Consider the following 288,358-nt stretch of genomic DNA (forward strand, 5'->3'; position numbering starts at 1 on the left):
CCTAAGTCTAAGTGACTTGAGTAATAAAGCAGCCCGGTGTTTGTCAAAAAGTCAATATTTTTGGAATATATTAGCACTAATTGCTTTAGGGTTATCTTGCTAGAAGTACATACCAATCGACCTAAATGCCATAAGCATATGGAAATAGCTCCTGTGTGATATTTGATTTTTTGTGTGTGTGCAGGCCAAAAATATATGGTACAGCTGAGGTGGCTGTTGCTCTTCTGGGCCTTACACCAATCTACCTGTTTGGGATTCTGTACTCTACCAGAAGCAACATCAAAAGGATAATAGCGGCAGGAGAAGTTGAAAAAGAGGTAATATAGCAAACTGGCTCCACCTGCCATGTTCTTAGCAATTCTTCCATCATTTGTCAGTCATGATATTATTCCTGATGGTGCCCCCAAATTAGGCATACGAGGAAGGCACCACTTATATAAACACAATATATAAAATATAAACACAATAAAATATATATAAAATATAAACACAATATATAAAATAATAATAGAAACAATAACCCAATAATACCCCCCAAAAAAGAGCCACATTTTAAAAGAGTATAGGATGTTGATGAGGTCAACTAAAGGCCTGGCTAAAAAGGAACGTTTTTGCCTGGCATCTAAAGATGTATAATGAAGGCGCCAGGCAAACTTCCCTGGGGAGAGCGTTCAATAGACAGGGACCAACTGCAGAGAAGGCCCCATTCTTGTGTTGCCACCTTCTGGACCTCTTGAGGTGGAGGCACACGAAGGAGGGCCTCAGAAGATGATCTCAGGATCTGGGTAGGAAAGAGGTGGTCCTTGAGGTATTGCGGTCCTTAGCCATTTAATATACAGTGGTGCCTCGCAAGACAAAAAGAATCCGTTCTGTGAGTCTCTTCGTCTAGCGGTTTTTTCGTCTTGCGAAGCAAGCCCATTGACGGATTAGCGGATTAGCGCTATTAGCGCTATTAGCGCTATTAGCGGCTTTTAGCGGCTTAGCGGCTTAGAAAAAGGGGGGAAAGGGGGGGGAAACCCCGCAGGAACTCGCAAGACATTTTCGTCTTGCAAAGCAAGCCCATAGGAGATTCGTTTTGTGAAGCACCTCCAAAACGGAAAACTCTTTCGTCTAGCGAGTTTTCCGTCTTGCGAGGCATTCGTCTTGCGGGGCACCACTGTACCATCCCAGTGGTCACAACCTCAAGCAACAGACTACCATCAGACAGCAGTTTGAATTTCCTGCCAAATCAAACAGCAGGGGCCTGACAATGTGAGTGGCAGGAGTGGATTTAGGGCTGTCCAAGTGCACAAACACTGGGTGCTGAGCAGGGGGGGGGCGCCTTCTCAAAGCCCAGTGAGAGAGACATCGGGTTTGGGGAAGGAGGCACGAGTCTCTGACAGGGCCCTAGAGTCCCATCACTTCCTTCCCAAAGCCTAGTTAGTGCTTTCCCAGCTTTGGGAAGGAGATAAGAGCCTGCCAGAGCCTTGTACCTCCTTGCCTGCACCTTTCTTACCTGACTTTGGGAAATGCAGCATGAGGGCTGGAAGGCGGGTGTGAATTAGGATACCGTATTACCCGTCAGCCTCGGTGAGTGGGAAGGATGGAGGAATTGTTTTCCAGTTTGGATCGAAACTATAGCCAGAAATGAACTTCAGAGCTTTAATGCTCACCTCTTATTTGACTCTATATCTATATATCTCCTGGTACTTATCTTTCAAGGAAGGCTATAAAGGAAGACCTCCAGTAATGGAGGCAGTATGCCTTTGAATACCAGTTGCAGAGGAAAATATTGTTGCACTCCCGCCCTGCCTGTGGGCTTCTCATAAGTCTCTTGATGGCCATTGTGTGAACAGAATACTCAGTTAGACAGGGCTTTTACCTAATGGTAGGACTCATCCCAGTAATAACTTCTTGGTCAGTCCAAAATACAGTGGTACCTTGGATTACATACGCTTCAGGTTACAGACTCCGCTAACCCAGAAATAGTACCTCGGGTTAAGAACTTTGCTTCAGGATGAGAACAGAAATCGTGCGGCAGCAGTGCGGCAGCAGCGGGAGGCCCCATTAGCTAAAGTGGTACCTCATGTTAAGAACCTTTTCAAGTTAAGAACGGACCTCTGGAACGAATTAAGTTCTTAACCCGAGGTACCACTGTATTATATAAATTATGAAGCATGGCTGAATCAACCTTTTCAAAGCATTTGAAGATAAACACTTGGAGCTGCCTCAGACATTAGATAGCTGTAGAGACCGTCTTTAGGTGGATAACTAGCATCTGTTGTCATTATTGTCATTATTACTAACGTTATTATCATTATTAAGCAGAGTGAAGAGGCAGATGTCATGCCAGCTGTTCTTCCTGAGTTCCCCCACCCCAGCCATTCCTCTCTGATAGAGCTGTGTGTGCTTCGTGACCTCTAAGCTAGCCTCCTGCCCTCAGAGTTGGTGGGGGATGCTGTTCCATTACCAATGTTGAATTAAATGCCCTCCACGCGTCCTTTTTATTGTGCATTCATGACAATTGTGCCCATGATGGTGTCACAGTCTGGGTTACAGGCAGTCTGAGTCCCGGCTCAGTACGTCGGGGCCAGGGTAGAGGTCAGGAAGCAGCAGTCCAGGGTCAGCAGTCCAGGGGTCAGGAAGCCAAGAGTCCACGAATCAGGAAACCAGGAGTCAGGAAGCCAAGAGTCTGAGGATCAGGATACCAGGAGTCAGGAAGCCAAAGGTCCAAGAGTCAAGGTACCAGGAGTCAGGAATCCAAAGCTCAGCTAGGTGGGTAGCATGTTGCTGTGGCGAAGATCCAGAAGGAACTGCTGGTCTTATATACTTCTCCCGGCCCTTGCCACCAGGTGCTACGAGTCTTCTGTCAAGCCTCACCTGTGCGGCCACACCTTGCCCTTCCAGGCCAAACTCAGGAAGGCCCCAGTCCTGTGAGGCCCTACCAGTCACAGGGCCTGGCTCCTGCACACACTCCTGACAGATGGTATCCAGGCTTTCAATACAAATCAATACCGAGATGAAGGTCTACCAGGCTTGTGTGGTGAGACATGGGCAACTTACGCCTCTGAAGATGGTTAGGAAACTTCAGCTGGCGGAGAATTCAGCGGCCATTTGCAGGTTGCAAGACAGGTTGAACATATTACATCGATCCTGGTCTGACTGCACTGGCTACCAATTCGTTTCCGGGCCCAATTCAAAGTGCTGGTTTTGACCTATAAAGTCTTAAATGGCTCACAAGACCTCAAGGACCGCCTCTTTCCATATGAACCTACTCGGACCCTGAGATCATCTTCTGAGGCCCTCCTTTGTGGGCCTCAGAGAGGTCCAGAGGGTGGCAACATGAGAATGGGCCTTCTCTGCAGTGGCTCCCTGTCTGTGGAACACTCTCTCCAGGGAAGTTCACCTGGCGCCTTCATTATACACCTTTAGGCACCAGGCAAAAATGTTCATTTTTAACCATGCCTTGCGTTGACCTGATTGACATCCTGTACCCTTTTAAAATGTGGTTCTTTTTTGGGCGGTGTTGTTGGGTTATTATTTTGATTTTGATTTTATATACAGTGGTACCTCGGGTTACAGACGCTTCAGGTTACAGAAGCTTCAGGTTACAGACGCTTCAGGTTACAGACTCTGCTAACCCAGAAATAGTACCTCAGGTTAAGAACTGTGCTTCAGGATGAGAATAGAAATCGTGCAGTGGCAGCGCAGCAGCAGCGGGAGGCCCCATTAGCTAAAGTGGTACCTCAGGTTAAGAACAGTTTCAGGTTAAGAACAGACCTCCAGAACGAATTAAGTTCTTAACCTGAGGTACCACTGTATTGTGATCTGTTTTGTGAACTGCCCTGAGACCTCTGGGTATAGGGATGTATCTAATTTCTAATAATAATAATAATAATAATAATAATAATAATAATAATAATACATCCTCCAGGAGCAACACCTCAATGCCTTCCATGTGCACTGTGTCAGGAATAGTTTGGGCATCACATGGCAGGACAGAGTCTCAAACAATGATGTGCTCTCCCAAGCCCACATTCCCAACATGTTCACATTCCTGTCCCAGCAACCTCTATGATGGCTTGGTCAAGTACACAGATGGCAGCAGGATCTCCAAGGTGAGCTGGCTTCAGGCACCAGGCCAAGTCTGTGTTCCAAAGATGTCTGCAAACAAGACATGAAGGCTGGTGAAATTAACCCCGCTATGCAGAAATCCCTTGCAGATGACCACAGTGCCTGGAGACAATCGGTCAGGTTGTTTATACACAACAGCCAGAGGAAGAATGACAGCTGGGAGGAACACAGAAAAAAGAAGTGCCTTGGTGCATCTGCGGCAGCACAACCAGACACCTTCCTCTGCCCCAGCTGCAATGAAACATGTCTCTCCTGTAGCAATCTCTACAGCCACAGCAGGTGCTGTAACTCTCCAAAGGTTTGAGTGCACTTTTCCATTGTCTCCTGAGACGAACAGATGCCAACCAACCAATATCAGTGTCAGTACCTGCTGTAACTTCCTGCTGAGACCCTGTAACTTTTTATACCACAAATGTTCCAGGGTTTGGTTTGGTTTTTCTCCTGTAGAGGAAGCATGCCCCAGTCCAGATGGCAGTAATCTGATAACGTTGGGGAAGCATCACAGAACAACTTAACAAGAGAGATGATGTGTGCTGGTCCAGCATAAATCCACTATTGTGTCAATGACATGTTGCAGAATGCATCTGCAAACCACACCAATCTGGAGGGCTCCATAGATTCAACTCCCAGCAGAGTCAGCTTCTATATGTCAAATAGTTGGAAGCATATCCCCCCCCCCCCGCCCCGCTTTGCCTCAGGCAGCAAAATTTCTTGAGCCAGCCCTGATTATTATTGATGCTTCTGGAACAATGTCGAAAGGACGAACAAGCACACATCTATTTTTGCTGGTGTCTGTTAATTACTGAAGCACTAAAGAAATGAACTTTACGGAGAAAATCAGGAGGGATGGAAGAGTTTGCCAACTGCCCGGGGCACAAGCAGTTTAGTCATCTTTCTGAAGCTTCTTCTACCTGTCCTTGGGGAGGATTTTCAAGCCATCTTTGGCAGCACCTATGAAGAAAATAAGTCAAATGACTAGAATAACCCCTCATAGCCATATACAGCTCTATTATATATTTTTAAAAGCCATTGTGCAATGGGGAAGATGATTGTACATTATAAAATAGAGAGAGAGAGAACTTTCCTTTGACTAAGCACAGTGCTTATTTGATGTCACAGATAAGTACATTTTATAGCCTGGCCTGAAGATGCTTTGGGATTTCCTGGTTACAGGCAGGAGATCAATAATTTTAATTTATTAGGGATATTAGAAGTCCACTCAAGGTCATTACTCATTCACTGTCTTTCTTTTACTTGATTAATTGGTCAATGAAGCCATCTAAATTAAATATTATAGTAACTCACACGGCGGGTTTTGTCTTTTTCGAAGATTGCCCTGATCCAGAGAAGCCAAAAGGCTGCTATGGAGTCAGAGGGGAAGTTCCAAATTCAGTACAGTGGTACCTCTGGTTGCGGACGGGATCTGTTCCGGAGGTCTGGCCAGATCCCAAGGTTTTCGCAACCGGAAGACCGCTTCTGCGCATGCATGCACGGCAAAACCCGATAAAACACTTGTGGATTTGTCACTTTCACATCCCGAAGTTCATGTAACCAGAGGGTTCTGTAAACTGAGGTACTACTGTATCCAGTTATACACCTGCCAATCTTCTGAACCATGGGTGTACTGTCTAAGATGTGATCAGTCATTTCTGAAAGTGTAAATCTGTTGCTGGGAAACCAGAGTCCCAGCATCCCATTCTTTCCTTCCTACCCACCAAATAGTGTGTGTGTGTGTGTGTGTGTGTGTGTGTGTGTGTGATATATAGATATAGATATAAATTTTATTAAATTTTCTGTTTTACAATTTATAATATTAATTTAAACAACCTTAAAATACCAATGACTCCCTTTCCATGGTTCATTTTGCACAACATTAATCCCTGCATATTTTATATAAGCTGAACCATTCAGTATCCCAATGTTACATCCATCAAAACTTATTTACACTGTTGAATTTATTTTAATGCCACCTACGTTTTCAAGTATACACAATTCCCCCCCCCCACACACATACTCAATAAACGGTTTCCAATCTTCTTTAAACGTATGTTCTTCTTGTTCTTTTATTCTATATGTTAGGTCCGCAAGCTGCGCATATTCCATCAGCTTAAGTTGCCATTCTTCTTTAGCTGAGACCTTGCTCGTTTTCCATTTTTGGGCTAACGAAACACGGGCCACAGTGGTGGCATACATAAATAACCTTTTTGACACCCGGGAATTTCCATCTGAATTATCCCAACACAAAGGACTCCGGGTTTTTTGAAAAACAAAAACAAATAGTTGACCATTGCTATAAGCCCAGGAAACCCTCTAGATGTTCTAGGCTACTACCTCCATAGTCATTGGTCATGCTGGTTGGGGCTGATGGGAACTGGAGTCCAACAGCATCTAGAGAGCATCGCATTGACTACCCCGTTATAGGTTTTGACAATGCTAGATTAATTAAGAGAACGTGTTTATACATATCAGACTGGCCGAAAGACATATTTATAAAGCTGTTGTCTTACTTGTCTGTCTTTGGCATGCTGCAGTAGGCTTGAGTTAACTGCTCAGTGCTTCCTGATTCCTTTTTCAGCTGCTTCCCACTGGGAGATCGTCTGAGTCTCTCTATTTCTACTTACTTTCACTCCTCCTAATACAGTCCTGGGTAGTGGATCTTCTGGGCAGTGATATTTTTCTAGAAAAGGTGGTGCCATAGCTCACCATGAATGAATGCCTTGTTCTCTTATAATGTCAAAGGTGCCCATCTGAGAGGTGCAGGAACTGAGTTCCGTTGAGGTCTGGCTGAAAAAAAGCCCTGCTTCTGGGTTTGCTGCCTAGATCCCTTGATTAATAGGGATTTACTTTTTAATAAACCAAAGCATTAAAAAAAACAAACCCAAAGCATTTCTGACATAACATCTAGAGATTCATTGCCTGGAACTTCAGATAGACAGCAAATCCATCAGGACTGCTCAAAAGGGGCAGCAGTGACAAAAAGCTAAGGTTTAATTAGTCCTTAATAAAATAATTGCACTGTTTGCTTAATTGGAAACCTGATCTATAACCTTATTACATGGAAATATACAGAAACAAGTTTAGTACCATTGGAGCCAACAGGAAGGCATCAGCAGTCAAGTCTTTTATCTTAACAAGAATGCAGATTGAGTTGCAAGTCTTTTAAACTCTATTATTTATGATTAAATATTTAAACTGTGGCCCATCAGCAGCTCCCTCAGAAGAAGTGACCTTGAGGTCAATGAAGTTGGATATTGCATTCTAATAACAAATTTTCTCTTGCCTATCTGTTTATCATGGTTGGGCCTAAGATAGTCAAAAGAAGCCCTTATCATGCCATGCATTCAAGCAGCCCCCCTCCCCAAGTCCATCCCTTTCTTCCTGTGAATCTTGCTCCAGAGATCTATTGCCTCATCTTAAAGGCATTGCTTTCATCATTGATGGCTACGTTGCAGAGGGTATCAAAATGGAAAACCAGCCACTGTCCAGGCATCTCCACACTAGCCTGGTGGAAGGCTTCAACCCAACAGCCAAGAATTCAAAGCAGTTTTCAACCAAAATTTGACCTTTTCTGGATCCTTTATTCAGGCCTGTTGCCTCCTGACCCAAATCTGCCCTCAAGATTCTTCAGTAGGTCAGCTGACTGGGTCATGTGAGATTCTGCCCAGTGGAACAATCAAGGCAGGAAATTGGAGTAGAAGTCTTGGGTCCCACTCAACAGAATCAGCAGGAGGACTCTACAAACACAGCAGGGCTGTGTTACAGTGTTTTGAAGCATGTGAAGAAATATGCATTACCATCTAAAGTTGCCGGGGGGGGGGGGGGTTCTAGTAAGACCATTAAAACCAGAGTCTAAAATGACCTTACTACACCAGTGTTCCTGTAAGCCAACTTACTACCTGTTGAATGGCATGTTATACCGCCTCTGCTGGTATGTCCCACAGAGAAACTTACGGTCTTCAAATAAAAACATCCTGAAGGTCCCAGGCCACAGAGAGGTTAGGCTGGCCTCAACTAGAGCCAGGGCTTTGTCGGCGGTTGCTCCAATCTGGTGGAACGCTCTGTCACAAGAGACTAGGGCCCTGCGGGACTTGACATCTTTCCGCAGGGCCTGCAAGATGGAGCTGTTCTGCCAGGCCTTTGGTCGGGGTTCAGTCTGACTCCCTCTCCCCTTTCATAAGAACTTGCATGCAAGTGGCCTCCCAATTTTTCTCATAGGCCCATATAAGTTCAGCACAAACAGTTGGGCCTGGTGAGCATTTAAGGTCCCCAACCCTAATCTGCAGGTTGCCATCTGATTGGATTTTATTATGATCCTGATCTGATTTGAGGATGTATTTTAATTGATTGTCTGATTTTATGTTAATGTGTTATACATTTGATGTTAGCCGCTCTGAGCCTGGCTTCGGCTGGGGAGGGCGGGATATAAATAAATAAATTGTTGTTGTTGTTGTTGTTGTTGTTGTTATTATTATTATTATTATTATTATTATTATTATTATCAGTAGGACATCTCCACAGATAACTGCATCAAGCTCTTCTCAAGTGGTTGACACCAGCTCACAGATCCTCCATGTTTCTGAAGGAAATCGTGCAATAATGCTCCTTCCTAAGTATTTTTAGCCTGCGGTCTGTAAGATACACAAACGCTTCTGAGATAGAGGTGGTCTTCACTGGGAGTTATTGGTGAAGCATATCAACATTTTACCTGTTTGTAAGGAAACTGCTCCATCATTGCTTTACCAAGTGCCTCTTTCGGGTCGAACAGCCAATTATTTCCACCACCTGTCGTTCTCCAGAGTGGAGATGTTACTACCTATCTTTGAAAGCTAACGTGATTAATGAGCCAGGCTTTAAAAACAGTATCCGTGTAATAGATGGAAAATAAATGGATCTCAGAAAATCCACTGAAGTGGTGAAGATGGGCACTTCCATGGCCTTAATCTCCTCTAGCCGTATAGTATTAAATGAATACTGGAGCTATTTCAACATCAGAAAGGTCAGTGCACTGTTTTGATAAATTAGACCTTTTCACTAGCCACAAAGGTTGCCTTGAATTACAAAGGCATTGTTTTTACAAGAGCTTTTGTTTTTAAGCAATGGGCCAAGTTCATCCCTGGGGTACCTTTAATGTACCAGAAATGCTATAACTGCCCTTGATGGTAAATATTTTGCTTTTTCACATTTACTTATTACGTACAACCCATGTTTTCCTTTCTCTGTGAAATCTCACCTCACGTGGTCCTTACTGTTGTGTCCTTTCCGACTCCTTATTTTACTAAAGGAAGGATCAATAACAATCCCACTTCAATATCCCAACTAATTTCTCTTGTAACTGCTATTTCCATCAATATTGGTTGTATTGCCTCTGTTCTTTTGGCATCGTCTCTGCAAGATTTTATGCTGCTGCTGTAATTCTTCATTTAGTTCAATTCTGAAGAAGTGAGATCCTGCAAAACATCTACTCTAATAACATCCTAGAGTGAGAAGCCAGAAAAATACAAAAGAAGTTCAATTCAGGGTCTATCTGTATGGTTAACTAATAACCCTACCACAAATACATTTCCTAGGCATTCTTCTAGCAACTTTCATACATGGTAGAGAAAACAGATGTGGAAGGAGCAGTCATAAATGTATGAAAATGTCATGTAAACCTAGGGTGGAGAGGTTAAATATAAGGTGTTTTAGACAAATGTTACGGCTCTGGTCTTTTGTTACCTCTAGGACCCAATGTTTCTTCATTCCTTCGTGATGGGACAACATGTTGTAATCAAGTTTGACCTTTGTTTCAACCCTGCCCACATAGACCTTCCCACTGTGTCAATTTCACAGGCACAGTTGAAGGAACAGGTTACCCGAGCCTGACTGTGCAGTCACCCGAACTGGGCCCCAAATTTTCCAAATTCTTTCTTCAAGGATCCATTAGCTAAAATCCATTAGCTTGAGCTGTATAACACAAACCAGAGCAAGGATGACAGGATGGCCTTCTCCTTTATCAGTCCATGAAGGCTTAATGGATGGCCTTGTCAGTTCCGAGTAGAGACAGGATGGCGGATCTGGGTCTTATAGGTTGTAAATATCCTGACCACGCTGACGCACAGACCTTGCAAGACAGGCCTGTCAGCCCCCGTGTCCAAGGATGGCACCAGGAGTACCCCTATAGTTGGGTGACCTTTACCCCAAGATAAGAGTACAGAAACAGGAATTTTTACTCATGTTCAAGGATGCAAACTTACGTGTACAAACTCATGAGGCTGGATTCCTGGGGAGGGGGAAAGGGGACCTGAAGGGGATATAAGCTGTATGTAACTGCTCTTTAGGTGTGCTCGCAGTGACTGATCATGCAGTGCCTTTCTCCTATCCTAGGGAGCAGAAATAAACTCTTTCTCTGAACCACCCCTCGGTGTCCATTGACTCCTTCCTCCCTCCCGGGAGCAATGCGCATCCAACCAATGGGAAGGGTCTGAAAGGCTACACCATCTTATCAAACCTGGCCTTTTGATGTGTAGTTTCTCCAAGTCTCCAGTTTTCCATCTTGTAATCTGCAGCTTCACCTACTTAACCATACTTCCAAAATCCCATGCTGCATCTCTGCCAGGAAAAGAGAGACCTTTTCATTTGACTCATCTATTGTTTCCTAGAGTGTATATTTGCCACAGAGAAGGAAGTACCGTACTTGCTTATTATATTATGAGCTGTCTGTATAGATGACTTAGTAGCTGAAAATAGCAATTGTTTTGTTAATTGGTTGCAAGGCTACATTCTGTGTGTTCTTATTGGCATGTTCTGTTATGGGTAGAATTTGAACCATTATACAGCCGTACCTCAGAAGTCGAACGGAATCTGTTCCAGAAATCCATTCAACTTCCAAAACATTCAGAAACCAAGGCACAGCTTCCGATTCGCTCGCAGGAAGCTCCTGCAGCCAATCGGAAGCCATGGAAGCCGCGTCAGACGTTTGGGTTCCAAAGAATGTTCGCAAACTGGAACACTCACTTTCGACTCGCAAGTCGTTCATCAACCAAGGTACAAATGTATCTCCCCCACATTGATGCCTTGAGCGTCTTGAATTTAGTACTGAACAAGAACATGTTAATCCTATAAGGCAGTTCATGCCCTCCAACATTTCTCCAATGAAAATAGTGATGTCCTATTCCATTATTATTATTATTATTATTATTATTATTATTATTATTATTACTGTTACCCTGCCCATCTGACTGAGTTGCCCCAGCCACTCTGGGCAGCTACCAGAATATATAAAAACATAACAAAACATTAAACATTAAAAGCTTCCCTATACAGGGCTGCCTTCAAATGTCTTCTAAAGGTTGTATAGTTGCTTATCTCCTTGACTCAGAGGTTGCATAACTCCATATCCTCCAACATTTCTCTGATGAAAATAAGGACATCGTACGGAAAAGTGGGACATTCTGGGATCAAATCAGAAACCAGAATGGTTTCTGTAAATCCAGGATTGTCCCTGGAAAATAGGCACATTTGGAAGGTCTGGAAGTTGGGTACAGGGAGATTGGGATCGGCCAGAGTTTGACTTAGGAATCAGTGAGTGAATCCAATGTCACTAGGACTCACATAGAAGAAAAGCCACAGAACAAATCTTCTAATGCTACCATCCTATATGCACGTTTACCTGTACATCCCACTGTACATAATAAGACTTAATTCTAAATAGGCATGCACAGGATTGCATTGCTAGCCACACACACACACCCAAAAAACCCTGTGCTGGCACACCTTGAGATAATGAATTCACTTCTGGGAGTTCAGGTTAATTAGCATGATGATTAAGTTATCTCTGCATGCTGGATCTGGTTTGGAAGCCCTTCCACAGAGCCTTTAGACAGCAGGCAATTTGGACTTTGCTGCAGGAAGATTTTCATGGTGGAGCTTGTGGATATTCCTTTTGATATTCATCTTTGACACATATACCCCGCTTCTCACCTTTATATCCATTTTAAGCTCCCATCCACTCTTACCGTGGTTCTCCCTAGGTGAACACTTTTCAAGCAAGTGCTTGGAATTGATTTGATAAAACACACCTACAGTGTAAGTTTCAATTTATGTTTATTCAATTATTTCCTGTAGGGAAACTTAAACTAGGCTGGACAGTAGAGGCCCTATAATATCACCATCATCATGGTTACTGCTACTTTCTTGTCAGCAAGTGAACAAGCAAAAAATCCCATCCAACCAAAATCAGCTGCCATTACGTCCAACTGAGCTCAACAGTTTCATTGAGCTCTACTGATTTCATGCATAACTCACTTTAGTTATAGTGAAACTAAGTCTCCTGCAGAGGCACCATCGTGGCCAAGATGGGGGGGAGCATGCATTGCACGTGTGTGACATCATGTGAACAACGCACAACATACATGCAATGTTGTAGCATTGGGAGAAGGCCAAGCATGGAGTCCAGTGCAGTGTGGCTTCCTCTCTCATGCTCAGGAGAAGCAAGCCATTGAACTTCACTGCTCTCAGCCTCCTCCGCCCCCTCAACAGCCATGGAATTCTACTTAATAGTGATCCAGAGCAGAGCGCCAATGTATAGTTTGGTAAAGGGACCCCTGACCATTAAGTCCAGTCGTGGACGACTCTGGGGTTGCAGTGTTCATCTCGCTTTACTGGCCGAGGGAGCCGGCGTTTGTCCACAGACAGCTTCCAGGTCATGTAGCCAGCATGACTAAGCCGCTTCTGGCAAACCAGAGCAGTGCATGGAAACGCTGTTTACCTTCCCGCCGGAGCAGTACCTATTTATCTACTTGCACTTTGACGTGCTTTCGAACTGCTAGGTTGGCAGGAGCTGGGACTCAGCAACAGGAGCTCACCCCGTCGCAGGGATTCGAACCGCCGACCTTCTGATCAGCAAGCCCTAGGCTCTGTGGTTTAGACCACAGCACCACCCGCGTCCCTTCCAATGTATAGTTAACAGAATAAAAAAACATAAACACATTGCGGGATTAAAAAAAAAGACCAGAGACAATTAAATTTCATCCAGCAGAGCTTTACTGCTACTGAAGGCAAAAGAGCATAATGGTCACAAATCCAATATATTCAGGATTGGCCCTGTCCATAAGAAATCCAATTGCAGCAGACTTAACTTAAACTTACAATAACTTATAATAAGATTAGAACACCACACCAGAAGGAAGATAGAGAGAGAAAGTGAAAACCCAGGCTCCTTCAGGCCTGTTATTATAGTCAGCATGACCTGGGCAGAAGAGATAACAGAATCAGTTTAAACCAGCTGCACTCAGCTTCTCTGAAGGAATAACCCAAACATCATGAACCTTCTGCTTGTTTCTTTCTCACAGAGAAGCTTCCAGAACCCTCTTGAATTGATCGGAATAGGAAAGATCTCTACACATCAGACCAATATTTTCTGCACTAAGAAATGCAAACTGACATCAAGGAGGCCTGCCCCCTGCTAGCAAATATTGAGGGTGCCAAAGAACCCTCCACCCCTAGGAGTTGGCATGCCTGGTCTCTTGCGTTGTTGCCATCCAAAGCCCAGCAGGTGAAGGTAAGAGCACGTGAACAAAACTGTAAATGAGCTCATGATACACAGGGCCAGCTCAGCCATTAGGCAGTGTGAAGCTACTGCCTTAGGTGGCAGAAATCCACGAGGAGGCACCCTTTGGGCACCCTGCCTGCCTTGCCAGCAGAGAAGCAGCATTGGCATCAGCACTGATTTCCAGTGAGTTCACGCTGGCTTCTCACAAGATCTCATTGAAATCGTGTGAGACATTCTGGAGCGCGTGAGATCTTGCATGATTTTGGCGAGACCTCACCTGGAATCAGTGGTGGTGATCAGTGGCGTAGCGTGGGGGGTGCAGGGGGGGCGGCCGCACCGGGCGCAACATCTGGGGGTTAGGGGGCGCGAATTACTTGCCTTGCCCCGGGTGCTGAAAACCCACGCTACGCCACTGGTGGTGGTGGTTGGGTGAGCAGCGCAGACATTGGTGGCCGTGGCAGGGCTGGGTAGCACTTCTCATTTCACCTCAAGCAACGAAACAGAGTAGCCCACCCCTACTTACAATACATGCCACAGAGACTCCTGTGACATTTTCGACTCAACTGCCTTTAAACACACACACACACACACACACACACACACACACACACACAAATTCAACTCTGATGGTTGTTTTATGTTTAGAAACAGCTGGAGAATGTAAGCAGTAAGAGGCTGGGATGATGCTAAAGTTACATCTGCATTTCAAGAGATAATAAAGTTTGAATCTGGAGCATCCATCGGACGGAATGATTTGATGCTTTCTAAGGCTGGTTAAGCAAATGCTACCCTGTTTTGCTATAATGTGTAGGCATTCATTCAAGAGAGAGAAAATGCATGAGATGTTGAGGCTCTTGCACCTATTAGCTCTGCTGGAATTCGTCCTGCTTTTCTTTCGTTCTTTCTTTCTTTCATGAGGATGACAAAAGAGCCAGAGCTCATTACATTCCCAGCTCATAATACCGGCTAAAATTTAACAATACAAAATCTGCAGTAGATGTCTCACAGAATCTCTGCTCCATAGGTTAGTTAATAATAATAATAAAAAGCATGCAAATGAGTACATATGAACTAGTTTCAAAGGAAAATTAAAGGGAATGATGGGGATGAAGAGCCTGCAGGGAGTTACCATTATTCTTACAAAACTAGCTGGGTGTTACCTTTCTAAAGACTTTGCTGGGAAAATATCAAAGATGCCCCTCGGAAGCACAAACGATACCTGTAAATAATAACAGCCTCTATCGCTGTTCCAGCTGTTAGGGAATGAGCATGCATATAAGGGAAGAAATGTTTTGAAAAGTTCTGAAGATGGCAAGCCATCTGGCTTGACTGGGAAGCAGAAAAATGTTCTACTCCCTACATCTCCATGTTAAAGAGATAAAAGGTTAAACATCCCTACTGTCAAACAAGACATATATGTGTCCCCAGTGTGGGGAAGGCTACCTAGTGACCCTTCAAATATTGCTGAACTATAACTCCCTTACTTTAATCAGCAATTATTCCTTTTTTTGGTAGCCTCTACTTTAAAAAGATAAGGGACACGGGTGGTGCTGTGGGTTAAACCACGGAGCCTAGGACTTGCCAATCAGAAGGTCAGCAGTTCGAATCCCCGCGACAGGGTGAGCTCCCATTGCTCGGTCCCTGCTCCTGCCAACCTAGCGTTTGAAAGCACGTCAAAGTGCAAGTAGATAAATAGGTACCACTCTGGCGGGAAGGTAAATGGCGTTTCCATGCACTGCTCTGGTTCGCCAGAAGCGGCTTAGTCATGCTGGCCACATGACCCGGAAGCTGTACACCGGCTCCCTTAAAGCGAGATGAGCGCCACAACCCCAGAGTCATCCGCAACTGGACCTAACAGTCAGGAATCCCTTTACCTTTACTAATTTAAACAGATAGTGTGGATCCCCCCTCAATATAAACTGTCCTGTGTACATATCACACAGTCCCACTGAACAAGTGCAGAGAAGCTGGAATTTGGCGCAAAATTCAGCTTCTTGAAAATACCAGTTTCCGTTTTAAAGGAAATTACAGCGGGTGGCCCTGTGGTCTAAACCACAAAACCTAGGGCTTGACAATCAGAAGGTCGGCAGTTTGAATCCTTGCAACGGGGTGAGCTCCCGTTGCTCAGTCCCTGCTCCTGCCAACCTAGCACTTCGAAAGCACATCAAAGTGCAAGTAGATAAATAGGTACCGCTCTGGCGGGAAGGTAAACGGTGTTTCCTGCGCTGCTCTGATTCGCCAGAAGCGGCTTAGTCATGTTGGCCACATGACCCAGAAGCTGTACGCCGGCTCCCTCGGCCAATAAAGCGAGATGAGCACCACAACCCCAGAGTCATCCGCGACTGGACTTAACTGTCAGGGTTCCCTTTACTTTTTACAGTGTCTATCAAGAAATATTGTGCAGGCAATACTCATTCAAATTTCAGGAGTCAAAGGAAAGCCTTGTGCAAGATTTCCAGTGCTTGGGAAGAAGTTGCTTGACGGCATGACCCTATCCATGTCTGCTCAAAGAATAAGTTCCAGCATGTTCAATGGGCTTACTTCCATGCAAATGAGCACAGGATTGCCGCCTCAGTGTAACAGTGCATTAGCAAGGCAATCTGCTCCTAACAGCTGTTGTAGTGCATATAGTTTGAGCAGCGAGCTATTTCCTTGAAGACAAATGAATTAATCATGTGTGGTGTTTCTCCTCTTCACTCCATGGCCTGTAGGTTTTCCCTTACCGGCTAGTGTCAATATTGATAAATGGAGTCCATTGTGAGCTTTCATTACTAAGCAGCGCTCCTAATGTTCTGGGCGAGGTCCCTTCGCTCAACTCTTTATCCAGTCACTGTTGGTTTTTTGAAGAGCTGGTGGTAGCTGCCGCTGGCTACTAATTCCCATCCATCTTTATCAGTGACACTCACTCTTTGGGCTCTCCATAGCCCATTAGTAAAGCTGGAGAGTCTATTATAACCTAGGCCCACTAAACAATGAATCATTGGCTGCTGCGCATATTATACCTAGAGGAGTTTTACTGCATGTAGGTGGTGTCTGTTCTGCAGTGTTTAAAGGGGAGATGTTTGTTTGTAAGCATATGAGAAACAGAAGCCAAACATGTGTTTCCTGACTGTTTGCATATGCACACCTCACCTCCAGGAATCAGTGCCAGATTGACATATGGGCTGAGCATGCTTGCAGCCCAATGCCTCATCATCTATGAGGGCCTTGGCTTCTTGCCATTTTTTTAAAGGCAGATTTTGCTATCTAGACCCAGCTGCTTAGTAACATTAAAGACATGACATATAAGTCTATGGCTGTACAATCGTTACACCAGTGCATGCTTACTGCTTAGTAAAGCAGACCTTCCAAGTGTCCCTGTTTTCCAGGGACACTCCTGGATTTACAGACGTTGTCTTGGTTTCTGATTTGATCCTGGAATGTCCCGCTCTTCCTTCAGACTTCCCTATTTTCATCCGAGAAATGTTGGACGGTATGGTAGAATGTCCTTATTTTCATTGGAGAAATGTCGGAGGGTAAAAGGTAAGGTAAGGCAAAGGACCCCTGGATGGTTAAGTCCAGTCAAAGGAGACTATGGGGTGCAGCGCTCATCTCGCTTTCAGGCCGAGGGAGCCGGCATTTGTCCACAGACAGCTTTCTAGGTCATATGGCCAGCATGACCAAATCGCTTCTGGTGCAACGGGACACCATGACGGAAACCAGAGCACACGGAAATGTTGTTTACCTTCCTGCAGCAGCGGTACCTATTTATCTACTTGCAATGGTGTGCTTTCGAACTGTTAGGTTGGCAGGAGCTGGGACAAAGCAACGGGAGCTCACTCCATCGTAGGAATTTGAACTGCCGACCTTCTAATCAGCAAGCCCAAGAAGCTCAGAGGTTTAGACCACAGCGCTAACCATGTCCTTATTTTCACTGGAGAAATGTTGGAGGCTATGGAGTTGTGTGACCCTCCCCCCAGCCAAGGTGATATGTAACTATACAACCTTCAGAAGTCATCTGAAGGCAGGCCTGTATAGTGAAGTTTTTTAATGTTTAAGGTTTTATTATTATTTTTTATATGTTGGAAGCCACCCAAAGTGGCTGGGGCAAACCAGTCAGATGGGTGGGGTGTTGTGGTGGTGGTGGTAGTGGAATAAGATGCCCATATTTTCATTAGAGAAATGTTAGAGGGTATGGTAAAGTTTGTGGATGCTTTAAAGCTACTCAGAATCAAATGATAAAGTCGGCTATGAAGCAATACAGTAGACCCTCTGGATACAAATTTAATTCGTTCCGGGGGTCCATGCACACCCTGAAAAATCCATATCCATGTGGCGCAATACAGTGGTACCTCGGGTTACATACGCTTCAGGTTACATACGCTTCAGGTTACAGACTCCACTAACCCAGAAATAGTGCTTCAGGTTAAGAACTTTGCTTCAGGATGAGAACAGAAATTGTGCTCCAGTGGCGCGGTGGCAGCAGGAGGCCCCATTAGCTAAAGTGGTGCTTCAGGTTAAGAACAGTTTCAGATTAAGTACGGACCTCCGGAACGAATTAAGTACTTAACCCGAGGTACCACTGTGGAGCGCTTCTGCGCATGCATGAGCAGCGAAACCCAGAAAAATACTTCCAGGTTTGCCGCTTTTGCAACCCGGAGTTTACATTACTCGAGAGTAGTCTAACCCGAGGGTCTACTCTACAGTGCTCAGACCACTGCCTATTATTATAGCATGCGCTTTTAGAACAGGTGAGGATTCTTTTACATCATTGTGAATCGCAATAATATTTCATGCTGAGTTTGTGTGAGAGTAACAAAGTGTTGTTGGTAAAGGAAAGTGATTATAGAATAGGAAGTAAATACTCATACGTTTAAAACCACTCAAGTCACATGGCTTTGTACAGCAGGCAGAAACAGCCCTGCTTAATCCCTCAGATACAGAACATTCATATTTAATGCACACTTCAGTATATGACTTTACTTGGCTGGAAAAATGCATTGCAAAGTTCAGAGAAGTGTGAATTTTGAAGGGTGATGTGTTTCAGCTTGCCTATTGTTTCAGAAAGTGCAAATAAAGTACGTTTGTCCATAATTGTGAACAGAATTGGGGTTTCCCCCCACATCCCCAGCAACAAGATTAACAACACAGAACAGTTATGAATTCACTGAGCTTTGATTATTCAGGCCTTTGATTGTTGCATTGTTGTGCAACCTCCCGGTGCCAGAGAGGAAGTTTCCGGAAGTCAGTGGGTCAGTGGGGCTGGCATTCTGATTCGACAAGGTGGTGCCTTCATCAAGAGCAATGGAAATGGGAGATAAAACAAGGGACGAGTTTGGTTGTGGGCTTCCTTTTGAGCAAGCAATGTACATGCTCCCGTGCATTGAGTTATCAGAGGAAGATTGCTTCATTGCAAATGTGAAGGGGTCCTTGGGCAAGCGCTCTGAAGCAATGGTGGCAGATTGCATTTGGGTCAAACGATTGGGAAATGTGACAGGCAGCAAAAATGCCTCAAGCAAAAACACTCAGTCCTTTTACACACGCATATACCCTCCCAACTATCCTTCAGTATCCAGGATACATCTCGTCATTTGTTTCCTTTTCATCAGGGTGAAAAGCCTATCCATGATGAAAGCTGATTAATTTCAATAAATAATCTCTCTACGAGGACTTTCTCCTGCTTCTCCTATCACACTCCTAACACCAGGAGAAACCTTCCCGATTCATGTGGTATTAAAATTAATCATTCATTTTCCTCAAGGCATATAGCCAGGCAGCTCTGTTTATTTCATAGATTGATTAATTAAATTTATATACCACCCTTCAACAAAAGATCCCAGGGCAGTTCACAGGGGAAAAAATGCAAGATACAACACAAGTAAATAATTAAACACAAGGAACAGAATGATAACACATAGTTGTTGTTTATTCACAAAAATATTAATCTAGTGTTATTATCTGAAGTCCATAAAATGGCAAGGTTCCCGCCACTAACCCAAGCTGGAAACTGCCCTGAGCACTGCCACCTCAATATGGCCTTGTGCACATCTGCAAATACGCATTCAGGAGAGCATGGAGACAATGAGGCTCACCAGCTCAGCTGCTGAGGAGCAAGAGACATGGTGCAATGGTGGCAGGCTTTTTCAAAGTAAAAGCCAGCTGTTGCTCATTCCTCTTACATAGCCAGCAAGTTTCTCTCTCAGCTGAGTGGCTGTGTGGTACTACCACTGCCACATGCATTGCCATTGGGGGTGCTCACCTGACATCAACGCCATAATCCATAAACGCCATCCAAGAAAGGAATTTTCCTGCATTGGCAGGTTTTGCCTTTCCCATAGCAAAATGTCACAACTTGGGCGGTTTCAGGCCCTGGGCGGAATCCTTTAGTCTATCTTTCCTAAATGGGGGGGGGGGCGTGAAGCTGTGACCCACGCTTCCCTTGTGGTGGCAATCCCAGGGTTCCCCTTAAAGGGGTCTTCAGAGGAGGCGACGGCGGCAAAATGGGGGGTGGGCTCTCTGCTTGAACATATGTTCTCCAGAGCCAGCCCAATCCCCACACATTCTGGATAAACCTGATGTCCCCCAGATCCCCGGCTGGGGACTGGGAAGGATAAACGCCCAATGCCTGAGCCAAGGTCTCCCTACATCTGAAATTTAATAAAGTTGTGGCCAATTTTAATCCCATAGCACATTGTCTTGAGTCATTATTCCACTTGGGAGGTCACCTGGGGTTGGGGGGACTCCGCCTGTCCACGCAAATGCACCCCATTGCTTCTTATGCCCTGTAAAGAGCAGAACACAAAGGTATCTGCCTCTTGCACGCTTTATTTAATCATCATCACCACCAGTATCATCCTTTCAAGAGGTTTCAGGCAAGAAAGGTCACTGCGTCCTCCTCTGAGGCCATGTGTCTTTCCATTTTCTTCATCTCTCATTTCTCTTTAGCTGTCACATGGAAAGCCTGGGGATTTGTAGAAAGCAGCTCAGCCTGCCCTGGCATATAGATGCCTGGTGTGAAAAGGTTCACCTACCGATTGTCAGCTTTTCATGCAGTTGTTAAAAACAAAGGAGCTGCAAGTCCAGAGAAAAGAGTGGAATCTGTTTTGGAAGATGGATGAAGAATGCTATGCATTATAATTGTTACCATATTATATTTACTTCATTATTTCAATGGTAAATAAAGTATATGGGAAAAACAATGTGTAAAAAAATAATCTCTGTGTGTGGGTGTGTAATAAGAGATGTTAAGGCTTACTATATGCAGAAACAGTTCATGTTTAACCTAATTATAAACACACTATCCAACCAACTCATAATACACAAATTTAGTGATGCAATGGGTATAACAAAAATAATAAATACATGTACAATATGATTTGATGAATGTGGCTTCTTGCTCCATTATTTTTTCCTTGTTAATACGGAATTTTTACAAAATTATTCCTATGACCCTCATCCCCCAACTCTTTTGCATCTCATCTATTTATAGACATAGCTTAAATCCTACACATGCATAACTCAAAATAACATATAATCTTCTATTAAAATCTAGGGTGTTTTCCCCCCAATAGCCTGAATTGCTGGAACCCAACTGTTCAAAATCTTGTTATCAAACACAAGGTTTTTTGGTCTTTCTAAATTCTGCCAAATAAGCATTTTTTCTTCTTCCAAACTGAGTCAGAGTCCTTAGTCCTGCCATTACAAAGGAGACCAAGAATCTAGCCTTATTGTCTTTGAAATGTCACTCGAATTCCCTCTGTGTCTTTCTTTCTCTGCTGAAAAAATAAGGTTAATAAGACCTCTCCATTTCTGAAACATGCTTTGAGATCGTCAGATGAAAGGCACCGTATAAGTACAAAGCTGAGTTGTAAACAAGTCATGTACTGTTTGCTATCACTGTGATCATTCAGCAGCGGTGTCTTTTGTATCCCCCCCCCCCACCTCAGGATTAATAAAGAGTCAGAGCACTTCACCATGTACCCTTTATTCTGCGACATTACAGAGGTGGTGTCTAGGGGACGCAGGGCCATAAGAAGCAATCAACTAAATACTAAAGAAATCTGGAGCGGGGGAGAAATCTTGTGGCACCCGCTTTGTGACTGAGCGGTAGCCTTAATTATTAGCAGCCTGGATTGTGTGGTGCAACTAAGCAGAGTGCAACATACAGGAGATATCCAAGTACAATAAACACCTAGACTACAGCCCGGCACAATGTGGAACTACTCCAATGGTGACAGATGTTGGAGAAGGAGTGGCTGTTGCCCACACAGATGCAGATTTGTGGCATGTGGGCGCAGTGGAAATGGGACAAAATGGGCAACCTTGTTGGGCGACATCAGGCCACAACTTTATTGATTACACAACAGGTTGTCACGGTCCGGTTTACGGGCGGTCAAAGTCCTGGCGGGGGATGTTGGGAACAGGGGCAAGATGGCAGGGTGGGAGCAAGAACAGGAGTCCGGAAGCCAGGAGTCAGAAAGCCAAGGGTCCGAGGGTCAGAGAGCCAGGAGTCAAGAAGCCAAGGATCAGGAGACCAAGAGTCAAGGAGTCAAGGGTCCGAGGATCAGGAAACAAGGAGCCAAGAAGCCAAGGGTCCGAGGATCAGGAAACAAGTAGCCAAGAAGCCAAGGGTCCGAGGATCAGGAAACAAGGAGTCAAGAAGCCAAAGGCAGGTCAGCCAAAGGGAAATGCTGACCTTATATCCCTTCCCGGCTCTTGTCACCGGGTGCTGTGAGTTACCTATTCGGCCTCACCTGTGCGGGCACACCTTGCCTCTTCCGAACAAACTTAGGAAAGCCCCAGTCCTGGGAAGCCCTACCGGTCACAGGGCCTGTCTCCTGCACGCACTCCTAACACAGGTAATGACAAGCGTGAGCAGCAGTAAATCACACCGAGTGAGTTGTACTTAACTCTCTATTAGAGAAACCGGATCTACACAGGAGTCTCAGGCCTAATGAGCACAGCAACTCATCTCTGTCAGGTCTTGCCCCATGAAGCAGTTGCCGCACAAGGTCCCCGCCTCTCCACAGTTGCCTGTGTCTCCTCTTCTCCATGTGCTTTCCCCAAGCAATCAGAGACTGTGCCTGCATGCCTGCCTTTGCTCCTCCTGCTTCAGACCTCTCCTGGTCCAGGGGGGAGGGGAGTTCAGATCCCATCCAGTGACATTTCTACCAGACTAAGTTGTGATAGAGGGCTAAAGATGCCTAATAGAATGAAGCACTCATTGAGGGAAGGGCAGAATAGCTCTCAAACCAGAGCCAGTTGAAGTTGGGAGGGAAAATTCCTATCCGGCCCAGTCAACCAGGGACCCAGGAGCCCAGGGTGGAGGGTGGGAAAGCTCACGTTCAAAATGACCCCCATTTCTTTTGAATGTACCTGACCCCTTCTACTGTCTCGCAAGATCCTATGAGATGATGAGAATTCCCACGGGATCTTGCAAGAGTGTTGTGGAATGTTGAATCCCTTCCTCCACCTCCCCTTGCACCACTGTGTTGCTGGCCAAAGGTGTCCCACCACCACTGTCCTGGGTCTACGAGTCCTGGGTCTCGTAAGTCTTCTTCCTCTGTGTCATCCCTGGGGATCCTTGGGCTGGTGCCTCCCAGCACTCTTCATCATCCATCCAGTCCCTGACACCACGTCTCACCCCTTCCCCTCTCCTTCTTGGTAACACCAACAAACTATGGCATTGAGAAGCCAGGAGAACAACAGAGTCCCAGTTGCTACTGGGGATATCCCAACTACATAACAGCAGGGCCATTTAGGTTTGATGAGGCCCTAAGCTGCTGAAGGTAATGGGGCCCTTTCCAGCTGTCCTATGTCAACAACAAATTGTCGCTGTTTTTTGTGTTGGATATATGCTATATATTAAAGCCAGTGTGGTGTAGTGGTTAAGAGCGGTAGACTCGGAATCTGGTGAACCGGGTTCACATCTCTGCTCCTCCACATGCAACTGCTGGGTGACCTTGGGCTAGTCACACTTCTTTGAAGTCTCTCAGCCCCACTCACCTCACAAAGTGTTTGTTGTGGGGGAGGAAGGGAAGGAGATTGTTAGCCGCTTTGAGACTCCTTTGGGTAGTGATAAAGAGGGATATCAAATCCAAACTCCTCTCCTCCTCCTCCTCCTCCTCCTCCTTCTTCTATATGGTAATTTGTGGACCTAATAGGTATCTAAAGCCATTTGCACATGCTGCTACGCAACCAGTCCATGCAGAATGTAGGCACCCTATATATAGAAATGAGCAAACCAGTGATATTTTAGGGAGCAGGCTAGCAGGCGGGGCCCATTACTTACATCATGTTGCTGCATGTAGGTTTTATTTTATTTGTGTTTTATCTTATATTTTGGAAATGTACATCCAGGGTTTTTTGCTTCAAATTTTGTGCGGGCCCCCAAGAGAGTGGGGCCCTAAGCTATAGCTTGTTTAGCTTATACGTCAATCCTGCACTGCATAAAAGCACGGCAAATTTCCAGCATACAGGACCGGCCCTAACAATTGACAGTGTGTAATAGTCACTTCAGCCACCTGATTTGGGGTGTTGTCTATATGCAGTAAATTATTAGTTACTCTATTTTTGTTTGGTTTTTACTTTCAAGAGAGAAAGACACCTGCAGGATTTTCCGCCTCAGGTGCCAAAATAACTTGACCAGCGTTGGGTGCTGTGCTCCATGATGGAAGGAAGAAACAATTTGCTGCTTTGGCTCAGACAGCAAAATATCTTAGACTGGCCTTGCTGCTGCTCATGGGAATCTCACTAACTGGAGTGAGGCAATCACATGAAAGGGTGAAGGAAATGCCAGTGTCTTCCTCAGTCTGACTTTAATATGGGTTTAGAAGCATACAAGAAGGAAGCTTTTATAAGAGAAACTGGATACTAAATATATATGTATTGTTTTGCAGGATATTTTGGGGGTGAGGGAAATAATTCATAAGCTTCAAAATGACTCTAATTCTCAGAAGCCATGAGTCAAATGTATAGTTTTGTAAGCTTTGGATGTAGGTATTGGAACACAGTGGACAGAAGAAGCCCATGAGAATTCCGATCAATATTTTCAACAGAATCGAAGGCCACGCGTCTTAAAAATAAATATAAATCCCCTCTGTAGTGCCTCAGAAACCTCAGCCCATGTTTGTAGAATTTCTAGAGTAGCTTTCAAAACGTCCATTTCTTCAGCACAGGAGTTAAAGAATTACTCTCATCCTTCCAAGGGACTGAGGCACGCACAGCTAACTAGTAAGAGAATATGCCTTCTCCAGTTCATATCTTATTAGCGGGGTTTGAGAAGGAGCTGTAGGGGTTTGAGAAATCTGCAGCAAGAGACTGAGGTGATTTGGTGAGGTAAAAGCAATCTGAGACAGAGGGAGGGAGAAAGCTGTCCACAGAGGAGCCATGGGAAGGCAATGGAAGAGTAAGCAACAGTGTTTTGATTTTTACCTTCACCCACCTCGCAACCTGCAGTGGATCTCTGCAGCTGACTAAGCAGCGATAAGCTGGAGGCCTCTAGCTGCATCCAACCAAGTCACAAGCCTGAGAGGCGGATGACCTAATTTCCTACTGATTGTCAGTTTGAGGGGAAAGACTCTGGGTATTATCTGTTGTATAAGGTTTATACTGCTGAGATCAGTTAACTTAACAATGTTCATAGAAGGAAAGTTTCTCATTTGCTCCTCATCCCACCTGCCAATCACTGCACAGCCGCTTGCAACCCCAAACAAAGAGAATATTGCAGTAGTTTTCCTAATATAATGCTAGAAGTTCTGTTTTGTAATACAGTGGTGCCTCGCAAGACGAAAAGAATCCGTTCTGTGATTCTCTTCGTCTAGCGGTTTTTTCGACTTGCGAAGCAAGCCCATTGACGGATTAGCGGATTAGCGCTATTAGCGGCTTTTAGCGGCTTTTAGAGGCTTTTAGAGGCTTATCTGCTGATCGGATCAGCTGATAAGCGGCTTAGCGGCTTAGAAAAGGGGGGGGAAGGAAAAAAACCCAGCAGGAACTCGCAATACATTATCGTCTTGCGAAGCAAGCCCATAGGAGATTCGTTTTGCGAAGCACCTCCAAAACGGAAAACTCTTTTGTCTAGCGAGTTTTCCGTCTTGCGAGGCATTCGTCTTGCGGGGCACCACTGTATTCTTATCACATTGCAGTACCTGTTCCATTATGGAATTGTGGCTTTCCGTCCAATAGACCGGCATGTCAAGCTAAATTGCATCCCCACCAGTGAGTAGTAGTAGTAGTAGTAGTAGTAGTAATAATAATAATAATAATAATAATAATAATAATAATAATAATAATTTATTTATACCCCACCCATCCAGCTGGGTTTCCCCAGCCAATCTGCGGCCTGCCCACTCTGGGTGGATCCCAACAGATTAAAAAGGTAAACGAACCCCTGAGCGTTAGGTCCAGTCGTGGCCGACTCTGGGGTTGCAGCGCTCATCTCGCTTTATTGGGCGAGGGAGCCGGCGTACAGCTTCCGGGTCATGTGGCCAGCATGACTAAGCTGCTTCTGGCGAACCAGAGCAGCGCACGGAAACGCTGTTTACCTTCCTGCCGGAGTGGTACCTATTTATCTACTTGCACTTTGACGTGCTTTCGAACTGCTAGGTTGGCAGGAGCTGGGACCGAGCAATGGGAGCTCACCCCGTCAAAGGGATTTGAACTGTTGACTTTCTGATCGGCAAGTCCTAGGCTCTGTGGTTTAACCCACAGCACCACCCGCGTCCCTCCCAACAGATTAAAAACAGAATAAAACACCAAACATTAAAAACTTCCCTGAGCAGGGCTACCTTCAGAAAATTGGTTTTCCTTCATTTGCAAGGAATCGTACAAAACAAATTGGCACTAATAAAGAAAAGTTCCAGGGTGGCAATAGAAATCAAACTAAAAAATGCTTTTGCAGTTCATCAAAACTATCCAGCAATATCAAGTTATAGGAAAACTGGTGCTATTAACAATAATCCTTCTAGTTGGTTAATTGGTTCGGCAACTTCCATGCACATGACATGTATGCTAATTATTTCCCCCAAGAATTAAATGAACACTAATCGGAGGCAGCTGCAGGAGAGCTATGAGATTCAGGTGAGGGTCAGAAGCCTTGTCAATCCCAGCAGGTATGACGACCTGGCCTGGCCACCATTCTCCTAAAAAGGAGAAGCCTAGCATGGAAGATTTGTGTATAGTACACAGATCTGAAAGGACCACAAACCACCCAAAAGGTTTGGTAAAACAGTCATAGCAGATACAGCTGTTGTTACTAACTCAGAGAAGGTTTGGGAGCCTTCAAGCTTCGAAGAGGTCCAAAGTCTAACCTCAGAGGATGCTGGTCCATGGTTAAATGCCATGAAGGCTGAACTTGATTCCTTAGAGAGGAACAAGACATGGGAACTAGTTCCGGGCCTGCCCAGGCCACAAAAGGTTTACAAAGTTCAGTTATTGCAAAAGTTTTTCAGTGTTAATTTCATGCATTTTTTAAACTCACCATGGTATTTAACGATAATATCTTATGCCCTTTAGAGGAGAAATTGTGAATTGTAGAATTTTAAATATCTAACATCCTTGGCTTCACTCAATTTTGCTTATAACACTCTTCCATTTTCTTCTAGTTATAAGGGTGGGGGATGGGGCCCCTGCCTCACAAGTGGAGTAGCCTAAGGCCTCTCTTCATCTAAAGCCCTAAACGGCCTCGGCCCAGTATACCGGAAGGAGCGTCTCCACCCCCATCGTTCTGCCCGGACGCTGAGCTCCAGCGCCGAGGGCCTTCTGGCGGTTTCCAAAGCTACAGGGAACCAGGCAGAGGGCCTTCTTGGTAGTGGCGCCCGCCCTGTGGAACGCCATCCCATCAGATGTCAAAGAGATAAACAACTACCTGACATTCAGAAGACATCTTAAGGCAGCCCTGGTCAGGGAAGTTTTTAATGTGTGACATCTTAGTGTATTTTTGGTCTTTGTGGAAGCCGCCCAGAGTGGCTGGGGAAACCCAGACAGATGGGCGGGGTACAAATAATAAATTATTATTATTATTATTATTATTATTATTATTATTATTATTATCCGGCCCTGCTTGTAACCTCACATCTCTCAGTGTGGACACAACAACAAACAGTCTTCTCCTTCTCTGATCACTCTTCCTTGTCCCACCACCACTTCCTGGGCTCTGAGCATCCTTCCTTTGCAAGTTCCCCAGCTGGTTCCTCCCACCATTCCTCTGTGTCCAACCAGTCCATGACATGCTGCATTGGTGCCAATTTCCAGTGAAATCTCAACTAAACCCACCACCCCACAAGAGATGCTTTGGTGGGGGCTTCTCAACACAGCAGGGCAATGGTAGGGAGAGACTTCCTATTTAACCTCAGGCGGCAAAACAGGATGTGCTGTCCCTGCTTGAGACTAGCCAGTCATTTCCTGGGTCCAAAGAAGACCTCTTTATAAACAGCCATAATGTGACCCCCTTAAGAGGATCGGGGCAGGAATGCCAGTTCTTTGGAGAAAATCCATGCAATTGGCTGATATCATGTGGTTGGATAATTCAATTCTACCTGCAGCGGGGTGTAAAATTGCCCTGGTTACATTGCAGGGTTAGGTCAGTGAGCAAATCTCACCATTATTTATGTGCAAATGAGATTTCTCAAAACCTTGCTTTGCCTTCCTAAATAAAATTTAAAGAGATATGTGCTAAAGCACCTGTATGGACATGCCACAGAGGAGAGGGCCAGTGCGTCTTAAAATACAGGTAGAAATTAGGGCTGGGGGAGGAAACAATGTTTATGTTCCGTTGTGAAAGATCTTCAAATTTCATCTCTTTGCTGCCCTCTAGTGATTTGACTTTTTGATCGGTTCCTGTATTTCACAATCTTTTGAGATGGATTTTCTGAGATAGAGCTGGTGGTACAATAACAATAAAATAACAATAAAGGGGGGGATTACCTACCCCAGGAGGAGGCCATCACCCCTGTAGCTGATTTTAGCAGACCTCCTAATTCAAAGAACAGTGGGACAGCCCAAACCAGTGGCTCATACAACAAGCAGCCTCGTGAAGCCAGGTAATTCTGCTGCATCTTAATATCAGGAGTGATGAATGAGCTGACACATCAGATGCAACGACACACCTGAATTTACCTGTCTCCACTGCAGGCTGATTGGAAGAAGGCAAGGCGAGGAGTAAATCAGGCAAGGATGAGGCATCCTGAGACGCGGGTGGGTACATGAGGCTTACCGAAGCATTCCATACAATTTAATTTACATATTCCATGTAGCATATTAGACTCACTGTTTGCTATAGTGCTCGCATGTAGAAAAAAAGAGACACTTCTGTATTGTTATATGAACTTTTAGCAAGTCTCAAACAATGGCAGCCGGGAGCAACTGATGTGTTTGACTACAAAGGGGATTTCAAATCTTTAAGTAGATATTGTGGAGTTACAAAGTTCAGCACGTTGCAAGCAATAGTATCTCCCACTGAAACCACTGGGACTTCATTTCTGCTGAAGTGTGTGCTATGTTTTTGTGTCCTCAATAAAAAAACAAACTCCTTGCTGACTGTTTTATTACAAAGCTTGAAATGCATATAATAGATTTCGTGCATTGTTATGTTCATAGCTTTAATTGCTTTTAGCAGCTTCACGTCTTATTTGTATAATAACTTTCCCCCACGCAGTGTCCTGTTCATGCATTAACCTGTGTCTTGTAAAACAAGCTGCTTACATTTGATTCCTCTTATGCAAACAAGCATTTTCAAACACAAAATAGTTTATAGCTTTGTTTTCCTTTCTCTCTCTAGATAAAATGAAAGCATGCCTCCAGTTATATGGCGACACATCGCTACTTGTCAGTGGGTGCATGCAGACACGCGGTCTACTCAGCTTCCTTCTCTCCTTTGGCTATGAGAGGAGACATGTTGATTGGGGGCCTGTACATATTCAGTAAATAAGTAAAAATGAATGAAAAGGTGTTATGTACTGAGCTGAGTCCTAGAACAATAGGATCCAGAATGCAGCAGTCTGATTGGTCCGCAGGAGCCACTCAATCCAGCACCGGGTGGAAGTGAATCAGCGACCTGATTGGCCTGCAGGAGCAGCCAATCAGGCTCCTGGATTAAGTGAGTCAGCAACCCAATTGGCCTAAAGCAGCCAATCAGGCTTCTGGAGGAGGTGAATCCGCAACCTGATTGGCCTACAGGAGCAGCCCGGAATTAGCTAATCACGTGGGGCCCATTGTGTAAATAATATATATATAGAGAGAGAGAGAGAGAGATTTTGGGGAAAGTTTCATTCATTGCTACTATGAGCTGAATAAAGAGCATGAAATTCACACTCGAATCCGAGTATTTCAAAAGTGCTTTGAATTCCACAGATTCATAGAATTGGAGGCGGCTTTGCAAGTCATTTCATCTGTTTTCCTGCCCCGTGAAGCCAGAGCATTCCCAACAGATACCTCTATACAAGGGAGAGACACAAAAGTTGTTGAGCTATTTGGGGGTGGGGGAGGCAAAGTTGCCACACGCCAGGGTTTTCCCGGGCATTTTACCAATTTTTGGAAATTCTGACCAGACGCTGTTTCCAGCAGACAAATCCCAGATATGTCCAGGAAATTCTGGGTATATGGCAGCCCTAAAAGTGGTCAATTACTAGCAAGACATTTCTCTTTCTGTAACTGAAGTCCATTAAATCGAGTTCTGCTTGGAGAGGAGCATTCCCATAATTTAGTAAATTAAACACACACATACACCACACACACAGTTTGATGGTGTGTTTATAGTAGCGTCCTAATGCTACCTTGCCAATTACATGCCTCCACCAATTCATCAAGTAATTCATTATTTGTTCTTTTTACAGCATCAGTCAATCATATCCCCGTCGAATCCTCAAGCTGACTTACAACCAAGCAGCCTAATGATTGTAATGTCACAATTAAGCTTGAGTTAATTAATCTCCCAATTAAGCTGATGATAGTTTGCAGCCCCAATTTATAGAGGGGCTTGAAAAGACATGGTCCCACCCCAAAGGATGGGGATATTCATAATGAATCTGCTGGATCATAAAACTGTTCATCTTTTCCCTCTTTGTTAGATCAATATTTATTTCGCGGTTAATAAAAGTCTTTGTAATATTGCACAAAGAATCATGGCAGCTATAGAGCACACCAGGGGGAAAGTGCTGAGCTTCCCAAATAGATTTTTTTTTTTGTGACATCCAAATGTTTTAGGAGTGATTATATACCTTCCTATTTTAATACAGATAATGTTATAATTCTTGAAAATATTACACCATCTGGCATTGTTTAGATGTAAGGATTCAACTTTTCCCAGTTTTTCAAAAGTGCCTCAAACACTAGACAAATTCAAATGAAACCCTTTTCCTGTCTTGGACAAGGATTTAATCCTATTGAACGCAATGCAGCTTGCTTTTGAGTAGACATGTTGAGGGTTGCAGTATATCCCACTTAGACTGCAACACGGGGAAATATTTTTTCCCCTATTATGTTTTTACTGTAATTTTACTGGTGTTAGCCGCCCTGAGCCCAGCTCTGGCCAGGAAGGGAGGGGTATAAATAATAATAATAATAATAATAATAATAATAATAATAATAATAATAATCCTAAGAAAAATTAACTTAAGGTTTACATAAGGAATGTTTACTGCCCCCTCCTTCTTGCTGGAGAGCCAAATTTGCTGGGAGATAGAGCTGCCCACCTGTCAATCACCTGGTGTCACTTTGACATCAGCTGATGCTTTGAAACCCTGGTTTTCATGTCCTGAAAGCTCATTGTGGCTCTGTTTAAAAGCCCCTTGAGCAACAGCCCCACACTGCTTTTAAATCTCCAAATCCCAGAGGTTCAAAGAACAGAACAGGGCTGTTTGCCAAAGGGCTTTTAAACAGCCCCATCTTGGAGCAGCCAGTTTTTGGAGGTTCTGTCTCCACTTTAACAGCAGTTTCAGTGGAGACCACTTCTCCCTCCTGGGCCAAGGCATAGTCTCTCCACCCATCAGCTGCTCCAGCAAGCAAATAATCAGAAGATCACTTTAAGTGTTCAAGTGTTGATTTGAAGCCCCTGCTTACCTGCCCCAGGTACAATGGGTGGGCATGGCTTGCCCAAGACTGCCTTGCAGGACAAATGGGGAGGCCCTGCACTACATTCTATCCAAGTTGTTCAGGAGACTTTTTAGGGGCACAGGTGGCTGCAGGGGAAATGTGAAGACAGGGAACTTTCCTTCCACAAACTTCCTTAGGGTTGCAATCCTATGTCCACTTACTTGGGAGCACAGACGATCCGAGCAGCTGATTCTGTCCTGCTTCAGTCTTGTTAGCACTCAATCCAAGCTCTGTTCCACCCCATATTGTGTAGATATTTTAAAAGAACACACCCAAAACCCACGTTTAAAATTCTACACATTTTTGCACATTTTCTATGCACTTTTTTACTGTAAAATATGTAGTTTTCAAAACTTTCCCCCCATAAAATGCACACTTTTAATGCAACTTTACATAAAAATCGATTGTTCGCACTTTTATGCACCAAAACTGCGCTGCCAAATCCAGAGACTTGTGTGATTCTATGGGAAGTTGCATTCCGGTCCACAAAAAAAGTTTCGGAACAATGGATCAGGTTGGTCTGCTGCAAAAAATTCAGATCAAGCACCTTCTTCCCTTAGCCTGGGACTAGCAAGGGTTTGCTTTTGCACAGACACGTATAGGATCGTGCTGCAAGTTCTGTTTATTAGGATCTAAGTCCATATCAACATATTCATGTCAAACTGGCATTGTGAGGGGATTGAAAGGGGAATGGATCACTCAGAAGCCCCCTCCCCCCCCCAAAAAAAATTGTGCCAATGTGGACAGCTGGTCTACACATTTCATCAGGTCGTCTGAAATGGTTTCAGCTGGGAAAAAAATAGGCAATGACTTGTTGTGTTGATCACCTCTATCACATTAATAGTTTTGTGACACTGTCAGACATTTCTGCAAGCCAATGGTGTTTTTGGTATCTTTTAATCTCTCCATATGATACAGCTGATCCATGCAAGGAAGTTTTTATCTTGCTCAATATTGTCTGTGCCTACCGTCCTCTGCATGTTGCTTCAGAGGTAAAAATGCATAGGGCAATTGATTTTTAATTCCTCTGATGTGATAGATCTCTGAGGGACTCATTCTAGTTGCAATTTGACTCTTAGGACAGAAGTCTCAGGCATTAAAAAGATTAAAGAAGTCAAATTTATCACAACTACTATTCCAGATGGGAGTAAATTGGCAGAATCTCCTGGTTGGCTGCCCGTAGTCTTCATTTCCCTGCAATCAGCGCCTTCAAACCCTTGGTAACAATGGCAGGCGAATTTCTCTGCCATTATTCGAAGGTCAACAGGCGATGCTTCCCCTCTTACGGTAAAGCCCAGGCCGCCTGACGCTTCTATTTGGAAGTTCTGAGGATTTAAATGGAGGTAATCTAAGGCTTTCCAGTTCCTTCGAACACACCTCCCGTTGTTGTGACAAAGATGCCAGCTGCACACCTCGGCCGCTTTGGTTACATTGATGATGTAGAAGCCCAACTCGGAAGCAACGAATTGTTTCACCTTTGTGCAGTTGACCTGGACGGAGCAAGAAGAAAAATAAGAGGTTGCAAATTGCGTGAAGGCATGCCCTTCTCAATTCACATCAATTCAGCATAGTAAAATGGTGCCTATATTGCATGACACCTCAAAAGCCCATGAGATCAGTAGAAACTTTTCGATTTCTAACAATGCCTTTCCAGATGAATTTGACGTTTCTCCTGCCAATCGGATGCTCGTACATAAGGAAGAGCAAGTGTCCTGATTCCTTAGCCGCTGAGGAGAAAAAATGATTTTGGCAGGCAAGGCTTGGTATTAAAGGGTGAGGAAAGCTGCAACTACTGAAATTTCCTATTCTAGGCAATTTTGAAGATACAGAAGATGGAAGTCTAGCTATGTTCATTGTGAAGATTATGAATAGTGCAGAAAAAAACACAGTGGAGGGTGGGTGAGGACGGGACATAAAAGGAAAGTATAATTTCTCTTTAGACAAAAATCACAACTGATTTGGTTTGATTATGTCATATCTGTTTTGCTGTTCAGTACTGTTCAATACTTAAGGTTTTGTTTTGTTTTTTACTATCTTGTGTTGTTGTTTTTTACTTTTTGTACCCCTGCAACACTAAGGAATGACAAGCTACACTTGTTTAAATTATCTCATCTACTCAGGTATAAAAACGATAGGAGCCTTATGCTATACAGTAGTACCTCGGGTTAAGAACTTAATTCGTTCTGGAGGTCTGTTCTCATCCTGAAGCAAAGTTCTTAACCCGAGGTACTATTTCTGAGTTAGCGGAGTCTGTAACCTGAAGCATCTGTAACATGAGGTATCACTGTAAGCTCAGGTCTTAAGATATTGAGCCTTAGAATTGGCAGGGGGATCCTATTGTGGTGCCACCACTAATTGCTGACCAGATGGCATTGATCACTGATGCCAACTATAGTAAGGTTACCAGACTTCCCTGTTTCCCAGGGACAGTCCCCAGATTTACAATCAGTCCCTGACAAAATCTATCTCCTTCAACTGAAGTTGAAAAGCGTCCCCAGATTCATTGAAAAAAATCTGGTAACCTTCAACTATAGGGAGTCCTTGGGGCACAAGCAGCCACATTTTTTTTTTGTTGTGGGTGCTCAGCACCCAGGGTTAAGGTAAAGGGACCCCTGACTATTAGGTCCAGTCGTGACCAACTCTGGGGTTGCGGCGCTCATCTCGCTTTATTGGCCGAGGGAGCCGGCGTACAGCTTCCGGGTCATGTGGCCAACATGACTAAGCCGCTTCTGGCGAACCAGAGCAGCGCACAGAAACACTGTTTACCTTCCCGCTGGAGTGGTACCTATTTATCTACTTGCACTTTGATGTGCTTTCGAACTGCTAGGTTGGCAGGAGCAGGGACCGAGCATTGGGAGCTCACTCCGTCGCGGTTATTCGAACCGCCGATCTTCTGATCGGCAAGTCCTAGGCTCAGTGGTTTAACCCACAGCACCACCCATGTCCCATCAGCACCCACACTATGGGGCCTCCAATATGGCTTCCAGGGTCACCAAGCACTGCTGTGGTGCGCATGATGTCATGACATCACAGCGCAATGTGATGTCATGATGTCACATCATGCGCCACTGGGCACCCACAACCTGGGGCTCAAGTAGGCGCCCTGACATTGATTGACCCACAACAGGGCCTTCTTGGTAGTGGGCCCCACTTACAGAATGCTGGGAAGGTGATTGTAACATTTAGGCAGAAATCAAAAACCCTAGAGTTTGTTGGCTGACAGAGATTGTTTCTGACAACTTTGAAATTATTACTTGTGAGGTAATTTTTGTTGGGGGGGTTGTGTGTATTTTTACAAGGTACTGCTTTGATTGCTTTGTTGTTTGCTATTCTAGGCTTCTTTGGAAGAGTGGGATGAAAATCTAACAACAACAGCAACAACAACACTGCCTCTGGATGCTAGCAGGACCAGTAGTTAAGGGTGATGAGGGCTGTGGTCCAACAACAGCTGAAGACCCAACTTTGAGATACACTGCTCTAGATATTGCTGGACTACAAGGCCCATAATCCATGGCCATTGGCCATGCTGGTGGGTGATGGAGCCCAACAACATCTGGTGGACCATAGGCTGCCTACCTCTGTTCTAGAAGATAGGGCCGGAAGAATCAATCCAAGCTAAGTAAACTAAAGGAATTAGATAACAGATGATATATGGAAGTAAGGGAAGTGGGGGCAATTAATAGTTGAAGTGGAGAATAAGGCAGGAAGCAATTAAAGTCTATATAGTCGTACCTTGGTTCTCAAACACTTTGGTTCTCAAACTCCGAAAACCTGGAAGTAAATGTTCTGGTTTTTGAACGATTTTTGAAAGTTTTGAACGTCCAATGCGGTTGTTATTATTGTTTCTGGGGCGCCTGCACCAATCAGAAGGTGTGCCTTGGTTTTTGAACATTTTGGAAGTCAAATGGACTTCCAGAATGGATTAGGTTTGGCGCTTTTGTTTTTGCTATTTATTTTGCGTTTTTGTTTTTGAGGCTTTTTCGGTTAATTTGTTTTTGTGACTGTGTGGAACCCAGTTCAGCTACTGATTGATTGATTGATTGATTGATTGATTGATTGAGTGAGTGAGTGAGTGACTGTGGAAATGGATAAAAGCCCCCCATCCAAACAATGACTATCATCAGTGCAGGGGAAAATAAAAATAAAATTTTTATCATCTACAATACTGTCTTATTTATTTTATAGTGCAGTGCATTGCTTATTGCTTTCATTTTATGGATCAATGGTCTCGTTAGATAGTAAAATTCATGTTAAATTGCTGTTTTAGGGGTTGTTTTTAAAAGTCTGGAACGGATTAATTCATTTTGCAGTACTTTCTATTGGAAAGTGCACTTTGGTTTTGGAACGGACTTCTGGAATAGGTTAAGTTTGAGAAGCAAGGTACCACTGTATTGCAGATGACCTGCCTTGTTGACTATAAGAAGAAAGTCATCTTCTCTTACTTCAAGTATCTGTCCATCTGGGCAAAAAGACATGTCAATTGGTAAACAGAAACTGTTATTCAAAACTTAGATCCAGCTCCTAGACTCAGCCACTCTCTCCTTCCTATTGGTGACCCATGAACACATCCTAGCCAAGAGGAAATTCCTTATGCTATTGAACAGCTAGCTATGGATGAGTTGTCAGATAAACTGCACCTCAAAAGATAAATGAAATAAAATCGAATGGCATACAATAGAAATTCTGTCCACTAGATTAAATAATATCCTCAAGGAAGAATCAAGGCATGGGTTTACCTCAGATGACGTTAAATTCATGTCTCCCCAAATAACAATTCCCGCAGCTCCCAAGGCAGCGCTTTCTCCAATGGTGCTAACAAGATCTTGCTATATTGGAAACAGAAGGAAACATCATCAGTGTCTATTACTGTTTATTCTCAACAAATTTTGCTCAAGATGGGAAAACAGGTAGTTAAAAAACTGATAAATGGGCCAGGTGGACAAGGGGCTACTCTTCAAGGAACTAGTCTACAGCCTAGTAGTAGGTTTACTTGTCTCTTTCAAAAATCAAAGAAAATAATAATCGAAGTATTATGAGCTAACGCATAGGCCTTCTTTTTTAGAATTGTAAAACTGGAATAATGACTTAGTTGGATGCCCCCTTGTATTTCTGTTTTCTGGGGTCACATTTCCCATGATGCAGCAGGAGGCCTGTTGTTGTATTGGAAGGTCTTGGGGCAAACTGCAACACTCAAAATCTTCACTCCTTCCTGGAATTACCTTAAATATAGCAAACGAAAGCCTATAATAGGCTCTTCTCATCTATTACCCCAGCGTAGTGAAAACCCCGGTTTAAAAATCAATTTGTAACAATCTAAATACTCTGGAGAAGAGTGCAAAATGAAGTTTGTTAACACAGTAAACTCAAATAAATGATTATATGCTCAAGTCTAATGCACTAAGCCTTTCTGTGAAATGTGAAATAATGCTTAGCATTTACCGTATTTTTTGCACCATAACACTCACTTTTTTCCTCCTAGAAAGTAAGGGGAAATGTCTGTGCGTGTTATGGAGGGAATGCCTATGGGTGGCATGCCTACGGATTTTCCTCCTCTAAAAACTACGTGCGTGTTATGGTCGGGTGCGTGTTATAGAGCGAAAAATACGGTATATATTGGTTTTTTCCTGAACATATAAAGCAGTTCACAGACATTATCTAAAGGCGTTTTTTCCGTTTGTTTGTTCTACAAAAGCCAAAATTATTATTATACCCCTATTAAAGATGCATGGCTATGGTGGAAAAATAATTTGTTGCTTAAGTCCATCTCTTGAGTTCTTGGCCGAGGTAAAATGTGAAGAAGGTTTTCCTAGTTCAGGACTCATTATACTAAACAGGTAAAGGACCCCTGGATGGTTAAGTCCAGTCAAAGGCGACTATGAGGTTGCACCACTGAGCCTCTTGGGCTTGCCGATCGGAAGGTCAGCGGTTCGAATCCCTGTGACGGAGTGAGCTCCCGTTGCTCTGCCCAAGCTCCTGCCAATCTAGCAGTCCGAAAGCACGCCAGCGAAAGTAGATAAATAGGTACCACTGCAGCGGGAAGGTAAACGGTGTTTCCGTGCGCTCTGGTTCCCGTCACGGTGTTCCATTGCGCCAGAAGCTGTTTAGTCATGCTGGCCACGTGACCCGGAAAGCTGTCTGCAGACAAATGCCGGCTTCCTCGGCCTGAAAGCAAGATGAGTGCTGCAACCCCATAATCGCTTTTGACTAGATTTTGACTGGTAAAGGGGTCCTTTACCTTTTTATTTTACCTTATACTAAACCTAGTATAAGGTCTAACATAGCAGTTGCTACTTTCCCCCCAAATAGCTTACCTTGGAAAGAAATAGCAAAGGTTCGTCCCTATAGTCTAGTCGGGTATATACAAAGACTGGGAGAGCATAACCATGTGATGTCATCATGGAAATCCTCATAGATTCGTTCACCCTAAACTGTGAAAAGCGTAAGATATTTTCACTGTTTCCAAGGCATTTCTTAATGCCAATGGAAGGATACAGGGCTGTGCTGCTGTTCCACAGCCATGACAGTTCATTGTTCCTCAAAACCTCATTTTCTGGACAGGAACCACTATAGTTCTGGTCATGGAAATTGTAATTGTGGCAGTCAGGATACAAGTAGTATCCCCACAGACCCTTGGGCCTACTTTTAATCCCCAGCTCAATTGTCTCTTTCATGAAAGCCTTAGCACATTGCTCAAAGGAAAGCTTAGCTAGACGCTCAACGGCGTTTGCCGAAACATTTTCGTGCATTTCAGAAATTAGTTTTCTCGACTGCCTCCTGTAAATATCCTTTGTATTCCAGTTGCGGTCCCATTGCGGCCTCCAGTGTTCCCAGTCTATGACTGCTAGCCCAGTGAAATCTTTATCAGGAATGTAGTAGTCAATGTCTTGGAGAGCTTTTTCCAGGTGCATTTGCAAGCTGAAATTCTGAGGGAGGCCGCCATTGACAGGGATTTCCTGTGGAGTGTACCATGGATAATATCCTAGCCTGTTGACATAAAATATCGTCACGTTCTGCCCTCTCGCTTTGGCAAACGGGCTTCCAGTCACGTGGAACATTTCCAGGTTAATTGTTACGTTGTATCGGATGGAGCAATGATCCGTCGGTGCATTCCAGGCCGCTACAAAAGGCTTCCTTCGGAAAACAGGGAGTTGAGCTGGCTTCATGGCAAAAGTAGAACTCCACACAAAGGTCATATGTATCCAAGTTGTGAAGTGGACCTGCTGGGTAATAGATAGCAATATTTGGGTTTTCAATATGGCTGTCGTTATAGGAGAAGCTTTTGCAAGCACATCTCCCAACTTTACCAAGTGCAAAGTAAAATAAAATGAGAATTAACAATAACAATAACAATAAAGAACTACAAAAACTATCTAAAACAGTAAACCTATCTAAAGCTGAATATAACACCTAAGCCAGAGGTGATCTTTGGCTCCCACAGTTTCAGAAACTTTCAGGAGAGTATCATGGCTGATTTGATTGACACCCTATGCTCTTTTAAAATGTGATGGGGTTTTTGGGAGTGTTATTGTGTTGTTTTTATTTTGATTATATATTTTGTGGTTTTATATTCTGATTTTGTTCTGTGAACCGCCCTGAGACCTCCAGGTATACCACGGTATATAAATTCAATTAATAATAATAGTAATAATTTTATAAAGAAAATGGGCCATTGGCATACCCTCCAACATTTCTCTGATGAAAATAGAGACCTCCCCTCCAATATTTCTCCAACAGAAATAGGGATGTCCTAAGGAAAAACGGGACATTCCAGGATCAAATCAGAAACCAGGATGGCTTCTGTAAACCTGCCACTGTCCCTGGAAAATAGAATACCCTCCAACATTTATCTGAGGGAAATAGGGATGTCATATTCTGTTGTTGTTGTTATACCCTGTCCATCTGACCGGGTTGCCCCAGCCACTCTGGGCAGCTTCCAACATATATGAAAACATGTTTTTAAAACACAAATAAACAAAATGATTTCTGCCGTGATAACTAGGCACAGGTCTAAGCAAGGTTTTGTGGTGGGGGTTGACCTGCCGCTTTCCCTGGGAAAACCCACTGTTTACCACGGAACTGGTGTCAACCTGCAGAAAACCCAATTATTGTTCCAATTCAGCAGTAAAAAGCGGATTTCCCCAGTGAAGGTGGTAGGACAAAACAAAAAACCCAAACCCTTCTTGGACCCATGCCTGAAAGTCACAAATCCGGGCCTAGAAATTGCGGCACTTTACTCCACACCAAGTTGTAGCTGTTCAATTTTGCCACTGGATGTCACTGCCAGACTATTTCATCTGCCATTTAAATAAAACAAAGCTATTTAAGGACAAGTGTTTGGACTTAGATGAATGGGTTTCTGTTAATTTGGGTTCTTACTAAACAGTAATAACATACCAAAGTGGCATGGGAATGCCTCTGTTTAAAAATATATGGCTTTTTTAACACTGGGTTTTGAAACAGAAAACAAACATTTTCAGAACTGCCCCTGGCGAACGACTATGACCTCTGCTGTTATGTCAGGGTGGAGTAGCTACAAGCAAACATAACATCATCTGAGCTTTATAAATAGATCAAATTTTTTACCCAGCTGTCAAAAGGAATTGATCTACAACACCCAAAGGAAAATGTAATAATTTAAAGCGATGTCATTTGCCATCTGTGGGATCATAGTGCAACCTTCCTCCCATTATAAGCTCATAGTCAACTCCATATCTTCTGCTTTTTGCTCCGACTGCTATCAACCCCCTTACATCCATTTCCCCAGATTTCATCACAGGTGATCGATTGCACGGGATAAACTGTAGCTAACTGCAGAGATTTGCTTTGGTCATCCATGGCACTGGGTGGTAATGAATTCTGCTTTGATAGAATAGCGGCTGTAAGATCTCCTAGATCAAATCCAGCGAGAAAAATATACTTTTAAAAGGTGGAGGAGTTCTGAGGAGTTCCTGGGACTGTTGAGTGCTGCCTCCTTAAGAAGCAAACCCAGGAATCCTCATGATGAGACAGGCATTGGGTGTGAAAGGGAAGGAATCATTTTTCACTTCTCCAACAGAAGGCTAGATAAAAATCTCCTCAAAGGCCACAGCAATCCTAAATTTAACTGGATTGTTAACCATGGACAATTCTCTGTTAAGCTGCCATAGTTTTGTATGCTTTTATAAAACTATACTGTGGAACCTCGGTTTTCAAGTGTCTTGGAAGCCAAACGATTCAGAACCAGAACGCCGAAAAACCGGAAGTAATTGCTTCCATTTTCGAATGTGCCTTGCAAGTCTTCATTTTTTCAATGGATTTTTCCAACCGCCCATTGATCCTCAGTTTTTGGAAATTTCAGAAGTCGAACGGTCTTCCAGAATGGATTACATTCAAAAACCAAGGTTCCACTGTAAATTGCTTGAGATGTTTTCTGTAGTAAGTGACAAAAACAGTGGTACCTTGGTTGTCAAACGGCTTTGCTCCCGAACAAATCGGCTTCCGAACACCACAAACCCGGAAGTAAGTGTTCCAGTTTGCAAACTTTTTTGGAAGCCGAACGTTCGCTGTGGCTTCTGCAGCTTCCGGTTAAGTGCAGGAAGTTCCTGCAGTCAATTGGAAGCCGTGCCTTGGCTTTCAAATGGCAAATAACAATAACAGTAGTTGTTGTTTTCTCCACTCATAAGTTTTCTAACCTGGTCTTTTCACTGGTATAATGCAGTTCCTAACAGGAAGGAGAAATTGTGTGGCGGCTGTGTATGAATTGTCCTAAAAACAGAAGACCCTCCCCCCAACTATGCTTTTAAGTGTTGTTTAAATTGGTCTTCGAGCAACAGGTTTAAATCTCTCACACACTTTGGGGATTTGTTATTATTCTTTAATCATTTAGTCATGTCTGACTCTTTGCGACCCCATGGACCAGAGCACACCAGGCACTCCTGTCTTCTACTGCCTCCCGCAGTTTGGTCAAATTCATGTTAGTGGCTTCAAGAACACTGTCCATCCATCTCGTCCTCTTTCATCCCCTTCTCCTTGTGCCCTCAATCTTTCTGCATGCACACGAAAGCTCATACCAACAACAAACTTAGTTGGTCTCTAAGGTGCTACTGGAAGGATTTTTTTGTTTGTTTGTTTTGTTCCAACATCAGGGCCTTTTTCAGGGAGTCTTCTCTTCTTGTGAGGAGATAGGAGGCTTCTCATGGGGATAGGAAGCGCCAAGTTGCACCCTACGTTGGCTCATCTCCTGGCTCCCTGGCCTCGTCGCAACTGGTCCTGCAGCAGAAGTGAGCTTGAAGGAGGGGCAACCAGGGCCAAGGTGTGATGGCACTCATGAACCCCTGGAGACTGGACCAGGAGAGAGGCGGAGACCTTTTGAGAGACAGTGATCAATCACAGACCACTGAATACATAACAGACAGCACTGTTTCAGGGCTGGGAAGGGCAGCCATACTTTCGCTGCCACTCCAGGAAACTTTGTGAGGACCCCAACCTCATGATATAACACCCCCGGGACACTCTGGACAGTCCTAGCTGCCCCATTGCAAGAAAGGGGCTGGGCAGAGGAGGCCAACCATGGGGAGGAAGTCAAGATTGGAGCCTTCTCTGCCCCTCAAGATTGGGGTGGGGAGCTCAGCCCCATCTCAATAGTCATGTGGGGGGCTGAAGACACCTCAACTTTATAGAGTTGGGGATATAGAGCCTATGTTGGGGATGAGATCCTGATTTATAAAAAAATGGTGGAATGTTATTGATAGCTTTTACCTATGAGCATAACAAAGGATCTTGCCTGAATCATCATGTGCTGCTTCGTTTTCCTATCCAAATGTTCCTGTTCATAGCCTGGAGCAATGCGGCTTCCTATTATCAGTCATCAGTGGTTCACTGCATAACCTTGAGGTGAGTAACTTCTCCCTGTTGTGCTCAAGCCTCAGGGCGCAAGACATTCACTGCAGTGCTATGCCATTAGGGCATTTTGTCGTTATCTGCTCATCACTTCATTGCATGTGCAGAAAGCTCACGGCATCGCTATGCATTATTCACAGCTAGAAGTAGTTGCAAGAACATTTGTCTTAGCAAGAGGAAGTAATATTAATGTAGCCCAGCATAATGGGGGGGGGATGGCAGGTCAGTGTTTGAAAAGAATCTGTTGGAACAGGAGGAAAGAGTTTGGATTTGATATCCCGCTTTATCACTACCCGAAGGAGTCTCCTTTCCCTTTCCACCCACAACAAACACTCTGTGAGGTGAGTGGGGCTGAGAGACTTCAGAGAAGTGTGACTAGCCCAAGGTCACCCAGCAGCTGCATGTGGAGGAGCGGAGACGCGAACCCAGTTCACCAGATTACGAGTCTACCGCTCTTAACCACTACACCACACTATGCAAGTCTGCTTAGCATTTTGTGACTGGGGAAAAATTATAATCATTCCAAAATATGTATGAGAGATTTCCCCCCCCAAAAAAAAAAATCTCTCAAAGGTTAGGTACCAGCTGAACAACTAGACAAATCCAGAGTTATACACTTGAAGTTGATGAAATTATTCAGTAGTTTAATTGGCAGTGATAAAGGTAAAGGGACCCCTGACCATTAGGTCCAGTTGTGACTGAACCTGGGGTTGCGGCGCTCATCTCGCTTTATTGGCCGAGGGAGCCAGTGTACAGCTTCCAGGTCATGTGGCCAGCATGACTAAGCCACTTCTGGCAAACCAGAGCAGCGCAGGAAACACCATTTACCTTCCCGCTGGAATGGTACCTATTTATCTACTTGCACTTTGACGTGCTTTTGAACTGCTAGGTTGGCAGGAGCAGGGACCGAGCAACGGGAGCTCACCCCGTCACAGGGATTTGAACCACTGACCTTCTGATCGGCAAGTCCTAGGCTCTGTGGTTTAACCCACAGCGCCACCCGCGTCCCTAATTGGCAGTGATAGGGAATCTCAATTTAACATAGGTGCTGATTTAATTTCTGCTACTACATACAGTAAAAGAGAGTGTCAGTAAATCGTGCAGTTTTGCATATGTGTGTGTACAGTGGTGCCCCGCAAGACGAAATTAATTCGTTCCGCAATTTTTGTCGTCTAGCGAATTTTTCGTCTTGCGAATCACGAAATCCCATAGGAATGCATTGAAAATCAATTAATGCGTTCCTATGGTCAAAAAAAGTCCAAACAAAGCCAAATTTGGTACAACAACAGTTTATTAACTGCTCTTTAAAGTAACACATACTGTAAAGAGCAGTTCAAAAATTTAAGGGAAAATAAATTAACTTTATAAACAAAACATGTCTTTGTTTTTAGACAAAGAAAAAAAAGTCGCGAGACGTTTTCGTCTTGCGAAGCAAGCCCATAGGGAAATTCGTCTTGCGAGGCAAATCGAAAAAGGAAAAACCTTTCGTCTAGCGAGTTTTTTGTCTTGCGCGGCATTCGTCTTGCGAGGTACCACTGTATGTGTATTTGGTCTTTTCCATGGGAATGGAAACTGGAACACAGCTGAAACTAAGAAGTATTTTCCAAATTCAATGTGGCTTAGAGGTTAATCTAAGTGACAGGAGGAACTAAGCAGAGCAAAGACTAATCTTCTGCTTAGGGGTGAGGTCTCTAAGGGAATAAGGAATAAGGGCAGAGAGACATTCCAGAGTGTAATAAATGGAGAAGGGGGGTGAACTACAATTAAAAGTACAGATCAAGAAGGAAATAATAACTGTGTGTGTTAGGTGGGCCTATACTAGCCAAGAAAAACATTGCTAAAGAAGTAGGAGTTCAATAGAAATTAAAGCTACCTATGCATACTTGCTTGGGAGGAAGTCCCATTGAGCTCAATACTTCTGAGTAAACCAAAAACACAGCTAACCTTTGAGATTTGCATTTCTATGAATTTTGCAATGCAATTCCCCAGCCAAGTAATGTGTACAAATGGGTTAAAATGTGCATGCATATAAATGCATAGGTGAGTGAAAAGAACATGCACAAACGCATTATATTAGGGGAAATTGCTTTGCAAAAATATGTAGATTTGTCAAAACTGGGTACCTAAATGTTTTTATGAGAAATTCGTACTAAAATGCTGATGTGTTTTCATAAAGGTTTTTATTTTTATTTATTTTTTAATTGTCAATTGCTACAAAAAGGTGAAAAACTGTGGAGGGGGGGACTGGATTTAAGATGGGGGAAACTGGAAATTCTCAAAGTGAAATTGGCAGGTTCTACCATCCCCCATGGTGACTGAGTCAGAGGACATTCCCTGCCGCTGAGGAGCTACTGAGGCCCAATAAAGATAGAAAACCTCAGCTGCAAATGTGCATAAGTTAGGGTTGCCATATTTCAAAAAGTAAAAATTGAAGTTTTTAAGCTATTTTTAAAGGAAATTTGCCCCCCCCCAAAAAAAACCACTTCTGGTTTCCCCAGACATTTTAACCAACTTCTGAAAATTCCACCCAGACACTGTTCTTTGTGGACAAATCCTGGCAATATCCGGAAAATTCCAGACATAATGGCAGGCGTAGCATAAGTGCTTGCAAGGGGAATTTGAATGCGATTGCCAAATAACAAATGACCTTGCAGTGAAAATGGCATATGTATTATGCTGTTAACAGGAAATTTAAAAAGTACTGTTGCCACTTTAAATATAAAAAAGCAATTCCTGAATCTTATGCAAAAGGTATTGCCGTTTCTTGAAATATAGAGAGGTAATGTCTTGATCTTGTGCAATAAAAATATAAAGAGGTAATGACTTCATCTTATGCAATAAAGGCAAACACTCTTCCCTGAAGCCCATAGAAAGTAACTCAGTACAGATGGATAACAGCTTCATTCAGATGCACATTCAAATGGGCATCTAATGCACATCTAGTTTCTGCCTATGGATCTGAATCCAGCAGATGTTCTATGCATGGAATCCTTATTGCATCCTTATCTTGATTGGAGCGACCGTGTTTTATAGAAGCTTAGGTTGGTATGGTTGTTGCTTTTTCCCGAAGCCCCAAATTGTTTCCAGACTCTCATTCTCTGTATGCAAAACTATCATTTCCAATTTATTTTTAGCACAACCTGTATTTGCAAACACTCCCACTCTCTGAACCTGGCACAGATTGACAGGAAATGACTTTTCCTGTAATGTAAAGAGAAATGTGTTCCCTACATAAAAGCTGTATCTGATTTCCTAACGAATTGTGTTCTGCAAGTGTATCATTAAAAAAAATATGTTTAGAGTGCGATTGCTAATACAGTATGTGTAACCCTTTGGGAAGGTATCATTTTCAATCAGTTTCAGGTGCTGAGTCTTTTTATAAGGTACAGTCGTACCTTGGTTGTCGAACGGAATCCGTTCCGGAAGTCCGTTCGACTTCCAAAAACGTTCAACAACCAAGGTGCGGCTTCTGATTGGCTTCAGGAGCTTCTTATATGCAATCGGAAGTTGTGTCAGACATTTGGCTTCCAAAGAACATTCGCAAAACGGAACACTCACTTCCAGGTTTGCGGCGTTCGGGAGCCAAAATGTTCGACTCGCAAAGCGTTCGGGATCCAAGGTACCACTGTATTACTTTCTCATAGTAGAAACTGTGAACTTAATAACCTGGGAGCAGACTCCAATGAACTCCCTGGGACTTGCTTCTGAATGGACATGTATAGAATTGTACAATTAGCCAGTACAGTGGTACCTCAGGTTAAGAACTTAATTCCTTCTGGAGGTCCGTTCTTAACCTGAAACTGTTCTTAACCTGAGATACCACTTTAGCTAATGGGGCCTCCCACTGCCGCCGTGCGATTTCTGTTCTCACCCTGAAGCAAAGTTCTTAACCCGAGGTACTATTTCTGGGTTAGCGGAGTCTGTAACCTGAAGCGTCTGTAACCCGAGGTACAACTGTATTCTAAACTAAGCTACTTTTTGGAATATATTGTACTTGCACTGCAGAGATTTTGGCAATCAACTATAATTGCAGACAGTTTGTTATTTCTGTGAGGCAATGAAAATGTACCCCTTATTGCCAGGGGTGCCAACTTGAATAAAATATGGGGGGGCAGGTAAACCCCACCCCACATCATCAATCACATTATGTATACATTTTAATAGCAATGCCCATTAACTTGGGATAGGGTGGTTCTCAAATATTCTATTGGGGAGGTGAAGGAACCTCAGCCCCTAGGAGTTGGCTCCTATGCTTATTGAAATGATAGCCCCAGTTCACAGACCCCCCAACTCTCCATATCTTCCAGTGATAGTCCCTGATTTAAAGATGCTGTCCTAATTTCTGAATTGATCCCAGAATGTCCCGCTTTTCCTTAGGACATCTGTATTTTCACTGGAGAAATGTTCATTGGAGGGTTATGTGACCCCTGAACCAAGGAGATAAGTAACTATATAACCTTTAGAAGACATTTGAATAGAGAAATTTGTATAGAGAAATTTGTAAACATTTTATGTTTTTATAGGTGTTGGAAGCCACCCAGCCAAAGGGGCAGGGTATAAATAATAATTACCATTATCATTATTATTATTAAGTAGGACATCCTTATTTTCATCAGAGAAAAGGGTATAAATAATAAAATTATCATCATCATTATTATTAAGTAGGACATCCTTATTTTCATCGGAGAAATGTTGGAGGATATGAGTTCAGCTTCAGTAACAAACTATTCAAATGCATTGAATCAAGAAGGTAAACTTTGCTCAAGGCTAGACAATCATGCTTCAGGAGGAAATGCAATATTCACATGCCTAGTTGAAAGTTGGTCTTCTAGTGCAATTGCGAGAATATTAGGACTGGAAACAGGGTCCTGGGATCAAATCTTCACTCAGCCATCGATTGCATTGGGCAGCCCTCAGCAAACCTACTTCATCAGCCTATTCTATCCCATAGGGGTGTTATGAAGATAAATGGGAATTATCCCATGCAATTTAGACTGAGCAGCTTTAAGGAACAGCATCATTAAAATGTGGCAAATAAAATAGCCCATTTATCTGAATGTTTCCTTGTTGGCCATAGCAGCACACGGTCAATTCTGGAAATCAGGATCACAGCTATCTAAGGTTTGGGTAATTGGAATTCACATGTAGTTTGGGTTGTTAAGGGGGGAGAAATCAGACAAACATCCATCATAATCTGAATATGTATTCTATATAGAATTTAGTTCCATTTGTGCTACTGCAGTATATTTATTTATTTCGTTCATACCCCACCTTTCCTCCCAGGATCTCAAGATGGCATCTATTGTTCTCCCCCTCCTCATTTATTCTCAACAGCAACCTGTGAGGTTGGTTAGACTGAGAGGCAGTGACTGGCCCACCATCACCCATGGCTGAGTGGAGATTTGAATGCTGGTTTCCCAGGTCCCAGTCCAACAATCTATCGCCATCCCACCACACTGGCTCTCTAGGACTCCTGTATGTTTCAATTGGTTTTTCATTCTTCTAAATCTAAACAGATAAAGCATGTGCAAAATGGAATAAGAACAAACATTGCGGAATAAACGGCATAATGATCACCATTCCCTCAGAGAATGAATTCAGGTAGTGTGTGCTGGCTGGATTAGAGTAAAAACGGGGCCACCCAAAATGTGAAGGTATTAACCCCAAAATTTGCAGACATAAACTTTAAAAGTTTTAAAACAAACCTATGGGGCAAAAAAAAAGCTCTGTGGGAATTGAGCGTGCTCAATAGCTGTGAAATATTGAGTGCCAATTTGATAAGGGAAATGGAAATGTAGAATGGGAGCGGTAGTGGAACAACCTACTTGAAGGGAATGAGTAGTCTGTACCCTTTAATGAAGACTGTAACATTTTATTTTCTTTTTGAAGGTTGCACCTGTTTGGAAGGTTGCACCTGTTAAATTTGAATCTTAAAGTACAAAAGTTGCTATTTTGGTGTGCAAGCTTTGGAATAACACAGAGTTGTTCATAACGCAGAAATGAAAAATGAATTATTCTCAGCAATACAGTTATTCCCCAAGACTACTTACCACTGCCAACTTTAGGTCTCTTGCAGGTAGCATCTAAGAGCACTTTGCTGTATTGTTGGGATGTCACTAGGATCTAAGAATATAATTCCTGATGTATATTAAATTCCATGTTGTTCAAAATAACAGTTTGGATTAATTTTGCCCAAGGCAGAAATGGCACCAGCAAGTTTGGACTTCTAACAAATTTGTTTAGCTAAATTTGCAATGCACCATGATTTTTTAAAACCCCAAAAAACAATGGATACTAAAAGTCAACCCTAGACAGGTAAAATAAATAACAGAAATCTCAAGACTTCCAACTTGGATCTAAAAGAACAGGTCCGCATTTTAAATGAAAAATACAGTTATGATTACCTTCCGATTTGCCATCAGTCATGCCAGCTATCCCATGCAGAAGAGAGAAGTTGAATGTCAAACCTTTTTCTGTTTGCTTTCCACCAAACATGTCATTACAGAGGTGACTCAGGGCAAAGAGTAAAACTGGAGACTTTCGCTAAATCTCTATTTAACTGAAGTCAGTCCCACTTATGTGTCTTGGTTTAAACTGGCCATTACCGCCTTAAAATATTCATTACGATTCTATTATGAGCCATGACTCGTGTAGGCCAATCCTAAGCATGTCTATGCAGAAGTACAAGTCACCGAATTCAGTGGGACTTATAACATCAGTGAAACCACTGTCTACCTGAAGTTAATCAGGTCTCGGTTTGGTCAGTGCTACGCAGATGAGAGACAACTTGCATGCCGCCATGTGTTCCAGGATGGAAGAAAGGTTGGATATACGTGTAAGAAAAAAATACAATAATGCTGCTGCCAGATGAATTTTGAGATATCTTCCCCCTCTCCCAAATTCCAGGTGGAACAGTTGCATCAAAAAATCTAGGTGTCCTTCTGGATGGGGGTAGAAAAACTCACATAGGATAATGTGTAACTTGGATTCTACAAATCACCCAGTTTCGTCAGGGGTGAAATTAATCAAGGAGCATGTTGGGCAATACAGTGGAACCTCAGAAATTGAACGGAATCCGTTCCGGAAGTCCGTTCGACTTCCAAAATGTTTGGAAACCAAGGTGTGGCTTCTGATTGGCTGCAGGAACCAATCGGAAGCTGTGAAAGTCGCATGGGACATTCAGGTTCCGAAGAACATTCGCAAACCGGAACACTCACTCATCTTTTCTGCTACAATTTTCAACAGGAAACCATTATTAAAGTTGTCCCTAGGATAAACACTAGGAAAAAGCAATGAAGTTTCTACAAGAAGCAGAGACAGAGAGCTATCCCCCTTTTGACCCAGTGAATATGAGGAAATAAATAATTGTGACAAGGAGGAAGGGAAATATCGCAAGTTTTTGTTTGAGAATTATTTCCCGTTGACTCCAGGTATGATACATGAATTTAAATGCACGGGATGCTGCTCTTAGAGTTTAATGTGCTAAAGAATCAATAGTCAAATTAGGTAAATATGTTAATACCAAATTCAAATTTCAACTCTTATGAAATCTTAAAAATACAAGAGCCTTTACCACTTAGCTGAAGAGGATCTTAAATAATAAAAAGTATGATTCAGAGAGTCATGTAAACCTCATTGCTGCAATATGAATGAATGATGGGAAGATTTTCTGATTTTCTTCTTCTTCAATCTGGATAGAGCAAACACTGAACATGACAGAACATCAAACATACTGAAAAATCTTGTAAACAGGTCTTATGTAGGGGCAAGCACCAAACAATAAGCAGTCCAAGAAAATGTGCAGGTGAGAGATATGAGAAGTATAAGAGATTTGGTTCTACAAAATCATAGCACACTGGGAAATGAATACTGTGGATAATTCAAGTCCTTTAGTATTTCTTATCTTACTTCAGAATGATGAAAGTTAAAACTAGCAATGGCAACAATGGGGTTTTGGACATAATAAAAGAAAGCCGCAAAAAGTGGCACAACCCAAAATTGAGCAGGAAAAAGGTGTTTGCTATAAGGTCTGCATAAAGCATCATCATATCACTTTAAGCAATGATGGCTTCCTGCAAGGACTCCTGAGAATTGCAGTTTGTTAATGGCATAAACATTGTTGGGGAACCATTTTAACAATCAATCCCTCTTCCCAGGGAATTCTGGGAATTGTAGTTCTGTGAGGGGAATAGGGGTCTCCTGAGAATGTTCAGCTCCCTTAACTAGCTACAGTTCCCATGATGCTTTGGAGGAAGCCATGACTGTTAAAGTGGTATAAGAGTGATTTAAAGACATGGTGCAAATGGGGCCATAGAATATAGAACTTGAACTTTAAAGAGAGCATATACAGTGGTACCTCAGGTTAAGTACTTAATTCATTCCGGAGGTCCGTCCTTAACCTAAAACTGTTCTTAACCTGAAGCACCACTTTAGCTAATGGGGCCTCCTGCTGCTGCCGTGCCTCCAGAGCACGATTTCTGTTCTCATCCTGAAGCAAAGTTCTTAACCCAAGGTAATATTTCTGGGTTAGTGGAGTCTGTAACCTGAAGCGTATGTCACCCGAGGTACCACTGTAACTGAAAAAATTCCCACAGTATTGATGCCCATTCTCAAGAACAGAGGAATGCCACCTTATTCCAGAAGTCCTTTTAGATCTGATGAAGAATGTACTTCTTTATTTTGCTGCAGTAACCCACAATGTGAATCTTGCATTGTTCTTATGGGGGGAAAGTTGTCATGAATCAAGGGTAGCCAATTTGATACCCTGCAGATGTTGTTGGACTGAAATGCAACTTCTGTCATCCCTGAGCATTGGCCATGCTGGCTGGGGACTGTGTCAGAGTCACATTGTCTATGTCTGGCATAAATGGGCAAATGCAGGCAAAACTGGGATGTGCTGGTTTTTATGTTGGGTAGAACCAACATAAAATGTCTGGTGCCATTTTTCACATGCTGAGCTATGTTGAGTAGAGTATTTGGCATTATTTAATGGTGACGTTTCTAGGAAGCCAAGAAGCTAAGTGTTGTTTATGCCTTGCATTGAGGAGTGACAGCAACCTCTGCGCCATGAATGAGGCAGTGAATGAGATCTGGTTTGTTACCTGAGTGGAGACAGATACATGAGATAGATAATTCAGGAACTTTACAACAGAGTTAGTGTTAGTGTTACATGCAAACCAGATCAACACATCATTGATCAAGGCTTGTGTTTTCTTATAAAGGTGATGTTACCTTGAAAATGAAGACACACCACGGATGCACATTTCAGTGATGATACTACATGCAATTTTGAGACCTCTGCATTTAAGGTCGTATCTAAATTCAATAAATAATAATAATAATAAGTGTATCCTGAAGGCACAAACGATATAACCTGGGGTGGGTACCAGCTCTTCTGCTAAGACATACAGTATAAAACAATTATCCACCAAGCAACATAGGAACTGCTTTATACCAAGTCCATTGACCTCAGTATTGACTGGCAGTAGTCCTAACTGGGGATACTGGTGTCTGTGTTCCTTTTCTGCTGAGGTATATCCCTTTGGTAGGACAATCTCAAGCCCTCTGAGAACAGGAGAACTACCACTAATTTTGCATAACAGCTGAGATACATAAGCTTTGCATGTAGAAAGTTTTTTAAAAGGACTTCCTTAACAGATCTTTGGAAGATTTTGGTATCTCAAAGTGAGAAATAGCTTCAGCCTGTTCTTACAGAATCTGAGAGGATTATCCTCCTGGACCCAGTATAGCAGAGCTTTCCAAACCGTATGTTGCGACACGTCATTGTGTCGGCTGCAGTGTGTAGTTGTGTCATGCAAACACTCCCTGCGCTCCTCCCAGGGCTGGAAAGAGGTTAGTTTAAGCTCTGGTTTGCTAATAAAGCTGAATTATGGTGTCACAAAATGATGCATATCTAAAAAGTATGTCACCAGCAGTGCTTTTCTTCTGGGGGGGATGCAGGGGTATGCGTACCCCTAAACATTTTGTGAATCTTTGTACTTTTGTCCATTTTTTGTATTTATTTTCCCTGGTCTGACCTATAAAATGGTATTTTCTTTAAGTCAAAATGAGAGTACCCCTAAACACTTTTTTTTTAGAAAAGAAGCATTGGTCCCCAGCATGAAAAGTTCAGAGAGTTTTGCAGTATAGTATTCACTCAAGACAGTTCTGTTAATTGTATGGGATACTCAACTTGCTGATTTTAGAGTAAATGGTTTTATGAATATACTTGGGTTCTTGGGTAATTTGCTTTGTATTGGGGAATTCATCCGTCAATAAACGTCTGTCTGCTTTTGATTAAAATCTGACTAACACTCCACAGTAAGAGTTTGGTAATGAAATATTGAATATTAGACTGAATGAGGTTTGCACTGCTTTTTGTGGTGAGTAGGCAGTTCACAAAATAACCCCATCCACCCTTGGTAACACTGACAGATGAATTTCTCTTTCATAACCTCCATGTCCTCCTGCTTCAGATTTCCTTGTACAACTACTCTTCTCTCCGTTTCAGAGATATTGAGCCAAATCTTAAAACTGTCAGGAGACAAGTGCAGGTAGGCATCTGATTCACTGTTTTTACGAATGCATCTTCCATTCTTCTTACAGAGAACTTTGCTGCAGAGCTTGGCCGCAGAGGTCACATTCATGATGTAATGTCCGAAGAGACCATCAACGTACTTTTTCACAGTTAAGCAGCTGTCCTAAAGGAAAACAAAGACAGAGCAATCCTATAGATGTCTTCTCAGAAATAGGTCACACTGAGTGCAATGGATCTTATTCCCAGGTAAGTAGAACTATAGGATTCCACCTCTAAGCAGTTAGCACTACAGTCAAACCTCGGTTCCTGAACGCTTCTGTTATTGTACGTTTTGGCTCCTGGAAGCCAAAAACACAGAAGTAAGTGTTTCGGTTTCTGAACATCTTCTGGAACCTGAACTTCTGACGTGGCTTCCAGGCTTCCACTGAGTACAAGAAGCTCTTGCAACCAATGGGAAGCCGTGCCTCGGTTTTCAAATGTTTCAGGAGCCAAACGGGCTTCCAGAACGGATTTTGTTCGAGAACCGAGGTACCACTGTATTGTCTAAATGACTAGATATTTGTTCAAGGGGATGTAAAATGTGTTCAGTCATGAGTGATTATGAAGTTCTTTGAATCACAAAAATCTCAGCTTTGTTTGTTTATTCATAAATTTCTGGAGTACAGAGGACAATGACAACATGTGTGGGTAAGGAAAGTGTTTGGTCTGACATTTGCTAATCCCAGTACCAGGTTCTCCCCATCCTCCAGTCTCTTAAAGGCAAGTAGTAACTTCCTCTTTGCTTCCCCATTCAAAGTCTAGCATAAATAGGTTTGGTAGATCACAGATTTTTGAAGCCAAAATCGCACGTGCACAAAATGAGTACATTCATTAGAATATCTCTGTTAAAAAAAGGTAAAGGGATCCCTGACCATTAGGTCCAGTTGTGACCGACTCTGGGGTTGCGGCGCTCATCTCGCTTTATTGGCTGAGGGAGCCAGTGTACAGCTTCCGGGTCATGTGGCCAGCATGACAAAGCTGCTTCTGGCGAACCAGAGCAGCGCACGGAAGCGCCGTTTACCTTCCCACCGGAGCGGTACCTATTTATCTACTTGCACTTTGACGTGCTTTCGAACTGCTAGGTTGGCAGGAGCAGGGACCGAGCAACGGGAGCTCACCCCGTCGCGGGGATTCGAACCGCCAACCTTCTGATCAGCAAGTCCTAGGCTCTGTGATTTAACCCACAGCGCCACCCGCGTCCCAAGAATATCTCTATTACATGCTACCAAAAAAATAAAATTTGGGTTTGAGTTCTTCAGCACAAAATGTTGCACAGCCCGTGCATTCTACATTTGACACCCCAAGTGTTACTACAGGCTGGATCTAGACACATCAGAAAAGCGTTTCAGGAAAACGTGTTGTAAACCTCAAAGTGGGAAATCACACTGGCGAAAGACAGAACTCTACAGCGCCACCTGGCATCACAGTGTTATAACACATATAAAACGCTTTTTCTTTACTAATGTAGCTGAGCCCATATTCTTCCAAATGCATGCACACAAGAACCACATGCAAATCTCTAGGTTTACCTCTCAGTCAGATGAGCCACCGAGCTTGTCCTGTTCAGATGTATTCTAAATTTGATGTGTGAGAGTGCCTTACCCACTTACAGAAGAATGGCTGATATAATTATTGGACTTAGCTGAGATGGCTAAACCAACATTCTTAATTAAAGGAAAAACCATTAACAACATTTGTTAAGGATTGGAAATTCCTTATGGACTTTTGCATAAAAGAGAAAATGAACTTGTAATATCTGGATTTGAAGGTTGAAAAAAATACTAGCTTATAGAAGATAGAATAATTGCGTTCTAAAGAATGGATGTTATATGTAGCTGCAGAGAGCAGAAATCCTTTTATTCTACTCTTTCTTTAGTTTTTTTCTTTATTTTCCTTCTTTTTTTCTTTCTCCTTCTTTAGATTTCTCATTTTCTTGTATTTTCTTTGCTCTTTTTTAGATTAATTAGTCATTTTATCTCAGTATATTATAAAAAGATACTTTGTAATGGGTATGTATTTCTGTATATCTTTGGATCAGTACCAACAAATCAAATAAAGTAAATTTGATTTGGGGATTTGTATGAGCTACCAGGGGTCAGCAAACTTTGTGAGCAGGGGGCCAGTCCACTGTCCCTCAGACCTTGTGGGGGACCGGACTATGTTTTTGGAAGGGGAAAAAATGAATGAATTCCTAAGCCCCACAACTAACCCAGAGAGGCATTTTAAATAAAAGGACACATTCTACTCATGTAAAAACACCAGGCAGGCCCCACAAATAACCCAGAGATGTGTTTTGAATAAAGGGACATGTTCTACTCATGTAAAAACGCGTTGATTCCCGTGTGCCAAATTGAGAAAGCGATTGGGCCGGATGCGGCCCACAGGCCTTAGTTTGCCTACCCATGAGCTAAACCATTGGAGATCTTTTTTTCTGGGAAGGCCAGTATTGGAATGCATATTGCCATTCCCAGATCTGTGGTCCATAGAAATAGCAAGAACCTGCTATCTTTGCTGCCATCTTTTGAGGATTGGGGGTATGTTTAGGAGGAGGGGGTGTCCCAAGAATTCCTGCAAAACTCAGCTCATTTTCTTAACCCAAATTCACTTACATTAGAACTGGCATACTGCATGCTTCCCCACAGGACAACTCCTGCTGCCCCCAAGGCTGCACTCTCACCAATAGTGTTCACCAAGTCTTCCTGAAAAGTAAGCCACGGATATGCATAATATAATAGGGCTGCCATATTTTGACGAGCAAAAAAGAGGACTCTGAGACGGCTCTCATTCTAAATACCCCTATGACATGTAAGCTATAGTAAAAGGGTAAAGGGACCCCTGACCATTAGGTCCAGTCGTGGCCAACTCTGGGGTTGCGGTGCTCATCTCACTTTATTGGCCGAGGGAGCCGGCGTACAGCTTCCAGGTCATGTGGCTCACCCCGTCGCAGGGATTCGAACCACCGACCTTCTGATCGGCAAGTCCTAGGCTCTGTGGTTTAACCTACAGCGCCACCCGCGTCCCTATAGTAGCTGTGATATATTGCTGAGGGGGTCAGGAGAAGAAAAGAGGAAAGCAAGTCTTCAGCCACCCGTTATGTCTTCATCTCATCCAGAAAGTATAGCCAGAGACATTTTGCCATTTTTTTATAAAAAATCCACCAGGACAGAAATTTCACCCCTGAAAAAGAGAACATGTCCTGGAAAAAGAGGACACATGGCAACCCTAATAGAGCATGATGCACAGTCAAAGCATCATTGCCCATTTTGTATCCACCCATTTTTTCAGGGGGGGTTGGGGGGTCACCTCTCGTGAAACAAGTTTGGGTGGTTTTTGAAACACTACAGTAATACTCTGTAGTGCCTGTTTGCCAGAGATCTCAGTGAGTTGAATGCACACATCATAGGCAAGCACCACTATCAACTCTCTTTTTTAAAAAATAAGCAAACACTGTCTGCAGTAAAAGCAATGGTGGCGGTTTCAAGAGACACCCAAATGATCAGGTTAGAGCACAGTAAACATATAACCTTTGAAGCAAAGTGAACCATCTATTAAAGTCAAAAGTTCTGAATCCAGAAAGCTATACCCCATCCCCTGACAGCTCTATAATTCAGCACTGATCCTGTGATATCCCATCCCTGTACCAACCCTGAATTACAGATGACATAAAGTGTCCTGTTTTGAGAGGTTCTGTACACACCATACATTTAAAATAGATTGCTGCCCTCAAAGAATCCTGGGAACTGTAAATTTATCTCCTAGGTAAAGGTAAAGGGACCCCTGACCATTAGGTCCAGTCGTGACCGACTCTGGGGTTGCGGCGCTCATCTCGCTTTATTGGCCGAGGGAGCCGGCGTACAGCTTCCGGGTCATGTGGCCAGCATGACCAAGCTGCTTCTGGCGAACCAGAGCAGTGCATGTAAACGCCGTTTACCTTCCTGCAGGAGCGGTACTTATTTATCTACTTGCACTTTGACGTGCTTTCGAACTGCTAGGTGGGCAGGAGCTGGGACCGAGCAACGGGAGCTCACCCCGTCATGGGGATTCAAACCGCCAACCTTCTGATTGGCAAGTCCTAGGCTCTGTGGTTTAACCCACAGCGCCACCTGCATCCTTAGTTTATCTCCTACGGAGCTCCAATTTCTACCACCCTTATAATAAACTACAGTTCCCCAGATTTTTCAGAGGAAGTTGCATGCTTTAAGCGTATGGTGTGTACAGAGCTTGAATACAGAACTGAAATGTAGGGAATTTTGTATCCACCAGAACTGCCTTGAATATATACAAGTGATAGAAAGTTTAGACAACATAGCCCTGATCACTTGCTCCACCTTCCTCCTCCTACATGTAGACAGAGAGGAAGGGGCTCTTGATGCTAACTTCACCCCCCAACACCTCCATCAGCTTCAGTGTCAAACCTATGTGGGAGATCTGAAGTGGAAATCTCTGCATAATCGGGTGAACATACTCCCAGAACCAGCATTGGAAACCCAGGTGGATGCAGCCACAGCTATTGCCATCTATGGCTGGTTTGCCAACTGAAATCCTTCCTGGAGTTGCCTAGCCATGATGGTCTACACCCTAGTGATCCATGCGACGGTCACCTCCAGGCTTGACTACTGTAATTCGCTCTACGCGGGGCTACCCTTGAAGCTGTCCCAGAAACTCCAGCGGGTGCAGAATGCTGCAGCGAGGCTCCTCGTGGGGTCTCTGCCATGGGAACATATTCACCCAGTGCTTTTCCAACTGCAGTGGCTCCCAGTGGAGTACAGGTTCAGGTTTAAGGTGCTGGTTTTGACCTTTAAAGCCCTTCATGGCCTAGGACCCTCGTACCTACGGGACCGCCTCTCCCGGTATGCCCCACAGAGAGCCTCAAGGTCCATAAATAGCAACACCCTAGTGGTCCCAGGCCCTAAGGAAGTTAGATAAGCTTCAACCAGAGCCAGGGCCTTTTCAACACTGGCTCCAACCTGGTGGAACGCTCTGTCTCATGAGACCAGGGCCCTGCAGGATCTGATTTCTTTCTGCAGGGCCTGTAAGACAGAGTTGTTCCACCTGGCCTTTAGCTTGGAGCCAATTTGATTCCCTCCGCCTCTTTCTTTTTCCTTTCTCCTCCTGTGATGAGGCTGCATGTTAATATTTTAAAGTTTCAATATTTTAATGTTGTATTTTAATCTTGTTTTTAAGTTGTATTCATTCAACTTGTTTTTATTATTGCTTGTTAGCCACCCTGAGCCCAGCCTTGGCTGGGGAGGGCGGGGTATAAATAAAAATTAGTAGTAGTAGTAGTAGTAGTAGTAGTAACTTCTTTACTTGCTAGAATTGTCGTACCCATCTCAAACGGAATCCATTCCAGAAGTCCGCTCAAATTCCCAAAATGTTCAAAAACCAAGGTGTGGCTTCTGATTGGCTGCAGGAGCTTCCTGCACTCAATCAGAAGCTGCAGAAGCTACGTCGGATGTTCGGTTTCCGAAAAACGTTTGCAACCCGGAACACTCACATTCGGAAGCCAAAACATTCAAGTCGCTAGGCGTTCGAACAGCAAGGTATGACTGTAACGTGGTTTACATAAGGCTGCTCTTGAAGATGGTCTGGAAACTATAGCTGATTTGAAACATGTTCTGCAGGTTCTGAGTGACGGTGAAAATGGAAATATATATTGCCAGTTCTTTTTTAAAAAAAAAACTGCTGGGAAGGGGAAAGCTTGTTTTTCCAAATTTTCATTGCCACGTGAAAATGTTTCTGTTCTGTCGAGCATCTGTGGAGGGATGAGATCGGTACTGTTTGCAATCATTGTATATTTGATTTTAGACTTTTTATGGTTTTAGTATTTTGTATTTCATTAACTGTTGTGCACTCCCCAAGATGAGACACAGCCTGGAAACATTATAATAAAAATATGTTTTTAATTCTTTGCTTTCAATCGTCCTTATGTGCACATTTATGATGAATATTTTCTTTCTGCGTTAGTTAATGAGCTGTTTTTGTATTGTATTGTATTTTATGGTGCTGATCACTAATTACTGCTGAGTTTCAGTACTAGCTGAATCAGTGGTATGCTTTTCTGTTTGTTTGTTTTATCTGGTCTTGTCATTTTAACTGCTTCTGGCAATTTCACTCTGGCCTTTGTAATTCAGCAGGTGACCACAGTCAACCTGTGACATTTCTTTGACCCGAGAGAGCAAATAAAGCTGATGTATTATACACTGCATTTAACTGGATGCAGCTTCTGAGGCCTTGTTCTCACTGAGGTGATAGAAATCACACACTGTTCTCCCCTCCCATTCTCATACACCTCACACCAGCCTCTGTTTGTTGCCAGCCCTGTATTTTTCCTCACACCGGCCAACACAGAAAATAGAGTGGACTGCGAAAATGCAGCGCTATACATTACTTTACAAAGAATGCACATGATTGTATAAAAATAGTTCAATCTATCACTGCATAATTATTCTGGTTACAGTGGAAACAAACGTTTTGGGTTACAAACACTTCAGGTTACAAACGCCGCTAACCCGGAAGTAGTAGCTTGGGTTGCAAACTTTGTCCAGGACGAGAACGTAAATTGCATGCCGGCGGCGCGGTAGCAGTGGGAGGCCCCCACTAGCAAAAGTGCACCTCAGGTTAAGAATGGTTTCGGATTAAGAATGGACCTCCAGAATGAATTAAGTTCATAACCTGAGGTTCCACTGTATTTTAGATCAGTGCTTTTACATGAGACATTTAACAGTTTGCCAGTCAAGCTGAGATATATACATAAGCACCTTCCCATGGGGCACAGGTAACTTTAGTGATTTTTTGAGAGGAATGGGATTAACATGCCTGCCAGCCATAGTTCCCTGGTGTTACACGTACCGTCAAGAACCCAGGTTCAGTCAGGATTCCCAACAGCATGAAGATGTACCCACATAAAACCCCATCCTCACAGATGCTAAATGCAGAAACTTTGAGGCATGGTGACCAGTGAGTGCTTTGACGGGTGAGTCCCACTCCCCTCTCAATGAAGCCTTGGGGATAGGCTTAATATGCATTTCCCTAAGGCGAGGATGAGAAACTTTTATGTTGTTGGACTCCAGTTCCCATCAAGTCCAGTCCATGTGGCCAATGGTCAGGAATGATGGGAGTTGCAGGTATCTGTTGGGAATGGAAAGAAGCAGAAGGAGCATTTCATCATATGTGGTGGTCATGCAGAATAGTTAAGGAGTACAGTCGTACCTTGAAAGTCGAACGAAATCCGTTCCGGAAGTCCGTTCGACTTCCAAAACATTCAGAAACCAAAACATGGCTTCTGATTGGCTGCAGGAAGCTCCTGCAGCCAATCGGAAGCCCCGCCGGACATTCGGCTTCCAAAAATAGTTCGCAAACCGAACTATTGTGGCGTTGGGGAGCCGAAACATTCAAGAACTAAGCTGTTCGAAAACCAAGGTATGACTGTATTGGGAAATGATTTATAATGAAATGAAAAAATTGTTTAAAAGAACATCCCCCCCCCCCCAAAAAAAACAACCCAGAGGTATTTCTTTGGGGTGTGGTACAGACAGGGGGCAGAAAAAGCTGTTTCTGTATGCAACAACAGCAGCTTGGATTATGTTAGCTCAGAAATGGAAGGTGGGAGAAGGTCCAGAGGAGGAGGAACAACTGAAAATGATGGAATGTGCAGAGCTAGCAGGCCTAACCAGCAAGGTAAGAGAACAATAAGAATGGGTGTATAAAGAGGAATGGAGAATATTTGTGGAGTATTTGGAAAACAACTGTAAGCAAGTGAAAATTGTAAATTCAACAGTATAATGTAGATTAAGATATAATGGAAAGGGGGGAACTAGATGGAGGAAACAGAATAGTTAAGGAACCATGGAAGGAGAAGAAGGGAAGTCATTCAATGTATTGCTGTATATTTAATTGTGGGAAATGTATACCTGAAAAATTAATAAATATTTTTTTAAAAAAGGAATGATGGGAGTTGTATGTCTGGGACAGCTATAGGTTCCCTATCCCTGCCATAAAGAAACATCTTTGAGGACCTCTAACTGCTAGGCCCTGGTTCCCATACCACCTTTGCCGTCTCTTTTATGCATATTGCTGCTCATGTGAATGTTTGGCATCACTAGTGTACCCTCAGATTTAAGAGAAGTCTGCAATCCACCTTCCATAGCAGGGAGTCCTGGTTTCAAAGTACAGATTACTAGCAAAAGCTGTCCTGCGATCTTCCATAAGTCCCTTTCTCTAACAGTATGGTTTTCACCTCTGTACAATCCCGTCAATATGCAAGAATATCAGAAAGGGTAACACGTGTTGGTGGATCTGGGAGCTTATTAGATACCAGCATCCTTACCTCCGTCAACTCATGGAATGTATAGGCATAATATGGCCTAGCATACACAAAAACAGGCAAAGCATAGTCCTTCCGAGCGATCGAAGCAATGCGCATTGCTTCTTTAACCCGATGGTGTACAAATTTCAGAGCGTTTGGGCTGCATTTCAACATGTATTCCAGGTATATGGAAGGGTAAAGGGCAGTGCTTTCTTTCCACAGCCAAAGCAGATTATCATTCCGGAACGATTCAATGTCTGGACATTTGCCTGTGTACTTGTCTGGGTGGTTCTTGTAATCATAATTGTAGCAGTCTGGGTAGAGATAGTAACCCCAGAGCCCATTTGGCCTCATATCTTCAGCTAGGAAAAGGGTGCTGTTCATAAAACCCCTCCCTGCATTTTCAAAATCTTCCTTCGCAACTTTCTTGATCTTGTTCTCAGGCCATTCAGGATGCTGCTTTCTGACAAGTTCAAGAGACTTATTTCTGTAAATGGCTTTATGGCCCCAGTTTCTATCCCACTGGGGTCTCCAGTTTTCCCAGTCGATGACCCCGAGTCCCTGGAATTTCTTCATGGCGATGGAACGCTCAATGTCAGCCTTGGCTTTGATGAGATGTTTGATGAGGCTCTCGTTTTGCGGCACCCCGCCATTGATGGATTCGCCATTGTCTTCTACATGGGGATAGTACCCGAGATGAGTGTGATAGAATATTGTCACACTGGAGCCGCTCAAGGTCTCGTTTGGATTTGTCAGGATGTCGAAAACGTTGAGGTCCAAATCGACCTTGTAGCGCCGCTGACACTGCTCAGTAGGTGCATTCCAAACTACTAGAAATGGTTTGTTAGGGAACAGTGGTGCTCTCGCCTGCATGATTTCACTTCCGTTGTCGACCATCAGCAACACCCACAGTGCTAGGTATTCAATCCACAGGTGGCTCATAGTATGAGGGAACTTCATCAAAGGAAAAACTGAAAGAGATAAGAAAGAAACGGTAATGAACAGTGTCAACCAAGAGTCGGGAAGAACTTTGCCCCTCTAAGTGTTGGTGCTGGCCTTTAAAGCCCTAAATGGCCTTGGTCCTGTATACCTGAAGGAGCGTCTCCACCCCCATCATTCAGACACTGAGGTCCAGCTCCGAGGGCCTTCTGGCGGTTCCCTCATTGCGAGAAGTGAGGTTACAGGGAACCAGACAGAGGGCCTTCTCGGTAGTGGCGCCTGCCCTGTGGAACGCCCTCCCTTCAGATGTGAAGGAAATAAGCAGCTATCTTCTTTTTAAAAGACATCTGAAGGCAGCCTTGTTGAGGGAAGTTTTTAATATTTAATGCTGTATTGTTTTTAATACTTGATTGGAAGCCACCCAGAGTGGCTGGGGAAACTCAGCCAGATGGGTGAGGTATAAATAATAAATTATATTATTATTATTATTATTATTATTATTATTATTATTATTATTATTATCAGGTGGCAGAGGAGCCAAAGCCTTGCCATCTGCTTTTATTCAATATTCACAGAGAGAGGCTTGGGAATGTGGCCCCTCAGAATAATGGCGTTGCTCTGAGTGAAACCCCACCCCATCCATCTCTCCCACTTCCTCATGAGTCATTGCTATGGATGCTGGAAAGCAACTTCAGTCTTTGAGCTCTTTGCTCTACTACTTTCAAGGCCCGCAATGTTTTGGGAGAAGGGAGTGGGTCTGGAATGCTTTCTAAAGACACTGAGTCTGTCAGCTGTCACTCCACTAGTGCTGCTTCCTTTTCCTCTCCCATTATTTCCCAGCTTCCCCCCTCATCTGCCTCTGAGCTGTGACCTCCCTCAAACCCGTGTTGTAATTCTGAACTGTCTCCTTCTTCTCTGGAAGGGTCAGGCTGGGGAGGCGGTCTCCACCATTCCTCCTCTGCCCAGACCCTGACATGAATTGATCAATAGGTGTGGGGAACCTTTGTCCCTGCTGATGTTGCTAAACTACAACTCCCATCACCTATGGCCATTTCCCATGCTTGATGAGGCTGATGGGAGTTGTAGTTCATCAACATCTGGAGGGCCAAAGGTTCGCCATGCCTGAATTAAAAGTGGAAAAATATGTGCAGATTGATCCAATTGTCACCCTATCAGGGGTCTGCAACCTTTAAGACAAAAAGAGCCACTTGGACCCGTTTCCGAAGGAAAAAAAACTGGGAGCCGCAAAACCATTGTGACATTTAAAACAAATATATCTCTGGAGCTGCGATCTGACAGCGGGCGGGAAGGTGACGTCGGGACGGTGCGTGACTAACGCACGCACCGCCCCCATGCGACGTCACAGCCAGTACAGCGCCCGCCACAGTGGGGAGTGTCGGGGCGCACAATGCGCCTCCTCCCCTCGCTAGTATCCGCCCCAGAGCCGTGGCAAAGGTGTAAAAGAGCCACATGCGGCTCCGGAGCCGTGGGTTGCAGACCCCTGCCCTATATAAACTTGGAGTTAGTGAAATTAACTAAGTGGTGCATACATTTGAGTAGGCATGCATAGGATTGTAGTGTCAGTCATGATTTCTATCAATGCTGTCATTCTACTTGCCTAACGTCTCTCCTCTCCTCCTCTTGTGCACAGGGCATATGTTGGTGGGAGAGAAAGCCCTGTTTCACAAGCAGGACTTGTGGTAGCTCTCAATAGTCCCCCTACTTAGTTGAATCCAGCCCTATATTCCCTTACTCTGAGGTAAATGTAGGCCTTTGTTTGTGCAAACCAGTATTTTTGCATGAATTTAATCAGTCATTTGATGAAAGTTCAATTCCAAAAACAGAATTGCAATAGAGTTCCCTGCAAGGTTTCCAAACCAATCTTGAATAACATTCTAAAAGCACATCATAAAGGGATAAAATAACCATCACTAATAAGCAAATCCCTGCTATGTCGGTTTGATTACTATAAAAACATTAAATAAAACATACATTTCCCCCTCCTACTGGTTCTTATTAGTTTTTTATTATTATTACTAGCTGTTGAATGTATGTAATACACAACATATTGACAACGTAGAAATTGTTCCAGGAAGTGTTTTACAAGATGAAATTTATCACACAGCAGCAATATCTCAATGCTAAACATTTCCTTTGGCTCATCATTTTGCAACATTTTTTGATGTTGCTGTCATGCCACCATAATGCCTATATTTGTAGTGCTGTGTTATGTGGGTAAAATAGTTCAAATCCCTTCATTCAAAGTGGGTGGATCAATGAATGGAAATTTTGCCTTTGTACAGTAGCCAGCCAGGGGCGGAGGAAGGGGTGTGTGGTAGGGGCGGTCCACCCTGGGTGTCACTACTGAGGGGGGTGACAAAATGCCGGGTGGCACTCACCGCGGGGCCTGCAGCGCGCCCGAGCCACCATCTCTCCTGGGAGTTATGCGGTGGCTTGGGCACCCGCAGGCTCCATGCTGCCCCAAACGGTCTGCCCACCGCCTCCCCCTCAGCTGTAGGGCAGCTGAGTGGGAGGAGGCAGGCAGACTCCTTGGAGGCCCCTTACTGGGAAATGACTTATCCCATCATCTTCCCCCAGGCCCCACTGAACAGCCAAGCCATTTACACTACACTATTGCTTCTGAGTCTGTTATATTTTTCATGGGCCCAACACTAACCCTATATGTAGGCAGAGCAGGAGACAGATTATTTGCTCATCACTTCCTCTGATGCTTCCAACAGGTTTGATGGTAACCATCCCTGGTCCTTCATTCCTTCTCAGATCCCTCTGTGTACTGAAGTTCCGTTCCATTATAATCCCACCATTCTATTTCTCCTTGGTTTCCATGCCTGTTGACATCTTCCAAGAAACAAGAATTTAAGGGTGTTGGTAATGTATTTTTCCGAACCCTCAAATGCAAGAAGGAATCTGGCAGGGGATAATTCCTATAGTTAGGAATTTCACTAGGTACCTCTTAGATTCCCCATTCCTATCATGCACATCCGTCAGCTGCCACAATACACTGTATTAAGCTACCAGGCCTCTGCATCTCGGGCCAAGTAGCTGCCAAATTACTCTACAATGTTGGCACAGCACTGGATTGTGTGGCGACAGTGATAGCAGTGAAGGCAACAACCACGGCAGCTGGGGTAAAAGGGATGGAGCATGAGGTCAGTTATATGAACAGCATGCCACATGGAAAGCTGAAAATATGGCCATGCCACATGCAGTGTGCTCCCCTTTTCTACCATCCTCCCACAGCTACACAATCCCCTCCATTGGATATTAGTGTTGGGAGGGGTGACCATGTTCATATGCTTGCTCCAGTGAGGCAGGTTGAAAGGCTGGTTCCTTGAACTTCAACATGGCCTTCCTACATGCCATAGTTCTCATGTCGCTAGTGTCCATGGGCTCCATTCGCACCCTGGCAGACTGCCTTATAGTGCTGAATATTCAGGTGGCCATATCAGGTTCTCCCCAACAGCCCAAAGCAGTTTCTCCACATCTGGAGGACCCTAGAAATGCTGAGAGTCCTTAAATCTGTCATTTTAGAATCATGCGAAAGGCTGGGCTGGATGAGTCCCTAGCTGGAATTAAGATTGCCAGAAGAAATATCAACAACCTCAGATATGCAGATGACACAACCTTGATGGCAGAAAGTGAGGAGGAATTAAAGAACCTTTTAATGAGGGTGAAAGAAGAGAGCACAAAATATGGTCTGAAGCTCAACATCAAAAAAACTAAGATCATGGCCACTGGGCCCATCACCTCCTGGCAAAAAGAAGGGGGGGGGATGGAGGCAGTGAGAGATTTTACTTTCTTGGGCTCCATGATCACTGAAGATGGTGACAGCAGCCACAAAATTAAAAGACACCTGCTTCTTGGGAGAAAAGCAATGACAAACCTAGGCAGCATCTCAAAAAGCAGAGACATCACCTTGCCAACAAAGGTCCGTATAGTTAAAGCTGTGGTTTTCCCAGTAGTGATGTATGGAAATGAGAGCTGGAGCATAAAGAAGGCTGATTGCCGAAGAATGGATGCTTTTGAATTATGGTGCTGGAGGAGACTCTTGAGAGTCCCATAGACTGCAAGAAGATCAAACCTATCCATTCTGAAGGAAATCAGCCCCGAATGCTCACTGGAAGGACAGATCCTGAAGCTGAGGCTCCAATACTTTGGCCACCTCATGAGAAGAGAAGACTCCCTGGAAAAGACCCTGATGTTGGGAAAGATGGAGGGCACAAGGAGAAGGGGACGACAGAGGACAAGATGGTTGGATAGTGTTCTCGAAGCTACCAGCATGAGTTTGACCAAACTGCAGGAGGCAGTGGAAGACAGGAGTGCCTGGCGTGCTCTGGTCCATGGGGTCATGAAGAGTCGGAAACGACTAAATGACTAAACAACAAATGTGAATCACCTGGTAGGCGGGGTGTGGGACCTGATAGAGGGGATCGTGAACAAGCTGTTACAGCTGCTATTGTTAGCTATCCAAGTTTCTTCCTCCATCACCACTTTCTTTCTTTGTTTGTTTTTAAGCTCTCTTCCCCCACAAAGGCAATGTTCCCCAAGCAAGCCTTGAGACCTTCCCTTGGGGAAACCATGGTCTCTACCATCTCCAAAGTTATGAAGCCACCTGGGTGTGCCAATGAAACTGTTAATGAAGCTTCATGAGATTAGGCTACGAGTAGGCAACCTTTCTATTGCTTTTAATTGATCAGGATTTCCCACGGAAATTGACATCATTACACCAGCTCAAATCTTCACTGGAGGGCACAATAAGTCTTCGGAAGATGCCATAAAATATTCCATATTCTGTTTCAAGAATAATGAGAAATCGTATCACTGAGATTTCCCTACTGTTGCAATATGTAAAAAGCACATTTTGAACCATGCAAAGCTGAATTTTAGGGAAATTAATAATCTGTGGTATCCAAATCCCATTATAAATAAATTGCTTATTATTGTGTATTGTACAAAAAAGGGGCACTGGTGTCTTTCGTTACTGCTGCCACTGCTTTTTCTTCTATGGCTATCTTGCATAGTTTTAATCCCAAACTCTGTAATGAGCATAGGCGCTAATGATTCAGTTTGCTACCTCATTATCAGCTTGGTACAGATTCTCCGACATTTCTCAGTCAATACCACATTGTCATGCTTAGTTAAACATCCAAAGGATGCACATCTCTTTCCTAGTCATAGGAGAGTCCCAAAAAGAAAAGCATGCAGAAATTTTTCTGCTCCATATTTTAAACACAAAAAGGTCCCCTGAAAATGAACGAGTTAAAGGTTTGTGTCCAAGCTTGCCGAAACCAATGGGAACATTTCAAAGGGACCCTTGATTCACAAAATTAACTCTAGTCAGCAAATTGATGTGGTCTGCCAAACAATACGTCAACTTGCTTTATCTTCCCCTGTCAATTCCTCAAATGAAATGAAGAGAAAGATTTACTTGGTTTTACTCTCGCAAAGGGAATGGTTTAAACGTATTAAAGAATCATTTCCTGTCCATGAATGCTTATGCCATAATAAATGTCTTTAAGGTCCCACATGACACTTGGCTGCATTATTTGAAATGTTTCCTTCCTTCTGGAAACATGGAAATGTTTTTTTTTTTCAAATACAGCACATAATTACGTGGATAAGTAACGTGGATATGAATTTATAGCTTATACACATTCCTATTAACAGTTAATTCGTTCTATGAGTTGCCCAAACAATATCACAGGTATTATTAGCCTACTGCTATATTTGGTGTTTTATGCTGAAAATTTTGGTTTGTATTTTTACGGACACGGCTGGTATTCTCACTTTGTGGAGGATATCCAAGGCGGTCAGAAGCACCACATCCATGATGGTCAGAAGTAACATGAGAAATATTTCAGTTTCCATTCCCCACCTCTTCCAGGTCTCAGAGGTCAGTTACGGACACTACGCTCGAGTGTCCTCAAAGTCCTGGAGCTGGAAATTGCAGGAGGAACTTGCTCACAAATGCCGTTTTTTTAAAGGGTTTTATCAGCACTCATGTAGAGAAACAAAGAAGCCCTCAGCCTGGAATAAAGCATCTCCAAAATGAGCATTTATTTAGCACACATTGATGGATACCTTTTCTGTCCAGCAGTAGAGAAAAGTGAGGGATGTATCTTGCCCAAGAATACAGTGGTACCTCGGGTTAAGAATTTAATTCATTCTGGAGGTCTGTTCTTAACCTGAAACTGTTCTTAACCTGAGGCACCACTTTAGCTAATGGAGCCATTTAGCCTAGGTTTCAAGAAGAAGAGTTTGGATTTGATATCCCACCTTTCACTCCCCTTCAGGAGTCTCAAAGCGGCTAACATTCTCCTTCCCCTTCCTCCCCCACAACAAACACTCTGTGAGGTAAGTGGGGCTGAGAGACTTCAAAGAAGTGTGACTGGCCCAAGGTCACCCAGCAGCTGCATGTGGAGGAGCGGAGTTGCGAACCCGGTTCACCAGATTACGAGACTACCGCTCTCAACCACTACACCACACTGGCTCTCAAGAAAATCACCCTATCTTACAGATGCTTAGTCAAAAGTAAGCCCCACTAAATTTTGTAGGTTCAACTCACATTAGTTAGTGGGACACTGAGCGTATATTTATGGTTGAAGACATAAAGCACCATCTACAAAGAATATATATTTGCCAAGGCGCCAGTACTTGGGACTACTGAAGAACACAATTCTCCATTCATTTCAGTGAGGCTTGTAGCTGAGATGTCCGCAGCACATCTTGCCTGCTCATTTAAAGGATCCTTTCATTCATATTGTAAGTATTCAAGATCCAATTTTGCTTTGTCGTTTAATGAATGACTCCCTACCCACATCCCGTTTGAATCTAGATTTACAGCAAATTCTGATCTTTCCCTGAATATCTGATAAGTAGGAAGTTTCAACGGCTTTTTGAAATCAGTGCATGCTGTGTCATTTTTAAACCTGGACCCAATTATTAATGCTTCAACCATTATATTAAAAATCCTAGAAACATATATCTACAATTCAAAATCTCTGAACATTTTCAAATTAGATAAACCTAACCCTATGCCTCTAATTCAGAGCACTGTGGGGTGTACTTATATCTTGAAACATTTAAATTAGAAACAACTGGCATTATTTAGCACTGAAGTTTATGTCCAGTGAGGTTTCCTTCAGTTTTTCATAATCCACATTTTTTTTATTTATTTGCAAACATTTCTTTGCTGCCAATATAAAAAAAACATTTCATGGCACACACTTTTTTTTTTAAAAAAAAATCCATATTATGAGATAAGGTATTAGACAAATGAGTAGAATCGTATACTAGCAAAGCTGGACTTGCAGTCAAATTGTAAGGCTGGGGGTTAAAATTCCATTAGTAAATAGGAGTTTTCAGGAGTTTTAAGCCATTAGCCTCTAAGCACACCCAAAAACTCTGTGCTGTTTATACATATTTATTGACGAAGACAGTGGTACTTACGTCTAGAGAGCCAATCAGGAGAAGAAAACTTGGCAGAACGACATACAGTAGTTGCTGCATTTTATATTAAAGCCTCGTCGTCCTCCTATTGGGCATGCTGTTAACTAATGAGATACTAACACGATCTGGAGAGGTTGGGGCAATTTCATCTACTAGGCCTTGAATAATTGCACAAAATGCAAGATTGTTCTGTTCCAATTAGCACGGTCCTTGATGTTGCTGTTTTCAAATGCTGAACCGTATAATGAAGAAGAGAGCACTGGAACACAGCAGATTGGCTAAAGAATGGAAATCAAAGTCATGTGTTTCCCACTTTCAGAGGTAAGTTCAGCATCACCAGGCACCAGAGGGGGTCGAGAGAGAGGTCTTGTTTCCTTCTTCCCTCCCACCTACACTAGTGGCCAAAACTGTGGAAACATTTTGGAAAAAGTATTTCTGAGGTTTGATGGTTCATAGCACCAGTTTTGGCGGGAGTAATAGCACAAAGTGCAAGTAGATAAATAGGTACCGCTCCGGCGGGAAGGTAAATGGCGTTTCCGTGCACTGCTCTGATTCACCAGAAGCGGCTTAGTCATGCTGGCCACATGACCTGGAAGCTGTACGCCGGCTCCCTCGGCCAATAAAGAGAGATGAGCGCCGCAACCCCAGAGTCATCTATGACTGGACCTAATGGTCAGGGATCCCTTTACCGTTACCTTTTACCATAAAATTATATATCAATGGAAAGGTAATTTAATGAAGAATGTAATGCAATAACCTTTATGGATTATTTATTACGACAGCAGACTAAAGAAACTTGTTAGAAGCAACTCAGCAATAAAACCCAATTGTGGATCGAGGGCCCGACCCCGCTATGTGAAATAAATACACAAGGACACGTGATATAAGGTTAATGGGCAAGAAAAGGCCACAACTTTATTGATTACAGCAGTGAAAAGGTATTGGCTTAGGCATTGGATGACTATAGGTGGTGGGTTTATTCAACAGTAGGTGGAGCCTGTTGATGCTCACCCCCTGATGTCACCGAGGGTCGTGCCATGGCCTCCCGCCAAGCAGGCATCGGACAGAATACACAACCGCCAGATTGATTTAACGGAATAACCCACAGTAGATAGCATAGGCGATGGCCACACCTAGCCCTTGACACAGCACAACACATGAATCCAATGCCTAACCTACCCACCAATACCACAAAAGTTGTGACGATTGCTACGAGGTAAGCAAAAAAACCAAAAGGCCTAATGCCAAATGGAAAAATTCCTACCAGGCCCCCCAGCCAACCAGGGCGACCAACCTAAGGTCCATAGCAAGGCCAAAAACCTATACCCTGAGCTAAATGGGAGTGGAGGGTGGGTGACTCGCTGAGGGACAACGACGAATGAGGAGGAGGCGGAGCTGGCACCACAGCATTAAGCTGCTACACACGCCCCCGGAGGCACCTGGTTAGCCACCTCCGGTGGGCGTGGGCGCCAGCCAGGTAGGAGGGGTGGGGGCTAATGCCCCCTACCAGGGGCGGAGCTCGGTCTCCTGCCCACATAAAGGGAAGTCTTCTGTTAGTTCTCTTTCTGCACAAAACTGCTCCATTATGGGGAAGCCTTGCTCCTCTTTTCTCTTGCTTTCTGAGAAGTCTTGCTTGTAGGTTTTTCCCTGCTTTTGCACACACTGTACGAACCTGCTCTTCATGCCTAGCTGACCACATCTACAGAACTTGATTGTTACATTGTTTCATGCTATGATCAATCATTAGTAACAGACATCCTAAGCTCATGGAAAACAAACTGTACCTGCTCTTCATGCCTAGCTGACCACATCTACAGAACTTGATTGTTATATTGTTTCATGTTATGATCAATCATTAGTAATTGTTTGTGCCATATTAATCTCTAGTTACAATTTAATTAGGAGGCTTCATGCCTGTCTAGTTCTAGCTCCGATTCTCAGCCTTTAATGTATCAGTGATAAATGATCATATGTAAATCCCACCTCTCACATGTAATCCCCACCTTGTACTTATGCTAACCAATCACAAGTTTCTGTGTGTATGTACCAACCAATCAGCCACAGGCCCACCTGTGGCAATGCTTGCAATATTCAATAAAATAGGCTCCCAGGGCCCGCCCTGACAGACGCCTCATGTTACACCTGCCTCTCTCGTCTCCCGTGATTTTTCATTCCTACACCCACAACCACTCCCCTCTCTTCCAGGGAGGAGAGTCTTTAATAGAGGCAATAATTCAATCTTAGTTTCACATTATTATAGCTGCAGAACTAAAAAAACTTGGTTCCCTCCTTGGGAAGGCGCTCAGAAGGCTTGCGGATAGCTGCCTGAAGCCCGGGGAGTGCAGTGGGAGTTGGCGCTGCGCTTCCCGGGCTTCAGGCTGCATGCTGCTATCCGCAAGCCTTCAGAGTTCTCCGAAGGCTTCTGGATAGCTGCCTGTTGCCTGGAGAGCGAGGGGGTCGGTGCACACCGACCCCTCTCGCTCTCCAGGCTTCAGCGAAAGCCTGCATTCGCTCCATAGGACACACACACGTTTCCCCTTCATTTCTGGAGGAGAAAAAGTGCATCCTATAGAGAGAAAAATACGGTAAGTGACATGGTGAGAATTTCTGTATATGTCATTTTTTCTGTGTGTTTCATGTTTATTCTTTAGGACCGTTGTTGTCATAAGTTATTGCATTACATTCTTCATTAAATCATCTTTCCATTGATATATAATTTTATGGTATTACTAAAAAAAAAAAAGTGGAGTTATGAGCCATCAGACCTCAGAAATACACTTTTCCCAAAAGGTTTCCACAATTTTGACCACTAGTGTAACAGCTGCTATCAAGACAACAGCCGTCGCCATGAAAGCAAACTGGCCTTCACAGTATGCCAAGGCCAGCACTAGCAGACACAGGGGCTGGGGGACTAAGAGAGAGGACTTACCATCCTTGCCGTTCTGCAGCCCATCTAGTGCTGCTTTCTCTTCTCCTGGTGGCCAACCAGATGTCTATGGGAATCTCGTGAGAAGGACCTGAGTGCAACAGCATTCTCCTCACTTGTAACTCCCAGTAACTAAGTGGAATTCAGAGGCACACTGTCTCCAACTGTGGAGGGAGAACAAGGCTAGTAGACACCAATACATTCATACCTCGGAAGTCAAATGGAATCCATTTTGGAAGTCCATTCAACTTCCAAAACATTTGGAAACCAAGGCACAGCTTCCAATTGGCTGCAGGAAGCTCCTGCAGCCAATCAAAAGCCGCAGAAGCCATGTCAGATGTTCGGGTTCCAAAGAACGTTTGCAAACCGGAACACTCACTTCTGGGTTTGCGGCGTTCGGGAGCTAAAACATTCAATTCACAAGGCATTCAGGATCCAAGGTATATCTGTAGTCTTATTCTCCATTACTTTATCTAGGAACTACAGTTCCCATGTGGCATTGTCCCAGCACATCAAAGCCTAAATTACATTATGGGAATGAGCCTGCAGATGTGCCCCATTTTAAACAAATAATATCTAGTTTAGAACTCTAGAACCTTATTACAATTCCTTTCCATTTTAGCTTGTTTTTGAAAGTTTTATTTATCATACATGACACTTTTATTTAGTTTATGTAATCAATGGATAGGGTGGATCTACACAACGGGGGGGGGGGGGCGCTATAAATAAGCCATAAATTACATTTTTATAAGAAAAGAAAAAAATGCTATGTAAAATCGCATAGAAAGGTTTTGTGCTCTACGGCGCTCTCTGGTGTTGCATGTTTATAACACATTTAAAACGCTGTTTTTGGACTAATGTAGCTGAGGCCATAGACCACTTGCTTTATCTCAAAATGGTTTGCAATTAAGAGGGCCAAAACTCTAAAGCATACATTAAAGCACAACACAGACCTACAAATAACAAATATCCAGACTATTAGAATATTAAAGCACTGTAAATCCTGAGCAACACGAGGCAACAATTAACAGTTGGGAAATGCCTGGTCCAAAAGAAGTAGCATTTTTCATAAGTTTCTGAAACCCAGAAAGATTGCAGGATTGAGCAGAGAGGAGCTGGAGGTCTCCGTTCAAGGAAAGTGTACAGAGTTAATGGACCTAACTTAGTAGTGTTTTCATTAATTTCCGTGAGTAAAACTTTGTACCAAGAATCATTCCATCCTTTTAAAAATACACATGAATGATATTCCAGCTGCACACAAAACAAAACAAACAAATGTACACATAAAACTAGTATGTGTAAAGACCTAGGAGAGGGGAAGGATTTTAATGCCCAATGTTGTTGTTTCCATCTGTTATGTACATAAACAAATGATCAATACTCTATGGCCTATCTGCATCTCAGGTTAAGTTCTGGATTTTTAATATAGATATTTTTAGATAAATGAATTAGCCAAGTTGCTGTTTCAAAATACTGTAACATTTAAAAATATTATGTCAGGATGAGAAGAAAGGGTAGAACGGTTGTCAGGATCAAATGCCTGTTTCGTCCTTTATACGTTGTTGTTCTTGTTACACTTGAAATGTTCTTTCTTACCTGGAAAAAATGAAATAGAAACAATTATTTAAAAACTGAATAAATAAGTCACCACCATGTTAATACTTCATTCACAAACCATGAAATGGGAGAGGCTTTTGACATTTTTCAGGGGACAGACTTGGGGTGAATGCCAAAATAATGATTCAAGGGTGCATTAGGAACGCTCCTCTGGGACTCCGCCTGCAGCTGCCATTTTCCCCCCAGAAGTCACTTGGGAATGACATTCCATGAGCACATAGCATCATTCTTAGGACGTGTGTGTGTGTATAAATGTGGGCGATGAGAAAATAAAAGATGGTCTGAGGGCACCTTTGAATGCCTGCACTCAACCCAAATTGGAAGCGGAAAGTTCCCACAGTTGGAAAAATATATACTAATAAAGTTGTATTCGACGAATGAAAGTATATGATGTTTGACATGATTGAGAATTGTGGACTCAGGAACGGAGAATTATAAAGCATCAAAATCGAGATGTGGAAAATATGGAAACAACAAGGAGAGGCAGGACTGAGATGTGGAGATATGCTTCAAAGATCCAGACCATGGAGAGCTCCACAAAATTAATAAATTTGGACTATAATTTGGTCTTTTTATTTTAGTTTTTATTTTAATTGGAGTATTATGATTGGCTATATTAACTGGATGTTTTTTATTGGAAAATCAATAAAAATGATTTTTTTTAAAAAAGGAAGTGGAAAGTTCCCCTAGAAATTAAGGACACCTAAGTCAAAACTATTTTACAGCTGCCATACTCCATATTATAAAAAAGGCTTGTGACTTCTAAAGTAGCTTAAAGAGATTCTAAATTGACGAAAACATCTAAATACACAAACATGTTTTGCTATGGAGTTAAACCATTAGAACCAGAGTGACTGCGGCAATGCAGTCAGATGGGTGGCATATACTACATTATTATTATTATTATTATTATTATTATTATTATTATTATTATTATTATTCAGACCCAGGGTCCAAATTTGGCACTCCAGTCCTCTCTGTCCAGCCCTCCCGAGTCTCCCTAGGCCACACCTTCGCTGACTCAGTTGTGCACCCTCAGGTGCTTTTGTCTGTATGTGATCATTCATCTTTTTGGGATAGGGGACCGAGATAGATGCCTGCATGTAGAAACATCTGGCTTTGCAGGGCCAGGATGCAACCCACAATACAAAGGTACAGATTACATTCATTGCCCTGCTCACCTTTACCTCAGGCTCCACCCAAGTGGCGCTGTGGGTTAAACCACAGAGCCTAGGGCTTGCTGATCAGAAGGTCGCGGTTCGAATCCCCGCAACGGGGTGAGCTCCCATTGCTCGGTCCCAGCTCCTGTCCACCTAGCAGTTCGAAAGCACGTCAAAGTGCAAGTAGATAAATAGGTACCGCTCTGGCAGGAAGGTAAACGGCATTTCCGTGTGCTGCTCTGGTTCGCCAGAAGCGGCTCAGTCATGTTGGCCACATGACCCGGAAGCTGTATGTCGGCTCCCTCGGCCAATAAAGCGAGATGAGCGCCGCAACCCCAGAGTCGGTCATGACTAGCCCTAATGGTCAGGGGTCCCTTTACCTTTACCTTATGTCCATCACTGACATGCGGCCCTCGTAAGATTTCCCATGGGGGAATGTGGCCCTCGGGCTGAAAAGGGGGTTCTCCATTCCTGCTTCATAAAGCAATTTTCAGTTTGCAAAAACATTTGAAAGAGTACGGTCAATTCCAGTGTTTGGCCTCACATTTAGATGCGTAGCATGTGTGTTTTTTCAGGAACACAACGAGGCAGTCATCGTAGTTTAAATTTTAATTGTAGCTAAGCTAAATGAAGTGCACTGAGTCATTTAAACTATCATAGAATATGCAATTATATTTTCCACAACAGACAGGAATCCTGTCTTTTCCACATAGGAAAGGAATGTTGCTTGGTAAGATTCGTGTTAAGACTGGGTTGACTGTTTTGACAGCGCGGCCAGATTAAAGTACAGACAACACTCTATATAGGCAATGTTCCTTGCAACAGAAAAGCTCAGGTGGATTAATAAAAGAGATCGTCTCAGGGATGAAGCAGTTTCATACCTGTCAGTCTATGGTCATGACCCATACATTATGTAATAGTATCAGAGGTTTCAAATTTCAGTGGTACCTCCCTATGCCCTTCTTTATTCAGTGTGAGGTAAACAGATAACACTATCAGAATGGAAAAATCTGTCCATTTCAGTCCTCTAAGTTTCTCATTTTTTCCAGTCTTAAATTCAGATCTCCACAGTGTGCAATAAATAAAGAAAAATCCCTCTGAAAATCAGCATTTTGGTGTGAATTTCTCCTAACAAACACATTTTGTTTGCAGTTTTGACTAGTATACCAAGCAATTTCCCTGAATATAATGCATTTCGGTATGTTATTTCTCACTGTGAGTTTTTGTACACAATGTTGTACAACTGCGTTACAAAATTCAGAGAAGTGCGAATTTCAGTTTGCATATTCATTCAAGAAGTATACATCAGGTAGTTTCTCGTTTAAATGCAAAAAAGAGAGAAAATCTTCTCCATCCTTATTTATGAATGATGTATCATACACATTATTCATAAACATTATATTCAGATGACAGAATAATCATGCTTATCCACCCTCATACTGATATCTGATTGCTGATAAGAATAAAATTATTCACTTCCCTAAATACCAAGGAGTGTCCTTATGCTCTAACAATCTTCAGTGCCAAGTCAACCACAGGGAGGATTCCAAACAATACAAAGCTGGTTGCAAAATATAATAAACATCAGTCTTGAAGGAAATGAAGCAGCCCTGTTTAGGGAAGTTTTTAATGTTTGATGTTTTTCATATATTCCGTTGGGAGCCGCCCTGAGTGGTTGGGGAAACCCAGCCAGATGGGTGGGGTATAAATAATAAATTATCAGTGGCATAGCGTGGGTTGTCAGCACCCGGGGCAAGGCAAGTAATTTGCGCCCCCTAACCCGTGGATTTGCGCCCCCTAACCCTAACCCCCAGATGTTGCACCCAGTGCGGCCGGCCCCCCCTGCACCCCCCACGCTACGCCACTGTAAATTATTTTTATAATTATTATAAATGTTCTCTTCAGTTTGGAGAGCAAAAATGTATTGTGAGTGAGGCACCCCCTACTAATTGTGTGAGGTTCCACAGGATGACTGACGTGTTCAAATAAGTGGGGGGAGTGGTAATAGCAAAACTGAAACAACATCAGTTGTTTTGACTCAGCCCTGCTTTTTACAAAATGGTGGCCATCTTGTATCTTTCGGCTAGGAAGCCTGACATCACACACATATTTCTACTTTTTGTTTTAGAATGCTGTTTGCCTACAATTAGCGGCAGTATGAGTAGTTTTCCTACACAGGGCACAATACTTGAGGGGGTCACAAAATGAAGAAGATCCATAATTGAGAAGATCCATTTTGGGGTGCCAAATTTTGGCCTTGCACAGGGCGCCATATTACAAAAGATTACCAAAGCATGCATTTGGATGCTTTGTAAAACGTCATGATCAAAAAAATTTACGGTGGTTCGTGAGATCAAGGAACAGGTTTCAATCTATGTTTGGATATAACTGGACACCATCTTGAAGCAAGTGACCCTTTCAAAACTGCACTATATGGTTGGTGTTTTTTATTTTTTGTTTTTGTATATAATTTTTTAATTAAATTTTCTGTTTTGCAATTTAAAGTACTCATTTTTACATCCTTAAGATATCAGTGACTTCCCTTCTTCTCTTTCCATGGTTCATTTGACATATCAAAAATCCCTGCATATTTTACAAAAACTATTTTTTTAAAATAGTATTTATCAAAGTTTTAAGTTTACAAAAAGACAAAAGAAAAAAAACCAAATTGAACAATAACAAAACCAACACATCACAATAAAAAATAAAAAATAGAGACAATTAAAAACAAATGAAAAAAGATGAAAAAACAAATCGAACCTTCCCATAGCTTATCTTTCATTTGCTTGTTTCCCTGACCTCCTCACACCTCCCTTTTTTGTATTCTAAGTCAATTATCCATTTCAGCAAATCCTTTCCCTCTCTTCAAAATTTTTATCCTGAAAATTTATCTTGATCTTGATATAAATTTACTTTCCCTCTTTTCACCAATTAACAGTCTATTTTTCTTAAATCTTTGATACATCTTTGCTAAAATCACCTAGATTCCTTCCAATATTTTACAAAAACTATACCATTCAGTATTCCATTATTACATCCATCAAAACGTATTTACACTGCTGAATTTATCTTAATGCTGCCAACGTTTACAGCTGTACAGTTATTTCCCATATATTCAATAAACGTTTTCCAATCTTCTCTAAAAGTATGTTTTTCTTGTTCTCGTATTCTATATGTTAGGTCTGCAAGCTGCGCATATTCTGTCAACTTAAGTTGCCATTCTTCTTTGGTTGGGACCTCTCTTGTTCTCCATTTTGGGGCTAACGAAACATGGGCCGCAGTAGTGGCATACACGAATAACCTTTTTTGACACCTGGGAATTTCAGTCTGAATTATCCCCAACAGAAAGGACTCTGGTTTTTCTGGGAAAGTACTTTTAAACATTTTTTTTCCATTTCATTATGGATCATTTATTTAAAAATGGGGGGGGGGGGTTTGAATCCAGGTCTCCCCAGTCCAAGTCCAGCCCACTCTAACCACGTTATCCAATTGGTTTCAATGCTAGCATCAACAAATGGGTGTCAGCAACAGAGCTATCCCAAGACATATTGTTTCCTGAGGTAAAGAAACAAGATGGCGGCACCGCCCCATTCCACATACAGAAACCAACTGGACTGAACATTTAATCTTATTTCAATACTGGCGATGGTGCAGCAATGTCCACCACACCTGAAACGCAGGGCAGGCTGCAGAGCACACAGAGTTCTGGCCTCAATCAGGTGAGGAGGTGGGGCTGCCATCACTGCTCCTCTGGTATATGCCTCCTGAGGCAGTTAACTCACTCTGCTTCGTGATAGGGTCAGCCCTGTTCACATGATAGGGTCCTGCCCATCCTCATCCTAAGACATCTTAAAGTAGTCGTCAAGGCCTTTAAATATTTTTTTAAGGCCACAATCCTATATCCACTTGCCTGGGGCTAAACACTATGGAGTCCAGTGGGACTTACTTCCGAACAGACATGCATAGGCTTGCAAAGTTAACGCCCAATAAAATTCAAAAGGGGAACCCATTTGATTGATTAACATAACTGGAGAAAGAGAACATAATGCATATGTTTGGGGAATACAGTCATACCTCCTGTTACGTTTGCTTCAGGTGGTTACTTCTGGGTTTCATCGCTCACGCATGTGCAGACGTGCAAAATGACATCATGCACATGCGCAGAAGCAGCGAATCGTGACCCGCAGACGCGGGTTGCGTTCTGCTCATGTTGCAAATGGGGCTCCGGAACAGATCCTGTTCGCAACCAGAGGTACCACTGTACTCGCTTTGGTCAAGCAAATGGGGGAGAAAATCACCGTATTGGCCTGAATATAAGCCTCACTTCCCCCCCAAAATTCAAAACATGAAAAGTTAAAATGCGGCTTATGTTCGCGACCTTACGATATGCAGCCAGGAGCACGAGGCAAACAGCGCCAGGAGTGCAGCAAAGCGGCACCTGCCCCGGATGTAGTCCCTCGTCCTCTCCCCCAAGGCCAGGAATTGAGAGAGTGAGGAAGGGGAAAAGCCACCAGCAAGGCAGCATGCCCCCCCCCATATGCAGCCAGGAGCAGCGAGGAATGGAGCAGCTTGTATTCGGGTATTTTTTCTTTTTTCTCCCCCTCCCTCCAATTTTAAAAGTGTCGCTTATATTTGGGTGCAGCTTATATTCGGGCCAATACGGTACCTGAAATTTGTTGGCAATCATTGCACATGATGTGTTTTAATTGTGTACAGACAACATCACTTAAATCTTGTTATTGTCTTTTGACGTTTTAAACAGACTTAAAATAGTTTATAGCTCTCAGAATAGACCTTTCCAGGGAGGCTGGATTCATTAAGATGCCATTTTGCTTGTTTTTTCAGACTATGCCTGCATTTTAAATCGAGGAAGTGGCACCATCTGCTGGATGATAATGAAAGCTTTGTTCCTCTTTTTGGAAAAAGCCAGTCATTGTACTTTTCTTCACCCATTTACCGACTTCAAGGCGGTTGAGAGTTCAAAGAAATGAGAACACGTACCGTTCAAACTCCAGCCTAAAAAAAAAAAATTGAAGTTTTATCGTAGGCTCCGCTGTGTAGCAACACAAAATTCGTTCTATCACTAGGTAGGCATGAAGAGCAAGTCAATCCAATTCACATTTACAGGCAAATTTACCTATGTTGCTCTTTCTGAAACAATATGTGAACTGAAGCATAGCCATTCTTCAAAAATTTGCACTTCTCCGAATTTTGCAATGCACTTTTCCAGTCAACTAACGTGCACAAAAATGCATATACTGGGTGGTGCGTGTGAAAAATGATATGCCAGTGAAAATAACATACAAAAATGCATTATATGAGGGGAAATTGCTTTGCAAAAATGCAGGTGTTAGGCAGAATTGCACACAAAACTGTGTGTATTAGAAGAAATTTGCGCTAAAAGTGCTTGCGAATTTTCAAACCTGGTTCTAGCCCTGAAGGAGGGACATGACTTCCTTCCTGCAACAAGAAGTCCACACTGCAGCACAGAGGAAATGGGCTTATGAAAAACTGTGCCTATGGGGGTAGTAAACTGATATCATAGCGCCAGCAGTTTCAAAGTGTTTTATGGTCCTTCTGTCCTTCCATTAATACACTCGCAAAGTGGTTGTTAAAAGTTAAGGCGCATTTGCCATGATAAACTTGCAGAAAATGAGTCGATGCTCCGATTTATGGCTGCTTTCCGGAGAATGCTTGTGATGCGGTCCTGTCTACTCAGGGGTGAAACCTGCTAAGGTAAAGGTAAAGGGACCCCTGACCATTAGGTCCAGTCGTGACCGACTCTGGGGTTGCGGCGCTAATCTCACTTTATTGGCCAAGGGAGCCAGCGTACAGCTTCCAGGTCATGTGGCCAGCATGACTAAGCCGCTTCTGTCAAACCAGAGCAGTGCACGGAAACACCGTTTACCTTCCCACCGGAGCGGTACCTATTTATCTGCTTGCACTTTGATGTGCTTTCGAACTGCTAGGTTGGCAGGAGCAGGGACCGAGCAACGGGAGCTCACCCCATCGCGGGGATTCGAACTGCTGACCTTCTGATCAGCAAGTCCTAGGCTCTGTGGTTTAACCCACAGCGCCACCCGCTAGACGTTCTCAAAAGTGAGCATAAAACTACAGCTTCAAAGACTAACTGCATGTTGCACACAAACATCCACCACAGAGTCCCATTCTATTCTTCTTCTTCAAAAGAAGTTTTGAGAAGGCAGATTTTGAAGCAGAGCTGTGGTGCTTAACCGTTTCTTCACCTGCTCATTCTTCAACCCCAAATCCTCTCTTTCCCTCCTACTGCTTTGCCTCCTTCTTGACACGCAGAGAAGATAAGCTGCATGGTCTGGCGCCCATAACTAAAATGTCGGCGCCTCCGTACGACCGAGCTGTAATGGCTACTCCTCCAGCCATATCTTCAGAACCCCATCCAGGGTCTCATCTGATGGTGATTAACAACCTAAACCTTTGAATGAGACTTCAGGCACACTCTCCATTGCGCAGAGTACTCAGACAGCAGCAGAAGGAGCCAGAAATATATGCTACATTGCTACTTTATTTCTAACTACGCAAGACAGAAAAGAATATGCGTCTGCTCTCTGTGAGAGACAGAAAACAACAGAGCAAAGAAACAGGAAACCAGTAACTTCAACATCCATCTTCCGTGAGACTTCCAACAGTCTGGAATGTCAACAGAGTCTTGTAACTCCAAGAACTGCACAGTGGCATAACAGAAACCTAACGTAATGTGCCCAAGGCATTGTATGAGGTCAGACCCATTAGCAGGGCCCGCCCCAAAGGCGGGTTGAAGCAGCAGCCTTGGGTGGTGGAATCCCATGGGGCAGCACCCCCTGCAGGCACTCCAACCCTGCCACCACAGGGGTTGCACACTTGCAGCCGCAGTTTTCAGCAAGATCTCGTGAGATCTCGATGAACTCTTGCAAGATCTCACCAGAAACTGCTCTCTTGCTTGCTAGATTTCTAATTGCTTTCTAATTTAGGGATGGGCACACCCCTCAATTAATCCAGGTAGGGTACCAACGCTTCAAGTTGTGCTTTGATGTGCTTATTGATGCCCTCTGACACCACCCGAGCTTATGAGCAACTCAATCTTTCCTAGTGCCAAAGAAGAGTCAAAACAGACGGATGCGATTGAAGTATTTCTTGCCCAACCGCAAATATGAAGTAAGAGGAAACCTTCCACAAAACCCCTTTCTCATATTGTTTCCTGTCTGCGCTTGTCCTGAAAGAGGTCCGAGTTAGTCAGAAATTGATGAGTTTAAGAAGCATCTTCTGTGGAGTTTCTGTTCTGCTTAAATATTAAGTACTGGAAAGTACAGTTGAAAGGTAGTTATTTTAAGGGGGGTGGAGATCCCCACCCTCTTTAAAATGCATGTTCTCCACTTCCACTTCTGCTTTGGTCACTTCCAGAGGACCTGTCTGTTTGCATTGATCTTGATTTGTTTGCAGGCAGGTTTGATTCAGTCCATTTTCTTATCTCTCACTGCAAAAAAGAAGTAGTAGTACAGATGGGTGGGAACAGGTATATTGCATAATAGCACCAAGTCAACTTTTACTGCAATACCTGAATTTCCCTTATGTGATTTAACCCCACCTAAAAACGGTTATAGCTTGGAATTGCCCCTATGATTTAACACTAAAGTTCTTTGAAAATTGTCTCTTCTGGCACCTCACTGATACCTTTGTCTTTGCATCAGAAGTGGCTTGCTGGGTGGATGGATCACTGTTGCTTACCAGCTGGGAAAGGGTGAGGCGGCGAGGAGGTCAGTGTGGGGCAAATGCGCCAGCAGAGCCAATGTGTTTGCACTATGCTGACCTCCCCACTGCCTCACAGTAAGCAACAGCGACCCACTTGCCATGATGCTAGTGCAGCAGCTCTGCCCCAGCCAGCAAGCCATTTTGTACTCTCAACATCTCATCAATCATTAGAATTAAACAGAGGTGGGAGGGAGGAATTTGAGGCTCAATCTATTTTTTTGAGACAATTGCATTTGATTTTTGAGCTTAAGAAAATGCCCTGAATCATGGGAAGATCGGGTGTGCTGTAAACATACAGCAAAAATCGTGATCTACCGGTAGATCCCCAGCTGATCCTGGTAGATCACGGTATCCTTATCGTGTACAAAAAGTTATGGGGGGAAAGCTAAAAAAACTCTGTGCAATCCTCCCCCAAAAGCTCAACAATTAATAATAATAAATAATAATAATAATAATAATAATAATAATAATAATAATAATAATTTATTTATATCCTGCCCTCCCCAGCCAAAGCTGGGATCAGAGCAGCTGACAACAGTAAAATAATACAGCATTCTAAAATCAATTCATTATAAAATCAGTTCAAATCAAATTAATGGCAACCATTGGGCGAGAGTTCTGTGAAGAACAACTCTGGGGGCACTTCCCTCTGAAAAAAACCCTCAGCAATTCTGGGCAATCTACCCATCCCATGCACGTTCCTCCTCCCTCCAGTTTTTTTATACTGAGAGTAGATCACAGTCTCTTGGGAGTTGGATATGCATGACATACAGGATGGAATTCAACATAGCACTAGGCCAGTGATGGCCAAACTTGGGTCTCCAGCTGTTTTGGGACTACAACTCCCACCATCCCTAGCTAACAGGACCAGTGGTCAGGGATGATGGGAACGGTAGTCCCAAAACAGCTGGAGGGCCAAGTTTGGCCATCACTGCCCTAGGCATATTGTTTCATCAGTGCAAGCTTTTATTAGCACAATCTATGGAATGATCCTGATGAGGACAAAAAGCAGCATCCTGCTCAACTCCAGATGTTGCCAGACTCCAGCTCCAGTCAGCCTCTTCCAGCATGGCCGATGGTCAGGGATGATGGAAATTGTAATCCAACAACTTCTGAAGGGCCAGTTTCCACATCCCAAGGGAAGACTGCTTCCAAGCTGATCCACCCAGTTCTCAGAGGCTAGTATGGACCAGACTGAAGCACTTTACATATCTGAACTGAGAGGGTTGAATCCACACAAAACAGCCCATGCTCTGAATTAGAGATATTATAATAATATAATAATAATTTATTATTTATACCCCGCCACTCTGGGCGGCTTCCAACAAAATACAGTGGTACCTCAGGTTACATACGCTTCAGGTTACATACGCTTCAGGTTACAGACTCTGCTAACCCAGAAATAGTGCTTCAGGTTAAGAACTTTCCTTCAGAATGAGAACAGAAATTGTGCTCTGGCGGCGCGGCGGCAACGGGAGGCCCCATTAGCTAAAGTGGTGCTTCAGGTTAAGAACAGTTTCAGGTTAAGAACAGACCTCCAGAACGAATTAAGTACTTAACCCGAGTGACCACTGTATTAAAATACAGTAATGCATCAAACATTAAAAACTTCCCTAAACAGGGCTACCTTCAGATGTCTTCTAAAAGGCTGGTACAGTGGTGCCTCGCAAGACGAAATTACTTCGTTCCGCGAGTTTTTTCGTCTAGCGAATTTTTCGTCTTGCGAAGCACGGTGTCGGAAAAGTTTTGGGAAAGCTTCAAAAATCACCAAAAACCTCAAAAAAGGCTACCACACCGCGTTCTATGAGTTGCTCCTCAAAGTCAAGTTGCAACTGTATTAACGGTGTTAAGAAAAAGGAAACAAACTTGCAAAAAACGCAAGACGTTTTCGTCTTGCGAAGCAAGCCCATAGGGAAATTCGTCTTGCGAAGCAGCTCAAAAACCGCAAAACCCTTTCGTCTAGCGCGTTTTTCGTCTTGCGAGGCATTCGTCTTGCGGGGCACCACTGTAGTTTTTGTTCTCTTTGATATCTGGTGGGAGGGCGTTCCACAGGGTGGGCGCCACTACCGAGAAGGCCCTCTGCCTGGTTCCCTGTAACTTGGCTTCTCGCAGTGAGGGAACTGCCAGAAGGCCCTCAGTGCTGGACCTCAGTGTCCGGGCTGAACGATGGGGGTGGAGACGCTCCTTCAGATATGTTGGCATGGACTAGTTGCTTGATTCAACCCTTTCCAAAATGTGACTTAAGTGGAACTATAGTGGCCATGGAAAAGTATTCCCCAAATACCACAGTGCCAAAATAACACTGCAGGCAATCTCAATGTGTGCTACATTCCTGGTGGAGCCCATAAACAAAATGACTCATAAACAGAGAACGAGTCAAGCAGACCAGTCCACCCTACCAATCTCAAAGGGAAGAAATTATTGATGCTCTGTTTTATCACCGCCATTCAATAACTCTTAGGAGCTTTTTTGACTGAATCACACAATTTGGCAGTGCTGTTTTTCAGAAAAAAGAGGCACCAGAACTCACCATGAACACCTCCTTTGGTCTCTTATAATTCCAATGGCGCCCACCAGAGAGGTGCCAGAACTGAGTTCTGGTGAGTTCCAGCTGAAAAAAGCCCTACAGTTCAGTAATATACTATGGAATTATTGATTTCTCTACAACCAATAACATCCAATTGTTAGTATTTTAGTCTCCTCTCAATTCCTTCCATGTGGGAAATGTGTGCTATTTTTATTACTGCATCCGCCAAAGAGCAGAAAATCCTAAAGGAGAAACACAGCCGTGACACAGCGCCTAAAGACAGCCCAAACATCACATTGCAAAATTAGATGGCTCACATGCTAAGATGACCTCATGCTCTCATTAAAATAGCAGCATTGTCATGCAGAGGGCATTGACTAGGGAAGCAAAATGCTCAAATGATATAGTAATCAAATGGGGAGCAAATGATCACTTAGTGCAGTGCTTTCCAAACTTGGGTCTCCAGCTGTTTTTAGACTACAACTCCCATCATCCCTAGCTACTAGGACCAGTGGTCAGGGATGATGGGAATTGTAGTCCAAAAACAGCTGGAGACTCAAGTTTGGAAAGCATTGTGTTAGTGGCTCTTTCAGTAAAGATGCTATTGCCTGTAATAATTTAGAATAAATTGAGAAAATGCATTTGTTTGTTTGTTGTATTAGTGTATGGAAGGCTATGGAAGACAGGAGGGACGCGGGTGGCGCTGTGGGTTAAACCACAGAGCCTAGGACTTGCCGATCAGAAGGTCGGTGGTTCGAATCCCCGCAACGGGGTGAGCTTCCGTTGCTCGGTCCCAGCACACTGAGAGCCAGTGTGGTGTAGTGGTTAAGAGCGGTAGTCTCGTAATCTGGTGAACCGGGTTCGCATCTCCGCTCCTCCACATGCACCTGCTGGGTGACCATGGGCCAGTCACACTTCTTTGAAGTCTCTCAGCCCCACTCACCTCACAGAGTGTTTGTTGTGGGGGAGGAAGGGAAAGGAGAATGTTAGCCGCTTTGAGACTCCTTAAAGGGAGTGAAAGGCGGGATATCAAATCCAAACTCCTCCTCTTCTTCTTCTTCTTCTTCTTCTTCTTCTTCTTCTTCTTCTTCTTCTCCTGCCAACCTAGCAGTTCGAAAGCACATCAAAGTGCAAGTAGATAAATAGGTACCGCTTTGGCGGGGAGGTAAACGGCGTGTCCATGCGCTGCTCTGGTTCGCCAGAAGCGGCTTAGTCACGCTGCCCACATGACCTGGAAGCTGTACGCCAACTCCCTTGGCCAATAAAGCGAGATGAGTGCCGCAACCCCAGAGTCGGCCACGACTGGACCTAATGGTCAGGGGTCCCTTTACGGGGACCTTTATGGAAGACAGGAAGCAGCAACTAACTAAAAATAAGCAAAGAGGAATGCTTTCTCTGTACTAGATAGCAGCAGAGCCTGGGACAACTTTTGATGTTGATTTTTTGACCCTCCCAACAATACCCACCTGCACAAGGCCAGTAAAACACATCACTTCTAATTCCTTTCCTAGTTTGACTCCTCTGATAATGCATTTGCTCACTGGCCTAGATGGTTTCCCATTACAGTTTGTACCTTGCTCCATTTATTCCTACATGTTAAAATTAGTTCTTAAGCATTGTGTTTTTATGCCTAGCTTTTCAGTTCTCCGAACCTTTTGTTTCTCGAGGGAACGTTCCAAACGCCCTCGGTCTAAGAATACCTCCCTTATAATTTCACGGTGAGGATTCTTTGTTCTTTAGTTTTAGCAAATTGTCTCCTGTCTCAGAGTATTTATTTCACTGTGTTCTTGTATTGCAATCTGTATTCCTGGGTGCTCGCGATCACAGAATCACTTTACTCCTCCTCGCAAGAGTCCAAAATGGCGAGGCAAAAATTCAAATTAACTCTGTGATTTCCATTCTGAGCAAGTCAGTCAAGAACACATGTACTGACTGGTGAATCTGGAACCCGGCTGCAGACTTCCTGCACCCTCTGTACATGCTGCCGTCTAAATTGCGCTCTCTTACCACCAATCCCCACCCTCATTCAGCAACACTTTTGCACACAAAGTTTGTGTGCTCCCACTACTGCATAGAGACTGCAGTTTGGATTGTGCCCTAAATTATTAACCTCTTTGAATGCAATCACAGAGAATGAAGAAGCTCTAGGAAGCTCAAGAATAAGGGTGGGCAACCTCAGGTCTGCCGGCCAGATCTGGACCACCAAACTCCTCTGTCTGTTCCTTAGGATTCTCCCCAGTGCCCTGTTTTGCACCTTAACTGTTTTTGTCTGACTGGAATGTGTTATTCAACTCTGATAATGCTCTATATGAACCTACCCAGACCCTGAAATCATCTTCTGAGGCCCTTCGTCATGTGCTTCCTCTACAAGAGGTCTGAAAGGTGGCGACACGAGAACAGGCCTTTTCTAGAGTGGCTTCCCATTTGTGAAAGAGCCTATTGTTCAAAAGGGGAAATTTATATTTCTTCTGTCCACTTTTTTTAAAAGATATTTATTAAGGTTTTCAAAATATTACAAAATGAAAAAACAAAAAAATACAAAATAAAAATAGTTAAAAACAATTCAGTCTTTCAGTCACTTATCTTTCATTTGCTTATTTCCCGGACCTCCTCCCGCCTCCCTTTTCTGTATTCCAGTTCAATTTGTTAATTCAGCAAATCCCTCCCCTCTTTATTCATCCTAGTCTTCAATCTTAAAATATTGTAACATTAAATTTTTACCTATTAATAATCCATTTTCTCATATTCCCTTATAGCATTACAGCTAGAGACCACTTAGTTTCTATCCAACATCATTCTAACATTCATTAATTTTACAATATTTCTATAAATAGTCTTTAAACTTTTTCCAATCTTCTTCCACCAACTCTTCTCCCTGGTCTCGGATTCTGCCAGTCATTTCTGCCAGTTCCATATAGTCCATCACCTTCATCTGCCATTCTTCCAGAGTGGGTAAATCTTGTGTCTTTTCTGTCCACTTTTACCTCTGAATTCCCATACAGTCTTCAAGGGAAGGCCCACATAAAGTGCATTACAGTAGTCCAGCTTCACCAGAGAATGAGTAACCATGGCCAACCTATCCCTATCTGGAAACAGCCATGTTCTTATATTGAAATAAGTATTAATGTTCATGTGATAAACAAGTTCAGCATCTAGACCAGCTTCAGATGGTGAAATAAAATGCCACTAAATATCTAGAAATTTCTAAGTGCACCTCCAAGTCAGAATAAATTAAATGGCAAGGACCCAAAGGGATGTAGATCAGCTGCCTAAGTAACACGTGTGCTTGTAATGTGTCATCTATCAAGTGTTTACAACAGACGTGACAAGTTAATTAAAATTAGTAAGAAGGCATTGATGAAAATGCCAATTAGAATAGCTTGGCCTTGCTAATTTTCTTGTAGAAGTGTGCTTGCACACGAAAGCTCATACCAAGAACTAACTTAGTTGGTCTTTAAGGTGCTACTGGAAGGAATTTTTTTGTTTTGACTCAAGGACCTATTGATGGCATTTTACCATTGTACTGTTGAGAGTGTATTAACTTATGGTCTGTGTGTGTGCTTTGGGAGCTGCACGGTCAGGGAAAAAACAATGCTGTCCAGGGTTGTAAAGACTGCGGAGAGAATAATTGGGTGCACTCTTCCCACCTTGGATCAAATCTATGCTTCCAGGTGCCATAAGAAAGCTGTAGAGATAGCTCAGGATAGTGCACACCTGGGAAATGATCTCTTTCAGCTTCTGCCTTCTGGAAGACAGTACAGGGTTATAAAGACTAGGACTAGCCGCCTGAGAAACAGTTTCTACCAAATGCGATTTTGGTTTTAAATGCAGTGTAAGGAATCTCTATGGGAGTACAGTGGTACCTCGGGTTACATACACTTCAGGTTACATGCGCTTCAGGTTACAGACTCTGCTAACCCAGAAATAGTACCTCGGGTTAAGAACTTTAATTCAGGATAAGAACACTAATTGCAGCAGGGTGGCGGCGGGAGGCCCCATTAGCTAAAGTGGTGCTTCAGGTTAAGAAAAGTTTCAGGTTAAGAACGGACCTCCAGAATGCATTAAGTACTTAACCCGAGGTACCACTGTATATTGTATTTTAAAAATGGGTTATCAGAGTTTTTAGGGGGCTAACCAGGTTGGGATAGCTGGGATAACAGGCTTGTTGGTTTTGAATGTCCTGTGTATATGTGTGTGTATATATATATATATATATGCAGGTTTTGGTGTCTTCGGGTGTCTTCCCGTGTAAGAGTTGGGGTGTCTAGGTGACGTTTCAACGAGGTCTCACTCGTCATCTTCAGGCTGGTGCTTTCGGCTTCTTGTTACTGGAACAGAGGCTCTGTTCCAGTAACAAGAAGCCGAAAGCACCAGCCTGAAGATGACGAGTGAGACCTCGTCGAAACGTCGCCTAGACACCCCAACTCTTACACGGGAAGACACCCGAAGACACCAAAACCTGCATTCCTGTACCCGTGAAAATCTACGAAAGCATATATATATATATATATATATATATATATATATATATATATTCAATTTCGTTGCTCTGTATGGGACAATGACAATAAAGATTATCGTATTGTATTGTATCGTAAGTAGGTAAGATCGGCATACGCTTCTGAGGTGAAATAAAAGCCCTCTATTGGTCGGGAATTTCACAGTCAAATCAATATTCTTTTCTGACGGTGTCCTTCACTAGCATACCCTGAAGTCAGCAACAATTCCACCCCCATCTCCTGGTTCAATACCTTGGTAACATCCTCTGCTGAGGTGGGTAGAAAGCACACAGGAATGAAGAGCCTTCGTTCATTATCTGAGGAGACAGGGATACTAGCTTATGGATGAAATCAAAATTGAGTAACCAATATTAGGAGACTTGCTGTTCCATACCAATGCCTTTTTAGCTTGTTTGAGACTTGGAAAGTCATGCTGAAATCTCACCTTTTCTTCTTCTTCTTCTTCTTCTTCTTCTTCTTCTTCTTCTTCTTCTTCTTCTTCTTTTACTATTGTTAAGCTGTTCCTGAGACTTCTGGCTATTCAGTGCCCCTGGGTGGGCTGCGTAACTGCTGGCTGTCAGTCTTCAAAGCTTATTTTTGCTAACAGCATTCAGGGGGAATTCTGAGAGATTGATTCTGAAGAAGCGGGAGCTTCAGGGAGTCTATCATTAGGCAGACGGTTAGGCTGAAGGTCTCCATGCTGAAGAGGAACTTCCCCATAATAAATCTCTGCGGTTCTCATTAACCAGTGCTTTGCTCCGAAAAGAGGGTGGTGGTTAGTATTCTTTCAAGGTTGTAATACTGGTATATATAGCCCTAAAACAACTTGAGAGGTGGTTACCTGAGAGAATGCCTGTAGGGAGATTTGCTTGGGTATCAAAATGGGCAAAAGCAGAACCTCTATGTCCCTATTTTCCAAGGACAGTCCTGGATTTACAGAATCTGTCCCGGTTTCTGATTTGATCCCAGAATGTTCCACTTTTCATTGGAAAAATGTTGGAGGGTATGGCAGGATGTCCCTATTTTCATCGGAGAAATGTTGGAGGGTGTGGAATTATGCAAACCCCTGAACCAAGGAGATAAGTAACTATACAACCTTTAGAAGACATCTGAAGGCAGACCTGTTTAGGGAAGTTTTTTAAAAAATGTTTAATGTTTTATATATTTTATAAATGTTGGGAACTGCCCAGAGTGGCTGGGGCAACCCAGTCTGATGGGCAGGGTATAAATAATATAATTATTAAATGATTGTTATTAAATAGGACTTCCCTATTCTCATCAGAGAAATGTTGGAGGGTATGCAAAAGCCTTCTTAGTGGTGGCACCCCACTTTGGATCCCCCCTTCCTTTCTGAGTTATGACTAGCTCTGATGTTAATCTGTTTTCAGCCACAAGTGTAGATTTGCTATGTTTGCTGGAACTGATGGAAGTTGTAGTTCAGTAACATCCTATAGGCCAGGGGTCAGCAAACTTTTTCACTATATCTTATGGGGGGAAATGAACAAATTCCTATGCCTCACAAATAACCCAGATATGTGTTAAATAAAAATAAATAAAAGCAAACATTCTACTCATGTAAAAACACCAGGCAGGCCCCACAGATAACCCAGAGATGCATTTTAAATAAAAGGGCATAAAGATTTAGAAGGCAATTGGGCTGGATCCAGCCCCCAAGCCTTAGTTTGCCTACCCATGCTATAGGCCAAATACTCCCACACTGGGCCTAAAAGTGATGACATAATCATCTCGAAGCAATTCGAATGAACAATTCAACTTTAATACAGTTTCTAATGATGGAGCTTTTGTTAAAACAAAAGCACCAAGCACATTAAAAGTACCAACTCTGATTATTCAAATCAGTACCAGGAATGTTAAAGCAAAGCTATTTTTTTAAACGAAGTGAGGTTTCTCTGCAAGCTTTTCAGAATTCCCTGGGTGTATTTGGCACTGATATGTGTTGAATCTGGTCAGCTGTGAAAACAGACGGTAGTCAAAATTCTTTTTCTAACAAAAATGCTCTTTTCCAGTCGCGTTATGCCAACGTTTCTGATGTGCCAGGGTCTGAGAGTTGGCAGCCCGTCCAAATTCCAGCTGAGTTGCACAAAGCATGATGCAGCGGGATCTCCAGGTACGTAAGCCGACTTAACATTCAGCTGCAAAATTGTTCATTATTTGTATAAAGCTACAGTTGCCTGTAGGTCTATTAATCTGTCTCTGTTTTGTGATGTGAAAGATGAAGATCTGGGAAATGTATCAGCACTGCAGCTCGACCTAGACTCTGGATTCCATAACAATGCTACCAGCCATCACATACCCTCCAACATTTCTCTGATGAAAATAGGGACGTCCTGTTCAACAACAACACTATTTATACCCCATCCATCTGACTGGGGTACCCCAGCTACTCTGGGTGGCTTCCAACTGAATACACACACACACACACACACACACACACACACACACACGCATATATAAAAGGTAAAGGGACCCCTGATCATTAGGTCCAGTCGTGCCGACTCTGGGGTTGCGGCGCTCATCTCGCTTTATTGGCCAAGGGAGCTGGTGTACAGCTTCCGGGCCATGTGGCCAGCATGACTAAGCCGCTTCTGGCGAACCAGAGCAGCGCACGGAAACGCCGTTTACCTTCCCGCCGAAGCGGTACCTATTTATCTACTTGCACTCTGACGTGCTTTCGAACTGCTAGGTTGGCAGGAGCTGGGACCGAGCAACAGGAGCTCACCCCGTTGTGGGGATTCGAACCGCCGACCTTCTGATCAGCAAGTCCTAGGCTCTGTGGTTTAACCCACAGCGCCACCCGCGCCCCATATGCATATATACATACCTGTATATAATATATATAATATGAAACATTGAACATTAAAAACTTCCCAGTACAGGGCTGCCTTCAGGTGTCTTCTGAAATTCATATAGTTGTTTGTATGTATATATACCTTCCAACATATATAAAAACACAATGAAACATTTAAAAAACTGCCCTATACAGGGGCCTGCCTTCAGATGGCTCAGGGATCTGATAACTCCATTCCCTCCAATGTTTGTCTGGTGAAAATGGGAAAAGTGGGACATTCCGGGATCAAATCAGAAAACACGGCTGCTCCTCTAAATCCGGGATTGTCCCCGGAAAATCGGGACATTTGGAGGGTCTGCCATCAATCTGGCAGGTCTCTCCATAAACTTGGCTGTAGGAGTGAGATAAAACAAGGATAGCATGATTCTTCCAGCAATAGAGCCTTACTCATGAGAACGGAGTTTGAAGCACTGGAGAACATCTTTGTGCCTTGTTGACGTGCAATTGCCCCAACTCCACTGCTATCCCACCAAGCCAAGCTCTACTGGAGGCGGGGGGGCTTCACCCTTTACCCACATGGCGGTGGCCGTGGTGGAGAGCTCTATGTTGTTGGATAAGTAGACATGCCCCTGACTGATGTGTACAGCCTCCATCGCTATTTTTATCACGGCCTGCCAATTGTATGAACACCACCTCCCAAGTAGGAGGCTATGTTGTTCCACAACGGAAGTACTGTTCAAGCAGGACAAGGTGACCAACTGGCTGGTTCTTCTTCACCTTTTGTAATCATTATCATCATCAGTAATAGAGAAGTCATGTGCTAGCAGAGTAATCCTTGGCAACAGTGAGTTGCGATCCCTAAGCTGAACCAAGCTGACACGCATTCTTAGGTCTCAACGACTGAAAAGACATGTATGTGTGCTTTTAATAACGGGACACCATACATCATATAATCGCAATAGTCCCGCAGTTTCAAACAGAGCTACTGTATATCTATTTAACGTGAATCGCAGTCAAATATATGAAGAAGTTTCAGCCAACCATCTTCCTTTTATGTACGCTGCTTAGAAATATGATTAAGCAATATAGAAATGACTAAAATTAAACAACTAATATCTATATTACTGTGGCCAGGGGGCTATTGTCCCTGTGACACAACTTTTGCTGGTTGCATTAAACCATCTCTCTATTCCCCCTGCCCACTCTCTCATTTGTTTTATATTTGAATGACTTATATATTGCAGGCATTGCACAAAACAGGGAAAATCTAGATGATGTGATGCCCAAAACAGGACTCTGAGATCCGACCTGTTTAAGGTCATCCTCATATGCTCAGATAACATTGTAGTTCAAGCAGAAGAAACTACACTGCAGATTCACTTTTGTTTTGAATGCAGATCACAGGTAGTCTCTAAAATTTCCCTCGTCTCACTGGGATGTGTTATACTTTAGGATTTTTAAAAATCCATTTATTTTTAATAGTATGCAAGGGAATACCTGTATACTCCCCACAACCATAGGTATGTAATGAAGACTAATGATGTCAGAGGTGGCACTTCCTTTTTGCCCTCGTAACCTCTATTCAGATTCCTAAAACTCAGAGTGCATCCCTTTATGAAGAATACACTGCTTTATTCAGCTTACCCACTAGGAAATTTTATGTTACCCTTTCACTCTCTTTCTCCGCTTTGGATAAAGTTGGTATATCAACTGAAGAAACAATAATAACAAAGACATGACAAATCAGGACAACCTTTTAGAAGACATCTAAAGGCTCAAGAAAGTTTTCTAACGTTTTATTATGATGTTCTATAGTCTATACGTTGGACTATACAACGTATAGTGGCTTTACTATATGATTTATAATAAAACCATTTATTGGGCGGGTATAGGGCGGAATATAAATTGAATAAATGATTTGTTGGAAGCCGCCCAGAGTGGCTGGAGTTACCCAGTCAGATGGGTGGCATATAAATTAACTATTATTATTATTAATTATTATGGGGTTTTTCGGTTTTTCAATGCAATGAGATTTATTCATTTATTTGTAATATTGTTGCTGTTGTTGTGAGGTTTACTCATTTATTTACAATGTTGGTGTTGATGATACTCATTCATTTATTTAGAATATTGTTGTTGTTGTGAGATTTATTCATTTATTTACAATGTTGCCGTTGATGATATCCATTCATTTATTTAGAATATTGTTGTTGTGAGAGTTATTCATTTTTTTACAATGTTGCTGTTGATGCTATTCATTCATTTATTTAGAATATTGTTATTGTTGTTGTGAGATTTATTCATTTATTTACAGTGTTGTTGATTATGAGATTTATTCATTTATTTAGAATATTGTTATTGTGAGGTTTATTCATGTATTTACAATGTTGAGGGTGATTATATTTATTCATTTACTTAGAATGTTGTTGTTGTTGCGAGATTTATTCACTTATTTACAATGTTGTTGTTACTGTTATCATTATCATCCACAGTTTGCTCCCCATCCAGCAGAAGAACTTCCACCCATCCTCTTCCTCCCACCCTGGCCAACAACCCACGAGCCGCGGCCTCGCCTCTCCATCTCCCGGCCGCCGCCGCCGCCTCTTTCCCCGGCGAGAGTCAGGCTCGACCAGCCCGGCCGGTATTTAAGCGGCGCAGGCCGCGGGCCGCGCCACTAACCGGGCCGCGCGGAACAGCGGCGAGAAGCAGCAGAGCAGCCGCCGCCGCCGCCACTCAGTCCCCTCCTCCTTCTCCTCAGGCCGGCGGGGAAGAAGGAACAGGAAAGGGAGGGCGAGGAGGAAGGACGGGCCTCTCGCCTCCGCTTGCTTCCCTGGCCCGGCGGCCGAGTTCTTTCCCCTCACGCCGCCCGCTCTCTCGCCGCCTCGCCCCCCTGCTGCCATGTTGGATCGCTCGGCCCGAGCCGGGGCGAAGCGGGGCGTTTGAGGGGGGAAGGAGTGAAGCGAGAGGCCGAGGAGGAGGAGGAAGGGCTCCGGCCTAGAGCTCGCCCAGCCCCCTCAGCGCCGTCTCCGGTCGCCGCCCCGATGCTGCCGCCGCCGCCGCTGCCGCAGTAGCCAGCGGGGCGGAAGCGGCTGCCGCTGCTGGTCAAGAGCCGGGGGGACGCGGCCGCCGCCGCCACGAGAGCCCGGAGCCCCGAAGCAGAAGCGGCCGGCCGGCATCTCGGAGCGGCGCGATGAGCAACAACCAGCAGCCTCCGCCGCCGCGGCGGATCACCAATGTGGGCTCCATGCTGCTCACCCCGCAGGAGAACGAGAGCCTCTTCGGTTTCCTGGGCAAGAAATGCGTGGTGAGTGAGGAGAGGGCCGAGCCGGGCCTGGGGGAAAAAAAACAACAACCCGAAGTGGCCCGTGTTTACCACCCCGGGCTGGGCGTGGGGGGATGTGTACAGGACGCGTGTGCGTGTGAACGCGGCTTCAGGGAGGGCTTGGGGCTCCACGACGCTTGGCCAGCAGAGCCCCGTTGACCTCTGAGGGCCTTGCTGTGGGGAAAATATGCCTGCGACTTGGGGGGGGGGCTGCTGCATTTGGGTGGGAGCAAAGGGTTTAGAGTGGGGGGTGAGCCCCATAGGCATAGCCAGGATTTATTTTACAGGGGGCAAGTAACCAGAATTTTATGTTTGCGGGGCAGATAGCCAGGTGTTGGGGGGCAGATACCAAGGGTTTATATTGGAACAAGTAGTCAGGATTTAGGGGGGGCAGGTAGCCAGGGCTTGTTGGGGGAGAGCAGGTAGCCAGGGTTTATGGGGGGGCAGGTAGTCAGGATTTTGTTGGGATAAGTAATCAGGACTGATGTTGGAACAAGTATTCGGGATTTATGTTTTGGGGGGAGGGCAAGTAGCCAAGGTTTATGTTAGAGGGAGCTGGACACCCACCTGTCATCGTCCTCTGACTCTAGCAGATTCGGAATGAAATGTCTCAACGATTAAATTACTTTCTTTTGAACCCAAGTGCTCAGAAAAATCTGTCCAAATCTTTCTACATTTTCTACTTTTAGCCAAGTGTTTCTGTTTGTTTACTTGAATTGGGGGGGGGTGGCAGCTGCTGCTCTGGCCCCCCATCTACTCCCATGGGGATGGCTGCCCCTTTCCTCTTTTGGTCAAGATCGGGGGGGGGGGCAGATGCCTTGCTGGTCTTTCTGGGGTTGGGAGAACAGGAACGCCGCTTGCCAGGCCTTTCCCACATAACAGCTGCTTGCTTCCTTTTTTCTCAACCTGCCCTGCCCAGCTATCGGCTGTCGTAGTGGGAAATAAGCAAGGTGTGTGGGGTGGAGGTGTGTTCCTTTCCTTCCATTCGGGCGAGGCGTTCATCAGCATTTCCTCTTTTTGGTCCGGTGAGTGGGGGGAATGTGGGGCGCAGGTGAGTACAGCCGCAAGCAACACTGTGCCAGGAAAAATAGTCGGTGCTTTCACTGCCCCGCCTCTCTGTGTTCCCTTCCAGGTGCCCCCTTAGTTGGGTTGCACTTTGGCACTGCTCTGTGCTTGCAGGAGGAAATAGATCTGGCAGGGGACTCCAGGGACACGTCTTTCACAGGTGTACAGTCACAGCACTTTGCTTGTTTTGCACAGGTGTGAGCTGCAATGATACTGCTCGGCTGCTGTTAGCTGGTTCCTACTGGTTACTTGCTCTCCCACTTCCTCTATGCTTCTCTCTTGACAGGTATATTTTGAAAAGGGCAGTCCCAGTAATGCTCTGCGGTATGAGTGTGTCAGTCATAGAGCTGTTGCAACGCTTCGTGGAAAAGTTCAGCAGGTTAGAGCAGGCCTGAATCGGTCTGCCTGGATTGTACCTGTAGGATTTCGTGAACTTTCAGGAAACAAGGTGGTATGATCTGGGCCAGGCAAAACCAGAATGTACTCTGTTTTGTTTCCCTTTAAACAATAGGCTGACATGGCGGGTGCACCCATGTAAATACACTTCACTGAGGGATCTTTTAAAAAGACTGGAAATCCTTGGTAGATTTCTTTTTTTAGTCCTAATTATTAGTATCCTGTAGGTATTTGCAAGCTTAAGAATTCTGACATTTGCTTTTATTGTTATTGGGCACCCAACATTGTTACTAATACTGTTCAAAGCCTTTGCACTGAAACTTTTTGCTCTTTTTCCAATTTCTTAGACAAAGTAAATCCCAAGAAATACAGTATCATCCTGGCTTTGGCTTGTATTTTATTCTGTGAACTGCCTTGAGATCTTACGATGAAGGGCAGTAATACATCACCACCACCATTATGTAATGTTTGGGCCCATGTCATTGTCTGAATTAATCTATTTTTCTGGGCCATTGTTTTATTTTCTAAAACGTAAATATAAATAGTAAATCTTCTTGTGAGCGAGCTACTAAAGACTTGTTCTGATTTAATTGAGTTGTAATGTAAGCTTACCAGGAGAGAAACAGCACAGATAAAAAATTATAATAACTAGGTATATCACAGCAAGAAGTTAGGGCATTAGAACAGGGATTAACAACCCAGCACTGGATTGTAGAAAACCAACAAAAGTAAGACATGTTAGGGAGAGATAGAAGGTCCAGTAAAGATTGCAGTAATTTACTAGCATCTGTGGAAGGCTTGATTTATTTATTTTTTAGCTCTAGAATTACTTGGGTAGATGAGGCACACTACAGATCATTGCCTCCAGCTATGCCTCAGTGAAAACTGGCTTATATTATAGATCTATCTCAAATGTCAGTAGGAATCAGTGAATTCTGACCATACTCTTCCATTATTTCCCTTGCAGTAGGAAGTATTCAGAGTCTGAGGTTATTACTTATTTATTGAGACCATTTAGACTAATGGTAGTAAATGCTACTACAAGGGGGGGGACTACAGTTCCCATCATCTCCTCCTATTGGCCGTGCTTGGCTTGGGTTGATGGGAGCTGGAGTCTCAACATTACAGGTTCACCACAACGCCAGTAGTAAGTCACTTTAGGCACCCTTCTTCTGAACTACTGTAATTCTTCTTACTCTTCCCCCTGAGCCCTGCCTAATTGTCCACTCCGTCATAGTGACTCTAATGACTTTTGCACATAAAGGGCTTCTGCACGTAGGCAAAATATAATGCTAAAAGCAAAATGTAGTGCCAAAAGAGTGTCAATACTGTCAAAAGGATGCTGGCAGTGGCATGATGCTATTCCCTGGGGATGCTGAGACTTGCCAGGGAGGGTGTAAATTCGTTGAAGTACTATTTACCTTAACTGGGCTGAGTGGCTTAATGCCAGCTCCCTTGCCAGTTGGTGCAATGCAGGAGAGTGTGCCCCACCCTCAGTGTTAATAGTGCCATTAGCAACCCTCCCCCCTTTTTTTTGCACAGTCACTACATTAGATTGAGGACTAGGCAGCTGAAACAATTGCTAAGATTGAGCAGGCATTTTTCTGACTTTCAAAGTTATAAAATTTGGAACTTTTGGTAAAAGCATGCAGTAATTGTGTCATTAGATTCTAGTGGTAAAAGGATACCTGCAAGGGCTGCAGTGTTTAGCAAACTTAAATCTTTACCTTGGAGTAAACTCCATTGAATCCAATGGAGCTTACTTCTTAGTTAAGGATAGGGCTGTGCTTTTGATTGTCTAAAAACCATTGCACCGTCTTAAAAAAGTAGCCTGATTTAATCTGTCATATTTCTTAAAGTATCCATTTAATTTTAAAAAAAAATAATACAAGAAAATAGTGTAGGTGGTAGGCATATGTTAAAAGGATCCGCTCCTTCTCCCTTGGGAAGAAGAGCACAAGCTTCGTGTGCCAAGGGTTTCACATTCATTCCTGGCATCTCCAGGTAGATCTGGGAAAGACTGTTTGAAATCCTGAAAATCACTGCCAGCCTTTCTAGACGGTAAAGGTAAAGGGACCCCTGACCGTTAAGTCCAGTTGCGGATGACTGGGGTTGTGGCACTCATCTCGCTTTACAGGCTAAGGGAACCGGCGTTTGTCTGCAGACAGCTTCCAGGTCATATGGCCAGCATGACTTAAGCCGCTTCTGGCAAATCAGAGCAGCGCACAGAAACACCGTTTACCTTCCCGCCAGAGTGGTACCTATTTATCTACTTGCACTTTGACGTGCTAGGTTGGCAGGAGCTGGGACTGAACAACGAGAACTCACCCTGTCACGGGGATTCGAACCGCTGACCTGATCAGCAAGCCCCAGTCTCTGTGGTTTAACCCACAGCACCACCCGCATCCTGGTAGTACTAGACAGTACTGAGCTAGATTAACTACTGAACTGAATTGGTTTAAGGCAGCTTCAATTGCACACAAATAAATGCCTCTTCTGAGAATGTTCATGAGTTATCAAAAAGCCCAAAAGAAAATAAAAGCATGCTAAATAAAAAACCACCATGTTATTCATATAGTTTATAAATGATGGAAGTCTTAGTCAATTAGGTGTCAACACTGCAGGAAGCCTGAGTAAAATGTGTTGCTAACTGCAGCGAATAAATATTTAGGCTACCTGAAGACTCCTCACAAGCGTGTGAGCAATTTTAGAGCAAGTTAGCAGTTTGCTATGAAAATTAGGTGGTATACCCTTATAGTATTACAGGAGGTTGAATGTGTTTCAGATTAGGAGAAAATAAATAAAATACTAGGTGCCAGTTCTTCGGTGCTGCAAACATATTTCAATCTCTAGGCATCTGGGGGGCACAGTATTTGGGACATCCTATTGATGAGGTTGCTAAAATTTTCTTTGAAAGTGATTTATTTGCAGACTTCCCCATAGTGGCTGGGGAAACCCAGCCAGATGGGCAGGGTATAAATAATAAAATTATTATTATAATAATAAATAAATAAATATATAATAAAATTATTGTTTATATGTTGATGAGAATCTTACAATTCTGAAAAAGACAGAGTGAATTTTCTCTTCACCTTTCCAAGTGCAAACTGTTAGAACTGTAATGCATATGTAACCCTAAGTGTACATCAGGCAGTATTAGTCTAGTTTAGATCAGGTGTGGGGAACCTTTGGCCCTCCAGATGTTGAACAACTCCCATTAGCCCCAGCAAACTAGGCCAATGGCCAGGGATGGGAGCTGTAATTTCCACGTGGAGGGCCAAAGACTGCCCATACCTGGTCTAGATGGACAAATAGTCTGGCAACATCCTATGTTCCGAACGAGGAATATCACACAGAAATTGCCACTCCATCTTCTGCTTATGTAAGAAATATATATGGAGAAAAAAGACATTAGCCTGTTACTGCAGAAAGGCAGATTGATTCTCAAGCTCAATACTGCAATCTCTGAACACCTTTCACCATCGGTTCCCGCACCAGCTTCAGTCAGATGTCACTATTCCTATTTTGGTTTCATTTTTGTTAACTTGGGGCTCCTCCCATGCTGCTGCTCACACGAAAGCATGCTGCAGATATATTTACAACCATGCAATCAATTGTATGATTGTCTTGGTTTTATGAAAGCAAAAGCTAGTATCCTAGGTGGTTCACATTCCATTCTTTTCTTTTTTTTAAATTTCATTTATTGCTAGCCCAGTACATTGCTATAACCTATGCCATTTTTGTTTCGTAACTGAAACAGTTAAATGAGGCCCTGGTTCAGTATGTCCACTTCAGCTGTTGAAAGGCATCAGAAGGCTTTAGAAAAATAATATTGATTAGCTCACACTGCAGGTTGCATGAAATACATGTCTGCAGAATATGCATGCAATATGCTAGTTTGTCTAATGATCTTCAGAGAAACAGTGTCATACTATATAATACCTTCATTTGTCTAATATTGACAGATCTATCTGTGGCCTCCCCTGAGTCGCCTTAATCAGCCCTAGTTTCCAGTGGTAGCCAGGATTCATGACTTGCAACATTGTTTTGTAATTTTTTTGCATCTGTACTTGTTCCTTTTCCAGATGCTTAACTCTTCACACTTTCACTTTGTTCCTCGTCCTCCCCCTTACTTCTGGCATCCAGCTATGCTGCGGAAATACAATACAATCAATGATATCAGGATTCTGCTGTTACTGTTCCGTTGACTGGATTGTACTATGGAAAGTTGGTGTTTAAGACACACTTTCAGATAATACAAAAGTAGTAGGCATTGTTCATTCTTAGACGAGGAGGCTGCAGTTAAATTTTTGCCATTCTTTCCCAGTTTGTATTGGACACTCATTGGGGAAGGAAAAAGTGGGATTTGCATTGTCTTCAGTCATGGGATTTTTTTAAACAGTAGCAGCACACAGACCTGAGCACCAGGAAAGGTAGTGTGAGTTCTTGCCGTAACAGTTGAGCTGTACAAGTGCGTGTGTGGAATCCCCATTTTCTGTGAGAGGAAGGTGCTTGAAGCAGGGTTCATGTGGGATTCCTGCATTTTATTAAGTGTGTGCGAAAGTAGCAACAACTGTTATGTTTCATCTAGACTTTTATACGAGCAGCCTTGTGGAATTAAGGGCAGTACTTTCAGAAAACTGAGCACGAACATCATGTGGCCTTGGTGTTAAATAAGCCATTCCAGTAGGATTTTTAAAATACCTTTATGTTCTGGCTTTATGTATAAATTCGTGGTGGTTGTAGCTTAGCAAGGGGCTTCTATTATGTACTCCCTTTCAGTGTTCTCTAGTGTGTGGGTTTGCATTGCTTTCAGCATGCTTGCCATTTGCCGCCTCCTTCCCCTTCCATACTGTGAATAAAAGAGTGATGAGATGATTTTGTGCTGTTAAAAGATTGAACAGGTTGTCTCGTTTTTTGGAAGCCTAGAGAGAGGGCATGCAACTGCTTTTATTGCCGATCTTCATTTGTTAAAAAAGAATTATAATTTGAAATGTTTTTACCCTGCTCTTTAGCTGAAAAGGCCAGCTTACAGAGATCTTTGGTGAGACTGATATAATCAGTCCAAGGACTTAAGATACCAGGAGGCCTGGAAAACTCTTTATTTTGCTGTGCATTGCTTTGGCCCATGATAGGATTGCATTTTGAAATTGTTTGCAATTGGTATTAGTCCTCTGCATATTTTGTATGAGGCTTCCTGACAAAGGGCACTTGTGAACAACAAAGCTGGGGTATAGTTACCCTAGCACCCTGAAGGATTGGCCTGCAGGACGGCATTGTCTTGAGTATGGACAGTACAGGATTGTATGTAAAGCAGCTTCAAAACTTCATTGGGCTAATAATGCAACAATATATTTTTTTTAAAGAAAACAACAAAAAAGAAATACCCTTTGTAAAACATGATTTATTTAGAAGAGAAGTAAAGGTAACTGTCTGTGCTAGGTTTGGAATACCTGTCTGTTGATCAGTTAAACAATTGTGTTTGTCACAACTGGAAGCCACAATCTATTTCTCTCCTCCCTCCCTTCCTCCCCCTGCCCCCAGCAGTTGCCTACAATCCTGCCAGTATGGTTTTCTTCTCCCAAAGGTGAGAAAGTTAAAAGCTTTAAAGATGAATACTGGAAGTTGGGTGTAGGGTTCTGGAATAACTGCAAAGGGTCAAAGACTCCTCTGTCCTGTGTCTGTGGTCCTGATTGTCTACCAGTTTGATCATGGCCTGGCAATTCCGTAAAGCTGAGTGCCTTTATGTAAGTGGCAGCCCTAGTCTCTGTTTGACTTAAAAGCAAAGCCGGGAATAAAGCTTGTAATAAACCAGACATAGAATGGACTTGTTGTTTATAGTACTGCTTGTTTTTACTTTTACAAAGTTTTGCTGCTGCATTTTTCTTCGAGTTCTTAAAATAAGAAACTACTGTAGTCACTGTCTTGTATATAGTTTGCTGCATTGATTTGCCTAAAATTGCAAAGTTAAAAATAACTGATTACAGTTATTTAGAGTAACTTTATTGCATCACAATAAAGTGGATTTTTCTGTAAGCAAAGATGATGCATCTCAAGGTCTATCCCACCTTTTCTTGTTTTGTTTTTTGGTTAAATCTATTGTCCTTTTGTGTGTTCTGCTACAGCATTTGTAGCAGCCAGGTGCAGCTTGATGTAAATCATGAGCAATCTGAGGAGGAGGGGATCTTGTAGAACTCCAGCAGTTCTAAATTCACTTACCAGCAGGGATCCACAAGTTTTGCGTATTCTTAATAGTGAAGACAAAAGTTTCTGGATTCCATGACCTTGCCCCCCTTCCTTTACTACAGACCTATTCATTTCTACATGGAAGTGAATAACAATACGTAGTTGTGCTGTCCTTGTAGGGCCTCCGATATTCAGCAGAACCCTACTTGTGCCCACCCTCTCTAGCTGGGGAAGGGTAGCAAGGACTGTTTGGGGCAACATAGTGCTCTGAGTACCTTGACTGTCACAGCCTGGTTCCATCCATTCACTTTGGAGCTAGATAGAGATTAGGCTTTTGGGGGCAGTAGACAGCAAACACATGTGTTGAAACACCTACTGTCACCCACTGCCCAGATAACCAGCTCCAGCAGAGATGGGTGTGACTCTTCCCCCTAGTTGCATTGAGTTTTAGAACCATCCACAACTCAACACTGACTGTGGGGGTTGTGCTTGTCACTGCCGATAGATGTAGCGACTAGAACCGTACCGTATTTTGAATATGGTGTGGCATGATTTGATTAAAGGAATTACAATACTGACAGCTCTATTTTCAATCCCTTTCCTACTAATCCATGACATGGCATTCACCGCTTTCCGCAGCCGCCACATATTAAGTCTGCACTTACATTGCATTATCTGCCACAACCCCAAGATCCTTTCTGTCAAGTCAGCACCGCCTGAGAGCCCATCAACTTATGTGTGTGTTAGAATTTATTTTAGCCTGAAAGGTTGCACCACTTAATGCATGCTTACATTGAACCACTTTTGACCATTTATCCATTTTGGAGAGATCTGTTGGGAGCTTTTTGCTTTTACCAATCAATACAATAGGCAGTCCTCCATGGGCTAAATGCCAGAGGTAGTTGGGGGCAGAGGTAAAAGTGTGTGGAACTATAGATGTGGCCCTTAAACTTGTACTGTGGGCTGTGTCTCAGCTATGCAAAAGTAGTTGTCCTCCCCCCCCCCCCAATACTTACACACATCTCTCCATTCTCCTATCCAGGCAAGCAAGAAGCATTATCACAGTTCAGGAAACTCTTCCATTCATTTAAAAGCGCTTGAGGATAGAAAATGTGGAGCAGGGCTGTTGAGAGGCATGACCTGGAAAGAGTCCCAAGGAGCAGATAGAGAGGCCTGATGAACGGGAAGAACATCAGCTTGAGGTTCTTCTACGTGCTGGGGTATTATTGTGTTTCAGTATGTAAGGAATGGGGAGTACATTTTAAATATTTCTGAAAACTTGGAGCATAGCTCATGAAAAATATTAATTTGGGAGAGTCTCAAAATATTCTTAATTTAGGTTTTGGTCCACTCATTGAGCCAAATCAATTTGAAATTGCTTGCTGATGTTTTCAAGGTCAGAAAGATGTATTGCTGCAGAAACGGAGGATCTGCAATGCCTGTTCTGTGGTTAAAATTGCAAGGGCCAGAATCATCCTGTAGTATTGTGGCTTTGGGTGAAATACCACAAATTAACTTCCTTTTTCTTTGCAGCTTGGCAATAGCCTGTACTCATAGTGTGTGAGAGACTTTGCCACTTTGAGTGATTACTTCTGCTTTATCTACAAGGAACTTCCTTGGGCTTTAAGAGGAAGAGGGTTGTGGTCTGCAGGAATTGGTTTGCTGGTTTCTGTAACCTCAGCCACAACCTCTTCCTGAGGGGTGCGGGGAGGTGAAAAACTTATCAGAGTTGCCATTCCTTCCTCCCCACTTGGACATCGCATCCAAGACCCAGCATGAGGGTAGCGGGAAATCTAGAGAAGAAGTTATTCAAATAGTGGTGTATTCTAGTTCACTTTAAAATTCAGTAGGATCACATTTTTGTTTTGCGCACAACGAGGTTTTATGACAAAAGGCTTCTCCAGCTGTGCTAGCTAAAATCATCTAACTGGAAATGTTGATGAGCCTGTATACATGTAGATAATGTGCAATGCCAGCTGTCCATATGATTTTGTATTTCTTTAACACCAGTTCTGTTGAACACGTCTCTCTAAGACCTAGATAAAATTGGTCAAATGATGACTAATATTTTTAATTGTTAGGAAATGTAAGATGCTATTTTTTAATTGCTATGAAATGCCATACCCCAAAGCCCTGTCAAACTAGTGGTAGTTGTAACTCCAAGTGAAGATCAGTCACAAGACCATTCTCCCACTACAAAAAAAATGATAAATTTATTTTTGAATCGCTATAAACTTCATAAACCACTTTGAAGAAAGTTGGGACTTTATATAAAATTAGCCATACTAAGACTTGTATATCTTCATAAAGGTGTTAATTTGCTTAGTCTTTAATTCTTAAGGCTGAAAAGGCTTTTGATTGGGTAGAGAAATTATACTACACACATAAAAGACTTTTATTTATCAGTCACTGCTGAATATTTCCAGTCCGTGATCAAATATAATGTAATGATATGCAACATATACATATTAATTTTTTTAAAGTACTAGAAACAAATGTCCTGAGTCACTACTTGTTTTTGCTGTCTTTATTGAACCGCTAGCTTTTTATTATACAACACCTAAACGATATAGCAAAGAGCAGAATATTGATTATTTGATTCTATCAAATGCAGGGTAAGCTATAAAATCAGAGGTAGCCAATGCCTCCAGATACTAGAACTGCAACTGTCAGCAGCCCCATGCAGGTATGGGCAGGGGTGGTGGGATTATAATCCAACAACATATGGAAGACATCATGTTGCATACCTCTGGTTTAGGTGGTCCAAATTGGTAGACACTGTGGAGTTAGCATATTCTCAGACTTGTGCCTTTCAAAGTCAGTTAGGTCTTTCTAATACAGTATAAATAAAATCAGGTAGTTTTTGTCCAAAAACAGTATTTTATGGCTTGACTGCCTTTCTTTAAGGTACTGAAATATTTCCAACACAACACAGCACCTCGCTGATGCAAAGGTAGGAGTGCCCCTGTTTCCTGCAGTTTTTCCTTTAGTTATAGCCCCTAGCAACACAGCTTACACAATTCTGGCTTCCTGATCCACAGTGAGTGGCTTTTCATGAAGTTCTGCAACAGTGAGGAGGAGACAGAATAACCCTGTTAACACGAAGAGAGCTTTCGTTTGCACTTGTTTAGATTTAAATCAATAAATCTTGCTAGTTTACCAGGTGGCAACTGCTTTTCTATTAAAACAATGGTCAAAAGGATTCAAGAACTATCTTGTTCAAGTTAACTAGATTCTAACCCAAAGTACAAGAATGATGGGGAGGGGATTGGCAGATGGGCTACCTCTACATTCTTATGTTTGGGGTCACTTCTTCTGTGGCCACAGGTGGGGTGTGCATTGCTCCCCTGGCAGTTGTGCACTTCATCCACTGCCCCACAAATGCTCGCCCCATCCCAGAGGCTCACCTGTGGGCAAGTCCACCCCACTGTGACATGGGCCTGAGCAGGGTGAGCTCTACCTGTCTCTGCCTAGAGCCCTGTCTAAAGGCATCTCAAGGGCATTCCTCTGTGAAACAACTCCCAGGAATGCTTGTGGGTGGAATTGCAGGTATTGTTCCACTGCTTATATAAGAAATTGGCCTCGCAGAGGTAGCAGCCTTGGGTGGAGGGAAGGGTTTCTCAAGTGGTAAGTGTGGCTACCCTCCAATGAATGTAAGATAGTTAATGTGAGCTTCTGAGAAATGTCTTTTTAGAATGGTAATCCCCTCACCCCCAATTTTATCTCTGTACTAGACATTATTTTCTTCTGTTTAATTTTAAGCTGTTAGGTTAGTGTATCTGTATTGTTTTATACAACATTGTGTGGATAGGTGTGGTTTTTTGTATTAATAGCATTGCAATTATTTCTTGTTGTCTATTTTTATTTTTATTTTAACCGTTACACTTGTTCATTTGATGTGCTTCGGACTGCTTCGGCCACAATTTTGCGGAAAAGCGACGTACAAATTATGCCGGCTGCTTTGAAGTGCTGCATTAGAATCCATCTCTTAGAGTAGATCATTCAAAGGACCATGAATCTTTCAATATTAGGAAAGGATTGTCATTTAAGCAATGTTAGCAATAACCAACTTTGTATTAGGTAGTCGGAATTTGCAAGATACCTGTTCTTAAAGGCTGCCTTGGATTCATGTTGGCTGCTCCAGCCCTTGAGAGGGAAAGCCTGTTCTGAATAAATCTCAAATTTTGCCAGTCGTGCCTAGACTTCAATGAACCTTGAAAGGAGAGAGTGCAAATAGCATATGCTATCCAGTCTTGCAGAACCAGAGTTGCAATGAAGTCTGCAAACTGCAGTGTAGGTAAATGTTTGATATTTGCAGAAGGGTTATAAAAGTCCAGTTATCTGATCATCCCCGGCACCTGAGAAATTAGTCCCTGGTGCTGGGAGCAGGTTTTTTCCACCCTTCAGCACTATTGTTTGTGGGATCGGCTGCCACCATCCACTTCCACAGCTTCGTTTCCCTAGTTACTAATCGTAACTAAGCAACCACTTGGTGGTGGAAGGGCTCTCAAGTCCAAGGTTATAATCTCCAGGTAGGGTGGAGCCCTGACTTTAAGCCAGAGCTTTCAAAACTTTTTATGTTGGTGACATACTTTTTAGGCATGCATCAATTCGTGACACAGTAATTCAGTTTTACTAGCAAACCAGAGGTTAAACTAACCCCTCTCCACCCCAGGAGGCATGCGGGGACCATTTGTGTGACACACCTACACACTGCAGCCGACACACTAACCTGTCGCAACACAGTTTGGAAAGCTCTCCTCTGTGGGGAGAGAGAAGGAAGAAAGAAAAGAACAATTAGGATGCTAGCAAAGCATTTCCCCTTACTGTTGCTCTCAGGTGTGTCCCCTTGTTCTTCATTGGCTTCCAAATGTTGAAGATATTTTTGTGCCCCTGATAACGAATATATATATTTTTTAAACCCCACAAAGATAGATTTATTGTCTTAAGGGCTTGTAGCTCTTTGTAATGGTGTAGTCTGATCTTTCATTTTTATTGCTGTTATGTTGTTCCGTACAGAACTTTGTAAAATTTTATTTTCAGTAGTTTCCTGGTACCTTGCGCGGTGTACAGATAAAAGTAGTTCAACATGCAACTGGTCAAGATAAGAAAAAGTTTAGGGGAAACGGGTTCCAGAAGCTCATAAGAAAAGTCACTTCTGTACTGTATTATTTAACTTAACTTATATCCCTATGGCCAGCAAATGAGAAGCTAGATATTATCACATTTGCTGTTTTTTACTTCCTTTGAGCCTGTGATGATTATAAAACTAATGCAGCTTCCAGTTTTAAATGCATTACTGAATAATGGAGTCTGAACCATTGTTCCCAAGTTCTTTTTTACTCTTCCACAAAATACTTGGTTCACCGTCCTAAGGACTATGGAGGAACTTGATAACTTGCTGTCTAAACAAGAATTTCTTTTGTTGAATATTCTTGTTCAGTGTTGGACTATTCATCGTTGAATGAATTAAATCCTGTGTGTGCTAAGTTTCCGTGAAACCTTGCTACCCAGTAGTAGCAATCCAAGTGGGATTTTATAGTGCCTTTGAACAAACGTTGGCACTCTACTATTGTCAGGACTGTATCTGTTTAAAATAACGCTCAGGCAAAAGCAGCATCCTTACTGTATTTTTTATAGGTGATGTTTGGTTAGATTTCCAGCAGTGCTAACCAGAACAAGCACCATTTTTTATGAAGCTCTACACAGCTTCATAAACAATTACATGTTTGTACATATGAAGGTCGCATGATGATGATGAGCTCTCAAGTCTTAACAAAACTTTTCTTCTTTTTTAGACAATGTCTTCTGCAATTGTTCAGATTTACGCAGCAGATCGCAATGCTATGTGGTCGAAGAAGTGCTGCGGCGTAGCTTGCCTTGTAAAAGACAATCCACAAAGGTCTTATTTTATCAGAATATATGATATTAAGGTGAGATTCTCCTCCTTTTGCCATCTCTAAAATATGCTTGTGTTTGTCTTAATTTGTCAAAATGTGTTGAATAGCATGCCTCTGATTTATGTATTAACGAATTGTTAAACTGTAGAAACAGAAATGAATGTGTGATATGTTTCAGCTCTGTGGCGCATGTTGATCACACTTAAAAAGTAGGAACACATGGGTCTAAAGAAATAAATGTACTTGGGAGGAGAACCATGTGGAAAGCCAGAGCTTTGCTTCCTGATCTTGCTGCAGAAGTTCTCGTAGCTCAATTTGCAAGCTGTTGAGCTGTAGCCTGACAGTTTGGCAACAAGAACTGCTGAATAAAAGGTCAATCTGAAAATTAATATTTTAATGTATAGAACAACTTAAGCATATATCTAAATCCACGATATATAAATGATGGCAAAGTGCAGGTAGCCAAGAAGCAATGCAACTTGATGGCTTTGTCCTCAGCATAGTGTTGGCTCTTTGCTTTTCAAGAAGATGGCATGGAGTCCTCTCCTAAGAATAGTCAGCTGAGAGGAAGCAGGAAGTTTGCCAGCATGCAGAAGTCATATAAGTATGTGTCTGCAGTCACTTTTCTCAGTGTCTTTTTTCCCCCTTCCATTTTTCTTTAGGATGGAAAACAGTTGTGGGAACAAGAATTGTATAATAATTTTGTATATAATAGCCCTAGACCATATTTTCATACCTTTGCTGGAGACGTAAGTATTGTGCTGTATTTTGCATAGTTATCTCTATAACAACATTAAAAGGAATAAAATAGTCCTGTCAGTTTGTGCTGCCAGGTATATTTACACCTGCACAGTCTCTCTTTTATTCTCTAAATCAAGTAATATAAAGAACTGTGCAGCTTTCCTGATAATTGTATTAAGAAGTTAATGTCAAAAGAATTCATTATTTTTTACAGATTTGTTTTCCTTCATCTTATAACCATATGAGTAAAATTCAGGGGAACAGATAGGCACAGCTTATACATATTGAAGTCAGTAGCAGTTGTCAGCAACAAACTGAAATCCCCTTGGTACATCTAGTGTTTATTATTATTTATTACATTTGTTAGTTGCTCAGTACCTAATTTCTCAAAGCAATCTAAGATTTAAAAAAAACTAATTTAAGATTGCAAAAAAACTGCATGTCTTAATATAGTTTCTTAGAAAAGTTATGTTCATAAGAAAATAATTGTTTTTTCAGGCATGTCAGGTGGGTCTTAATTTTGCTAATGAAGAAGAAGCTAAAAAATTCCAGAAGACAGTGACGGACTTAATTGGACGACGGCAACGGAAATCTGGTAGATATATAGTTTTTCAACACATTTTTGCTTTGTGTAGAACTTAGAAGAAAACATTCTTAACGCAGAAACTGACCTTAGTTTCTAGCTTCTCTGGATTCAAGAAATAGGTTAGAGATTGAAGGGGAGGCATGCACACATAGTTGTTACCAATAAATATGTATAAACTGGACCTTTGTACAGTCTACAGTTAATGCTAGCAGGATGTCATAAAATAGAATTTGGGAACCTGTGGTTGTTGGTTTCCAGCTCCCATGAGTCCCACCCAACGTAGTCAGTGATCAGAGTTGTAGACCATTAACTGGAGGATCAGAGGTTCCTGTTACACAATAAGATTCAGCAGTGCCTAGTCTTTTACAATACAGCAGTGCTTCTCAAATTTGGTTCCCTAGCTGTTGTTGGACTTCAACTCCCATCATCCTTGGTCACTGGTCCTGCTAGCTAGGGATGATGGGAGTTGTAGGCCATCAACAGCTGGGGACCCAAATTTGAGAAACAGTATTGAAATCCCCAATACTATTTCTTCTTCTGATAGTGAACTTGAGTGGTGGGTGCCAATGGAAATGGAGCCAAAACAGGACAACTGGGAAATAAGAGGGGGAGTATCACCATAGTTGGGGGAATCCCAAGGATTGCTGAATTACAAATATTCTAAGGGGGAGGAAAACATGGGGGAAACCCCTTAAAAAAACAACAGCCCAATGAGCAGCACACACACTCAGCAGCTGCACAATGTTAAGTGTTAGTTATAAAAGAAAACAGGGGTTGGGAGGGAACGTCAAATGACCAGGTCATAAAATCCTGAACCGCAGAAGCATCCCTATTAAAGGTGAGAACGCACCGCAGCACTTCATTGTAAGTCCCAGCGGTATTGTTAATTCAATGAAGTGCTTATTGCTGTCGGCTGAATAAAACAGTATCTCAGTGACATTTTGCACATTATATATTTAGAAATACAGGCAACCTTCCCACAGTGTATCCAGTGGGGAGATAGGCAGTGTCGCAGATATGGTTCGCAGCGATTTTTGTGATGTTGGCAGGTGGTTAAAATTGCCACTCAGCAACTGGAATCCCTGCTGGCTCCCTGAGCTTCCAGTTTACATGTAATTTTTATCTGTGTTATAGTCAAGATATTGCTGGAGCTTGCAATTACCTGAATTTATCCAGTTCATAATATTGGGCTGCATTATTAAGTGCCATTTCCCACCGAAGTCCCCAAGTTTTGCTCTCTGGCTTAGAATGTAAAGCAGGCTTCTGCACATGCATGGAGAGTGCTCAGCGGACCAGGTAGCCAAAGCAAACTGCTATGGTGCATGTGTAGAATCTTTCCATGTTAATCCTTCCCTGCTTAATCTTGGTTCATAGAATAAGAAAAATATATATAACCAGGCCATTTGACTTAGCAGCCTTTTGTTTGGTGAATCCTGATGCAGGGAGCTCTTCACTTCTTATTCTGTGTCTCGGATACATGACTCAAATGTTTCTTTTAAAATCAGTGCATTGGTTTATCATCAGATTTTGTGTGTCTGGAGTTAGACTTCCCTTTGATTTCAGGGCTTCCCCCCTGCTGGTCAGAAATGGTTTCTCTGTTAAGCCACCAGATGGAGTCCTAAGACTATCCTATACCACTGGATGTAATTTTTGTTCTATAATAAATTGAGCGGCAATTTCACAAGGCAGACAAGAATGTATCGTTTTATTTGCAGTGGAATGTACAGTGCAGCTGGTTCTTTAACCCTGAAAGTTTGTTGACATGCAGACATTCTGGGAGCCTTGCTTGGAGTTAAATCCGAGAAATAGGACACTGCTTCCTGTGTCTTTTCCAAGCTGCTGTATTGCACTACGGCTTACGTCTCACAGAAAGCAGATAAGGAGGTAATGCCTGCATCTGGGCTGTAACTACTTCAGATTGCAGGTGGGGACTGCCATGTTGGATGCTTCTCTGTGCAAAAAACCCTCCAGACTCCCTAATGGTTGTAGAACGCGGGTAGGCAAACTAAGGCCCGGGGCCGGATCCGGCCCAATCACCTTCTAAATCTGGCCTGTGGACGGTCCGGGAATCAGCATGTTTTTACATGAGTAGAATGTGTCCTTTTATTTAAAATACATCTCTGGGTTATTTGTGGGGCATAGGAATTCATTCATTTCTTATTTTTTTCAAAATATAGTCCGGCCCCCCACAAGGTCTGAGGGACAGTGGACTGGCCCCCTGCTGAAAAGGTTTGCTGCCCCCTGTCTAGACAAACCTTCTAAATATGCTGGGGGGTTTTAAATAAAAAAAGTGCCAGAAGGTTTTTTTGTGTGGAAAGAGTATTCCATCGTGGGAGGTGGTTATAGCCCAGAAATAGCCTCATAGCCTGTTTTTTCAGTAACTAGGTCCAAAAATAGCTCCTTCTTCTCTGCTTGCTTACTTCCCTCTATGATGGGAACGTATAGGACCTGTATGCAACTTTTCACTTTAATTGGGCCCAGTAGATTTTTGAGCGAAAGGGTTCTGAAACAAGAATAAAACAGAAACTGGCATAGCTATTTCTCCCCTTTCACGTTGCTGTTGTGCTTGGGGGATGTCAGGAGCTTTTGTACAGAGTTCTAAATAGCACAAACCTTTTACCTCCAGAATACCTTATTAAATGTAAACAAGGAAGGACAGCCTTTCTTCTGTCTTAATTAAGTACTATACCCCAGCTTTAAGCATGAAAACTATTGAGGCAGCAAGAAATAAAAACAAGACAATAACAATGTGAATAAATGCATCAACTTTAAAAGCACACACAAACAATTTGGGTTTGTAGAATTGGTTGGAAATAACTGAATAAGGGACATAAATGTTTCAAGAAGTATGAAACAATGTTAGCATATCATTTTCTGAAAGTGAGGGATTTGAACTTAAGGCAGGAATGCATAGTTGCCAAACTGAAATGAAAACCAAACGGTTGTGAGCAATGACTTCTAGTTTGTTGCACAACTGATGCTTCTCTTTTCTATAGTTAAAAATTTGTGGAAGGATTGCTGTGTTTGCAGTGCTCAATTTGAACAAGTTTTTATTTTTATTTTTAAACAAAACCTCTTAAAATTTAGTTTATTCAAATTAGGTTTTCAGGTTTAATGCCTTTTATTTTTTAAAAAATGCACATGCACTATATCCTGTGGAAGCTTATCTTACCATTTTTGTTAGAGGAAAACAGATTGTGGTGGGTTGTATTCAGCAATTTTCAGCTATTCCACCCCTCAAAAAAGTAATCTGCTCTGGAAGATCCTCCCACCCTCTGGATCTAATGTTTGGGAGGGGGGCAGAAATCACTGATCTCCATATTCCAGTTATGGAGGTATTTTTAACAGCTGAGAATCATTATTGGCTACCAGTTACTACTTGTACATATTTGCTACACATTCAATATATGCATTTCTGTGCTGTAATGATACCAGTCTTAAATGTAAACACAACAACACATGCATTACTATGTTAGTATCATTGCTTTTGGGTCAGCTTGCTTTTTTCAGACTCTCAGCTTGGGTTTTTTTAATGCATCAATTGTATTTTAAAACTTTTCGATTAATCACAGACCGTCACAGATTTTACTCTTGCCTCCTTTAACACAGAAATGTGTAAGCTTTAGTAGGTCTAAAAATGCTGAGATGTTAAGTTAGATGATTAGGTAATTGTGGGTATAATTTTCAGGTCTAATTTTTTTGCTAGTGCCAGTTCAGTGACATTTTATATACTTGGTCATAATTATGTAAGATCAGGTTTTATTTTTGTCCACTTGAAATACTGAGAGAGCATATCTAAGATCAGACAGGGTGGTATTGGTGGATAAGCAATCAGTCTTAGATCACTGAGATTTTGAAAAAAGATTGAAGACATGTCTATGAAATAGCACTTTTAATTGTGATTTAAATAGAGAACCGGACTTTCTAAGCCTCTTTTCAAGCTGGAGCAATGGCAGCCCTGCTGAAAGAGTATTTGAAAGATTCAAGGTCATCCCCAGGCCATTTGAGGGAAATGTGAACTGTTTATTAAAATGAATGGAAGTTTAGTTAGCTTTTTTCTCTCCTGACAATAAACCTTCTAAAGTAGAGTTTGAAATAATAACAGGCAAACAATTCACGGATAAGAAGTCTCAGGAGAGTAAGAAAAATGTTCTAATATTCTATTTTGTGCATAAATAGTATAAAGTGGTTTTTTTCCTTCCTTTTCAACAGAGAAAAGGAGAGATCTACCAAATGGTAAGTGGTTGGTTTGTTTGTTTTTGCTTGCAGTAACCATGAAGTTGTTTGATTGTTTCAACGTTGCTCACTTACTCCTAGCTTATCACTCATGAATGTAATTGCCTATCTGAACATCAGTGCATCTTTTAAAATTGTTAGTGGACAGTTACGCTTTGATTAGCTGTGGGTTTGCTTAGTGGTACTTTAAAATTGCAATGTAAACAGTACAGTAGAAGGCGAAAGCAGGAAGGCCTGAGAATAAAGACCACTGACAACTGTGGATGTTGTAGTGGCAAACTCCTCTTCTTAGCAAATGCTGATTATGTGGGAATGACTTAGGAAGTCAGCTTTAAACCATTTGACATACTGACATTAGCTTTTCATCTGCAGAATTCACTCAGATGTTTTAGCTGCTAAGTCATGAGCCAGAATCATTTTAATTTTTGAGGGGGGATTAGAAATAGTGTTCTTCCTTTATTGGTACAAACCTCAACAGTTGTAGAATATTTGCACAAAGGTGCAATATATGATTTGTTTTAAAGTAGCTAAAAACCCACCCTATTGTTGAAGGGCTTGGTTAACATCGCAGAATAAAAATTGTAGGATTAAACAAATTGGCATTGCTGGTTATGTAAAATGCATTAGCCTGTAATTTCCTGGGATTTGTGTTTTTATTCATGTTGGTAATGGAAAAGTCTATTCAATGTTAAGGCAGTGAGCTGTAGATTTACTGACCTTCCATCATAATGGTTAGGATGAAAATGGGGATTTATCAGAATTAGTTTTAAAAGGGCTTGCCAGGAATCATGTGGCCCACTTTCATTTTAGCACATGAGCTGGAAGCTGATTTAGTCTGCAGGAAGCTGCCCTCCATCAGGCAGCAACTGAGGAATATAAAGGATTTCCACAAAACATTGCCATGTTTTGTACCACGTTCTCGGAAAACGCTTCTGAGGATGTGAAAGATGTCAACATTAGTGGATGCTTAAGACCACTATATTGTCAAGTTCTTCCAAATGACGAACTTTATAGGCCGCTTTCGTCTTCACTGATTGAGCTCTCGACAGCTGATGGGGAAGGTGCTTGTGTTATGATGGGGAAAATTTTGTTGGATATAAATATGGCAGTGTTAGAAGAAAATGGAAGTCCCTTAGAGTCATGTGTTCCTCGTGGACAACCCAAGCCTAATGAGAGTGGTAAGCATGCTTTTCATTGGCTGGTGGTACTTATTTCTGAGCAAACATGCTTTTGATGGCACTGCTAAAGGGGGAAAAACAGCATTAAAAATATATGTACAAACTGAGTGGTTTTTATGTAACATGGAAAAATATTATTTCTTCTACAATTCAAACTAGTAGGCATTATCCTCCATCTATATCATTGAAAATATAGACCTCATAATGAATATTTTGTAACAGTGGTTTTTATTTTTATTTCTGTTTAATTTTACTTGTGGAAACCATCAATTTTTAGCTGTCTCGATACAATACCAAAAAATCAAAATCTAATCTAATTTGCAGATTATGGTAACCAAGAATAGCAAAATTATTAGACTCTTATTTTATTGTGACATTTCCAAGAATTAGCTTGATTATATTTATATTGATTATATTGGCTCCTAGAAATAGGCAAACATCAGGTGTGCATGAAAGGTACACATAGATTTACTACCAACATGTATTCTAGTAGCAACTTTGCGGAATACAGTTAAGACAGCAGCTTGTTTTCTTAGCAACGCTCTAGAAAGGCATAACCCAATTCTCACCTCTATTACAGTTTCTTTAAAATATGTGGTCTCCTAAGACCTTCTGCTACACAGAGCTGCCTCACCATGGAAGATAACTTATGTACATGATTCAACTTGCACCATGAATTTTATAAGGATTTCTTGCACATAAGAAATAATTCTACTGGTAGGCTCACATATTTAGAAGAGTAAGAAATATTGAGTAAGAAATTACTCAATTTCTCAAGAAATTATAAGAGTAAGAAATTCTTCTCAAACATCTTGACACTTAAAATGTAGCCACTTATTTCTGTTGTAAAATGGTATAGAAAGATTTGTCTTAATATTTTAGAGCTAGAGCTGTCACCGTTAGAAATCTGTTAAGCAACAGTTTTTTAAATGAGATTGGGGGATGGGAATATTGGGTTGAGATGGTAGTGGGAGTACTATTGGGTTCAAAAAAGAATCTAGTGGGAAAATGTATTTACTTTTTCTACACTTAAATGAACCGTTTTGAGATAATAATAAATGATACTGATTGAAATCTTCCGGCCCTCTGTATTGTGTGAAAAAACAACAAAGATTTTCCTAGGTATCATTTTGCTTTTAAAACATTAATCTATCCTTACTCTGTAATACTTGGAGTCCAGGAAACATAAGACGGCAGACCCAATTAATTTGAATCTATTTGCACTCCTGCAGGTCCAAGTCTACCAATGGCAACTGTTGACATCAAAAATCCAGAAATCACCACTAACAGATTTTATGGCTCACAAGTCAACAACATTTCATATACCAAAGAGAAGAAAAAAGCAAAAGCAAAAAAGAAGAGGTTAACAAAGGCAGATATTGGAACTCCAAGCAACTTCCAGTAAGAGCACCGTTTCTTTTTTATAACTTTCTACAGATAGGCACAAAAATTCAATTACTACATTTGGGAAGAAAATCAGTTTGCGAGTAATACTAAATAGGTGCCCTTTTAAATATTTTCTCCATGGTAATTTGCCATTTTGGAAATGGCAGTATTCAGTTTAGTTAGTTTAAGATGGACCACCCTTTAGATTTTGTGTGTGTGTTTTTAAAGGCCCAGGGTGGCTTACACAATAAAACAACAATACAGTAAAACTCAGCATGTAAATGCTCCAAAAGCAGGAGGAGCAAAGTAGAATGATGAAATCCAGCAGAGCCAACAAAGCCATCAGTTAAAATTAGCAGCTGTGGCATGCTGGAAAGTGTGAGCGAGCATGTCTTAGTCTGATACTGAAACGTCACCTAGCAAGCCTACCTAGGGAAGGAGATCTATAGATCTCCCAAAGGGTAGGAGTACTCTTGAGGATGGCTTCTGAGCGTAGCTGGGCACTCGTGGTAGAAGGTGTGGTCCTTGAGATACATGGTCCCTAACCATTTAGGGCACTCTGAATTGGTCCCGAAATGAACCAACAGCCCAGTGTAGTTGCACGAACACCATGGTGTTCCCTCTAAGTAACCTAGCTATGTTTTCTCCTAACTAACTGGCACTTGTGAAAAGTATTGGCCTATGTGCAGGAATCTGATCTGGACATTTGGTTGTTTAAAGCATTTTTACCCTGATGAAAAGAGTTCGCTGAGTGACTTCCAAAGGAGAATTGCAAGACAGTCCCTTCCCTCAGCCACACAGATAACGACTTACATGTTGGGAGAGAGAAGGAAAAAGACACGCTCTGGCACTAGTTCTCAGTTGTGTATTTGGTTAGCTCCCAACAATCGAAACATCTTCTCTGAAGTGGATGTTGGTTGACCTTACAGGATGGGTCATCTACCTTCTCAAGCCTATAAAAAATCTCCCAATATCTCATTGGTCCCTCTATGGTCAGGATTAGCAAACACAGATAATTGTTGCCATTGAGGGTAAGATCTAGGTGTTTTTTAGCACTGGAAAATTAGAGGCACCAGGGCTTTTTCTCAGACAGAACTTGTCGGAACTCAGTTCTGTCATCTCTCAGGTGGGTGCCATTGCCATTCTAAGAGAGGCGTTCATAGTGAGTTTCAGCACCTCTTTTTCTAGAAAAATAACACCAAGAGTTATTTAGTGACTGCAGTTGATAGGTACCAGATCGATTTGTATTTGTGTGTGTTGGTGTTTCGATGTTGTATCTATGTATATATTGTAAATTGTATAATGTTTTCCCCCCGATGGTTAATATGACCGTGATGGTTGAAACAGCAATAAACAAACAAGCGCCAGATCATGTTTCATTGTACATGGACTTCAGATGTCCCAATAAAATACATACGGGTTAGGTTAAAGACCTTAACCAATCATAATACTAATAACAGAAGCAACTTTCATTATGTATTCCATCATGTATGCATGGTGTCTTAGCATTTGTTGTTGCATGCAAGCAGACTTTTTATACTGAGTAATTAAGTTTCCGCTGAGATCCTTTATTTAGATATCTCAGTCGGCAGACTTCCATGGCAATCAGCTTTTCTGTCACTATTAAGCTTATCCTGCAGTTACACAGGGCTGCACTGGGCACGTTCTTGATTTTCATGAGATGACAGTGAAATCCTACTGCTGTCCCAAGTGTGCATCTAGAACGTACCTCAGTCCGTTTTCACCATGCAGGGCAGTCACGAAAAAATGCTGAATATTCCTTGACATACACTTTGGTGTAGAAGGTGAAGCACCTTTCCATGTAGAAAGTTTGAAGCCCACTGTTATATTGTTGAGCATCCATGATTTCTAACAGTGCTGTACTACTGAATGGTAAAGGTAAATGGTAAAGGACATGGGGGTGGCGCTGTGGTCTAAACCACTGAGCCTCTTGGGCTTGCCAATCAGAAGGAGAGTGGTTTGAATCCCTGCGACCAGGTGAGCTCCCGTTGCTCTGTCCCAACTCTTGCCAACCTATCAGTTTAAAACACACCAGTGCACATAGATAAATAGGTACCTCTGCGGTGGGAAGGTAAACGGCATTTCTGTGCGCTCTGGTTTCCGTCACGGTGTTCCATTGCACCAGAAGCAGTTTATTCATTCTGGCCACATGACGCCTGAAAGCGAGATGAGCACAGCAACCCCATAGTTGCCTTTGACTGGGCTTAACCGCCCAGGGGTCCCTTACCTTTTATCTTTTACTACTGAATATGAATACGAAATAACACAGTAGTGAAACTTGTACCTGGCAAATGCAATTTAATGAAAACCCTTATTTAATAAACGCTGTCTCCATTATTATCTTCAGTACTGAAAATGAAAAATGGACTTAATCAGTATAGTATGGCCATTTTTTAGGCTTCAGGGACTCTGTTTTTGAAATGTGCTAAAACTCTTAGTTGAGATTGATACTGTTTAAAATTAAAATGCTATCAGTAGATCTCTTGGCATCGGCTATTTCAGAGAATATGTGCAGAATCTGTGGGATCATTTAGGCACAGAACGCAGCTGTGTCTCATCCGAACCATTTTCCATTTGTATAAGTTGATCAATTCTAATGCAATAGTTTATCACCGTGAAGATTACGTGTTGAAATATGTAATACTCCTTATATATTCTAATTTTGCGTTTCGGTTTTCCCCTCTAGGCACATTGGACATGTTGGCTGGGACCCAAACACAGGTTTTGATGTAAGCAAGAATGAGGGTGGTTAACTGTTCCAAAACTCCCAAGTGTTCTACAGTCTTACTATATTTATGTGGAAAAAAAATTGAAAGGAGGGCAATTGTAATTCATACTTTTTTTTGTCATGAAGGTTTTTAAATTTGCCATGCAAGCCGATTTAACTAAGAATGCTTTGAGCTTCATGCCTGAAAACAGAAATCTTCCCAGAAACTATGCTACATCGTTGCCACACAGCCCAAGGTTTTGTGTGGAGAAACTTTTCTAATAAAAGGATCTGTGTTTGCTGAACAAAACAAAAAAAAAGTAGCTTCTAACGGCTCTAATGTTTCCATTAGGTTAACAATTTGGATCCAGAGCTGAAAAACCTGTTTGACATGTGTGGAATTTCAGAGGCTCAGCTGAAAGACAAAGAAACATCCAAGGTTATATATGATTTTATTGAAAAAACAGGAGGTGTGGAAGCTGTTAAAAACGAGTTGCGCAGACAAGGTGAGTCCTCGTGCCATCCACTCATGCTTTGTAATGCCTACAAAAATGCAGGGTTTGAGTCAAACTTCACTGTAGCTCCAAGTTCTACCTTCTGCACTCTTCCTGAGGCCTGAGAGGATGGGCTGAGGAAAGGGGATCAGCTAAACTCTCTTCTCCCTGCTGCCCCAATCCGTGGGAGCATCCCGTGAGCAGAACTCGGGATACTCCTGTAGGTGGGACCACGGTATGAATCCAGTCCATTACATCAAGTTGAGATGTGCTTCTCCAGATTTTTTTAATGGATTTCTATTTGCACATTTTGTTAAACACACTTAATTTGAAATGGAATACGCTTCGCTTTGAGAAAATCTCCGTGGCCAACAAACTCTTCTCTTTTAAACACCGTCCTGTATCTAAACCAAAATGTTTAAAAATTGAGTCCCAAGCAGGGGGTATCCCAGGAGTGCATTACTCTGTAGAAATTGACTTCTCTGGGTTTGTTTGTTTTTGCAAGTAGCTGAAATGGCCAGCTATAATTGGAGAACCAAGAATTTCTGTCACGATTCAACACTTACATGGTACCACCCACTTACTACATAGGTGCATGTGCCTCTGTAGCATAATAATTATGGGGTAGACAGCAGATGCTAGAGACCAACAGTTTCATGGCAGTGGATTAAAGAAAGTAAACGAGACTAGGATGCTTCAGAGAAAGTTAATATATGTTACATTTATGATCTAGGTCCGCCACTCTGGAGTGGTATGTATGAATTCTAATCTTCAGAGTTCTTTGCATTGCAGTGGTGTGTGATACACAATACCTACGCATTTGAGTTATAAAATACCAGATTTAGGAATTGATACATCAATACATAATTTGTAACCATTTTATATAGTAAAAAGTTGTGGCTTTTTTCCCATTGGATATTACTGGTAAACAGTGCCCTGCAATTAATTTTTGTTAAAGTCACTAACCTGCTGCCCTTTGGTGCTTCAACCTATTGTATAATAAGCCTTATAAAATATATATATCCTTGTTTGAAGTGTGTGTGTATGTGCTTTAAGATCTTAATTTAGCAATTTTGAACAAAGGGCTTCCTTGTTCTAATAGCAAGAGACCCCGTACTTACAAGTGGTTTTCTTCAGCATGGCGAAGTAGAACACATTTTACCAATTACTACCTCTTAATTGGGTTTTGGGAATGAACTGCCCTGTACTTGCTCTGAACACAGAGGTGTTTGACCACTGGTAGGGATTGTGTACGGAGAAAGATTTGAGTCTTAAACTGCAATCCTATGCAAGTCTGCGCTCAGAAGTAAGCTCAGTTGAGTTCTGTGAGATGAATAGGTATGAGACTGCAGCCACAATCTTGCGAAGCACTGAGGCCATTCACTAGCAAGGTGATTTCTTCGATGGTGACTGCAAGTAGCAGGAAATAATATTAGAGAGACCTTAATAATATTGCATGGTGATGCGTATTCCAACCTTCCTCTTCCTCCTCTCACTGTTAAGGATGGGTGGAAGAGTCGAGCTGCCATTTTGAAATTGAATGATGGCCTATATGTATATGTCAAGATTAACTCAAATATGCTAGTGCTCAAGATCAGGGTGAGCTAAGGCCTTAGTTCATTTGGCTACTTAAAGTTCTTCCAAAATGAATGCCTTTACACATATACCTATGCCTCAGTGGCCTCCACATTGAGATGATTTGCTGGATTTGATGTGGGGCTATGGTAAAAAGTTATTCAGAACCTTCCATTGATTATTATATGGAAGTGGGGATTAGGCCTGCCATCTGTATTGGATTCCCTGTTGCAGTAAAAATGTGCCTAAATCAACAAAGCCATGTTTGATTTGCTTTATAATGACAAATGAGCTATCTTGGGCAAAACTATATGTTGCCCATTTTCTAGTGTATGAAAACGTTTTACTCATTTTTTTGTAACAGTTGGGTAACACAGCCAATTGGGAGCAATAGCTTTGTGTGAGGCGGAAAAATTTCAAATTTCAGTGATTCTAAAGCACAGAGTATTAACCTTTCTATGGAGAAAGTTGGTTCCTTTTGGAAATGCTTTGCTTCTGTGCTAAAATTATCCTCTTAAAGGCTGTGAGTATAAAACTTCAGTGTTATGAAAGCCATGCAGATAGACCATCACTTGTAAATATTGGCATTGACCTGTATAGACATTTGAGAACATGCATTCTTCCCCCCACCCCACTTTTTCCCTTTTGCTTGGTGTGCAGAGAGTGGCTTGTTGCAGTTGTGATGCTAGCTGGGTGAGAGACCAGATATGCTCAACTGGAAACAAAAAAAAATTTTTTTTTAACTGATAAAATGGTAGTACAGTGGTAACTCGGTTTTCGAACATAATCTGTTCTGGAAGACTGTTCAAGTTCCAAAACGTCCGAAAACTCAATACAGAAAACTACGGAATCCACGTGGCATGTTCAGCAACCGAGACGTGTTCAAAAACCTAAGCATTTACAGGTTTACAGCATTTGAAAACCGAAATGTTCATCAGCCTCTGTCCAGTATATCTGATGGAGCGTCTCCACCCCCCTCGTTCTGCCCAGACACTGAGGTCCAGCGCCGAGGGCCTTCTGGCGGTTCCCTTACTGCGAGAAGCCAAGTTACAGGGAACCAGGCAGAGGGCCTTCTCGGTAGTGGCACTCGCCCTGTGGAATGCCCTCCCATCAGATGTCAAAAGAGATAAACAACTCCCAAACATTTAGAAGGCATCTGAAGGCAGCCCTGTTTAGGGAAGCTTTTAATGTTTGATGCATTACGGTATTTTAATATTTTGTTGGAAGCTGCCCAGAGAAGCTGGGGAAGCCCAGCCATATGGGTGGGGTATAAATAAATTATGATGATGATGATGATGATGATGATGATGATGATTATCAACAGAGACATTTGAAAACCTAGGTACCACTGTGCTGTCACTGCAGAAATATAGCATTGTGAACTGCCCTTTATTGATGCATATGCATGTCCTGAACTTATCACATCTCTGATGGAGGACAGACTACAAACTGAGTGAGGTTCCTTGGGGAGAAGGCAAAGGAACTGAGCTCTTCTGTAAATCAAAATGGTCTTTTTGATGCAGCTGTTGGTCATTGGGGGAAGCTATCCCTCTGTAAGTGACTAAGCACTTGTTTGTTTTTTGTTCTCAGCTCCTCCACCACCTCCACCATCCAGGGGTGGCCCTCCCCCTCCTCCTCCTCCCCCACCACCACATAGCTCAGGGCCACCTCCCCCTCCTATTAGGGGAAGGGGAGCTCCTCCACCACCTCCTTCAAGAGCTCCGACCGCAGCGCCACCCCCTCCGCCTCCTTCCAGACCTGGCGGTGCAGTGCCGCCCCCGCCCCCCAACAGGATGTATCCTCCTCCTCCTCCGGTTCATTCTTCCTCGGCCCCCTCCGGCCCCCCTCCTCCCCCTCCACCACCTTCGGGTGGTTCTTGTGTGCCTCCTCCTCCTCCGCCTCCCCCACCCCCTCCCCCTCCTGGTCCTCCGCCGCCGCCCGGTGTCCCAGTCGAGGTTGACCATCAGCTTCCAGTTCCTGCAGGAAATAAAGCAGCTCTCTTAGATCAAATCAGAGAAGGGGCCCAGTTGAAAAAAGTAGAACAGAGCAGTCGTCCGGTCTCCAGCTTGGGAAGAGACGCGCTACTTGATCAGATACGGCAGGGTATACAGCTGAAGTCTGTGAGTATCATTGGGTTTTTTGGTTCTTTAGTTCTGGTTACTAGCAGAATTTTGTGTAGTGTGTATCATAGAATCGTGTTGGAAGGGATCCTAAGGATCATTCTGCCCAACCCCCTGCAATTCAGGAATCTCAACTAAAGCATCCATGACAGGTGGCCATCCAGCCTCTTCTTAAACGGCCTTGGTCCTGTATACCTGAAGGAGCGTCTTTACCCCCATCGTTCTGACACTGAGATCCAGCACCGAGGGCCTTCTGGTGGTTCCTTCACTGCGAGAAGTGAGGTTACAGAGAACCAGACAGAGGGCCTTCTTGGTAGTGGCGCCCACCCTGTGGAACACCCGCCCTTCAGATGTGAAGGAAATAAGCAGCTATCCTATCTTTAAAAGACATCTGAAGGCAGCCCTGTTTAAGGCAGTTTTTACTATTTAATGCTGTATTGTTTTTAACACTTGATTGGGAGCCACCCAGAGTGGCTGGGGAAACTCAGCCAGATGGGTGGGGTATAAATAATAAAATTTTATTTATTTATTTATTTATTTATTTATTTATTTATTTATTTATTTAACATCTCCAAGGAAGGAAAATCCACAACCTCTGTAATATACTAATATATGTTTGTCACAAGAATTTCATTAACTGTCTTTTCTGTGTCAAATGTGAATTCCTAAAAATGCCCTTGATTTTAAACCTTCGGCACTTTCTTCCACCTAAGTAGACTTTTGGTGATCGAGTAAAAGTACGAAGCGTAGAATAATCAGTCTGTCCTTGTTTCTGTTTACTTGAAGGTATGCTCTAGCCATTGGCTTCTCAGAAATTGAGTGCTAAATGTTCTAAGTTCTATGTACGCTTCTACATTTCTGTATTCAATCTCCTCCACCCCAGGTATCTGATGGGCAAGAGAGTGCACCGCCTACGCCTGCTCCCACCTCGGGTATTGTGGGAGCGCTAATGGAAGTTATGCAGAAAAGGAGCAAAGCCATTCATTCTTCAGGTAGCGCATTAACTCAGTCTTTGTACGGCCATGTGCAGTTAGTTTCTTTGAATTAATACCCACGTTTATAACATGGATTATAACATCTATTCTATCTGCTGATATAATAATATTTAACAGAAAGGGATTATAGGCTTATCAGCAGTGTGAAGTTTTAAGAAAAACCTGTATTGAAAAATAGCCTTGTAGCAACTGTAAAAATTATATTAATCAACAGTTTACTAATTTATACAATTCTACAACTGCTTGTCACAACCCACACAATGGATGTAATTTATGGAAGCTTGTTTCTGTTTCCATAAGCATCCCTTATTTAAAAAAAGAATAGGTTATTTGGTTATTCTCCTGTACCAGATAGATCGCTTATTTATTTGGAAGAAGTATATAGATAATAGTAGGAATATTACAGATATTTTGAAGCTGTCACTTAGGTCTCAATACTGTGCCACCATCAAGAAAATCATATTTTGGCCAGCTGTTATTACAAAAATCATGGGGTAGGCATAAATAATATGCACTCTACTCTGAAGGAAAGTAATATACAATCACTATGTGACTTAGGACCTGGGTACTTAAATAGTCACAATCTTCACATACATGCCCAGGCATATTATTATGACTGTTATTGTTATTATTTCTTACTGTGCAAATGCCATTCAATACCAGCTTAATGGGAGTTGGGGGCAGAAATGACAACACTAGCTTTTGCTGAATGTTTAGTTCTTGCAAAAATAACTTAATTTTTTTCTTATCATTAGATGAAGATGAGGATGAAGAAGATGAAGAAGATTTCGAGGATGATGATGAATGGGATGACTGATCAGTATATTATATATCATATATATTTTTAAGGTGAAATACTAAACTACTTTCTGTCTATGGATTCTGTAAAATTATCATGTAAATGTTCTACCAATTTGCTGTATATTTTTGTTGCCTTTTGCTTTTTTATTAATCTGTGCAATACCTCATTTAATCTGTAAAGGTTTGTCATAATCCTATACAAAGTTACTCCCGAAATTAATGTGTACAAGTTTACACCAGGTTGCTCAGTGTACATGTGAACACTTTCCATTCCATCAATAAGGGAGTTTTAATGTAATATGCGAGATTGACAAACACACCTTAAATGTATTTAGTTATAATGCAAGAAGGAAAACACTATTTTCATACCCTACTTTTTCTGTATCTAAATTTTCTTATTAAAACCTAGTATAGCACTACATTCTTTAAGCAATGCAGCTCCTAGTTTTAGCCCCTTCATCTTGGAAACTCTGCCACGTGGGTGAGGCTGATAAAACAATGAACCGTTGCAGTTCATACCGCTGCGATTTAAATTTAGCATTTAAGCTGACATAAAACAATCGTAAAATAATAATAACAATAATAAAGCAGTTGTGAAAATTTCCCCAGATTCTGGAGCACTGTGTTTCCTGCTGTCGGGCAGCGTTGACACCTTGAATGCTCAATTTAGGAACATCCCTGTTGGTTTCAGAGTGTGACATCTCTGATGTAAGCCACCTCTGATTTTTACCAGCTACCTTTCACAATGAAGAGGAGGAGTCTACATTTATGGCAACTGCTGCGGGCATTTATTTATTTTTATATGCTGTTTTTTACTGAAGGGCTGTGGTTATAAAGTTTGCTCTGAATAATAGCGGATTTAAATTAATTTTAAAATGTGTAGGGCATGAGAATACTAATAAATGAATTTAGGTGGTGTCACTCTGCAGTCTTTATGGATTACGGTATAAACCCAACACAGTTTAGGCACCAGATCTGTGATCTAGAAATTGAAAGCATTTATACAGGGATGGATGGATGGATGCCTTAAATATATACTTCTCCTGACTGTGACAGGCTTTCCTAAAGCGATGGGGAAAGTTTCTGGGGGAGAGAAGGGATATGAGCATGAATTCTTCACTGATGTTTCCTTTCAACTCCCTTTGGCTGGATAAGCTGAGACTGGGTGGGCTCTGTGCCTGTCAGCCTATTAATGTTCAGAGATCCACTCCTCGCATGCACCCCTATGGGTTTATTCAAGCATAATGGGTCAATGTTGCCCTGTTTCCTTTGGACGCTAAATCTCCAGGTAGAGCTCACTGAACTGCTTGCCTTTTGGGAGTGTCTCACTACTGCAAAGTTGGTTTAAACCACTGCTTTTTATACGCACTGAACTTGCATATTGCAGTTTGATTTGCCTCACGCTTAGAAATGACGCCAAGGGATGTGATGCTCCGTGCTTGGAAATCGCGTTCCGACATACGACGGGGAAAGTTGAGTTCTCATCTTAATTTTCGTATTTACTAATGGACTTAACGTTTGGATTATCGCCCTGTTTTATAGGCAGGGTGCTGCATTTAAGATAGGCATTGGCAGTGCTAACCCCATACTTGCAGCAAGGAAACACTGAAGTAGAAAACACTAGGAATAATCAACTTGCCTTGCTGATGCACAGTGTTTCAAGGGAGGAATATCTGGCGTACAATTAACACATGCTTCTTTCCCCTCTCCCCATCTTCTCTATTCATGGTATATTGGATGAAATTTGTATTTGCTGAAACCCAGTGTTGGCTTGATCTTGGCAGGCTGGACCTGCAATATGACCTGGCTTGGATATCTTAGTGCAGTTATAACGTATGTTTAGCATCCGGATTTTTAATACTCGAGGAAAACAGGATTTTAAAGGTTATGTTGATGAAGAGGGAGGTGTTGGAAGCAAAGCTACGTTATTCTGATGAGGGTAACTTTTGTTTTAAGCACACGGCTTGGGAAAGGAGAATTTTAAAGGTCTCCTCTTCTCCCTGCGGCTGTAGCCACAGCACTGCCTGCTTCTGGAAAGACTTTCAGCCACTGTTGCTGCTAGTATGGCTTGAGGACTGCGGGCAGGTTGGCTGAAGCCTGATTTGAATGCTCTGAAGTAGGATTAAGAATGTGCACATGAAAGGGAGTGTTAATGGCCTTCGGGACAGCGTTTAGTGCTGTCTCTCCAGCTCTGTAATCATAAAGGGCATTTTTCAAATAGATCTTGCTCAGGTGGCCTCCAAAGATGTTACTTATTAGCATGAACAAAGCACATGCTTCTAGAGTCGAGAGAACTTGGAAAGATTTAATATTATATGGCTGAGATATTTGTGTAATCCATTAATCACTTGCCCAACAGGCTTTCGTTTCGTTTCGTTTTCCTATAAAGTGTATCCACATTATTGCACAAAAGTTCAGATGTTTTGCTTTCAATAGCATATTGTACGGTCTTAATTTAAGGCATGACTGCAGTTACAGTTAGGCTACAAAGTCACAGCTGCATGTTTCTGCATTTTCCCATTTTCCCATGTGGGCTGGAGGCGACTTGTCATGTCATTGAATCACTACTGCTAACTGTTGTAACAAGGCAGCTTCATGCACCAGTTAAATTAACTGTCCTGGTAGCCTTGGCAATTAGCAAATGAGCCTGAGGCCTATATCTCAGCACTACGCATAGACAATATCAACTAGCCGCTTGTACTCTGAAAGCATCTCAATCGTTCAGTTTTCCGTTTCATCAAACTGAAATTCTTGGTATGTGAATTTTCTTTCTCTTTGGCTTTTTTTTTTAATGTACAGTGAATAGGATGTTGCACTGGTGGCAATTCATCATGGAGCATAATAAAATTAATTTGACTCAAAAACACGGTGTGGTGTGACTTTTTTTTCTTCTTGTCTGCTAACTCATGCACAGGTTATGCTTCAGCCAGGATAGCAAAATCCAACATTACCATAACAAGCTCAAATTGGAAAGTGGATTGTGTTCTTAAATAAGTTTCAGGAGGGAATCTAATGCCCTGGCCCATAGGTCAAATATGACAGCTAGCCTGCTGCTCCCATGGAAACAATGGCTGTTGTAAACCAACAGATTGCATAATGCATTAATATTACAAGGTCAGGCAATGTTGGAAGGGTCTGTGCATTAAAAGTCTTGTTGTCTTTGCAGTTGCTGTGTGTATTGCCTGCTCTCTTTTGCATAAAACTCAACATATTTTTTGGTGACCAAATTGCAAAGAATTTCACAAAGGAGACTTTATATCCACAAGCATCAAGTATTTTTATTGCCGTCACCGGTTTGTTGCTATATCTTAGAGAAATTCCTGGTTCTTCTTGCTAGTTGCATATCTGCACGTATAAGTATGTTGATCATATTAATAAAATCAGAGATTTAGTAGATCTCTTGGCTCTTTTGTTCTCAGTCCACAGTGGTGTTTATGACAGCGCCTTCACAACAAAGGTAAGGGACCCCTGGACAATTAAGTCCAGTCGAAGGTGACAATGGGGTGCAGCACTCATTTCGCTTTCAGGCCAAGGGAGCCAGCATTTGTCCGCACACAGCTTTCCGGGTCATGTGGCCAGCATGACTAGACCACTTCTGGTGCAACAGAACACTGATGGAATCCAGAGCGCATGGAAACACTGTTTACCTTCCCGCCGCAGCGGTACCTATTTATCTACTTGCACTGGCATGCTTTCAAACTGCAAAAACATCAAGATTACAATATTTTTGTATACCGGAAACATAAGTAGGCTGCACTTCTTTAAAATGTGAGTGTCTTAACTTGCTGCTGACACACTGCTTGCAAATAGCTTCTGCAATTTCCTGACAGTGCAAGCCATGTGAGATATAGCCTGTTCATCCCAAGTTTGAATAAATTGGGTTAAAACAAAGTTTGAATAAACTGATTTAAAACAAAACCCATGACGACTTTAAAATAATTTGGGAGAAGAAAAGAGCTGTATGTGAAAAATGCATCCTGGGTGACAGACGTTCTAGTTTCCCAAATGCCTGATTTCTTTGCAGTGTGCAGATTTCTTTCCTCCAACTTCTATTGAAGCACACTGCCTACTCAATTTTCCTGTTAGTTTTCCTGGAAATTGCCTTTATCAAGCTTCTGTTGCAGATCCTAAAAGTCCATGTGCTTTAGCAACTTGTGTCAGTAGTTTAGATTCAAGCTTGTCAGGGACATGATGTTCCTGACCAGGCTGGGCTCTCCTAGTTCCACTTCTGTCACTCTAATGTGCATTCTCTTCCCTTATCACATACCCCAATAAGCTCCGTGTACTTAATGTCTTCGCTGCAAGCCTGAGTGATGTTGCTGTGCCTGTTTATGGCTCTTCGCTGCCAAAAGATCAGCATAAAGTCCTGCAGTTCTCTGTTTCTGTGGAGCCTGTTCAAAGCTTTTGACACTCCTGAACTTCTCCAAGGCCAAAAATAACACTTTGTTGTGGTCTCCCTATAGTTAGCCTTGGGGCTTTTGAGGTTTGAAAAGGCAGGGAGCACGTTGTTTATGGGGTGGGTTTAGCACAGCAGCATGTCAGCTGAGTCCTGCTTTCTCTTTATCGGTTACACGTTTATCTTTTGTTTGGAAGAGGACCTGTTGTTGTGCACTGGCACAATTTCTCTGTTCTGGAGTTAAAGAAGCAAACTGCAACAGCCCTCATTTCTGGGACCAGAACTACACAAATCTGCACAGAACCATTTTCAGTGCATGAAAGTCCACCTAGTTCAGGGACCTCCAACTAGAGGTCCCCTTTATCTATTCTCTCTCTTTTGGTAGCTGTTTTTTTATTTATTCTCTCATTGTATTTGGGTAAGCATTGCAAGCAGGTGAAGGATTGGTTGGAGGACCTTGCGTGAGAGGTGGGGAAGGGGAAAGAAACCTCAGGATGAGAGGCTGTGAGAAGAGAGGAATGACCCCAGGTGAGAGCTGGGAGAGTTCTTTCTGTATGGCAGAGGTTTTCTTTTTTTAAAAAATGATATTTATTAAAGTTTCAAAGAGAAGATTACATAAATAAAAAGAGAAAAAAAGAAAAAGAAATAAAAAGGAAAAAAATACAAAATACAGAAAAAAGATAAAAAACACTTTAAAAAAAGACATCAATCTTTCCATGCCTTACATTTCATTTCCTTACTTCCCTGACCTCCTCACACCTCCCTTTTTTGTATTCCAGTTCTGTTAGTTAATTCAGCAATTCCTTTCCCTCTTTGTTTTTGTCTTAATCCTTTAACTTAATATATTATAGCTTTGAATTTTCACCTGTTAACAATCCATTTTTACATACACCTTTATAACATTACTGCTAAAACCACTTAACTTCATTCTGACATCATTCTAACATTCATTAATTTTGCAATATTTCTGTAAATAGTCTTTAAATTTCTTCCAATCTTCTTACACCGACCTGTATGGCAGAGGTTTTCAACCTTTTTGAGTTCATGGCTCCCTTGACCAACTGCATTCTTTCTGCGGCACCCCTGTGGGGCTCAGGAGCCCAGTTATGTCACCCCTTGCCTGACAGCTGGCAGCCTCTCACCCTTTTTTGAACACCCTTGTGGAGTGTTGCCTCAGCCTCCTTTCCCTCTCCTTGGGAGTCCTCTGGGCAGCCACTTCTGCTGCCCCTGGTCTCTGAGCTGCCCCCTCTGCCCCAAAGAGAGGTGCCTCCTCACACTGACCCACAGGGACCTGGGACTTGTCTGTCCATTCCCAACAGCAAGGGCTGGTGGACTGGCTGGCTTGCTTACTCCGAAGCCACCTCAACTTCTGGCAACCAGCACCCCCTGACCAGTGTGATAGGATATAGTAATGTTCATAACTGCACATACATAGATCAGCACAGGAAAGCCAACCTGGAACCATTTTGATTCCTAAACTGACCAAATCCTTTCTCTGCAAGGTTAAAAATGGAAAAGCCTCCCCATTGTCTCTTCCTTCACAAATCCTGTCTTAATCTGTGTTTGAATAAGGTGTGAGCCTGTGACCTGGCCCAGGAAATAAGTATTTTACCACTACAAAAGAATGGCCAGGCTCCCCAGAAATCCAATCAAGCAACTTGCCAGACAGGAGATAAACTGGGACAGGAGAAAAACAACATTTAAATTTCTGTAATGTAGGTGGGATGTATCTGAGGGGTGGTCTTAGGTTACACCCCTTCTGTGATGTATGCATAATGTTTCTGGGGGTGGTCTTGATCTAGAGCAGTGTTTCCCAACCAGTGTTCCGCGGCACACTAGTGTGCCGCGAGACGTTGCCTGCTGTGCCGTGGGAGGGAGGCGGGCGAGTCGGGCGGCAAGAGGCTAGGAAGCAAATGGATTGCGAAGTCTGCCAGGTTCAGATTCGGGTCTCGGCTGTTTCCGGCAAGTGCAGATTCGGGTCTCGGCTGTTTTCGGCAAGTGCAGATTCCGGACTCGGCTGTTTCCGCCGGCCCAACTCACCGATCCCGCGCCGTACGTAAGAATTCTCGAGGAAAGGCGCAGGCGCATTCCTCGGAGAGAGCGGCCGTTGGCGTCCAAGATGGCGGCTGTGCTGGCTGAGGGGAGCGCGGGCGGCGCCGAGTCCGAGGCAGCGGCTGTTCCGCCCATGGCGGGGCTGGAGATGGTCCAGCAGGGAGCCGAAGCCCGGGTCTACCGGGGCCTCTTCCTAGGCCGGCCAACTGTGGCGAAGCACCGCTTCCCGAAACGTTACCGGCACCCGCTGTTGGAGGAGCGCCTGAGCCGCAGGCGGACGGCGCAGGAGGCCCGCTCGCTGCTTCGCTGCCGGCGGGCAGGTGGGCGCGCCTCGAAACTGGACTGCGCGGGGCAGGGGCGCGGGCTGGGATTCCATCTCCTTTAAATTGCATGGCCGGCCCACCTCTTTGCAAGGAGTGCGGTTGGGAATTGCAAGCAAAGCAGCCACGCAGCTCGATTCCAGTCGTTAGTGACCGAAACTAATTCCCCCCCCCCCCCCCCGCTATAGGCAAGGAAGCTGAAGACTGGTTATGGAAGGCGGTGGGCCACAGGTGTTCTGGTTTGCGAACATTTTTCAGAAGCCAAACGTGCTCCATTTTGCGTGCCATGCTTCTGTTTTGCGGTCTGTCTGCTTTTGCTGTTTATTTTGCATTTTTGTCTTTCTGACTTTTTTGTTTTGTTTTTGTGACTGATTGATTGACTGATTGTGTGACTGCAGTACATTGTTTATTGCTTTCATTTTATGGATCAATGGTCTTTATCGATAGTAAAATTCATGTTAAATTGCTGTTTTAGGGGTTGTTTTTAAATGTCTGGAATGGATTAATCCATTTTGCATTACTTTCAGCCAAACAGGCCCAGGTTGCGCACTGAATAAAGTATTTTATAATTTTTCATATTTCTGTTTACTTACTATTTCATAATAAAGTAATTATAAAATACTATCTTTGTGTTTATTTGATTCCTATTAAAGAGAGTTACTTTATATATAGTCAATATAGGCACAGAGTTAATTTTTTAAACATTTTCTAATGGTGGCGTGCCTCGAGATTTTTTTCATGAAACAAGTGTGCCTTTGCCCAAAAAAGGTTGAGAAACACTGATCTAGAGAATGGGAATTTCAAAAGTCTTTATAAGGCCTTGCAGGCCATTGTTCTGGGTCCTCTTCCTCTCCTGCGTGTGAGGGGAGTACCCTGTTGCAACAGATCAATAAAGATCAAGCTTACTAGCTGCTTTGCTTCTCAATATTCTCTGGTTGGCCTCTGTTATTTTCTCCTACCAATAGGGAACCTATGTAAGGACTCTATATGGGCTCTTGGATACCCCATAAGGGAAAAGGGCATATTTTTATTTACAACACCAGCCCCAGAGGCACCATTCACCTGGGAGCTTGTAGTCTTGGCTGCTGCAACAAACAGCTGTCAAGACTTTGGGAAGCAGAGATACGAGAGGGCGCCAGAGGAGGGAAGGAAGGAAAGAGGGACAGAGGCCAGTGTTGCCCTTGGCAATCCTGACCATCATTCAAGGCACCCCAGGCTGCCATGGAACACTGGATGAAAACCACTGCTTTGTGGGATAAAAGTTATAGCAGTAGGAGAGGATGATACAGTTCTCTTTTCTTCCTTTTTAGTTTCTTTTTTATTACTTCTTTTGATTAGTTTTTCCCCACTTTGTTGTATCACGAAAATCTCAATACAACTTTATAGCAAAAAACCCCACCCACATTCATCTAGTTCTGCAAGAGTCAATATAACACATTGAATGTTGGTGCTTAATAGCTATTCAAAACCAAACACACCGCCGAGGGCCTTCTGGTGGTTCCCTCATTGCGAGAAGCAAAGCTACAAGGAACCAGCAGAGGGCCTTCACGGCAGTTGCGCCCGCCCTGTGGAACGCCCTCCCACCAGATGTCAAGGAAATAAACAACTATATGACTTAGACGACATGTGAAGGCAGCCCTGTTTAGGGAAGTTTTTAATGTGTGACATTTTAAAGTATTTTTAATCTTCGTTGGAAGCCGCCCAGAGTGGCTGGAGAAACCCAGCCAGATGGGTGGGGTACAAATAATAAGTTGTTGTTGTTGTTGTTATTTATTTTATCCAATATGAAAGGACTGAACCCAGGACTGATCCCTGCCCGCTCCCCCTCACAAACACATATCGCATGGAGAGACCTGGTTTGAACAAAGACATTGGATTCTTATCTCATTATACATGACTTAGCCATTTTTCACCTTCTCACCCCTTGCCTTTTCCCGTAAGACCTATTGCAGTCGTTAAGAGTCGTCAACAGGCTCATCTCAGCTATCTGCCAATCTCCCATTCCCAACACTCTTCTGAGTAATACTCCTCCCCACCTTCTCTCTATATAGAAGGATCTGGCAACTTCTGTTTCAGTGTATCTGAAGAAGTGTGCATGCACATGAAAGCTCATACCAAGAACTAACTTAGTTGGTCTTTAAGGTGCTACTGGAAGGATTTTTTTTATTTTGACATATCGTAGTGACTGCTTTTTAACACTTCGTTTTTGAACCAGGAGGTCCTACTCAAGGGAATCCATATCGTGTATTCTGACCTTCCATGTCATGTTTCTTGGTCATGGTAATTGCAATCACCGTTTTATGTGGGGAAAGGCACAGAAACCCTGCAGGATCCAACCAAGAGCTTTATCTCTTCCAGCATTTCAAAGGCGGCCAGCTAGTTGCTTGCAGAGAACATATAAAAGCAAGATGTTTATTTTATTTTTTTACTTATGAACAGCATTTGTATACTGCCCAATAACTTTATCTGGGCGGTGAGCAACATAGTTTAAATGCCTTTTAAAAGAAATTAGAAACAAGCGAAGGTCAAAACATTTGCAATAGAAATGAGAAATGAGAAGCCGCCAAGAAGAAAGCTGCAAAACCATCAGCAGTGATCCATATAAAAACAGCAAAGAAAAAACGCCCCTAAAGTTTTTAAGAATTTTAAAACCAAAAGGAACATAATGTGGGTTCTTGGTTCTTGGTTCTCACCCATTGTCTGCCCCCTGGGGGCAGAATTCAGAGCCAGACAAACATCTGTGTTTTCATGGTTACAGATTTCCAAAGAACCCCAGATCTCAAAGGACTTTTTGTGTCAAAAAGTACCCAATAGATTGATTCGTATGCTGTCGGTGGATTCTTCTTGTTTTCTTGTTGGGCTGTCTATGTGATAAAGGGGGACCATACTGGGGTGAAGGCATCTTCTATTTGTCCCCGTGTCAGTTTCAGTTTATTGGTTAGTGAAATATATTCGGAGTCGAGAGTGGATTTCATGCTCTTTATTCAGCTCATAATGGTGAGGAGGAATGGAAGTTCTCCCAGAATGTCTGCTTTATATACATTATTTACACAACGGGCCCCACATGATTGGCTAATTCCGGGATTCAACTGTAGACCAATCAGGTTGCAGATTCACTTCCATCTGGAGCTGGATTGGGTGGCTCCTGTGGACCAATCAGACTGCTGCATTCTGAATCCTATTGTTCTAGGACCAATCAGACTACTGCATTCTGAATCCTATTGTTCTAGGAGTTCTAGGACCAATCAGACTGCTGCATTCTGAATCCTATTGTTCTAGGAGTTCTAGGACCGATCAGACTCCTGCATTTTGGATCCTATTCAACTAAATACATAACAGTTAGCTTTTCTAATAAGGCTGTTTCCCATTGGTCCATGCTTACTCCCGACAGGTCTCTCCAGTGTCTGGCTATGACGTTTCTGGATGCTGAGAGCAGGTGGGTTATGAGCTCTTTATGATGTGAGTGGGCATTCTGATCTTGGAAGATGCAAGCGAATAGTAAGTGAACCCACACAAAGGACGCTGACACAAAACCCCACACATACACTAAGAATAGAAGCATTGCCAGCCGACCCAAACCCCACTCACCATTCCCCCCCCCACTTCCCCCCTGTTTTCTTCCTAACCTAACACTGTATGTAACACAATTAATAATAATAATAATAATAATAATAATAATAATAATAATAATAAAATTGTATTTATATCCCGCCCTCCCCAGCTGAAGCCGGGCTCAGAGCGGCTAACAACAGTAAAATAATACAGCATTTTAAAAACAATTCATTATAAAATCAGTTCAAATCAAATTGATGGCAACCATTGGGCAGCCATGTCTCACAACAGATGATACTGATCTGTAGAAAACGCAACTTGAAAAAAGAGACAATGCAAGTACAGTGGTGCCTCGGGTTAAGAACTTAATTCGTTCTGGAGGTCTGTTCTTAACCTGAAACTGTTCTTAACCTGAAGCACCACTTTAGTTAATGGGGCCTCCCGCTGCCGCTGTGCTGCCGGAGCCCGATTTCTGTTCTTATCCTGAAGCAAAGTTCCAAACCCGAGGTACTCTTTCTGGGTTAGCGAAGTCTGTAACCTGAAGCATATGTAACCTGAAGCGTATGTAACCCGACGTACCACTGTATTTTTTGCAAACTAATATATATATATATATATATATATATATATATATATATATATATCCCCAATAGTCAGCACTTTGGTGGTTCTTGAGATGACATGGGGGGGATGAAATAAGATTCCCTCTGCCTCCCCCCACAATGTAATTTCTATTACATTATTGAACAAATTGAAAATTTTGCCGGCGTGCTCTTGAAATACAGCCAGCTTGCCTTAGCAGCTGCTATTTGATCGATGCAGCGCCACTCGTTGTCATACTTGCAGCATAGTCTAAGAACTGGATCCAGAATTTAGTAATCTTTCTGCATAATTCTCTGAGCAGCTGTGCTGTCATTTTAAGAGACTAGGAGTTCTTCCAAGAGACACAAGGGCAAACAGCTCTTCAAATGCGACCTTCTGCTTTTATTATTTCTACAGAGGTTGGGGAGTTCTAATTCTGTAGTATCGATTTCATGCTGCTGGAAGGGGAAGAGGAAAACAAACTTTGCTCACCATTGTGATCTCTGTCGACCTCGATCCTTATTCTTGCGTCTAACGTCTGAATGGAAAAGTGGAAAGGGTAGGGGACTTGGGCATTTTCAGTCACCTCTGAGGCTTAACATGTTCAACAGTGAACAGTCTCCAGGTCAGGGGTTCCAAGCCCTTTTGCCCCGTCCTATATTTTTGATGTAGAGACTGTCCCCCCCCCCAATGTCCGCAAAATGCAGAGGTTAAGTGTGGGGCCCACCGTGGCACAACTCCAGTGGCCGGCTCCTTCTCTTCCACCTCCTGCCATGGAAGGGAAGGAGGTTCGAAACAGCCTCCCACCAGTGGCGGCACCTGTTAGAGCATCTCCACCTCCATCATTCAGCCCAGACACAGGCTCAGCTCCGAGGGCCTTCTGGCGGTTCCCTCACCGCAAGATGTGAAGTTACAGGGAACCAGGCAGAGGGCCTTTTTGGTAGTGGTGCCTGCCTTGTGGAATGCCCTCCCATGAGATGTCAAGGAAATAAACAACTATCTGGCTTTTAGAAGACATCTGAAGGCAGCCCTGTTTCGGGAAGTTTTTAATGCTTGATGTTTTATTGTGTTTCTCATACAGTGGTGCCCCGCAAGACGAATGCCTCGCAAGACAAAAAACTCGCTAGACGAAAGGTTTTTTCATTCGCGATTTGCCTCGCAAGACGAATTCCCCTATGGGCTTGCTTCACAAGACGAAAACGTCTTGCGACTTTGTTAAACCGTTTAAACCGTGCTTCGCAAGAAGAAAAATTCGCTAGACGGCAAAAATTGCGGAACGAATTAATTTCGTCTTGCAGGGTACCACTGTATTCTGTTGGGAGCCGCCCAGAGTAGCTGGGGAAACCCAACCAGATGGGTGGGGTATAAATTTATTTATGTATTTATTTATGAGGAGGAGGAGGAGGAGCTGCCAGCCATTGGAGCCACGTGGCTGCCATGTTCGGTTCTGCCCCAATACCTCCCAAAGTCCTGACATCATGCACACAATGTGGGTTCTCTCAATTGCCCTCGCCACTGGTGCCTCACTGTGGTTGTCTGAAAGGGTTTCCCACATGGTGGGGTTAATATTGCCATCCTTCAGGTCACATTTGCAGACGCAGAGTTGGTCTGCCAATGAGCCCGCTGCCTGATACCAGCTTCCTGTAGAACACAGCCTTAGGGATCCAGACATCTTCTATTCTGTGGGCATGACTAATCCTGGCCTTCTCCATTTAAAAGTGTAGCATAAAAGAGAGGTAGAAAGTAGCTTTGAGTCTTCTAGTTGATCTTTGAGTGTATTGCAGTAAATCAGGCATAGGCAAACTCGGCCCTCCAGATGTCTGGAACTACAATTCCCATCATCCCCAGCTAACAGGTCAGGGATGATGGGAATTGTAGTCTCAAAACATCTGGAGGGCTGGAGTTTGCCTATGCCTGCAGTAAATAATCAAAATCTCTATTATTTAACTGCAGCAAAGACGAAAAAGCTTTCTCCTCATTTAAATTAGGTAGCCGAAAAAGAATACGGGGGGGGGGCAGTTCTGTATTTTGTTTGAAAGGATTTATGAACTTGATTCTGCTACTGCTCACAAATTCTTGAGCTCAAAAGCATCCTTAATCCTTAGCATACGTCCATCCAGCCAAGCCAATGTTTGCTTGGTGGCACTGTGGGTTAAACCATAGAGCCTAAGACTTGCCAATCAGAAGGTCGGCGGTTTGAATCCTCGCCACGGGGTGAGCTCCCGTTGCTCGGTCACTGCTCCTGCCCGCCTAGCAGTTTGAAAGCATGTCAAAGTGCAAGTAGATAAATAGGTACCGCTCTGGCGAGAAGGTAAGCGCCATTTCTGTGCGCTGCTCTGGTTCGCCAGAAGCGACTTAGTCATGCTGGCCACATGACCCGGAAGCTGTACACTGGCTCCCTTGGCCAATAAAGCGAAATGAGCGCTGCAACCCCAGAGTCGGTTACGACTGGACCTAATGGTCAGGGGTCCCTTTACCTTGCTTGGTGGACTTCAGGGATCTAGAAAGAAAGAAAAAAATCAATAGTGCCAAAGTAGACCCTTTTATCCTCCTCACCCCCGGCGTAAAAACCACATAGCTAGAATAAAATGTCTTGTATCGTTGGTAAACTTTGGCCCTCTCTAGTCCCTCCGCACACTGAGGAATATTTCTCCACTCTCTTAAAAAACAACAACCCACACAGCCACTTCCAGAAACTGCACAGATTGTTCAAAGTGCAGAAGGCTTTCAATATGTCCTCCACCTACGTCCCAGCGTGACATTCCGCAAATGTCAGACTTGAGGAAATTCGGTGGATGTTGTTTTCCTTCACGCTTTGGAGTTTAGAGAATATTTTTCGTCCCCTACAGTTCAGGCTTTGCAGTGTACCCTGGATTTATTTTTTTTGGCCTTTTCCTTGGTAGTGCTCAGATGATGAAGGAAAAGATCGGGCCGGGGAGTGGGGGTGAGAGAAGGCTTTGTGAAATTCATAGCAAATTCATGGCTTGTCACAATTTTATTTAAATTTTGGTCCTTGAGTTCTCTGGCAGTCAGTAGCATCTCCTCAGATGCGGCCAGCCCAACCATTGCACAGAGTGAGCCAGTACAGCCTTTCTAGCCTTCCCTAAGCATGTCTACTTTCCTCAGGCGTAAGTAGTGGTTTTTTCCTTAAAAAATGTTTAGGGGAACTCTCATTCTGTCTGAGACTCAGGAAACACCATGACAGGAAATGAGGTTGCTATCGGGGGTAGCAACGGAACTGACGATTCACTGTGCTAGAGAAGAAACTAAAATTTTTAATTTTTTTTTAGTTTTTTTCTCCCATCAGATTCACAAAATGCTTAGGGGTATGCATACTCCTGTGTCTCCCCCAGAAAAAAAAGCACTGGGTGTAAGTGAGATTCAACTGCCTGTCTGGTCAGCTTCTGTCCATAGAAAGGGGAGGGCCATGTTTAGTCCTTTGCCTCAGGCAGCAAAATGTTCTGTGCACCCTTTCCTAAGGGGTTATCGTGTACCAATGTAGTGAGCAAAATGAGCTGGCAAGGCTGGCTTGAATCTTACCAGAGTTACTGTCTTTCAGCTCTGGCATACCCTTCGAATGCCCCGATTAAATTGGGACATCCCATTTTGGGGTGCGGTGCTCTCAGCGCAGTGTGTGAGAGTGTGGAACCCAAAATGGCATGTGTGGGGTAGGTGACTCGTGAGCCGGGAAGATGCGTGTCTTGGTTTTCAGCCCCAGCATGTTGGAGGGTCTGCTTTGGCCCCAAACATTCGCAATATGTGTGTCATGTTTATGGTCTGTCTCATTCGGAAACATGCCTGGCGTGTAAAATCAAAACTCCTCTTCTGGGGTGTAGCTCCCTCCATACTTAAGTGGGAACTCGTTGGAGACTTAGTCTGGCCTATGGAGCAAGTACAGTCATACCTCACGATATGATTGCTTCTGGTTACGTGTTTTTGGGTTGCAAACCCAGAAGTACTGGAACGGGTTACTTCTGGGTTTCGCCGCTCACACATGCGCAGAAGCGCTAAATTGCTTCACGCGCTTGCGCAGACGCGGCGCTTCAGGATGCGGACGCTGCGGGTTGCGGACGTGCCCTTGTCACGGATTACGTCTGCAACCTGAGGTTCCACTGTGCTAGCTGCTGTGCTGAGTTGTTAATCTGTCATTTACTATCATGGGAATTGGGGTTGCTTGTGTGTAAACCTCCAGCTGTTCCAAACTGCTTAGGGGTGGTTGCGTCTTTCCCTGACTGAGCAGCCCTTTTGCGCTGCTGCTCAGTCGCTGGCAGAATCCATCAGTGGGTATCTCCTAAATTTCCTCCAGCATAAGAATTCCTTAACGGACAACCTTCTCCTCGCCTCTCTGCGCAGAAGCCTTCTGCGCAGAGTGGGCGTGCCAATCGGTGGTCCTCCACCCTCCTCACTGACTTCACTGGAAGAGTCTCGGAGCCTCCCCTCCGAAGTGCTCTCTGCCTCTCCCTTCTTCCTGGTGTCACCTGGACTTCTTTCCCCAGAGAACGTTCTCTCTCTTCCCTTACTGGTTCCCTCTCCGGCAGAATCTGGGAGCCTAGCCTCTCCACTCTGCTCCGATGTCAGTTCCCTGACATTTACCAAGAATTACTACTCCTGAAACTTTTCTGACTCATTATTTATTACGTTGCATTTATATTTCACTTTTTTCTCCAAGAAGGTGGCATACGTGGTTCTTCCCCCTCTTCAGATAATCCCCAGAACAACCCTGTGACATCGATAAGGCTGAGAGGCTGTGGCTGGCCCAAGGTCCTCTAGTGAGCTTCATGGCCAAGTGGAGATTTGAACCCAAGACTCAGGTCCTAACACTAATCACCACACCGTACTGGTTTTAGAGCAGACCCTTTTCAAGATTTCCTCACACAGCAATACTAAAATGTGGGCACTGTTCCCCAAATCCACAAGATGCTACAAAGTGAATAAATGATATTGTCCTCACTTCCAGACCCTCCAAGTGTCCCTATTTTCCAGGGACTGTCCTGGATTTACAGAAGCTGTCCCTCCTTTCATTGGAATTCTTTTTTTTCCTTCTTTTTTTAGGGTATGGAGTTACGTGACCCCCAAGCCAAGGAGACTATACAACTTTCAGAAGACATCTGAAATGTATAAAATGTTGGGGTTTTTTTTAATGTTTTTTAATGTTTCATGTTTCATTATGTTTTTTATATGTTGGAAGCTGCCCAGAGTGGCTGGGACAACCCAGCCAGATGGGCAGGGTATAAATAATAAAATTATTATTATGGAATAGGACACCCCTATTTTCGTTGGAGAAATGTTGCAGGGTGTGCACTTCCCAAAGGCTTGCAAGAATTACCTCTGTAGTGGGAAGTGCTTTTGACATTAGTCTAAACCTCTGAGCCTAGGGCTTGTCGATCGGAAGGTTGGTGGTTTGAATCCCCGGGACAGGGTGAGCTCCCGTTGCTCTGTCCCAGCTCCTGCCCACCTAGCAGTTTGAAAGCACGTCAAAGTTCAAGTAGATAAATAGGTACCGCTCTGGCGGGAAGGTAAACGGCCTTTCCGTGCACTGCTCCGGTTTGCCAGAAGCGGCTTAGTCATGCTGGCCACATGACCCGGAAGCTGTAAGCCAGCTCCCTCGGCCAGTAAAGCGAGATGAGCGCCACAACTCCAGAGTCGTCAGCAACTGGACTTAACTGTCAGGGGTCCTTTACCATATATTTACTGTGGGACGTCATTGCTTCATTTCCTCGAGGGCTCTCACTGCAAGTGGCAGAGCCATAGTTACAGTACAGCTGGGATGATGGTTGGATCACATTCTCTGTAAGTCAAACGGCAAGTCCTAGGAAACTATTTCCCCTATCCTCATGATGACTCAAGGGAATAGAATAGAACATGAAGCCAAGCTGGCATGCAGGCCCCAGGGAAAGTTTGCGCAGCTCGCATTCTCAGTTTCCTGTGCAGTTCCGAGAGAGATCTTGTTGACACAACCCTCACCCTTTCTCTCCTGGGAAACGATCCCTAACCATGCTTTTCCTGACAGAAAATGGAGTGTTTTCCCTTCCCCATCTCATGAAATTCCGTTGGCAGAGAAACATGGAAGGAGAACAGTTTCTGGGTCGCACTCTTGTGTTTTCTTCTCAGAGTTGTGTGTGTGGTGTGGTGTAGTGGCGGATGCTGTTTGGTTGCCACTTTTGAAGTGAGATTGAATCGCCTCCCTGGTCAGTCTTAGCCTTTGCCTCAGGTGGCAAAATGTTTTAGGGAGTCCTCCAACAGTGTACATGTCTTTCAGTCAGAACTTGGTGAAACTCAGTTCCGGCACCTCTCAGGTGGGCGCCATTGCTATTTTTAAAAGAACGAGGTTCATGGTGAGTTCCAACATCTCTTTTTCTAGAAAAAGAGCATTCAGTGGTACCTCGGGTTAAGAACTTAATTCGTTCTGGAGGTCCGTTCTTAACTTGAAACTGTTCTTAACCTGAGGCATCGCTTTAGCTAATGGGGCCTCCCGCCGCCGCCGTGCGATTTCTGTTCTCATCCTGAAGCAAAGTTCTTAACCCAAGGTACTCTTTCTGGGTTAGCGGAGTCTGGAACCTGAAGCGTCTGGAACCTGAAGCGTCTGGAACCTGAGGTACCACTGCAAAGTACATCGAACCCTGAACTTTGTGTTTTTACTGGAGTGTCAGCATTCTATGTTGTAGGGGTGACCACCCACTTCTCTGAGCTTTGTTCACTTGCGTAACCAGTTTGAAACGTCCCTTATTGCTACTGTAAGCTCAATCTGTTTTCTCTAGGATGGTTTTTTTATCAGGTACAGAATGAATATTGTGGTGTGATGCTTGTCATTGGCATGGCATGTGCTGTAGTAGCTTTGATTACCCTTAATGGGCAGGATCTGATTCTTCTTCCTTCAGAATTTGGATCATCCGAAGCAGCATGGAATGTGTCAAGATCAAAAGAGCATCACCAATTAACCTGTTGCCCTCCATCTGGACTCCAGTTCCCACCAGCAGCTCCCCAACCAGTGGCCAGTTGTGAGAGTTGTCATCCAGCAACACCTAGAAGCTTATGGGGTCCTTCATGCCTGAAGAAGAAAGCCTTGGCACCTTCCTGGCAACATGAGACTATTTGATGCACACTATATAGGGACGCAGGTGGCGCTGTGGGTTACACCACAGAGCCTAGGACTTGCCAATCAGAAGATTGGCGGTTTGAATCCCCGCGACGGGGTGAGCTCCCATTGCTCGGTCCCTTCTCCTGCCAACCTAGCATTTCAAAAGCATGTCAAAGTGCAAGTAGATAAATAGGTACCACTCCAGCGGGAAGGTAAATGCCATTTCCGTGCGCTACTCTGGCTCACCAGAAGCGGCTTAGTTATGCTGGCCACATGACCCGGAAGCTTTATGCCAGCTCCCTCGGCCAATAAAGCGAGATGAGCGCCGCAACCCCAGAGTCCGTCACAACTGGACCTAATGGTCAGGGGTCACTTTACCTCTTACTTATTACGGCAGCCAGAAAAAAAGTGGAAGTCTGGACAATACTAACTCAAACATGCCAGTTTCTCTGAAGGTTTCTTCTTTTCTCTGGTTATTTTCTCTTACTGCCACCACACCATTTATTTATTTTTTTGTTTCAGCAAAGACATCAGGCCTATAAGAACTTCTGCTGTGGCTACCACTCAGGAGGACTCCCCTGCTCAGTGCCTGAGGGCCCCAGTCCTGCCACTCACCATCTGGCCCAGGGCGGGGCCTGGTGGACTCTATAAAGGACTGCTGCCGCTGCTGGTGCTAGGCAGAGAGGGCTCCATTTTGTTTTGTTTTTGTTTAAATTGCTGTTATTTTTTATCTATGTCATTTTAAACTGTGATATTAAGGCTGTATTCTTAGTTTTAGATTTTGATTTATGTGGAAATTGTTTCCCAGTTGGTTGTGTATTTTTTTGATGTGGTTTATTTATTGTTTATGACTTTTGTAATTATGTAAATCTTGTTATTCTGTAAACAGCCTTGAGCATTGTTTTTTTAACTGTGGAAAGGCGGCATACAAATGAAAAACGATGATGATGATGATGATGGGGCTCAGCACCATTTCTGTCTTCTCTGAGCTTCTGCGACACACATAAATAGATGAATCTGGCAGGTTTGCTCCAAGGATATCTGAGATGAGGGGTACACTTTGAGCAAATCATAGAATTGTAGAATTGAAAGGGACTAGCGGGGTCACGAAGAGTCGGACACCACTAAACGACTAAAAAACAACAACAGCTCAACCCCATGCAATGCAGAAATCTCAACTAAAGCATCCACGACAGATGCTAAAAAAGAGTGTACTTAATTTCAAAAGGAACAATGTACTGCATTAGTATCTTCTGCCCACATTGAGCTCTTTCTTCATACAACATAGGAAGCTGCCTTAAAGGTAAAGGGACCCCTGACCATTAGGTCCAGTCTTGGCCGACTCTGGGGTTGCGGCGCTCATCTCACTTTACTGGCAGAGGGAGCTGGCATACAGCTTCCGGGTCAATTGGCCAGCATGACTAAGCCGCTTCTGGTGAACCAGAGCAGCACACGGAAACGCCGTTTACCTTCCTACCTATTTATCTACTTGCACTTTGATGTGCTTTCGAACTGCTAGGTTGGCAGGAGCAGGGACCGAACAACGGGAGCTTGCCCCATCGTGGGGATTCGAACCACCGACCTTCTGATCGGCAAGCCCTAGGCTCTGTGTTTAACCCACAGCACCACCCCCGTCCCTAGGAAGCTGCCTTATGCAGAGTCAAAACATGGGTTCATCTAGCTCAACACTGTCTGCAGGCTTTCTATCAGGGGACATTCCTGCGTTACGCAGAAATGCAAGGGATTAAACTTGGAGACTGGGTACTCTACCACTGAACTACAGCCCTTCCCCACTCAGAAACACCACTGGGATGTTACTGAATTCAGCATGCGGAAGCTTCAGATAAACAATGAATAAAGAAATTAAATGTAAGTGAAAAGCTTTAAGGGTACGTTTTTTGGTATAGGCCTATGCAGACATTTATGTTGTGCAGAACAGTGTGACTGTATACAGCAGAGTCTCATGCAGGTACTCCCATGTATGGTCAACTCCTAGGTAGTCCTACTGTGCGGGAACTTCGCATCATGTTGATCTATAGCTTTGTGACAGAGTACATGCTTTGCGAGCAAAGGGTCCCTGGTCCAATCTCTTGAATCTCCAGCCTGGTTGGGAGAGGCCCCTGTGTGAAATCTGTATGGTGCCAGCTGCAGGGTGGTAGACTGGCAGGCCAAATGGGGGAGGCAGGGTAGGACAAGTTTGCCCTACAAGCTGGAGGTTCTCCATGTTAGAATTCCTGCTCCACGATTGCAGTCATGGGATTGTTGTATTTCAATTAACGGTATATGTTTTGACTTCACAGAGTGGGAAGTGACGGAGACAGGATGTTTGTGTTACTGTGTTCCATGAAGTAGGACTATTGTCCTTTGTTCTTTTTCTCTTTGCTGTCTGATGCTAGAGAGATAGGGAGCCATGTTGCAGTGCTCCGTGTGTGTTTATATGTAAATAAAGTAGATTAGCCAAAATGATGAGTTGCTGAGGTCTGTCATGCAAGTTGCAAAGACTCTGTGGATCCCGACAGACTGTGCCGGTGTCTGTTGGCATCGGTCGCTGTGATGTTCGGGCAGAAGAAAGCTATCAAAGCTCCCGAACGATCGACCAGGAGGGAGAGAACAGGCTAGTCGGGCATGTGTCTCTGCCAGGGTCCTACTCGAGTGTAGGCTGAGCTCCTGACACGCCACCCCTGGTGTAGAGAATAGTCTACATCCTCCCAACAGTCTCAATGCAACATAGTTTCCTATGTTTCTCCTGTTTACATAGCACTGTTGGGGGGACAAGTCTGAAGTACTGTTTTGGGGGGACAGGGGGTGGGTGGATGTGGGGTACTCCCTGGTCCTGAATGGGGTAACAGTGCCCCTGAAGGACCAAGTGTGCAGCCTGGAAGTCATTTTGGACTCACAGCTGTCCATGAAGGCGCAGGTCAATTCTGTGTCCAGGGCAGCTGTCTACCAGCTCCATCTGGTATGCAGGCTGAGACCCTACCTGCCCGTGGATTGTCTTGCCAGAGTGGTGCATGCTCTAGTTATCTCTTGCTTGGACTACTGCAATGTGGTCTACGTGGGGCTACCTTTGAAGGTGACTTGGAAACTACAACTAATCCAGAATGAGGCACCTAGACTGGTGACTAGGAGCGGCCACTGGGTCCATATAACACCGGTCCTAAGGCTCTTCACTGGCTCCCAGTACGTTTCCAAGCACAATTCAAAGTGTCGGTGCTGACCTTTAAAGCCCTAAATGGCCTCAGCCCAGTATACCTGAAGGAACATCTCCACCCCCATCATTCACCCCAGACATCTAGCTCCATGGGGTAGGCAGCTCTCTTCAATTGTATACCTTCTGCATATATCTGCCACCACAAGAAGAGAATTTCTAGCTTTTTTCACAGGGTGATCATGTCAAATGAGTCCATCCAAAATCTCAGGTATATCAAGAACCATCTCCTGCTATTCCCAGATGCTCCATATCCCAACATAACTTAGGTGACAAACTCATGGCACTCTGGGACAAAGACTGTTTTGTCACTTGAAAACCCAAACCACCTTTATTGTAAATTCACGAGGCAGACATCAGAAATAAAATGCACAAGTCACTGAACAATTCCTTCTCTGTATAAAGAACATGTTCTGTGAAGTGGTACTTGGTATCAACAAGAACATCTAAAGAAACTATTTCTTCTTAGAAATCTCATCAGATTTTTTTAAAAAAATGTTCGTTCCAATATTTACAAATGAAAATGCTGGTGCATCCTTCGAAGCGTTGCTTGATGGTTTATCGGTCTCTGTTCATATTCAAATATAAGAGTGCACTCTTGAAGCCATTTACATTAGTCTATAGAACAGCTGCAGAACAACTTGGCATCTTTCTCTTAACCATCATTAAACTCTCATCTCGGTCATTTCCATTCCTGTTTCTCTGTTTTTCATCGCAGTGCTTCTGGGATTTCCACCTAAAAAAAAGAGGGGGGAAAGTTATGTTTTTCTGATTTAGAAATATTAACTGGAAGGAAAAGAATCAGGTGGTCTAACTAGGAAAAGAGTCAATATCTAATATATTGAATGGTTATGAGGTAGTAAAAATATTATCCATGATACTGGAGCACTGTTATTGTTTTTAATGTTTGACATTTTATTATGTCTTTATATGTGTTGGAAGCCACTCAGAGTGGCTGGGGCAATCCAGCCAGATGGGTGGGTTATAAATAAAAATTATTATTATTAATTATTATTATTATTATTGGAACACATAAGGAAATGGCTAACAGATGGCCTACAAAGCTACTTTATCTGGTACCTACTAGACCTATCAGATATTAACCAGGATTTGGTTTTGAAAAATCATTCCAAACAGATTTGTAAGGAATTATCAAAATATTTTGTAAATTTCATATGCATGTTGGATTTCTTTGCCACATGCATTCTTATGAGACAAAAGCCTGCCGCACATCTTTCTTTTGAGGGCAACTTTCCAGAAGCACATTCAGCCAGGCTGTCAATGGCCTGAGTGCATGTACACTATGCTCTGAAGCTTAGAGCATGGGTGGAGAGTCTGTGGCTTTCCAGATGTTCTTGGACTCCATCCCCCATCATCCTAGACCAGTGTTTCCCAAACTTGGGTCTCCAGGTATTTTTGGACTACAACTCCCATAATCCCTAAGCCAGAAAGAGCAGTGGTCAGGGATGATGGGAAGTGTAGTCCAAAAAATATCTGGAGATCGAAGTTTGGGAAACCTTGTCCTAGGTCATTTGCCGAGCTGGCTGGAGCTGATGGGAGTTGGAGTCCAACAACTATGGTTCTATGATTCTGACATCTGGAGGACAATAGTTTCCCCATCATTGCCCTACCAGTAAGTGATGAAACAACTTTACGAGACGCGGTTCTCTATTTGAAGGAGACTTCTATTTGAAGGGCTGCCCAGTTCAAAGATTTTTTAAAAACCCTAAGAAAGGGGAAGAGGGGCATTGAAATGGCCCACAAACAGCTCATGGAAAGCAGATTGGGTGGACACACAGATCAACTGGTCACAGTCTTACAGAAATCATTTCTAAATTTACCTCTCTGTGTTAAATGGAATGTCAACTGAGTCACCGTTGGCTCATAATTCCCCTCTTGGGGATTACGCATAATGACTGGAGAATGTACAAAATTCAGCAGAGATATGCAGATTCCCCAAAGCATGTTAGGGATTATGTCTGTTGACCAGGAAATGTGCACCATTCCCTCTTCGTGGAAGGATTATGAACACATTCTGCACAATGGCCGGCTGTTATGCACATTAGCTGCTCAGCTTACATTCCTCTTAATATATACAAATAGTGTGTGTGTGTGTGTGTGTGTGTGTGTGTGTGTGTGTGTGTGTGTGCATCAGTACATGTATTTTTACACAAAGCCCTAACCTCCTTCATTCCCCTTTTGTGATGCATAAGTGGCCATTTTGTCAAGGAAGGAGACCCCCACCCAAAACCCAACTGTAGGATTTCATCTTCTCTCTACTGGTCAGAAAACAGCCTGCTTTCTTTCCTTCACTAGGAACCTGATTCACCTCCACTCTGTTTTGTATTTTGAAGGTTCAATCCCTGGCATCTCCAGATAGTAGGCAAGTAGAGAACCTTGTCTGAAATGCTAGAGTAGCCACTGTCGGTCAGAGTCAATAATACAGATTTAGATGGCCTGACTTGCAACTTCCTGTGTTGTTCTTATGAGAAGACTAGTCTTCGCACGATTGTTTCCTGTGTCTGCTTTTCAGGGGTCTGCTTATACCGCTACCACTATACTACACTACACGTTTTCCACCAGATTAACTGTCACGAAGTTCCTTCTACCCCTCAGACTCACTTAGGAATTGAAATTGGTTAAAACAATGAAGCAGGGCATATATATTTTTTCTAGCCAGAGCTCAGTTCTGGCACTTCTCAGCTGGGTGTCATTACCATTGTAAGAGAACAAGGGAGGTGTTCATGGTGAGTTCCAGCACCTCTTTTTCTAGAAAAATAGCACTGCAAAGAAGCAAACTTTAAAAAGTGATGAAGAAAATGTTATTTATTTGCAGCAGCACTTCAGTTACGTGATGCCCAACAGGGCCAGTTCCAAGTTTCTGGGGACCCTCAGGCCAAAAGGATATTACTGAAAGGGATGGGGTTTTTTTCAAAGCTTGGTCAGGCATTACTTCAATAAAAATATCCATGCCTCACATCTTAATTCTCATGTGCATGTTGTTTGAATAGATAACTGGGAATGGTTTTAACTGAGACACTAAGTACAGTCATACCTCATGTTGCGTTTGCTTCAGGTTGCGTCCCTGCGGTGACCCGGAAGCACCAGAAAGGGTTACTTCTGGGTTTCGCCGTTTGCGCAGAGACGCAAAATGATGTTACGCACATGCGCAGAAGCGGCAAATCGCAACCTGCGCACGCGCAGATTGCGTTCTTTTCAGGTTGCGAATGGGCCTCCAGAATGGATCCCGTTCTCAACCAGAGGTACCACTGTGTGTGTATGATACAAATTGAGACAAATTAATGTGTGAATATTATGCAACGAGACTTTACTTGATAGTTTAACTATAAAGGTGGGGGGATAAAGAAAACCTCAGGCTACTTTCTAAACAAAATCTATGGCTGGATCTACACTAATCTGAAAAACACTATTAAAAAACGCTATAAAAATATAGTTCTCGATGCAATTTCTCATTGGTGAAGATCGTTGCCCTACACTACAGCTCCCTCTGGGATTAAATTTTTATAATGCATTTTTAACACTATAACTCACCAGTGTAGATAAGTCCTACCTTGTACCTGTGAGATGTTTCTAAATCCCTATCAGCTTTTGGAATGAAGACACTTACCCGCCTCAGCTGTTTCATGCTACTTGCACGAATCGCATCCATTAGATCACTATGAACGGATCTCACTGGAGTAGAAGGTCTGGTGGAGGGACGTGAGCCTTCCTCTGCCTTCTTGTCTGGGACTGATTTTAATGAATTTTTGATTTCCTTCAAGATCTCGTTCTCGTATTTTTTGCTCTTCTTGCCTTTCTTCTTTTTCTGCTTATTTTGTGGGGCCTTCTTGGCACTTTCCTGTTGTTTGATAACCTCTGCAATATTCCTGGTTGGTGCCTTCTTTTCGGGAGTTATTTGAGGTGGGGGAGGTGGGGGAGGGGGAGGGGGTGGTGGGGGAGGAGGAGATGGAGGCTGGTTTTTAACAGGAGGAACCTTCTTAGGAACCTTTGGAGAGGAACATGGCGAATTTCTTGGGGAAGAAGGGTGGATTTGGATAGATGAGACTTTCCTAGCAACCTTTGGAGAGGACCAAGGTGAACTTCGGGGAGATGAATAAGGCGAAGAACCAGGAGTTACTTTTTGCAAAGCTTTGGTCTTTGGATTGATGGCTCCATCCCCGCTGGCCTCTAGCTGTCTTTGCTCCTGTATCCGTTTCTGCCTTTGCTTATCCATGTTTCTTGTCAGGATGCTGGTCATGCTTATCCTTGGTCCTGCAAGCTCAAAGTGATACCCCAGTTTCACAATAGTAGTATTGTCCTTCAGGAGTTTGACAATGTCCATTTCAACCTGGCTGCCCATGATATGCCTTTGGTTGTGGAACCGCAATTCCGTCAAAACCTTGTTGTTTTGCAAAGCCCTCATGATAGCAAGGATTCCTTTGCCCGTGATGAAATTGGAATCCAGATTCAGATTCGAGATGTGCTGGTTCACTTTTAACATGCCGGCAATAGCCATTGCTGCATTGTCGTCCGCATGAGTGTTGGCCAAGCTAAAGGTCTTGACCACAGTGTTGTTCTTGAGGGCTTGCGCAAAATGCGTCAGCATCTGTGGTGTGATGTTTTCAATGTTGTTTAAGTTGACTTCCGTGGTATCGGGATCATTGTTCCTGACTTTTTCCAGGGCATCTTCAATCACCGTCGGATTTCCACATGGGTGCATGGCGCCCGCCCTGCAGCCCAAATCTTCAGTATTCTTTTCACTATGGCCATTGGTAACAATTTCATTTGCATTCTTGCTACTTTTTTTTAGTTTAATGCTGAGCGAACTTCTTCTTTTTTCGGTGTCTGAAGCATTTTTACACGCTTCAGCAGGTTTCTTTTCTTCATCGTCGTCTGCACCACTTTCTTCTCCAGCGTCGTCATCTTCCTCCTCATCCTCCTCCTCTTCTTCCTTGTCCTCCTCTTCTTCATCTTCTTCAGTGAATGCCTCTTCGGAAACTTCGCTGTTACTTTCCGTGAAATATTCTTCATTAATTTCTTCCGATCCGTCTTCATCATCTTCTTGTTTAGAATCCTAAAAAAGAACGTAGGTTCAATGACTGTCAAAATAAAAACATACCTTATCATAACGGTTCTCAGAGTTTTCTAGGGAGACAACCCTGGGGCTTTCCCAGATGCTCAGCTTGTCAAGTAAACATAATGCACCATTATTTTTCATTCATTTCATGAGACCCAGGCATCATTCCTCAAAAAAGCGGATTTTTCATCAAAAAACATCTCATGTAATATCTCAGTACATTGTGGACTGTCTCGATTTGGAATGTTATGGCTGTGGACACCCATTTGAGAATGTCCACAGCACCACAATGGGCAAGAAATGCATGATCTGATATTATTGTTCCCCTGTGTTCAAGTAGGGCAGGCATGGCCAAACTTGGCCCTCCAGCTGTTTTGGGACTGCAATTCCCATCACCCCTGACCACTGGTCCTCTTAGCTAGGGATGATGGGAGTTGTAGTCCCAAAACAGCTGAAGGGCCACGTTTGGCCATGCCTGAAGTAGGGGAACAGTAATGTTGGGGGAAATGGGCATTCAGGAAAAACTGGCATACACCAGAAAGGCTGAACTGGTTTTGCTGGTCAAAAGAAAACTCAGGGCATTTTCCTGAGTAGAAATAACTGTTGGTGTTTTGCAGCTGTTGCAGGACCTTAGCCAGACCTTAGCAGAGCATACGCAGAGTTCTCGAAAGCAATCAGTTGCAGGCAGGATGGATGAAGCAGGAACCAGTAACTTGTTACTTATAGGTGTGTTTATTATTCACAGCAGACTCTACAAGTTACTATGTACAAGAACAGAACAGATACGCGGATCTTAACTAACTCTCACAAAACCAAATGACTCTTCGACTCCACACTGACCAAACCACAAACACATACCAGTCAGTAGGTCATAAATCATTATGCCTGTATGAGACCTTGACCAATGGTAGAGCTGTTTCTAGGCTTCTGTATCTCCAGGCAGAAATTACTCCTTTCTGCTCAGTCATCTTTGGCTGTCGGCCAACTCTTAATTGATTCTGTGTGAAGCTGCACAGAATTGCACGTAGTCAAGAACCCAACAATAACATACAAGTTTCGGTCTTGGGGATGGAGGGACAGATACACGGACAACACTGGCCTAACGTGGGGTGTAGGTAAAGGTAAAGGGACCCCTGACCATTAGGTCCAGTTGTGGCTGACTCTGGGGTTGCGGCGCTCATCTCGCTTTATTAGCCAAGGGAGCCGGCGTACAGCTTCTGGGTCATGTGGCCAGCATGACTAAGCTGCTTCTGGCAAACCAGAGCAGCGCATGGAAACGCCATTTACCTTCCCGCCAGAGCTATTTATCTACTTGCACTTTGACGTGCTTTCGAACTGCAAGGTTGGCAGGAGTAGGGACCGAGCAACGGGAGCCCACCCCGTCACGGGGATTCGAACCGCCGACCTTCTGATCGTCAAGTCCTAGGTGTATCAGCTGGTAAATTGCAGTGCATGCAAGACTCAGGAGAGTATAGAGGACTAACACAAAAATGGGAAAGTAGGAAGGAAGTGAAGAAGGAAAGGGAGCTAGTCCATGAAGGGAGGCACTGATCCTTCCCTTTGCCATGAGTGTGTTCCCATGAGCAGGCATGTGCATCTGTGTATTGTACCCATGCAACATTATGTTTATGTTAGAATTAATATGAGATGAATAAAACCTAAACTTTGGCAAGAAGTGCTCGTGTTAACACAAAGAAATCAAGCCGATGCACCAAAAGACAACTATTGGCTTGCGGGGGTTTGTTTTAAATCCTGGTCACCCTACAGTATGACGGACCACATGCTAAGAACAAATACTTCATGGCCTGTTAAAAACCCCCTCAAATGTTCACCTCGCCCTGGAAAAAACAAAATGAAAGTATGACCACTGGGCTAAGCAAACATTTGTTGAAAGTGTGCTTAAAACTGGGCAGCTGCAGGGCTCTGCAATCTTTCTTGAGACCGTAGCAGGCAAGTAGAGGTTTTTAACCTCTTCAGCATCACACTATTTTCATGCTATTTGCCCCACAAAGCTGCTATTTGCAGTAAACAGCACCGCTGGGGAAAACACCAGCTCAGGGAGATGATTGTTTGGTTAGGAAACATCACAAGGAGGACAAATTACGAATACGCCCTTTCCCCCTTCCTGTTCTGAACCACCACCAAGAAGTGGCCAGTGCTATGCCACTTAGCCTCATTCCGTATTTTCTAAATTTTGTGGTCCATACTACGGTTGCCAGCAATAGCTGCATTGCAATCAGTGACTGGGACTGAAATCACAAGTAAAAATCCTAGCAAATGCTAGAAAAAATCGTGGGACCCTTGACCCATTTGGACAGCACACAGAGGGCTCCATTGCCGCCTCTCCTGGTATGCCCCATGGAGGACCTTAAGGGCCACAAATGACAACACCTTGGAGGTCCCAAGTCACAAGCTGGTTAGATTGGTCTCAACTAGGGCCAGGGCCTTTTCAGTACTGGCCCCGACTTAGTGGAACGCTCTGTCACAAGAGACTAGGGCCCTGTGGGACTTGACATCTTTCCGCAGGGCCTGCAAGACAGAGCTGTTCTGCCTGGCCTTTGGTTTCGACTCAGTCTGACCCTTATGCTTCCCTCCCATTATGATTTTGATCTATGGGCTACTATTAAAATGAGGCTGCATTTTAAATTATATTTTAACCTGTATTTTAAATTGGTTTATTTTATTTTTTATTGTAATTTTACTGGTGTTAGCCGCCCTGAGCCCAGCTCTGACCAGGGAGGATGGGGTATAAATAAAAATTTGTTGTTGTTGTTGTTGTTGTTGTTGTTGTTGTTATTTCTTCTGACTTGTTGGTGGTGCATTTTGGAGGAACAGGAGTCCTAAGTCATCCCTCCCTCTTTGCTTGATGTGGGTTATGCCTGTTGCAAACATGACAACAGGCAGAAATGGAGAGGGGAAGGACTGGATGAGATATGGCAGTTTCATACAGACCCCCTTCATCCCTCCTAGCATCCATTCCACTACAGTGGTACCTCAGGTTAAGTACTTAATTCGTTCTGGAGGTCCGTTCTTAACCTGAAACTGTTCTTAACCTGAAGCACAACTTTAGCTAATGGGGCCTCCAGCTGCCGCCGCGCCACTGGAGCACGATTTCTGTTCTCATCCTGAAGCAAAGTTCTTAACCTGAAGCACTCTTTCTGGGTTAGTGGAGTCTTTAACCTGAAGCGTATGTAACCCGAGGTACCACTGTACTTCTTTTGGTGCTTGGCTGAGTTGGGGAGAAACCAGAGCTCTCCTCAGCCCTTCTGGAATCTTCTGCATGTGGGGCCACTGCCTACTGTGCAAGTGGACTGTGCCGTAAACGTTTGCAGCTAAAATTACAATAATATAATTGTGCTTGAAACAGAGTGCAGTTTCAGAGAGAAGTGCCAATCAGCCTCAAGTGTAGGCTGAAATTAAGTATAGCATTAACTGTGCTTGTACCTTCCCAGATCTAAACAGAATGATCGTTGCTATTTGGGTATAATATATTGCGCTACAGAGCTCTGAATCCTTGTTGCATCCCCAACTATACTTTAGGTTACATTATTATTCATTCGCTATTTGTTACCTTTGGAGAAGCTGCATAGCAAAACTATAGTAATCCCTTGGCTGCATACTAGCACCCTGGGCTGCAGAGTTTGGATACATTCCTCTAGCTGGGTTCTGATAAGCGCCAATCAAGGAGTGAGATAATTCCATGGCAGCCAACCGAATGATGCTGCTTTGCACTGGTGGAGAATGTGGCTGTATCAGTTCAGGGGTAAATATAGCCCTATAATCTGTATACTGCTAGGAATTTTATTCCCCTCCTTGGTTTGTTTTTCACCGCGCTGCTCTACAAAAACAAGTGATTATGTTTCAAAAGAAGCAGAGGCACGTAGGAGAAAAACGACTACCTCAAAGGAACTGTGTAGCTCGGCAGTTGCCGAAACACTCTCATATATAATTTTGCGGAATACCTTTCATTTAGTCTGGTCTTCACTTCTTTGTAAGTTACTTTGCCTACCAGGAAGGAAGGAACTCTCAGGTGGGTTGCTGGAAGAAGAAATGGAAGTTCCCAGCTGAGAGATGGGAAGGTCCACTCTTTTTTGTGTGAAATAAGGGTTAAGATATATCCTTCATAAAAGGCTCTGTATTTTATTTCCCTCCCTCCCTCCTATTTTCCTTCCTTCCTTCCTTCCTTCCTTCCTTCCTTGGTTTTCTTTTCTTCTCTATTTTTATTTAGATCAGTTTGGTTTTTATTGTATTCTACGTTGAAAACTTTCAACAAAAACTCAGATAAAGAAATAATAAGTTACTTGGACTACCCAAGAAGGACTTTCCCCAACGTGACTATTCATAACAGCCAGAATGATTTGGTAGGTAGAATACGGGCCCAATACACATCCTTTTCAATAAATTAAAAGCAAATATAGATCAAACAGTTACTTGTTGTTTGCTCTGTGATGTTTTGCGATACATTTATGTGTGTTTCACAAATTCTTTGTAAATGTTGTGACAATGATTTATTCTTTTATAAATAAGCCTTCACTATATGAGGAGGGTAGATTTGAAACTCTCTGCAGACTGGCAATTAAACGAATTCTTATCTTTAATTGTGTGAAATGAGACTGATAGCCCAAACTTGGAATGTGTTTTTCAAGCAATGCGGGATATTTTTAATTTGGAAAATATATTTTCATTTTGTGACTAGGATAATCCTTTAAAGACCATTATTGCCTGCTAATGTATGGGGACTGGGATCCAACAAATACATAATGCTTTAAATCATAAACTACAGTTAAGGGATTAAGGCTGTGATTCTACATTTATTTCCTGGGAGCAAGCCCCACTGAACTCAGTAGGACTTAGATTTTTGTATACATGTATAGGATTGCCCTGCAAAAATGAACCATTGGATTATGTAGTCCTTTTCCCAATGCTTCATGCACAAATTACACTCTTATCCTGTACAGTTTTGGTTCTTTCTGCTTCTCAGTTTTCCAATCTTAAATTCAGTCCTTCACCTGTTTGCAGAAGTTAACAAATTTTATATTAAAAATATTCTCATGAAAATTATTCAGCATTTATTACTTCTCCTAATAAACACATTTTTGAATGCAGTTTTGATAAACGCACACGTTCTCGCAAGTGATTTCTCCTGATATAATGATTGTCATTTTCACAAATATATTAACCCTTATGCACATTTTTTACCTATTATATGCATTTTTTGTAAACCATGGTTGATTGGAGAACTACATTGCATAGTTTGAAGAACCAATTTGGAAGGGTGGCTGTTTCAGTTCTCATGGTGTTTTAGAAAGGGCAGATTTGATAAAAGACAGCTTGAAATGGGAACTGAATCGAATTCACCACCATACCTCATCCTGAATAACCTTAACCATTATGTAACATGAGTCAGGTTAAGAGAACTAGCCTGGATAAGACAGAAACTGGTTGGCATTAACCATGGTGAAGATGACCATGGAGAGATGGGCAGGACAACTTCACACGGGGCATGGGGGCATCTACACCCTTCAATAATGACTGATTGCTGTAAAGACCAACATGATAAAGGCCAAAGAGATCTGAGTGTGCATAGGCCAGTCCTGAAATTCTCTGGAGATTGGGAAGCACATTAGTGTTGTGGCTGCTTTCAGAGGGGAGCCCCAGAAATCTCACTCTACCTGAAGGAGCGTCTCCACCCCCATCGTTCAGCCCGGACACTGAGGTCCAGCGCCAAGGGCCTTCTGGCGGTTCCCTCATTGTGAGGTTACAGGGAACCAGGCAGACGGCCTTCTCGGTAGTGGCGCCCACCCTGTGGAACGCCCTCCCACCAGATGTCAAGGCAATAAACAACTATTTTACTTTTAAAAGACAACTGAAGGCGGCCCTGTTTAGGGAAGTTTTTAATGTCTGATGCTGTATTGTTTTTAATGTTCGGTTGGAAGCCACCCAGAGTGGCTGGGGAAACCCAGCCAGATGGGCAGGGAATAAATAATAAATTATTGTTATTGTTATTTTTACTATGCGCACTGATCTTGGGATCCTGTTTATTGATAGCAATGCAAATTATCCGCTCTGGGGTTATGTACACATTAGCAGCTTAAAATACGGCAAGGGTACCTCCCCCTTTGCATTTCAAGTTACACCAGCAACTCCTATTCCTGAAGCTGTCATTTGCATGTGCGCAATGGCTGCCACAAATGAGCTAGGCTAGGTTGAGAGCTGGGGCTCAAGGTCACCTAGCGAGTTTCATGGTTGAAGAGGGATTTGAACCCTGGTTTCCCAGGTCCTAGCCCAACACTCTACATGACACTCTGTCATGCCCATCTCAGATATACATGACTCAGTTTAACTGTGAAGTCAACATGGCTTGCGTTTTCAAATCGAATGGAAGAGGGTTTGCAGGAAAATGCATCAAACCACAGCGTTTCTCAAGAAATTGCAAGACATGTAAGGATCATGGCTAATGTCATGTATATACGGCTTCAAATGCCAGGAGTGGGAGTGCACTGGAGCCAGAGTAAATTGTAATGCGTATACAACAAAGGCTGCTGCGCATCCTTCAGAAATCTGGATGGGTACAATCCTGTCAATGTTAGGCACTTTCAAGTTTTATTATGTGTCAGTGGAATTGTTTTGCATTTGCTTATTCCCCTGCCCTACTGCAATCAATGGAACATAAAAGTATTCAAGTCTGTCTCAATCATTCCCATTAGTTTCCGCCCAACCACAGGCTCCACCCTTCGCTCTCTACAGCAAAATGTCCTTGAAAGTCCCTTGAGATTTTAAATCTGTTTGTGATGGACTTTCTGTTGAATAGAACGAAGGGAAGGGGCCCACTGTAGGAATGGAACTACAGTGGTACCTCAGGTTACATACGCTTCAGGTTACATACGCTTCAGGTTACAGACTCCACTAACCCAGAAATAGTGCTTCAGGTTAAGAACTTTGCTTCAGGATAAGAACAGAAATCATGCTCTGGCGGCGCGGCGGCAGCAGGAGGCCCCATTAGCTAAAGTGGTACTTCAGGTTAAGAACAGTTTCAGGTTAAGAACAGACCTCCGGAATGAATTAAGTACTTAACCCGAGGTACCACTGTAGTTGGGGAGTTCAAGACCATGGCCAATGACTAGAAAGAATTTTGTAAATGAAATGTGCTATTGAAACCTGCAGTTTGAGCTATGCATTTAAGCCCAATCAAAGAGTCAATTCCTCCTGGGATTCTGCCATCCCTTCCTCATATATAGACTGGTCACATTTTAAAATGATCGCTCACTGTAAGTTAGGTCCTGTTGAATGCAAATACTTTAAAAAAAATGTTACTGGTTTTAACAGGCTTCCTCAGTCTCGGCCCTCCAGATGTTTTGAGACTACAATTCCTATCATCTCTGACTATTGGTCTGGCTAGCTAGGGATCATGGGAGTTGTAGGCCAAAAACATCTGGAGGGCCGAGCTTGAGGAAGCCTAGGTTTTAACGTAATGTTTTTGAATTGACTGAATTATTTTTTTTAAGTTATCTTTCCTCCAACTGAAGGAAATGCAGCTGAGAACAATGATGTACAAAAAACACACACCTTGCAAACAACAAAGTAGCATATCAGGGAGGTTGTTTTTTTAGTTTAGCCCTCACTTTGTTCTGCTCGTTTTCTACAAGTCTGTATTTTGAAAAGCTGGAAAACATTTTAAAAACGTGTTCCTGTTTATGATATTAAGATATAGCATCTCAGAAGCCCTCGACCATTGTTAATATGTACATCAATCGACTATCTTTCAACAAAAGTGAATTTTCACTGACACACAGGGATGAGGAACCGCTGACCTTCCAAGTATTGTTGGAACACAACTCCCATCATCCTTGACTATGCTGGCCAGACTTCAGGAGGTCCTCAGCACAGTTTGGCCACTATCAATGCCTCCACCACCACCACCCCTCATGTTGCCACTGGACCTCCCAATTCCTTTTGCAGTGGTGGCTTCACCCTCCACCTCTGCTCTATCCTGTCACCTCCCCTTCCTCTTGTTCACCTGTGACAGTAGTGGTGACACCGGCAGATTTTCTGCCACCTCCTCAGCACCTGGGTTATTATTATATTTATTTAATACACTTGTATACTGCCCTATACCACCCCAAAGGTCCTTCTCTGAGCCTGCAATTCAGGCTAGAAGAATGCCTACCACTATTGCTTTTAAAAATAGATAAAATGCTAAGTCCAGAATGCGGCAGCTAGACTGGTGACTGGGAGTGGCCACCGGGACCACATAACACTGGTCCTGAGAGATCTGCATTGGCTCCCAGTACGTTTCCGAGCACAATTCAAAGTGTTGGTGCTGACCTTTAAAGCCCTAAATGGCCTTGGTCCTGTATACCTGAAGGAGCGTCTCCACCCCCATCGTTCTGCCCGGACCCTGAGGTCCAGCGCCGAGGGCCTTCTGGTGGTTCCCTCATTGCGAGAAGTGAGGTTACAGGGAACCAGACAGAGGGCCTTCTTGGTAGTAGCACCTGCCCTGTGGAACTCCCTCTCTTCAGATGTGAAGGAAATAAGCAGCTATCTTCTCTTTAAAAGACATCTGAAGGCTGTTTAGGGAAGTTTTTAATATTTGATGCTGTATTGTTTTTAACACTCGATTGGAAGCCGCCCAGAGTGGCTGGGGAAACTTAGCCAGATGGGCGGGGTATAAATAATAGATTAATAGATATTATTTATTATTATTATTATTATTATTATTCTTTATAAAGTTCTTCTAACCACTGCAGCAAACTGGTGGTGGTGCATTCACACCCAGAATGTCTGGTTCTGAGAAGAAGGGCACTCTTAGCCCTTGCTCAGGCACAACGTGGAGGTGGAGAGTGATGGTAGATGGCTTTCCAGCCACTGTGGATGGGCGCTCATCTTGGTTCCCAAGCGTTGCCCGCAGCACCACCACCTGGGCCTAGCAGTCAGGCAGGTTGGATCAATGAGGGGCCCCTGGCAGGTGCCCAACCTTGCTGTCTCTTGCTACCTGCCCTGATGCTGGCTGGAGAAGATAGGAGTTCTACATTTCTCCAATAAATACTGCCCCCATTCATCAATGAGTTAAGCAAGCATTGTGGGAGAAATACAGTTTGAACAAGAATAGAAAATGAGAAGAAGTATTTCTGGGACACAGTTCAAAGAATTTTTGAGCCTACCTTTTCACACGCCCCCATTCTCTCTTTTTCCAGTAGTTTCCTGGTCTCCCTTTCCCAATAGGCCATTAGTGCCTCCCGGCTGAAAGTTCCCGTTGGCGTTTTCTCCGTGAGACTTTTTTGCCTGTGTCCCACCGGAAGGTTTCGGTCAGGCTCAATGTCCTCCAGCTCTCTCTCCAACTCCTTCAGCTCCTCATCGGTTAGAGAAGCCAGGAGCTCATCTTCATCTAGCTCCTCGTATTTACTAAGCTCTCGCCTGTAGCCAAAGGTAGACATGGTCCCTTCTGTCGTTAGGCTGGTTCAAATCTGAAACCGCAATGCAGCATTCATGAAAAGCTTGAATCGAGGTGTCTGTATCTGATTTGGCCAGCAACTGTTTCCCCTGAGTGGCTGCGGCACCCTTTAAAAAGTGTTCCTAGGGGATTGCGACAATGTGCGGAAGGATGAAAGCATGCTCTGTTTTAAGCATCAGACGTCAGACAGCAAGAGAGTCGAACAGAAGGAATGTCCCAACACCAGTGTCTGGTCGTCTCTTAAACACAGGGATTATTGACATACTGACCATGACCATATTTAGCGTAGCATGATACAAGGAAAATGTATATTCATCGACATACTTTGTGGCCAGGAGGATGGTAGGGGGAAAAACAGGGACGCTTGCATAGACCTTGTGTTGACTCCACAACAGAGAGTGGATGAATAAAGAACATTTGACTTCTGTAGGATTAGTGTCCTTCCAAAGGGGCACAAAATATTTTCACAGCTGTTCAGAAAAACACCCCTTATTTTCATGGTTTTTAGGAGGGAGGTTGGCAGGAGAAGGAGCTGTAACTTTGTCGGGCTGGAGATTTGTTATCTCCAGGAATGTAACAAAGCCAGGATACACATTCCCAAGATTGTGGACTGTGCCGCTCAGCTTATGTTCTTCATGTTTTAAATAATTAGATAAGGAGGACCAAAATGAAACCCTTTCAATTAAAAACAAAACAAAACCTTGAGCCTAGCTATAATATTAGCTTTATTATCCCAAGGATTTCTCAAGGGTTGAGGGCAAAACCAAAAACCTATTAGTCTCAGATTTTGATATTGCCCCCCCAATATCCCAGAGAGCAAAAAGTGTCATAATTACATAGGCCATTTTGTGGGGATGTTTGAGGAACTTGGTCTTTGCGAATTCCTATTCAAAATAATCAGATCCGTTCCTCTTGAACTAATATCTACCTGTCCACATTGTCTTGATGTTCTGAGGTGATTTTCGGCCATTTACGCATGCCAAAGCATCATTAAATACATATTTTGAGAGGAAGCACACATTTAAATGAGTATTTAAATATGTATTTTGAGAGGACCAACAAATAAATAAATCACGGATTGGCAGAGGTAGGTGTCTGTGTGTTGGGTGAATGTGTCTCCACCAGCTAAGCCATTCTCCTGCAGGCCCCCACTAATGAATTGGGGCTTCAATCCGCAGGTGCAGAACTTCCTATTCCACCTATTAAATATGTGGTCAGGTGGAAGTGCTGCCAGAGGGTGGGCATGGGCTGAGTCGACCCGGGATCCATTTAATCCATAACCAGTCCTACCGCAGCATCAAGGCCCATGCAGAACAAATTGCTGTGTCATCTCCATGTATAGCAGGGCAGCAAAAATTGGCAGTAGCACCACTGCTTTGTAAAGCCCTGCTGATTAGAAGCTGGGGTTTGGTTGCTCCCTAATGCAGAAATGGAACTGGACTGTGAATAGATGCATGTGAAAGTAAATAGATTTGTCATGTCGGCTAACCGTTTTGCAACTTTCAGTTACTTTTGTGTTAGCAACTGTTAAGTATTGACACCATGTGCTATTATCAAAATAATTCTGTGTGTGTGTGTGTGTGTGTGTGTGTGTGTGTGTGAGAGAGAGAGAGAGAGAGAGAGTGTGTGTTGGTCCGGGGGGGGGTTTACCATGCGGCGTGGTCTGAGTCCGGTCCTAGGTCGAGGGTATGGAGGCTGTCCGTCAAGGGCAAAGCAGGGTCCAAGGCAAGGAGCCGGGCATGGTCAGGAACTCTGGAAGAGCAGGACAGGCTGCTGGCAGGAACAGGTTACCAACGATGTTGCTCCCGCAACCTGGGACTGGGTGGACTGGCCTTTATCTCCTCTGAGGCATAGGGTGGCCCCGGTCCACAGGTGACTCACCTCTCCTGGCCTGGAGGCGAGCACTCCTCCTGCGAGAACTTAGTTCCCTCCGCCTCTCTGCCCTGAGCCTCTGCAGCTCAGGAGAGGCTGGAGGGTTACTGGACCCAGGGGCAACCTCACCTTCCCCTGACAGGGCTGGAAGAGGAGCACCTGCAGGCAATGGGTCCTCGATCACCTCCGGAGCCAGAGCGGATTCAGCTGGTGTCTGCTCCTGAGGATCCGGCACAGATGAGGGCCCTTCAGGTTCAAGCCCCTGCCCTGGCTCAGCCGGCCCTGGAGGCAGGGACTCCTGTGCAGGCTGGGATTCCTCAGGTTCAGCCTCTGAATCAGATTCCCAGGCCATCACAGAGAGAGAGAGACCAACCAGAAGTTGCTGGACTACAGTTCCTATCAGTCCTGCCAGCAGGGGCTGTCGGGAGTTGAGATCCAACATCTGAAGACAACCATATTGGCTAAACCAAAGGTTTAGGAAATGACACTCATTGACACTATGTCTTTCACAGATGGTGTTTTTGAAATGGCATGTTTTAGGCTGGAAAAGCTAGTTAGCATGGATTCTCAATACAGTTCCTCAAGTAAAAACATTTCTCTTCGGTATGTTACCTGAGAAAAACTATGCCCTAGAAATCGAGAAAATTACTTTGTACGCACTATCTTTTCAAATGAATTCTGCTGAGCATCTCAAGAGGTACTACAATCCTAGAGGTGAGTTGCCAGGGTAGCACACTTATATTCTTAATATATTAAAATATATTGCATTCTGCCTTGAAGCTTCTGGATTGGGCAGACCTAATATAAACATAAGGAGTCACGGTCTGCCTCTGGATGCTGAAAGGAGCAAGGCACTGTGCATTTCCTTACCCCAGGAACTCTGTATAAGTCCCAGAACACAGCCCTAGCTTCGTGCAAACACAAAATACCACTCTTGTAGGTGGTATCTCAATTGCCATTTAATTTCACTGATTCTATCAATGCAGCAAGATAGATTTCTGGAGCAGCTGCTTGTGTTTTCCACCTTCAGAATGCCTGGATTTAGTTGATCAGAGCGCTACTGTCAAGGATTGGACTCCAGAGCATGAGAAAGAGGAGGAGGAGGAATGGTGAAGATCACCACCCCATCTCCTGACGCTGCAGGAGAAGAGGAACGCAGTGTTGATTTATAGCAGGGGTTTGAGGGAAGTCAAAGCTCATAGATAGGCGAACAGAAGAGTTGAGAAGTGTTAGAAGGGAACTGTGGTGGTCCAGCCAATTGATGCGTTGCCACTGGAGAGTCTTTCTGATCCCCCTTCTCCCAGAACTCGGCATTTGTTAAGAGCGCAGAAACAACGGAATCAGACATTTGACCATGAATAGTCACCGTAAGGGCAGATGCTGCTGCTAGGAAGGAGGGAGCAGAAGCCCAGTTTGGAGCAACGCCATGATTAGGGTAGACAGTGTTCTTTTGTCTCTCTCTCTGTTATGAATGAATAAACTCATTAAAAAGGACTTATCTTGTTTCTCTGCTTCTTTCTGCCAAAGGGAAGGAGTAGAATTCCTGAAGCCCTGACAGCTACACACCCTTGTCTATGTTGTTTTCTTTTACCATTAAACTCAGACCCTGGACCCTAAGGAGTAAATAGGCTCTGGTTCTTATTCTCCGCGCCACCGTGGTCAGGGAACTGCAGATAATTCAACTCAGTCGGAAGCAGCCTCTGCAGCTGCTGATAAAGGATGCCAAGCGATGAGTACATTTCAAAAACTCTGCTCTCTGTTCACGACAGCCCAGCTTTCCAGTCCGAGGTGCAAGTGTCCCAATTTTCCAAGAACGGTCCCAGAATTAAAAAGCCATCCCAGTATCTGATTTGATCTCGGAATGTCCCTATTTCCCCTGCTTGTGCTGAGCTCGGGGTGGAGGATGAGTCGGTGCTCATCCTGAGCAGCGGAAGCAGCAGTGAAGGCTGTGAGGTAGCACCCTGTTGCCTCTCCATGGCCGCTGCTGCTGGTCTCTTCCCTTGGGCATCTCATAGCAGCTGCTGAAGAGTGGGCGAGGTGTCAGGGGTGCGTGCAGGAGCCAGGCCCTGTGACCAGCAGGGCTTCGCAGGACTGGGGCCTTCCTAAGTTTGTTCTGAAGAGGCAAGGCACGCCCACACAGGTGAGACTGATTGGGAACTCACAGCACCTGGTGGCAAGAGCCGGGAAGGGATACAAGGTCAGCATTTCCCTTTGGCTCTTTGCCACAGAAACACGCTTCCTGCCTTGCTGTGTTTGGCTTCTTGCTTCCTGATCCTCAGACCTCGGCTTCTTGACTCCTTGCTTCTCGACCCTCGACTTCATGACTCCTTGCTTCTCGACCCTCGGACCCTAGACTTCGTGACTCCTTGCTTCCTGACCCTCGGACCCCTGGCTTCTGGACTCTCATTGCTGCTCCCACCCCGCCACCTTGCCCCCGGTCCCGACGTCCTCAGCCGGGACTTTGATCGTCCGTAGACTGGACTGTGACAGGGGAAGAGACTGCTGCCACTGAGGCCCAGCCCTGTGTAAATTGCCAGGTCTGAGGGACAAGCAGAGAGCAGGGCTGCCCTAGGAGGGAAGGAAGGGGGAGCAGAGTGGAGCGCAAGAAGTCTTGATTTTTTTTTTTAATTAAAAAAGCATGATTTGTGTGTCTCTGTCTAATTTTGCTCCTTTCTAAAATTCATCATGTGTTCTTTTTGTAAATCTACCAAGAAATAATATTAAATTGGGATTAAGGGATTTTTCTCAGGACGGTGGAGGGTGTCTGTGCTGTGTTTCATTGGTAGGGACACGGGTGGTGCTGTGGTCTAAACCACTGAGCCTCTTGGGTTTGCCGATTGGAAGGTCAGCGGTTCAAATCCCCGCGACGGGGTGAGCTCCCGTTGTTCTGTCCCAGCTCCTGCCAACCTAGCAGTTCGAAAGCTCGCCAGTGCAAGTAGATAAATATGGCGGGAAGGTAAACGGCATTTCCGTGCACTCTGGTTTCTGTCACGGTGTCCTGTTGCTCCAGAAGCCGTTTAGTCATGCTGGCCACATGACCCGGAAAGCTATCTGTGGACAGCCGCCGGCTCCCTTGGCCTGAAAGCGAGATGAGCGCCACAACCCCAGAGTCGCCTTCGACTGGACTTAACTGTCCTGTCTCATTGGTGAAGGGTAGTGACACTCGCACTTCTTCTGATAGGAAATGATCTGCGGAGGAGAGGGGCAAAAACGGGGAGGGTCAAGAAAGGTCAGTTATGGGGGACTGAGAAATGTCCCTATTTTCATCTGAGGAATGTTGGAAAGTATGCAAAGGGACACAGCTTTCTGCCTCTCCCAGCACACCTTGCTCATCCTTCATTTTTTCCTGCAACTCCCCAAAACCGAATCTCACATCCCACAAATCAGCTCCACTTCCCAGTGGGGAGGAGTTGCGGTGGACCACGTGGCCACCCACTCCCCTTTGTCCCCCGTTGCCCGGGGGATCCCGGCCATGTCAGAGCCCAGCCAGCCAATCCGCTGGCTGGGGGGGGGGGGGCATGGCCGGGGCCGTTTAAACTGAGGAGCGAGCCAGAGGACTTCCTCTTTGGCTCGCTTCCTCAATCACCCGCTCTACCTCCCTATTTTGCAGGTTAGGCAATGGCCTTGCTATGGACTTTGGTTGGTCGCCTTGGTTGTTCGAGGGGCCTGGTAGGAATTTTTCCACTTGGCAAATTGGCACTGGCCACTTGGTTTTCGCCTACCTCGTAGCAATCGTTACAACTTTGTTAAGGTTGCGGTTAGGCGTTGTTTGACCTTGTGTGGTGGAGGGGACGTGTGGCCATCACCTGCCCCTCCATGCTTAAGGGTATTCCGTTAAAGGAATCTGGGGGTGTTGATCTAGTCCGAAGCCCAGCTGGGGGGCTAAGGCCTTGACACGACCCCGATGGGAACACCAGGGGGAGCTTGAGTTGGTTCGCATCAACAGGGCTCCCCCTACCGGTGGCTTACCATTACTGGACTTCCTGCACAATGGGCAGGAGTCAGTTAAAGTCAGGTTGAATCAATGCCTAAGCCAATACCGCTCACATTCTGTAATTCAATAAAGTTGTGGCCAAAATTTGCCCAATAACATAAACCTAATATCTGTGTCCTTGTGTGAGTTATTTCCAAAGAGGGGGTGGCTGCGGGGTCTCGACACACAATCCCTGAAGTCCTAACAGTTGTGTGCTGCCACCTGAGCCCCCAGATAAGCCACTGCACTGACAAATAGTGCCATGGTGGAAGGTGTGAAAGGTTCCTTGTGCCTCTCACATTCAACTTGTGTCAGCTTGACTTGTGCAGCTACGTAGACACCTTGTGTTTTATCACGCAGGTACTACAGCGATCCGTTTTTGGGAAACGAAGCCTCTCTAACGTCGCTGCATGTAAACCTGTGTTACAAAGCTGTTTCTTTAATGGGGGGGAAAGGCTGAAAAGGGTGAAAGAGGTCAAGACTTTCAGACATCTAAGCGTGGCTGACGGACAGACAGATGAGACCATTTGAAAACTGGGCATACTGTATTGTCCTTGAGAACGATGAGTCATCCCCTACATTTAACAGTGGTATCAGGGCAGCAATGCCAGGCAAAACATATTGCTGAAGGCATGTGAAGGAATAACTTTTCAGCTGAGTGTTTTTGCCAAATGGCCCTGTTGTTCAGGTTATCTGCCCTGATGGTATTGTAAACATGAAGTCAAGGTGGAAATCATGTTCTTTTTCATTCTATCAGTGAGTGATAGAGCAAGGCAGAAACTGTTTGACAGTGGAACAATCTCCCTCAATAGGTTGTGGGTTCTCCTTCCTTGGAGGTTTTCAAGGCAGAGATTGGATGGCCATCTGTCATGGATGCTATAGTTGAGATTCCTGCATTTTGTGTGTGTGTGTGGGGGGGGGGGTTTGGCCTAGATGACCCTCCCAATTCTGTGATTCTACAGTAAGACATGAGCGAAATATTTCCCCTGAAGACTTGGCCTCTTCAAAGTGTCTAGCACTAAATGCAAAGTTCAAGCTAGGGCAAGCCCACCATTTGACACGGTCTAACTCAAGCAGCAGATGACAAAATACAATGACAGGGCAGCAAATTGGTTTATTCAATGTTATGTATACAGTGGTACCTCGGGTTAAGAACTTATTTTGTTCTGGAGGTCCGTTCTTAACCTGAAACATCTTAACCTGAGGTACCACTTTAGCTAATGGGGCCTCCCGCTGCCGCCGCACCACCACCGCGTGATTTCTGTTCTCATCCCGAAGTTCTTAACCCGAGGTACTATTTCTGGGTTAGCGGAATCTGTTACCTGAGGCGTCTGTAACCCGAGGTACCACTGAATTTTCATGTACAGTGGTACCTTGGTACTCGAACGGCTTGGCTCCCAAACAAATCAGCTCCCGAATGCCACAAACCCGGAAGTTAGTGTTCTGGGTTTTTCAGAAGCCGAACATGTGATGCAACGTCTGTGGCTGCAGGAAGCTTCTGCAGCCAATTGGAAGCTGTGCCTTGGTTTCTGAACAGTTTCAGGAGTCGAACAGACTCTCGGAGCAGATTAAGTTTGAGAACCAAGGTACCACTGTATATATTTACCCTCGCTGAAGAGGGTCACAATTTCGATTTTCTGCCTCAGGTATCAAAATGCCTTAATCAAACACTCTCACTATATTGTCTTTCTCCCTAAACTCAGTTCGCTTTGCTCACTCACTTTTTATAGGGCATCTACATGATGTTGTTTTCAAACAATTGCCCTCCTTTATTTTTTGTTCCTTTCAACTTATCTTGGATTGCATAAAATCCAACGTTTTGAAAATAACAGAACAATGGCAATTATCTCTACAGCTGTAGGTCACCTTAAAATACACTTTACTGTATTCTTTTTTTAATAAAAGGTGTGGCTTTGTTGAGTGCAGTGATATTTTATGCCAGTGAAGCTATCTTTAACAGCATAACTTTATTAATGCTTTTTTGGCCAGGCACTATTTTGTCACCATGCTTAATTTTTAATCCACCTTGTAAAGGTAAAGGGACCCCTGACCATTAGGTCCAGTCGTGACTGACTCTGGGGTTGTGGCGCTCATCTCGCTTTATTGGCCAAGGGAGCCGGCATACAGCTTCTGGGTCATGCGGCCAGCATGACTAAGACGCTTCTGGCGAACCAGAGCACTGCACGGAAACGCAGTTTACCTTCCGCCTGGAGCGGTACCTATTTATCTACTTGCATTTTGACGTGCTTTCAAACTGTTAGGTTGGCAGGAGCAGGGACTGAGCAACGGGAGCTCAACCCGTCGCGGGGATTCGAACCGCCGACCTTCTGATCGGCAAGTCCTAGGCTCTGTGATTTAACCCACAGTGCCACCTGCAACCCACCTTGTAATCAGAGCAAATTAAAATGCTAATTTTTAAAAGACAGTATTTAAATAGGCACACGATATAAAAACTTTATGCAAAGAAGTTTATAGTACAGTGGTGCCTCGCAAGATGAAATTAATCTGTTCTGCGAGTCTCTTCGTCTAGCGGTTTTTTCGTCTTGCGAAGCAACCCTATTAGCGGCTTAGCGGATTAGCGCTATTAGCGGTTTAGCGGCTATTAAAGGCTTAGCAGCTATTAAAGGCTTAGCGGATTAGCGGCTAAAAGGCTATTAGCGGCTTAGAAAAAAGGAGGGGGGAAAGCGAAAAAAAATCGGAACACTCGCAAGACGTTTTCGTCTTGCAAAGCAAGCCCATAGGGAAAATCGTCTTGTGAAGCAGCTCAAAAACGGAAAACCCTTTCGTCTAGCGGGTTTTCCGTCTTGCGAGGCATTCGTCTTGCGGGGCACCACTGTACTATCTGCAGACTGATTCAACATTTTTAAACTATGGCCACTGAGATTTTATCCATCTATTTATTTTTGCCCTAGAACGCTTTCTGATATTTTACATGGTTTTACGTATAATGCTCTAAAATGCACATGATGGGAGTAATCTATTAAAGCAGAGATGGGTCTTATGTTGTTGAATTCCCATACCCATCAGCCCCAACTAGCGTGGCCAATGGACAGCAGTGATGGGGGCAGGAGTCAAACAATATCTGATGGGCTACATCCTCCATCTCTGTACCATGACTCTGTTCCTGTGAAATCACAATTCATTTTAAAGGCTCTTGCCTGATAATACACAGCAAAAGAAACCTAGTGGGTGGTACCCTGTATTATTGCTGAATACTTCTGCGTGCTACCAAAATTCCCACCCTAGGTACATGCTAGGGTCTTATTTAAAGAAGAAATACCCAAATAATTCTCACTTGAGCTGAATGTGTATTGTTCACATTCACACAGCCCCCTCCTACTGACCTATTTTCCTGACAAACACTAATTACTCGTTTCTATAATGTAACTTTTGGGTGTGGAAGTAGGATGCTGTAATTATATGACTTTTCATGCCAAGGCACTTAGTGGTGCAATCTTTCGCTCACAACCCCAGAAACACAGTTGTGCACTAAGAGAGGCTGATCCTGAGAGTCTGCGGGGCTCCCTTCCTTTGCAATTTTGGCAACTGAAGGCGATGGCCAAAAGCAGCATGGCAGATCCTTAGTTAGAAAGGAGGCTTTGAATAAAGTAAAAACAATCAGACCTTTTAAGTGTCCCTATAAAGCAAGATGAGCGCCGCAACCCCAGAGTCAGCCACGACTGGACCTTTACCTTTACCTTACTTTCCAGGGACAGTCCCGGATTTACAGAAGCTGCCCCGGTTTCTGATTTGATCCTGGAATGTCCCTGTTTTCCTTAAAGGTAAAGGGACCCCTGATCGTTAGGTCCAGTCGCGGATGACTCGGGGGTTGCGGCGCTTATCTCGCTTTATTGGCTGAGGGAGCCGGTGTACAGCTTCCGGGTCATGTGGCCAGCATGACTAAGCCACTTCTGGCGAACCAGAGCAGCGCATGGAAACGCTGTTTACCTTCCCGCCAGAGCGGTACCTATTCATCTACTTGCACTTTGACGTGCTTTCGAACTGCTAGGTTGGCAGGACCTGGGACAGAACAACGGGAGCTCACCCTGTTGCGGGGATTCGAACCGCCGACCTTCTGATCAGCAAGCCCTAGGCACTGTGGTTTAGACCACAGTGCCACCCACCCCTGTTTTCCTGAGGACGTCCTTATTTTCATTGGAGAAATGTTGGGAGGGTATGGAGTTATGCAACACCCTGAGCCAAGGATATAAGTAACTATACATCCTTTAGAAAACATCTGAAGGCAGCCCTGTATAACTTTATTATGTTTTTACGTATGTTGAAGCCACCCAGAGTGGCTGGGACAATCCAGTCAGATGCACAGTGCAGAAATAATAAAATTATCATTATTATTATTATTATTATTATTGAATAGGATGTCCCTATTTTCATTGGAGAAATGTTGGAGGGTATGCTTTCACTTATTCCAGCCAGGGATCTATGTGGTATTGTATGCCTGTCCTTCATCTCTTCTAACTTCTCATTTGACACTCTCAGTTTCCCTTAAGTTTACCCCCACCCCGCAACACACAAATAATTCAGTGTTTGCCTCCAACAACCTTGGGGCCTAGTACTTTGGTCTTGTACCATAGCCATACCGTGTCTCTCTTCCTCCAAAATAGGCACAAGTCAGCAAGAGATTATGACCACATGCCTCATAGGCGTATCATTCAGCTAGGTTGCTACTGGCGCTGTCAACAGGGATAATTTAAGCACATACAAATTGGAGGGGACTAAAATAAAACACATCAGGCATGCTTTGTATGCCCCAACACGGATACTCCAGATATATCCAACATCTAGATTGAAATGGGCTGCTTTATTAATTCCCAGTTGTTGGTTTTTGTACCAGGGCCAGTTCTGTCAATTTTTATGGGGTGATCAGCTTTCGTATTATATGGATAACTTGCTGTTTTTCTTGCATCGTATCTTGAATTTTGTATACCCTTTTTTCTTATAAGCTGCCTTGGATCTTTTTCAATAAAGGACTCAAGTGACATTTAACAGCAAATTATTTGCATCTCGCCCGTCAATAGCGAATCATTGTGCATTCGCATAAAAATAGTGAACTGCTATTAGTCAAATAGCTGGATCGCTATTTAGTTTCCTACATTAAATGCCGTGTTGCTCCCTTTTTCCTTTGGATGCTGTAATTGCCTTGTTTAAGAATTGAACGTTTTATAGTGAGGTGTTCACAGGCGGATGAAGAAGTGGCAAAGCTAGGTCCAAAGGGATTCCACGTGAAGATCGTAAGAAGGGAGACTTCCAGTATCCTCCTAGACCCAAGAATCATGGGTACAGATCATGCCTGAATATTGGTGTTTTCTTTTGTGTTTTATTTCTGGTTTGGGTACCAAGTGTTAGATATATTAATGCTTAGAGCTGGAGTGGAGTCCAAAGATCAGGTTCAATTTTTATTTTTATTTTTATTTTTTAAAAAGGAAAGAAAAAATAACTGCGTTGTAGGATGGATATGCGAAAATATACAGAATTTAATTGCAATATGTTTTGAGAGAGGCAGTTATTTGTATCACAGGAAAGAGCACAAATTTATATGGCTTTGTAGAAATACGGGGGGGGGGGGAGAGAAGGAATGTTGGTGCCAAGGAACCACGGTTGAAACTAAGTTTGTGGAGTTTGTGCAAGAGTTCACACAGTGCTATAAGGGGTTAACACGTGACAGCAGCTCTCATGTTTTTGAAGAACGTATCTGAATTTAGTTTCACTTGCCTCACACAACATGCAAGAAAGCTTCTGGATCCAAAGCCATAGTTCACCGTTCTGGCATCCTTATGGTTACTCCAAATTTAACTTCCAAGTAAATGTGTTAATGCCTGGATTCTGCAAATCACGGCAAATGTAGGTCCCTTCCATAAAGATCATACTCTTTGTAGAGGATATAGGCTTTAAGAACTGGCGGAATGGGAAGCCTGTTCATGGACCGCGGCTTCTGTGTCCCCTCCAACCCCATACATTTACGTATTTTCAGGCGGCACAAATGCTTTAGCGGGCGAGGATTCTCTGGAAGATGAAAATGAAACAAAAGAGGGAAATGCAATGGAAAATATGTCCCATAAACTTAGTGACTATCTAAGAGGCATGGGGCGGGGAATCAGTTCACTACAACCAACTAGCATAGCACATAGCAAATACGATGCCAGCACAACCTAAAAAATACGTCTATTTAACAATATGTACAGTGAATTTTTCCTCTGCCCTCCCTGACCCTTTCCTCTTGTGTGTTGTTTTTCTTTAAGACGATGAGCAATGCAGGCAGGGACTGTCTTGTTTTAACCGGTTGAAATGTAAGCCACTCTGGGAGCCCTTTTTTGGCTGAAGAGTGGGGTGCAAATTCTCTAAATAAATAAAATTAATAAATACTGCTGTTTTTGCCACTAATGCCCATTTCCTATGTGCTGCTATGACATAATGGCTTATGGCATACGGCTTAGCGACTCTGCTTAATACCTTGCCCATTCATGCATGATGCTATAAAAACTAATGATTATGCAGGTCAGGTGAAGCATAGAGCTGGAAAGGGGGGTTTGTCACCTAGTTTAACCCTCTGCAATGCAGGTATTTATCAACACGGCAGTCTCCCATCCAAGCTGAAAACATACCAGACCCTGCTTAGCTTTGCAAACATGCCAGCACTTTTATTGCTGGACCACTAGGAAGAAAGCAAGCTTTTTTGTGGCTCACTGCTTTTACCAATAGAGTTTCTAAAGGGCAATATTCAAATTAAACCACATTCACATATGGATTACCACTAGTGCACTGGGATTCCCACCCCACTCATCCCCCTCATGTGTCCTGCGTTGTCCCAAATCTGCTCAAGGTTTTAGGGAAATCGCAGGTGGAGATCATTCTGTTGCGGAAGGAGAAACCCCTGCACTGATGGACTGCGTACCTTAGCACTATGCTGAATGCAACCCATAATATTTCTTTTCTTTTCCACATCAGGGGTTACAAAGCAAGCTCTCTCCCTTGCTACATCCACTCTGACCATCCCACACATCCCAAGACTCATCCCTCCATCTGAGTTCTTATCTTTTTTTGCTGGGCAGAGTATTACTAGACTTCCCTCCGCTATTCTCCTGATTCTTAACACATTTATATGGAAGTAAATCCTCTTTATTCTAAGTAAAAATGCTTAAAATCAGGGGATATATAATCCCTCAGAAATAAATGGGGCTACTGAGAGAACATATTCATGTGACCTAAAATACACACTTTTGGATCTACGAAAAATGTGGTCCAGCTATTATTTACAGAATTCAACAACATGCATATTTCCAAGCCAGGACTGCACATTTACCTAATATCTGCTGGATCTCTGCCCATTCTTTCTGGGTTTCCAGGACAAACTTAAGTTTTGTGCAAAGGGGAACATAATCCATGTAATCTATCAAAATACGAATGATGGGTCCTACTAAATGTTTCATCCAAGGAACGGTGATAAAGTCACAGAACTGAAACGAAATATATCCAGTGTTATTTTTTAAATCTCCCAAGGTATATGTCCTTGCAATAAAACTGTGCAGAATTCACAAATATATCATGATAAAATACAATGCAATAATCCAAGAACTATGGCACTTTGCTTTAAGAGACTGAAGAGAATTCTAGATTCAGGTAGGTAGCCGTGTTGGTCTGAAGCAGTCTAAATAAATAAATAAATACATAAAACCCGTATTTTGGGCCCCATAGGACGCACTGGCCCATAGGATGCACCTAGTTTTGGGGGGGGGGAATAAAGGGGGGAATTTATTACCCCCCCCCCAGGTGCGCTGCGCTAATCCCGAAGTTTGGGGCGTGCGGAGTTCAGCGCGCCCCAAGCTTCTGGGTGCCAGCAAGCAGTCTGCTAGCCGTGGGAGAGCCGCGCGGCTCTCCCAGGGCTAGCGGACCGCTGCGCTAATCCTGAAGCTTGGGGTGTGCGGAGCTCAGCGCGCCCCAAGCTTCTGGGTGCCAGCAAGGTCTCCGCTAGCCGTGGGAGAGCCGCACGGCTCTCCCAGGGCTAGCAGAGCGCTGCGTTAATCCCAAAGCTTGGGGCGTGCTGAGCTCAGGTAAGGTCTCTGCTAGCCGTGGGCTCTCTTCGCGCGGCTCTCCCACAGCTAGCGGACCGCTGCGCTAATCCCGAAGCTCTGGGCATGCGGAGCTCAGCACGCCCCAAGCTTCTGGGTGCAGGCAAGCTCTCCGCTAGCCCTGGGAGAGCTGGGTCTCCCACGGCTAGCGGATAGCTTCCTGAAGCCTGGAGAGCGAGAGGGGTCGGTGCGCATTCGCCCCATAGGACGCACACACATTTCCCCTTCATTTTTGGAGGGGAAAAAGTGCGTCTTATAGGGCGAAAAATACGGTAAATAATATCCAGTAGCACCTTAGATACCAACTTAGTTTGTTCTGGGTATGAGCTTCCGTGTGCATGCACACTTCTTTAGATACACAGAGAATTCTTAAAAGATAAAAATGCCATCTTTAACTTCTACTATTCTGCGTGCCTTTGAGAGATATTGGGATGTTACATTCTGAAATGAAAACAGATACATTATTTGACATCTGTTTGTGTTTGCCCTGTGAGCAACCCAATTAACAAAGCTGTTAAACTAGTATTGCCTTTCATACTGATTAACAAGATTAACAAGATTTTCTTGCACTGTTGTAGTAATGCTGATTTCTTATGACCAGGAAAGATGGCAGAGGTAAACAAATCTATCACTTGTTCATACATCTTTCCCTGAATCTAGGAACTAATATAAGGTCAGCCAAACACAGGACAGACCTCTTTGCACCTAGCACCCAAGAGGCAACTAGGATACCAGGTACTGGAACTACCAGTGGTCTCTTCCGGCTTCCACTGGTACCACCTTAATATTATTTTACATTTGAGCTATTTTGTGTCTGGGATAGCTTTGTTGCCCACATAGCATTGCACATAATATTGGTGATGTTTCAGCAAAAGTTCTTCCTAGCACCATGCGCCAATTGAATGTATATCATTTGTTCATGAAGTATTCCTTTTACCAATGGGTGATAAGATCAGGTTCCTATGAAGTCAGCGTCACTAAATCAGCTGGCTTGAATTTACGTACTCTGGCCTAAGTGATTTTAGAAAGCTAGACCAATGGGCCGGTGTTATGTACGCATCCCTAAGAATCCTTATCAGCTGAGGAAAGAACACAAAACACGTGCCAACATTTTCTTCTTACAATAGCCCTTAGCTAGCAGCATCAGCCTCACTCTATACTTGGACTTTGTTATCATGGCTAAAAATAGAGGAAGGGGTGATTATTCATAAAAATCTATCCCCTTTGCTCCATTTTTCGTTGGAAGCAGGCACTAGTAATAGAGAAATGCTTACAATCTTAACTATAACAGTAGCCAATATAAAACCCTAGATTTAAAATGTTAATTAAGAATAAGGTAAAGGGACCCCTGACCATTAGGTCCAGTCGTGACTGACTCTGGGATTGCAGCGCTCATCTCGCTTTAATGGCCGAGGGAGCCGGCGCACAGCTTCTGGGTCATGTGGCCAGCATGACTAAGCCGTTTCTGGCAAACCAGAGCAGCGCACGGAAATGCCGTTTACCTTCCTGCCAGAGCGGTACCTATTTTTCTACTTGCACTTTGATGTGCTTTCGAACTGCTAGGTTGGCAGGAGCAGGGACCGAGCAATGGGAGCTCACCCCGTCGCGGGGATTCGAACCGCCGACCTTCTGATCGGCAAGTCCTAGGCTCTGTGGTTTAACCCACAGCACCACCCACGTCCCTTCAATTAAGAGTAGTACAGAGCAGAATGGAAAATCCTGGAATGTGCTTACTGGATTATCTTTAATGACACAAGATGTCCATCCTGGTAACACCTCTTCCTCCGGAGTTGACCATACGAAAGAATTTCCAAAGATGTCCCCATGCATGCAGTCAAAGCACAGATCCACAAGGTATCCGTGATTCAGCAGCAGCCTTAGCATCACCTCGTCATTCAAGGCGTACTGAATAGCGCTGGGGAAATGGGTGTCATTCACAAGGTTAAAGTAGCAGTTGACATTTGCTCCGTAAGAAAGAAGCAACCTGACGATTTCATGGTTGCCAGCTCTCACGGCCACGAGGAGGCAGTTGAGAGGGTCTTTATTTGGGTCTGCGCCAGCTTGCAGTAATACTTCGGTGGACAGAATGTCGTTGTTGGAAACGGCAAAGTAAAGCGCCGTTTTCCTTTCGTCGTCGTAACTTTTAGAAATGTGCTCTGCCAGGGTGGCGTTGACATCGAAACCATTTTCAAGGAGGAGTTCCAGGCACTGTGGATTTTGGCCATCTGCCGCCGAGTGCATGGGACTCTGCCCGCTTTTCCGGATTGCAGTTTGGGATGTCACGGGAATTAGGAATTTCAGGGCCCTAAGGGCAGAAAATGAATTTAACGGGGAATCTGAAAAACACGCTGCCACACTTTTTCTGCCATCAGAAAAGCAACTCTTGTTTCAGTGCTGGAACGAGGTGTTGTGTACACTATTACTTTGCTACTTTTTCAGTTGTGGGCTTTATAATATGTTCTGATAAGTAAAGTCCGCTATCTGTGTTAAAGGTATAATTATACGTACAGCTTAACACTCGATTCTTTATGAGAGGACCTGTAGCTCACTGAGGTCGTAAAGTTCAGTTCTACTTGAAAAGGTCTCAAGGTGCATTTCCAGGAGCAGGGACTGAGCAACGGGAGCGCACCCCGCTGCGGGGATTCGAACTGCTGACCTTCTGATCAGCAAGACCTAGGCTATGTGGTTTAACCCACAGCGCCACCCACGTCCCTTTATGTAGAATAGTTTTCTTAGAATAGAAGCCCCCTGTTCACTGGGGCTTATTTCCCAGGTAAATGTGCATAGGGATGCAGCCGCAGACTTTAAGCTCATTTGGGCAGGACCCTGGCACCTTCTGTGGCTTTTATTATATTGCTATGGTGCCACATACATTGGTAGTGGCACATACGTACCGAAGTACTGTACAACTAAAATCCAAAACGAAAACATTTCTATTCTGTTTGACACAAATATATGTGAGCCAGGAGAGCGAAAGGAAGAATACTCACAAATAATGCCCCTCGTACGCTGCTCTGTGTATAGGGAGCTGCCCTGCCTTATTAGGCAAATTACTGTCTCCCCCATATTCCAACAGCAAAGTTATGCAGTCTGGATTGCCACCTCCAGCTGCTTCAAACAATATCGATGAGCCATCATCAGCGGTAGCATAAACATCGCCACCTAGTGGAGGAAGACAAACCAACCATTTAATTCAAAACAATATTAAGTAAATACTTGCATTAAAAAGGGCAGCAATTTCTTCTCCTGTTTATTATTTACTGAATTCCAAAACGGCCTCAGAGTAGAACAGAACATTTGAAGAGATTAAAGAGATATGTTCTTCTTTAAGTGACAATCACTTGCGTTTTAAGGGTGAGCACATTTTTTTTTGCAGGATTTGACCACCACTTCTATTTTGACCCATACATCTCAGAGACTGATTTATTTGCAATTGTTATCGGTATACTTGGAATGGAATGACTACAACTCTTCCAATTTTATATAAGCTAAAAACTTAAATGCCTTTGTGGTGTGCCAGGGAGATAAAAATATTGTTGTGATTCTCTGTTGCAGGCACAGAAATCAACCATAAACAAAAATAAATGTTTGTTATCAAGGTGCTCTGTGATAGAATTGTCACATCAACTTGGCAATTGCTCATTTGTGTCTTCTAGTTTACTGTTTCACTACATGTGTCTAGATGATTTACAATTACAGCAATTATTAGGGCTGAAATTGAATTTAAACTTAGCAACACTGGGAATCAAAAAGGAAAACATGCAAGCCAGCCCAGGTTAAAGCCAAACAGCTGCAAAAAGAATAGTATGCAGTATTTAATTAAGGGAGAAATGGTTCATCGACGATGTTTGGGTTATATTTTCATTTTGGCCTAAGAGCTGCATTAAAATTACATTTTTAAATTACATTTTTATTTACATACCACCTTTCCCACAGAGAGTTCATAGTGGCATGCAAGGTTCTCTCCCTCCCTATTTTATCCTTACAACAATGCAGAGAAGGAAGGAAGTTGAGACAGTCACATGGGTCAAGGTTACCCAGTGAGCTCCACGGCTCAGAAAAGATTTGAATCCTAGTCTCCCAGGTCCTAGTCCATCATTCTAACCACTACAGCATACTGGTTCATGACAGGCATGATGAGTTTTTTATAGGCTTGAGGGTTGGTGGGACCAGTCCTAAAACTTTACCAGGAGCAATGTAATCAGCTTTAATTTGAGGTGTACTTTAGGGGCTAAGCTAAAGGTTGAGAGCAGAGGAGGACGATATATATTTTATATCTTGCTTGCTTTTAAAATACCCCAAGGAATCTTTTCAGATGAGAAAGGCTACAAATCGAAATTAATTGAGGAACAGTTGGTTGGGGACAGTACTTCAATACCAAATACTTGAAAGAGTCCACTGCTCCTGAGTATAATGAGGATTCAGGTATAGAGAGCAAAACCAAAGAAATGAGGTTTTGTGCCTATGTGACCTTGTACTGCCTTATATAGCGCAATATTTAAATACCCGTGCAAGGCCACATCTTAATCTCAGTGTTACAAATTGTCAAAGCACTATTACTTTTCTCTCTCCTCGACATTTTATGAACAGTTAATGAGGTACAAAGAGGAGATTTCTACGGTTGGGTTTTTCCAATTCTTTTTGTATACTGCTCTTACTTGAAGAAAGTCAATGCATTATAGATAGATAGATTATACCATTATAAACTCAGACACAACCCTGTGAGGGAAATTCAGTGGCATGCCCAAAGACAAAGATGTTCAAGGCTGAGCCAATAACTGAACCCAGGTTTTCCCAGTCTGTCCAACACGCTATCTCATTACACCAAACTAGTTTTTTCCTGGCTAAATAGAATGACAGGGTGTGGGTGGCGCTGTGGGTTAAACCAGAGAGCCTAGGACTTGCCGATCAGAAGGTCGGCAGTTCGAATCCCCGCGACAGGGTGAGCTCCTGCCAAGCTAGCAGTTCAAAAGCACGTCAAAGTGCAAGTAGATAAATAGGCACCAATCTGGCGGGAAGGTAAACGGCGTTTCCGTGCACTGCTCTGGTTCGCCAGAAGTGGCTTAGTCATGCTGGCCACGTGACCTGGAAGCTGTACGCCGGCTCCCTCGGCCAATAAAGCGAGATGAGCGCCGCAACCCCAGAGTCGGTCACGACTGGACCTAATGGTCAGGGGTCCCTTTACCTTTGCTTAGAATGACTGTTTGATTCATCTAAGGCAGCTACCTACGGTATGTTCCTAAATGGAGTTTAGGATGGGTAAGCACAGAAGTGGACTTGAATAGATTCGGGCTATGCCCTCAGAGATCCTGGCTAGGTTCTGCTTGTGGACTTCCCATGGGTATGTGGCTGGCCACTGTGAGAACAAGATGATGAACTAGATGGACTGCTGGCCTGATCCAGCAGGAATCTTCTTCTATTAGGGTTCATTTAAGGTATAGTGATACTAGGGGCAGCCCAAGTCAGACCCATTGAAATCAATGAATGCAAGTTAATCATGACATAGATACCATCCTAGATTTCTGTTCCCTGGACAGATGTGGCCTGAAAGGAGCCCCTAAAGGCCTTGAAGGAGATGATGATGATGATGATGATGATGATGATGATAACAATAGTACCCCACCCATCTGACTTGGTTGCCCCAGCCATTCTCGGTAGCTTTCAACATATATAAACATAATAAAAACATAATAAAACATCACACATTAAAAGGCTTTCCTATAAAGGGCTGCCTTCAGATGTCTTCTAAAGGTTATAAAGTTACTAATCTCCTTGACATCTGATGGGAGGGCATTCCACAGGGCAGGAGCCACTGCCAAGAAGGCCCTCTGCCTGGTTCCCTGTAGCTTCAATTCTCACAGTGAGGGAACCGCCAGAAGGCCCTTGGCGCTGGATCTCAGTGTCTGGGCTGAACAATGAGGGTGGAGACACTCTTTCAGGTATACAGGGCCAATGCCATTTAGGGTTTTAAAGGTCAGCACCTACACTTTGAGTTGTCCTCAGAAACAGAGAGCCTTGCTGCAGCATAAACTGCTACCTGTTGAAGTACAAACCCACCTTTATGAATGAGATGCTCTAGCACATCACAGTGGCCGTATTCAGCAGCTACACCTAAAGGAGTTACTCCAAATCCATCTCTTAGGTGCACGTTGCCACCATTCTTCAGCAGCAGAGTAATGATGTCATTGCGACCCTGTTTCGCCGCTTCGTGCATTGCCGACCAACGTTTTACACATGGTTGATTGACGGTACAATTGAATTCAATCAGAACGGAAGCCATTTCATACGAGCCCTGTTTTGTTGCTTACAGATTGAAACAGACAAAAAGAAGAGATGAAACATTTTCGATATTGTCCTTATTCTGCACTCCTCGCAACCCAACTAAGTTCAATGAGACTTATTCTAACGTAGGTGAGTATAGCAGAGGCAGGAAATCACTTTTGGTCAGAGGGCAAAATCTGATCCCAACCAACCTGTTGAGAGCAGTATTCCAATGGTGGCTGCAGCAGAGCAACAAAAAATAAATAAACTTTATGGCCAACGATACATATGCACATGCAATAGTTCCAAAAAAGCATGCACACCATTCATCCATATTTGCAAAAGTTCCCTCGTGATCCTCTAACCCTTCCCCCAAACCCTTTATAAAATATATTCAAAATTAATATTGGCAGAGTAGGGCTTCCTCTTTCTTTCTGTACCACTTCTGAGACAGGATATGGGATACGGGGCAGGAATGCACATCCTTAGAAACAGCAGCTTTCTGCTGCTTCTTACCTGGGCTTTTTGATGTTAATTTGAAGGGTTTAAAGTACTTGTGGCCTCTTTCAGAGGGGCAAGACCTGTCTTTTTTTCTGTATAGATGGTTTGTTTGTTTTTTAGGTTTTTATTGGTCGTGTTTATTGTAATTGGCTTTAGTGTTCATATTGTGTGGCATAAAATATGTTCATTAAGCTGGGAGGGCATTCTCCAGCTGCATGTCCAGTTTCCAGGGTGATCAGCCTTGGATTCTACATAAACTAGCAGCAAGCCCAAACACTGCAAGCCATTAATGAAGCAATTACCAATCAGAAGAGGAGTCTCTCCTTTCCGGTTAGTGGTATTGGGCCAGACCCCCTTTTCCAACAGCGTCCTGACATTTCCTGCATGGCGAGATTTGGCTGCCAACGTCAACGGTGTCTCTCCATCGCATGTTTTATATTCCCACATTGCTTTATAAGACGCTAGATTTATTATTTTTTTTAAAAAAAACAAGCAAACACCTGTATCAATGCCACATTTGTAAAAATGCACATATATTTTTAAAATTAAACAATACAGTGGTACCTCGGATTAAGTACTTAATTCGTTCCGGAGGTCCGTTCTTAACCTGAAACTGTTCTTAACCTGAAGCACCACTTTAGCTAATGGGGCTAACTGCCGCGCGATTTCTGTTCTCATCCTGAGGTAAAGTTCTTAACGTGAGGTACTATTTCTGGGTTAGCGGAGTCTGTAACCTGAAGCGTCTGTAGCCTGAAGCGTATGTAACCCAAGGTACAACTGTAGCTTGCTTATTAATTTGTGTCTTATGAGAACATGTATGTATTTAATTCATGCTTTCATCTTAACCCAAGCAGGCTCCTCTGTACAACTTCTGGATGAGATCTTGCCTGAGTAGCAGAATGTTGCCATGAAGGAAAGGGCGCTAGAGAGTATAAATCCAGAACTGAGAATAAATACGCATTGGCTACCAATGGCTGCTAATCATGATGACTATATATGCTGACTCTAGAATTAAAGGCCACATTCTTCCAAATGCCAGTTGCTGGGGGAAAACATGGGGAGACAGCTTTTGCTCTCACATCCTGCTTGTGAGCGTCCCATAGGCAACTTTGCGAAACAGAGTAATAGAAAATTTGATTTGACTTATTTCTATGCTGCTTTTCATTCAAATGAATCCCAAAGTGGCTTACAAGCAATAACAACAACATGATAGAACATAATAGAACATAATAAATACAGTATCTACCTGTGTTCTCCCTGATGCTTCATGGAATAATGCATGAACCAGACCTTTGAATTTAGTAAGGAAAGCATCTTAAACTAATTTAAAAGTGTGTGGTCTGTTCATTGCTAGAGGCATAGAAAGAGGAGGCAAACATTTTAAGGCAGACGAAATAGGATATGCAAAAGGGTTTAACAACTTACATTCCACACTATGCTGCTGTTTAACTCTTGGAGCGTTTTAAACCCTGCTGGGAGCTCTCTCCCACTGGAGAGTGTGCAAAACTCCATGTTTTGAATCTAGGCACACAGTCAATTCTTTTTGTTAATTACACACACATCTATTTCACCTCCACAACAATATTTTCCATCTCTGCTAACCTGTGCCAACTTACCATCCAAGATTACTTCAAGTATCTGCTGAATTGGCTGAGCAGCAGCTTCATGTAAAGGAAACCAACCTCTCTCATCAGCCTCATCCAAAGCATATTTGTATTTCACATAGTCTTGAAGCTCAGATACTCGACCTCAAAAATAATAATCCAGTGTGAAATAAAGGCTAACTCCATGAAGAGCAACAGTCATCTTTCAAAACCAGAACATCTTTAAGCTAAGTAATTTGGTCAGGGTTAATTGGCAAAAAGGGACGCGGGTGGCGCTGTGGGTAAAACCTCAGTGCCTAGGACTTGCCAATTGTATGGTCGGCGGTTCGAATCCCCGCGGCGGGGTGAGCTCCTGTCTTTCGGTCCCAGCTCCTGCCCACCTAGCAGTTCGAAAGCACCCCTAAGTGCAAGTAGCTTTATAGCGGGAAGGTAAACGGCATTTCCATGTGCTGCGCTGGTGCTGGCTCGCCAGAGCAGCTTCGTCACGCTGGCCACGTGACCCGGAAGTGTCTCCAGACAGCGCTGGCCCCCAGCCTCTTAAGTGAGATGGGCGCACAACCCTAGAGTTGGACACAACTGGCCTGTACGGGCAGGGGTACCTTTACCTTTACCTAATTGGCAAAAAAAATACAGTGATGCTGTTTTGGGGGTAGAAGTCTACAGCCCCACTCAGTAGAGTAGGAAGATGCCTGTTAAGTTGTGGGTGAACATATCAGACGACACAGCAATTCTTCAAACAGCTCTTGTTTATTCACAGGCCAGAACAGAACTGAACTGAAGGGTTCAGCCAGCCTGCTTTTATAGAGATCCACTACAACGCAACTGTAACCACTTTCTGTAACTATCCAATCACTGAACGTCACTTTCAATCCCTTATTTGTATATGTGGACCTGAGTGAAAACTATCTACAGTATCCCCCTGCTGGTCCAGGGTGAGAACTTCAGTACATAATAGTGCCCAGATGCAGCATAGCTTTACCACAGTTTGAAGTAATACATATAACCACTGAAGGAGCTCCCTCCCGTTAGACTACTAAGTTCTGAGTCTACAATTACCCAACTGCACCACCATTCACAACAATAACTGATGGTAATACAACCATCTTAACAGTGATGTCGTTTAGTACTTGTACCTTCTCTTATAGCAGCTACAAGCTTTCTGTTTTGATCGCTGACTGGTAGAAACCTAGTGGGGGGGGAAATGATAGGAGAGACATAAGAGATAAGAGAGAAATAATATCTCAAGCTTTGGGAGTCTTTGCTGCTATCTAATTGCATATATCTGCTACTTCCCCAGACTAAATCATTGTACCAGTGGTTCTGGTTAGAGGTACATCTATGTTGAGCAACACAAAAGGACAGAAGCATGCAAAGGAGTTGCTAATTTCTCAGCACTTGGGCTCAACATGTTTCCTAGTCCTCCCATATGTCCCACTGCAATCCCAAAGACCAACCAAAGGTGTCGTCTTAATGCCATCTATGAGCAATGGATTGCAGAGGCATTCTCAGAGCCTATTTCAAAAGTGTTATAAGACCTGCCAAATGTGGTTGGTTTTAGCGAGGGTTGGACCAAATAAGGATTGCCTTTGTAAGAACTGACCGAATGCTATCACTCTTCAATAGACTGCATATTCTTTTAGGTTTATTAGTATCCATGTCAAACCATTGAAAACAGGCCATAAATTTAAATTATAAACAACTCCATAGGATCCTACAGCTTACTCTTCCAGAATAACTAGAGATTGTACCCAACAGTCAGAGCTTCTAACCAATTAGGAGAGATATGGGGGTGAAATATTGACATTCAGCACCAGACATTCAGACCTGGGCTGAAAGATTGCTGACATACCTTGCTTCATGATCAGGGAAAGAAGTTTGCTGGCTCCTTGCACTTTCAAGGGACTCCTGGATGCTAAACTGAACAGCATAGCCAGTGAGATGATCTTCATCAGTGCCCTCATTTCCTTCCATCTTCTTGGCATGGGTTTATGAGCTGTTCTCACGCCACAAAAATAAACGAGAGGTCATATCTTGCATGACTTGTGCTGAAAAGCACTCTAATTGTTTAAGTACAGTGGGGTTAATGGTTAAGCAGAGGTATATCAGAAAATATAGTGTCATAACTCTAGACAGTAGTAGGGGGGAAAACAAAGTTAAAGAATGACTAGTCTTAGGCTTCACTTTCCACTCATCACTAGTATGTACCTCCACATTTAACTAACACTCATATGGCCACCCAAATGAATGATTTTATGCAACCAAACTGGTCAACTTTGGCTCTCTAGCAAGACACAAAGCTTCCCTGTTCAGCATTTATGTTCAAGATTTGCACAAAATATGAACTGATAATTTTCTCGGTTCTTTATTCTAAAGTGATTACGTATGTGAGATTCTAAGCTAGCTCTTCTAACTAGCTTCTTCTAACGGCCTCGGTCCAGTATACCTGAAGGAGTGTCTCCACCTCCATCGTTCTACCCGGACACTGAGGTCCAGCACCGAGGGCCTTCTGGTGGTTCCCTCGCTACGAAAAGCCAAGTTACAGGGAACCAGGCAGAGGGCCTTCTCGGTAGTGGCGTCCTCCCTGTGGAACGCCCTCCCACTAGATGTCAAAGAGAACAACAACTACCAGACTTTTAGAAGACATCTGAAGGCAGCCCTGTTTAGGGAAGCTTTTAATGTTTGATGTATCATTGTATTTTAATATTCTTTTGGAAGCCGCCCAGAGTGGCTGGGGAAACCCAGCCAGATGGGCGGGGTATAAATAATAAATTATTATTATTATTATTATTATTATTATTATTATTATTATTATAACTCCATATGTGGAAAAACATCACAATTTATTGTAAAAGGACTTGATGTCTTTCTTATTGGTGGCTGTTTGCTAGGTGGTGCCCCAAACTAGAAAAATGCTAATAACTTGACACTTTTGGCTACAAAAGGCTAGCACGACAGATGTAAGCACAGAATAGACACACAGACTGATGATTTTGCTGAAATCTTGTATTGCTTTATTCAATATATAAAAGAGAGAGAAAACAATTGAGAGATCCTCCCTCCACCCACAGGCAATTATAGAATGACCTGTTAAAATAAGCAATGAGAAAAGAGATCACATTCAAAAATCCCATGACTTAGACACATTAGGTTAAGCTCACCTGCGACAAAGTGCTAGACATTCAAGGAAACACAGCAGGGTGGAAGACGGTGTTATGTTAATGTTATATTCAATTTTATCTTTTTGGTGATATACTGGTAAAATGATCTGAATTGGTATCATAATGGATTGTGTTTACAGTTCATAAATTAAAGCATATTTTTAAAGTTCTGCCTTCTAAGAAATTAATAAAGTTCCAGTGGCATAGCACTGGCAGTTTCCTTTGGAAGGAAGTCAATGGAAGCTTATTGGTGCTTTGTAACATTTGCATTTATTTACAAATATACAGGTTGAAAGCACAGCTGAAACATTCCACCAGATCTTCAGGGAGACAGCCAGCACCCTAAGATGCTTGCAGAGCCCAGACTCTGCCTTGCGTCTCCTTCCCTGTCACACTCAAACTGTGTATTTTTCCATACACAGATATGAATTTTCATACAGAGAATGGGGGAAGGAGAATATTCAGATGAATCATCTCTTCTGACCACCCCCTAGCTTCTTTGGCTCCCACTGAATCACGTCACCAGAATATAATTGGCTATCAACACTATGTCATGTCCATATTTTTATTTATTTATTTGAAGTATTTATATATTGCTTTCCATCAGAAAGTTTGCAAAGCAGTTTACAAAGTGGTACAAAGTGCCTTAGGGCAACCCACACCGATAGCCCTACTCTCAGAAAACTGATAGAAAACCTGCTGTTTTGTTTCAAGCTTTTTAAATAAAGAAATAAGCAGCATAATTCCCTTGTGCATTCTCAAGTTATGATTCAGCTAAAAGCTAAGCACTTCAAAGTCAGTAGTTTTTAAGATATTTAAATATTTTTGTTCTCCAAGAGTAGTGTTTTTCCATAATGATTTTTGATGCTCACATTCATCCCTAGCAACCATAGTTTTATTAATATTAAGCACACTGGACAGGTGTTTAATATTATGTGGATAAAAACTGTAAATTGGAGTTGATTAACACATAAACAATCTAAGTGCCATTAGCTTTCCTCCCAAAGACTAAAGAAAAGCATGCAGGCTCGGATTATTCAAAGCAAGATAATTAATCGCAATCTATATTTGGATTTATTCCTAGTTTTAAGATACCACTATAAGGTTAATTGACAATCTATAGACAAAGGGAGCTTCTCACCTTTTCAAAATCTTGCCATTGTTTCATTGGGCCCTGAATTTCAAGCATGCAAGTATAGGCCTTGCAAATGGCTAGGTCATGTGGCATTTCTAAAATTAAGTACACAGTTGGTAGTTAAATTAAGATCTGACCTTATCCAGCTGAAACACAGGCGGTCTCCAGCCTGCAGGAAAGTATGACACATGATAGCTCCAAAAGCTCATCAAAAGTAATCCGAGGGCTGACTGGTATAATAAGATTATCTGCAACCAGATTGGCTCAGCCAGACCACTTTAAGAAAACAAATGAGCTGTCATCTTACATTAGCATTGTAATCCCAATGAAACTGATCATTAACATTCCCATTAAGTGTAGTCAAGGATCGCACCTAGATATCAGATTCTAAAAGCACTGCTGTGGACAGGGCTCCAGTGAATTTGAGAGAACTAAACTATGATAGCCTCAACCATGAGCTGGTATACTTTTGATCTGAAAGCATCTTAACATATGCCTATGAGGCATACAGAAAATGCATCAATTCTACTGGCAGCACTGCTTGGCAAGATGCCCAAACGAAGCTCACCAGTTCATAATGGTGACAGCTACTGTTATCTGTTTATTTCATTTCCCCTCTCAGCATCTGTTCGTTACTAGAAGTACTGCTTCCATTCTGAACAGGAAGACAGATTCTAAGCTAGCTTGACTTTCTGCCAAAAACATGGGTCAAGGTGATGTTGATTCTGGTAAGTTAGGGAGTGACATTTAATAGAACGTGGTGCATCATGCTTCAAAATTAAAGGCCAATGAAGTTTAAACGATAGCTCAGTGATTCTTTACAGTCGTTGACAGATCTTTTCTGTGCACCTGAATCTAAATTTCCTTTGGCCTCTATGCATGTTTCCTGTGATATTATAGCTATTCATATTGCTTCCTCCCCTTCTAATTAGTGGGATTTTCAAAATGCGGGAGGGCTATACTGTTTTCAGTACAGTAGACCCTCGGGTTACATACGCTTCAGGTTACAGACTCCACTAACCCAGAAATAGTACCTCGGGCTAAGAACTTTGCTTCAGGATGAGAACAGAAATCGTGCTCCGGCAGTGTGGTGGCAGCAGGAGACCCCATTAGCTAAAGTGATGCTTCAGGTTAAGAACGGACCTCCGGAATGAATTAAGTACTTAACCCGAGGTACCACTGTACTCTCAAGTAACTAAACTTTGGGTTGTGAAAGCGGCAAACCTAGAAGTATTTTTCTGAGTTTTGCCACTCGTCTATGCGCAGAAGCGCTCTGCCGCATGCACAGAAGCACTCTAATGTGCTGCACATGTGTGCAGAAGCCGCGCATCTGGATACAGATTTTGTGGGGTGCGCACAGACCCCTGGAATGAATTAAATTTGTATCCAGGGGGTGCACTGTAATGCCAAATATGCTGGCAAGCACATTGTGCGGCAATGCAAATACAATCCACTAACTGCTAGGCTAGGGATGTGGGTGGTGCTGTGGTCTAAACCATGGAGCCTTGGACTTGCCGATTGGAAGGTCGGCAGTTCAAATCCCTGCGAAGGGGTGAGCTCCCGTTGCTCGGTCCCAGCTCCTGCCAACCTGGCAGTTCGAAAGCACGTCAAAGTGCAAGTAGATAAATAGGTACCCCTCCGGCGGGAAGGTAAACGGCGTTTCCGTGCGCTGCTCTGGTTCGCCAGAAGCGGCTTAGTCATGCTGGCCACATGACCCGGAAAAACTGTCTGTGGATAAATGCCGGCTCCCTCGGCCAGTAAAGCGAGATGAGTGCCGCAACCCCAGAGACATTCGTGACTGGACTTAACTGTCAGGGGTCCTTTACATTTAACTTTTAACTGCTAGGCTAATTTTTAAAAATAGAACAGAAAGCAGCTAGGAAAATACGTCTATGGCTGCTGGCTACAAAATAGTTGTGAAGATGTCCTTGTTTAGTTCAGCACAGGATGGTAATTATTCATTTATTTGGTAGAAAGGCAGGCTTCTACAAACAGGTAGTTCTCCTCTTATACAGGGGTTATGCTCCTGGCTATCACGTTTAAGCAAAATCCTGCAAAGCCAGAAGAACCCCTGCAACAGCTCTACCTGCCTGAAGCCAGTGCCCAACAGTCCTTGTCATGCAATGTGGAAAGCTTCCAAATCCCCAAGGCTCTGAGGTTGCAAGGGGGCTCCCACAAGATCTCAGACAGCCAGTGTTAGAAACTGAGGTATGAAAGCTAGGAGCTAAATGGCACCTTGAACCTAGGTTATGGGTGCAACAATGTAATGTCTAGGCACGCTTGTTTTAATAACAAGAATACAAAGCTGAAAATGAATGAACTGCAGCTAAAATATTGTATTCATTTTTCACAAGGTCTAGTCCTTCCCCTGCCCACCCCCCTAATATTCTTAAGGTCTCTTCTCCAGTCCTCAGAGAACAGCTGGAAGTGGGGAGGCAGAAAAAAGGTCCTCCTTTCCTTCCATTCTGCAGTTCTAATCTGAAATCTCAGGTGCACTGTTGCACCCAGAGCTCAGAAACTGCTCACGCTAATGAAATTCCCTGTCGTAATATGCGCCTAGAACAATGGGAGTTTCGAACACTTCAGACAGCCCTAGGAGGGCAGAATTTCTCACTCTCCTGCTTATGTATGCATGTTACCCATGTAAAGCTGGGATCACAGGATAGCTAGGATAACTCTGTTGGTAGAACATGAGACACAATCTGAGAGCTGTGGGTTTGAGCCCCATGTTGCAGGGGGTTGGTCTAGATTACTCTCGTGGTCCCTTCCAACTCTACAATTCTATTATTCTAAGTAAATAAACGTAAGATGTGAGTTACCTGTACATGTGTGCACATAGAACACGGATTAAACACAATCATCTGAGGTTTTTATTGGAAGCATCTTACTAAGTCCAGTGGGACTTATTCCCAAATAAATGTACCTTTGATTGCAATCTTAGGCCACATTCAAGTAAAAGCACTTGATTATTGAGCTGGTGACAACATGAATGGGGTAAGGTGGAAACGCTAATCATGAAATGAAATTTAGTGTGAGCTCCTTATACAGTGGTACCTCGGGTTACATACGCTTCAGGTTACATACGTTTCAGGTTACAGACTCCACTAACCGAGAAATAGTACCTCGGGTTAAGAACTTTGCTTCAGGATGAGAACAGAAATTGTGCTCTGGCGGTGCAGCAACAGTGGGAGGCCCCATTAGCTAAAGTGGTGTGTCAGGTTAAGAACAGTTTCAGGTTAAGAACGGACCTCTGGAACAAATTAAGTACATAATCAGAGGTACCACTGTACTAAACTTGGATTTTAACAGGTATAGATCTCATAATTTCAACCCTTTTCTTTAGGCACTTTATTATGCTGGATCAATATGCAGCGGGCCAACTGGCTATTAGGTGACCATAAACAGTGTTCACCTTATTGCCAACCCACGCGGCACCTTCACATGCAGAAAATTAAGTTTGTTGCAAGCCATGAGGTACAACAGGTGCAGTATGCTTTAAACCAGGGTAGTGATGGTAGTTTGTGTATGGAGGGGTCAGTCTTCTTTCTGTCAAGGGCAACGTTTCCTTTGCAACCATCGATCCCTGTGGGAAGGAAGAAGAGAGTGGAGTTGGCAGGAAAAGCAACCTCTAAGTCTGCTCCATCTGGACCTCTTGCACAACCAACTTTTATTTCATTTTACTTGATTACTTCAGTATTTTGCAATCGCAAACCACCTTGGGCGTCTTGGCAGAAAAGCAGCCTATAAAAGCAACGAGTTAAGTAATGCAAAGGTCCTTCGAGGGGACTATGTTGGAGGCAAAGAGAGCGAAGAACCAAATATGTGTGAACAACCTGAGGAAGAGCAACAGAAATTAGGAATTTGTGCAGCGCTTCAACATATTTAAAGGCATATTCTCAAAACTACCTCAGCCGTCTACCACCGCTATGAAAAGGTAGGGCTGTAGTGCCAGCTCCGTATTTCAGGTGGGATTTTTTGTTTTAAACCTACCTAGAATTTACCCTAGCAATCCCAACCAAACATAAAATATTTATAAATATATATATGCATATGCATAAATATAAAATATGTATAAATATATAGTGCTATTTTCCTAGAAAAGGAGGTGCCAGAACTCAACATGAACGTCTCCCTCGTTCTTTTATAATGGCAATGGCGCCCACTTGATGGGAGCCGGAACTGAGTTCCGTTTGAAAATTACCCTGAATATACTGTTACAGGTAGGTAGCCGTGTTGGTCTGCCATAGTCAAAATAAAAAAAATTCCTTCCAGTAGCACCTTAAAGACCAACTAAGTTAGTTCTTGGTATGAGCTTTCGTGTGCATGCACACTTCTTCGCAGTCACACTCACTGTTAAGACCATGTGTATCTGGAAGGAATTTTTTTTATCCTGAATATACTGTTTATTGACCCTCCTTCCGAGCACGAGCCACTCGGGTGCAAAACAACCTCTCCTGCAACACGCCCCGCCTTCTTGGAGAAATATGGAGATCAGAGGGAGGAAAACAACCAATAGCCGCTCGGAGCGACACAGGCTAAGCGCTTCCCGTGTTTTTTTTAAAAAAACTCGCTCTGCGCACGCGCATCCTGGCTTGGTCGTACGGGCATATAGAGCCGTACATCTTAAGTCTCCGACGCAGAGCGACCTTGCGCGACGTCTCCGACGCAGAGCTCTTTTGCGCATGCTCACGCGGAGGTTGCCTGTACGCTTTGCCCGCCTTTGTCATGTGATCGAAGCGCTGGCGTGGGTTCCTCCGCCCTCGGAGGCATTGCCTTTCCCCTACAGCCGGCGGCTTGCGCACGCGCGTCGCCTTCGCTGGCTCGCCGGCTTCCGTAGGTTCTCAGGATTGGTCTGTTGTTGTGTTTTTTTTGTTGCCCCAGAATCCCTTGCGCGCGGCAGCTGACATATAGTAGCTATGGCCGGAGTCCTGAAGAAGGTGAGAAGGGTTGAGGTCGGTCGCGGGGGGTGGGCGTCGTGCGGCAGCTGGCGGGTCCCCTCGTACGGGTTGCTTAGCCAAGGGCGAAAGCTCGCTTCATAGGACGAGGGGAGGCTGCTTGTGGCTCCCTCAGTGGGGACGCAGCCTGACCCCTTGGCTGCGAAGATACCAAGGATGAGGCGAACCCTATGCGTGCTGCCTTGAGCGCGTTAATAACAATTTATTATTTAAACCCCGCCTATCTGGCTGGGTTTCCCAATGTGAGGGACATAAATGTCATCGCTTGGTGTCTTGTGGCAGCTTCCCTGGCAAAAGGGCTGGGTTGTTGTAGTTATCCAGGGCTTTTTTTCTAAAAAAAATTGTTAGGGGGTACTCTCATTTTGACGCAAGAAAATCACCATATTATAGTTCAAATCGGGGAAAATAAATACAGTAAATGGACGAAAGGCTGCCATTGGGGGTAGCAATGGAACTGATGATCCACTGCAACAGAACTGATGATTCACCGTGCTAGAGAAAAAACATTCTTTTTTTAAAAAAAAATTTAATTTCTTCTCCCGTTAGATTCACAAAATGTTTAGGGGTATGTGTACCCCTGTGTCCCCAGAAAAAAAAGCACTGTAGTTATCCTTTTTTAAACTCTGGTCCATGCAAGTGAAGCTGCTCGCCTCAAGTTTCCAGTAGCTTTGGGGTAATGTCCTGGGTGTGTCAAGGATCAAGATGATCAAGGGTCTGGAAACCCGTGCACTGCAATGGGTTTTGGATTAGATGACCCTCGTGAGGCCTTCCAGTTCTACAGTTCTGTGATCTTCCAGCTTGGGATCCCAGCCTCATGAGGAATGGTTGAAGGAGGTGGGTGTGTTTAGCGTGGGAAAGAGGAGAACTTTCTGACAGTAAGCTTCTTTGACGATGGAACAGACTCTGGGAGGTTGTATACTTTTCTTCGTTAGAAAGTTTTAAGCAGGTGTCATGGATTGAGATTCCTGCATTGTAGTGGGTTGGACTAGATGACCCATAGAATGTACAGTTCTGTGATTCTATGATGTGGTAAATGTGTTGCTTGGTGCAGCATCCAAACAACAAAAGCGTCTTTTGAGCTTCAGAAAGAATATTTTTATACACACGCAAATGTAAAACTCATCTTAAAATGATCCTTAATTAAGGATACTTATTAAACTTATCTATTTTTAAATCTCTGCAGACCACTGGACTAGTTGGGCTAGCTGTATGTGAGGCACCACATGAGGTAAGTATAAAGCATTTGCTCATTTGAAATTGAAGAAAACATGAGGAAAGTATGGCTTACCAGGTGCATATTTCATCTTAATAAGTTGAGATATGAAGAACTGTTTTGACTGTCCACACAGCCCCTTTTGTGTGAGCCAAGAAGTAAATCAGCAGTCTTCCAATAACTAGAGTTTTCCATGCTTCTGAATGTTAAGTAGGCTCATTTTATATGTTGCATTAGATTTATTAAAGTAATTAATCTTAACGTTCTAACTACCTTAACATGCAATTTCTCCAGTATCTTGAATTTGAGGTGGTTAAGATTCTAATAGAATTTTGCAGAATTGTTCCCTTTGCTACTGAAGAAAGCTGTGAACTTTATAGTCATTTTTATTACACTTCTTAGTTCACTGTATAGACTTTTATGGTTCACATTAAATTAATGTTTGCTATCTGATCTTTTCAGCGCCTCCGGGTACTCTACTCGAAAATCCTTGCTGCTCTGGATAGTATGCCCAAAGATGCATCATATAGGAAGTATACGGAGAACATTGTAAATGAGCGGCTTGATATAGTAAAAACAGTAAGTATGTCATACATTTTAAGCATCTCAAATTACATTGTTCAAGTGGCCTGTTGTCCCTTGCTTCACTTACCAGATTTGCTTTTTGATTGCTGTCAAATAGAGATGCATCATAAACTGGCACTAGTTGCCATGGGACTGGAGAGCTGAACAGAAAGGCCACTCTGGCCTCTCCTATCAGCTGTAAAATCTAGGGCTGCTGGGAGGCTGCGCACATACCCCCCCTCCAAGTAGGGTATTAAGGCAAGGTGAATCATCCATTGACCTGAGAAGGAGCTGTAGCAAGTCTGCTTCTCTTACGACTGCAGAGCTGAAGGAAAACACACTTTGGCATCATCATCATTATTATTAGATTTATATACCACCCTTCATCAAAAGATCTTAGGGTGATTCACGAAATAAAAATGCACAAATAAATAGTTATAACAGAAGCAACAAAACATTAACCCCTCCCCCCTCCCACAAACACTGGACCAGGAACTAAGGGCTGCTGGATGTGTGGGTTTAGTGTGTATGTTTTTACAGTCTGTTGTAAGATGCCTTGAGGATCATTCATTCAAATGTTTCCAGTGAATTCAGCAGGGCTTACAGGATTGCAGTCTTGGTTTTAGTTTCATCTTGCACTCATCCCAGGAGAACTATTATAGGTTATACAGTGCATCTGTTTTGTATTGTATGGGTTTGTATTGTCTGTGTGTTCTCTGGAGACCAGAATAGGAATAGTCTACTAACCTAATGTCTTTTAGTAAGTTTTTCAATATCAGATCAAGATATACATTTTAGTCCTCCACGATAACTTAATTTCTGTCCCCTCTTGAATGGTTAAAATACCAACAACAACAACAATATTTATTTATTTATTTATTTATTTATTTATTATACCCCGCCCATCTGGCTGGCTTTCCCCATCATATCTGATGTTTGAAAAGCCTTAACTTTTCCACAAGGGTAATCTGAACTACTTATTGCTTGTTGAATTGAAAGGGTGTGGACATATGCAGCTGGCAACCTATGGCTTCTTGTTCCTTTTGACAGTCTGAGAAAGAACTACTATTCTAGACTATATGCCACTTTTGGAAAAGACTCATTGGGTTATTTTTTACTCTGAGTGAGATAGAGAAAGATACTGTTTGAACATACTTCAGAGCACATCTGAGCCTTTCACTTGTTCTTGAACTTGCAGGAACCTGATGTGCAAAAACTGGAAAGTAAAATCAATGGTGGACAGATAGAAGAAGTGATTTTGCAGGTAATGTCTTCTTCACAAATATCTAATTATTTAGCAAATATAGGACTTGCCAAATATGCAACTGTTTCTTATAGGCTCTACTGAAAAAAATGAAAGGAATCCAATTATCTGTTTAAAATGCTGAATTTTGAAAGTGAGACATTAAATTTTTTTTGGGAGCTGGGGTTCTCTGTAGAGAAAATTTAGTCAGTTTGTTGTCAAGATGGAGACCAGCCTTTACGACAGCACAATATGAAATGTTAACTGTCACTATATAAAAAACCCATAATGCAATCCTTTGTTTACTTAGAAGTAAGTCTCACTGAATCTCACCAAATATGGTGTTATTATACATGGCAAACTAAATTTTGCTGCTGAATAGAAAAAAAGAATTTCCTGCAATGTAGCCAATCACTTAACCTCTTACGTCCTAATAAGGCAGACATAAAGACGACTGTTACAGCGTTTGCTATACTGATGGAACCTTTTCTAACATAACCTTGTCTATACTGTCCCTTGAAACTATGGTACTCTTTGAAATATTGGTAGCAAAAACCCTTATTACAAAAATGTTGAGGGCTGCATACAACTAACTAGGCGTGCAATCAGGATTCAGTGCAAGGACTCCTGCTAGCACAACTGGGAATAATCTCCCCACCCTGCATACTCCCCAAATGGGCTTGGGGAAGGGGTACCTGGAGAATCCTCAGAACAGCATGTGGGGGGGGGGGGAGATCATTCCATTGGGCAAACTAAAATATTTGGGAGGGTGGGACTATTGAAAGAGCACAATGCTGACTTCCCCCCTTTGTTTTCTGTTACCCCATTATGGAGCTCTAAGCTGGCTTTACCAGACTGGGCGCACTGCTCTCTGATGCATTAACAGTCTTCAGGATTGGGACCACTGACTTGATCAAACAATATACAGTGTTTATGTATTCCAGTGCTGTACCAATTAAATTGTTTAATAACAAGCAGTGTCAACAAAAATCTTTATTTTGTACAGTGGTGCCTCGCAAGACGAAAAGAATCCGTTCTGTGATTCTCTTCGTCTAGGGGTTTTTTCATCTTGCGAAGCAAGCCCATTGACGGATTAGCGGATTAGCGGCTTATCTGCTGATCGGATCAGCTGATAAGCGGTTTAGCGGCTTAGAAAAAGAGGGGGGAAGGAAAAAAACCAGCAGGAACTCGCAAGACATTGTCGTCTTGCGAAGCAAGCCCATAGGAGATTCGTTTTGCGAAGCACCTCCAAAACGGAAAGCTCTTTCGTCTAGCGAGTTTTCCATCTTGCGAGGCATTCGTCTTGCGGGGCACCACTGTATGTAATTAGTGGATCGAATAGATGTTCATTGTCTAGCTTAGATGCAGCAACTTTGGGAAGGTTTTTTTAAAAAATAAAAATAATAATATCCTTTTTTGTTTTAACAGGCTGAAAGTGAGCTCAGCCTAGCGAGGAAAATGGTGCAGTGGCGACCCTGGGAGCCTTTGGTTGAAGAACCTCCGTCTGATCAGTGGAAATGGCCGATATAGTTAATGTTATTTGTAGCTTTTGGAAGTGAAAAAGATGTAATCAAATGTATGCTGGACATGAATGAAAAATATCTTAATTCTACTCATAAGATTTGTTTGCTATAATTATTGGTTATATATCCAAGTAAGCTGTACTCAAAGCAGACCTGTTGAAATTAATGGCATGCTAGTTCAGTGCATCTTCCCTGAATATGACTAGCATTGATTACAACCCATTAGTTGGAAGATCACTGTGAACTTACCACCAGGTGCGAATGGTTCTCAACAATTTAACTGTTATAATCTTAAATTCTATAGACACTTGCATGTATGGGAATCTGTACAGGGCATATAAGAACCTTCTTCCCCCACTCTGCTACCAACAACCCAGTGCATGGGTTCCAGCCCAGTGCATTCTTGAACAAGCAGATGGACTAGATGAGCATTTGGAAGGAATGAACAGGCTTCCTGTTCCTTGGACTGCTTTGGTGTAGTACCTGTTTGAGTCTCCATGCTTGTGGAAGGAGAGGGAGGGCAAAAAAACCCCAGAACTCTGTTATTCCCTACTGGACTTCTTATGTGCACAGGAGAAAGACTGAGTCTATTAGGTTCTAGAACAAGCTGCTAATAACATAGGCTGTATTGGAGGAGGAGATCATCCATGGTTTACCTCCACTCTCAGAGGAAATGGGAAAGGGCTTAGTGGTAAAGCATCTGCTGCCTGTTGGTGTAGGCAACATTGATCTAGATGACCAATGCCTTGACTCTATGAGGCAGCTTCCTATGTGCCAGGGCTATCTAAGTTTTGTATCCCTGTGGAGGAAGGAACAGTTCTCAGTTTCCATGCTGTTTCCATTGGCAGAGCAGAGCTCCCTGCTTTCTCTGGTTAATTAGCCTTTCCCCCCAAGTAATACAGTGGTACCTTGGGTTACAGACGCTTCAGGTTACAGACACTTCAGGTTACAGACTCCGCTAACCCAGAAATAGTACCTCGGGTTAAGAACTTTGCTTCAGGATGAGAACAGAAATCTTGCGGCGGCAGCAGGAGGCCCCAATAGCTAAAATGGTACCTCAGGTTAAGAACAGTTTCAGGTTAAGAACGGACCTTCGGAACGAATTAAGTTCTTAACCCAAGGTACCACTGTAGTTGACCTTGTTCTCTTTTCTAGCTTGGGTAGGATGAGAAAGGGAAGCTTTCAGAAGTGACTTGGTGAGTTCATTTTGTGGCATGGGAACTGGCAGCTTCCCAAACAGCAAAGATTTGCTCCTTCTATCTTACCAGCCAAAGTGATGCCACCAGGGCAACAGGCTGCTACAGATGAGTCTGGGGATAGCAAAAACCTGTGCATGCAACAATAAAACTTTTACTCTGTATGACACTGGTAGGGAGCCTGTGCCCGTTAAATGTTCTTTAAGTCCCATCAGTTCTGACCATTGGCCATGCTGTCTGAGATTGAAAGAAACTGGAGTCCCAACAACATATGGAGGAGCCACCCCTGGTTTTATACTTTACTGACATTTAAAGCTGATTGCTGCTCGCTTGGAAATATATTTTAAAGTACTGTAATTCTTCAAATCACTGTGACTGAAGAATGCTTGGTGTTAGATGGCACCTGTAAACACAATAAAAAAATTCCTTCCAGTAGCACCTTAAAGACCAACTAAGTTAGTTCTTGGTATGAGCTTTCGTGTGCATGCACACGAAAGCTCATACCAAGAACTAACTTAGTTGGTCTTTAAGGTGCTACTGGAAGGAATTTTTTTATTTTGACTATGGCAGACCAACACGGCTACCTATCTACTACTGGAACCTGTAAACACAGTTATTTGCTATCTTGTAAAAAATACTGTGTTTTAGAAGGAAAGCCACTAGAGGGCATCAAGTGTAACAGTGTGGTAAACGTTAAATACAGAAGGAAGGGTCACAACTGGATGAAGATGACTATGGTAAAAAGAAACATAAAATCAGTGCAACACAAATGCTCTTGCAAGTTTCACCAAGATGAAAAGCCTGTATCCTTGTGACTAAAACTTGAATTTTCTTATTGGCTTCAAGCTCCTTTCCTCACTTTTTGTGAAGGTTGGCCAACTTCTTGTGTTAATTTCTGGTATGTTTGAACATTGTTTCGCTTATCATATATTATACTGTTACCATGTTCTCCATAGCAATCTAAACTGAATTCCATAGAATTCCAACTAATAAAAGAAAAGAAAGGCAATATAAGAAAGAAACAATGAAAATACAGTTAAATCTGGATCATTAATGTTCCATCACATGTCAATCACAAATTCACAGGCTCACCATGGCATGGGACCACCTGAGTGATGCTACTGGACAGTTGGTCCAGTGATGCTATTGGACAGTTGGTGGTCCGCGGGCCACAATTTGGCAAGCCCTGACATAGAGGGAATAAATGCCATGTAGCTTTCCCGGAAGTTGTATTGTGGTGAACACATACTCTCCCATAGCATGACACTGCACCTCTATGCCCCTTTTAAAACAAAATGAGCGTTTATAAAGGCAGCCAATCATTCAAACCTGTAAAGCTTTTACTTCCAATTTAGTGTGCTTTAAAGTTTAGAATGCAGCCTTATGCACCTAGTTCAAGGTACAAAATACACAGGTGTCAAAGAGGACCGTGATGCCTTTAGTGTGGAGAGGGATTTTCAAGAGGTGCAGCTGCGAAAACAACTCTCTTAGGGCTAGATCAGCTAGGCAACTGTCTGGGATGCAGATCTCAGAGGGCAGCTTTATACCCATTATTTTTTTGTTATATCTTAAAAAATGCTGATATTTTACTTATATATGTTGAAGCATTTTATCATTTTAAAAGCAATTCATACATTAGAATTAGTTTTTCACAAAATTGTAGATTTGGAAGGGTCCTGAGGGTCATCTAGTCCAACCCTCTGAAAGGCAGGGAAAACTCAGCAGCAAGCAAAGCAGGATTTTTGTGCACCTGAAACTTGACACTCTGAAGAGACTTAAATTTTTACATCACAAATCAGATGTTTTTGTGCTAAAACATTTTCTTTTGTGTTTGAGGAAGATAATCAAAGGTTTTGGTATAACTTACTCCCCCCCCCATATCTTTGTTGAAAGTTAAAAAGTACATAACTATAAACATTGTGAGAGCATAAATAAAAGAGAAACAGCACCTGTAGAAGGGAAAGTAAAGGGTGAGGGGAGGGGAAAAACCCCCAAAACTCTATACTTTACAAAATCGTGATTGTACTTCACCAGATCTTAACCTATTAACAGTATTTGTAAGAATGGATTCCAAAAAGAATTGAATTTGTCCATGGCAAGTCTGCGTTTATATGCAATTTGTTCATACGCAATTTGTTCAATTCATCATTATTATTCTTGCACGTTAGAATAAATGGAACAGTTTCTGTGCTTTTTTCCTGCAAGCCATCTGTTTTTGAAGATCAAAGTTAGCGATCCTTTTTGGGGTTGTGTGCAAGTAGTGAGCCTTGCCTAGCGCGCAAAATAACAGCCTGGCGCGGGTACTTGCACCGCACAGCAGTCAAGCGCCCGCATTCTCCGTCTCGCCAGCCCCGCTGTATGGAAAACTGGCACGCAAGAGTGTGTTGCGCATGCGTCCCTTTCAGCTACACATTGATTGGCCCGCTTTGTCCTGCCTCTCGCGAGAGTTGGCGCCGCCGCGGTTGCTATGGATACAGCGACTCTCCGTTCCCGCTTGGAGGCGGAGCGGGTTGGGCTGATACAGCGGCCGCTTCGGGGAACGTACGCGAGGACCTAGCGCTACGGTAAGCTCCTCCGCCTTTATTAATGCCGTCATTAATATTATTATTATCATTATTAACCACCCGGCGCGAGAATAATGCAGAGAAGCTGGAAAGGAGCTGAGGCGGAGCCGCCATGACGTGAACGGCTGGCTGAGTGCTTTACTACTGTTCCCGACATGCTGCGCGCGAGGGCTACGTTTAAAAGGCGTCATGGCGGCGGCGCAAAGCACCTCGGGACAAGTAGTCGGTTGGTTTTGAGCGGGTTAATTGAGCAGCGGGTTTTCTCTGTCCCCTCCCTCGCCTCACATAAATAATGATGGATGGCTCGTGTTGCATTCTGGGAGCTGTAGTTCCTGTGCGCGTCGAGCACTACAGATGCTGTGTTACATGTGATGCCATTTGATTTAATAAATGATGATAAAATAAAAAATAATTAAAAAATAAAGGTGCTGCGTGCTGATTTCTCCTTAAACAACATTTTTCTCCCTTATTCAGGCTTAACTTCCCAAATGCAATCATTTCTGTGTAGTCCAAATAGTTTGCATGTGCCCCCTTAAAATGTACCGATGTTGATAGATGGGAGATTAATTTTAATGAGTAGATTCACTAGTTAAGAAACCTAATTTCAATGACAAGTTTTAAAATGGAGATTTTGTTATGTATTGAAGTTCTCACCCTGGCCACCAGGAGTATCGTGTATATAAGGTAGTTTTCACTCAGGTCCACGTCAGTTACTTTAGGCGGGAAACCCTGGGTTGTTGTTGCTACAATGTTGACAGCCGGTTGCCTATAAAAGCAGGCTGGCTGAGCTGTCTGCTGTTCAGTTCAGTTCTGTTCCAGCTTACAAATAAAGAGCTGCTTTGGAGAAATTGCTGCGTTGTCTGCTATGTCTACCCACTATTTAACAGATTTCTTACTTTTAATTCCTTCAGCATAGAAAAGTAAGAATTGAAACTGGGCAAAGAAGAAAAGCATGCTGTTCATTTAGTGTCCATGGGATATGCTCTTAACTAGTCTCTAAAGTTGCATTCTGGAATGTAAAAGTAGTTGGCCGCACAGCACAGTGAAATTTTATAGTTTGTGTGTGCTTAGTAGGATGAGGTCCGTCCACCCAGCAGTTGTGTTGTACAAAGGGCAACCAGTTATTCAAGACAAAGGACTAAATGTACTTTTTAGTTGACATTTCCTTGTAAATTATGCTTTCAGCTGATGTGAAGGTTAAAAAGGTGTACTTCTCCTTTCAGGAAAATGGCTGATCCAGAAGAAAAGGCAGGTGGCCTGCCTGAAGCAGAGGCTGAAACTCAAATTTTGGAGGAAACAAAACAAGCAGAAGAAAGTGCCGAGACTGTAGGAACTATGCAAGAGCAGACAGGTGCAACACAACAGAATGAAACAAACCTGCCCACGGAGCAGAAACAAGGCCCAGAATTAGCAACACGTGAATTGGGTGATGCTGGGGAACCACTACAGGAGCTGACAGCTACTGAGGAACCAGCCGCTGCAGAGGAACCGGCTGCCATGGTGGAAGTAGCCACTGCTGAGGAACCGACTGCTACTGAGGAACTAGCCGCTGTTACGGTACCGGCTGCCACTGAGGAACTAGCTGCTGCGGAGGAATTAGTGGAGGGGCCAAGCATTGCTGGGGAACAAGACCAGAATCTTCCTGCAGCTGAGGAATCTGTCGCTGCTGCAGAAGGGGTTCAGGAGCCAGCTACTGCAGATGGACTGACAAAGGGTTTGGACGTGATAGAAAAAGAAGAGGAAGCTCATCCAAAATCCCAAGATGTGGTCCCAGGGTTTCAGGAAGCTATTCTAGAGCTCCAAGATCTTGGTGTCAAAATCGAACCACCTATAGTTGACACAGATGCATCTAATATCACAGTTGCTGCTGGTGCTGCTTCTATTGGTGCTGCTGAAAGTTTTTCTGAAAGGGCGGCTGATTTTGCAGCACATATGCATGCTGCAAGGGCTTTGTTAACAGAAGCGTTAGCATCTGAAAGAGAAGAGTCTGAAGCAAGTACCGAAGAAGCTACTGTAACAGGTGGGCAGTTGTCAGATACCATATATTGCTGCTGCCTTTACGACTAAGAACTGTTACTGATTAGATGATGTTAATAATGTTGATGACTGAAATGCGTCACTTTCTTAGGTCCACTAAAATCGCTTCCAGCTAGTGGCTCCTTAGTAATAATAAAAATTATTTTTATTAATAATAATTTATTACTTATACCCCGCCCATCTGGCCAGGCCTCCCCAGCCACTCTGGGCGGCTTCCAACAGGATATTAAAAACACCGTAAAACATCAAACATTAAAAACTTAACAGGGATGCCTTCAGATGTCTTCTAAAAGTCAGATAGTTGTTTATTTCCTTGACATCTGGTGGGAGAGCATACCACAGGGCAGGCGCCACAGCCTGGTTCCCTGTAACCTCACTTCTCTCAGTGAGGGAACTGCCAGAAGGCCCTTGGCACTGGACCTCAGTTTATATGCTTCTTTCCCACAAATTGAGCCCAATGCAATGTACAGGGAGGACAGTAAAATAAATCAGCAAATAAATCTAAAAACAAAAACTAAACATTGTATAGCAACCACCAATTTACAGAAAAGTGACAAGAAAAAAGATCAAAAGCCGAAAGCTGCATGGAACAGTCATGTCTTGCAAAATCACTGCAATGCAGTTTGCTGAAGCTATAGAGTAGGAGAATGAATGCTACCATTTGGGTCCCTCAACTGAAAAGGGTCAGTTTCAGGAGCTTGCCAAGCCTCCATGGGTTTGGCAACAAATACTTACATGGTGACCTCAACCCAGTTAGGCTCATTCCTAAATGTGGCTTTTGATATTCTGTAAGCATGCTTAGAATTGCACTGTCAGATTTGTATGTGGGAGAAATAATTATTTTTTGTATACATGTACTCCAGAATTTGTACAAAAGCTGTCCATATGAGCAAAAGCTTCCCAATTGATTTCAGTGGGCTGGGTCCCCCACACCCCATGCAAGTGGAATTAAGTTTTGTTCATATCTAGAGACACCACTTTGGGTACAAGGTATATGTTGCTGGTGTGTGCATAGAGTAAATTGTTGCTGCTTTTGATCATTATAACAGCTAAAGGATTATATATCATTGTCTCTTTTCTGTATGTTTTTATTTTAAATGGTGTCATAGTTATTATTCTATAATAGCAGATCTTGAAATAATTACATTTAAAAGAAGTAGATTATAGCATGTCACATAATCTGTTACATTAAAAAAAATAAAATTCTACCAAGGCCAGAAGAGAAGGAACGGTAAATTCAGCAGTAACTTGAATTAATTCATCTAACTGAACAGTACAGTTTTTAGAATCTGCTGTCGATGAAATACAATAACAGATGTTTTGTTTTTGTTTTTTCAGTTCGATTCATGCTACATCCTGCTATCCAGGTTTTCACCAAGTCTTTTAACATTAACCAAACCGTGGAGCAAATGAAGAAGTACTTCGCAGGACGCTTAAAAATACCACTGGATATTTTACAAATTATGTTGCTAGGTATGTATAAACCACTAGTGAGAATTAAAGTGAGTATTGATCAAGGTTTGGTTATGAACAACAGCAACAGAAAAGTTGTGATTTGCTAGAGAGATTTTCTATTTTGCTGTTGTTTTATTTAGTTTTCAATTTTTGTTTGGTCTATGTTAATTTGTCTTGATGTTAATTTGAGTCATTCTCATAAAGATAAGTAGTTCCTTTGTTAAACTCTTGCTTTATAATAGACAAACTAGATAGAAGATGGATGTGGAGAAAAAAGCTTTGATTGGGACTTGGGACACATTGCTACAGGCTTTCCCTGAGTTGGTTGCATTTCCAAAACCATCCTTAATTTTTTTGTCTAAAAAAAGAAAATGTTGATTTTTTTATTTGATGTGAAATATTAATAATCAATATTTACTTTTAGGGCGAATAACTGACAATAGTGAAACGCTATGGAATCTTGATGCTAAACCTTATGGGACCATACAAGTTGATATGTTCTCCCTTGATGAAGAAAACTTTCCCCTTAAAGCATCTAAACTCCTAGAGGAATACTACATGCCTGATGTTATAACTTTTAAAGTGCAAACAGGTAGACGGCAATGTTGAAACATGCACTCTAACTCATTCTGGTCAGATATTATTCTGTAGCATTCTCTGTATAATTTAATAATACTGTTTAATCTGAACAGATGCAGAAACATTTAAGGAAATAAACGTGTCAATTAAAAGGCCAAATTTTCAGAAACCTTTTTTGGGTGGATATAGACATAAAGAAACAGGCACAGAATATCATAATGCGGGATCACAGACAGACCCCAAAAAACGTCCAGACAAAGGCTATGAAGAGTTCTGTAGGTCAACACAGGTATGTTTGCCAGAGTATAAAATAAAGCACTAATATGAAAATAATCGTATAAAGTAATTGCAAAGCTAAGTAGCTTCTAACAAATTAGAATCCTATAATTATATGAGTTATTTCTTCATCCATTTGTAAATGTGCTTTGTAGTCGTAGTCATTTGAATTTGTCCAATGTTTCTAGCACAGCCTCTCTTTATTATGTGATCATTAAAATGAATAATTTTATTTCTAGACAGTTGTTGAGAGGAAAAAGCTGCAAAATACGAGAAATTCAACTTCCACTCAGATGACCAAAATTGGTGTCTATATATCAAACGTCACTGACAGATTGATAGAACCAAAAGGGTATGTGACAGCTGATGAATACCATGCACGAAGACTTCAGGCAGTAAGTACTTAGTCCGTTGAATCATCACCTTTAACCCAGCAGATTAAAAGACCCTGCAATCCTATACCCACTTACCTGGAGAGAAGTCCTATTGATTAGACACCTATAACATTAAACTGCAAATGACAAATGTGATAAGTGAAATTTACATTTAAAGGGGACTCACATTCATCTTAATACATTACGAGTCGCACACAGTGCTTCATGTGGAGTTCCACTCACACAACAGGACTTTCTCTTCATCTCCTTCCTTGCACAAATCTTCTTTGGAGGGTCCCCCCAGCCTGTGGAGCAGGTTTTCAGGGTGCGTAAGGAGCTTGCACCAGTCAGGAGTGGAAGGGGAAATTGGTTATGCAAGTGGAAGTCTGCTCCGTGAACGGAAAAGCAGCACTGGATGCAAATTTATAATCTTTCTTCACAATATCCTGGTATGGAGAAGGCACATAACTGATGTGGGTTTTTTGAAATGCATATTCAGTATAAATAGTATCTGAATCCATTCTTCACTAGCTTTGGATTTGGTAGTCAAACAGCAGAATAGTGTGTGTCTCAGAAGTGAATTCTTATAAAGGCAAGTATATGATAAAGGCTTGTTTAAGGCAAGTGTTAATTCTGTAAATTGTCAAAAGTTTAAAAACGAAGAAAGCTTGCTCATTTCTCCCCACTTCAGTGATTCTTAAATTGTGGTCTGTAAATCACCAGTAGACCTTCCAGAAGACCACAGCAATCAGAATAAAACAATCTACGACTTTTCCTGGGCAAATATTGATGCATATGAAATGAAAACCCACCTTTTTCTTTTCATATTATCATTTATTGCACTCTGATATAGTTGTGTTGAATATGTGGGATTTGTCCATGATCTGTGTCGCTGAGATATTTGTCAGTCAAGTCGCTATCGCTCGGGGCCTCTTCTTACACTGCAGTCATTAGCCTCTGTAACAAGGAACAAACCCAAATCAACAATGGATATATGGACTTCCCAGCAAGTCTCCCGTCCTTCCCTCTCACTCTGCACATTCATTATTTTAGTTAGCGTTCACTGTATAGCTCAGGGATGAGGAATCTGCAACACTCCAGATGTTGCTGAACTACAGTTTCCATCATCCCAGACCACTAGGCCACTTTTGCTGGGTCTGATGGGAATTGGAGTCCAACAACTTCTAGAATGCCACAGGTTCCTCAGCTCTGCTAGAGCTGCATTAGACTGCAGAAACCATCTGTTTTAAATCTAGAAGCATTCTAAGTAGCCTCCTATACTTGAATTGCTTCCACCTTAAATTGTGGAACAAACAAATCAGAATAATGCAACAAACTGTAAGAGCTGCTCAGCTGTTCTGAAAGGGATCTCTGCTGAACACAGTGGAGCTTGTGTCTAAACATGTTTAGCATTAGTTTATTAGGGTATGTCTGCCGTTACATTTCAAAGCTTAATTTCTGCTCATAGTCACAATTTAAACAACCATGTATGCATTACACAATTTAAAGAACTCTCTATAATAAGGGTCAATTCATCTATTGCTTCATTTAAAGATGTGACATTCTGGTTTGTAAATTACTTACTAAGAAAGCTAGCGAATTTGAAACGTATTTTTCTCGTAATTGCCAAAACATATAACAGATGCAGCAGAATATTGCTTTTTTCTTTCCTGCTATCTCCTATTCCTGTCTGCAGGTAATTGTGATACAAACATATTTCCGGCGATGGCTAGCTAAGACTTTAGTAAATAAACTAAAAGAAGAATTGCGTTTGAGACTGGAATGGGAAGAACAAGAAGAACTAAGGAGGCAGAGAGAGAGGGAAGAAAAACTGCTAAGGGAGTATAATCGAAGGCTGAATCCTAGAACAAAGGATGATTTTGAATTACTCTATCATGCTTTAGAATGTAAGAGATGGCGTGTTTTTTGTTTTTGCATTTAAGAGATGCATATTTTTGGAAATTCTGAAATTTGCTTGTTCGAAAACAGGATATAACCATTGGAATTTTTTCTGGGAGGTTTTACACCAAACCACACTGGCTGTCATGAAATCACTGTTGAAATGGGATAGCTCATGCAGTTTTTCAATAAAACCATTCCGAAAGTCCGTTCAGCTTCCAAAATGTTTGGAAACTAAAATGCAGCCCTGTCGGATGTTCGGCTTCCAAAAGAAAGTTCAAAAACCAGAACACTCACTTCTGGGTTTCGATCGTTTGGGAGCCTAGGTGTTCCGGATCCAAGGTATGACTGTACAATCAAACTTCAGCTCCCGAACGCCTCCGTTTTGGAATGTTTTGGCTCCCAAATACCAAAAACCCAGAAGGAAATGCTCCGGTTTTCAAACATTTCAGAAGCTGAATGGGCTTCCGGAACGGATTATGTTCGACAACCGAGGTTTGACTGTAAAGCGTTTTTTCTTTGCCAATGTAGCTGAGTCCAATGTTAACTAATGAAATGAACTCAAGACACTCACTGGCTGCATGGACATCAGGTTTCATGTAAATTGTGGGCTGGTTTCCAGGAGTCAGAGTTTGTTTGCTGCTGAAGATGGGGTGTGTCTTTAATTCCCATGTGAACTGAGCTAGGCTGTCATGTTGCAGAAGCTCTTGGAATGCATGCTCACTTTGTGCTAAGAGAACACCTTGCCTGAAGAAGTTGAGCGTAAGCCTTGATTGACTCATATGCTGCTTCTGGCTTGAGATGGAACAGCTTCAGATTGTGTTGCCTCATATCGCTGCCTTGTCTGCCAATAGTGTAGTCCTGCCCTGTTGTTTGCTTCTATTTCTGTTTGTTGTTGACTGGTTGCTTCCCTGCAGTGGCTGCTTTTCATCTTCATATGGGAGCTTAGTGATTCTAGGAAGCGTTGTTTAACTTGCTAGTAGAACTGCTTTCACATTCTTCCACTGTTGCAATGAATTGCTGAGACAGCGATCCACTGAGTTTACTGTCCTTCAGAAGTTTGCGAAGGGCATGCCTATTGATTACAGTGATGGGAGCTTTTTACTTAGGTGACATGGTGCAGCTTGCGAAATGTATGGTTTGATTTCATACCAAAAATGAGTCGTTCTATTAAAAACAATAAAGGCATTAAATAATACTACAGTGGTACCTTGGGTTAAGTACTTAATTTGTTCCGGAGGTCCGTTCTTAACCTGAAACTGTTCTTAACCTGAAGCACTACTTTAGCTAATGGGGCCTCCCACTGCCGCCACGCCGCCGGAGCACGATTTCTGTTCTCATCCTGAAGCAAAGTTCTTAACCCGAGGTACTATTTCTGGGTTAGCGGAGTCTGTAACCTGAAGCGTATGTAACCCGAGGTACTACTGTACATGGTTAACAAGGGGTTGTCCTACTCAGAGTAGACCCGTTAAAGTTAATGCACCTAAGTCAGTAATGTTTATTAATTTGAATAGGTCTTCTCTTGGGTAGGACTAGTGTTGGCTACAACCCAAGATGTCCTGCAGCTTCCTCTTCCTTTCTGAACCTGGTGCTGTGTTTGAAAGATTTCCTTCCCATCTCTGTGCTTGAGAGAAGGTTCGGGAAAATCTTACTCATCTCACACTTTACCTTTCCAAGCTAAGAGCTGGAGCACAGGGAGAGATGAAGTCCTGTAGCCATACTGGACCAATGCTGAGGCCATGGTGGACACAAATGTTGAGTGGCTACCAGAGCTACCTAGAATGTGTGTCACTCTGATTATTATTCCCGTGTTGTGGACCAGAGGTTGAGGACAGAAAGTTGCAGGAGGGCATTAGCTCAGTGGAAGACCGCATTTGTATAAGGGAGGTCGCAGGTTCCATCCCCAACATTTCCAGGACCAGGAAACTCACCAAATCCTCATGAATAATACTGAGCTGAATGGGCCAATTGCTTGACTCTGAAAAATGGCAGCTTCCTATGTTGGTTTAAAAGTACCTAATTTCATGGCAGAAGTAAAATTCAGACAAATGATTTATGGCTTACACAGCCACTATGCTACGCCGGTTCTCAAAACAAGTGAAAACTGGTTTGCATATAGAGCTGCAAATTAAACCAGCTCCAAGAAATCTGTTTTGAAAAATCATTTTCCGGAAGCAGGGAACAGTTTCTTTTCTTTGCATTGGCTGCCCCCTCGTGGATCCTCGAAAGCTGCGTAGACTTTGCTGCATTGATTTGAACAGCGGTGGCAGCTAACCAAATAAAAAAGAATAAAGCTGAAATATTCAGTGATAAAACATGATCTTGATAGTCCTCTCCGCTGTGCTGCTTTTTTTATATCCTGGATGTTTTCTTCCTCTCATTCGATTGAGATACACTAATGGTTGTTACTCATTAGAATGAAAATGTTTGAGAGAATATTCTATAACAGTTTTTGAATTAGTATTTTCCCTGAGCTTTTCAGAAATATGTAGCGAGCACGATCTTGATGATCTGGTGCTGTGATCCAGAGGACGTTGTGTTCAACTGGTACATTTGTTCACATTTTGGCTTTGTCATGGATTCACTTGGGCGGTCTTGGAAAAATTGCTTATCCCTCTTGGTCCCCCATCTGTTAAATGGGAGTAATAACCCACTTCACAGGGCTCAGTGAAGACAAATAAGAAAAGGATTTATTGGGAACTTTGCACAGGTTACATGCCATGTACCTTGTAAAGCAATATCTAAAGAAAAAAAATGCCTAACTAAAGGCTTCTTCATAGATTTTCTTGTAATAGGGCTTTGCCACCACACACTGACTTCTGCCTTCGTGTATCCCTGAACCACCTTGCAGTGTGTCAAAAGCTGGATTCAGGTCATTGAAGCTGAAGAACATGGCAATTCTGCTGCCCACTGAGAGCAAGTGGCCATTAAAACAGAGCCACTATACACTATATAACAGCGAGAATCTACCTATATCAGGGGTCAGCAAACCTTTTCAGCAGGGGGCTGGTCCACTGAACCTCAGACCTTTGTGGGGGGCTGGACTATATTTTGGGGGAAAAAGAAAAAAGAACAAATTCCTATGCCCCACAAATAACCCAGAGATACATGTTAAATAAAAGGACACATTCTATTCATGTAAAAACACTCTGATTCCTGGACTGTCCCCGGGCCATAGTTTGCCTACCCATGACCTATATTGTTGGAAAGATAACTAATGGTGATAGCAGTGACTTAAGGTCAAAGTAGACCTTGCATGGGAGTTCCATAATTGGACCTTGCATGGGACCTTGCATAATTGGACCTTGCATGGGAGTTCCATAATTGGAGCTCTTCAGATCTTTTTCAAAAAGCAAGCTCAGGTTGGATGTGTGATTTGGGCAATGGAGATGGGGGAAAGGAATGATCCTCCAATGCAAATCACACACCCCTCCAGAAGCAGTTACTATCCCCTATGGAGAAAACACTTGTAGATGCCTGTTTGATTTTTTCCCTCCATGCTAATAGCAGCTTCAGTTGGGCAGGGGATTTGCCTAGGAGAATAAATGCTCCATGACCCCATCTAAATCACTTCCATTCCTGCCAGTGAATAAGGCATCAATCATTCTAATCACGGCAGTGGTCGTGAAATGCTGGGCAGATGTAGTAACCCACATAGGTAAGCTGTAAGGATCCCTAGATAAAAATACAAATGACTTTATGGAGATGTTTATCCAATTTGCAGATGACTTTGTCTGCAAATGACAGCACTAGGCGAAAACTGACAAAATAAATTTCAACAGAGATAAGTATAAAATTCTGCATTTAGGTGGGAAGGATCAGAAGTACCTGGCTTGACATCCATTTGTAGATGTGAAAAGGACCTTAGGGCCTTAGCAGATCACAAGCTAAACAAGAGTCAGTCATTCAGTGCAGCAGCTAAAGAGGCCACTGGATTTCTAGGCTGCGTGAACAGAAGTATAATGCTCAGATTGAGAAAAATATTGGTACCACTCTGTTCTGCTTTAGTCAGATATCACACAAAGTACTGTGTGCAGTTCTGGGAACACGAGTTTGCAGAGGATATCAACAAACTAGAACATGTCCAGAGATGGGCAACAGAAAACCAGAAATGGTGATGGGCCTGAAGACCAAGTCGTATGATGAAAGATTAAATGTGTTGGGCATGTCTAGCCCAGAGAAGAGACAGCTATTAGGCAATCTAACCAGCTTCACATATGAAAAGGGCTGTTGTACAGAAAATGGAGCAAATTTGTTTTCTTCTGCTACGTGGGGATGGGCTCTGTTTGTTCAAATGACAAGAAAAAGCACAGGGGCTTAATGTAAGGAAGAGGTTACTGACAATATGAGTGGAACAGACGGATGGCCTTAGAAGGTGGTGGACTCTCCTTCATTAGGGCTTTTTATGCAGAGCGTAGTAGATTTCCTGAATCAGCAGGAAGCTGGATTACATGACCTTTGAGATCCCTTCAAATTCTGTGATGCTATGATGTAAAGAAGCCACTGAACTAGATCCATAAGGCTTCTCAAGCATTTACAGAGCAAAGTAAAAGATCCTGTAATTGTTAAAAAAAAGGCTTGTGAGTTTTATACACCAATAACCACATTATATGGATTATGTGTGTTGTGACATAATTAGCATCAAGGCTACTTGGTTGTAAATGGTTCTGAAATAGGTCCATGGTAAATCAAGAGCCTTCTGCTCGAAGTGAAAATTAGAGGAACACTGTAAACCCAGTACACTTCAGCACCCCATTTAAAGACTTTCCCCCAAAGAGACAGAAATTAAAGATGCATGCTTAGTATTCCTATCAGATGGCAGTAGCTTTACATTTCTGGTCACATCCTGAAAGAGCAACTTGAGGGTAATGAATACTGAACTATTGGATAACCCACATGCCTATAAGACTGATGGAGAGCTTTCTTCACTGCTTCAAGATGGAAGAAATATGATCTTCCCACTTGCCCTGCCTTATTGTTAGAATGCCTTCTTCGGGGATCAACTATAACTATTAGCCTGTGAAAATACAAAATGAAGGGAGAGAGGAAAGTTCATCTCCTTCATTTTGTATTATAATAAAATAGCTATAGCTGATCTGAAGAAGAGCAATACTCAAGAAACATTTGGATCACCATACTTTATTCCATATTCTTTTAGGTGCGTGCACATATATATATATTTGTTATGCACCTATGTGAATTTCCATATTTTCTTCTTTTTATCTTGTTATGCTGATTGGGGAGGGAAAAAAGGGCTCCAATAAATCTCTCAAGCACTTGTAGCACCAGGAGGCTCACTGATTTCAATTTGGATATCTATGCATATAGCTGTCTATATAGGTACCAAAATTAGTTCTTCTTGCTAGAGCAGAACTGTACTGCCAGAAGTAAAATACAATCTAGTCTTCTGATCAAAAAATAAAAATTCTGTTTCACCTGAGTAGCTTGAATTTAGCTAGAGTTTATCATACAGATCACAGCACTGCAGAACTGAGACTATTACATTCTTGTTCCTACTTTAGGAGCTATTAAAAATATGCACATCCCGTGTTTCTGTCTCCCACTGCTGCAGTTTCTTATGTAGAATAATAACATATTTGGTTCCTAAGGAGATTATTAACCTTGGCACAGAAGCCTAATTGGATAATTTATGGTTTTGCCTCCTGGTATTTGTCTCCTTTGCTAATGCTCCCATAATAGAATGCTGTGTTCTCATTTTAATGCACATTGAAAATACTATTATATAGTAATAGCAGGCATTGGAATGATGTATAGGATGGCGTTCAACAGATGCAGGTTTTTAGTTTCAACATTGTAACTGAATGCCCGTATTATTTTAACAATACAGTATTTATAAATTTCAGCTTACTCACTTGATGTATGTTAAATAGCTGTTTGTGTAATATATTCAGTGACTGGCAGTCAATATGCCAGTATGCAACAATACAAGATGTAATATGCTTAATTCTAATGTTGAGTAGGAACCTTGTCTGTTTTTGTTGAATAAATGTGCGTACGTACATCAGACCTTCTCTTCTTGCATTTCAGTGCCAAAGTGACATTTGGAGAACTCTCTCCCAAAATAAATTCTGAAATGGCAAAGGACAACTGCTCTCTAGATCTTAGCATGGGTATATCACACAACTTGTACTGGCAGTGACTGAGACATTGGACTTCACTTCTGGTGTATTTCCACTGCCAAATCATATTTGGGAACATGAGACCCACAGGTGAAAGAACTGCAGGAATTAGTGTGCTTCATGAGCACACACAAACCCTGTAGCAAGCTTTGTGCAGATGCCCTTTTTGCATAGTTTCTCCATCCTTGCTGATCTCTAGTACAGTGGTACCTTGGTTTTGGAACAGAATGTGTTTCTGGAGTCCATTTGACTCCCGGAACCATTCAAAAACCAAAGTGCGGCTGCGGAAGCCATGCTGAATGTTCAGCTTCCGAAAATCGTTGAAAACTGGAAATTGTTCGAGAACCGGCTTCTGAAAATCGTTAGAAAACTGGAACACTCACTTCTGGGTTTCAATTGTTTGGGAGCTGATTTGTTCGGGAGGCAAGGCATTTGGCTTCCAAGGTACCACTGTACAGTATTTTAAAGACAGAAGCAAAGTGGGCAAAAATGCATAGGTACAAAACACCAGCTGGTATTGGAGAATTTCAGGAAAACAGCACACTAAGGCATGCTACCTATGCTCCTAAAAACAGAGTACCAAAATAACAAAGCACAATCCCCTTTCACCGCTGATTTAAGCACCTGGCTAGCACATTTCCTATTCATAGCATGTGAAGGCTAAATCAAGAAAACAAAAGTTGGAAAAAAAATCAATAATATTGTCTTTTTGTTGATGTAGTATGGAGGCAAGAGGAGCTTGAGAATATCAACAGCACTCTCACTGGAGCCGAACGGAAGGCAGCTCTCTGTGGACTGTTAGAAAAAGAGGCCCAGCTGATTGCTACCATCGGGAGACACAAAATAAACGCATATGAAGAGAACGCGCACCAAGCAATCCTGTCCTTCTTGGAAAAGGTCAGTGAGATAATTTCTGTCTGAACACTGAACGCACCCAGAGTTCAAAAACCTGAATTAACATTTACAAAGTAGCAGCAGGCTGAAGAAAAGCACAGTAATTAACTTGACCGGTTGAAGATATGATTTGTGGGCTTCATGCATGTCTGGCAGTAAAATTGGCTCATTAGGTACAGTTATTAAAAGCCTTTTTATATACGCCTATAAAACTTGATGAGTGCTTCTTTTCACCTAAGCACAGAAAAACCACCACTTACATCTTAATTTACTTAATTGTGCCGTCTCATTGGAGATGATGAGTACCGTGCCCTGTGCAACCCTCAATTAATGCTACATTAGAGGCACAAGGAACTCAGTGTATTACGGTAGTCTCATTCATACTTCCCTGAATGTACATTCTAAGAAGATTTGCATGGATTGGCCATTCTTAGAGGATCCAGCAGTTCGATGCCATCACAGGGAGATATGTGGTATTCCAGATTTTGTGAAGAGTAGCTATTAAGAGTGGTTGTTTTGGGTTTTTTTGAAAGACTTGAAATCTGTTGCCTCATTAACAAGGTCACAATCCTGCTCTCTCATATGGACAGAAGAGTAGAGTGGCACCTCATGCCAAGTCCCTCTTCTGATGATGCTCCCGTGCAGGGTGTATGGCTGTGCTGGGCACAGCAACATGCCAGGCAATTGATGGCATAGCCTTCCCAGGCCTCACCTTTTAAGCATCCTGTAGTCCACTCTTTTCTCCCTGCTAGCATGCGTTGGTGAGGAGAGAAGCCTGCAAGCCTGAGTCTCAGGGAGAATACTTTGGATACTTCAGGGTGAGGCATTGGAAGGTTTTAACTTGCCATGAACAGCTTGTCAGTGGTATTGACATGCCCAGAGTGATATTAGCAGTGCATGGAATAGAAAAGCTATGCTGCAGTTCCTTGAGTGGATCTTGCTATCTGCACCCTGAGAAAGAAGAATAGCAACCCGTCTTCCCCCTTGATCTGTTCTGCTGTATTCGGTATGCAAAAGCTTTTACCAGAATCCATCTGATTGTTTGCATGTGCGTCCAAGATCACCACATGACTGCAGACTGTCTAAAGTGGCTTGAGCAGTGATGTGATAAGCTGTGATATAAGTGCATGGAGCAGCAGTTGGAGGGCTGCTTCGCTATGGGTTCCCTGATCATCAGAAGCGAACAACCCCCACCCTGCCCCTTTCAAGGTGTTGTGCAAGTGGTCCTTGTAGTGGCTTAACCTTAGAGCAGTGGCTTAGTAGAATGGTCAGTTTCTGTAAAAATTAGATGGCCATAAACCTTTTTCAATCAAACTACTGACTTTATAGCTGGATTTCAAGTTTTACGTTGTTATCCTCCATAGTGCTCTACTGATGCAAGCCTCATCCAGCAGTTGTATCCTTCAAAGAACAGCTGCATCACTCAAAATATGGCCTGAAAACAGGAGGGTTTAATTTCTACTCTGTTCTTATAATTCTGGTTTTGCAAACCAGAAGGGTGGTTTCACCATACTTCACCATACATTTTAGACATAATAAGAATAGGACTTCAAAGGTAGGCAATATCTAATTCATCTCTCCTTTTGAATAAAATAAGATAACCATGAGAATAGTGTAGTGGATAAGCAAAGTTGGCCAATTTATCGTATGTCAGAATGGTCCCCCCCACCCACAATAAATATGTTAAGTTTACATACCCACCACCAGATGTCACTAGTGGCCATTATAGTAGAAATAAATGTGGAGGTTTTGAAATTTCAGTATGTACTGCAACACTTCATTGCTCGCCTTTAATGTCAGATATAGGTAAAGGTATGATGGCTCAGGAAATGCCTTTTGAAGGAAAATGGATACTGAAGAGCAATGTGAAGGAGTGGAGCACTAGAGTAAAGAATAATAACAATTTAGCCACCATTCAGCTGTTGTTGTTGTTGCTGTTGTTCCAAACTCCACTGGAAGTGCATATGGTGAAAAGCAAACTTTCAATCTGGACGGATTATCATGGAGGCTCCGAACGAACTAGTGCCTCCATGTACTGAAATGTGTACAGTTTCTGCTGCTCAAAAAAGGGCTGCATGTACAGTCACACAAATCATGGTGGGCATATATACAGTCCCTACGCTTTAGCGGTGATTCATGATTCTGGCATTTCCACATGTTCCTAGCTGATGGCCCAGCCTGCTTCTAGGAGATTAGGAATGAACCATCTACTTAACAAGGCTTCAAGGCTGGCAACTGGACGTTGGTACACATTTAATATAGAAGTGAATTCAGTGAGATATTTTGTAGAGATAAGAGAAGCAGACAGAGGAAGTAGCTTTTGGAAATGAAGACTAGTAAGAAGGGGGAGGGATTGGCAGCTACTTGGTTTGGAGGAAAGAGCAAAATGACCTTAATTGTTCAAGGCCTAGACAAAGAAGAGGTAAGTGGCTCTACGCTTTCTGCTTGGTATTATAGTATTCTTGGCTTAAGCACGGGAATTACTTCCCTGATACTGGTTTCGAATTTTTGTGGATCTTCTCCTTCTTGAAAAAAGCCACTTGATTTGGAATGATGCTTTTAGATAACCATTTTCAGTTTCAATGCAGAAATAAAATTTGCTTACAAGAATTCTGACCTCCCCACCTCCTTGAATCAAATGTCCCCTCTGACCATGACTTGGGCTTTAGGCACCAAAGAGACTTCGTTGACAAATTGTTCCATTGTGGTTAAGACCAACTGAAGTCACCAATTTGGATCAAATGTGAATGTGTCGAATAGATATGCTGCATGCATGATGTAGACGTTAAGGCCAACATCATAATTTACAATTTTATTTATTTATTTTATATCCACCCTACCTCCAAATGGGACGCGGGTGGCGCTGTGGGTTAAACCACAGAGTCTAGGGCTTGCCGATCAGAAGGTCGGTGGTTCAGATCCCCGCCACGGGGCAAGCTCCCGTTGTTTGGTCCCTGCTCCTGCCAACCTAGCAGTTCGAAAGCACATCAAAGTGCAAGTAAATAAATAGGTACCGCTCCGGCGGGAAGGTAAACAGTGTTTCCGTGCGCTGCTCTGGTTTGCCAGAAGTGGCTTGGTCATGCTGGCCACATGACCCGGAAGCTGTATGCCGGCTCCCTCGGCCAACAAAGAGAGATGAGCGCCACAACCCTAGAGTCGGCCACGACTGGACCTAATGGTCAGGGGTCCCTTTACCTTTACCTTACCTCCAAATAGTAGGAATGTAGCTACATGTGAAGGGATTTAAAATGAGCTCTTGGCTGTCATTGGATAGAGGAAAAAGGGGGTAGTAGGTTATCCACTTTCTGCCAATTTAATATACAGAAATCCCCTACCTCCACAAGCTATTCAATCTCCATGACAATTGAGAGAATCCTGACAGCTGCTCTAGTAAATGTATGTACTCTGGAAATGAAATGCTTTGGGGCAGTAGTAGGAGAACTGATCTTCCTTCTTACACTAGCTATTCAATTGAGATCCTGTCCTAAATAGCATCCTCACTTGCCTGAACAAATGGTCAACTTTGCTAATAGCACCAGATATTTACTCAAAATATTGGTTCATAGATGTTTTGCTGTTTCCTTCCCTGTTTGTCTTTATTCTCTGCAATTCTTCATTGCATCTCCTCCTGTCTCTCCCAGCGCAAGTTGTATTCCCCACCCCACCCCTCTGGCAACACTCTGTGCAGCTTTCATGTGGTGGCAACTGGAATGCAGTTTACAATAGACCTGCTCTCTGAAGCAATTTAGATAACAGGATTATTGTAATTTCCATGTTGCAGCCAGCCAACTAAAAAAGCAGAAGACAGCTGGCAAGAGAAAACTGGAGATTCAGAATTTCTTGCACCAGTTTTGAGCATATATCTAAAAAAGCCTGAAAACAGAATTTGGGTATGGATAAAAGGCCTTGAGGGGACACTGAGTTCTTTGGCAAAGAATGAACATGTTTTATTTAGAAAATTATATGTTCTTATCATAACTTATGAAAATGTGGAGTGAGACCCTTCGTTATACATTATACATTTAGTTTACTATATAAATTAAAATGGCTACACCTCCAGGTTTTTATCTAAATTTCACAGAAGCTAAAATGAATAGTAGCTTGTCTCCAAAGAACTCTGGGCAGAGTTCAGCTGCATGTTGGGGTTTTCCATCTATGCATTCCCATTCCATCCTCTTCTGTTGAAAATCTGTCTCTGAAGGTCAAGGAAACCTTTTCACACACTGCTGTTCAGTGCATATGGCTCCTCACCTCAGAGGAGCTAGTAGAAATTGGAGGTCTCTACTTAGCTTAAGGGACGGGGGTGGCGCTGTGGGTTAAACCACAGAGCCTAGGACTTGCCGATCAGAAGGTCGGTGGTTCAAATCCCCGCGACAGGGTGAGCTCCCGTTGCTCGGTCCCTGCTCCTGCCAACCTAGTAGTTCGAAAGCACGTCAAAGTGCAAGTAGATAAATAGGTACCGCTCCGGCGGGAAGGTAAACGGTGTTTCTGTGCGCTGCTGTGGTTCACCAGAAGCGGCTTAGTCATGCTGGCCACATGACCCGGAAGCTGTACGCCGGCTCCCTTGGCCAATAAAGCGAGATGAGCACCGCAACCCCAGAGTCGGCCACGACTGGACCTAATGGTCAGGGGTCCCTTTACCTTTACTTAGTTGAGGAGAAGCACCTACTGCTTACCCTAGGATCTCTTTTGAGCAAAACCATTATGTTCTTATTTGTGGGTTCTATTCAATGCTTGAATTACTGAGAGTAGACCCACTGAGGTTAGTAGCCATAACTAACTTAAGTCCATTAATTTAAGTGGATCTACTCTGATGCAGGTGGTACTGTGGTCTAAACCACCGAGCCTCTTGGGCTTGCCGATCAGACGGGTGGCGGTTCGAATCCCTGAAATGGGATGAGCTCCTGTTGGTCTGTCCCAGCTTCTGCCAACCTAGCAGTTTGAAAGCATGCCAGTGCAAGTAGATAAATAGGTACCACTGTGGCAGGAAGATAAATGGCGTTTCCGTGTGCTTTAGCTTCCATGACGGTGTTCTGTTGCGCCAGAGGCGGTTTAGTCATGCTGGCCACATGACCCAGAAAGCTGTCTATGGACAAATGCCAGCTCCCTTGGCCTGAAGCGAGATGAGCGCCGCAACCCCATAGTCGCCTTTGACTGGACTTAACAGTCTAAGGGTCCTTTACCTTTTTGCCTTTTACTTTGAGTAGAATGTAGTTGGATACAAACCTATAGTTTGTTTAAAAATAAATAAATCTTAAGCTAGGAGAGCAAGAGGACACTTGCTTAGCTGAATAAGCTAAAACTAGTTGTGTATTCAAACAAAAACTCATCTGTTAGCACTGGCTTTAAAAAAAACAAAACCCGACTTACTAAAATACAGGCTTAGAACTTAAGCTTTATGGTCCTATATGAAGGATTTGTTTTATCATGCATGCATGGGAAAACAAATTAATAAACCTTTAGTTATGCTAGAGCAACAATCCTCTGTTTCCGATTTTGCTGGAGTTTGCTAGCTCTAATTGAAAGATTTAGAACTTCATAATTTAGACAAGCCTGTTTCCTGTCGGATTTTTTAATCAGTTTTGGCTGCAACCCGTCAGTTCCAATTATCAGCCCCTCATTTAATTATAGAACTAAGCCTGCTAAGAATCTGTCAAATTCTCATTTATGAACTCTTATTTTCTTTTATTTCCCTCTTTTTGTGCTTACATAACTTGAAAAAATGGATGAATGCTAACACTCTACAGATTTGTGCTTCCAAGAGGAAACTGGCTGAGCATTTGAGTTTTGTACAGAGAAGAGCTTAACTGAGAATATTACTTCTTGTGTTCGGAATAGCACATAGCATAATCAGCTTTGGAGTGTTTTTTTTAAAGGTCCTTTTTAAAGGACCTGAATGGTCAGGGAAGAAGGGGTGGACTGCTAAAGGCAGATGAGAGATTGTTTGGGAGTACATGCAGTTTGTTGGTAGAGCACCTGATTTTCATGCAGAAAGTCTTTTGTCTAGTCCCTGGCATGTACAGGTAGAGCCAGGTAAGATCCTTGCCCCCAAACCCTGAAGACCCACTGCAAGTCAGTGTGGATAACACTCAGCTAGAAAGACCCAACCGTCTAACAGCTCTTTGTGTTGCTATAAGTGTGAGAACAAGGAACAAGCTCTTGAGCTAATCTGGATCAGTTGAAGCTTTTTGAGTGGAAAGAGAGAGAGAATATTGCCACAAGCTAGGATTGGAAATCTCCCCTACTTACCCATCCTTGTACAGTTATTCATGCCAGCCTTGGTCTTTGCTGGGAGGTAAAGGCTAGCCCTGGGCTGAGGATTTAGTCACACAGACAAGGGGCTCATTTCTAGGCATATGTCCATGCTTTAAAACTCTTTTATTGAAGAAGAACAGGATATTTCAATGCCATCATCATCACAGAGGTGTCTGTGGAGGGGATATATTGATTGAAAATGTCTAGCCAACCAGATCAGTAATTGGGTTCCTATTGAGGATATTAGATGAGCCAACATGACAGTGATGTGGGATTCAGGATTGGAGTGATCGTTCTGTGATATCAGGGCAGTGGACAAAGCTGTATTGTGACTTGTGAATATATGTTTTAATATATCTCTTTTTAAGCTCTGTGTCCAAGCACTTCTTTTTCTTTTGCTGCAGTGCTTTCCTCACGAAAACCTGCTCTTTGCCGCTGAATTGGAGCAAACAGCAATCCACAGAATTGCTGTTTGTTCCGATTCAGTGTTAAAGAGCAGGTTTTCTTGAGGAAAGCAGAGCCAGGGGGGACGCACTCTGGCATAGAGCTTGAAAGCATGGACCTGTAGCTAAAAAGCTCATGGCAAGAGGTAAGCGTGGATGGGCTCCTATGCATCTCATTGACTGGAAAAGGAGCATGAAAATTGGGCCGTAGGTCTGAGGCTAATATTTGTGGCATTTTTGTCAAACTCTTTAGACAGCCAGATTCTGAAATCTGGAGGGAGCTGACTCGTCCAAGGGGCGAGAAAAGGGCTTTTTATCCAAAGCCAGCAGGGCTCGAGAACGCACCTTTCCCATGCATGACATCATCAAGCTTGCACAGCGACAGAAAAAGGACCCAACCTCTGGCTGAAAAGGAATCTATCCTCAAAAAGGATATTGCAGAGCTGAAAAAGGTTTAGAAAGGTTTAGAAAAATGGCAATATATTCAGGGGGGTGGAGCAGTTCACTCCCCTGTGATGGAGGAAAAGTTTATCTCTCTCGCTCATAGTACTAGAACTTGGGGACATCCAATAAACTTGGGGGCATCCAATGAAGCTGTATATTTGGGACAGATAGAAAATTCTTTCTTCACACAGCACATGGCTAAACTGCTCCCACAAGAGGTGGTGATGGCCACTAACTTGAATGGCATTAAAAGGGAATTATGGCCAATAAGGCTATTAGTTGAAGGCAGCATCCGTCTGTATACCAGTCACTGGGAATCACACTCAGGAGCATTCTTGTCCTCAGGTTGTGCTTTCAGGCATCTGGTTGGTCACTGTGAGAACAGGATGCTGGACTTAGATGTGCCTTTGGCCTGAACCTGCAGGGATGCTCTGGCGTTCTTATGGTTATTTGCTCTCCATTGACTTCCGTTATCTTATGAAGGATCTTTCATCTAGCATCACAACCCCTTCTGCTAAAAGAAGGGCTGTGGCTTCAACAGCAGTAAGGCAGGCAGAAATGCAGCAGGTACCGTATAAAGTTATCGTCACACTCATAGAATCCCAAACTCCCAGTGTGGCTGGAGAAACCTAGCCAGATGGGCGGGTTATAAATAATAAAGTTGTTGCTGTTATAAATAATAAAGTTGTTGTAATAAATAATAAAACTGCTGTTGTTATTGTTGTTACATTGTTCAAAGATGAACGAATTGTTTCCATATTTTGAGAATGTTGGTGGCAGTCCTGATGTTCGTTCATCTCCATGCATTAGCAGAGTTTATTATGGCATAATACTGGTTTTTAGTTGTACAGTGGTACCTTGGGTTACATACGCTTCAGGTTACATATGCTTGTGGTTACGGACTCCACTAACCCAGAAATAGTACCTCAATTTAAGAACGTTGCTTCAGGATGAGAACAGAAATCGTGGTGCGGCAGCAGCAGGAGGCCCCATTAGCTAAGGTGGTAAATTACCAAGGAAGCTATAGTGTATGGAATGAACAGTCTCTCTCTCCCCCCTCCCCCCCCCCCGCTTTTAATTATTGCTTATTTGGTTTTGTGTTCGCTAGGAAACTGCCATTTGGCAACAAATCTACTAAAATCGACAGGAAAATGTCTCGTTTCAGATAGTTGCACATTTCTTGGGACAGCGGCAGTTCTTATTAGCAGGGGGTCAGATTTGTAGACTCTATATAAGCTTTCTTTGGTCGCATTGTAAAGCATTGTCCCCGATTCCTTTCTCCATTCTAACTCGGCGATTCAAAATGTTTCTCAAGTGTGCAGCCCCCAAAAAGTGGAAAGCATTTGATGGCAAAGTTACCGAGATGGATACGCAGTTCACGCTGCGGGCCAGGGAGCTGCTCGAAATCTACCGCAGCATTAGTATGAAAGACCTTCCGCAGGATGAACGGCTGGACGTGCTGCTAACGCTGAAGCACACGGTGAAGGTATCTCTCTCTCTCAAGCTTTTAAAGAAGCCCCACTGAGATCACACACAGTACACTGTCAATTACGGACGGTTTGCAAGGGCTTAAGGGGCCCCTGCTTTCATCTTTCGGCACCAGGGTGCCCACTATATACCGATACTTTTACATTAGCTAAGAAGTGTAAAACCGAAGTCCTAAGCACACTTGAACATAGCGGGACATCTGAATAAACCTGTATAGGAGGATTTATTTGCTGCATTAATATATCCCCTTTTTGCCAAGGCAGTTTACGGTTCAAAATATGCCTGAGCTCAATCCCAAACCCAAACAGCCAGGAAGGAAAATCCCTTTGATTTCAGGAAGCATCGGAGCCAAACTGTACCACACACTGTTCAGCTATTTGCAAGTAAATATCGCATGTCTGTCCAATTTGCATTAAGAGCCTGGTGTGGTGTAAGGACCTTTAACCTTCTTATTCATGCACACTCTCATAGAGTCATAGAACACAGGTGTGTTAAATAAGTTATATACTGTATTTTTCGCTCTATAAGACGCACCAGACCACAAGACGCACCTAGTTTTTGGAGGAGGAAAACAAGAAAACAAATATTCTGAATCTCAGAAGCCAGAACAGCAAGAGGGATCGCTGCGCAGTGAAAGCAGCAATCCCTCTTGCTGTTCTGGCTTCTGGGACAGCTGCGCAGCCTGCATTCGCTCCATAAGACGCACACACATTTCCCCTTACTTTTTAGGAGGGGAAAAGTGAGTCTTATAGAGCAAAAAATACGCTAATTGTAGAGTTGGCAGGGACCACAAGCGCCATCTAGTCCAACCCTCTGCAATGCAGGAATCTTTCGCCCAACATGGGGCTCGAACCCACAACCCTGAAATTAAGAGTCTCGTGCTCTATCAACTGAGCCATCCCAGAGCTAGCAAGCACACACACACATGCACTCTCACAAACACACACATACACTGTAGTACCAGTCTGGTCTGGGCAGGACTGTGCTTGATACTGCATTGGTGGGAAAGAGCTCTTATTCGCTCCAGTCAGTGAACACTTTCTATATATAAACATAGCATAAAATTGATCTGGACAGACAGTTATTTAAAGACAGCGAGATAGGTGTGTGGATACACGATTCCCATTTCCCAAAAAGCTAAGCTTTAAGAAGCCTTGGAGCATTTGCTCTCTCATAATTGACAGGCAATCGGTGTAAGGAATTAAGAAATGAGGTGCATGTGATTTGCTAAACATCTTGCTTGCCTTTGCAGGAACATGACTCTAAACTCACACATGAGATAGTGGAATTGATTGACAGAGAAGCAGACCTCATGATGAGGGGAGTGAAGGAATGTAACTTAGACGGGCTCAGACAAAGAATATGTACATTATTTCTTCAGTATATCAAAACACCACTTTTTAATCCAGAGGTTGCTCGACATCTCAAGGTATTTTGTTCCTTTTCTTCTCTGTTACAGTTGTTCCTTGGCATGCAACTAAGTAAAACTACTTGCTAAAGAGTCCATAGTCTACCCAGAGGCAGTTGAATTTCTGCATAATGGAGAGAGGAATGGTTTCTTTTTCCTTATTCAATTATTCAACTGAAGACGTTTTGAGAAGGCTGTGCTGTGTGTATGAATGAAACCCAGGTATCGCTTCTAAACAGCAGGACAAAGGATGCTAACTTGCCCCTAGTTAATAGGAAGAGATCAACATGGAAAGCAGTAAAACAAACTGATAACAGTGGCTAAGAGTATGAGCTGGGAAGTCAAGCTCAAGTTGCACTTTAGACACATAGTCATTAAATTGCCTTAGTCAAGTCATTATTTTCGCAGTCTCTGTCTTCCATTTATCATATGAGGATAATCTGCCAAGGCTGTATGGTTCAAGCATGTTGAGCTATAAATGTTAGTGTTGCCATTGTTACTGAGCTTGAACTTATTGCGTTCCATGAAAAGGTAAGATGAACATGATTACAAAATTCAAGGTGCCTTGCTGAAATCATTCAGATGGCACTCATATTTATATGTCAATTTCATGGAGATGTCACCATTCTCTGGTGATTATGACATCTGTCAGAAGAACAAGCAACTTTCTGCTGATACAAGCAGATTGGTTTTAGGCCAGAGGCATTTTCCCCCAGCCAGCATCATGAAACTAGAATGGAGAAATGTTGAACAGGGTTATTGGCTACAGCTTTATTTCTCCCCCAAAATTTGGGCTTCTGAGTCATTCCATCTGAAGACCAAGGCTATAGGATTTGGATTTAATGTTTGGATTTAATACACCTTGGCAGGAATGCCAGTCTCAGAAATAACATTTAAAGCAGTTTTAAGAACATTAGTGGCAACCAGACAAACCAAACTAATTACTTACTTAGTATGCTGGAAGAGCTGCTCATTTGGCACTGAAAATGCCAGACAGGTTTGAGTGCATGAAACCACATTGAAAAGAAATGGGTGCTTCTCTTCTTATTTAACTTTATTGCACAAAACACACATGAGAATAGCGTTCTAACCATCTGATAATTTGTGTGTTTTTAAAACTGTTTAAAATAAAGTATTTTAAAGTGTTTCTGTCAAAGCAACTGAATGCTAGGTGGAGGGTGGGTTTTATCAGCTTTGCAGCTGATATTCTCTGTTTTGTAAAAGGTTGAAGGCACTGAAAGTGAAAGGGCACACATATAAAACTGAAAAATGAAAAATATTTCCTCAAAACAAACACTTGTTGTTATTGGCAAATATAGAGAATAACTAAAATGTGCACTTACTGCTTCTTCAAAATCGTTATGGCAATTAAAAGGAGATCATTCTATATAATTTTTGTAGTAGGTTGCATTGACAATAATGGAATAAAGAGATAAAAATAAAATTAATGACTAAACAATGGATTCTGAAGCCTTTAGTGTTTCCGCCTTCATCTCTTGCTCTGCATCATCTCAAAAACACAACCATAGTAGTCCATATGGACAATTTCATTCTTCTCAAAGTGTTTTTATATAATTTAGCAGAATATTTAGCCCTTTAAACCCATCCTCGCATATCAAACTTCAAAAATATGTTCATAATCACTCGGTTTACTGTATATAATGGGGAAACAGATTGCGTTTGACAGGCCGCATGCTGTGCTGCAGCAGAATTGTTTTGTAGATATATATTTCTTCAATTTCAAAGGTTTCTATGCATACAGTTGTCAGCGACTACTGTACTTTGGGACAAGATCTGTGGGCCAGGCTAATGACTGAATGTGGAAAATACTGTTATCGTTCATTAGCTAATCTGTTTTCATTGCAGGTTCCACCTGATCCAATGAGGCTTTACCACAACATCCACTTTTGCCTTGGTTGCAAAAGGTACCTGCCCTCTACGGATTTTGCCATATCTACTAGTTCACACACTGTTGGCCGTTGTCATCTGTGCTGCAAGCTGGATAATGAGGCTCGCCAGAGGGAAGCCTTCTTGAAATACAAACGTATGCTCCGAAATCTCCGAGAATCAGAATTGAATTATAAGGACGGTGCTAAGATTGCCTTCATAATACAGGTATGCAGAGGACAGAGAATAGTGATGTTAAAGATAATATTTTCAGACAGCGCAAAATGGAACGGAGTTTTATATTGTGCCTGCTGTAAGTAGTGGCAGAGCACAGAGGCTTTTACATTACACAAAACTTTCCTTTTCGTTTTGTTTCTTGCCTTGATGATAAATCAATTCCTGCCAGTGGCCCGTTTGCAGTTCCCAACCCTTTTGTGACACCAGTCGTGCTATTTCTGCTTCACATAAAGGCTTGCCTTTGCTTCCACACGTGGGCGTGCTACCAAATCCAAGTCTAAACCCAATCAGAGTAGACAGAGATGAACATTTGTGGAAATCTTGAGTCATGGAGATTTTGTATGGTGTGTGTGTGTTTGTGTTTTGTTTCCAGCGGCATTTTGGAGAAAAATACTCATCAAATATGATCTTACTTTGCTACTTTAAGAACGTGAAAGACAACTTAGCAGCACATAAAATTGTATTGTTCTATGTAGTCCTAGAACAGGGATTTTTTGGGTGAGGACATGTCATGCTCCTTCTGGGGCAGTTTGCCCACCTTTGGTCCTCACCCTGCACTCAGCTCTCACCTGCGGCTCCTAGAAACATCAGCCACACCCCAAGAAACAGCTTTGACTGGCCAGCTGAACCAGGTGAGGGTAGCCAATGGGTCTCAAACTGTGAGTTAGGGACTTCCTCTACATGCAAAGACAGATTCAGGTGGATTGACTGGACAAGACCAAGAGTGGGTCCAACAGTCAAGAAGGCGGTTTCTGCACGTGATTTAGAGGGAAGTGGGGGGCAGATGGGACTTGTCAACTTGGGAAGGTAGCCCATCTAGGAGAAGGAAAACACTGACCCTAAACCTCCGCTGCCTTGTGGGATATCTTTGGGAGAAATCTGGAGAAGAGTCCCGTAGATGATTGGATGGCACCTTGTATGCCTCCTTCCGGCGACTCCTACAGCCAAGCTTGTGTCAAGCATATTGCTCTGCTTTCCTTTGGCGGGGGTGGGGGTGGGGTGGGGGTCTTGTCGTCTGGGCAGCCCAGAACCTCCATATATGCTTCCCGGGCTTGTGTCCCAGGGAGGTCACTTTGGTGGTGCTGGCACAGCAGTTTGACTTCACCTCTCGAGACAGACGGATGCCAGCAACAACAGTTCTGAAATAAAACAGCATAACTGCTGTTGTTTTATTAAAACAATACAGGTATTCTGGGAGAGTATACATGCAGAACTGCAAAAAATGCTAAAGATCTCCTTCAATAAAAAACCAGAGGCCTACCTCCTGGGAATAACAGATTTGGATATTCCACAAAAGAGGAAGGGTATCTTTTTATATGCGACGGCGGCAGCAAGAGTTTTGATTGCAGCAAAATGGAAGAGTAATGAAATCCCCTCTATACAAGATTGGATCCAAAAGCTGACAGAATATGCCAAATTAGATGGTTTATCAGAAAAGATAAAGAATAAATCAAAACAGGAATTTGTTTCTAAATGGGAGGTTTTTAAAGAATATCTGAAAAATAAATATAGCAGTTTAAATTCTGTTGCAGCATTCGAGGAACTTCAGTAATAGTTGCTAGCTAGATAGAAGAAATTAGATTTATTGAGAATAAGTTTAATTATGAAAATGTGTATTGGCAATAAGTAATATGAATTTGAAATATGGAATAGATGGGAAGTTGGGTCTTTAGGGTTAAGACCAATAGATGTTTTATTGTTTGCCAAGAAAATTATGTGTCTATGGTTATTTTTGTAATTTGTGTGTAATTTTGTATATGTGTTTCTTTGTGTGTGTTTTTGTTGTTGTATAAATAAAGATAAAAATATTAAAAACAAAAACACAATAGCTACAAATATAGGGTTGTGTTCAGTTGTATCCCTTACCTTACAGAATATCCTTTTTTTCCAGTGAAGGCTTCCATGCATGGAAGGGAGAGGTCATTTTTTTTTTTTTTACAAATTCCTCCTTTCTCTTGCAGCTCCCCATGCCATGTCCCATTCTGATCCAAAGGGTCCCTCGACCCTCTGGAGCAGATTTTGGATGGGTCGGGGCAGCAGGGGGATGGATAACTCCTCCCCCACTTCCAGAAGCATCAGCTGGACCAAAGAGCCTTCCATGAGCAGAGGGACACAATCAGATGCAATCTAGTGCCACTGTTGGAATTTGAGCTGCATCCTGCGTTACCTAAATATGATGTTCTACCTAATCTAGTATGATACAGTCGTACCTTGGCTTCCAAACGCCTTGCGAGTCAAATGTTTTGGCTCCCGAACACTGCAAACCCGGAAGTTCTTTGGAACCTGAAGGTCTCATGCGGCTTCCACAGCTTCCAATTGGCTGCAGGAGCTTCCTGCAGCCAATCAGAAGCTGCACCTTGGTTTCCGAACGTTTTGGAAGTCGAACGGACTTCCAGAATGGATTCCGCTCAACTTCCGAGGTACCACTGTATTTTGTCTGCATCACCCACTCAGAGGAACAGTGAACAGTAAGCAAGGGAAGGGGGTTTGTAGAAGTGGGTGAGACATGCTTCACTTTGCCTGTGCTACTTCTTACTCTGCTGCTGCCAAAACCTGCCTCTCATCTCTGACAAGCTGCTCAGTTCCTCTGCCATGCCACACTCAGCTGCTGTCTGAGAGTGAAACTTGTTTGCACAGGCACTGACAGAACTAGTTAAGTTTCCTATCACCCCAAACCTTTATTGTGGTGGCACCTACATTTTGGAGCAGCCTCCCAGTACATATCAGGCTCGTCTTTTAGGTTTCCTTTTACAACAAGCCTTTTCAGTGAAGATTTTTATCCCAGTCCTCATCTGTATTGGACTTGATTTTTGTTTTGATATATGTTTTTATGGTTAAATTGCTTGGGTACGTTTTACAGGAAGCAGATTCATAAATGAAATAAAAAATTAAAAAGCATTTCAGCATAATCTGCAAGAGAGCATGTTTCTTAAGATGAATTTTTAATTTACACCCAAGTTTTCAGTTTCTCCACTTCAGGCCTCAGGAGAAAAATGAGGGAAAAGGGAGGGATTCTGATACCCCCCCCCCCTTTGCCTTCACATCTCTAGGCTCTCTTTGCATTAGTACCATATTACCAGGCCAATATGAGGTTTTCCCTTCCTTTCTGCATCCCCCTTTCTTGTTCTCTTATTATCTCAGTTTTACTTGGCAATTCTGGATCCCAAAACCACTGAGGCCTGCTTTACACAATGCAGCAGAATCTACGGAACATTATAAGACTGAGCGTCAATGGCACTTTTTTTTTTAATGCTTCTACTGTACGGGGGTACTGTAAGGGACGCGGGTGGTGCTGTGGGTTAAACCACAGAGCCTAGGATTTGCTGATCAGAAGGTTGCCGGTTCGAATCCCCGTGACGGGGTGAACTCCCGTTGCTCGGTCCCTGCTCCTGCCAACCTAGCAGTTCGAAAGCACGTCAAAGTGCAAGTAGATAAATAGGTACCGCTCCGGCGGGAAGGTAAACGGCGTTTCCGTGCGCTGCTGTGGTTCGTCAGAAGCGGCTTAGTCATGCTGGCTACATGACCCGGAAGCTGTACGCCAGCTCCCTCAGCCAGTAAAGCGAGATGAGCGCCGCAACCCCAGAGTCAGTCATGACTGGACCTAATAGTCCCTTTACCTTTACCTTACTGTACGGGAGAGGGGGGGAACACCTTCCAGTAAGAAATCTGGTATGTCAGAGAGTTACATTGCAGGCTAGGTTGCTCTCTTTGTGTTAGTTTTCTCCTTGCAGGAAGTTTCACATAGGGAAACATACAAAAACATGATCTTCCACCTGGAGCATTGAATTGGTTCAGTCCACTCTGCCAGCCCAGGTTTCTGCCACCTTTTTCTGCCACATGGGTAGACTGGGCTTCATTCATTGGCTCTTCCCCACTGCTTTGACCACCCCACTTGTTGCTGACAGCCAATAAACAGGCTATCATTTTCATTCTGCAAAGTCCCAGTGAGGTTATTCTTAAGCCATGATGCGCAGAGGTCAGGCAACTCAAGGAGAATGTTATAGAGATGAAAATATTAGCAACAGCTCACATTCTAGATTTTGTTTTAGTGAGAAGGATATGTCCCTTGATTTGCTTGGATTAGATTTCATCTTGCTCTTACCTAGTTGTCATTTTGTTTAGAACTCGGGAGTGATTTCTTTTAATTGGCACAGATTTAAAAATAGACTGCTATCCTAAGTTTATAAAGAATTATTCAGTCCCTGATCTGTGCTCTGTGTATAACGGAAGGGATTTTATTCTATGGACTGTTATATACTGCCTTACAATGCTGGTTGCAAAAAATACTTATTATTATGATTATTAGATTTTTCTAGCGATATTCTTTTATTTAGTCATGGATGTTTCCTCCCATCTTCCACGACAGTTATTACATTCACTGCTAGCACTGCTGTGACGCTTGTCATACAGATACAGAACTATTTTTGTTAATATTTAGGTTTTCATGGGAAAAATACTCCCTCGCCGCCCTCCAAAAACCCCCAGATTGCCCAGTGAACCTGGAGGTTTTTGTTCTCTGCCTAGCCCACTCTCTTGAGTTGTTTGGACGCATTTGTTCTATAAGCACCTTACTGCAGTGGCCTTTTTTCAATCTTTCTCACATCATTCTCTAACCATTTACGTCAGGTTTTTGCTCTCATCGTTTTAGTTTATGCTATAAGGAAATAATTCAGCGTCACACTAACGCTGAATGGGCAAACGTTCCATCTGGGCAAGCGTTTTGATTCCCCCCCTGCCCTGTTTTGGTGTTCTAAGGGTTCTCCTGACCCCATTCCCTGAGCCCATTTCAGAAGGGCATGGGCTGAGATGGGGAAACCCCATTACCCAGGCCACAGAACTTATTAGATAATAGAATCATTGTTGTTGTTGCTGTTTAGTCGTTTAGTCGTGTCCAACTCTTCGTGACCCCATGGACCAGAGCACGCCAGGCACTCCTGTCTTCCACTGCCTCCCGCAGTTTGCTCAAACTCATGCTGGTAGCTTTGAGAACACTGTCCAACCATCTCGTCCTCTGTCGTCGCCTTCTCCTTGTGCCCTCCATCTTTCCCAACATCAGGGTCTTTTCCAGGGAGCCTTCTCATGAGGTGGCCAAAGTATTGGAGCCTCAGCTTCATCATAGATTCACAGAATTGTAGAGTTGGAAGGGACCCCCCAGCGTTATCCAGTCCAACCCCCTGCAATGCAGGAATCTTAGCTAAAGCATCCATGACAGATGGCCATCGAATCTCTGCTTAAAAACCTCCAAAGAAGGAGAGTCCACAACCTTGCTAGGCAGACTATTCCACTGTTGAACACCTCTTACTGTCGGAAAGTTTTTCCTGATGTTTAGATGAATTGCCCTCTGTAATTTTAAACAAGTGTGCAAGTGATTTTGGCAGACATTTCCTGATTGATCATGGTGGATTTCCAAACATTTATGGCAGAGCATCTTCCTTTCCAGAATCATCCAGTATATAAACGACCTTTATTATTTTGTTGCACAAATATGCAATTTCACTTATTAAGTCACCAGCCTTTGGCAAATCCAACTTGAACATCCAGGCTTTCACATGTTTGGAGCACAGAGTACCTTGATTTATTTCATTCACCAACATATTGCTATAGCTTTGAATTTAATTATGTGCATATAGTTGAAGGCTTGACAATGTGGGTTGTTAATTCTTTTTAAAAAGCATGGACTTGGTGTGGGGCAAGCTGTAAGAAAAAGTTCTGACAGCAAGTTAATAGTTAAGCAAGCTGTCAAGAGAGGATACAGAATTTCCATCTGCAGAGGGATCCAAAATTAAGCTTTTAGAAACTTGCATTTTAGACATGCATGTCTTAGAATAATAGAAACTGTGCCTTATTTATTCAAATAAGAGTCTAAATGCTATTTGAATGTGGCAGTTTTGTAGTGAGCTTTATTTCTTCTTTCCCCCTCCTTACCCTCCTTTTTCCTTTCCTTGCTTTTCCATTACAGCTGCAAGACCTGCGCTATATGGTTGAAAATTTCTGGGGTTCTCAGTCAGCTATCAGTGCCTGGGGTGATCTGCATGATCTTGTCATGGTCAGGTGGAATAAATACCAAGAATGGTCTCCCTGGAACACTCTTCTTATCAAAAAGAGCGAGGCAGAGGCTCACCTCAGACTGAAGGATCTCGAAAAGGTATAGTTAATGTTAAAATTCAAAATATGCTCTGTTATACTGACTAAATTCTGTACTCATTGCACCTCTGCAGACTAGTGAAATGGAAATAGACTTCATGAGGGTTCAGTATTCCTTAGTTTTTGGCTGGCTTTCCCATTCTTCTGATGTAGAGATTGAGAACCTCAGGCCTGGGGGTCAAATCCAGGCCTCACTGTCTGGCTCTTGAGATGCCCCAAGCCTCACACCCTGTGGTAAAATTTGTATTCATTGTTTCCACCCAAGCTGAAAAAGGTCCCCTTAATTCTAAAGTCTTTGGGGCTGCTTTTAATTGCAAACACTGAGTCATTCCATGTCGCATTAGGGAGTTTTAAAAGAGAATGTTCACCTCTAAATCTAATTTGTAAGATTTTCACATCTGACCATGCCTTACTCATCTCTGTTTAACTCTTGCCACTTCTTGCCCTAGTCATTTCTGATACATTCTTCACCAGGTGTTCTTGACTATATTCTCGTTCAGGGAAGTCGGTTTTTGAAAGGTTTTGTGGTTTTTACTTTACTTACAGTGGAACCCTGGTTCTCGAACTTAATCCATTCCAGGAATCCATTCGATTCCCAAAACCGTTAAAAAACCAAGGCATGATTGGCTGCAGGAGCTTCCTGCACTCAAGCGAAAATCCCGTTGGATGTTCGGCTTCCGAAAAGTGTTTAAAAACCAGAACACCGATTTGCTTGTCAACTAAGCTGTTCGAGAACCAAGGTTCCACTGTACTTAAAAGCCTCTTCCCCTAGTTCAGAGTCCCACAGCAATGTCCAGCACTCATATGCAGCTCTCAATAAGCATGGGCTTCCCATATTGCTGCAGGAAATTTTATTTTTTATTTTATTTTTTTAACGGATATTCACTGACAGTTCAATCCTTTGTATGCCTACTCAAAAACAAGTTCCGTTATGTTGAGTCGGATGTACTTTCTCGTGTGGTGTTTTGAAATTGCAGCTTAAATTAATCATTTCTCAGTATTTTGTAAACACTCTGCACAAGTTGATTTGCAGTCGTTATGAACTTCCATTGTAGGGCTATTCTGTTCAGAAACAAACGAAACAAGATTATTATTGTGCTTTATGACTTATTAAATTCTGGGCTTGTGGGCCTGCAGAACAGACATGTGATCAAAATTATAAGGTTAATTAAAATAGATTTAATTAACCTTATTTTATTTTAGCTTATTTAATAACCTTGGATATTTTTCTTCTTTTCAGGCTTATGAGATGATGTTTATCCATAAGATAAGGCACAAGCATATCCTTGCAAGAAACTATTTCTCCCAGTTTCCAGAGCTGGCAGCAGCTTTGCATAGGGATGACAAGCAGACCAACACTGATGATCTTTTAGTAACAAGGTCTTTAACGGCTGGCCCATCCAAGTAACACTCCAAGGATCTACAAGCTTGGTTCTGCTTGAAGGATATACATACAAGTATTCACATCACTGATTTGTTGTTTGAAGAACCAGTGCAATCTCAAGAGGCAGAAACACTTTTTCTGTCTTTTTCTTAATTGTGCCTTGGCAAGCATGCAACTATGTTAACAAATGGATTCCAAATTATTAATGTTGTGCTGCGTTTATCTCTTTGAAATTTAACTCTGCTTCATATGTAGCCCCATTGGTCTGTACAAAAACCAAGCAAACCCTTTTGTTAAACATTCTTGTTATTCAACAGAAAAGGGCTGCATTATCCTCCTTATGCAACCCCTAGGGGTAGGGAAATATCAGTTGGTTCCTTGATCAGCCTTTGCTTTACTTTACTACCAGTCTTTCAGCTGAAGGAAGCATCACTTTTAAAATCAAAACAGAATTGAGGTAGCCGCAGTGGATGTTAAATCTGCCCTTCAGCTCAAGGCGCAGTGATCAATATTATTAGCAAGCGCACAAATTCTGTCCAAACCACTTCCCCAGCATTAAATACTGATACAAAACAAGTTACTTTTGGGGAAATACTTTTCAAAAACCTCCCTATAAAGAACTATTTCTACGCATTTGGTTAGAGTGAATGAACTACTTTAATTGCACACATAGACCTCCTTGCACCTAGTGGAATTTTGACTGGCTTTCAATGGCTTCATACTATATTACAAACTGTCTTTAAAACTCTCCACATTTTCAGAAGGCAGCATGGAACTGCTGTTCAGGAAACACCAAGCCCAAAGGTACCACCAGAACTGGCTAAGGAGTTTATTTGGAGTTAGGAAGAGGGGCCTTTGCTGTTGTGGCCTGTTTGGTAGCTAACTATTGCTACATCACCTTTACACATAACTAAGTACAAGTAGTTAGTTACATGCTAGTTATTTGGCATACTTTGAGCTGCTGAATCAAAGTGATCAGCATGCAGGTACTAACAGGCTATTAAGGAGCAAACTACAGCTAACTGAACCAAGCCACTTGCAAAGAGGAAACCTGATCGCTAATATCTGCTGCCTGTTGCAGAGCTGTCAAGCAGTACTTTGTGATCTCATTAAACCTCAATATTTATTATGTGAGCTGCGTTTGGGGGCAACTCAAGAGCAACACCCTTTTCAAGTCCACCTCCACACTAAGGAAGACAATAGCACCGTCTTCAATTCTATTCATACAGTTGGCATCAGCTCCTTAATAGCCCCCAGCGCTTGAAGTTTATTCTGGGAGTATTATTATACCGCCCTATACCCGGAGGTCTCAGGGCAGTTCACAGAAAAGATCACAACATATATAATCAGAATAAAAACAACAACCCAATAACACTCCCTCACATGAGTGCACAAATTCTTCTGAACATCAGAGGTGTTCTGTTGAGCTTAAAAGTTTTTTTGACATCTACTTGGGAGTCATCATGAACCTTTTGGTCAGTCACAGAACAAGGACTTCAAAAATCCTGGCTGTCAGCTTTTGTATACTATTTATACTGAACTGCTAATTGGGGTGATTCCTGCCTGATGTATTCAGAGAAACATCTGGCTTGGCAATGCACAAGTGGAAAGCTGTGTTTGTTTATGCAAAATCAAACCAAAGTCAGTCTTCCGTTGGCATTCAGACCCAATGAAGGCACAGGAGAATACAAAGAACCAAGGTTTCAATGTGTCTTATATATTGCTTTTTAAAATTTGGCTCACTGAAATGAAATAATCTCTGAAAAGAGTAAAGTAAGTGCCAGTTCAGCACATTTACTATAGCTCGGATGACCACCACTGCAAATACTTGATAACTGCCACAGAAAACAATTAAGTTATATACATAGTATCTTTTCCTATCTCATTGATTGAACAAAATTTATTCACGCTATTCATTCATATTGCATAAGAAAGTGCAATTGAGCCTATCTTTCCCCCTAAAAGATCTTGACTTAGAAATTTATGCAAAATAGTAGTTAACATTAGTTAAATTTGGCTAAATTAAATATTTATTTAAAAAAGCAAGGCTGTACCTATTGCAAGATACTACAATGGGCCACGGTGCGTTGCTGTAGAAGTATCCATGTTGACTGTCAGCAAGCTACGGTTTTGAGGCACAACACATGCACATAACAAACACGAATGTTGTTGTCAAAATATACTTTGCAAGAGTTGTTGGTTTCTGCTTGAGATTCTTCCATTTTTGTTCCAGACCTGTTCCCCTGCTTTGGTGTACAGCAGGGGTCAGCAAACCTTTTCAGCAGGGGCCGGTCCACTGTCCCTCAGACCTTGTGGGGGGCCGGACTGTACTTTTGGGGGGAAATGAACGAATTCCTGTGCCCCACAAATAACCCAGAGATGCATTTTAAATAAAAGCACACATTCTACTCATGTAAAAACACGCTGATTCCCAGACTGTCCACGAGCCAGATTGAGAAGGCGAATGAACTGGATCCGGCCTCCGGGCCTTAGTTTGCCTACCCATGGTGTACAGCAATGTAACCCATTTCCAGTCAAATCATTTGTCACAATCAAATCTTAAGTCTCGTTCAGAGAGGGAAAGGGGTAATATCCAGTTATCGTGGAAGGAAGTACTGCATATTTGCAATGTCAGAAGAGTTGTTTTCAACAGCAGAGTGGGCAAGGACAGGATTTCACACTTTCATCAATTTTCCGCAAGCAAGATTTGTGTGCACACCGTCAGCGTGGATTTGTGTGCATGTTTGAGCTCTTTTGAAATGACTGAATGTGTCTTTTGATGTAAATAAGGTAAAGGTAAAGGGACCCCTGACCATTAGGTCCAGTCGTGACCGACTCTGGGGTTGCGGCGCTCATCTCGCTTTATTGGCCGAGGGAGCCGGCCGGCGTTTGTCCACAGACAGCTTCCGAGTCATGTGGCCAGCATGACCAAGCCGCTTCTGGCGAACCAGAGCAGCGCACAGAAACGCCGTTTACCTTCCCACAGGAGCGGTACCTATTTATCTACTTGTACTTTGACGTGCTTTTGAACTGCTAGGTTGGCAGGAGCAGGGACTGAGCAACGGGAGCTCACCCCGTCGTGGGGATTCGAACCGCCGACCTTCTGATCTGCAAGTCCTAGGCTCTGGTTTAACCCACAGCGCCACCCGCGTCCCTTTGATGTAAATGGGGATGTACAGTTTCTAGGCGCACCTGCTAAGGCATAGCAATTGCTCACAGCAAAGGTCTATGGAGGTGCTTCACTTTACTGAAAGAGTTGGAGTCGGACTGAAATACTCCCAGCATCCAGTCTCATCAAATCTTAGGCTGAGTAAGGAAATAAAACCAGCTGTGAAGTAAATATATAGGACAGAACGTGGCTGCACTTTGATGATCAAATGTTCAACATAGAACACAGCATTTGGCCCTAAGAGGAGCACTAAATGGGCCACAGTTCCAGCTACATGGTTTTTACAATAGCCTTTTAGCCTAAAATACAGTTTAGGATATATCTTAGCCGGTGAGATTAATCTGAAGCATGCATGATTGTTGCTAATTGAAAACTTGGGAAGGCTTTTAATTGAGGATTTATAATTGAAGACTTATAATTAATGAACTTACCCCGACGAGTAAGAAGGAAGATACCTTTTTAAGTACAGGATTCCTATAGTGTTAATATTATGCTAATTGGGTCACACTGCAATCCTATTGAAATTAGCTGGATAGGTCAGGCATGTCAAATTTAAATGATCTCAGTGGGACTAAAGCATAGTTAAGTTATTCTGGATCCATTTCACCATTAAAAAATTATATATAAAAAAAACCTTAAAATTTATCTAAAGTGACTCTCTAAATCAAATATGCACTTACTTTCATTTTGCCATAAAAGCTGATTTCTTCATCAAAGAGCCTGCATTTTTTGTTGCACAGCATCTCCAAAATGCCTCTTCAGAAATGCAGTTAGCAAATACCCATAAATTGTCTCTTTTACAGCAGTACCACTTTTATCCAAGTTTAGATCTCTAAATTTATCATTGTACCACACGAATATGGTGTTGACATGTGTTCGCAGTCAAAATAATTTACATCAGGAAGTAAACACTTATACAGCTGGAGAATATAATTCAATATGCAGGAAGGATATCTGTAAAAGAACTGAAGACCAAATAATTCTGAACATCCTCACCTATTACCTGCCTTGTGTACCACAGTGAAAGGTCGTGATTAGCGCTGTCAACTACTGGAAGACAAAAATCTGGTACCTGGGCAGGGCCCTAAAGGTCAAAACTAGAGGTTAAGGAGCAGATAAAATCATCATTAGCAAAAGATTCCTATGGAAGAGGAGAAAGTAATCATGGTAGAATTGCTGCCACTCCCACTGACACAAATCAGAATCGCAGAAATATGCAGTTGTACCAAAGACAACCAGGTTTTATGACCATTAAACCTTGGAAATACATTTTCCCCAAAAGGTTTCCACAGTTTTTGCCTCTAATGTATGCAGAGGCTGTGAGAATAGCCTTGTGACCTGTAAGCACACATGTTGGGTTTTCTAAAGGGTGAAGATCAACAGTTCTGCTTGGCAGGGGGTTGGACTCGATGGCCCTTGTGGTCTATTCCAACTCTATGATTCTAGTTGCTTCCCTTTCCCCTTCTCCACTTTTAGTCCTCCTGTTCAGGCAGAACCCCTAAAGAGGACCAGAGCAGTCTAGCTCAGTGTTCCCCAACCTTGGGCCTCCAGCTGTTTTTGGACTACAATTCCCATCATCCTTGACCACTGGTCTTGCTAGCAAGGGATGATGGGAGTTGTAGTCCAAAAACAGCTGGAGGCCCAAGGTTGGGGAACACTGGTCTAGCTGTCTAGGGATCCGGTCCAGCAATGGACTCTTAGGGGGCGGTTTTTAGTCACCACTGCACCAATGAGTGGTTTTGCACTACAAATTTAAAGAGAAAAAACAGGATTTAGGAGAGGAAATAAAAGGCACTTGGGCAAAAATTGTGAATATATGAAATGAATTTGGTATGTTGTCTTTGTCCTGTAACTACAAACTACAAGGGAAAGGGGGATTATCCTGAGGCACAGAAATTTTGGAAAACTGCTGCTGTTTAACTGCATTGTTGTACATAGGCTATTGCTGGACATAGAAACAGCTTTATTGGATTGGACTCTCGGATGGTGGCTCAAACAGTAGCAGACAAAATTAAGGTTACCATTAAGGTTATGGATAGTTAAGGTTATCCATAAAGGTTGCCTTTATGGATGTTCTGATACCCATACAGACACGAGATAAGAACTGGCGTCACCCTCCTTCACAAACAATAGGTTACTTAAATCAGTTCTATGTCTTCAGCGGATAAGATCTTGCATTATTGTCTTCTCATCGTCGCCCACAAAGAAGGGTGGTGGTGTACAAATATATGCCATAGTTTCAACTTGCCAACATCCAAAATGTGTGATATGAGCTTTGGAGGATGTGTGAAGGAGAACAAAAGTGAAAGATACAAGAATAAACTAGAAATGAGTTGAGTTTAATGGAATAGGGCTGTGACTTTTGGTTCCAACTCCCACAAGGGCGTCCCTATTTTCGGAGAAATGTTGAGGGGTATGTACTTCAACTAAGAAAACGATTGCTCAGCTGAGCGATTTGTGACTGTGAATGTTAAAAATCCAGCAATGGAGAATTTCTGTGGTGTTCCTCTTTCCCTTGATGGCCCTAAAGGTAAAGGTAAAGGGACCCCTGACCATTAGGTCCAGTCGTGACCGACTCTGGGGTTGCGGCGCTCATCTCACTTTACTGTCCGAAGGAGCCGGCGTACAGCTTCTGGGTCATGTGGCCAGCATGACTAAGCCATTTCTGGCAAACCAGAGCAGCGCACAGAAATGCCATTTACCTTCCCACCTATTTATCTACTTGCACTTTGACGTGCTTTCGAACTGCTAGGTTGGCAGGAGCTGGGCCCGAGCAACGGGAGCTCACCCTGTCGCGGGGATTCGAACCGCCGACCCTCTGATCGGCAAGTCCTCGGCTCTGTGGTTTAACCCACAGCACCACCCGATGGCCCTAAGCACGTGCTTATTTTTCTCAGTAGTTAATCAAGCCTTGCCAATGGCTCCCAGCAAACTCTGCTTAAATTATAGCTGTGGGAAATTCAGACGAGGTAAGCATGAGCCTACTAACTCAAAGCAAACTACTAACTGCTGCCTCCAAAAAATGTATGTGAAGCCGGATAAAATAACACTTTCTCTTGATGTCACCGTGATCTGAAAGTTCACACCCACGTTAGACCTGGTTTGCTTTCTCTTGTTATCATAAAACAATTCCACCTTTGTTGGCTCAAAACAGTCCTGGTGGAAGCCAGAAGCTTCTGTACCCAGCCGTGTCAAAATCTCCCTTCCTTCTTCACCTTCTCCGACTGGCTATAGTTTCCTGTTCAAGCGGCAAGCCACACACAAACCCTGCCGGCATCATGGCAAGATGCAGCGCTGTTTCGTGGATACAACTCATCTGCTTCTCCAGCGTGCTTTGCAAAGGAGTTTTGTCCTTGGATCATGTGCCAATGCTGCTCTGGTCGACACACAGGTGAGACTTTCTGATTAGCCTCAGTACAGTCCATTTTAGTTCGCTGCTCCTTACCTTTAAAAAAGGCCTAAATCCAAAGAGTGGGAAATTGTGGCCCTCTAGATGTTGTGGATTCCAGCCCGCAGCAGCCCCAGCTGGCATGCCCAATGGTCACAGGTGGTAGGAGTTGGGGACTAGCATCATGTAGGGCAGGGGTAGGCAACCAAAGGCCTGGGGGCCAGATGTGGCCCAATCGCCTTCTCAATCTGGCCCGTGGATGGTCCAGGAATCAGCGTGTTTTACATGAGTAGAATGTGTCCTTTTATTTAAAATGCATCTCTGGGTTATTTGTGGGGCATAGGTATTAGTTCATTCCCCCCCCAAAAAAATAGTCTGGGCCCCCACAAGGTCTGAGGGACAGTGGACCGGCCCCCTGCTGAAAAGGGTTGCTGTCCCCTGATGTAGAGGACCATAGGTTCCTTGTTGTTGTTGTTTAGTCCTTTAGTCGTGTCCGACTCTTTGTGACCCTATGGACCAGAGCATGCCAGGCACTCCTGTCTTCCACTGCCTCCCGTAGTTTGGTCAAACTCATGCTGGTAGCTTCGAGAACACTGTCCAACCATCTCGTCCTCTGTCGTCCCCTTCTGCTTGTGCCCTCCATCTTCCCCAACATCAGGGTCCTTTCCAGGGAGTCTTCTCTTCACATGAGGTGGCCAAAGTACTGGAGCCTCAGCTTCAGGATCTGTCCTTCCAGTGAGCACTCGGGGCCGATTTCCTTAAGAATGGAGAGGTTTGATCTTCTTGCAGTCCATGGGACTCTCAAGAGTCTCCTTCAGCAATAGGTTCCTTATCCCTAGCCTAAAGTGTTTTGAGGCCAGGATATTTGAAGGTCTTAAATCCCTTCTTCTGTGCTTCTGCCTACCTTGACCATTCAGATCCTTAGCACTGTTTCATGTCAAAGGTTTGGTTGGTAGGTATGCAGGAGAGGGGCTCTGCAATCATATATAACTGTAGAGCTGGAAGGGACCACAAGGGTCATCTAGTCCAACCCCCTGCGATGCAGGAATATGCATCTGTCCTATACGGGGATCGAACCTGCAACCTTGGCATTATCAGCACCATGCTCTAACCAACTGAGCTATCCCCTGTATGGCATGCAGTCTCTAAGGCTATGCTGAGGGGGAATCTGCTTGTCCCCCCACCTTGTGCTGATGGCCTTATTCTAAGACATTTCTATTATGGCATGTTCGGTTCTTGAGCCCTGATAATTTAGTATCTGTTTTGGCCAGATGGCTGCCCTGCCCCCGCCTCCATTATGATGTGTGTGTTGATTTTAATCTGGCACTACTATTCAGTCATTATATGCACTGGTAAGGCATCAGGTTGGGTAGATATACAGTGGTACCTCAGGTTAAGAACTTAATTCATTCCAGAGGTCCGTTCTTAACCTGAGGTACCACTTTAGCTAATGGGGCCTCCCGCCGCCGCCACCACACGATTTCTGTTCTTATCCTGAAGCAAAGTTCTTAACCCGAGGTACTATTTCTGGGTTAGTGGAGTCTGTAACCTGAAGCGTTTGTAACCCGAGGTACCACTGTGTGTGTGTGTGTGTGTGTGTGTGTGTGTGTGTATATACCGTATTTTTTGCACCATAACACTCACTTTTTTCCTCCTAGAAAGTAAGGGGAAATGTCTGTGCGTGTTATGGAGGGAATGCCTATGGGTGGCATGCCTACGGATTTTCCTCCTATAAAAACTACGTGCGTGTTATGGTCGGGTGCGTGTTATAGAGCGAAAAATACGGTATATATATATACCTGTTCCAGTAACAAGAAGCCGAAAGCACCAGCCTGAAGATGACGAGTGAGACCTCGTCGAAACGTCGCCTAGACACCCCAACTCTTACACGGGAAGACACCCGAAGACACCAAAACCTGCATATATATATATATATATATATATATATATGTTTTCGTAGATTTTCACGGGTACAGGAATGCAGGTTTTGGTGTCCTCGGGTGTCTTCCCGTGTAAAAGTTGGGGTGTCTAGGCGACGTTTCGACGAGGTCTCACTCGTCATCTTCAGGCTGGTGCTTTCGGCTTCTTGTTACTGGAACAGAGCGGGATCTCAGTGTTTGAGTTCCTATAAATACTGTAGAGGGGTGTGGTGTATTGCCTCAAAAGTTCTGGGCAGAGGGGAAGTTCCCAGGCTAGTGTTCTTTCCATCCAGTAACCAAACCATAGTGGCAACTCCGGATGCTGCACCCCCCTGCAATCCCTACACAGATCTGGCTGGCACAGGGCACAAAACCACAGCTCGCCCCTATACACGAAGCCAAGCCAAAGCACAACTAAGTGCAGTACAGCCATCTTCCCAGAAAAACTCTTCACAAATTCAAGAGGTCAAGACACGAAGGCTTTAGCAACTAATCCACACCTAATGACCCACCTAAGTGGTACTCAGAATATCACTCAAGAAATCACTCAAGATATCCCTCAAGTAATTAAGGAACAAAAGAAGAAAAGAACACTAGCCTGGGAACTTCCCCTCTGCCCAGAACTTTTGAGGCAATACACCACACCCCTCTACAGTATTTATAGGAACTCAAACACTGAGATCCCGCTCTGTTCCAGTAACAAGAAGCCGAAAGCACCAGCCTGAAGATGACGAGTGAGACCTCGTCGAAACGTCGCCTAGACACCCCAACTTTTACACGGGAAGACACCCGAGGACACCAAAACCTGCATATATATATATATATATATATATATATATATATATATATATTGCCTTGGACCCCATTTGTGAGCCAAGTCCAGGAAATGGTCTGAGCTATAGGATGTCCATATTTTCGTCAGAGAAATGCAACAGAACTGGAAGACCTGAACATATGATTCCCAGGAGGTTCTCCATTCTTGCAGTTCTGAAATGAAAGGGACAGTCCCTTTCAATGTGGGCAAGAGGGGTTCTAGATGCCTGCCAGAGCTCTGAGGCCCGTAAGAAATAACTAGATGGGGACAAAATGCCATGAGGAAAGGGGTGTATCGCTTCTTCTTTCTGCCTCTGAAGAAAGACGTTTCTCCTCTGTGGAGACCTCAAGCACAGTGTGTGCTAGCGGGAGGATACGCTTTCTGGAAAAAAGCTAATAAATACTTCCTCCGGATTTGTGGGGTGAGGGGCTTGGGTCTGGCACCTTCCATGGGACCCCCTAAACCTGGAACAGAGGGCGTGGCAACATAATTTTATTAAGCTGTATTGACTTGCCTTCTGTGGCACGTTTGGCTGTTAACCAGAATCCCATCATCTTAGATAATTTTCTGCAAAATTGAAATATTAACAACTGTTTAGGGCAATGTTTGGGGGCCCTGGAAAATGGCCTACTTTGCTACCTGATTGAGCCAGCCCAGAGCTTGTGTGTGTGTGTGTGTGTATGTGTGTGTGTGTGAGAGAGGGGGGGGGGCTAAGTGCATTTTTTAAAAAAAACCTAAGTTCTGTAATTTTGAAAGCAAATAGACAGTTGGGAAAAACAATAATGTATTCTGAAATAACACTGCTTATTAAAAATGAAAATGCTTTCAAGTCCCCTTTGCCCTTTATCCTTATCTGATAATGGCTGCACCTGTTGTCACCACAAACAGGTGAAACAGGAGCTCTTCTCTGTAGAAATAAGATGACCTAGAATTAGAAAACTTCAGTTCATGCAGGTAATAAAGCCAGGCTTCTCCCTGTAGAACAGCCAGAAACTTGCTAGAAACTTGCTTCGTGCAGTTTCTTTCTCCCCGATTCCATATTAAAGCCGGTTTATGTTTGTAGTGTGATGCAATCAGGAATCCGTGAACTTTGAATTTCAAGAATCCAACAGCCTGACCTAGGAGACGCTTGACAACAGGAAGGGGGAGGGTGAAGAAGGGTGTGGTTGTCCTTGAAGTATCTCCTCTATTATGGTGTCAAGAAGCTCTGCTGAGATAGGAAATGACTGCTGTGGTTTGAACTGTGATTGTGGGTGGCACAAGCATTTCATGCATAGTTTCGATGTGCCCATAATGCAGGTCTGGACAGAGGATGTCCATATGTCCTATTTCTATTTGAAGACATTATTCAGAAGTGGCCTGTGGTCCTCCAGATTCTTTCGGCCTCCAGCTCTCATTATCCCTGGCCCGCATGAAACATCTGGAGAGCCACATGTTCCTCATCCCTGCTCTGTTTGAAGGGCCATTCAGTCCTAAATCTGGTTCCCTAGTTGGTCAGGGGGCAGAGAAACCTTGTTGGGTCAAGCAAGGGAAAAATCAAAGGTTGAAGACCTGCCAGATTCATGTATCTTTCCTCTCTTCTCCTTCCATCACAGGTTTTTTTTTTTTTTAAAAAAAATAATTCCTTCCAACGCTTCTAATGGAAGGGGATATCGTTATGCCAGCTCCCCAGCTGTTTGGGGAATGTGGCAGGGAAATTAAATAAGCCACACCAACCCCTCCCTCAGAGCACACTCACACACCCTTGCTGCTGGTGCACTAACAGCAGAGGGCAATAGCTGTAGTCCTTTTCACGCTACCTGGGCAGAGGGATTCTCCCTCTACTGCCATGGCCACAGAGATCCACAACAGGTCATGGCCCCCGACAGTGGCGTAGCGTGGGTTGTCAGCACCCGGGGCAAGGCAAGTAATTTGCGCCCCCTAACCCGTGGATTTGCGCCCCCTAACCCTAACCCCCAGATGTTGCACCCGGGGCGGCCGGCCCCCCTGCACCCCCACGCTACCCCACTGGCCCCCGAGGGACCACAGAGCTGCACCCTTAATTCCTTTTTTGCAAGTACCTTTCAAAACCAGCAGAGAGCATGCACCACCTGAAAAGAGGGAGAAGAGGGAATGCCTTTATTATTATCTTGCATGGTGAAACAAACCTGGTCTGCCATCTAACACAACAATGCACGCATCTCCAGAGGCAAATGTGTGCAAATTCAATCAAGCTAAAACTCGGTCCCCCACCCCAGTTAGATAGCAGCTCTAAGAAATGCTCACTACCACCTCTTGCTCAACCTAGAAAAGGTCAGTTTGTTTATTTTTTAAAATGCTAGTTTGCTAGCAGGGGCGGAGGAAGGGGGGATGAGGTGGGTGTGGCCTACCACAGGTGTCACCACTGGGGGGCGTGACAAAATGCTGGGTGGTACTCATCGTGGGGCCTGCAGCACGCCCGAGCCACGCGTCTCTCCTGGGAGAGATGTGGCAGTTTGGGCGTGCACAGGTTCCACGCTGCCCAAGCATTCCACCCACTGCCTCTCCCCTGTTATGGTCCGGTTTACGGGTGGTCAAAGTCCTGGCAGAGGACGTCGGGACCGGGGGCAAGACAGACGGGTAGGAGCAGGAACAGGAGTCCAAGCCAGGAAGCCAAGGGTCCGAGAGCCGGAAGTCAAGAAGCCAAGGGTCTGAGGATCAGGAAGCAAGGAGTCAAGAAGCCAAACACAGCAAGGCAGGAAGTGTGTTTCTGTGGCAAAGAGCCAAAGGGAAATGCTGACCTTATATCCCTTCCTGGCTCTTGCCACCAGGTGCTGTGAGTTACCAATCAGCCTCACCTGTGTGGCCGCGCCTTGCCGCTTCAGAACAAACTTAGGAAAGCCCCAGTCCTGCAAAGTCCTACCGGTCACAGGGCCTGGCTTCTGCACGCACTCCTGACACTCCCAGCCCTATGGGTGGCTCGCCCCACCCCTGGGTGCACCGCCCCAGGTGCCCAAGCAGCTTCCTCCACCGCTGTTTGCCAAACAGTAAAGGTAAAGGGACCCCTGACCATTAGGTCCAGTCGTGACCGACTCTGGGGTTGCGGCGCTCATCTTGCTTTATTGGCCGAGGGAGCTGGCGTACAGCTTCTGGGTCATGTGGCCAGCATGACTAAGCTGCTTCTGGTGACCCAGAGCAGTGCACAGAAACACCGTTTACCTTCCCACTGGAGCGGTACCTATTTATCTACTTGCACTTTGAAGTGCTTTCGAACTGCTAGGTTGGCAGTAGCAGGGACTGAGCAACGGGGGCTCACCCCGTGGCGGGGATTCGAACTGCCGACCTTCTGATCGGCAAGTCCTAGGCTCTGTGGTTTAACCCACAGCGCCACCCGCGTCCCTCAGCCATAGAGTAGGTAGGAGCAATTGTAAGGAAGGCCACATGCCTGTTCTTTTGAAATATCCATAGCGTTCAATCAGAGGAAACCTTTGACAGTTTGTATAGTGAGGGCCTGCTTTTGTGCCCAGATTGGGAGCGAAAGAAGCTCATAAATGATTTCCCCCAATTTGACAGTGCCACTCTGACCAATATTTCCCTCTTCCTGTTTAAAAGAGAGATGCGGGCTGTTTTATTTGGCATATGGAATGATCCGGTGAATACAAACAAGGTGAGCTATCTGACTGCATGGGCAAGAGATTTTTCTTTGAGGAATCAGACGTGCTAAATTTGAAGATGACATTTCATATCAGACCATTGTTGGGTTGCCACTCCAAATAAAATTCCCTGGGCTAGAAGTGAATTGGGCTGTCACAGTCATATCACTCAGCAAGATGCTTCAGTACCTGTTTGAAATTCCACTAAAGCAGCCGCTGGTTTAATTATGTAGCTCCAACTGCCGCCGTCAGCAACCAGAGCATCTTCCGTCGGTTTCTAGCAGCTGAATGCAGATCCTGAAATTATTTTAATTGGGGCATCTGTTTACATGAGACCGAGCAGGAGAGGAGTCTTCTTGTTTGTTGGCCTCCTCCTGGTTGAAAACCATACCAAAAATGACCAAAACTCAACAAATCTGCCACTGTTTGGGCTGATAGATAACTTGTGGACTTGCAAGCTCTAAATGTTTGGTTGGCAAATTGTTTGGCCGGAAGTGACTATGGACGGTTGCAGAGTGGGATAGTGATGTTCCTTACCTTTCAGCAGTTTTCTAGATGCCAAGAATAGTATTCCTTCTCCTTTTCTCTCAACTAAAGCAGGTCTAAAGCAACCATATAGATCAGCTTTCCTCATCCTGGTGCTCTCCATGTCCGCCTACAACTCCCATCAACCCCAGCCAGTGAATCTCTGCTCTCAATAGCCTCACCATCGCATGCCCATGCTTGCAGTGGCTCTTGGGCGTTGTAGTCCACAGCATCTGTCAGGGGTGGACTTTAGTGATCTTTCATAATATGGCGCCATAATTATGGATCTTCTCAATTTTGTATCTTCTTGGCTGGGCACCCTGTGGGGGGAGATCACCTGCAGCACCCAACATCTAGAGGGCACCAAGCTGAGAAAGGCTGACTTGGAAATAACAACATGGGGGGGGGGAGAAGGTTGGTAGAAGATTGGCTTCCACCATTCGTCTCGAAAATGCAAAACAGTTCTGAAAGAAAACCAATTGTTCTAAGAGAAGGATTCTAAATAGGCCATGAACCCATGAGAAGTAAAATGAGCTGCATTTTAACAATGAACCCTAGCTTTCCAAAAGTTTTCTGGTGTCATATCCCTTCGAATGTAATGTCATTTATTATTTTTGTTACATCTAATTAATTCTGATTCATGTTTCACATATTATTTTTAAATTAATAGCAGATTTTTTTAATTAAATAAAAAACCCTTGGAAAAATCCATCTGTGAGTATTTATTTCACACAAACTTGTGCTATTTTCACACATTATTTAAAACAAAATAGATGGGTGTTTGTTCTCTACAGAATCATTTTAGGTGGTGTTTATTTATTTCTCTGCTCTGATGTGAACCACGTAGATAATTTAACAAAGCCAAAAATGCTACTGTGGACCCAAAACACCAATGAGCCCTCAGAGATTCTACTAATTGAATGAAAGGAAGAACTTACATCGATTTAGAGAGCTTATCAGATTTATAAAGCCACTTACAGAACCTGTAAAATATAATTATATTATTCTAAATTATATATTTGTAAGACATGCAGATAAACATAATTCCATGTAACCACATATAATTAGCTCCTTCAACCTGAAATCTTATACACATTTAGGAGTAGGGATGGCTGAACTAATTTCAGTTTGCCTCAGTTTTTTTTTCATTTGTTCATTCTTCAGTGCTGTTTGCCACATTTTTACATCTGTTTATTTTATTTTATTTTTAAAAAGAAACCACACATTTTCATGCACATTTCTCCCACTAAACAATTTCCCTATATCTACAGATTTTTCCAAGCATTTCCCCTCAATATGATGCATTTTATTTGCTTTCTTTTTGGAGAAAGTGTGAATTAGATAGGATGTCACAGAGCAAGCTTGCCAGTAAACCACCCAGTTCAAAACTAGCGCTGACTCTTTATTAGCGAAAAATGATTGCCACAGACTTGGCCGAGTGTCAGGCCTAAGGAGCACAGCACCTCATGCCCTGTAGGCCCTACGCCATGAAATCAGTTGCCAAGATTAAAGGACCCTGCCTCTCCACAGCCATCTATGTCTCCTCCTCTCTTTCCAAGCAGTCGGAGAGTGCGCCTGCATGCCTGTCTATGCTCCTCGCATTTCATGCCTCTTCTGGTTCTGGGAGTCAGGCAAGGAGGGGAGCTTGTCATAGTGGGGTGTGGGGAGACACCCGTGACTCTTCACCAGCCTGACTCCTCTCTGCTTCTTAACCTCCCTCCTTCCACTCGCCTGCTTCAGCTTCTGCCTCTGATTCTGAACTTCTCTCTGCCACAGGCTCTCCCAGCTCACTAAGCCCCATTACCCCTTCAAGCTTCCAACACCTCCTCTTCCTAGTCTTCTCCCTCTTCTCTCTTTGACCACTCATGTGCCGAATTCTTCCAGGAGCAATGCATGGATAAACAATTCTTCTTTCTTTTTTCTTTAAAGTACTGAGTCAGTTTCCTAGGTGTGACCATTTCCACCAAAAATCCAAAGGGACAACAGAACTGCATTGACACGATATATTGAAGGAAGTCTATCATACAGTCCATTTTTGAGTGAAGGCTATGGCTCCTTCTTCCTCCAGCCCCGGAAAACAGCAAACTATTAAAACCCAAAGGCTTTATGTGAGCAAGCACAGATGCGAGAGCTGAATGGATTGTATAGAGGATTATTTCCAAAATGAGCCCAAGTGTGTTGACATTCAGTGGTGTCTGTGAATAACAGGAAGAGGACTTTGTTTGTACCATGCTTCTGTATGCTGCTTCTGCTTCTTTGGTGATTACTCGTAGCCACGTAAGATTGTCTTCCATGAACACGGTTTTAACAGTGGGTCTATAAGTGACTGTGGAGGCCAATTCTGGATCCACATGTCCTTCCACAGTGGGGACATAGGTTTCTGGGTGGGAGTTGATCACAGTGTGGGTTTGCCGAACGTGCCTTCCTCTTAGCACATTTCTCCCTTTTGTCCTGAGTTGAAGCGTCTTCAAAGCCCATGACAGCTTTGGTAAAGGCTGTTCTCCAATTGGAGTGCTCACTTCTGGTTCCCTGTAGCTTCTCTTCTCTCCATGAGGGAACCACCAGAAGACCCTCGGAGCTGGATCTCAGCATCCGGGCTGAATAATAGGGGGTGGAGATGCTGTATCTATGAGCTGTATCCAATGTGAGTTTGCCGAACATGCCTTCCTCTTAGCACATATCTCCCTTTTGTCCTGAGTTCGAGCGTCTTCAAAGCCCATGACACCTTTGGTAAAGGCTGTTCTCTAATTGCAGCGCTTGCAGGCCAGTGTTTCCCAGTTGTTGGTGTTTATACTACATTTTAAAAGATTTCCCTTGAGAGAGTCTTTAAACCTCTTTTATTGACCACCAGCATTACGCTTTCCATTTTTAAGTTCGGAATAGAGTAGTTGCTTTGGAAGACAATAATCAGGCAACCGCACAACATGACCAGTCCAACAAAGTTGATGTTGAAGAATCATTGCTTTGACACTGGTGATCTTTGCTTCTTCCAGTACACTGGCATTAGTTCACCTGTCTTCTCAAGTGATGTGATTTTTTATTTTTTATAATCATATTTATTAAAATTTCCAATAATGACAGAATAGAAAAAATAGAAAAGATAAAGAAAAGAAAGAAAAGAAAGAAAAAGAAAGACCAATTTTACACCCTTATTTTCATAACCTTCTTTCTGGGACTCCCTCCTTCCCCTCCCGACTGTATTCCCCTTTCCCTAAGTTGGTTCCACAAGTTCGCATTCCCAATTTAAACCTAATATAATGTGCCTATTAGCCAATTTAAATTACAATCTTAACATCACTCCTTATCTTTAACAAAATAGAGAAAAAGTTTTCCCCCCAAGATCTACCCCATTTCCTTCCACGAATTTCCCCCTTTTTTTCCCCAACACATGTTAAATCAAAATACCAAAGTTATATAGAAAGATAAAAAATAGAAGAAGATTCAAAAAGTTGGTTACATAGCCTTTGGATTCTAAAATTCCCCCTCCCTTCCCCGGTTTGGATTCCCCATGTCCATCAGTCTGTATGTTGTCGGCCTGGAGGTCTCAAGTCCACAGCCAAATTTTCCTCAATCCATCTTGCCGGTTTTCTTTAAATTTGCTTGTTTTGATGCTGTTTAACTTCAAAAATCCAGTCCAATAGAGGCCTTTAATTTCCTTTGGTCGTAGTTGCTCCTCCCATTGTTCTTTCCGTGGCGTAGTTGGTCCTTTGCTCTTTTATTTCTCACTTTCTCAGGTTTCTGTCTTGTTCAGCTGCAAAACCATTCTTATTCCGAAATCTAATATCTACAGAGGTTTGTTATTCAGGAACAAAAACTTACGTCCAGTTCCTACCTTGCTTCAATAGAAAAATTCTATTGTGTTGTCACCTCTGTAGACAAAACAATATTTCAGTTTAGCTGCTTTCCCAGGAGATAAGACCTGTACACATCCCGGAGTAGTTTTCCACATACGCCACTTGTAATGTCCCAAAGCCCCTCTAGGGGGGTTGCAGTAACTTTGTATCCTCTAATCCAAAAGTCAAGTTGTTGTTTCTCCCCCCCCCCGACATTTTGTATCCATTTTTATATCCAATTGTAACAAAATTTACCAGCAAAATACTTATAACAAAGTCCTCTTTATATTCTCAAGATTTGACAGCTACTTTGACAGCTGTCAAATTCTCCATCTCTCTCCGCCAGGTTCTCCAAATCGCCCCGGTTCCCGGGGGGGGGGGTTGCCTTTTCCCTCTCACCCTCGACTTTTCTCCTCCAGCGCAATTCTTGTAGTATCCCATCGTGGAATTGATATTTTTTGTCAGCAATAAGCTTCTGAATCGATCTTGGTTTCTCAGTCCTTGTTTTAGCATGTTTACAATCAGGGAGGGGACTGACTTCCTTTTTAGATCCCCCCCCGCTCGTGCCGAATCCAAAAAAAAATTCCTTTTTTTCTCCTTTTATACCCGGTTACCCAATTACTCATGGGTTGTTGTTAAATAGCCGAATTTCCAATGGAAGAAGCCAGCGCTCTCCGCCGAATGGCATGCGGCTGCGCTCGGCAGGGGAAGCGATAGACTCACAGCACCACGCCACTCCCCGGCACCCGATCCGTAGCCTTTAAAAAGGCTCCTTCACGAGTCGGGAGGGCGCTAACGGTACCAGCCGAGTCCCCATGTCCACGGGCTCCGTGCCCGTGGTTTTTAAGGGTCCCCACATCGCCGGCGCGGTAGGACCCAGCCCCTGCCGAGCAGACTCCCTCCGGAGCTCGGAGGGAGTCCGCCATTCGGCGATGGCGCCAACCCGGAAGAAGTGATGTGAAATTTTTTTCGGAGACACTGTTGATGGAATTTTTGAGGAGTTGAAGATTATAGGTGGTCCATGTTTCACTTTGTGTGTGCCATGCTTCTATATGCAGAGGAGACCAGACTGTGTTAGAACTGCAATGGGTTGAGAGAGAAAGTTTGACTCTTTCGCCCCTGTTGCAGCTCCCCCCCCCAAATTGTGTGCAAACACACTCCAAAGCTGCTATTTTAATTGGGGGTGGAGCCTCCACTGGCACCATGCAATAGTTTAAGAACCCAAAGTCAGCATCTGGCTGCTTAGTAAATGGTGAGATCAGCAGGGCTTGGCAGACTGTACTAGCTGAAAAATTAACATCATTTGGTAGTTTGATCAGAAGGTTAATGAAGAGAAATCAGTTCATGGCTAAACTGTTCCCATTCACCACATGTAAGGATGATGGGACAACTGAATGTCAGCCGCCAACTTCTTTTGGGACTGAGTTAAAACAAGAATATATTAACCAAACTTACATTTCTAATACACAGAAATAATGGTGCAGCCACAGGAGCACCTGTTATAGGGATTTTGTTTTGTTTTGTTATATGTTGTTATTGCTCTCTGGGCTTTCATTTTATACAAAGCTTAATTTTAAAAATCAGGCTTGCTTCAGTCTCAGATTTGCTTCAGAGATCAAGAGATTAACCTAGCCTTTGCCAACCTGGTATCGTCCACATGCTTTGGACTACAATTCCCATCAGCTCTTGCCACCACCTGCTGGCTGGGGTCTACAAGCATCTTATCCAGAGGGTGGCAACACAAGAACGGGCCTTTTCTTCAATGGCTCCCCTTCTGTGGAATGGTCTCCCCAGAAGGTTCACCAGACACCAGGCAAAAATGTTCCTTTTTAACCAGACCTTTGTTTGTTTGACATCCTATGCCCTTTTAAAATGTGTGTGTGTGTGTGTTTGTGTGTGTTTTATTGGGTTGTTTTTCGTTGTTTAGATTACGCATTTTGTGGTTTCATATTCTGATTTTATCTTGTGAACTGCCCTGACACCTTTGGGTATAGGGCGGTATACAAATTTAATAAATCACCATCATCATAGAGATTCCTTGCATTTTCCTCTGTAACCAGTCGCTTAACTATCTGAAGCTGCCTCAAGAGTGCAATGAAGGAATGTTTTCCTTCATCCTCGAAATGACGGATCAGGAAGAACGCACAATAGCTCTCTGCTAGCAAAGCCCTGGTGTATTTTCTCCTTACTCTCCTGTGCACTGGGGGTCATCCTTATGCAAATAAAGCTAATATATGGTTTGTACATTGATTAAGCAAAATGTGCTTTGCAATACAGTTGCATAATGTTCAACAGTTTCTTCCGTTAAGAACAGAGAGCAAACAATTCAGAATTCTGATGGCTTTCGCTGGTGAGATTTTACAGGTTTATTTATATCTTCTGCTCTGAACACTGTGATAGTAGATGTTTCTTTGTCTGCAAGTTCTAGACATAGCTCTGAAGTAATTTCTAATCTCATGGGCTATGTATGTGCCTATTTAATGTCACCTTCAAAACACAAATGAATTTGCAGACAGTAAATGGAACATGTTTTAAAATGCTTATGGAAGCAGCTCATGAGAAAAGAGCTTCACATTGTGTTACATAACTCCCCTTGCACCCTCACATTAAATGGCTGGAAATCATTTCATCAACAGAATCAAAAGAAGATTTACAAAATTACATGCATTCATTTTTTAATATTAGTTTTTCAAATATATAAATAGTTCTCAGCTTATGCATTTGTTTTCATGGATCCTGCCACAAAACTAGCCTACTTTAAAGTTGCACGCTGTGTGTGAGAGAGGGAGAGACATTCCGGAGCAGAGATGGAGACATGGATTGTGTGATTGCGCACAAGTGATGAGAAATAGGGACATGTATGTGTGTCTGCAGCCTCTGTGTGTATGGTGAGTGCATGTGTGTGCTCTCAGTGTGTGCAGGGGAGTGTGTGGAAATAATAATAATAATAATAATAATAATAATAATAATAATAAATTTATATCCCACCCATCTGGGTTATGCTGGGTGCTCCTGAGAATTGTGGGAAATTTAACATGGTAGGTGGTTTTCCGCATTCAGTTCATGCTCTATTTGGAAAGCACCAACCTTGTGAACTGCCCTGAGATCTGTGGCAGTAGGCATACATCATCATCATCATCATCATTATTATTATTGAATAATAATTTATTATTTATACCCCACCCATCTGCCTGGGTATCCCTGAGTGGCTCCCAACAGAATATTAAAAACACGATAAAACATCGAACATTAAAAACTTCCAGAAACAGGGTTGCATTCAGATGTCTTCTAAAAGTCAGATAGTTGTTTATTTCCTTGACATCTGATGGGAGGGTATTCCTCAGGACGGGCGCAACCACCAAGAAGGACCTCTGCCTGGTTCCTTGTAACCTCACTTCTCGCAGGGAGGGAACTGCCAGAAGGCCCTCGGAGCTGGACCTCAGTGTCCGAGCTGAACAATGAGGGTGGAGACGCTCCTTCAGGTATACTGGACCGAGGCCATTTAGGGCTTTAAAGGTCAGCACCAACACTTTGAATTGTGCTTGGAAATGTACTGGGAGCCAATGTAGGTCTTTCAGAACTGATGTTATGTGGTCTCGGTGGCCGCTCCCAGTCATCAGTCTAGCTGCCGCATTCTGGATTAATTGTAGTTTCCGGGTCACCTTCAAAGGTAGCCCCACGTAGAGCGCATTTCAGTAATCCAAGATGGTTGGCCATCTTGTATATTTTCTTTGGTACCAGGAAATGCTCCCTGTTGTTAATAGGTGACAACAGCATCCGTATTTTGTGATTGTGAAGGCCCGCAGGACATAGTACTGACTTCCCATGGTAATGGAGCTGTGGCAAGCACCAATGACTCTCATTTTGTGCAATGCTCTACCCCTGTGACAGACATTGTGTGCTAGGCCACACACTTCACGGTGGCCATTTTGTGACTGGGACCCTTGGCACCGGTCTTAATTTTTAAGTCTTTATAGTTCAAAGTGATAAACATCATCTCTAAAATGTTGTAAATAATATTTTTATTGTGTAGAATTCAGTAGAGAAGCGGAAGGGGCAGCGGTAAGAGAGCCATTTTCTAATTTATCAACATGCAAGCATCTGCACCTCTCTCTCTTTTACGAAAAGCAATACATACACACGCACTTCACAAACATCACACACATGTACAAACTGCTGTGCAAAATTTTTGATCCCGTTAAAAGAAAAGTAAACTGTCCTTTGAAAAATTAATTTCTTTCAGATCCTTCCAAGGCTTGGCATCCACTTTACATGAAGGGCATGTTATCTCAAAGCATGAGCTGCACGCATTGCTGAAGCAAGCGCTGGCTTCTCCAGACCCCAGAAACGTCGCCTTGTTTCTTCAAGATGCGGTAGGTGGCTGCAATTTGTCTTGTCTCATAGCCGAGGAGTGCAGCTTGTGTCTAATGAGCCGAGATGTCCCGCTCAGCGACCTATGCTATCTTTTTATTGTTTTTCAGCTTAGTGTGGATGACTTCACACGTTACGCCGGCTCCTCTGGAAATGAGACACCGTTTCGCAATGTTCAGGCAAGCCTAACTATCTCATATGGCGTCTCCCAGCAGTTTTCAAAAGCAAAACAAAACGACGGCTGAAAGGAATGACAGAGACATTGCAATTCTGGTAACAGGCTGAAGGCTCTTTCCAGCTCGAGAAAGCAATAGTCGTAATATAAACTTATAAAGTTTATTTAAATAAATAAAATTGCAGGTGGAACCTGCAATTTTCAGGAAAGTGTTTGAAGTTACCCAAGACTTGCTGTTTCTTTCTCTGCGTGGATCTTTGGCAATGTGGGAGTTTCTCAGCTTCTGAGGGGTGGTTCAGTTAAGGAGATTCTGTCAGGTTCAGAGGAATATTTTGTGAACTAAATTATAGGTGATAACTAAGGGTCGTATTCAACTTAATTTTACTCACGGTAGACCCATTGAAATGAATGCATTTACTCTGAATTGAATACCTACGTTTCCACTGGAGTTAAATGAATGATTGGTAGAAGAATTCTCATTCCAGCAATAGGGCATATGTTAAAAAACAAACAAACCTGGATGATAAGCAATCTAAATGCTTTAAGGAATGTAGTGATGCTAATTATCCATTGATTTGATGATGCTCACATAGCCATTACCTGAGAGGAAACAGATGGCTCTTTCATCTCCTTTTAACAAATACTAATGAGTCTGTGTTTTGGGAAATGAACAATGTACTGTAACTAAAATACTTATAATCAGGATTGGGGAACCCCAAGCCACAGCCAGATTTCTTAGGGATGTATGGATCCGCTCCTGGCCATCAGTTGTACAGTGGGGAGCAGATTAGAAAGGAAAGGACTTTGCTGTTGTAGAATCATAGGATTGTAGAGTTAAACGGGACCACAATGCCCTGCAGTGCAAGAACCTTTCACCCAACATGGAAATTGAATCCATGGCTCTGAGATCAAGAGTCTCATGCTCTACCAAGTGAGCTATTCAGCAATTGTGGCTTCTTCTTCTGTAAGAAGATCAGCTGCGATAAATGTCTCAGAGGTCTTGTGTTCCTAGTAAATGTGGAAAAAGTAGTCTGTGCATTTTGCAAGTGCATGCAATTTGGGGGATGCAATTGCATCTTGAAGCATGAGGCTTTAAATACAGTAAAATAGGACCGGGTCCAGAGAGATGTGGAGATCTGTGTTATCACCTGAACCTCAGGTCACTTCACTGCCTGGCGACTGTAATAATCATCATGAGAGAATTGCGTGGCGAGTACCCGCCTCTCCCCTTGGGAAATAAAGACACAAGCCACAGCATTTAAGGTTAATGGGCAAAAAAAGGCCACAACTTTATTGATTGCAGGAATTGAGCGGTATTGGCTTAGGCATTGGTTCTATCGACTAACCGGCTTCAGCCTGATTGCTTGAAGACTGGCATGGGTTAACCACCAGTAGGGGGAGTCCTGCTGATGTACATCAACTAGGAGCTCCCTCAGGGTCACTGCTCGGGGGCATGCCTTAGGCCCACACCTCCATAGGCTTCGGACAGGGCAACACCCCCCGGAATCCTTTACCGGACTACCCTTCGATTTGGGGGAAGGTGATGGCGCTTCCTCCCCCCCTCATCTGCATAACAATACCCTTACCAATGCCTAACCACCATTGCCAAGGAAGTTGTGACAATTTGCTACGAGGTAGGTGAAAAACCAAATGGCTGGTGCCAATTTGCCAAGTGGAAAAAATTCCTACCAGGCCCCTGGATGGCAACCAACCGAAGTCCATATCAAGGTCAAAGAGCCAAACCTAAGGGCGGGCGGGGTGGGAAACCGGAGCAGCTGGAGCGAAGAAGAGAGGGAAATCCTCGGCTGCGCCGGCCCTAAATAGCCCGGGCCAATTGGCTGGCCAGGGAGATGACGCGTCCGAGGATTCCCCCAGTCTCGCGGGGGCTGTGATTCAGCCCCCGCACATGTGGGGAGGGCGTGGAGCCCGCAACCCCACCTCCTCTCCAGCTCGGAAGTGGCTTTGTGAGGCTTCCTTAAAACTGCTAGTATGCCACATCATAGGACAGGACCATTTGTAGTTCACACACACACACACACACACACACACACACACACACAATATTTTAAACACAAGGTTGACTTTTTCATCAACCTATAAACTGCTTGCAAAACAGCCAATTTTCACATGTACACACAGAGATTTATTAACCTCCCCCCAAATAAAACATTCAGAAAATTGTGAACACTTGAACATTTTTTTTGTTCAGCTTGATGATGATGATGATTATCGGGTTGTTTATATAATGAAATTGCATGTCAAATTCTTGTTGAGGATAACAGAGCTTATTTTGCATAATGGAGGCTCTAAAAGACTGTAATCAAGCCTATCAGAGTAAAAAAGAAAAAGAAAGCAATCATTCCTGCTTTAATCATCCAATTCATAATTAACTGTGCTTTGTGCTTGCTACAGGAACTTCTGAGGACTTCATCATCTTCTTTAGTCTTGCCAGCTGTGAACTGCCATGCCGTGAGTCACCTATCAGGGTACCTCCAAGAAACACTGAACTGGGCCTTGGTAAATGTAGACGGCAAAGAAACATCCCAGCTGATGGTTAATGGATCCAAACCCAATGTGTTTGTGATAAAGCTACCACTGACCAGCAGGTATGAGGTGCCGTAAAGGCTATTATTATTATTATTTATTAAATTTGTATACCACCTGTAGAAATAAGGGCGGACGACACAGGAGCTGGATGCATGTGAGCTGTGCAGGAGCAACCAAGCAAGCAAGCTGCCGGCTAGCTTTGCAGAGCCTCTTTTTATTAGCAGAAATCAGCAGTTGGAAACGGTAGTGAAACCACCCTGAACTTAACCAATTTCCAGCAAGGCACATTTCCAGCATTAGCAATTTACATGTCAAACCAGGTGCTTCCCCCAAATGTTCCCCTGATACTTGATAACGGCTGCTTCAGCCAGTGTGGTGTAGTGGTTAAGAGCGGTAGACTCGTAATCTGGTGATCTGGGGAACCAGGTTCGCTTCCCCGCTCCTCCACATGCAGCTGCTGGGTGACCTTGGGCTAGTCACACTTCTCTGAAGTCTCTCAGCCCCACTCACCTCACAGAGTGTTTGTTGTGGGGGAGGGAGGGAAAGGAGAAACTCCTTCTTCTTCTTCTTCTTCTTCTTCTTCTTCTTCTTCTTCTTCTTCTTCTTCTTCTTCACTCGTCATGCTCCAGCCAAGTGGAACATTAAGCAAAGTTTCCTGCGAGGGAGGCAAAGGTCAGAGACTGGGCATGGCGGCTAGACACGCTGTGGCATGTCTTATGCTCAGGTGGGGGTGTGCCCCCATGCTGCACCTGCCATCCCCACACCACCCTTCATCCAGAAATCTCAGGGAGTTCACAGCACTCTTGCATGCATGTACAAAACTCTTGTGGCTTTTTACGCAGGCCTTATGTAAGAATCATACATGTAGAAGACTCATTGAAATGAATGAAACTAAGTTAGTCACATCTAGAGGCGTTTTCTGTGTAGGACTCGCATTGGATGCAGCTCATAGATACAGCATCTCCACCCCCTATTATTCAGCCCAGATGCTGAGATCCAGCTCCGAGGATCTTCTGGTGGTTCCCTCACGGTGAGAAGAGAAGCTACAGGGAACCAGAAGTGAGCACTCCAATTGGAGAACAGCCTTTACCAAATGTGACATGGACTTCAAAGATGTTCAAACTCAGGACAAAAGGGAGAAATGAGCTAAGAGGAATGCACATTTGGCAAACCCTCACCGTGATCAACTCTTGCCCGGAAACCTATGTCCCCACTGTGGAAGGACATGTGGATCCAGAATTAGCCTCCACAGTCACTTATGGAATCACTGTTAAGATTGTGTTCATGGAAGACAATCTTACTTGGTAATGAGTGATCGCCAAAGAAGAAGAAGAAAGACAGGGAACCAGGCAGAGAGTCTTCTCAGTAGTGACACCCGCCCTGTGGAACACCCTCCCATCAGATGTCAAGGAGATGAGTAATTATACAACCTTTAGAAGACATCTAAAAGCCCAGTATACCTGAAGGAGTGTCTCCACCCCCATCGTTCAACCCAGACACTTGAGGTCCAGCGCTGAGGGCCTTCTGTGGTTCCCTCACTGCGAGAAGCAAAGTTACAGGGAACAAGGCAGACGACCTTCTCAGTAGTGGTGCCAGCCCTGTGGAACGCCCTCCCATCAAATGTCAAATAAATTAACAACTATCTGATGTTCAGAAGACATATGAAGGCAACCCTGTTCAAGGAAGTTTTTAATGATTGATGTTTTAATGTATTTTTACTCTTTTGTTGGAAGCTGCCCAGAGCGTCTGTGGCAACCCAGCCAGATGGGCAGGGTACTACTACTACTACTACTACTACTAGTAGTTCTTATGATGATGAAAGGTTTTGACCACCAGATACTGCCTCCTATGATGTTCCAAAAGTCCAAGACTGCCGCACATTATGTTATCACTTCTTTAATTAATGCCAAGGCACTCTGGTTTCTATAGCCTGGGGTGGAGAACCTGTAGCCCTTCAGGTGAAGTTTGATTTCAACTTTCAACTCCCATCAGCCAGCGTGACCTCTGAGCCAGACAACTCCCATCATTCTTGACCATTGGCCATGCTGCCAGGGACTGTTTAGAGGTGTAGTCCAAAACACCTGGACTACAAGTTGAAGAAAGCTGATCAAGGATTTTGGGAACCATAGTCCAACAAGTTCCAGAGAGTCACAGGCTCCTCCAGTCTGTGTTATGAATTTATGGTGTGGACATGACCTTTGAGAATCATCTTTCCAAGCTTCCTGGAGATGACGGGTATTCAACCTGAGTCCTTCCACATGCAAAATTTATGTGCTATGATTGATCTATGGGCCTTTCCCTAAGGGGAAGAACCCCTTACACTGAGGAACAATGTTAGGAAAAACAACATGCCAAACACATTCCATATTATAAAATTTTCCAAGTGCATCATTTGAATAAAGCTGGGAGGCGAGTCATTCATCTTGACTCCTATTGCCTGACACAAGAAACAGGCAAAAATAAAATAGGTGACACATTTGTAAATGATAAATGGATTTTTTTTTTAAAAAAAGGAACCCTGAAGAATTCTGCGAAATCCGGTATCGTCTGAGTAAACAGAAAAAAAGATATTGATATAATAAAAATGTTTTAGATGTGCTGTGTCTCTTTCAATATCCGTAACCTCCTAAGGTTCTGTTCACCTGACTTACGCCATCATCTGTTGTATGTTAACAGTCAGCACAGAGCGATTTTTCACCTTCATAGTAATATGGTGAACCTGCCTTCTGAATATTTTATCCTCTGGGACAACCACAGAAAAATGAATGCATTCCAACCGACAGGTAAATTTATTGCCTTATCATGTAGCATCATATTCAGAAGACAATTTCATGTCTCGCATTTTCTTAGAAGGCTTTTTGGAATGACCCCTGAGAATTCACACACACATGCATGTATGTATGCACGCATATACACAACTCTGAATGGTTTGAGAGTGTTTCTTGTGATTTTTATTCAAATGCACCACCTTGCAGTGCAAAGCAATCGCTCAAAAACCTCACCTATGCAAGCAATTCCACAGGTATTGCCCTCTAGTATATCCCAATGCAAACGACACGCAGATACCATACAGCCAGTTTCCTCCAGAGACACATGTGTATCTAACATGTGTGCTGGAATTCAACAACATCCTGTGAGCGCACAGCACAGGATCCTCACCTCTGGCTCCCAGAAAAGGTGGCACAACTTGAGAGAACCAGGTGGCAATTTACTGCATCTTTAGCATGAGGTCAACTTGGCTAAAGATTGGCAGTTTTGCTCCCCCAAGCAGCTTGGCTAGACCTGGCTGGTTTTGGAGGTATGCTTGGGGATAATTGCATTGTCCCTTTCTGAACAACTCAAATAGTTTCGGTGGCACATGTGGGGGCATGTTGGCGCTAGTCTCCCCTTTACAGAGGGCAGCATTTCCCTTGCAAGAGTTGTCGGGAAGTGTGGTCCTCTATCTAAAGTCCAAATATGGTTTAAATGTAGAGAACTATAAGACAGGAGAGCAGCAGGGGCCTTGAGGTTACTAATCAACAGCACACCTACCCAGCGGTGGAGGAAGCCTCTTGGGCACCTGAGGTGGTGTGCTCAGGGGCAGGGCAAACCACCCATAGGGGCAGGGTGAACTGCCCATAAGGACGGGGCGCATGGCACCCATAGAAGCAGCAGAAGAAGAAGAGTCTGGATTTTGTCACCCGCCTCAGTGGTGACACCCAGGGCAGGCTGCACCTACCGCACCTCCTTGCTATGCCCCTGCACCTATCTGTTCAAGGGCAACATCATGGCCCCTACTTTTCTTGGACTAGATAGCCCTTCAAATAGAGAGCTGGCAGCTTTCTCCACTATGGTGAGATGCCCTGTATTTCTCTTTTAATTAAAGCAATTATTTATTTATTTGTGTGTGCGTGTGTCGCTCTATGTAGCGGCGTATGCAAATCTTTATGCAATTCTATATCCTCTTATCCTGCTTTTTGATGGTGCACAAGGGTTCACCTATCCCTGCCCCCTTTCTCATCATTTGCCCCTAAAAGTTTCACTGACCCTCATACCAATTTGCACTAGACCTTATACTGACCACACATTCTGGGAAATCCTGAAAGAATAGTACTTTGTGGTTTTATCATTATTTATTATGTTTGGTAGTCACTTTGGACCAAAAATGGGTCTCAAAACGATTAATAAGATAACAGAAAACCAAATGAAAAACAACTAAAAGCAGAAAAACTAAAATCACGTATAATGCAAGATACCTAGATTGCATTGAATGGCTGTGTTGGACTACCCTGAATAGACTTGTTAATCTAATACAGACATTTCTGCATCACTGTTTTGCTCTTCAGACATGATTTCTCCTTATAGGCTGTCCTATAGGTGTTGTCAATAGTCACATTACGTAAAGTCATTCAATGAAGGCATAAATTATTGAGTCTGACAAGGATCTGATTATCTGTCTTATCCAATACCAGCTTGTTCTTCTGTCAGTTTACCCATCGTTGGATTTGTTTTTTAATCAGCTTTTCCTTACCCAACAGCAAATTACCCTGAAAACATTAGGTCTCTTAGGAAGGCAATCATTGTTAATAACAAATCTAAGTTTTAAGGGGCCAGCCTAAACACAACGCATTCATTGTTTTTCCCTGTGGAAATTTTTAATAAATTTTTAAACAATAATGACCGCTCCCCGCTTAAAACGGGGGGCGCCCTTTGCGTGGACGCGTGCAGCCCCTAGATCTGGAGCGGCTCCAACAGCATAGGCTTGGCTTTGCCTTCTCTCAGGTGGGATACCTGGAGGTCTCCACCTACCTCAGTCAGTTGTCCAATCCCACCTGGGGGAAGAGTTGCCAAGGAGACCAGGCCAGGTAGGGGAGGGATTACCTGCCCACACAATAGAGGGCAGGTAATAAAACAAAAATTGCAAGGCAACCATTTCATCAAAAACAAGAAATCTGGTATAAACATTTGCATCCAGTTTATGTAATTGATGGGTTGTACAACTGTTTCTACAATATGTTATCCATAAGAGTTATTAATGTACATATCCTCTCCATAGGCTTTATTGAGATAAGGGGGGAGAAAAAGATCCTCCCCCCTTATTAACATATGCAAAAAAGGGAAGCCATATGTTGCCAAAATTGCCATTTTTGGTTATCCCTTTCCATACCCTCCAACAATACATAAAACAAAGGAAAATCAGGATGCGCCTTTTTGTGGGCCGTGCTCCTGTGTAAGTTGTGATTTTTTGAGAACGCACCTCCCCCAGTTGCTCACATTTCGGGGCTGAGTTCTCGCGGGAGCCAGGTGACTTGTGTGAGAGCACACTCCAGACCCCAAAACAGGCATCTTGGAGAGCTGTGCTTTAACAGGAGACAAAACAAGACATCCCAGCATCCAAATAGAAGCCATCCTGGCTTCTGTAATTCCAGGATGTCAAAGTGCGACAGTTGAGGAGCATGCCTTTCATAGCTCTTCTATGTCACAATGTGGCATGAGGGAAAAGGTTAGCCGCTCTTCCCAATGCCATGGTCCCAATCTGGATAACCCCCTCCCCTCACTACATAGCCTTGGGACCCTGATGTTGGGGGGGCAGGGGTCATTAACCCTCTATCTCATGCCACTGTCCAATTCCCATTTTGTATTCTCCATTTTGCAATCTCTACCCAAGACAACTGGCATCTTTCGGAATTAAATTAAACTGCTGATTGAATATTAGATTTCCAGCTCTGGAGTTATCCTTGCATTCTATATGTGATCTGATTTTGCAGGCCTCACCCCCCCCCCTTTCTGGAATACTGTTCCCTTACTGAGTCCCCTGAATGTTTCAGTTTGGAACATGCCCTGTCTAGCAAAGCTAAAGAGTCAGTGTGGTGTAGTGGTTAAGAGTGGTAGACTCATAATCTGGTGAACTGGGTTCGCTTCCCCACCCCTCCACATGCAGCTGCTGGGTGACCTTGGGCTAGTCACACTTCTTTGAAGTCTCCCAGCCCCACTCACCTCACAGAGTGTTTGTTGTGGGGGAGGAAGGGAAAGGAGCATGTTAGCCGCTTTGAGACTCCTTCGGGTAGTGATAAAGCAGGATATCAAATCCAAACTCTTCTTCTAAAATCCTTAAAATAAAATTTAAAAAATCCCAGAGCTAAGTTGTTTGGTTGTTATATTTCTGTGCTGTTCTTTTTTTTCTTTCCTGTGTTTTCATTATCAATCAAGTCATAGTAGTCTTGTTGCTTCAACTGCAAGTGGTAGGGCATGCCAGTATTCTTCCCCTTCCAACATTTTCATTTTCTTTCTTTCTATGTTTCCCGTGTAGGACAAATGACCTGTCCACTCAAAAGCAGCTCCTGGAAAATGGTAAGTGAAACAATCCACAAGTGAGCCAGGTTGTTGTTAACAACAATTAAGCATGAAAAATCAGCATTCGGGGGGAGAGAGAGGCTTTCATGCGTATTCCCTTGCTAGAGAAGGAATAACGTGTACAAAGTGAACAGAGATCTAGTTGCAGTGGATCCACTGTGATCCGCACCTACTCTGTGGATATGTGTCCCATAGCTGTCAACGTTTCCCTTTTTTAAAGGGAAATTCCCTTATTCCGAATAGGATTCCTTGCAAGAAAAGGCAAAAGTTGACACCTATGATGTGTCCTTGGATACCATGGTTCTTATAAAAATCCACTAAGTTCTTCTTGGGGTCATTGGCCAGTTGAGTTCAATAATAAGCAATTGTACTTTTATTTAATTAATTAGTACAGCAATATCTCCATCACAGAACTCAAGGCATGAAACATCACTGTTTCCCCAAATTCATGGTCAATGGTCAGTGATGTCAGAAGTTGTAGACCAACAACATATGGAGGACAACATATGGAGGAATACAGATCTCTTATTGTAAAGGAATTTTCACATGTCAACCAAAGTTCACATATCAACCAAATTCATATCTTAGCAAAAAACTGAGCTGCCTGAATAGTATTTGGGCAGTGCTGGTGGTCTGCCTACTTAATCTAATTTTTTCCCTCACTTCAACTTACTTTTTAATCACTTTCAATAGTCACTAAACCTCTGGACCTTTTCTGAAACATTGTTTTGATCGGGGAAACTTAGATGTCTTACTTTGCTTTTGTAATTTGTCAAGTACATTGTTTAACGGTTAATATTTCAATATAAATGAGCACAGACACATCTTTACTGCCTGAGAATTGTTGCCTTCCAAGATATCGTAGCAATTTTGGGTGAACTTAATGACATTGTTAAGCAGTTATAATAAATTTTATGTCTACAGACAAAATAATTGGAGAGTATACTAAGTCTTTGCAGCAACAAGGAATTGAGTCTGTGGCCATTTATACAGCAAGGCGACCTTCAAAGGTGAGTACTTTCCAGAGCCTAGAGTCCTCAAATGTTTGGCATGTGGCAAATTAGCAGATATAGTGTTTGATTTCTCCCATTTCACAAGAGTGTTATGTTTGCTTGTATATTATTTTGCTCAGCAAATGGGGTGCGACTCTGTGCTTAAAGTCAAAGCAACCAAGGCTTCTAGCAAGAAACTTAGAATATGAATGTTACTAACAACGATGAACACTTTAAATATAGCACTAATGTTCTGCCATAAGGATTAGGCAACTGTTATGTTTTGGGTGAAGGGACAGTCCCCATGTCATAACTTCAAACAAGACACAAGATTTGGTAAGAAAAATGAAATAAGATGGGTTATGTTTTTACACTGGTAGGGTTATTGGCCCCTGGAGTGCTCTCAGACAGAAAAACAGATGGCTTCTAATGTGAACACACAGCTGTGTGGAAACAGAAGCTGCTCGTTCATTTAAATATTGTGGAGACAACCATTCACTCATCGCCATATTGTAATGCGACATTTTATGAAGTTAATTGGTTAGGCCAAGGCTGGGCTCCCTGATGGATAGCCTCCAAATATTGTTGGATCACAACTCCCATCCTTCTTTACCACTGATGATGATGAGAAGTAAAGTTCAACAACACTCGGAGGACCAAAGATCCCTCAGCCTTGGGCTGGGCCCTGATCCTGCAGAGCTTCCTGTGCTCATTATAATATGCAGAATTCATGGATTTAGCAACTTTCTCTCATCCCTTGTTTTTCACTTGTCCTTCTGCAAACCTGAAGGTTTCCCAAACCCTGCTGATACCTCCATTTTGTACATGGATGGTGCTGTTTTGTTTTTCTACATAAGGATACACACTCAGAGTGAATTAACAATTTGTATACAGCAGCATTCTTCAACCCAGTGCCCTCCAAATGTTGGATTACAACTCCTATCAGCCCTAGCCAACATGGCCAGGGGTCAAGGATGATGGGATTTGGAGTCCAACAAAACTTTGGAGTCCATCAGGTTGGTGAACTTCAAAACCTGCAATGGATAATCCAAAGTAACACACAGTATCTGGTTTCAGAGACCTAGCAGTTTCTTAGCAGAACTCTCTCAAAAAAGGTTTGTGGTCCTTAATTTAATTTAAGGGATACTGTAATGGACAGAAACCAGAACTTTCATTCATAATCCATCAATGATGTACATATTTTATTTCCCTTTCCGATAAAGGCGTTGTTCAGTGCCTGAACAATTGGAAACGCAAACTTAAACTTCGAGTCTTTGGTTAAGTGATATTTACTGAGCATCACATAAGTTAACCTCACAAATTTTATGTGCAGCTGAGGTCAAGATGGGCATGAATAGTCTGATTCATGGGTCAGAGATAATGGATTAATTCCAGAGTAACAGAGTAACATCATGGAGAACTGGTGAGGTGACTCTCTGTAGGCTCTTTGCATATACTGCAAAGAGTTCTTCAGGCATATATCTGCTGCTGGTGATATTTTCCCCAGTAGTGTGATATTAAGGTGGCGCTGTGGGTTAAACCACAGAGCCTAGGACTTGCCGATCAGAAGGTCGGCGGTCTGAATCCCCACAATGGGGTGAGCTCGGTCCCTGCTCCTGCCAACCTAGCAGTTCAAAAGCACTTCAAAGTGCAAGTAGATAAATAGGTACCACTCCGGGAAGGTAAACAGGGGCTCATGCCCAAACAGGTGGGGTTAGGATTTCAGCCTTAGTTTGGCTCCAACAGATGCAAGGGCAATTCATCTACTGTCATTTTCAATGCATTACGAGTGCTGCAGGGGGGAAATGAATGCACAGGAGACAGACGGAAGGGAACAAGGCCCTTCCACCCCCCAGCTTTTTTACTGTTTTCCTCTCCATTTGAGCACTGCTTTACATTAAGAAACTAAATTTTAACTTGTAGCTGTAGACAATATACTTAATTATTTCCCAGCTGGGTCAGCCAGAATCCTACATGCAAAACAAAGCAGAGTTTAAAATAATTACAGCAGAACTGCTTCAAGCTGGCTGAAGCTAGCTGTGCGTTACTCTGGGGAAAGCAAACATCAGTTTGACTAGATAGTAGACGGAATGGCGCAGAGACTGTGAAATATGCTTGTTAGTAGTGTCTTGTTATTCATTCTGTGCGATAGTCCTATATTTGGTAAAAGGAAGAGCCCTAGTTTCTGCACTGGAATTTTGTTGTTTGTTTTTCTGCCGGAACTGAAATAGCATCTCTTTTGATTTTGATAGTACCTTGGTTTTCTTACAGTGATAAAGGGGGATTTTATACCCATTATGCCACCGTACTCTTATGAAGGTTAGAGACAAAGTGTACACAAATGGATAGGCCAGCGATGACATTTGTTCTCATTTCCTAGCATGACACCCGAAAAAAAATCCAGAGCGGATACTAAATTGGGGAATTTGTCACTATAGCAAGGAGAAGGTTAGAGACAAGGTCTGCTTCCAGATGAGGGGCTCTTAGTTGTAAGCTACACACAGGATTGCAATTGACTTTCAACACTTTCTTCAGGAGTGGGGAATCTTTTTCAGCTCGAGGTCCACATTCTCTTCCGGGACAGGAAAAGTGGACAGGAAAATGAATGTAAATTGGAGCAGTAGGCTAGTTTTACACATACTCAGACAGCCCTCTCTGTCCAGGGCTGCCTTCGGACGTCTTCTGAAGGTTGTATTATTACTTATCTCCTTGGCTTGGGGTTTGCATAACTCCATACGCTCCAACATTTCTCCCATGATAATAGGGACGTCCTAAGCAAAATTGGAACATTCGGGGATCAAATCAGGAACCAGGACGGCTTCTGTAAATCCTGGAAAATAAGGACACTTGGAGGGTCTTTAAGAGCTTTGTCAGAGTTCAAGGATATATTCAAACCAAACTCAGGGAGATGCAAAACAGGGCTTCTGAGTAGTGTAGCAGAGACAGGAGTATGGCCTGGGGACCAGAATCCAGAAGTCCAGACACAGTGGGCTGGAGGGCCACATTTGGCCCCTGGATCAGAGGTTCCCAATCCCTGGTGTACATCCCGCTATGTTCCGTCCACACCAATGGGTGTGATTTAGGCTGTATTCTTTGAAAGCACTATGAAACCACTTCAATCAGCCATGCCTTTGCCCAAATAGTCATGAGAGCTGTAGCTTGTTAAGGGTGCTGAGGCTTGTTAGGAGACCCCCATTCTCCTCATGGAGCCATATTTCCCAGAGTTCCCTGGGAACAGGGGTTGGTTGCTGAGCCACTCTAGGAATTGTAGCTTGGTGGGTGGGGGGGGGGGGGAGGTGTCCCAAGAACTCTCAGCACCCTTAACAGATGACAGACCCAGGGTTCTTTGTGGGCCTGATTAAAGACTGACTATAGTGGTATCATAGTGCTTTCAGTGAATGGTGTGACTGTGGCCTTGGTTGCTTTGAAACTCAGCACACTATATTCATTGCTGTGGGTGGCATTTTATAACACCCTATCTCAGATGGGAGTTGTAATTCAGTAGCATCTGGAAGGTCAAAGGTTCCCCGCACCTTATCTACACCTGACACACATACAGTCATACAGGTGCAGAGTTTGATCACAGAATCCACTGAATTAATAATAATTTTATTATTTACACCCTGCCCATCTGGCTGGGTTTCTTCTAGCACACATAAGAACATAATAAAACATCCAACATCAAAAACTTCCCGATACAGGGCTGCCTACTGATGTCTTCTAAAAGTAATGTAGTTCTTTAGCTCCTTGACATCTGATGGGTAGGGCGTTCCACAGGGTGGATGCCACTGACGAGAAGGCCCTCTGCCTTCTTCCCTGTAACTTCACTTCTCTCAGTGAGGGAACTGCCAGAAGACCCTTGGAGCTGGACCTCAGTGTCCGAGCTGAATAATGGTGGTGGAGACATGCCTTCAGGTATACTAGCCTGAGGGCTGAAAAGGTCAGCAGCAACTATTTGAATTGTGCTCAGAAACGTACTAGGAGCCAGTGAAGATCCTTTAGGATCAGTGTTATATGGTCCTGGCAGTCACTCCTAGTTACCAGTCTAGCTGACACATTCTGGATTAGTTGTAGTTTCCGGGCCACCTTCAAAGGACATTTGCACATTGCAGTAGTGCAAGCGGGAGATAACCAGAGCATGCACCACTCTGATGAAACAATCGGCGGGCAGGCTGGTAGAAAGCTTCTTGGTACTGATAGACAGCTTCTGTAGACACAGAATTGACCTTCACCTGCCTGGACAGCTCTGGGTCTAAAATGACTCCCAGGTTGTGCACCTGGTCCTTCAGGGGCACAGTTACCCCATCAGGACCAAGGAGTCCCCCATACCTGCCCCCACCCAAACAGTATTTCTGTCTTGTCAAATTCACCCTCAATCCATTGTGGGCTGGGGCTGCCACTGTGATTCCACTCCAACTGAATGTACATGGTTGTCTGAACCAGGTTGCAAGGTATTCCTGAAAGAATAGTATGTGGTTGTTTGGCCAGCTCATATTAAGCATGCAGAACAATAAAAACCCAGACTGGAATGCCTCCGGATTCCAGTACTGAAAAGAAAATGATGGCATTGCCTCATGACGCATGGTGGAACAAAACTCTGCAGCCAGGCGCTGAAAGGGCATCAGTATTGTGAGGTTTTCACATATTAAATAACGATTCAATCACCTGTAGACAAAGATGACATTCTCACAATGCAAAATTGCTTGGAAAAGTCATCATGCTTTCTGCACGCCAAGATTAAAATCTTGAGCACGCTGGCTCATGAATAGGCCCCATTGGAGGCAGCAGAACTTTCTTCTGCATAAACAAGCTTAGACTCAGGTCACCAAACTTGTTAACACAAACCATGCTTCCCCCACAACCCCCCCCCCAGGGGATAAAGCATGAGCTTTCCCTCAATACCACACAAAATTCTGTTTTCAAGGAAGTGATGAGAGGCACTATGCGTAGGCATGGGTGAAAGGATGTACTTCCCAGATCCCCCACCTGAGAAAAGTCGCACTCATTTATTACTGCAGCAGTTATTTTTTGCAGCTTTACACAGTTGCAAAGCATGTACAAGCCATGGCGTTAGCCAGAGAGGCATCTAATGATTTGTTACCGGCTGTGCTCAGAGTCATCCATGAATGTGAAAGAGTGCATTTTTCAGAAGGAGCACATTTCCTGAAAGTTTCATTTCATCTTTGCGAAAAGTCAGAGAGCCCCTTCCAGTTTCAACAAGTTAAGCTGAATCCTGTTTTGAAAAGACGGTGCCTGCTGTGCACTTGTAAATGCAACCACTGCCTCAATTTTCTCTACTTTCTTCTTGTGAATAGGCTCTAATCTAATGCTCCCCAGCATCCTCCTGGCTCGTTGATCCATACAGACTGCTGCGATTTCATTTCCTTGTGGCTCAAGTCCTCTGCTTTTATGGATGTGTGCTCTCGCCTAAATGCTGATTCCTATACATTGCAACGCCAATCATGTCTTTCCATGCAACAATCTTTTTCTAAAAGGGTATCTTCTGCAGAATCTGGAGTTTTTAAGGCTGCATATTGTTAGTTTTAAGACCATACGTACATTTTTTTGAAGGGCGATATCAATCTTTAATTATTATTTTCTTTCATATTTTGAATGCTCTTCAGGTTCGGCTGTTGATTTTAACGGTACAAAGAGGTAGCTTGTAGGAATAAGAAGACAAACTTTGCATTCTGTTTGGCTAAGCAAAAGGAAATTGCAAGTAACTACCTGGAAGACATATCCCTCTCTCTGTTTTAGCTGTTCAGTTCCCTCACCACAGTAAGCCACAGTTAACTTACCTGGGATGTTTTACTTCTTTCCACTGGTGCAAGGAGGAAACAAACCTGATTTCTGGATTAGTCTTATATCCAAAACCACTGGTTTTGATTTGTTTCACTTTAACCAACAACAATCAGTTACAAGCCCAAAACAAGTCTTGGCTCCAGATCATGGTTTGTTGGGAGAACAGCAAACCATGATTCCTGAATCAGACGCAATGCTAAGCCACTTTGTTTCTTCCCGTCTCTTATGGGAAGGAGCCAGTTGCTTATGCAATATAAGTAGGGATTGGTGAATAGGTCAGTATCTCCCAGTTTCTCCTTTTTCTAACCTTCACTTCTCCACATTTCTGTATCAGCTTGCAGTTTTTGTTTTGGAAGGAAAAAGATCTCATGAACATTCACCAGCATTTTCGTGTGAATTTCTCCTACTGTACACGTTTTTGCATGCGATTTCCCCAAATATACACATTTTTGCAAACCAATTTCCTCTAAATACATATTGCTTTTTTGTATGCCATTTTTAACTACTACATGCATTTATGTGCACACTTTACCATAGCATATGCACTTTCCTACACATTACTTGGCTGGAGAACAGCATTGCAAAATTCAGATAAGTGTTTCGCATTCGGATAATAATTTTGAAGGCTATATGTGTGTTTCGAATTGCAAATTGTTTCAGAAAATGCAGACTTGGTAAGTTTACCTTTAAATATGAACAGAATCAAATTTCTTCCCCAACTCTAATGTGGTGACATGTCCTCGTGTTCAAAAATCGTCATATAAAAATTCTCAGCCAATATCCCTCCTCATTTCCACTTCCAGCCTTTCTCATTTCCCTAGCTGTTCTTGTTTTGGCAATGTTTATTTTTTACAGAGAATTTTAAAAAGCCCTTTCATATACAATGCTCTGCAGAGGCATTCTTTTAGCAGAATTTAGTGCTATATTTCATTTTCTGGTTACCTATTAATTCACCTATCCACCTATAACCCTCAGACAATGTCATGGGGGCACATGTCTAGTAGTGCACGGCAGTTCTTGATTTTCTGCATATATTTCAAAGACATTAACTCCCATCCCCTAGTTTTTGCTTTCAGCTAGCTCCAAGTAACATCCAATAATTATATGCAGAGAGATGAGTAGGTATTAACATCAGTTTCCATGGAACTAAGTCAGAGACTTTTCCCCCCACATGCCTTTGTTGCCCATATTTTTCACTCCTGTGCAAAGCTGCCAATAGGCCTGAAAAGACATGTCCTTTTGTGAAATGTTTTGAAAGGTTTTGTAATGTATAAATCTCCAGTTGTCATTCCATTTATTCTGACAATCTCCAGTGCTTTGAAAGATAGGCTACATATAATTTGGCCATCTTTAACTATGCCCTCTCTCAATTTTAATATCCCACTTAAGGTGTTATAACTGTTGCCCCTTTATCAAAACTCAAGGAACCACTAAAAAGAAAGAAAGATATAAACTATGCCATAAAATGCTCCCTCTTGTTCATTTTTGCATTTATTGCCCACTCTGTGAATATTGTGTCTTCGTTGACCCTCAGAATAGAAACCAGAAATTAGTGTATCATCAATTCCTGTATCATCATGATTTCATCTGATCTCAACAGCAAAGAAAAAGATAGCACCAAGAATGCATAGCCATTGATTTAAAATGTGATGAAATACAGTGGTGCCTCGCAAGACGAAAAGAATCCGTTCTGTGATTCTCTTTGTCTAGCGGTTTTTTCGTCTTGCAAAGCAAGCCCATTGACGGATTAGCGGATTGGATCAGCTGATAAGTGGCTTAGCGGCTTAGAAAAAAGGGGGGGGGAGGGGAAAAAACCAGCAGGAACTCGCAAGACATTGTCGTCTTGCGAAGCAAGCCCATAGGAAATTCGTTTTGCGAAGCACCTCCAAAACGGAAAACTCTTTCGTCTAGCGAGTTTTCCATCTTGCGAGGCATTCGTCTTGCGGGGCACCACTGTAAAAGAATCTCCTTCCACATTTCTTAAAGGACAAAATTCTCTAAAGGGATGTAGCATTTAAAATGAAGGCTTCATAGTAGGGGTAGAAGACAGATCCAGTTCGGTTTGCATTTAAAGGTGAGCCTACAAAATTTACACTTTCTGAAATGAAACACAAAGCACAATCCTTCAACATACTCAGTTCCATGAACTGTGTAGTTCCTTTTTCCAGCTTGGTAATGTGTACAAAATCCCACTAGGGTAAACTGTTGAGATTTCTATTCCACCTTAAGGAGCAGATGTGTGGAACTGTTGCGTGTCACATGTCTGTTTACATTCCAGCACAGCTTGCTGGGAACTTCCGTTGTGTGTATAGCTTTTGCTTTTCCTGGTCTCTCGAGAAGACAAAGAGAGAGAGAGATGACATGTTTCTTTGTCCTGATTTATGATTAATAAATCTGTAGTTATAGTATGCTTTCACAAGCCTCACGCCTATTCTGTGTGCGCAGTTCGATCTGCTGATAGTGTGCCCTGGCTTTGAAGCCCGGGTCGCTGATTTACGTCGGAGCAGAGGCCGATGGGTCTTTGCAGCGGACGGCTAGAAGGAGACAGCCCCGCTGGCCTCCTGGCCCTCTGCATGTTGACATAAACATGTATATATTAATAAAAAGGACATATAATTAGGGAAATTGTTTTGTAAAAATTTGTATATCCGGGGGGGGGGGGTATGCACTATAATGCTGGCGATTTTTCCTGAGGAATAATAATAATTTAAAAATTGCAAACAGATATGGAAGTGAATTTAGGATTGGAAAAAAGAAGCCGAGAGAAACTTAAGTCGACAAAGTAACCCATGCCCACTTCGTAGCATTTCAGAGTGGTTAATGAAATAAATTTCTTTTTCTTACTTTTGCAAAATAATGCTAATCATCCTCACTAGTTGTCAAATGGGGCTTCAGTATTGAGATGCACTGGGTTCACATGCCTATGAGGAAAGCAGGGGTGGGTTTATAGACAGAGAGAGCACCCCGCCCCAGACCCGCAGGTAAATCCTAGCTTTTCTTTTCTCTTTCTTTCTTTCTTTCTTTCTTTCTTTCTTTCTTTCTTTCTTTCTTCTGCTCCCAAAACTCTTTGAGGACAAGTGATGCATATGGAGCTCAGGCAGCAGTGAAAAATAACGTTCCCAAAATGACTGCATTTCATTTCTGTATTTCCAGCCACAGGAAGCCCCATCAGGACCATAGTGTATGGGTTAAGCCTTTCCTTCCCTGTGACCATAATGACTAAAATGATTGCCTCTCAAAGTTATTATTCCCTTCCCCCAGAAATGTTTGCTCCTAAATTTGCTGACGATAACTCATGTTTGAGCAGCAGCAGCATCTTTATTGTGGCTTTCAAATGGTGTTAGTAGTTTTGTGCAACAGCCGGATTGTATACTGCAGCTGTAGGGAACCGAATCTTCGCTCCTCCACTCCGTTGAGTCGTGTTTGACCTACCCACCTGTCTATCACCTGAGGTCACCATGATACCTATTTGTTTTTGCATAGCACTGTGCACAGAAGTCCAGATGATCGGCTCAGAGTTGATCATATATGATCATATACATGTACAAGTACCAGACTTTTAGAAGACATCTGAAGGCAGCCCTGTTTAGGGAAGCTTTTGATGTTTGATGAACTATTGTATTTTAATATTCTGTTGGGAGCTGTCCAGAGTGGCTGGGGAAACCCAGGCAGTTGGGCGGGGTATAAATAAATTGTTCTTATTATTATTAATATTATTATTAATTTATTAGATGTTAGGTGTAGGGCAGGTGTTTGTGGCATGGCCAAAATGGCCTCTTGGGAGTAATCATAAAGTCTGGCACGGTTAATTAGGCTTGCAGGGTGGACATTCCCCAAAGCTGATATAAAGTTTACCAGATCTGTGTGCATTGGTGTCCTCCTCTTCTAAAGAAGCATGTTGAAAACTGCAGCCATGATATGTTGTGCAGCTTAAATTCTGCTAACTTCAGTGAGCAGCTTGTGTGTGGGATTCCAGCCAGCACCGCTAGTTAATCAAAAGTTTGCCCGAGAGGCTGCATTTATCCCTTCGTAATCAAATAGCACAAATCAAAAAGAAGATGAAGCCTTGATTATTGTCATACTGTGCTTTGAAAATAAGTTTCAGTCTACCATTGTCTGGCTTGTTTTTGTGAAATCAAAATTACTGATTGCCAGCACAGCAGTAATGAAGATGGCAAAGAAGTACCGCTTATGTGTTACTCTGCGAAACGATGATTTTCCTAGTTTGACATAGTGAAGAACATGCAGAACTGCGCCTGGAACCTCTAGTTTGGGTACCTAATCACCACACGCACTGAAAACAATTCAGCAATGACCTGAACAGAGCTGCCATCTTCTCCAGTTGCTTGAGAGGGCGCAACACGACATCCTGACATCATGCTCGTGATGTCATGTGATGTCACAAGGAGCCAAGGAGCAGAACTGAACACCCACTGAAAAAACATGAGGGGAGGGCATGAGCGAAAGATTCCCAGAGCAATCCTATATAGATTTAGTCAGGTGTCAATCTCACCAAGTGCAATTGGGAAATGTGCACAGGATTGCAGCCTTAGAAAGGAAGGGGATAAATAAAGACAAGACTTGGAGTCTGAATGGTGCAGCAAGACTTTTCCCATAGAAAGGTGCCAGGTACATTCTGCTTTAGGCAGCAAAATTCCTTGAGCGGGCACTATTTTATCTGGATAGGTTCAAATAGCAAGAAACAGTCATCTCGGTATTGCATATCCAGTTGGAGTGGCCACATAATCACCAAACTCTCTCCCTGACTTCGAATCAACCACTCTCACACACATACTATAGGACGTTGTGCTAAGTATTGTGAACATCACTCCTAAAGATGTGAGTAGCTTTCACAAGATGGATTCCTCTATCCTCCTCTCTGCTGCAGCCAATCAGAGAATTTAAGGAGAAAAAGTTTGTGTAGGGATGCAAAACACTTGGATTTGGCAGGAAAGTGCCCTTAGCAGAAATAGCCAAGAATTTAATCTCCTGCTTATTGATACTTCCTGCATAATCCACACAGCTTTCACTTTTTCGAATGATTTGTTCCCTTAGGTTATACCTGTGTTCAAGGAAAAGTTGTGTTAAAACTTGCTCTCATTCTCTTATCTGGGTAGCTATTTAACCAGACTCTTCGTACTCAGCCAGGATTACTCAGTGCTAGCTATTGCAGAAATTTAAATATGCATCATATACATTCACACATTTGCCAGGGATCTTATTTTAATCTGGTTAGGTGGCTACTCACTTCACTTTTGCATACCATATAATTCAATAAGAAGAAATTTCATGTAATTATTTTATGTTTAATTGTTTTATTGAAGGGTGGGATACTTCTGGCTAAACTTTGCTAGAGGAGTTGTGGCACAGCTTTTGGATTCCTGAAAATCTGTTCTTGACTTCATTCTTTCTCCAAAATCAAAGTATTCCCCATAGCTCAGTCATCAGTTCCTCCTACAAAATCTTATTTCTGTTATTAGCATTACAATTCTCCCCAGACAATGTGCTAGCCCCAGTGTCCCTTAACATACAGACAATTGATTAAACACAGTATAATTTAGTCTTCATAACCTTTTCCTTGTGTGAAATAAAATGGCTACACTTTGGGAGGAAGAAGAGAGATTAATTTTTTTAATTAAAAAGTGAAACACTTAACGCTTTTCTTTGCGATATATTGCTTTCTTAAAGGGAACTTTTTCTTCCTTCAGATACCACACTCTGGCAATAACAGTTGCAACTGTTGTTGTTGGCACCCGTCTGTCTCGAGAGACAATGGAGTGCACCTCCAGGGGTGAAAAACTGCTGTGTTAATAGCGCCAAAGTGACCTCCCTGAGGCACAAGTCTGCGCAGTGCGTATGGAGGTCCTGGGGCTGTCCAGATGCCCTTTCAGCCTTGCTGACGTGGTCCAAAGGAAAGCAGAGCAATACGTTCAGCACGTGAACCACCAGCTTTGACTCAGTATCTGTGTTTCACCTCAAGGTTTTGTTTTCTGTTGAAATAATCTGCAGAATTCTCTTTTAGGTACCAGTGGGGCCTGATGTAGCATGGCAGAGCAGAAGGCACCTAATGTCTGTTGAAAAACAAGAAGCTAATCTGTATGCCCCAATAAACGTAACCAATGGAACAGGCCCCAATGCCACGTGCATCCTTTTTTATGCCACAGATTTAAACTTTACAGCCGATGGCACTGTCATGAATCTAACCCATCGAACATTTGAATCTCACGAAGTGGATACCAGCAATTCCACTTGTTCGAGCACCAATGCCACGTGAGTAGCCTGACTTTCACTACTAATTGCCTTTCATGGTACATTGACTGAGGAAGCTGATTTTTTTTTTTTTGTCCCAGATAGCATTACCATTTAGCTTAGTCAAGACTTGAAATCAAAGTCCTAGAAAGATCAGATTAAGGTACAGTCATGAAATTGCATAGCTCGCATAGCTTTGGTTATCTCTATTCTTATGCATTTTAAATGTCCAAAATGCTTTACAAGCCTGCTTATTAATTTACTCTACGAAGTAGGCTATTAACTACTTTGCAGCTGGAGAACTGAGGCTGTCAACTTGCTAAAAATTAGAGATGGACAAGCTTTCCCCAGCAAATACCTTTTTCAACCCACTGACAGGCAGCCTTGCTCATTAAGATGTAGACGTTTTTGGTACATCCTAAAGATATAAAACTTGCAGTTCCCCTGTTCAGCTTTCAAGAGAAACAGAATTTTGGGAGGAAATGATAGATTTTCAATATTTTACAGATCAAAAGTCACTCTTCCTACATTAGAAACATAGTATATATTATGTATAACTTGATTTGCCATTAAATGACAATCTTCGTAACATTTAAAGCACGGTTTATTCCGACAATATTTACAAGTTGAATTAATTGTTTTCCATTTTGGTTACAAATGGAACTACAAGCTGTAGGACTGGAAAGAACCTAGTCTCTCATTGGTTTTACCATTTCATGAGGAACACTCAAAGCACAATAGAAGCAGGAGAAACCATCAGCATTATAGTAAAAGGAAACAATGTATTTTGGGGGGAGAATAATTCTGAAATACCCAGAAAATTATTATGTCTCCTTCAGTGTTCCATAATGCATAAGGCATTCATTTCCATAAGAGGGTCTGGAAAAAGAAGGGAGGAGCCCTTGGTTTGTATGCAGAAAGTCCCAGGTTCAGTTTCCAAGTAGGGCTGGGAATAAAATCTGCTCCTGGAGAGCAACTCCCAGTTGGTGAAGACAATACTGAACTCGATGGACCAATGGTCTGGCTTGCAATATTTCTATGTAGTAAACAGCTGTTGTTCACCTCTATGGGAACAAATAAATAGGGCACGGTTTTGATGGGGAGAAGATTTATCCAACCCCCCTGACCACAGGTGGTCTGACCTAATGGGATGCTGCAATAGGGATGCTCAGGCCATTGTCTGTACCTCTCCCATCATTCTCACACTTGGTATGTGTGGAAAGGCTGTATGCAGATACTCACCTATGTCAGTATCCTATGTATTCCTACGCCATTCCTATGTATCATTAATATTTATTAATTTTCTATACCACCCTTCATCCAAAGATCACAGGGCGCTTTGCAATATAAAAACACAAAAATGCATACCATAATAACAAACAGAAACAATAACTTCCGTCCATATATATCATAACACTGTAGGAATGACACCTTTGTCAATGTTGGCTTCATTTTGTTGATCTGGATTTGGTACCCCAAACGTCGTCATCCTCTAAAATGTGGCACCTCGTATTCTGAGCTTTTCGAAACTGAAACCAGAATTCCACATGCGTTCTGATACGTGACCAAACTTTTGTATGAATTGTGATCCTTATTCAGTGGTGTTGCGTTCTTTATTGGTGCCTGGGGCACGTGAGTGCACCAGGTGGGTCCAGGGGCTGGGCGTGGAAGGTGAACAAAACCTGCTGAACCATCTGAACCCAAGCCGCTGCCACTGTCAGGTGGGCGTGGGCACGGAGGGTTCTTGGGGCCACGCTGCGCTGCCACCCGCCCACCAGCACAGAGGGAACCTGGTTGACCGATGTGGGCCGGGGGTGCAGCAGCAAGACTGGGCTCTGGGGCCCAGAGACCCCCAGTGGCAGGCAGGGTAGGGATTGTGAAATTCAATGTCCAGTACGCTTCCACTGTGACTCAGTGTTGTCCCAGCATTTAGCAGAGACTGCGCACAGTGAGATATTTCAAGCATGCAGAACAGACTCTGTACGCAGCTTCTTTCCTAATCTAAGAAGCGTTTATTTACAGCAGCAATTAATCAGCAATCCGGGAGAAAACAGCAACATGCTGGCTCTCTCCATCGAAAGTAATCTCACATAACAAAGCAGACAAACCCCCCGTATGTGGGTACACCCTCCAGCATCAGGACGCACGCTCTGATCTATTAACCCTATAAGCTCTGGTTCTCCTCACAGGGATCCCTGTGTGGGGGTACCTGACTCACACCCTCTCAAAGCCATGCGCCCGAGGCTACAACCCCCTGGCCCTCCCCATGCTATGCCCCTGTCCTTATTCATATCAGTGCAAGAGCCAATTGCACAAAGAAATCTGTACATGGACTACCCATTCCTCTTGGTTCAGCCAAGAAATACCATGCCTTAAAACTCAGGCCGCCACAGCTTGTCACTCCTCAAACCAAACACAGCCAGCAAGACATACCTTGAGTTCCATGCGCAGATAGTGGAGGGTGTGGCCATCAGGCATGTCAGTGGTAGGGTGTGCAGCTAGATCACAGATCCCTGTGAATCCCCCCCGTGTGTGTGTGTGTGTGTGTGTGTGTGTATTCATCTGAATTATTCTCTTACGTCAGGGAGCTTCTGCAGTATATTGGCCCAGGCCTGTCATTTCCCATTGAAACAAGGAGCATTTCGTTGCGTGTCGAGGTCCCCAAGCCACCCCCCAAATAACTCACAACGGACACATAATTTTTGTTTAAGGTTTCTGGCATGATTTTGGCCACAACTTTATTTAAATACAAAACCGTGAGTGGTTGTTTAGGCATTGGCTAAGACTATCTGTCCCCCCCGCCTGGGGACAGAATTGACTTCCGTGCACCACCGAAAGCCAGTGCGGGAAAACAAGTCGGGGAGAATTAGAGCTGAGTCACAGGCCCTCAATTCTCACCCGCATGCTCCCTGAAGGCTTGCCGGCCTTAGTCCCATTCCAGGGATTGGACGAAAAGATGGCAAGCCCCAGGATTCCTTTAACGGAATTCCCTTTCCGCAGCAACCATGGAGGGGCAGGCCCAGCCTATCCTGACCCCTCCTCCACCGATTTATAACCAATGCCTAACCACAACCTTACAAGTTGTGACGATTTGCTACGCAGTAGGCAAAAACCAACTGGCCCAGCCAATCTGCCAGATGGACAAAATTCCTACCAGGCCCCTGCCCCAATGGCAGACGACCCCATGACAGGCATAGCAAGGTCAACGCAACAACCCCTTACTCTAGGGCGGGTGGGCGGGTGATCCGTTGCACGCAGCAAAGAGAAAGCTCCCGGCTGCGTGCAGAGTATTTAAACATTTTACCCCTCCCACCAAAATTGCAACATCACTTTTGCCCCAGCAACCTATCAAACCTATCGCTGCCCCAGGCCATTTTAGAGACCCTGCCTGGCAACAGAGGGGTGGCTCAGTAGCCCCGACCGCAACACGTGCTCTCCATGAAGGAGAACACGCTTTAGCAAATAAAGAGGAGTGTGAACTTCAGAACACACAGGGTACTTTTCCCTCACAGCACATATCTACTCCCAGAGAGCTGCTCTTTCAGAGTGAAAAACACTGTAGGACCTTCTCGTGCTCCATTTCCAAACTCTTTCTCATCAAGTCAGATTTGTGTCCAGATCCATTATTTTCATGGAAAAGAAGAAGAAAGCTAATAAGCAGTTCAGCTTGTATGTATGCATGAGGTGCAAAAAAGAGAATTGTGCCAACATATAGCTGCTTCTTTTGTCTTCCTTTCATTGTTCCTTTCCAAGAGAATAATTATGCATGACTTCTATTCATCCACATGTCTTCTCTTATGGCCGCGCTCTCTCCTTGCCTGTGCCCTCATTTTATTCAAATGTCTTGGTCCCCACAACCACCACCATGATCAAAACTCCCATTAACATTACACAAGACAATAATTTCATTGTAAGGTGTCATTGCAGGGAATCCTTGCCACCACTTAAATTTAAGTGAGTTGTAAATAACTCCATAGATCAAGGTCTTCAATATATTCCCCCTTTTGTTTGAAAGGAAGATAAGGAAACAGCTTTCTGCTCTGCAATATTTTCTGTTCCGCCATCTCTGTCTTTACCTCCCAATTTAGATGTGATCCTATTTTTAAAAACTGATAATGAAAAAGGTTCATATGAAAATTATATGATGTAACATTTTCTTGCATCTCTGCCTCCTCCCCGACCCCCTTGTCAGGTTGTCGTTAAAATACACCAACCCAGTGAAGGGCATTGAGAGTCTGGAAATCAGGTATGTTTATGAATTAATTTACTTATACTTTTTTTTAAAAAAAAAGAATGTCAAGGTGCTTTCCACTTACAGAATGGGACATCCTCTTATCTCCCCACAAGTCTGCAAAATCCCAGGCAAAGAGAAACTAATGGCGATAGTCTACCCACTGTTGCTTGTATTCAAGTTTTATTCATGATTAAAACTTGTGATGATTAGTCCAAATATCATTGTACCGGTTGTGGAAACATAGAAACAGGGCTGTGAGGAGGACCTGCTGGGTGAGTATATCTGCAATGGAGCCAGGTGATGTAGCATACAAACAAATGCCCTGTATACCTGAAGGAGCATCTCCACCCCCATCGTTCAGCCTGGACACTGAGGTCCAGCACTAAGGATCCTCTGGCAGTTCACTCACTGTGAGAAGTGAAGTTACAGGGAACCAGGCAGAGGGCCTTCTTGTCAGTGGCGTCCTCCCATCGGATGTCAAGGAGATAAATAACTGTATACAGTGGTACCTCAAGTTACAAACGCTTCAGGTTACAGACGCTTCAGGTTACAGACTCCGCTAACCCAGAAATAGTACCTCGGGTTAAGAACTTTACCTCAGGATGAGAAAAGAAATCGTGTGGTGGCAGTGAGAGGCCCCATTAGCTAAAGTGGTACCTCAGGTTAAGAACAGTTTCAGGTTAAGAACGGACCTCCAGAATGAATTAAGTTCTTAACCTGAGGTACCACTGTACAACTTTTAGAAGACATCTGAAGGCAGCCCCATATTGGAAATTTTTAAATGTTTGATGTTTTCTTATGTTCTTATATGTGTTAGAAGCTGCCCAGAGTGGTTGGAGCAACCTAGCCAGATGGGCGGGGTATAAGTAATAAAATTATTATTATTATTATTATTATTATTATTATTATTATTATTATTATTACCCTAAGCCAGCATTTCTCCTTAAATCACTCTGAATAAGGATGTAGTTCACTTGACGTTAGTGCCGCTACCTGTCCTGGGTCTTCAACCCTGCCTCAGAAGGTGCCTTAGCAAATGGATTATACGGTACTTCAGGGAAAAGACAGTTTGGGACTGAGGTCAAGCTAGAATGTCTAGCCGGAAATTTGTAACAAGTAATAAAGACCATCTCGGGTATGAGTAAATAGAATAAAACGGAGATGATTTCAAATTAAAAAGCTTAAATCTTTCCTCACTGCGGTTCAGAGTGCTATTAACCGGGCAACGAATGGTTCACCAAAGTAAGCAATGGCGTATCACAGCCTCTTCCACTAGAATAGCCTCAGGCACCGGGCCAAATGAAAGACTTGTAATCAACACAATACGATCCTGGGGAAAATAAGTAAAAAAATAAGCCTCTGCTGACAGACAGGAGAGCTTGTCCATTGCACAACTCACATTGCAAAAAGTATCATGAGCTGTAAACAGGCCCCCCGCTAAACTGGAAAACATGATTATTGTGTTATTTAGGCTTCCAGTCTGCTGGCTGGGGTGAGGGTGGGGAAGCAATACCTGCCCCTAGGTGCTCAATCAAGTTATTCCCTTCACATTTAACATACAGTATATGCTCCTCTGTTTTCTGTTAAGATAAACCTGTTAAGATCATCCCATTTCTTGATTTGGTATAGGTAAAGGGACCCCTGACCATTAGGTCCAGTCGTGACCGACTCTGGGGTTGTGGCGCTCATCTCGCTTTACTGGCCAAGGGAGCTGGCGTACAGTTTGCGGGTCATGTGGCCAGCATGACTAAACCGCTTCTGGTGAACCAGAGCAGCGCATGGAAACTCCATTTACCTTCCCGCCGGAGCAGTACCTATTTATCTACTTGCACTTTTGTGCTTTCGAACTGCTAGGTTGGCAGGAGATGGGACAGAGCAACAGGAGCTCACCCCGTTGCAGGGATTTGAACCACTGACCTTCTGATCGGCAAGTTCTACGGCCTGTGGTTTAACCCACAGTGCCACCCGCATCCCATTGATTTGGCATAGACCCTGATAATTTCAAAACAGTGGTGGATTGTGCTTTATTGCATACAATCACATCAAGTCTGTTGAAAAATCCCCCCCCCAAAAAAACAACAACCAACAACAGAGAAGGGGAGAAATGCAACACCAGCTGAATCATGCAACCAGCAGCAAAGGAAGTTGCCTTATAGTAAATCAGACTATTTGTTCATTTATCCTACTATTGTCTGCTCTGACTGATAGTGCCTATCCAGGATCTGAAGGCAGAGGGCTTTTCCAGCATCTCTTACCTGAACCTTTTACTAGAGGTGCCTCTGAACTGACCTGAGGCCTTTTGCATCACCATCATCATCATCATCACATCACCACCACCACCCAGCTAGATGGGCAGGGGTGTTGTTGTTGTTTAGTTGTTCAGTCGTGTCAGTCTCTCGTGACCCCATGGACCAGAGCACGCCAGGCACTCCTGTCTTCCACTGCCTCCGCAGTTTGGTCAGACTCATGTTAATAGCTTCGAAGCAACTGTCCAGCCATCTCGTCCTCTGTCGTCTCCTTCTCCTTGTGCCCTCAATCTTTCCCAACATCAAGGGTCTTTTCCAGGGAGTCTTCTCTTCTCATAATGTGGACAAAGTATTGGAGCCTCAGCTTCAGGATCTGTCCTTCCAGTTATAATAAAGTTGTTTTGTTGTTGAGAAGCTGCAGGATAGGAGACGGGAAATGGGAATCACATGGCAAAGCCCAAATTGTGCTTCAGTTCTTGCAGGCTTATAAAGGGAGGGCATAAGTATTTTCCTCTCATGTTTGGTTCAGTGTTTAGAGCACACTCCCGCCTCCTGCACATGCTTTCTTTGTGCTCGCCGCAATGGCTTTTCAATGAATTTATCCGTATTCACACATGGCCCCTTTCCTTAAGGAACTGAAGCCTCTTCTCTTCTTCTCAAAGCAAATCAGCTTGTTCCCTTCTCTCCATTGCCCATCAGCAGAAGGCTCAAACCCAGAAATTCTGTAGCCTCTCTGCGAGTATATCACAGTATGAACCACTGAACTCCACCCTTGTATCCTTCATTTGCTGCGGCCCGGGAGACAACCTTGAGGGTCTCATTTCGCTGCTAAGCTGAATGGCACGTTTGAAGAGACATCTCTTAAACCCAAATGCACCTGCTTAAACCCTATCTCACGGCCGCCCGGTAATTCCTAAAGGAAAAGATGCCATGGCAGAATGAATCGATGCATCTTATGTTTCTCCTTTCTCTAGTTTTTTGATGACCAACAAGAAGTACATAGGCTCTGCTCGTGAGTGGTTCACTTTAGATTTTGTTCACATTCAACAAGACAACAAGGAAACGGCTATATTTACTGCCCCTTCCATCTCTGGTCCTGCGAGTATTCATTCCATTGCCAGATGGTGGGAACAAGCGACCATTATGGGGCAACGTTGACTCCAGCAATGCTGCAGCGAAAGAGTGGCAGGTTGTCATCTCTGAGTTCCAGGTGAGTACACAGTGCAGTTTCAGAGGGCAGTTCTAACAGCTATAGTTTGCTGTCGGAGTTCTGAAAGGTCTGCCTCACCACTTACTTTCCCCTTCAACCCTAAGAGAAAGTTTTAACCATCACCCTTTCTTGGATCCCCAGTGAACTCTTCAGTAATGTGAAGATGAAGGATTGACAGGGTTGGGGCAGCCTATAAATGGGGAGAACAAGGAAAAAAGAAGATTCTCCAGAAAGCTATCTATAGAAAGCAACAGACCAACACCAATCATTATCCATTTTTATCTAGTCAAACAACTAAACAAATTATACTGTATTTTTTCATGTATAAGACGTCCCCATGTATAAGACAACCTCTATTTTTGAACCCTAAATTAAGAAATGAATATTTTAAACACCCAATATCACCCAAACTTGTTGAGTCGTTCCCCCCAAATTTGCAGAACGAGCAGCTGAAGCTCTGGAACGTATTTTTCCATGTATAGGACTAAAAAAAAATAAGCAAAAAAGATTGTCTTATACATGGAAAAAGATGGTATTTTGCCACTTCAGTGAATGGGTCATTTTTGCAAAGGAATGATGTGTGAATCATGGATTAGTAATAGAGTATATCCAATATACATGAAAAGCCATAATCTTTGTCAACTTAAAAGTACTTGGGGTGAGCTCTCCGCTTGAGATTCTAGAAAGGTGATGGCACAAGCCAGAATTCTTTTATAAAGACCTTGAAAAATCTTCAGTGAGTTACAGACAAAAAGAGAATATTGTTTTATAGGCTTTTGTTGCTTGTCAACAACAGGATGTGAGGTGGCCCATCTTTATTTTATGAGTGGAAGACAACTGCCCCCTACCACTGCTGTGGCAAAATAGAAGCAAGGATATTGCCAAGTGCAGAAATTACAATAGGCATTTTTAAAAACTAGAAAGGCACTTTGAGACAGTCAAACTTCCAGACCGAAACTTCAGAAGAGACATCTCAGACTGGTGTGTTGCGGGTTTATTTTATTCTTTAAAAAAGATCAATATTGCTGTACCCTGCAAACATTGTCTTCCTACCTTTAGCCTCCTCAGTCTGTTTCAGCTAAAGTGCTTTAGCAACATCAAAGCCTTGTTACATGCTTCAAGCACTTTGGCACCGAGAACGGTA

At 43.2% G+C, this 288,358-nt stretch overlaps 7 protein-coding genes and 1 pseudogene across 16 annotated transcripts in view; 4 read left to right on the forward strand and 4 right to left on the reverse strand.

The window, feature by feature from the left end:
- Positions 1 to 32,720: 32,720 nt before the first annotated feature.
- Positions 32,721 to 38,919, reverse strand: LOC310687891 (hyaluronidase-4-like). The gene is made up of 3 exons (XM_083463765.1): positions 38,020 to 38,919; positions 36,445 to 36,534; positions 32,721 to 33,198 (listed from the first exon to the last, which is right to left on the reverse strand). The coding sequence occupies exons 1-3, from the start codon at positions 38,899 to 38,901 to the stop codon at positions 32,761 to 32,763; spliced, it is 1,410 nt and encodes a 469-aa protein (XP_083319891.1). The 5' UTR covers positions 38,902 to 38,919; the 3' UTR covers positions 32,721 to 32,760.
- Positions 38,920 to 52,913: 13,994 nt separating this feature from the next.
- LOC310687849 (hyaluronidase-like) lies at positions 52,914 to 68,410 on the reverse strand. Of its 3 annotated transcripts, XM_083463655.1 has the most exons (5): positions 68,203 to 68,410; positions 65,232 to 65,380; positions 61,492 to 62,441; positions 55,772 to 55,861; positions 52,914 to 53,286 (listed from the first exon to the last, which is right to left on the reverse strand). In XM_083463655.1, the coding sequence occupies exons 3-5, from the start codon at positions 62,428 to 62,430 to the stop codon at positions 52,936 to 52,938; spliced, it is 1,380 nt and encodes a 459-aa protein (XP_083319781.1). In that variant the 5' UTR covers positions 62,431 to 62,441; positions 65,232 to 65,380; positions 68,203 to 68,410; the 3' UTR covers positions 52,914 to 52,935. The 3 variants fall into 3 exon arrangements, with proteins under 3 accessions (XP_083319781.1, XP_083319780.1, XP_083319782.1); XM_083463654.1 differs by lacking the exons at positions 65,232 to 65,380; positions 68,203 to 68,410 and adding an exon at positions 65,087 to 65,224; XM_083463656.1 differs by lacking the exons at positions 55,772 to 55,861; positions 65,232 to 65,380; positions 68,203 to 68,410 and adding an exon at positions 65,087 to 65,224.
- A 27,320-nt stretch (positions 68,411 to 95,730) lies between these two features.
- Positions 95,731 to 129,754, forward strand: WASL (WASP like actin nucleation promoting factor). 2 transcript variants are annotated; one of them, XM_083463614.1, is made up of 12 exons: positions 95,731 to 96,485; positions 109,949 to 110,083; positions 110,713 to 110,799; positions 111,290 to 111,386; positions 115,590 to 115,613; positions 118,024 to 118,192; positions 120,885 to 120,927; positions 121,258 to 121,411; positions 122,133 to 122,150; positions 124,565 to 125,094; positions 125,978 to 126,086; positions 126,845 to 129,754. In XM_083463614.1, exons 1-12 carry the CDS (start codon positions 96,372 to 96,374, stop codon positions 126,904 to 126,906), a joined length of 1,542 nt encoding a protein of 513 aa, XP_083319740.1. In that variant the 5' UTR covers positions 95,731 to 96,371; the 3' UTR covers positions 126,907 to 129,754. The 2 variants fall into 2 exon arrangements, with proteins under 2 accessions (XP_083319740.1, XP_083319741.1); XM_083463615.1 differs by lacking the exon at positions 122,133 to 122,150.
- Positions 129,755 to 148,381: 18,627 nt separating this feature from the next.
- On the reverse strand, positions 148,382 to 163,162 carry LMOD2 (leiomodin 2). The gene is made up of 3 exons (XM_083463575.1): positions 162,317 to 163,162; positions 151,707 to 153,152; positions 148,382 to 148,814 (listed from the first exon to the last, which is right to left on the reverse strand). Exons 1-3 carry the CDS (start codon positions 162,587 to 162,589, stop codon positions 148,788 to 148,790), a joined length of 1,746 nt encoding a protein of 581 aa, XP_083319701.1. The 5' UTR covers positions 162,590 to 163,162; the 3' UTR covers positions 148,382 to 148,787.
- A 2,248-nt stretch (positions 163,163 to 165,410) lies between these two features.
- ASB15 (ankyrin repeat and SOCS box containing 15) lies at positions 165,411 to 189,685 on the reverse strand. Of its 6 annotated transcripts, XR_014516596.1 has the most exons (11): positions 189,201 to 189,341; positions 186,751 to 186,894; positions 186,035 to 186,087; positions 184,914 to 185,045; positions 183,600 to 183,758; positions 182,593 to 182,838; positions 179,526 to 179,697; positions 178,270 to 178,840; positions 175,770 to 175,923; positions 174,182 to 174,472; positions 165,411 to 167,667 (listed from the first exon to the last, which is right to left on the reverse strand). XR_014516596.1 is itself a non-coding variant. In XM_083463565.1 (10 exons), the coding sequence occupies exons 2-10, from the start codon at positions 186,870 to 186,872 to the stop codon at positions 174,300 to 174,302; spliced, it is 1,782 nt and encodes a 593-aa protein (XP_083319691.1). In that variant the 5' UTR covers positions 186,873 to 186,894; positions 189,332 to 189,680; the 3' UTR covers positions 173,853 to 174,299. The 6 variants fall into 6 exon arrangements, 4 of the variants coding, with proteins under 4 accessions (XP_083319691.1, XP_083319690.1, XP_083319693.1 ...); XR_014516595.1 differs by lacking the exon at positions 175,770 to 175,923; XM_083463565.1 differs by lacking the exon at positions 165,411 to 167,667 and having other exon boundaries at positions 173,853 to 174,472; positions 189,332 to 189,680.
- Positions 189,686 to 193,783: 4,098 nt separating this feature from the next.
- NDUFA5 (NADH:ubiquinone oxidoreductase subunit A5) lies at positions 193,784 to 198,788 on the forward strand. Its single transcript, XM_083463878.1, has 5 exons — positions 193,784 to 194,131; positions 195,333 to 195,377; positions 195,825 to 195,941; positions 197,125 to 197,190; positions 198,598 to 198,788. The coding sequence occupies exons 1-5, from the start codon at positions 194,111 to 194,113 to the stop codon at positions 198,697 to 198,699; spliced, it is 351 nt and encodes a 116-aa protein (XP_083320004.1). The 5' UTR covers positions 193,784 to 194,110; the 3' UTR covers positions 198,700 to 198,788.
- Positions 198,789 to 202,243: 3,455 nt separating this feature from the next.
- On the forward strand, positions 202,244 to 235,996 carry IQUB (IQ motif and ubiquitin domain containing). Its single transcript, XM_083463411.1, has 13 exons — positions 202,244 to 202,452; positions 203,676 to 204,472; positions 205,828 to 205,962; positions 206,369 to 206,536; positions 206,637 to 206,812; positions 207,039 to 207,194; positions 208,870 to 209,080; positions 215,934 to 216,109; positions 224,564 to 224,734; positions 225,989 to 226,165; positions 228,011 to 228,259; positions 234,228 to 234,413; positions 235,653 to 235,996. Exons 1-13 carry the CDS (start codon positions 202,247 to 202,249, stop codon positions 235,818 to 235,820), a joined length of 2,976 nt encoding a protein of 991 aa, XP_083319537.1. The 5' UTR covers positions 202,244 to 202,246; the 3' UTR covers positions 235,821 to 235,996.
- Positions 235,997 to 241,833: 5,837 nt separating this feature from the next.
- The window catches only part of LOC310687922 (V-type proton ATPase subunit S1-like), a 50,645-nt pseudogene continuing 4,120 nt past the window's right edge, over positions 241,834 to 288,358 (forward strand). The window contains exons 1-9 of the transcript XR_014530113.1: positions 241,834 to 242,356; positions 257,299 to 257,428; positions 257,537 to 257,605; positions 260,014 to 260,207; positions 266,438 to 266,478; positions 267,406 to 267,491; positions 279,298 to 279,545; positions 283,717 to 283,770; positions 286,979 to 287,214. The product of XR_014530113.1 is annotated as a V-type proton ATPase subunit S1-like (transcript). The remainder of the gene's footprint in view (positions 242,357 to 257,298; positions 257,429 to 257,536; positions 257,606 to 260,013; positions 260,208 to 266,437; positions 266,479 to 267,405; positions 267,492 to 279,297; positions 279,546 to 283,716; positions 283,771 to 286,978; positions 287,215 to 288,358) is intronic.

Source organism: Podarcis liolepis (assembly GCF_965112155.1).
Source record: "Podarcis liolepis genome assembly, chromosome: 10".
Taxonomy (NCBI): domain Eukaryota; kingdom Metazoa; phylum Chordata; class Lepidosauria; order Squamata; family Lacertidae; genus Podarcis; species Podarcis liolepis.

Excerpts from the sequence above, each read along its gene's own strand:
- LMOD2 (XM_083463575.1), bottom strand. The coding sequence starts at position 162,589 with ATGTCTACCTTTGGCTACAGGCGAGAGCTTAGTAAATACGAGGAGCTA. Across the intron at positions 153,153-162,316 it reads GAATGGGGGCGTGTGAAAAG|GATTCTAAACAAGAAGATGA; the intron begins GTAGGCTCAAAA and ends GTTCTTTTTTAG. Across the intron at positions 148,815-151,706 it reads GCATGAAACAGCTGAGGCGG|GTGGAAATCCCAGAAGCACT; the intron begins GTAAGTGTCTTC and ends TCTTTTTTTTAG.
- ASB15 (XM_083463565.1), bottom strand. The coding sequence starts at position 186,872 with ATGGAAGGAAATGAGGGCACTGATGAAGATCATCTCACTGGCTATGCT. Across the intron at positions 182,839-183,599 it reads AGAGACTCCTCTTCTGATTG|CAACAAAACAGGGCTCGTAT; the intron begins GTAATTGCTTCA and ends TCAATCTGTAAG. Across the intron at positions 178,841-179,525 it reads GCGTACGAGGGGCATTATTT|GGCCCTGAAATTCCTAATTC; the intron begins GTGAGTATTCTT and ends TTCTGCCCTTAG.
- LOC310687849 (XM_083463655.1), bottom strand. The coding sequence starts at position 62,430 with ATGAAGTTCCCTCATACTATGAGCCACCTGTGGATTGAATACCTAGCA. Across the intron at positions 55,862-61,491 it reads CATTCCATGAGTTGACGGAG|GAAGACTTGGTGAACACTAT; the intron begins GTAAGGATGCTG and ends CTTACTTTTCAG. Across the intron at positions 53,287-55,771 it reads TGCAGTATGCCAGTTCTAAT|GACAGCTGCTTAACTGTGAA; the intron begins GTAAGTGAATTT and ends GTTTTCCTTTAG.
- IQUB (XM_083463411.1), top strand. The coding sequence starts at position 202,247 with ATGGAAAACTGGCACGCAAGAGTGTGTTGCGCATGCGTCCCTTTCAGC. Across the intron at positions 204,473-205,827 it reads CGAAGAAGCTACTGTAACAG|TTCGATTCATGCTACATCCT; the intron begins GTGGGCAGTTGT and ends TTGTTTTTTCAG. Across the intron at positions 216,110-224,563 it reads TCCTGTCCTTCTTGGAAAAG|TGTGCAGCCCCCAAAAAGTG; the intron begins GTCAGTGAGATA and ends ATGTTTCTCAAG.
- WASL (XM_083463614.1), top strand. The coding sequence starts at position 96,372 with ATGAGCAACAACCAGCAGCCTCCGCCGCCGCGGCGGATCACCAATGTG. Across the intron at positions 110,800-111,289 it reads TTCATACCTTTGCTGGAGAC|GCATGTCAGGTGGGTCTTAA; the intron begins GTAAGTATTGTG and ends TTGTTTTTTCAG. Across the intron at positions 126,087-126,844 it reads CAAAGCCATTCATTCTTCAG|ATGAAGATGAGGATGAAGAA; the intron begins GTAGCGCATTAA and ends TCTTATCATTAG.
- NDUFA5 (XM_083463878.1), top strand. The coding sequence starts at position 194,111 with ATGGCCGGAGTCCTGAAGAAG. Across the intron at positions 195,942-197,124 it reads GGCTTGATATAGTAAAAACA|GAACCTGATGTGCAAAAACT; the intron begins GTAAGTATGTCA and ends TTGAACTTGCAG. Across the intron at positions 197,191-198,597 it reads TAGAAGAAGTGATTTTGCAG|GCTGAAAGTGAGCTCAGCCT; the intron begins GTAATGTCTTCT and ends TTGTTTTAACAG.
- LOC310687891 (XM_083463765.1), bottom strand. The coding sequence starts at position 38,901 with ATGACCTTTGTGTGGAGTTCTACTTTTGCCATGAAGCCAGCTCAACTC. Across the intron at positions 36,535-38,019 it reads CTTTGCTATTTCTTTCCAAG|CAAGATCTTGTTAGCACCAT; the intron begins GTAAGCTATTTG and ends TTTCCAATATAG. Across the intron at positions 33,199-36,444 it reads TGAATTTAACGTCATCTGAG|GTCAACTGCACAAAGGTGAA; the intron begins GTAAACCCATGC and ends TGCTCCGTCCAG.